Source organism: Drosophila melanogaster, chromosome 3L (assembly GCF_000001215.4).
Source record: "Drosophila melanogaster chromosome 3L".
NCBI lineage: Eukaryota > Metazoa > Arthropoda > Insecta > Diptera > Drosophilidae > Drosophila > Drosophila melanogaster.
The window spans coordinates 27201063-27489420 of record NT_037436.4 but is presented as its reverse complement, the minus strand read 5'-3'; the positions used below and the strand labels follow the sequence as shown (position 1 = coordinate 27489420).

At 38.7% G+C, this 288358-nt stretch overlaps 2 protein-coding genes, 1 long non-coding RNA gene and 2 other non-coding genes across 16 annotated transcripts, besides 2 other annotated features; 1 reads left to right on the top strand and 4 right to left on the bottom strand.

Moving 5' to 3' along the window:
- Nucleotides 1–13870: 13870 nt before the first annotated feature.
- Nucleotides 13871–19747: a mobile genetic element.
- Nucleotides 19748–67261: 47514 nt separating this feature from the next.
- Dbp80 (Dead box protein 80) lies at nt 67262–210105 on the bottom strand (the record flags this gene model as incomplete). Of its 5 annotated transcripts, NM_001276241.1 has the most annotated exons (12): nt 209999–210105; nt 209882–209940; nt 196408–196539; nt 196150–196345; nt 157313–157427; nt 157075–157252; nt 139100–139201; nt 108333–108468; nt 98368–98477; nt 68580–68742; nt 68407–68469; nt 67262–67464 (listed from the first exon to the last, which is right to left on the bottom strand). In NM_001276241.1, the coding sequence occupies exons 1-9, from the start codon at nt 210044–210046 to the stop codon at nt 98379–98381; spliced, it is 1065 nt and encodes a 354-aa protein (NP_001263170.1). In that variant the 5' UTR covers nt 210047–210105. The 5 variants fall into 5 exon arrangements, with proteins under 5 accessions (NP_001263170.1, NP_001263168.1, NP_001263169.1 ...); NM_001276239.1 differs by lacking the exon at nt 98368–98477 and having other exon boundaries at nt 68407–68520; NM_001276240.1 differs by lacking the exons at nt 98368–98477; nt 196150–196345; nt 196408–196539 and adding an exon at nt 165847–166127 and having other exon boundaries at nt 68407–68520.
- Nucleotides 99100–100146: a mobile genetic element.
- lncRNA:CR46250 (long non-coding RNA:CR46250) lies at nt 123431–124593 on the top strand. The gene is made up of 3 exons (NR_133316.1): nt 123431–123864; nt 123929–124131; nt 124275–124593. It is a non-coding gene; the product is annotated as a long non-coding RNA:CR46250 (long non-coding RNA).
- Nucleotides 210106–220975: 10870 nt separating the features above from the next.
- RpL15 (Ribosomal protein L15) lies at nt 220976–222166 on the bottom strand. 8 transcript variants are annotated; one of them, NM_001258469.1, is made up of 3 exons: nt 221898–222166; nt 221503–221829; nt 220976–221329 (listed from the first exon to the last, which is right to left on the bottom strand). In NM_001258469.1, the coding sequence occupies exons 2-3, from the start codon at nt 221809–221811 to the stop codon at nt 221024–221026; spliced, it is 615 nt and encodes a 204-aa protein (NP_001245398.1). In that variant the 5' UTR covers nt 221812–221829; nt 221898–222166; the 3' UTR covers nt 220976–221023. The 8 variants fall into 8 exon arrangements, with proteins under 8 accessions (NP_001245398.1, NP_001245397.1, NP_001245395.1 ...); NM_001258468.1 differs by having other exon boundaries at nt 221966–222166; NM_001258466.1 differs by having other exon boundaries at nt 221503–221907; nt 222138–222166.
- snoRNA:Me18S-C419 lies at nt 221398–221467 on the bottom strand. Its single transcript, NR_047705.1, has one exon. It is a non-coding gene; the product is annotated as a snoRNA:Me18S-C419 (small nucleolar RNA).
- On the bottom strand, nt 221971–222038 carry snoRNA:Me18S-G1358c (small nucleolar RNA Me18S-G1358c). The gene has a single exon (NR_163234.1). It is a non-coding gene; the product is annotated as a small nucleolar RNA Me18S-G1358c (small nucleolar RNA).
- Nucleotides 222167–288358: the final 66192 nt, after the last annotated feature.

Sequence of the window (288358 nt, the reverse complement as noted above, 5' to 3'; positions counted from 1 at the left end):
CATTTATTGCGACAACGAAAAATCTTTAAATTCCGAAACAATAAAAAATATACTAAACAATTTTGATATTCAGATTTGTAATGCCCCACCACTCCACAGCACCTCTAATGGTCAAGTGGAAAGATTCCACAGTACCCTTACAGAAATAGCCCGTTGTCTAAAAATAGATAAACACCTTAACGAAACCAAGGACATAATCCTTTTGGCGACCATTGAGTATAATAGGTCAATTCACTCAGTAACAAACAGAAAACCGACAGAATTAATTTGCTCCGCCCCTTCGGATTTATTAACAGAAACTAGGGATAAAATTGTACTTGCGCAAGAAAAACAACTTGGGTACATGAACCGAGATAGAATCCATAAAAAGTATAAAGTAGGTAAAAAAGTATGGCTAAAATCAAACAAACGATTGGGTAATAAACTGTCACCACTGTGCACGGAAGAAGCCATTGATGCTGATTTAGGTACGACGGTTCTAATAAAAGGGAGGGTGGTCCATAAGGACAACCTTAAGTAAACCCAAGAAAAAAATTAAAAACAAATATAAATAAATAAAAAATTTCATCGCTTTTTGTACTTTTAATTTTAATATTTTTATTACAGGTTAGGATATTTGTGTGTGCTGGCTTCCGCAATCACCTTGACAATAACGACTATGAAACTTAATGACCTTTCACACGCAGACTACATACCTATAATAGACGGTGACTTAACGATATGGGACAGATACGGATATCTCGGACACACTTCTAACATAACTTCTTATGAAACTTATGTTGAAGATACCAGACGGCAACTGAACTACTTTGGAAAAGACCATATGCGAAATTTGATAACTACTGACTTGGGGCACATAGAATCACTAATAGCTACGATTAGGGTACACCATAGACATGCTCGCAGTATAAATCTACTAGGTACAGCACTCAAGGTAATAGCCGGAACCCCAGACTTCGACGACTGGGAACAGATTAAATTTAAACAAGGGCAATTAATAGATTCAGCAAATAGACAGATCGAAATAAATACGAAACTTCAATCTCGACTAAACGAAATTACAAGGTCAATGAATGCAATAAGTAAAACCAAAGACACTAGAATAATAGAATAATAGAATATAATATTCTAGGGTCTTTGGTAAAACAGACAACGCGGACTCAGAACACCTATTTGAAAGTATACTTGCTAAAAATAGAATAATTATTACAAACCTAGAAGACTTGATACTGTCGGTAACTCTAGCTAAAATAAATTTAATAAGCCCCCTTATTTTGGATAGTGTTGACATTCATGAGCTGGCCAATGAACTTCTCACAAATACGAGCTTAGCAGATATTTTAAGAGTATCTAGCGTTAAAGCCTTTCAGAACAACGATTTATTGTATTTCTTAATCAAATATCCTAAACCAGAAACAGTTTGTAAAAAAATTAACGTTTTCCCAGTTCAACATAATAAGATAATATTAGACTTTGAGAATAATTATGTAGTAGCCGAATGCGGTGCACGAATCTACGCCGTCAAGGAATGTAACGCAGCCATGAGTACCACCTTCTGCAAGAGATTGCAGAACCCGACTTGCGCTCAACAATTGGTGTCTGGAACCGTCGCACAGTGCACCACTCTCCTTGGCCATCTGGATCCGGTGACACTTGTTGAAGAAGGTGTCCTGATTATCAACGACGCAACCTTCAGGGTCAAAGATAGCCTAGGCAGCAGTAAGATGATCTCGGGAACCTACTTAGCCACATATGACGATCGTATATCTCTAAACGGGACCCACTACGAAAACCACCAGGGCGTCCTAAAGAAGAAACCCGCTGCGGCAATGGCCTCTCAGATCAATGTGACCAGCCATCGAGATCAACTAAGCTTGCCGTTCTTGCACGAGCTGTCGCTGCAGAACCTCCAACATATTGGTAGTCTGAAATCTGACATCATTTCGAGACCCATTTAAAGCAGCGGCGTCACCATCGCCGTGGTCCTAATTGTTTATGGGATCATCCAAAGCATCCGTTACTGTCGAGTCAAAAGACGACACCCCGACTCCAGCATCGAGATGACGATACCTTCCCGAAAAGCCGAGGACGACTTTAACCTAACGCGGGGAGTAGTTAACACGCGCAGGGCCAAAATCGCTAACTCCACGATAAGACCGGACGCAGCCGCAGTAACGTCAGCGCGACTGCAACTAAGTAGCGAAATATGACTCCTGCATTCCAACATTCTACTGCCCGGAGCGTGTGAAGCGCAATGTCAGCATTCTGCCGTGAGCGCTGCTTCAGAAGACGGGCTACTTCATATTAAGCTTAAATTTTCTGTCTTTAGTTTAAAAACTCATCTGAACGCGCATAGTCGCAGAATAAACCACAATAATTAAAATTGTTGTCGGTTATTTTATATAAATCATTTGAATTTATGTGAGTTTTTTTTTGTTTCCATTTTATTTTTATTTTTCATTATTATACCCGTTAAAGCTTTTCAGACCATATAAAGTATATATATATATTCTTGATCAGAATCAATAGTCGTGCCATGTCTGTCGGAGCGTCCATCCGTCCGTATTAACGCCTCGGTCTCAGGAACTATAAAAGCTGGACAGTTGAGATTGAGAATGCAGCTTCCAGAGCCATAGCCACAGCGCATGTTACCACGCCAACTATAACGTCCACCAACCGCACTCTTGAAAAATTTGTTGATGTTTTGTTGACTTTTTGCCACTCTCACTCTAACGTGTGTAACTCTACACACGTTTAAAAAATGTTTTGATACGTTTTTATTATTTTTGTAAATTTCTGGCGATTTGCAAACTAAATTTTGCCACACCAATTCTTATGACTAAAACTGCCACGTGGCGTGGGCGAAACAATGCTGTTTACTCGTAATAAGATTATTATTATACAATTGCAAAATCTTAAGCTCTTGCTAAAATAAACGTAGTTAATACAAAAATCTGAGATCATGCAGACTTGAAGGATATTTGGATCGAGGAGCCCACCGCTACTCTTATGAAGGATATTTTTCCCGTTGCGTCTGTAAACGTTATACAGTCTCCCAACATTTTACATTTCATTATCAAATTCATTACAGTTAAGATTGCTTGTAACAAGATTACCACCTTTTCCCACCATGATACGATGTTCGATAATACGATGTAGATGCAGGATGTAACGGAGATCTCCACACCGTTAAGAGGGCCATTAAAGCCACCGTTTTTATTTTATTTTTATACCGCAGTTTACATCTTTCATTTAACATTTTCTACATTGCACCCGTCACTGCTTGTTAAGCAGAACAGATTGGAAAAATATTCCACCTTTGTATGTTTAGGAGTTTAGCTTAATTAAGTTATTATTTAGGAGAAAAGAATAAAAGATATAGGGGAATTTACTTTACCTTCTCTTTTCATCGGACGTTCACATTCCTCTTCCCGCTTTAACGCGATAGCCCGCCAAGAGTGAAAGCCGAATAATGGAGTAGAGGAAAGAAAATTAACCACAGTAGTAGTGGTAGTAAAGTTAAGGCGGTAGACTCCCTTCTCTCCGCCTGCTCTTCTCTTTCACAGGCAAACTAGATGCAGCGCTTCATCGTGGGATGTACAAAGCGAGTAAAACCTTTACATAAATACGAGAAAATAGCTGCCGATATAACAATTTATAAAAAATTGCTATTCTCTATATTTCTATTCTCTAGTTTGGGAACATAGGTTTTGTTGGAAAATTCCCGTAGAGAAAATGAATACTATTTTTACTATACTAATACAAAACAATAAATACCATTTTTTTTTAAATTCCAATTAAAAGAAAAACAAAGAAAAACCACTAATATATAAATCCCAAGCCTCCCCCACCCTACCCGAACTGAAATGACCTCCAAGTAGAATAAATAATTATTGTTTAAAAAAATCTTACTTCTTACATAAAGTCTTTTTTGTATTTATTTAGAAGCGATGAATCCATACAATGCAGTAATAGTACCATAACAGCGCAATTAACAAGGAAATAATAAAACCAAACCTTGCACTAAGCATGTGAGGACTTACAACTGTCTCATATTTCGAGGGGGTCTTTAGGGTTGTCCAATTGTTTTGGCGAAACCCTTCCTTTTTATTCTCTTAGAGGCCTAGCAGGGAGTAAGCGTCTAGCAAGTATACTGTGGTGTCGTCTAAGTCTATCACTATATCTGCTAGTGTGCCTGGAGATCTGCTCTTCCACTGTATGAAGATTCAGATCACGGTGAAGGGTAGTGTCACGTACATAGTATGGGCAGTTTGTAATTCCACGCATGGCACGATTTTGCAATACCTGTATGCGGTTGTCATTGGATTTTGCAGAAATACCCCAGACCTGTATTCCGTACGGCCAGATCGGGGCGACGTAGTGGACGTAGACTGCTCTTTTGGCTCTCAGTGACATGGTGCTTTTTCTGTTTATCAGCCATCGCAGTTGTTGCATCCTTTGATAGCATCTCTGAGCCGTAGCTTTCAGGTGCGGGCCGAAAGTCATACGTTTATCAAGGGTAATCCCGAGGTACTTAGCCTGTAAAGGTTGATCTAGAATTACACCTTCCAGTTCTATGGGTGCGGTGACGGGGCTTAAGGTCTTCAAGCCGAAGCAGGGATTGGTGGTCTTCTGTCGATTGTCCTTTAAATTCCATCTTTTGCATCATGCAGCCAGTGTGGTGAGGTACTCTTGGAGACCCCGAGCTGCCTCGTTGCAACAATTAGAGCTGTACAACAGGGCAATATCGTCAGCGTACGTAGCAAGTAGGGCCTTCCTGGAATCTACCATATGATAGGCGTTTGGGCATGGCAGATCTGCAGTAAATACTGAGTAGAGCAGCGGTCCGAGTACTCTGCCCTGCGGAACTCCAGCTCTCATAACGCAAGGAGTCGAATAGGAGTTTCTAACCCTGACCCTATCGAATGCCTGTTGCATGTCAATGAACACAGCATTACAGTATTCCAAATCATCAAAGGCCTGTATGATGTGTTTTGTCAGTCTGTTCACCTGCTCCACAGTGCTATGTCTCTGACGAAATCCAAACTGATGATCCGGCGCTCGTTAAAAATGTCATCTAATCTGTTGACAATCAGTCGTTCCCATACCTTAGATAGCGAAGATAAAAGGGCTTTCTTCAGGTTTACCGGGTTTATGTATCATTAAGATTTTCGACTGCTTTGGGAAAAACTGCACCCTGAGTATGGCATTATATATCAGCGCCAAGTAGAGAATTCCTCGAACAGGTAGTGCTTTTAATGTGACATTGCAAACATTGTCGATGCCAGGAGACTTTTTTAACGGGAGAGATTTGATAACTTCGGCAATTTCCTCAACCCTGATGGGCTTAATGGGTAGTGACATTTGCAGAGGTGTCTCTAGGCTATCAAGCGTCTCTTGATACTACTCCGTTGTAGCGAATTGGAAGTGGGTGAACCTAGTCTCCAGATTATGTGTAAAACAATTAGCCGGCTCCTCTTCATTTTTAGCAAGTTCACGCATTTCCATAGCGAGTATCCAGCATCCACTGTGTAATCCATAGAAGCTAGTTTCTGCCCAAAAAAGTTGCTTCGAAGTTCTCTTAAGACGTTTCGTAGTTGCTTTGCAGCACGGTTCCACCCCAGGGACCGGGTCTTGAGATCGAATTGCTCGCCTTCGGAGTCTTCTTTTCTGTGTCAGAAGCCTTTAGCCTCTCTTGTCAAGACTATCCCATGGAGCCTGTTGCTGCAATATCTGTTTCGTTTGCGAGTTGTTTATGCGTTGGCGCTGGGCTGGTCCATCCTTGGAGGGCGCTATGTTTGGATATCCTTTTACTACTGTAGCATAGGATGCTGCTCTGTTTCATTAATTTTTGCAAAGGGCTTTATATTAATGAAAAAGATGTTTAGTTTTTCGTCCTTATTAGTCCTAGACCTGGGGTTGTGAATGTGGAGTTCTTCGTAGCCTAAACATTTCAGATCGGCGGTTATGTCTTTGTTTGGTGTACTGTGATGTAAGTCCCTTACTACAATTCTGTGTGCTTTTCCTGTCAGCATTTGATAAGTGTGAAACTGAATACCAATGTTATCCATATGGCTTACTATTTTCCTGTAAGTTTCACTGTGTTTTGGAAATATTCTGACCGTTTCCCCTTGATTAGCTTTGACGACAACGTTATCTAAGCTTGTCTTTTCTTTTATAAGTTCAAACAGATCATTCAAGTTTCTAATATTTACAACAATTTGCGGTGGTTTTTTGTGATCATTAAGTTGATTGGTTGTATTGGATGGTTCCTGCAAGTTTCCAACAGTATGGGATCCATCAAGGTGAGAATCATCCATATGGGCATTGTCAATATCAGCACCCTCTATCATCATGCCTTCCACGCTATTTTCCACGCTATATATCCGTGTCCAGAATGGCAAACCTATTATTGGAACTTATCTTCTGGCTAGTCGTAGGGGGCGAGTGTAAAACGTGGCTGCTGTTCCCTCTTTTCGGGTTGCAGATGGGGGACAAGGGCTTTCCATTTTTCCTTTTGCCCGCTCTCTGGTTTTGATCATTTAGTAATCTTCTGGCAGCATCGCTGAGATTATCTTCTACGATGCCGGAGTTTGTCGATGTGGAACTTTCCTGGTGAATAGATCTTGTTCCAAGGCACGTGCTGCTTATTGTGGAATTTGCCATTGTGTATACGGTGCTATTGGCGCTAGTAAATGTCACCGTTGTTTTGGTGACTCTACTGATTTGAGTTACGTTGCTTGTAAAGCGTTGAATTGCTGAACGGCACTCATTTCTGATCTCATGGGGTAATTTTCCAGAACATTGAGAACATTGTGCTATGGTCACTCTGCTTCTTTAAAAGCTGGGAGCCATCAGAATTGATCTCATTCATTATCTTAATATTTACAAAATAACTTGCACGCTTAACTGTCCAAAAAACAGATAAAATACGGATCAGTTTTGCTGATAAGTTTAGATTTTTTTCCCCCGCCGGGTGAGGGGAATAAGTTGCCCGAAGGTCAGGTATCGTAGTTACACCGCACTTCGAGTAACGCTTTTTGTTATTGACCAAATGCTGACACCGCACGAAGCAGCGCCCGAATGTACTGGTGAGTGTTATTTTTAGCACCCAAGAGATTGCAACGATAAATCAAAATAGATGACTTTTGCATACGTGCGACACAACCGGTATCTATCAATGCAGATTTGCACAACGGTTACGCTTTTGTGGTATCGCCAATTTACTAATTTACTGGCATTTTGAGCCACTATTTGAAGATTACCGTCTTATGTTTGACCGGCTAAAGCTTCGACTCGGTCTTGTTGTCTTTCTTGCCTGGATTTGACTGGTATTGGCTTTTAAGGTCCCCAGACAAGTTTTCAGCAGACGGTAAGGGAGCTGGAACAGACGGGACAAAATTTATTTTTCCCCGATTTAGTAGTGAAACAAGTTTGGTGAAATTGACTGGCGACTGGTGGTTAGAATTTGTCTACGATATGAAATAGTTCTAGCGCAGATAAAGCATATTTTTAACAATTTTTGTTAAGTCTTCAGTTCTGTATGCATTTCTAATAATCCCATGATTTACACCGACCTACACTATAAACTCAAGGATGTATAATAAATTAAATGAATAAATAATGTGTATATAAACGAAAAATGATCCTATTAAATATATAAACGAGAACCAAAAAGTAAGGTAAAATAAAATAAATTATCAAAAAAAATCGGGTTGTCATGCAATTGTTTTCAAGTATCGCCGTGTAAACTTCCTTCTTACTAAAGTCCTGACGAAGTAAAATTGTACGGTATTGGTGCTACTGATTTAATAACAGAAAATGACTAGAATGGAAGGTGAAGGATGTTGTATTCAGAAATAGAAAACAAATAACTTGGCTCAACACAAGGCAAAAGGCAACAAGTGGATCCTTGATTATTTGAATTCCTAGTGAGCTTTTTAATAGTCCTACATTTAACATCCTATCTAAATTAACCTTTCGCATTTCATTAATAAAGACAAATTATACAAAACACAAAAGGCAAAAGACAACAATTGGTTTGTACAATTTATACATTTAATTTTTTTAATTCTATGCCAAAGATTAGTAAACAACACCAATTTTAAAAGTAATAAAAATATCAAAATAAATTATTGAAACATTAAATGAACTCGGCGTTAAAGCTAAATAGCTAAAACTCTTTCAGCAGAAAGTAGGCAATTTGATGTAATAATAATAATAAACAATAAGCGTTCGGATTCAGTAGCGGCGTAAGCCAAATGGCTACAACTTTTATAACAGCCTGACTTTATACAACCATCTGATTTTTAGATCGCAATTTTTACTTTGAACACCTACTTTAGTTAATAAACTTGTAGAGAGCTTGGGGCCAAACGTCTAATGTTAGTGACAGTTTGAAAGTTTTTTTTTTTCAGATCTGGTCTTGCCGGATCGATCTATCGCCTGACACGTTTGCGCTGTCAGTTAAAGACTCTGCTGATTACAATGTACAAAAAACGAATAAAGAGTTAACATTTCTCACCGTCTCGGCCCACCCTGAAACTAAAATTTTGAATTAGGCGGCATGGCAAGCTTAGTAATCGGGCAGGAAAAGTACCCAGATGGTCTGCGCGTACCAACCCGTTATAGCCTTTATAAGTTAACAAAATTAATGAATAACGTACCAGTCGGTATAAACCTTGGATAATTGTTGGATTTTATATGTAGATTCAGCATAAACATATTTAGGGGAAGAACTTGTTTATTGTTATGGTGAGATATGCTGTTTTTGCTAGTGTCAGCACGTGGCCTGAAAATCGTCTGCCGGAAGCGTTTACCGGAAAGTTAAGTTTTCAGTTTGATTTTGATTGTACTAAAGAGCGTATAGCTCACAAGACTAACTCCAGCTTACGCTGATATTATTGAATTGGTTATCAAGTCGTAAGGCTTATTTAGAATCGACGCTAAGCTCAAACAAAGAGTTGGTCAGTGATCCACCCGGAGAAGAAAATCAAAATCAATCCCAGACTTTACTGGAATCAGGACAAGTACGTGGCATGGATACAATCTCCCACCTACGCCTTTTAATTGTTCAAGGATACATTACTTATACTGAGAATAGAGAATACTGAGTACTGATACTAAAAAGCTAGGCGGAAATTCCGGTACCGACAGCGCCCCAGAAAAAACACTTATTTTTTTTAAAAAGACCAACAAGAATCAAAATACCTATTCATGGCGCAAAACAGTACAACAGTACTTACGAAGCTGTAAACATGTCCCTAAAAGACAAAACTTTTCTGAGAGAATGTCTGGCCAAACGCGCCAGACAATGTTTGAGCAAGCCGCCAATGCGGAAGAAGATGAAGATTGTGAAAACGCAGTCGCTTTTAATACGATTAAAGACGACAGTGACTCACTTGACTCCGACGACTTTATTAATTTTTTAGAGAAAGGTCCCACTTGCCCATCGTTAACGAAGGCTGGCGGGAAGAACCATAAAAATCCCTATTGATACCGGAGCGGCATAAAATAATACAAAGCCCATAAAGGAGCTTGTCGACTACCCGTTCACTGTGAGTTCCATCCATGTCTCCTATAAAGTAAAAGAAAATAAGAGAGAATACTATCATATATCAGATACCCGGTTCCTCAGCTAGAGTGAAAAGGCGAACCCGAAATTTCATAATTTTTATGGGATATCGATAGATATTGGGGAATGAAAAAAGAAAAAATTTACAAATCCTTCTAAAGTGTGGGCGTGACCGGTTTGGCGGCTTTAGGGCATTAGAGTGGGCTTGCCAAAAAATTTTGTCAAATCGATCAAAAATTACAAGCCCAATAAAATCATGAAAATATTTCGAAAAATAGTTCAAAAATTTGGGCGCCGCCGTTTAGGGCGTTAGAGGTTGCGTGGCAAAATTTTTTTTTGCAAATCGATAGAAATTTACAAGACTAATAAAATTATTCAAAAAATTTCGAAGATCTAATTCTGCATAAAAAAAGTTAGATTTGATTGCTTTAAGAGCGGCAAAAAGTCAAGATTATAATTAAGTCTATAATAGTCAGAGCAAAATTTTCTGTAAGGGTCATGCAACTCATAGTTAGATCTACAATGATTTAATATTAGGGGTATGCAGTTTCAAGTGGTATTAACACAAAAAAACAGTTAATACGTTATTAAATGTTGATGCCGTATTGGCGCGTCTCGACTTTACATATGCGGACAAAACCCTGACACAAGGCAAGGGGAGTACAAGTATTACCATGAAATGGAAAAGAAAATAACACTTCTTACAAACAAAATCGAGACGCGGCCACAGCGGTTGTTTTAAATGAACAGTTCCAAAACAAAACAGGACAAGAACACCGTAGCAGACGCGTTATCTCGGCAAAGCATAAACGCATTAGATGACACATACAAGTTGAACGCGTTATCTCGCCAAAAAAAGGCTTGTAAAGACACATACGAGTCGGACGCGGCCACAATACATTGCAAAGAATCACTGACCTATACCATCGACACAGCGGACAAGCTAATTACTTAAGAAATACTAATTCTCTTTAAATTATTAATAATTCTCTTTAAAATCAAAATGAGGCCGGAAAACGTACCACAGTACTTTCAACGGATAAGTAGAAAGGTTTTACGGCACACTCGCAGAAATAGACCCGTGACTGAAATCAGAAAAAAGGGGTGAAGGACACCACAGAGGTAATTCTTTCAGCAACTGCCAGGTGTAATGGAACCATAGATTTAGTAACAGACCAAAAACCAATAAAAATCAGTGATAAAATGCAAGAAGCACTGAAAAAGAGCTTGAAAAAATTCAATAAAGATAGGACGGATAAAGGTTACCAAGTAGGCGACAAAGTTTTTTTTAAGTCAAACAAACGCTTGGGAAACAAACTCTCAGAACAAACAATTGAAGCAGACCAGTCGTGGGTTGCTCATAAAAGGTTCATAAAGACAATCTTTGTTAATCACCCCATATTTTCTAAAGCCGTTACTCGTAAAGTAAAAGGTTGTTAATTTTTTCATAATCTTTTTAGTCTTGTACATTTCTATCGATTTGCTGAAAAACTTTTTGCCACGCCCACTCTAACGCCCTAAACCCACCAAAACGGTAACGCCCACACTTTTGAACAATTCGTAAAATGTTTTCTTATTTTATTTCCCAATATCTATCGATATCACAGAAGAATGATGAAATTTCGCGTATTTGACAGTCGGAGAATCCGACTATATTATTCTTTCTTGATTTATATTTCATTTAGGTTAGGGGGATATTTTCTACCTCTAGTAATAGCGGCTGTAGCGACGACGAATGTCAGTACCTATAACGGACGGAGATGTAGTAATATTGGACAGCTACGGATACTTTAAACATTCAACGAACATGACATCCTATGAACACTATGCAGACCAGAAGGAGAAGCTTAAAGTTTAGTTGCTAGAATAAAACTAGGAGCAATAATATACTGGGATCAACGTTAAAGGTTATCGAAGGAAATCCCGACTTTGATGACTGGGAGCGAATAAAATTTAATCACGAACAACTAAGTAGAACGGAGAAAAGTCAAAACGAGTTAAACATTAATTTCAAGATAGACTAAACGAGCTTACTGACTCCATAAATACGAGCCAGAAATCAGATGGAGATAAAAGAGCTCACCTCCTAAAAATACCAGACGCTAAGTTAGTTTGTGGAAAAGTCGCTATTTATCGGTTCAACACCAATATGACCATCATAGCTGATAACAGGCTCGTCCAGACTGAATGTGGCACTTACTTGGTTAACTACGCGAAGAGGGCTTCCTTGGAACATGTTATGTCAACCAGCTAGGAAACTCAAGAAAAGCTCAAGATGTGATAATTTTCTCCGAAAGTGCTGCTAACCACATAGACACAGTATTTTCTGAACATGAGAGTTGCTCCAGAAAGAATCAAATTCCTATATCGCACCAAAAAAATCCGTCCTTTTACGGACCATCTGCATCTCACGTTCGCTGTGCCGGGCGGAATACAAATGATAAAACTAAACGAAGAATTCATCGAAGAACACATCGCAAAAGTGTTTTATAAGCCTGGAAAAGTGGCTGAAGTCCGAAAACCATTCTGAAGCAGCCACAATCTTTGACCTACACGGTCGAAACTACAGTAAAACCCTGAACTGTTACAGCCCTCACTTCGACATTTTATAGTTTTCGGTGCCAAAAACCGACACATTATCCACTTTAAAATAATCTCTGTACGGATCTATTAAAGAATTTGTAAACGTAGATGTTGTGAACGCTATTTACCAAAACCTACGCACACATGCATCCAGCATACCTTAGTGACGGAATTCCCAGTAACCAAGATAGATATCACGAATGCTAATAAGCAGAGGAAAATTATTACATGCGAGCACAACCGCGCCCCAGGAAAATGTTAAACAAGTCCTTGAGGATTACTATTTTCCAAATATATCCAAACTTGGCAACGAAGTTATAAATTGCAAGACATGCACCAAAGCTAAGTACAACAGGCACCCCAAGAAACAGAAATTGGGTATAGCACTAAATTTCTCATATGGGTGCTGCATATAGACATCTACTCCACGGATAAAAAGTTATTGTTAACCTGTGCAGATAAGTTCTGAAAGTTTTCGGTAGTACAGCCATTAACTTCTAGGACTATAACTGACGTAAGCAGACCCATACTACAATAGTACATTTTTTTATCAAATACACTGCACTTTACATTGCAGATCCAACAGGCAAGTGGAGCGTTTCCACAACACCCTAACGTAAATAACTGGGTTCATTAAAATCGACAAAAAAAAAGTTGACGACACAGTCGAGCTCACCATGAGAGCCACGGAAGAGTGTAATAAAACATTACACTCAGTCAGAAGATTGCAACCCAAATCTTCCTTCTAATCTGCTAACGACGCTCAGAGACTGGCAATAAAAAATAGTTTCGAAAAAGCGAGTTACCGCCTCAGCATACGCCCTCAGCGGGCCCCCGCCGAAACCCCCTCGACAGACAGAGACAGAGAATTTCTAATAACACAAAATTATTTGGCGATTCATGAACACGAAATGTATTATTATAAGAAAAAATGTAATTTTATAAGGAATATATATAGTGACATATCCATAAGTCCCTAAGACTTAAGCACATGCCTACATACCAATACACATACACCACTTCGGATGTACCCAGATACCAGATAAGAATAAGATTGTTATATGATCCTCGAGAATGGAAAAAACCCCAATTCTAGATAAGTCACCCACTGGTAGACTAAACATCCGTCCCCTAATTTAAACAATTCCTTGCTTAAGCCGTCGTTCCCACGTTCAAAGCTCGGACTCGCAATCCCGAAAAACAAAAATATCGATTTCAATACACAAATTATAAGAATCTAAGAGTACTTGTATCCAAGAGCAAATGCACTTGAATCCAAGAGAAACACAAAGCTTTTTCTCTTCATGATCAGAATCCTAAAGTCTAAAGTCCATATTAGAAAAGCTCGATACCGAGGCTTGTACGTCAATCAAATCAGAATAATTATCAGAGTTCAGTTTGAGACCTAATTGTAAAAGGTCGGTGTTCTTCTCAAATAAAAAGTTTTGTAATCATTTAGAGAAATAAAAATTATATTTTTTTCACTTATAAATATTGCAAGCATTTAATTATATATACATATATACTTGAAAATAACTTCATATTATTACGTTATTTTTCAAAAGGAGGGAAATGTAGTATGCACACATATCGGCTTATCACTGTACCTATATTCATAACATACAAGCACATTGTAGCACTCCGTTACAATGTGTACATATACAGTCAAGCCCAAGTGTATGCGTAATACAAAGCACCCACGTGCCTATATATAGTAAAATTGTTGTTTTATTTATGAGTCGAACTAATGTCCCGTCAGTTGACTAAGGACAACGCCAAGAAATAAAAAATAGTTTTTAGGAGAAATAGTTTCACGACTTTATTCTTTGGATCTCAGCTTAAGACTAAAAATCAAATGCAAATTGGATTGAGGAGAAGCCTCAGTATTTGAACAATATTTGTATTTCGGGAGAGCCTCGCTCTTGGGTTCTTAAGATTAGGTAGCGTTGAAAGAGGGCAGTCAAATCTGCTTAGGTCAGGCTTTAGGATGTTTACAAGAACGGCTGCGCTGCCAAAGATAAACGAATGCTGCGCAGCTGGGATACGTTATGGAAAATTACTAGAGTGCATTACTGATTTCTTTGAAATAATGGAAGTGGCTGGTTTGGACCACCCAAATACGTCACTCCCCTTCCCTTAAAGAGAAGCCTATACTTGGGCTGGGATTGATGGATATAGTGTGGGAAATGGAGTTTCTTCTATTTCTGTTTGTTGTGGTGTGTTTTGATTTTGATTTTTTCTTATTTTAAGTTTTGCATACAGCATCATAAATGGTTTAAATGATACATATCTTAAATATGAGTACAACAAAATTAGTGCGATTATTACAATGATCATTTGTATGTAAAGTGTAATATTGTTCTCTGAAATCATCTCAACAATGTCGTTGTGTTTTACAATTTTTATTTTTGTTATATTAAGTGGTGTGTATAGTGGTGTCAAATCTATTTCTGGTTCTAACAGATTTTCACTTAAAATTATATTATTGATTTCTATTTTGCATTGCGTTACTCTTATCATTTTGTTTCCTTCTATTTTTATTTTATTAATTGAATTTTGGCAATTTTGGTTAAGAATTGTTTGGGTTAGGTTCCAGGTTACAATTGTGTTTGGTTCTATGTATTTTATTATTTCGTTCGTGTGTACTGGCTTAAAATTACAAATTGGATTTAAGTGTTTAATATGGGATGCCCAGCGTATAAGAAAATTTGAGCAGGTGTCTGTCCAGTAGTGTCATGTTTAATTTTATGGTTGTATGTGTAGAGGATTGTTTCTATCTTGCTTAATTTTACTTCTTCATCATCAGATGAATTGATTATACGAATTTTTTCATTTATTGTTTTGTGTAATCTTTCGACGTCTGCTACCCCGTTTTTTGCTGTATTGAGCTGTAATTCGACTTCTTCTTCTTCAAGCCATCGCTTTAAAGCTAAACTGGAGAAAGCTCCGTCTCTGTCTGCCTTTAATAATTTGGGTTTACCTAGTTGATTAAAAATGCGCATTAATGCGTTTCTGCATTCTATCCAATCCTTAGTTTTAATTTGCTCAAGTGTAGCGAATTTAGAATAAATATCAATGCAACTGATGTAATGTTTTCCCTCAGATGAATAAATATCTACTACAAATTTTTCTCGGCAATGTTCCGGGTTGGGTGTGATTTTTAAAGGCATTTTAGTGTTTCTATGTTCTGTTTTGGCCAAATTGCATATGTTGCATTCGTTTATTATATTCTGAATTAATAGTTGGCTATTTGGAAAGAAGTGATTTTCTTTAAATAATTTTGTCATTTTCTGTATACCAGGGTGTAAAAGTTTTTCATGTGATTGAAGTATGATTTCTTTGAATTCGGCGTATGAACCAACGTTCTTTAATAGGAAAAGACTGCGAATTACTTTTGTGTAGGTGGTATTAACAATTTCTATGTGTGCTCTTTGAATAATTTCAAAATCTACATCGCTCTCAATATAAATGGTAATGTTTCTATGGATAAAGTGATCGAGTAAAATTTGTTTGGCCTTTTCAAGTGTCATTACATCATATTGAATTGTGGTAATGGAGTTACCGAATATTTTTGAATGCTCTACTTTATTTTTATCGGATTTAATAAAGATTATTTGTTTTTTGAAATAATTTATTGGTTTTTCTGTTAAATGAATAAGGTTGCTATTGTCCTCTTCTGCACTATGTTGAGTAGCTTCACTATGATGATTTTCTTCAATTTTAATTCTTGATAATGCATCGGCAACTGAATTTTCTTTCCCTTTAATATAATCTATTTTAAATTGGTATTCGCTTAATCTAACTCTCCATCTTTCTAACTTAGCATTCGGTTCCTTTAAGTTATGAAGCCATCTAAGAGGTTGATGGTCACTGGCAATGAGAAATTGTCGTCCTAGTAAATAATGTCGAAAAGTTTTTGTGGCCCAAACTATGGCAAGTAATTCTTTTTCGATAGCACTGTAATTTAATTCGTGATCGTTAAGTGTTCTACTAATAAAAGATATAGGATGACCGTTTTGAGAAAGGACAGCCCCGAGGGCCAAGTTACTTGCATCTGTGGTTAAAACAAATTTCTTTTCAAAATCAGGTAATTGTAAAATTGGGTCACGAATTATCAAAGCCTTAAGTTTTTCGAATGCCTCTATGTACTCAAGTTTTTGTGTATCTATCTTTGCTCCTTTTTTTAAGCAGCTGGTCATGGGTTTTGCTATGTCTGCGTAATTTGGAATGAATTTGCGATAATAACCTGTTAATCCAAGGAAAGCTCTTATCTCTTTTACTTTTGTCGGAATTGGGTATGAAACTATGGCTTTAACTTTAATAGGATTTGGTTTAATACCATCAGGGGTAACTATGTGACCAAGAAAGTTAGCTTCCTTTTTTAAGAACTCACATTTGTCTAGTTGCAATTTTAAATTTGCATCTGCAAGCTTTGTAAAAACTAATTGTATTGAATTTAAATGTTCTGTAAGGGATGTTGAAAAAATTATAATATCATCCAGATACACCAAACAGTGTTTGTTAAGCAACGGTCGAAGGATATTATTCATGCACCTTTGAAAAGTAGCGGGTGCATTCCTAAGGCCAAATGGCATTCGAAGGTATTCGTAATGACCGCTTTTTGTGGAGAATGCAGTTTTAGAAATTGATTCTTCGTCCATTTCTATTTGATGAAATCCCTTTGCCAGATCGATCGTTGTAAAATATTGGCATTTACCCAGTTTGCCAAGAATTTCGTCCATATTTGGAATTGGATATCTGTCAGGTATGGTTATTTCATTTAGCTTTCTATAATCAATTACTACTCTGTACTTATTTACGCCAGAAGCATCCGGTTTCTTTGGTACGACCCAAGTAGGACTATTGTATGGAGAATTACTTTCCCTAATTAATCCCTGATTCAGCATTTCCTGTACTTGGTTTTCTACTTCGATTTCGTGTGTTTGCGCAAGTGGGTATTGTTTCGAATAAATTGGGGAGTTATGTGTTGTATTTAGTACGTGTTTAATTGTATTTGTAAATGTTAATTTCTCTCCCTCCTTATATTCAAGATTTCTAAATTTATTTAACAAGCCTTTTAACTTAAAAGTTTCCTCCTGATTTAGGTGATCTAATCGAAACTGTGAAAAATCTAATTTTTTTATTGATTCCTGATCTGAGCTTGCAATTGATTCTGGTGTCCTTTGGATATACAAATTTTGGTTTCTTTCGGATTCTGAAGTAATTAATTTGTATGTTTGATCAAAAAGGGTAACTGTATCATTTTTGTAATTAATAACTGATTGAGCATTTTTCAACAATTTTCTGCCAATTAGCATATCGTAATTATTAGAAAATCTGTGCACATAAAATGGTTCGGTTTTTTTGAAAATACTATTTCTGGGTAACATAATCAAGTCGTTCAAGGTAATAGGGCCATTTGATGTTAAAACTTCACATCTACTATTTTGAATGGGAAGACAAAATATATTTTCATTGATCATATTAATTGTTGATCCTGTGTCTAGAAGGCATTTGTATGAGCGCCCTTTGTATACTATTTTTATGTATTCGTATTTTCCGGGGCTGTTAACCGAAAATTTTCGTTTAGTTCAGAATTATTTTGGTTTTGTTTGTTATTAATTTGTACAGATTGGACTTGTTGTTGCCCTTCATTAATGAAGCTATGATTTTGATACGGATTGTATTGATTTTGGTTAAAATACTGTTGCTCGTAATAATTAGGTTGGACTTGTTCGAATTCATGAGCGTCTTGGAATCTAATTTCGTCAATAGACATTTTAGTTTGTTCACTGTCCGATGGTCTTAGTCGTTTAGTAATCGGGAAGTTAGTATTTTTATATGTAGAGGGTTGTTGTAGTCGAGGGTATGTATTTCCTCTAAAATGCGTTGTTTGGGGAAATTGGGCTTTGTTGGGATATTGTTGGAAATGATTTTTTTGAATAATGGGTTGTGGGTTTATGTATTGGTTGGGTCTGAAATAATTAGGTGCGTGCCACATGGGTGGGTTGTTAGTTATCTGCTGTGTATAGCTAGGTCTAAATGGTTGAATGTATTGATTAAAATTAGGTTGGAAGGGTTGGGAATATTGTGAGTAACTTGGTCGATTTTGAGTTTGAACATTTGTATTGAATTTTTGTGTTTTCGAATTCTGGTTAGAATTTGAATTTTTATTACGATATTCTGGTTTTTCATAAAATTCAAAATTAATGTGTTCTTCATAAATTCCCTCATTTTGTGCAATGGTAATTAAGGATCTTAAGTCTGTAATATCGTGATGGGCTAAAATAGTGAATAATTGTATTGGTAGTTTCCTTATCAGTATCTTAATAGATTCTTTAATACCCTGAATATAAATAAGAAAATCCGATTGGTTACCTTCCAGGTGTAGTTTCGAAATTAGTAATTGACGTCGTCTCTCCGCTTCTTCGCAGAATGCTCTTAGGCTTCCTCTGTATGGTGTCTCCCTGAAGTTCTCCAGAAGTTTGTAGTTTGGTGTTTGAATTTTAAATTCCGCGATGAGTCTTGCTTTAAGAGTAGGCCAATCTTCGATGTTCGGAAGTCCCAAAGATCGTGTAATTTGTCCGTCCAAGTTCCTTTCGATGGCTCCCAGTAGAATCCTCTGTTGTCGGACATCATTTGTTTGGTAGAGCGAAATTACGTAATCCACTCTGCTGATAAAGGTGTGAAGGGTTTCTGGATCACCCTTGAATGGCATAATGTCTTTAAGCTGCCGACGGGCTTCGGCAAGGTTTATGTCGCTCAGCGCAATAATTGGTTGTGACATTTTTATTGTAAAATTTTTAACTTTTGTGTTTTATTTTTTTGTTTTGTTTCGGATTCAATGTTATTATTATTTTTAAGCTTTCTAGTTTCACTTGTTTGTTTTTTTTGTTTTGTAAATTTTTGTGTTGTATTATTAAAATTCTATATTGTTTTAATTTTTTATTTTTATATGTTGGTTTTAAAACTTAGTTGCCTTTGGACTTAATATTTTTGTTTCGTATTTCACTTCCACTTATTATTGGATAACCGAATTGGAATTATAATCCAAGTTGAAGAGTTTTCACGAATTTATTTTGGGAGATGTTTCGAGCACTGGACTATAAAATTTAACTTATTTTCCACTCGAAGGTTCTTTTTTTTCGGATACTTTTGTATCCTACCGACTGCGCCAGTAAAATTGTTGTTTTATTTATGAGTCGAACTAATGTCCCGTCAGTTGACTAAGGACAACGCCAAGAAATAAAAAATAGTTTTTAGGAGAAATAGTTTCACGACTTTATTCTTTGGATCTCAGCTTAAGACTAAAAATCAAATGCAAATTGGATTGAGGAGAAGCCTCAGTATTTGAACAATATTTGTATTTCGGGAGAGCCTCGCTCTTGGGTTCTTAAGATTAGGTAGCGTTGAAAGAGGGCAGTCAAATCTGCTTAGGTCAGGCTTTAGGATGTTTACAAGAACGGCTGCGCTGCCAAAGATAAACGAATGCTGCGCAGCTGGGATACGTTATGGAAAATTACTAGAGTGCATTACTGATTTCTTTGAAATAATGGAAGTGGCTGGTTTGGACCACCCAAATACGTCACTATATATATGATAACATAGATAAGCATCGCTACGCTGCAGGCTACGCCGGCAGCGCTGCTCCCCGACCTAGGCCAAGAAATCTTTGTATGCAGATCATGCAATCAATTACGAGTTGATCTCGAACGGAGCGGGACCTTTCCTGCTCCCTACAAATTGAAATAATAGAAAATATAATTATAAGAAGAAAAACCAATTGCATTAAAGAAACTAAAACGACTACAACTACATGATGACAACTACAGGATACCAAGAAGATCGACTCCCTGGAAATCCCAAATGGGGATGCAGAAAGTATGGCGGCTATCCTCATGAACATGCTGGGCAGACTTTGCGACCCATCCATGCCAAGAAAAAAGAAGCCAAAATGGAAGCCGGTCCAAAAAGATACCGTGTTTCGGCAGGTGTTCCCCAAGGATTGGTCCAAGTACCGATCTTTGGGGAACACCTGCCGAAACACGGTATCTAAAGTATCCTAAAGTAGCTGCCAACGACTATCCTCAGATACTCCGGGATCCCCATACGGTTCATGGATCCGAGGATTACGGGCCATCTTTACGTCCAGGGTCACTATTGCGCAGTATTCCTTCCTGCCTCCTAGCCATCTATCACGGTCTTGGCGATGTTACTGACGACCGAGAGATCGTCCAGGGTACTCTTTCCTTACCGGAAGACATATTGCTGGCTTCCTAGGCCGTTGGTGCTCTCGGTGATAGCCTTTATTCGAGTATACAGGATACGTTCGAACAGTTTTCCAACTATTTTCAGTATGCATAGGAGGCGGTAGCTGCTTGCAGCGTGTTCTGGACCCTTGCCTTTCGGCAACAGCACTAGCTTCTCGCTTTTCCACCTTGTTGGAAAGATTCCCTCCAGAAGACATGGCTGGAAGGTGGTCCTGAAGATCCGAGGTTTACCCATCGCCGCTGTTTTAATAACAGCTCCAGGAATTCCATCTAGTCCCATTAGTATCTAGTATCCATCTAGTATCTAGTATCCATTACCTCAAATTGATGGAATTCTTAGTAGGCTTTCCAGGGCGAATTTCATTTCCAGTCTAGACTTTAAAGACGCCTATTGGCAATTCCTTTATATCCTAAGTCCCGCGATAAAACATACCGTTAAAGCCATTATATCAGTACAAGGTAATGCCTTTTGGTCTTAATAATGCGTGTTGTCTTTCAGTACTAGTTAAGTGTCGATGACCCCACGAAATGGTATACAATGTCAACAGAGTACAACAGGGGATCAATTCAACATTTATCAGAAGCATTAATACGACGCCACTTGAGCTACTGGTTAGTGTTAAAATTAGAACGAAATGTGATCTTCAGATACGAGACTTGATAAACAAAGAGGCCGTAGCAGTGTTCAGTGAAGAACGCAGCGAGTTACGAGTAAAGGCAAAGGCTCAGATACTGAGACTGCAGAACGAGAACAAGAAACAAACTTCGACTTAAGCCAGCAAGACGATATGATGTTGACGACCTATAGCTGAAAGCTAAGTGTTTGGGGCCTTATAAAGTTCCATAGGTGAAGTACAACAACGCCTATGATGTCCAAAAAGTAGGCAACAAACAAAAACTCTGCAACATGAAGCCATGACCGATTGGAAACGATGACAGTGATGACGATGAAGCATTCGGGTCGAAGGCTTAGTCAGAATGACCGAATGTGGGATTGGTTTTTGGCTGTTTATCCAAATCCCAATAGTAATAGCTGATCCCTAGACGACGACACCGACGATAACAAGAAGAGCAACGACTACAGACGATGAAGGTGGCGAATTAGCGAGGTGGCGATAACGCAAACACGACGATCAACGAGGAGCCCAACGCTACGTTGGTGTCGTCGTCTAGGGATCAGCTATTACTATTGGGATTTGGATAAACAGCCAAAAACCAATCCCACATTCGGTCATTCTGACTAAGCCTTCGACCCGAATGCTCCATCGTCATCACTGTCATCGTTTCCAATCGGTCATGGCTTCATGTTGCAGAGTTTTTGTTTGTTGCCTACTTTTTGGACATCATAGGCGTTGTTGTACTTCACCTATGGAACTTTATAAGGCCCCAAACACTTAGCTTTCAGCTATAGGTCGTCAACATCATATCGTCTTGCTGGCTTAAGTCGAAGTTTGTTTCTTGTTCTCGTTCTGCAGTCTCAGTATCTGAGCCTTTGCCTTTACTCGTAACTCGCTGCGTTCTTCATTGAACACTGCTACGGCCTCTTTGTTTATCAAGTCTCGTATCTGAAGATCACCTTTCGTTCTTATTTTAACACTAACCAGTAGCTCAAATGGCGTCGTATTATTGCTTCTGATAAATGTTGAATTGATCCCCTGTTGTACTCTGTTGACATTGTATACCATTTCGTGGGGTCATCGACACTTAACTAGTACTGAAAGACAACACGCATTAATAAGACCAAAAGGCATTACCTTGTACTGATATAATGGCTTTCCCGGTATGTTTTATCGCGGGACTTAGGATATAAAGGAATTGCCAATAGGCGTCTTTAAGGTCTAGACTGGAAATGAAATTCGCCCTGGAAAGCCTACTAAGAATTCCATCAATTTGAGGTAATGGATACTAGATACTAGATGGATACTAGATACTAATGGGACAAGATGGAATTCCTGGAGCTGTTATTAAAACAGCGGCGCTGGGTAAACCTGGTATCTTCAGGGCCACCTTCCAGCCATGTCTTCTGGAGGGAATCTTCCCAACAAGGTGGAAAAGCCAGAAGCTAGTGCTGTTACCGAAGGGCAAGGGTCCAGAACACGCTGAAAGCAGCTACCGCCTCCTATGCATACTGAAAATAGTTGGAAAACTGTTCGAACGTATCCTGTATACTTGAATAGAGGCTATCACCGAGAGCACCAACGGCCTAGGAAGCCAGCAATATGTCTTCCGGTAAGGAAAGAGTACCCTGGACGCTCTCTCGGTCGTCAGTAACATCGCCAAGACCGCTCTTGCTGGTGATAGATGGCTAGGAGGCAGGAAAGAATACTGCGCAATAGTGACCCTGGACGTAAAGAACGCCTTCAACACCGCCAGATGGCCTGTAATCCTCGGATCCATGAACCGTATGGGGATCCCGGAGTATCTGAGGATAGTCGTTGGCAGCTACTTTAGGGACCGGGTCGTATGGTACGAAATGGAAGCCGGTCCAAAAAGATACCGTGTTTCGGCAGGTGTTCCCCAAGGATCGGTACTTGGACCAATCCTGGGGAACATTATGTACGATGGGATCTTGGGCATCAACGAACCCATGGGAGTAGAGCTGCACTGTTCTGCTGTCGATGTGGCAATTACAGCAGTCGCCAAAACAATCACAGGGTTGCAAGATAAATTTAACACTACGATTGGTGCTGTCATCCACTACACTGTGGTCCAGAACTCGATTTTTTTGGCATAAAGTCTAGAAAATGAGCTACAGACTTGAACATTTTGTTGTTAAATCGCAATTAGTTTGCACACAAAATTTGGAGTCTGTGCGACCATGCCCTCTCTTGCCACCCATATTAACAACTGGTATTACTCAGGAGTCAACGAAAGTTGGTTGTTTTTTTTTTTTTTTTAATAAAAATGTGTATATTGTTTTAAAAATAATCAATAATGTTATTTTATTCGTTGTTGTTTATGTTGTTGTTATGTTGTTTATTCGGGGCTTCACTCGCATTTTCGCCTAGGCATCCAAGTGGAACCAACGCCGAATTATTGATTTGAAATCCGTGGACCAGTACTTTATGGATCGTTGGTGACATAGGATACCATGGATATGTTTGCAATGCAAACATAAACCTAGTTCAATTTGGGGAATAGGTTCGTTCGTTTAAAATCAATGAACTAGGTCGTTCATTTAGTTCAATCGTTCATTTTTTAAACTTGCTTAAAGGTGCTTCACAAAATAAAAAAGTTTTGAATTTATTTTATACAATGCTGTCATAGAAAATTAATATTATTTATTCAATTTATGTCAAAAACACTTATACATAATAATAATAAGAAATAATAAAGAGTTTAAAACTATATTGAACTATAGTGAACTATAAAGACAGACCTAGTTCGTTCGTTCAGTTTGGTGAACAGTTCAATTTAGTTCGTTCGTTCACGAACGACACAACACTAATTTGTATATATAATTTAAAAGTTATATCGCAAAAAAAAAGAAATTTGTCGGAAATTATAAAATAGTTGGACGATTTGCTATTAACATAATGTGAAACTTTTCCAAAAGAAGAGCTGGTTATCGACAAGAATTTGGTACTTCATCTTGCCGTATTACCATCATTGCTATTGCCACTGCCATTCTGCTTCGGCATGTTTACTCGAAGGCCCATTTCTCTCCACATTTCCTCCTGGATATATTTTTTTAGAATACTTACTTACTATATATACTTTATATACTTAATATAACCTTGTCCTCTCCTTTAATATGCCACTTTTTTATATAGGCTCTGTATGATACGTTTAGAACAAATACAAAAAACCGGATCCAAGCATGGAGTGGATTTACCCCAAACTGTACAGCTTTTACTTTTGGTGCAAAGGTTTCTGACCACAGATCGGACAACATTGAGTAGATTTAGTGTCTGTTAATACGTTTAGGACTTTTCCATCTATAAGTGTCATGTGCATTTCATAGGTAATTCTATGTCACGAGTTTCATCACATTTATAAGTGAATGGCGTAAGATTATTAATTTGATTATCTAACTGATTTTTTCCATCATTATGTGGACAGCAGTTTCCTTTATCAACTCAATTTTTAGAGGCAAAATCGAATGGACTGCGGTGCTCTGTTTATCCAGATATGCCTATTAAACGAATCTATAATTTGTATGGGTAGCTTTGAAGTTACAAATAAAAATTGATCAGAAATTGGTGTGCCAAGTGCTTCAGTTTAAAATTGCTGCTTGTAAGCAGTCTGACCAGTTGTCCTATCAAATCCGTAGTTGCAAATTAATTTGATTTTAAAGATATCTGGAAATTGCTTGAAAACATCAGATTGCTACTTAATTAATCTTTGCGCTGTATGATCCAAGAGATTTTTTTTACTTCTATACCCTCTGGTCCGCACTGTAATTTTGCTTCGATTATAGGACGGATATATGTCGCTGTTATGGCTTTTATTTAAAAGCCTGGTGCTTATACATTGCTGTTTTGTCAGAGTGTTTTGAAAGAGGAGGTGAAAGAGGAGTTGGTTTTTGCCACTGAATGTGCATCCTCGATTCGCTTGGAAATTCTGGTGTTAAAGTTTCATTCTTGCATTCTTTTCTAGCAGAAACAGTTGCTGCATGAATCAAAAGACTTGTGTCGTGATCACTTTCACTTGCTAGATTGGATGACAGTTTCCTTTTTAATCTTCCTCCTGAATTTTGGTAAGATAAGTCTCGGCGTCCCATTTGCTGTGGTGTCTTGGGGTTTTCAAAATCACTAACAAGAATTGTTATCTTAGACGCCATCCACTTAGTATATTTGGAAATAAATCGTTTTAGATGTCTGTTACGCTTTCTTTCCTTTAATAAATAATTCAAAATTTAATATTTTTTTGTGAACCTCTTCTGTCTTTTTGGATTCCAGATTATTGTTGTTGATTGCAGAATAAACGTAATCTGAAACATAACTTTCTTGCCGATTGTTACGCCTCCAAATGTCCAGGAGGTCGCTATGTCTGAACTCGAACTATTCCTATATAAAATCAAATTTTGAGGAAAAAGAGCAAAAATGGGCCAAAGATATTGCTTTACCGTCTTAGACAATAGGTAAAGGTACAAACTGACGTTTTTAACTTTTGTGAGAAATTGTCAGAAAATGAGTTATAATCCACGAAACACAGGGGACACGTTAGAATTTTCTGTTAAAATACACATAAATTGGATGTTGCACAACACAAAAACAGTACAACTACACATATATTAACTACATACGTTAAAAACAACGTACCTTGGCCTTTATTTTTCCATATTTTACTATAATTTATGGCTACGTATTAACGATCGTACCACGTGCAAAAGTAAGCAAATAATTTGGCGGGAATTGCATTCTCCGAATCAGCTGTTTAAGACTTCACCTTTAAAAGCATTTAAAACGATTTAGTGAAGCTTTCGGTCAATTTTGTCTTTGGTTTTTATTTATATGATCAATTTTCTATTAGAAAATAATTATTGCTAAAGGACGATATATTGACATAAAAATTTAGACTTTATGCCAAAAAAAAGGAGTTCTGGGACGTGGAGAATATGCTAGCCTCCGTCAATGGCACAAGGGTCCTAAAGTATCTGGGTGTAATGATAGACCACAGACTATCGTTCAAGGATCACACGAATTACGCCAGGAAGAAGGCAGCAGACATAGCCTCTTCGCTGACTAGACTCATGCCTAACGTCGGTGGCCCTAGATATCCGGCCAGGAAACTGCTGGTGGCGGTAGCAAAGGCTTTGCTGCCACTAGCAGGGGTTCATACCTGAAAGGACCTCGCTAGGTGTTACGGTCCATGGCCCTCAGGCTCATTAGAGGGTTTAGGACCATATCCGAAATAGCGGCGTTAGCACTGTCAGGCCTTCCACCAATTGATCTGGAGATCAAGGCTCTCACCTAGTGGATGCTAGGTGAGTGGAAGAACAGATGGCAAACGTCGCGGCGGGAAAGGTGGTCACACCAGCTCATCCCTGAGTTGATGGTCTGGGCAGAGTGTCAACACAAATGCCTGGGCTACCATCTAACCCAGTTCCTCACGAACCATGGCTGCTTTCGGGCCTATCTACTCAGGTTCCGCCACGTAGAGTCAGCCCAATGCTTGTTGTGCGTCGATCGTGAAGAAACAGCTGACATGTGCTAATGCACTGCTCCAGGTTTACAGAGGACAGCGAGGCATGGGAGCTGGGCCTTATCATTAATATGATTAAGCGAGTCCGATCAGACGAGATGGCCAACAGAGTGGATGGCTAATTTAATTTCAATCTACTAAAAAAGAACCGTATACTTATATTTTATGCTAGAGCATTCGATTTCAGCTGGCTGTACCCCTTTCTCTTTTCCAGCCAAAATCAGAGTAACGGGCAGTTGACTACCGCGTTTTTTCTCGAATAAAATATTTCCGTCATCGACCTCGTGATTCATTAAACCCTGCTTAAAAATATTTCGCTCAATGAATTTTCTCGAACAGTGGACATGTTATATTTTCCAGATACCGCTCTACCGGAGCCCAAACCAACATTCCAAAGCAATTAGTAGTTTTAAACAATTTTGAGTTATTTTTTATTATAAAAATAATTCTCGTTTAGAAGCTTAAAATCTATGTACCAATTTTTTCTATATCATCGGCACTATCGGTATTTAACACTTCAATTTTTTTGTTGAAATGTTTTTCGATATCGGAACACACTTTCATGGTCTTCTCATCCGTTATAAGATTTATGGCGATTCCAGACTTTCCTGAAATAAATTGAATAAATATAAAAGGTCATAAGAAAACAAAATATAATTTTGAATTTAGGTAACACACTTTTTTTGTAATATTTATATAGTGACATATCCATAAGTCCCTAAGACTTAAGCATATGCCTACATACTAATACACTTACAACATATACACCCCAATACAACATACACTACTCCGGATGTACCCAACAGATACCAGATAAGAATAAGATTGTTATATGATCCTCGAGAATGGAAAAAACCCCAATTCTAGATAAGTCACCCACTGGTAGACTAAACATCCGTCCCCTAATTTAAATAATTCCTTGCTTAAGCCCTCGTTCCCACGTTCAAAGCTCGGACCCGAAATCCCGAAAAACAAAAGTATCGATTTCAATAAACAAATTATAAGAATCTAAGAGCACTTGTATCCAAGAGCAAATGCACTTGAATCCAAGAGAAACGCAAGCTTTTTCTCTTCACGATCAGAATCCTAAAGTCTAAAGTCCATATTAGAAAAGCTCGATACCGAGGCTTGAACGTCAATCAAATCAGAATAATTATCAGAGTTCAGTTTGAGACCTAATTGTAAAAGGTCGATGTTCTTCTCAAATAAAAAGTTTTGTAATCATTTAGTGAAATAAAAATTAATTTTTTTTTACTTATAAATATTGCAAGAATTTAATTGTCGCAGTCGGTAGGATCCAATAAAATAAAAGAGTCCTTTTAGTACGGTACTGATCAACTGAAGGATATGCGCTATACGACTAGCTTTCCAAGATCAGCGAATTAAAATAGTGATACGAAAATATTTAAGAGATCCGCAAAAGAATCTACGTGAAAGTAGTATTCAAAATAAAATCCCGTGCGGTCGGAAACAAAAATTAATTTAAATTTTTTAATTCCGAAACTTAAAACCAAGTTTAAAGAAAACTTAAAACCAACTTTAAAGAAAACTTAAAACCAAGTTTAAAGCAAACTTAAAACCAAAATAAACTCAAGAAAACAAAAGACATCATGGCAGTCCCACAACTCTCAGAAACACATCTAAACCAACTACTTAACCAAATCAAAAAATTAAATTACTACGATGGCGCACCTGGCAAATTATCTGGATTCGTCAACCAAGTGGAACAATTGCTTAGTTTATACCCAACACAGGAAGCCAGGCAGGCACACGTCATATGTGGAGCAGTGAAGCGGTTATTAGTGGATTCAGCCTTAGAAGTCGTAACACAGGAAAGAGCTAACACATGGCTGAACATGAAGAAATCACTGGCAATGGCATTTAAAGACCATAGACCCTATGTAACACTCATCAGACAATTAGAAGACATATCATACCCAGGAAGTATCTGTAAGTTTATAGAAAAACTAGAAACACAATACTGGATTATGTTCGATAAGTTAGAATTAGAAGGTGACCCTGTTGATAAACCGAATTATACCGAAATGTTAAACAAAACCGTTAAATCAGTAATAGATCGAAAACTGCCGGATAGAATTTATATGTCTTTGGCACGTAAAGATATTGATACCATCTATAAATTAAAACAAGCATCAATGGAATTAGGCCTTTGTGATGCTATTCCAGAAAATCACCGTTCTAATAGAACAGAAATGAACAAACGTAGGAACGGGGGAAACTAAAATCAAAATAATAATCAAAAATATTAAAATAATAGAAATCACAACTATAGTAATTATTATCCTAGCACGAATCAGAATCACAATACACAACCACCTCAAAATTCGACTCAACCTATGACAAATCAAAACCAATATTCACCGCGTTTCATACCGAATAATCAAAGAGGGAATTATTATGCATTTAGACGAGACTTAACACAAGCTCAGCAGAACAACCCACTTAATAAAACCCTTAACTTCCAGCCTTCGACATCAAATAATATTAACAGACAAGGGCCAGTAAAAAGACAATGCGAGAGTCAGAGGGACCAAAGCAGGATGGATGTAAATTTTCATCAAGCTAGAGAAGAGAATGATAGAGAAGGACACACAAGTCCCTATGTAAATATAATTCATCATAATAAAATAATAAATATCATCATAATAAAGAATGAAACTGAATTCCTAGGACACATCGTCACAACAAATGGCATCAAACCAAATCCAAATAAAACCAAAGCAATTACAAATTTTCCATTACCCAAGACACCTAAGCAAAAAAAATCATTTTTGGGATTATGTGGATTCTATCGCAAGTTTATTCCTAACTTTGCCAAAATAGTTAAACCCATGACCATCAAATTAAAGAAAGGTGCTATAATAGACACCAAATGTAAAGACTACATCGAATCATTTGAAAACTAAAGGTTTTGATAACTTCAGACCCGATATTAATCTATCCTTATTTTTCAAAACCCTTTTCTCTGACAACTGATGCCAGCAATGTAGCTATTGGTGCAGTGTTATCACAGAATCACAAGCCAGTTTGTTGTGCCAGTAGAACGCTAAACGAACATGAAATCAACTATGCTACGATTGAAAAAGAATTGTTATCTATAGTTTGGGGTACAAAATATTTCAGGTCATACTTATTTGGTAGGCCATTTGAAATATTTAGTGATCACAAGCCACTGGTATGGCTCAACAACATTAAAGAACCAAACATGAAAGTGCAAAGATGGAAAATAAAACTCAATGAATTTGATTACAAAATCAAATATCTTCCAGGCAAAGAAAATCATGTCGCGGATGCTCTTTCCCGCACGAAAATAGAAGTTATGGTTGGCGAGGTCGCAAACAGCGCAGACGCAACTATACACAGTGTCATTGAAGATAACCTAAATTACATATCCATAACAGAAAGGCCAATAAATTACTTCTCTAGACAAATAGAGATAGAAAAAGGCGACAACGACACAAGTGTATAACATTTCTTCCAAAAGTTAAAGATTAAAAAAATCTATAAAGAAATGACACCTGAACTCGCCAAAAACCTCATTAAGGAATATGTGTGTACCAAAAAGAGTGCAATTTATTTCCCTAATGACGAAGATTTTCTGATCTTTACCGAAATTATAAGCCCTAACAATTTCACAAAACTCTTGAGATGCACCACAAATTTAATTGATATACTAACGTATGCAGAATTCAAAGATATTAATCTTAAAGAAACATAAGACACTTTTACATCAGGGTATAGAAAAAACAATCAATTTATTTTAAGAAGAATATTACTATCCTGATAGTCAAAAGATTATTCAAAACATTATCAACGAATGTGAAATTTGTAATCTGGCAAAAACAGAACATCGAAACACGAAATTGACATATGAAACAACACCGGAAATATTTAACACAAGAGAAAAATACGTGATAGATTTTTATCTCACAGGAAACCAGATCTTCTTATCTTGCACTGGTATCTATTCGAAATTTGCATCACTAGTTGAAGTAAAAAGTAGAGATTGGCTAGAAGCAAACAGAGCCATTACTAAAATATTCAATGATATGGGAAAAGAAATTAAAGCAGACAAAGACTCAGCTTTTATGTGTATAGACTTACAAAATTGGTTAAGATTTGAAGGTGTACAAATTTCTATAACTACTAGCAAAAATGGTATATCTGACATAGAAAGATTCCACAAGACCGTAAACGAAAAGCTAAGAATCATTGGTAGCGAGCAAAATATTGAAGATAGGTGCACAAAATTCGAAACAATTCTATAGATATATGTCGGAGCACAATTATTATTTTCCATTTCGCGCAGCGAGTTTCGAACGCACCGAAGATCTAAACACAATTAATTTGTTCCACTCACTTCTTCTCCGTGCTATCCTTCGAACCACACTCGGCGACAGCGACCACACGCTGCCGCCGCGCTGTAACGGGAGATGCCAAAGCTACAAAAATACAGCCGACCAATAGCAACGCAGTATGCAATAATGTAATATGACGAAATACCAATGATTTCCCGAAATGATGAAATTACTGTACTTCTGGAATATTCTAACACATAATACAATATGATGAAATTATTATTCTTGTGAAATATTCTAGCACATCCACCAGCTTACGAAAGTATGCGCCGACACGGCCATCCTGACCATTACACGTCCTCGTGAAATATTACCAAAATGATTCGTTCTCTATAATTTTATTGTAAAACTATTTTTACATCATTTTAAAACAAATATTAGCCAATTGACAAATCAAATTTCCAAATTTAAATTTCCAATAAAAATTTCTTTTCTTTAACATAATTCATTTTCTTCTTATTCATATGTAATGCGCAACACGCCATGATCAAGACATTTGCCTTGCACTTGTGCTTACATTATACTTAAAAATTTCATTATTAGCCCTTCAGGCATCCATACTGTCTCTTTCAACAGCTTCAACAATTTCGCTACTGTCTCTTTCAACAGCTTCAACAATTTCGCTACTGTCTCTTTCAACAGCTTCAACAATTTCGCTACTGTCTCTTTCAACAGCTTCAACAATTTCGCTACTGTCTCTTTCAACAGCTTCGTTACAATTTTCAAATTCTGCTGGTACTTGCCAATTTGGCATTTTCCTTATGTCATCGTGAGCATATTTATATTTTCTATTAATTGTCAGTGACCTGAGCATATACCTGTCTCCGTCTAACAATTCAGTTATTTGAAAAGGCCCTCTGAACTTCGGGCTTAATTTTGTTTGATGCCTCTCTTCATTCTTTAACAATACAAAATCTCCGACTTGACATCTATCAACTTTAGCTTTGTTTGTTTTTATCAAATTGCGCCTTGTTATATGCTGCTGCAGCTGAAATACTCTGAACTGCACGCGCTCTTACTTCATCTAGATCAACCTCATCTACCTCATCGCAAGGTGGAACCAACCCCAACGGCCGAGCAACTTTGCCAATAAACAATTCTAAAGGGCTTGCCTTTGTCACTCGACTAACCGTACAGTTTAATGCTAACTGAACCTCACCTAATGCGTCTTGCCAAGAGCGACTGCTAGTCTCGACTGCGGTTAGTAAGTTTTTTAAGGTGCTCATAATGCGTTCTACTTGACCATTTGCTCTACTTGCACCAGTCGCAATCAAGTGCAAATTTATTTTCTGTTGCTCACAGAAATCACTAAATCTACTGCTGGCAAAACACCTACCCTGATCTGCAATAATGCGATTTGGTACTCCAAACAGAGATATAGCCGACGTCACTGCACTTACGCAATTCTCTGCGTCAATTTTATGCGTGTGAGTTAAATAAACAAATTTAGTAAAGGCATCCACTTGAACGATGATATACTCTTTCTGATCAGACTTGCCGCTTAACTTTCCAGTTATGTCGATGTGAACAGTGTGCCAAGGGATATTTACTTTTGGTATTGGATGAAGGCTAGCTTGAATTTTGCCCGAGGAGGTCTTTGACATTTTACACGTAATGCAATTTTCAACGAATTTTCGACTATATTTAGACATGTTATCGAACCAGTAATAGTCATAGGCCTTGTCTAACGTCTTCTCCCATCCCAAGTGCATGATTGACTCATGAATTTGGTTTATAACAGACCATCTAAATACCTTGGGAACAATTGATAACGATCGAGTTCTATCATTTCGCTGAATTTTTCGATATAATATTCCTCCTCTTAACTCATAAGTTTTTGCAACGTCCTCAGCCAGGGAATTGTCTTTCAATTTATTTACAATATTTACTATTTCGAGATCTTGACGCTGTTCAGCCAAAAGCCAATTACTTGATATTTCAGCCAAATTAATTCGTTTTTCAAGAACTTTTGGAGTTGTAGTACTCAAATCAGCTGAAGGCACATTTCTTGAAAAGAAGTCAAGAAACCTATATTGTAAATCAAATGTAAATGATTGTAAATAAGACCACCATCTCTGTACTCTAGGAGATAGGTCTTGTTTTGTCCTTGAGGCCTTAAGAGAGTTACAGTCAGTGAAGACAACAAAGTTTCTACCCAGTAAATAATGGCGAAAATGTTTCATTGCTAAAACAACAGCAAGAGTCTCCAGTTCATATGAGTGGTAACGTGACTCAGCTGGAGAAGCTGCCTTACTAAAATATTCAACGACATGAGACTTATTGTTAATTTTGTGTAATAAGATGGCAACTCGATGGGATGCTGCGGATCAAAAATTACTAAAACTGGCTTCTGGGTAAGAATAGAAATAACCTTCTGTCTCATTTCTTCATGCTCTGGCTTCCAAATAAATTCATTCCTTTCTGAAGTCAAAAGATATAACGGCTTCATAAAACAAGAAAATCCTTGCATAAATTGTCGAAAGTAAGACGCTAATCCTATAAATTGTCGCAAAGCAGGGACCGACTGAGGAGGTGGTAAAGTAGTTAACGCTGCAATTTTAAGCGAATTTGGCCGGATTTCACCTGCACTCACTTCGTATCCCAAATATTGAACCTTTGACTTTAAAAAAGAACATTTGTTTATATTGAATGAAAATCCAGCTTTTGTGAGACAATCAAGAGTAATCTGCAACCTTTCTAAAGCTTCACTTTTCGTTGAAGCAGCCACCATTACATCGTCCATATAAACGACTACAAATTTATTTGCAAGGTCTCCGAGAGCTTGCATCACTGTACGCTGGAAAACAGATGGAGCATTTCTGAGCCCAAACGGCATTGCCAAGAATTCATATTGTCCATCTGGGGTGACAAAAGCTGTACACTCTACTGAATCTGGGTATAATGGAATTTGATAATATCCACTTGCCATGTCCAGACATGAAAAATATTTCGCTCCATGAAGTCTCGCTATTTGGTCTGATATAAGGGGCAAGGGGTATCTGTCTGATACCGTATTAGAATTTAATTCTCTATAATCAACACACAAACGATGAGAGCCGTCCTTTTTGTTGACTAACATTATGGGACTTGCAAAGGGTGAACAGCTTGGTTTTATTATGTTACACTCTAATAATTCATTAATTTTGTCTCGCACTAATTCCCTTTCATTTGGGCTAAGTCTATATGGTCGTCTTTGAACAGTTCTTTTTGGGTCAACTAATTTAATTTTCATTTCCCCCGAGCTAACTCTGGTCAATGGAATTCCGGCAATAAAAGATTTTAAGTATTTTTCCACTAAGCTTTTTAGTTTATCTCTGTCTTCACCAACAAGATCAGTATTTAACTCAGAAAATTTCTCATCATTAGAACAATAGTTTACAGTTTTTGCTCTGACAATTTCAAATTTACCAGGTGATATTACAACATTAAATTCTGGAAACAATACTTCACGACCAATAATTATGTCATTTTTCAAATATATGTCATTCAAGACATGAAACAATATTTCGATACAATGATTGTTAATTATTACGTTACTAAGTATCTGCAATGTGCTACAAATACTACCATTGCCAATACCTTTCAACATCACTACATTTTTAATTCTTTTACCAACTAATTTGCTACTTAGCTTTTGTTTAATTAAAGAACATTCCGCTCCAGAGTCAAACGTTGTTGAAAATGTCTCGCCTTGATGAATCATCTCTCCCTTGGGTTCGACAACCTCGCATAGTTCCAACCTTTTCACTTGATGCGTGCCTTTATCCTTTTTGGGCTTGCTGCAGTGTGTTGAAATATGACCGCGCTCGCCACAATTAAAACAAGTCACATCCGATTTTTGACGGTGACCAAAAGGGTTCCTGTCGTTGCTGTCCTTGGCACTAGTCGAAAATTGCTGCTGCTGTTTAGCTCTACATTCGATCATCTTGTGACCGAGTTTTCCACAGAAATGGCATTTCATTGTTGAAAGTCGTTGGCGCTTTATGTCAGCTGGAGGCATTTCTTCTTGCGGAGTTTGCTTTCGTTTATTAAACGTAAATGCTTTAAGCTCAGTTTGTAATTCACTTCTTGTGCGCACATTTGAAGTAAATGTTAATCGTTGCAGCCTGCTGTCTACATGAGCCAACTAAGCAAGCGTCACAGAAACAGCTATTTCCTCCACATCCATCTCACGCCACTTCGTAATAAGCGACGTCATCATGCGACTAGCATAATTGGAGAGGCATTCGCCGTCAGTTGGACAACCTGCTAGCATTGCTAAAAACATAGCCGCTGGAGTTTCCACACTAGCAAAACGTTGCACGAAAAGTTCCTTAAACTCGGCCCAAGTTATTCCCGGATAGCATATTTGAGCAAACCACTGCGACGCGCTTCCTTCCATCGCTACACTTAAAGCCATAACTAACGCGCTGCCTTTTATAGTTGATTCAGCCAAAATAATATTTGCCGTAGAGCACCACGCCGTTGCGTCTGCGCCATCAAGGTCCGCGTTAAATTTGGGTAACACCACAGTATTTTTGTTTGGTGTTTCGGATGCCGTTTTGTATGATTGTATTGCTTTAACAAGTTCGATCAAGTTTTTATTTTGCATTTCCATTAAAACGCGCCACGGCCCATCTATGGTGTTAGGCAGCGAGCCAGATCCCACTTCTGGTGTCGGAGCACAATTATTATTTTCCATTTCGCACAGCGAGTTTCGAACGCACCGAAGATCTAAACACAATTAATTTGTGTCACTCACTTCTTCTCCGTGCTATCCTTCGAACAACACTCGGCGACAGCGACCACACGCTGCCGCCGCGCTGTAACGGGAGATGCCAAAGCTACAAAAATACAGCCGACCAATAGCAACGCAGTATGCAATAATGTAATATGACGAAATACCAATGATTTCCCGAAATGATGAAATTACTGTACTTCTGGAATATTCTAACACATAATACAATATGATGAAATTATTATTCTTGTGAAATATTCTAGCACATCCACCAGCTTACGAAAGTATGCGCCGACATATACAATCATAAAACTAAACATAATAGTACCAAAAGATTTCCAGCAGACATTTTCCTATATGCAGGCAGCCCAGACTTTAACGTACAACAAAATAAAATCGATAAGATAGAATACCTCAATAGGAAAAGGCACGATTTCAAAGTTGATACACAATAAAGACAGGCCCCACTTGTAAAAAGTAAAATAACCAATCCATTCAAAAGGACAGGAAGGATTGAACAAGTAGATGATAAACATTTCGAAGAAACAAACGGTGGCAGGAAAATCGTTCACTATAAGTCAAAATTTAAGAAACAGAAAAAATTTAATTAGAGCAAATATGATAATTCCAGACCAACCAAAGAAGCACAAAGTGACATATCCATAAGTCCCTAAGACTTAAGCATATGCCTACATACTAATACACTTACAACATATACACCCCAATACAACATACACTATTCCGGATGTACCCAACAGATACCAGATAAGAATAAGATTGTTATATGATCCTCGAGAATGGAAAAAACCCCAATTCTAGATAAGTCACCCACTGGTAGACTAAACATCCGTCCCCTAATTTAAACAATTCCTTGCTTAAGCCCTCGTTCCCACGTTCAAAGCTCGGACCCGCAATCCCGAAAAACAAAAGTATCGATTTCAATAAACAAATTATAAGAATCTAAGAGCACTTGTATCCAAGAGCAAATGCACTTGAATCCAAGAGAAACGCAAGCTTTTTCTCTTCACGATCAGAATCCTAAAGTCTAAAGTCCATATTAGAAAAGCTCGATACCGAGGCTTGAACGTCAATCAAATCAGAATAATTATCAGAGTTCAGTTTGAGACCTAATTGTAAAAGGTCGGTGTTCTTCTCAAATAAAAAGTTTTGTAATCATTTAGTGAAATAAAAATTATATTTTTTTCACTTATAAATATTGCAAGCATTTAATTATATATACATATATACTTGAAAATAACTTCATATTATTACGTTAGTTTTCAAAAGGAGGGAAATGTAGTATGCACACATATCGCCTTATCACTGTACCTATATTCATAACATACAAGCACATTGAGCACTCCGTTACAATGTGTACATATACAGTCAAGCCCAAGTGTATGCGTAATACAAAGCACCCACGTGCCTATATATATATGATAACATAGATAAGCATCGCTACGCTGCAGGCTACGCCGGCAGCGCTGCTCCCCGACCTAGGCCAAGAAATCTTTGTATGCAGATCATGCAATCAATTACGAGTTGATCTCGAACGGAGCGGGACCTTTCCTGCTCCCTACAAATTGAAATAATAGAAAATATAATTATAAGAAGAAAAACCAATTGCATTAAAGAAACTAAAACGACTACAACTACATGATGACAACTACAGGATACCAAGAAGATCGACTCCCTGGAAATCCCAAATGGGGATGCAGAAAGTATGGCGGCTATCCTCATGAACATGCTGGGCAGACTTTGCGACCCATCCATGCCAAGAAAAAAGAAGCCAAAATGGAAGCCGGTCCAAAAAGATACCGTGTTTCGGCAGGTGTTCCCCAAGGATTGGTCCAAGTACCGATCTTTGGGGAACACCTGCCGAAACACGGTATCTAAAGTATCCTAAAGTAGCTGCCAACGACTATCCTCAGATACTCCGGGATCCCCATACGGTTCATGGATCCGAGGATTACGGGCCATCTTTACGTCCAGGGTCACTATTGCGCAGTATTCCTTCCTGCCTCCTAGCCATCTATCACGGTCTTGGCGATGTTACTGACGACCGAGAGAGCGTCCAGGGTACTCTTTCCTTACCGGAAGACATATTGCTGGCTTCCTAGGCCGTTGGTGCTCTCGGTGATAGCCTCTATTCGAGTATACAGAATACGTTCGAACAGTTTTGTAACTATTTCCAGTATGTATAGGAGGCGGTAGCTGCTTGCAGCGTGTTCTGGACCCTTGCCTTTCGGCAACAGCACTAGCTTCTCGCTTTTCCACCTTGTTGGGAAGATTCCCTCCAGAAGACATGGCTGGAAGGTGGTCCTGAAGATGCGAGGTTTACCCATCGCCGCTGTTTTAATAACAGCTCCAGGAATTCCATCTAGTCCCATTAGTATCTAGTATCCATCTAGTATCTAGTATCCATTACCTCAAATTGATGGAATTCTTAGTAGGCTTTCCAGGGCGAATTTCATTTCCAGTCTAGACCTTAAAGACGCCTATTGGCAATTCCTTTATATCCTAAGTCCCGCGATAAAACATACCGGGAAAGCCATTATATCAGTACAAGGTAATGCCTTTTGGTCTTATTAATGCGTGTTGTCTTTCAGTACTAGTTAAGTGTCGATGACCCCACGAAATGGTATACAATGTCAACAGAGTACAACAGGGGATCAATTCAACATTTATCAGAAGCATTAATACGACGCCACTTGAGCTACTGGTTAGTGTTAAAATTAGAACGAAAGGTGATCTTCAGATACGAGACTTGATAAACAAAGAGGCCGTAGCAGTGTTCAATGAAGAACGCAGCGAGTTACGAGTAAAGGCAAAGGCTCAGATACTGAGACTGCAGAACGAGAACAAGAAACAAACTTCGACTTAAGCCAGCAAGACGATATGATGTTGACGACCTATAGCTGAAAGCTAAGTGTTTGGGGCCTTATAAAGTTCCATAGGTGAAGTACAACAACGCCTATGATGTCCAAAAAGTAGGCAACAAACAAAAACTCTGCAACATGAAGCCATGACCGATTGGAAACGATGACAGTGATGACGATGAAGCATTCGGGTCGAAGGCTTAGTCAGAATGACCGAATGTGGGATTGGTTTTTGGCTGTTTATCCAAATCCCAATAGTAATAGCTGATCCCTAGACGACGACACCGACGATAACAAGAAGAGCAACGACTACAGACGATGAAGGTGGCGAATTAGCGAGGTGGCGATAACGCAAACACGACGATCAACGAGGAGCCCAACGCTACAAGAGCGCCTTTAAAATACGAATAAAGTTAATAATATTATGATGAAACCCCAAATTTTGGGGGTTCGTCCGGGATTGAGCAAATGTGAACGGGATTGGACAAATGTGAATGGGAATGAGTAAATGTGAACGTGATGGGACAAATGTGAACGGGATTTAGGAAATGTGAACAAAATCGATGACATTAAACAAAACTTTTACGTGTAAAACAAAGAAAAAAATACAGTCGCAATTTTTTGCTATAAGATCGTGTTTAAATAATTTCATAAGTGATAGATTACGCTCAAGCAAGAAAGAGAACATTGCTGCTCTCCATTGGTTTGTGTTCGAGTGTGAAGGAGGCTAGAAGTAATCGGTAACTAGCGTCAACCGAAACCGACGAAGACGAAACTGACGATTTAACAGACGGTGAGGCAGAAATCCTTATGTTCCAGACACCGAGCAGAGCAATGAACGTCGAAAGAAATGACTGAAATGTACAAGGAGCAGACGAGATGAATACGATACGAAACGTTTTTACAGAAAACGCCAGTATGTCGACTCAGTTTTCCCGACGTATAAAAAAAAACATACGCAGTTATGATCACACTAACACTATTCCAGTCGAAATATGGATATAATAACACGAAGAACAAGCGCCACTCTTGTATTGGAAAGACTTCCAGAAGTTTCTTTTTGCAGAAAAGACACCAAAAGGAATTGAAAAGTTGTTTGCGTTGAGCGAGAGAGGTCTAAATTCGTGGAATTCTCTCAAAATAGCATTGCTATCCGAATTTAAGCAGCAAGGTAGTTGACGAACAAATCGTGCGAAACGTGGCAACAACGACTGTGTTTTCGAGTACTTTTATAGAATAAAAGACATTGCTCTAGAGGTAAAATTGAAGATGAAACTTTCAGACAGTATTTAATTGACGGCATCGAGGGAAAAAGTGAGAACAAAACAATATTATATGGTGCCAGAAATATGAGTCAATTTAAAGACAAACTAAGGTATTTCGAATAAATAATTGCAAAGGAAAATCAGAGTGAGAAGGACAGGTCAAAGCGCAACGAGAACAGTATGAAAGGAAAAGATAGAAAAATCAGAATGTAAGCGAAGACTCGAAAAGAGAAGTGAACTGCTACCACTGTGGTAAAAAAGGCATGCGTGCTGTTTGATTTCTTAAAACGATTTTACCAGCAAAGAAGTTTATAATGCTAATAAAAAGTGTACGCCGTGAAGTTCAATATCATACGGGAAGATTTTATTGTGATATTGGCAAGCCGAAGCTATAAAGATGCAATGTCGTTCTAATTGCATTCGGACCGCGACTCCAATAAAATAAAACCACTTGGACAATTCAAACAAAAAATTCTGATTGATGAAGGAAGATTATATGTTAGATTTTTATGTCGTTCCAATCAAGTTTCTTGATATGCCATTAATTATCGAAGAACAGATATGTGTACACGCAGAGATTGTTTTTATTTTTTAATGGCTTGCAAGTGCGAAAAAAAGATTAATGACGAACAAAATATTCTAAATATTTGTGTTGAAGTACACAATGAGTTGTTTGACATTAACAAGGCAGCGAGCGAATAATATGCAAAGCAAGAGTTGCGTGAGCTAATTTCGAACTATGAACCGGTCAAAACAAAAACAACAAATAGAAATACGTAGAAATACGTATTGTGCTTAATGATGAATCGCCTATTTTCTCACGTCCACGTATTGTTAACGAACATATTGAAGTGTGTCTTGATAATGACACAATTGAAGAGTCAACATCCGAGTTCACAAGTCCCCATAGTGCTGCTAAGAAAGCACGACGGTTCTGCAAGGCTGTGTGTAGATGATCGCAGAATTAACAAGGTAATTATTAAAGACCATTTGCCATTACCGCTCATTGAGGATCAGTTGGATCGTCTGCAAAAAGCAAAAATATTCAGTACAATTGATTTGAAAATCGGATTTTGCTGAATCAAGAAAGCAGAAAATATACGTCTTTTGTGACACACCGAGGACAATATCAGTTTTTGAAGTACCCATTGGATTTTCAAATTTTTGAGCGGCACGTCAATGCGATATTCTTAGATCTGTCACGCAGAGGAATTGCGTTGTCCTATGTAGATGATATTATTATCCCCACTAAGACCGAACAAGACGCTGTACAAAACTGAAAGGAAGTTACAATGATCATGGTGTACAACTCAATTTGGAATAATAAAATTCAAAATACAATACAATGATTATAATGACTAAAGCCGTGTGGTTCCTCCAGATAAATTTCTTCTCGTCTGAAAATACAACATAACGCCACTCCTTAGACCAGTCATTTGAGCTCGAGCAAAACTGAGTCGTGTTTAGAGGTAATTTTTTTGAGTTTTTCGTGTTCTTATTATTATATATGGTAAATATAATTATTAAAGATCCGTTCGTTTCGCGAGTGATTCGTTTGTTGTTGTTTTTTGTTTGCACATAAACTGCACTGTGCACCTATTCTCTCGCTCTCCCACACAAAATCTAAAATTTCTAAGCGTGCAGACTGCTCTCGTGCGGTTCTTTTAACAGCTTGCTTGAATCTTTTTTGATCTTGTGTTTTTTAGACAAACATGGACGAAATCCGAAGTTAACGTTGCGCGAAACATTCGTAATTTTCGGAGTTGCGTCGACCGGTGCGTGCGGCAAACTGGCAGAACCACACGGTGGAGACGTGCCATATCTTGGCGCAGGCATCACGCAAGTTGAATGTACGCCTGTTGCAGGTAAATAGCAAAATACAACATAGCGATTTCCCGCAGCGGATAGAACAACTGACTGCCAACTTGGCGCAGTGGGTGATCTGGCGTTGCCAAATCCACTGTGCGATCAGTGTTTTGCTGCGACAGTTGGGCATGCAATTCAAAATTAAATTTAAATTTATATAATAATAAATAAATAATAATAAATAAATAATAATAAATAAATAATAAATTTATATAATAATAATAATAATAATAAATTTAAATCTAAACCGTTAAAATTTAATTTTGATACTGGTTCCTGGGGAGCGCACCATTCGCTAAGAAAGGGGAAAAGGCACATAGGTCGCGGACAGACCAAATATCATCCTCTGTCGTCGTCTAGGGATCAGCTATCACTATTGGGATTTGGATAAACAGCCAAAAACCAATCCCACATTCGGTCATTCTGACGAAGCCTTCGACCCGAATGCTTCATCGTCATCACTGTCATCGTTTCCAATCGGTCATGGCTTTATGTTGCAGAGTATTTGTTTGTTGCCTACTTTTTGGACATCATAGGCGTTGTTGTACTTCACCTATGGAACTTTATAAGGCCCCAAACACTTAGCTTTCAGCTATAGGTCGTCAACATCATATCGTCTTGCTGGCTTAAGTCGAAGTTTGTTTCTTGTTCTCGTTCTGCAGTCTCAGTATCTGAGCCTTTGCCTTTACTCGTAACTCGCTGCGTTCTTCATTGAACACTGCTACGGCCTTTTTGTTTATCAAGTCTCGTATCTGAAGATCACCTTTCGTTCTAATTTTAACACTAACCAGTAGCTCAAATGGCGTCGTATTAATGCTTCTGATAAATGTTGAATTGATCCCCTGTTGTACTCTGTTGACATTGTATACCATTTCGTGGGGTCATCGACACTTAACTAGTACTGAAAGACAACACGCATTAATAAGACCAAAAGGCATTATCTTGTACTGATATAATGGCTTTCCCGGTATGTTTTATCGCGGGACTTAGGATATATAGGAATTGCCAATAGGCGTCTTTAAGGTCTAGACTGGAAATGAAATTCGCCCTGGAAAGCCTACTAAGAATTCCATCAATTTGAGGTAATGGATACTAGATACTAGATGGATACTAGATACTAATGGGACAAGATGGAATTCCTGGAGCTGTTATTAAAACAGCGGCGCTGGGTAAACCTGGTATCTTCAGGGCCACCACCTTCCAGCCATGTCTTCTGGAGGGAATCTTCCCAACAAGGTGGAAAAGCCAGAAGCTAGTGCTGTTACCGAAAGGCAAGGGTCCAGAACACGCTGAAAGCAGCTACCGCCTCCTATGCATACTGAAAATAGTTGGAAAACTGTTCGAACGTATCCTGTATACTCGAATAGAGGCTATCACCGAGAGCACCAACGGCCTAGGAAGCCAGCAATATGTCTTCCGGTAAGGAAAGAGTACCCTGGACGCTCTCTCGGTCGTCAGTAACATCGCCAAGACCGCTCTTGCTGGTGATAGATGGCTAGGAGGCAGGAAAGAATACTGCGCAATAGTGACCCTGGACGTAAAGAACGCCTTCAACACCGCCAGATGGCCTGTAATCCTCGGATCCATGAACCGAATGGGGATCCCGGAGTATCTGAGGATAGTCGTTGGCAGCTACTTTAGGGACCGGGTCGTATGGTACGAAATGGAAGCCGGTCCAAAAAGATACCGTGTTTCGGCAGGTGTTCCCCAAGGATCGGTACTTGGACCAATCCTGTGGAACATTATGTACGATGGGATCTTGGGCATCAACAAACCCATGGGAGTAGAGCTGCACTGTTCTGCTGTCGATGTGGCAATTACAGCAGTCGCCAAAACAATCACAGGGTTGCAAGATAAATTTAACACTACGATTGGTGCTGTCATCCACTACACTGTGGTCCAGAACTCGATTTTTTTGGCATAAAGTCTAGAAAATGAGCTACAGACTTGAACATTTTGTTGTTAAATCGCAAATAGTTTGCACACAAAATTTGGAGTCTGTGCGACCATGCCCTCTCTTGCTTCCCATATTAACAAATGGTATTACTCAGGAGTCAACGAAAGTTGGTTGTTTTTTTTTTTAATAAAAATGTGTATATTGTTTTAAAAATAATCAATAATGTTCTTTTTCTAGTTCATTATTATAAATTTCCGAATCTGATCTCGAATCAGAATCAGAATGTGAATCCAATATTTTGTCTGATGGATCAGGTTTTCCAAAAGACTTATTACTGCCTTCGGAAGTGTTTTTTTGCTATTTTTCCTATCTCTTTCTTTTAAACAAATTGTTGATAATAATGTCCGAGGAATCAATCACTATTGATCCGACTATTTTTCCCTGCATGTGATAGTCGGTCCCTTTTGTAAAGTTTATTCGGGGCTTCACTCGCATTTTCGCCTAGGCATCCAAGTGGAACCAACGCCGAATTATTGATTTGAAATCCGTGGACCAGTACTTTATGGATCGTTGGTGACATAGGATACCATGGATATGTTTGCAATGCAAACATAAACCTAGTTCAATTTGGGGAATAGGTTCGTTCGTTTAAAATCAATGAACTAGGTCGTTCATTTAGTTCAATCGTTCATTTTTTAAACTTGCTTAAAGGTGCTTCACAAAATAAAAATGTTTTGAATTTATTTTATACAATGCTGTCATAGAAAATTAATATTATTTATTCAATTTATGTCAAAAACACTTATACATAATAATAATAAGAAATAATAAAGAGTTTAAAACTATATTGAACTATAGTGAACTATAAAGACAGACCTAGTTCGTTCGTTCAGTTTGGTGAACAGTTCAATTTAGTTCGTTCGTTCACGAACGACACAACACTAATTTGTATATATAATTTAAAAGTTATATCGCAAAAAAAAAAGAAATTTGTCGGAAATTATAAAATAGTTGGACGATTTGCTATTAACATAATGTGAAACTTTTCCAAAAGAAGAGCTGGTTATCGACAAGAATTTGGTACTTCATCTTGCCGTATTACCATCATTGCTATTGCCACTGCCATTCTGCTTCGGCATGTTTACTCGAAGGCCCATTTCTCTCCACATTTCCTCCTGGATATATTTTTTTAGAATACTTACTTACTATATATACTTTATATACTTAATATAACCTTGTCCTCTCCTTTAATATGCCACTTTTTTATATAGGCTCTGTATGATACGTTTAGAACAAATACAAAAAACCGGATCCAAGCATGGAGTGGATTTACCCCAAACTGTACAGCTTTTACTTTTGGTGCAAAGGTTTCTGACCACAGATCGGACAACATTGAGTAGATTTAGTGTCTGTTAATACGTTTAGGACTTTTCCATCTATAAGTGTCATGTGCATTTCATAGGTAATTCTATGTCACGATTTCATCACAGTGAATGGCGTAAGATTATTAATTTGATTATCTAACTGATTTTTTCCATCATTATGTGGACAGCAGTTTCCTTTATCAACTCAATTTTTAGAGGCAAAATCGAATGGACTGCGGTGCTCTGTTTATCCAGATATGCCTATTAAACGAATCTATAATTTGTATGGGTAGCTTTGAAGTTACAAATAAAGATTGATCAGAAATTGGTGTGCCAAGTGCTTCAATTTAAAATTGCTGCTTGTAAGCAGTCTGACCAGTTGTCCTATCAAATCCGTAGTTGCAAATTAATTTGATTTTAAAGATATCTGGAAATTGCTTGAAAACATCAGATTGCAACTTAATTAATCTTTGCGCTGTATGATCCAAGAGATTTTTTTTACTTCTATACCCTCTGGTCCGCACTGTAATTTTGCTTCGATTATAGGACGGATATATGTCGCTGTTATGGCTTTTATTTAAAAGCCTGGTGCTTATACATTGCTGTTTTGTCAGAGTGTTTTGAAAGAGGAGGTGAAAGAGGAGTTGGTTTTTGCCACTGAATGTGCATCCTCGATTCGCTTGGAAATTCTGGTGTTAAAGTTTCATTCTTGCATTCTTTTCTAGCAGAAACAGTTGCTGCATGAATCAAAAGACTTGTGTCGTGATCACTTTCACTTGCTAGTTTGGATGACAGTTTCCTTTTTAATCTTCCTCCTGAATTTTGGTAAGATAAGTCTCGGCGTCCCATTTGCTGTGGTGTCTTGGGGTTTTCAAAATCACTAACAAGAATTGTTATCTTAGACGCCATCCACTTAGTATATTTGGAAATAAATCGTTTTAGATGTCTGTTACGTTTTCTTTCCTTTAATAAATAATTCAAAATTTAATATTTTTTTGTGAACCTCTTCTGTCTTTTTGGATTCCAGATTATTGTTGTTGATTGCAGAATAAACGTAATCTGAAACATAACTTTCTTGCCGATTGTTACGCCTCCAAATGTCCAGGAGGTCGCTATGTCTGAACTCGAACTATTCCTATATAAAATCAAATTTTGAGAAAAAAGAGCAAAAATTGGCCAAAGATATTACTTTACCGTCTTAGACAATAGGTAAAGGTACAAACTGACGTTTTTAACTTTTGTGAGAAATTGTCAGAAAATGAGTTATAATCCACGAAACACAGGGGACACGTTAGAATTTTCTGTTAAAATACACATAAATTGGATGTTGCACAACACAAAAACAGTACAACTACACATATATTAACTAAATACGTTAAAAACAACGTACCTTGGCCTTTATTTTTCCATATTTTACTATAATTTATGGCTACGTATTAACGATCGTACCACGTGCAAAAGTAAGCAAATAATTTGGCGGGAATTGCATTCTCCGAATCAGCTGTTTAAGACTTCACCTTTAAAAGCATTTAAAACGATTTAGTGAAGCTTTCGGTCAATTTTGTCTTTGGTTTTTATTTATATGATCAATTTTCTATTAGAAAATAATTATTGCTAAAGGACGATATATTGACATAAAAATTTAGACTTTATGCCAAAAAAAAGGAGTTCTGGGACGTGGAGAATATGCTAGCCTCCGTCAATGGCACAAGGGTCCTAAAGTATCTGGGTGTAATGATAGACCACAGACTATCGTTCAAGGATCACACGAATTACGCCAGGAAGAAGGCAGCAGCCATAGCCTCTTCGCTGACTAGACTCATGCCTAACGTCGGTGGCCCTAGATATCCGGCCAGGAAACTGCTGGTGGCGGTAGCAAAGGCTTTGCTGCCACTAGCAGGGGTTCATACCTGAAAGGACCTCGCTAGGTGTTACGGTCCATGGCCCTCAGGCTCATTAGAGGGTTTAGGACCATATCCGAAAACGCGGCGTTAGCACTGTCAGGCCTTCCGCCAATTGATCTGGAGATCAAGGCTCTCACCTAGTGGATGCTAGGTGAGTGGAAGAACAGATGGCAAACGTCGCGGCGGGAAAGGTGGTCACACCAGCTCATCCCTGAGTTGATGGTCTGGGCAGAGTGTCAACACAAATGCCTGGGCTACCATCTAACCCAGTTCCTCACGAACCATGGCTGCTTTCGGGCCTATCTACTCAGGTTCCGCCACGTAGAGTCAGCCCAATGCTTGTTGTGCGTCGATCGTGAAGAAACAGCTGACATGTGCTAATGCACTGCTCCAGGTTTACAGAGGACAGCGAGGCATGGGAGCTGGGCCTTATCATTAATATGATTAAGCGAGTCCGATCAGACGAGATGGCCAACAGAGTGGATGGCTAATTTAATTTCAATCTACTAAAAAAGAACCGTATACTTATATTTTATGCTAGAGCATTCGATTTCAGCTGGCTGTACCCCTTTCTCTTTTCCAGCCAAAATCAGAGTAACGGGCAGTTGACTACCGCGTTTTTTCTCGAATAAAATATTTCCGTCATCGACCTCGTGATTCATTAAACCCTGCTTAAAAATATTTCGCTCAATGAATTTTCTCGAACAGTGGACATGTTATATTTTCCAGATACCGCTCTACCGGAGCCCAAACCAACATTCCAAAGCAATTAGTAGTTTTAAACAATTTTGAGTTATTTTTTATTATAAAAATAATTCTCGTTTAGAAGCTTAAAATCTATGTACCAATTTTTTCTATATCATCGGCACTATCGGTATTTAACACTTCAATTTTTTTGTTGAAATGTTTTTCGATATCGGAACACACTTTCATGGTCTTCTCATCCGTTATAAGATTTATGGCGATTCCAGACTTTCCTGAAATAAATTGAATAAATATAAAAGGTCATAAGAAAACAAAATATAATTTTGAATTTAGGTAACACACTTTTTTTGTAATATTTATATAGTGACATATCCATAAGTCCCTAAGACTTAAGCATATGCCTACATACTAATACACTTACAACATATACACCCCAATACAACATACACTACTCCGGATGTACCCAACAGATACCAGATAAGAATAAGATTGTTATATGATCCTCGAGAATGGAAAAAACCCCAATTCTAGATAAGTCACCCACTGGTAGACTAAACATCCGTCCCCTAATTTAAATAATTCCTTGCTTAAGCCCTCGTTCCCACGTTCAAAGCTCGGACCCGAAATCCCGAAAAACAAAAGTATCGATTTCAATAAACAAATTATAAGAATCTAAGAGCACTTGTATCCAAGAGCAAATGCACTTGAATCCAAGAGAAACGCAAGCTTTTTCTCTTCACGATCAGAATCCTAAAGTCTAAAGTCCATATTGGAAAAGCTCGATACCGAGGCTTGAACGTCAATCAAATCAGAATAATTATCAGAGTTCAGTTTAAGACCTAATTGTAAAAGGCCGGTGTTCTTCTCAAATAAAAAGTTTTGTAATCATTTAGTGAAATAAAAATTAAATTTTTTTTACTTATAAATATTGCAAGAATTTAATTGGCGCAGTCGGTAGGATCCAATAAAATAAAAGAGTCCTTTTAGTACGGTACTGATCAACTGAAGGATATGCGCTATACGACTAGCTTTCCAAGATCAGCGTATCAAGATCAGATCGTATCAAGATAGTGATACGAAAATATTTAAGAGATCCGCAAAAGAATCTACGTGAAAGTAGTATTCAAAATAAAATCCCGTGCGGTCGGAAACAAAAATTAATTTAAATTTTTTAATTCCGAAACTTAAAACCAAGTTTAAAGAAAACTTAAAACCAAGTTTAAAGCAAACTTAAAACCAAAATAAACTCAAGAAAACAAAAGACATCATGGCAGTCCCACAACTCTCAGAAACACATCTAAACCAACTACTTAACCAAATCAAAAAATTAAATTACTACGATGGCGCACCTGGCAAATTATTTGGATTCGTCAACCAAGTGGAACAATTGCTCAGTTTATACCCAACACAGGAAGCCAGGCAGGCACACGTCATATGTGGAGCAGTGAAGCGGTTATTAGTGGATTCAGCCTTAGAAGTCGTAACACAACAGGAAAGAGCTAACACATGGCTGAACATGAAGAAATCACTGGCAATGGCATTTAAAGACCATAGACCCTATGTAACACTCATCAGACAATTAGAAGACATATCATACCCAGGAAGTATCTGTAAGTTTATAGAAAAACTGGAAACACAATACTGGATTATGTTCGATAAGTTAGAATTAGAAGGTGACCCTGTTGATAAACCGAATTATACCGAAATGTTAAACAAAACCGTTAAATCAGTAATAGATCGAAAACTGCCGGATAGAATTTATATGTCTTTGGCACGTAAAGATATTGATACCATCTATAAATTAAAACAAGCATCAATGGAATTAGGCCTTTGTGATGCTATTCCAGAAAATCACCGTTCTAATAGAACAGAAATGAACAAACGTAGGAACGGGGGAAACTATAATCAAAATAATAATCAAAAATATTAAAATAATAGAAATCACAACTATAGTAATTATTATCCTAGCACGAATCTGAATCACAATACACAACCACCTCAAAATTCGACTCAACCTATGACAAATCAAAACCAATATTCACCGCGTTTAATACCGAATAATCAAAGAGGGAATTATTATGCATTTAGACGAGACTTAACACAAGCTCAGCAGAACAACCCACTTAATAAAACCCTTAACTTCCAGCCTTCGACATCAAATAATATTAACAGACAAGGGCCAGTAAAAAGACAATGCGAGAGTCAGAGGGACCAAAGCAGGATGGATGTAAATTTTCATCAAGCTAGAGAAGAGAATGATAGAGAAGGACACACAAGTCCCTATGTAAATATAATTCATCATAATAAAAATTATAAGGGAATGATCGATACCGGATCATCAATTAACATCATAAGAGAAAATTTTGAGCATTTAGAACAAAAGGAAGAAAACCTAACAGTATACACTATTTAGGGACCAATAAAACTAAAGAAAAGTATAATAATAAAACCTACTTCAGTATGTCCGTCTGCTCAAAAATTCTACATTCACAAATTTTCTGACAACTATGATTTCTTGTTAGGTCGAAAGTATCTAGAAGATACAAAAGCTAAAATAGATTATGCTGACGAAACAGTAACATTAGGCTCTAAAGTATTTAAGTTTCTCTATGAAGAAAAGAAGGGCGAGACCGCATCCAAATGCCTTGAACCACAACAAAATAATGATTCCGCTCTAGTGGACAGAATCAAACCAAAAATGCAAAAGGTTAAGACCGCAGCTAAGTGCCTTAAACCAAAGCATCAACAGCAGAAGAAGGAGACTGCATTACCCAAATGCTTCATTTCAAATGTTATTAAAGACACGGTGGACAATGATGTAACACATCCCGATCCCATGTCCGTTGACAACGATATAGTCAACTTTGCGATTAACAATGAGTTACGCGAATGTAACGAGTATAGACTCGAACACTTAAATGTAGAGGAAGTTGAATGTTTAAAGAAGGTCCTTTACGAACATAGAGACATTCAGTACAAAGAGGGCGAAAATTTGACCTTCACCAGTACTATTAAACATGTCATCCAAACTCAACAAGACGACCCAGTATACCGTAAACCCTACAAAGTCAACAAACAAATTAATGAAATGATAGAACAAGGGATTGTTCGCAAATCAAAGTCTCCTATTCTCCTATTCTCCTAATTTGGTGGTCCCCAAGAAGGCAGATGCCTCTGGGAAACAAAAATTCAGGTTGGTAGTCGATTACAGGAATCTAAATGAGATAACTGTTAACGACAAATTTCCCGTTCCCCGAATGGATGAGATATTGGACAAATTAGGTAGGTGCCAATACTTTACAACTATAGATCTAGCTAAGGGATTTCACCAAATCCAGATGGATGAAAATTCTATTGCAAAAATAGCTTTTTCAACTAAGCATGGGCATTATGAATATACTCGTATGCCTTTTGGTTTAAAAAACGCTCCAGCTACTTTTCAGAGATGCATGAATAATCTTCTGGAAGATTTAATCTACAAAGACTGTTTAGTCTATTTAGACGATATTATTGTTTATTCCACTTCATTGGAAGAACACATTTTATCCCTAAAGAAAGTCTTTGAAAAACTGAGAGACGCTAATTTAAAGTTGCAACCAGATAAATGTGAATTCATAAAGAATGAAACTGAATTCCTAGGACACATCGTCACAACAAATGGCATCAAACCAAATCCAAATAAAACCAAAGCAATTACAAATTTTCCATTACCCAAGACACGTAAGCAAATAAAATCATTTTTGGGATTATGTGGATTCTATCGCAAGTTTATTCCTAACTTTGCCAAAATAGTTAAACCCATGACCATCAAATTAAAGAAAGGTGCTATAATAGACACCAAATGTAAAGACTACATCGAATCATTTGAAAACTAAAGGTCTTGATAACTTCAGACCCGATATTAATCTATAATCTAGAACGCTAAACGAACATGAAATCAACTATGCTACGATTGAAAAAGAATTGTTATCTATAGTTAGGGGTACAAAATATTTCAGGTCATACTTATTTGGTAGGCCATTTGAAATATTTAGTGATCACAAGCCACTGGTATGGCTCAACAACATTAAAGAACCAAACATGAAAGTGCAAAGATGGAAAATAAAACTCAATGAATTTGATTACAAAATCAAATATCTTCCAGGCAAAGAAAATCATGTCGCGGATGCTCTTTCCCGCACGAAAATAGAAGTTATGGTTGGCGAGGTCGCAAACAGCGCAGACGCAACTATACACAGTGTCATTGAAGATAACCTAAATTACATATCCATAACAGAAAGGCCAATAAATTACTTCTCTAGACAAATAGAGATAGAAAAAGGCGACAACGACACAAGTGTATAACATTTCTTCCAAAAGTTAAAGATTAAAAAAATCTATAAAGAAATGACACCTGAACTCGCCAAAAACCTCATTAAGGAATATGTGTGTACCAAAAAGAGTGCAATTTATTTCCCTAATGACGAAGATTTTCTGATCTTCCAGAGAGCGTTTACCGAAATTATAAGCCCTAACAATTTCACAAAACTCTTGAGATGCACCACAAATTTAATTGATATACTAACGTATGCAGAATTCAAAGATATTAATCTTAAAGAAACATAAGACACTTTTACATCAGGGTATAGAAAAAACAATCAATTTATTTAAAGAAGAATATTACTATCCTGATAGTCAAAAGCTTATTCAAAACATTATCAATAAATGTGAAATTTGTAATCTGGCAAAAACAGAGCATCGAAACACGAAATTGACATATGAAACAACACCGGAAATATTTACGTGATAGACTTTTATCTCACAGGAAACCAGATCTTCTTATCTTGCATTGATATCTATTCGAAATTTGCATCACTAGTTGAAGTAAAAAGTAGAGATTCGCTAGAAGAAAAAAGAGCCATTACTAAAATATTCAATGATATGGGAAAACCGCAGAAATTAAAGCAGATAAAGACTCAGCTTTTATGTGTATAGCCTTACAAAATTGGTTAAGATCTGAAGGTGTACAAATTTCTATAACTACTAGCAAAAATGGTATATCTGACATAGAAAGATTCCACAAGACCGTAAACGAAAAGCTAAGAATCATTGGTAGCGAGCAAAATATTGAAGATAGGTGCACAAAATTCGAAACAATTCTATACATATACAATCATAAAACTAAACATAATAGTACCAAAAGATTTCCAGCAGACATTTTCCTATATGCAGGCAGCCCAGACTTTAACGTACAACAAAATAAAATCGATAAGATAGAATACCTCAATAGGAATAGGCACGATTTCGAAGTTGATACACAATATAGACAGGCCCCACTTGTAAAAAGTAAAATAACCAATCCATTCAAAAGGACAGGAAGGATTGAACAAGTAGATGATAAACATTTCGAAGAAACAAACGGTGGCAGGAAAATCGTTCACTATAAGTCAAAATTTAAGAAACAGAAAAAATTTAATAAGAGCAAATATGATAATTCCAGACCAACCAAAGAAGCACAAAGTACACAACATACTTCTTATAATACTTAGTTGCATACTATCATTTATCACCATGGTCAAGTGCAACAATATAGAAGTAAATCCAATAAGCGCGAAGAATGGATATCTTATATTCCAAACAGGAACAATGGAGATTTCAACCAGCTATGAATACCATTATTTAAGCATAAACATAACAAAGACCATGCTCATGTTCGAAGATATTGTAAATAAGGCAAACAACTATCCTAATGTACCACAAATACAATATTTAGTCGACAAATTAAAACGAGAAAGAAATGGGTTAAGAATTATTAGTCGAAGTAAAACAGGTCCTTTAAACGTAGTAGGAAAAGCATACAAATACTTATTCGGCACATTAGATGAAGACGACAGAGAAGAGTTAGAAGAAAAAATAAACAACATATCAGAAGACTATGTAAAAACCTAAGAACCTAAACACGATTATAGATGTAATCAATAGTGGTATAGATATAATTAATAAGCTCAAAGTAGATAAAGAACAACACCAACAAATTGCAGTACTAATATTTAACCTACAGCAATTTACAGAATATATAGAAGACATAGAATTGGGTATGCAATTAACCAGACTAGGAATTTTCAATCCAAAGTTACTAAAGCATGACTATTTAAAACATGTAAATTCAGAATAAATGCTAAAGATAAAAACGTCAACTTGGCTTAAAACAGACACAAACGAAATTTTTATTATATCCCATGTTCCTAGCGTTCACCAAAGTTCCAATATTTCAAATAGTTCCGTACCCAGATGAACATTTTAACCGAGCAAATATTCGATAAATTTTACATATTTGATAACCAAGTATTCCATGAAGATACCAATAGGGTAATATTTGGCAAATGTAGTATTGGATCTGATCCTCGAGAATGGAAAAAACCCCAATTCTAAAAAAGTCACCCACTGGTAGACTAAACATCCGTCCCCTAATTTAAACAATTCCTTGCTTAAGCCCTCACCCCATCGTCACGTTCCCACGTTCAATGCTCGGAGCCGAAATCCCGAAAAACAAAAGTATCGATTTTAATAAACAAATTATAAGAATCTAAGAGCACTTGTATCCAAGAGCAAATGCACTTGAATCCAAAAGAAACCCAAAGCTTTTTCTCTTCACGATCAGAATTCTAAAGTCTAAAGTCCATATTAGAAAAGCTCGATACCGAGGCTTGAACGTCAATCAAATCAGAATAATTATCAGAGTTCAGTTTAAGACCTAATTGTAAAAGGTCGGTGGGTGTTCTTCTCAAATAAAAAGTTTTGTATTCATTTAGTGAAATAAAAATTATATTTTTTTCACTTATAAATATTGCAAGAATTTAATTATATAAGTTAACACGCGCAGGGCCAAAATCGCTAACTCCACGATAAGACCGGACGCAGCCGCAGTAACGTCAGCGCGACTGCAACTAAGTCGCGAAATATGACTCCTGCATTCCAACATTCTACTGCCCGGAGCGTGTGAAGCGCAATGTCAGTATTCTGCCGTGAGCGCTGCTTCAGAAGACGGGCTACTTCATATTAAGCTTAAGTTTTCTGTCTTTAGTTTAAAAACTCATCTGAACGCGCATAGTCGCAGAATAAACCACAATAAATAAAATTGTTGGCAAATGTAGTTGTTAATTGGCGCCCACGGCACTCTTATAGAACTCACAATATTTGTTCACCAGCCAAAGCTGTGACAAATAAACGAAAAAGTGCGAAGTGAACTGTGACAAACAAATTATAAGTGCAAAGCTAATTATAGAACTCAGAATATTTGTTCACCAGCCAAAGCTGTGACAAATAAACGAAAAAGTGCAAAGTGAAGTATTTTTTCCGACCAAGAACACAGCAAACCAGCAAACAAAGCGAAAACAAGAATAAAAATAAAAAAGCTAAACAAACGGTTTAAACAACATACAAATTAAAAAGAAAAAAACGGTTAAAACAACATACAAGTTAAAAAAAATAGAACCCCAACACGAAGTGTTGAGAGAGTAAAGAAAAAATCAACAAATCAACAAGTGCACGCATCGGCAGTTTAAGCAGTTACCCAGAAATGAAATACATGTAAGTGATTTGTTCATTGTGCCATTATAAATGCAGAAAAGATTTAGCGACAGTAGTTTAGAAGACTATATCCCCTCTTACCGAGAATACAAAAACCGCACAACGACGCAACAAGAATCAGTACAGATTGACCTTCACATACGAAATTGTCTGGCAGAGCAAGCACAAATATTTGACCAAAAAATAGCAACTTTAACAGAACAACTGAACGCCTTAAAGGCTACTGCGCCAGAGGTGACAGCTTATAAGCCTATAGAAATCATACCAGAAGTTAGATGTGAAAAGCCCCTAGACATAGTTAAATCTATTCCTGAGTTCGACGGCAAACAAGAACATTATATCTCTTGGCGCCAAGCGGCCAACGCCGCATATAAAGTCTTCGAAGCTTATGACGGAAGTTCTAGGCATTATCAGGCTGTTGCCATAATACGCAACAAGGTTAGAGGATCTGCAGATGCGATCTTAGCATCATTTAATACAGTTTTAAATTTTCACGCGATAATTGCTAGACTGGATTTCACATATTCAGACAAAACTCCGGTTCACGTAATTCAACAAGATTTAAGTACTTTAAGGCAGGGGACCAGCCCCTTTTGAAATATTACGATGAAATAGAAAGAAAGCTGACGCTTTTAACTAACAAAACACTCATGACCCACGACGCAGCTTCGGCAGCTGTGTTAAATGACAAATATAGAAACAATGCACTTCACACATTTATCTCAGGCCTGAAGAAAGCTCTAAAATGGGCAGTTTTTCCAGCCCAACCTCGAGACTTACAGACTGCCCTGGCATTAGCACAAGAGGCAGAATCAAGTAACGAGAGAAGCATTTTTGCCGCAAACTTTGCTCGGCACATAGAGGAAAAAGCGCAAAAATCTGGGAATCAGAGGTCCCAAGGTTCGCGTCAAAACCCCCAGCAAGAGAGCGACGCTCTTTAGGAAAAGGTAACGGTCAAAAGCCGAACACTTCAGGTAGCGCTAGACAGAGATATTACCAGAAGCCACAAGAATCAACTTCCGAACCCATGGAAGTAGACACGTCATCACGCTTTAGACAGCCCACTCAAGCAACAAATTTTAAAGGTGGTCATTCAGCGAAAAGTCGCCAATCATTGAACCACATGCCCCAAGACCAAAAAACCGAATACGAAGAACAGGCAGAATCCGAGGCAAATGCGGCTGAAGACGATTTGGCTGTAATTTTTTAGGGGTCACTCCCTGCTTCTGTACATCACACGTACAGTAGCAGGGCAGACCATAAAACTTCTTATCGATACAGGGACTTCGAAAAATTACATTAAGCCACTTCTAGGGCTGCCACACTTTGTGCCAGTCGACAAGCCATTCCAGGTAAAATCACTACATGGTCATACAAGAATTGAACGGAAGTGCCAAATTCAACTTTTTAAAACTAAAACATATTTTTTTATTTTAGAAAATCTAAGTGATTTTCACGGCATTATTGGCCTAGACTTACTAAAAAAAATATTAACGCCAATGTTGATTTAGAAAAAAATTGTATCACTTATGATCGCGGTTTAGAGCCAATCAAGTTTACAAAATGCCAGAACGTAAACTTTATTAAAATAGACGATGGCGATGTTCCTGAAGTCATTAAAGATGACTTTAACAAAATGATTAATAAAAGAACAGGATCATTTGCAGATGTTAATGAGTCCCTGCCCTACAATATCAATACAGTTGCAACAATACGAACTGACGGGGAGCCAGTATATTCTAAACTGTACCCTTACCCAATGGGCGTATCCGAGTTTGTCAACGCAGAGGTTAAACAACTTCTAGCGAATGGCATAATAAGACCGTCCAAATCACCTTACAACAACCCGATCTGGGTTGTCGATAAAAAGGGGGTAGACCAATCAGGCCACAAGCTAAAGCGTATGGTCATCGATTTTCGTAAACTTAACCAAAAAACGACTGATGATAAGTACCCCATCCCAAGTATTTCAACCATATTATCAAATATGGGCGAGGCTCAGTACTTTACTACTCTTGACCTCAAATCGGGATTTCATCAAATCGAATTAGCGGAAAGGGACCGGGAAAAAACCGCTTTCTCCGTAAACAACGGAAAATATGAATTCTGTAGACTCCCTTTTGGTTTGAAAAATGCGCCAAGCATATTTCAAAGAGCCATTGATGATGTCTTAAGAGAGCAGGTAGGGAAAACCTGCTATGTCTACGTCGACGACGTAATTATCTTCTCTAACAACAAAGAAGACCACGTTAAACACATCGATTGGGTGTTAAACAGTCTTCAGACGGCTGGCATGAGGGTGTCTCAAGAAATTTCCAAGTTCTTCAAAAAGAGCGTGGAATATCTGGAATTCACGGTATCCCGCGGCGGGATTCAAACTTCGCCAAGTAAGGTTCAGGCCATAAAAGACTTCAAACCGCCAAAAACCTTGTTTAGTCTCAGATCATTTTTGGGGCTAGCAAGCTATTATAGGTGCTTTATAAAAGGCTTTGCCAACATCGCACGACCCCTAACGGACGTCTTAAAAGGCGAAAATGGTAAAATAAGTGCCAACAATTCAAGGAAAGTAAACCTTGAATTAACACAAGATCAACTAAAGGCTTTTAATAGACTAAAAGACGTATTAGCCTCTGAGGACGTTATTTTAGCATACCCAAACTTTAAAAAACCATTCGATTTAACTACGGATGCCTCAGGGCACGGTCTTAGAGCTGTGTTGTCTCAGGACGGACGTCCAATTAATTTGATTTCTCGAACATTACGAGACAACGAAGTAAACTTTGCAACAAATGAGAGGGAACTCTTGGCCATTGTTTGGGCCCTAAAAAATCTTCGAAATTATTTATATGGCGTAAAGAATTTAAATATCTTCACGGACCATCAACCGTTGACTTTTGCCGTGTCGGATAGGAACCCAAATGCGAAGATAAAACGCTAGAAAGCTTTTATTGACGAGCACAACGCAAATATTTTTTACAAGCCTGGCAAAGAGAATTTCGTGGCAGACGCCCTATCTCGCCAGAATGTAAATGTACTCGAAGATTGCCCAAACTCTGATATTGCCACAATACATAGCGAAGAATCTCTTACCTATACTATCGAAACGACCGAAAAGCCTGTAAATTGCTTTAGGAACCAGATCGTAATTGAAGAATCTATCTAAGAATCTTCAGGGAAAAAACCAAGCACGTTATAAGATTTGTTGTCCGTAACACACTTTTGCAAACAGTACAAGACGTCGTAAATGCCAAAGTAGTTAATGCAATACATTGCGACCTACCCATTTTGGCATTCATACAACACAGTCTAGTAAAAGCGTTTCCGTCAACCACATTCCGACACTCCAAAAATATCGTGATAGACATTGTCGATAAAACCGAACAGAGAGAAATAATTATTGCAGAGCATAACCGAGCGCACCGAGTAGCGCAGGAAAATGTGAAGAAAATTCTCCGGGACTATTTTTTCCCAAAGATGAATTCGCTGGCAACAGAGATTGTCGTAAACTGTAAGGTTTGTTCAATGGGTAAATATAATCGACATCCGGTCAAGCTAGCGATGGGTGAGACCCCAATCCCATCATATGTTGGGGAAATATTGCATGTTGACATTTTTAGTACCGACAAAACATTTTTTTTAACATGCGTCGATAAACTCTCAAAGTTTGCGGTCGTCCAATATATTACTTCACGCGCAATTGTGGACGTAAAGGCACCGATTTTACAGCTGGTAAACTTGTTTCCCAAAATAAGGATCATTTATTGCGACAACGAAAAATCTTTAAATTCCGAAACAATAAAAAATATACTAAATAATTTTGATATTCAGATTTGTAATGCCCCACCACTCCACAGCACCTCTAATGGTCAAGTGAAAAGATTCCACAGTACCCTTACAGAAATAGCCCGTTGTCTAAAAATAGATAAACACCTTAACGAAACCAAGGACATAATCCTTTTGGCGACCATTGAGTATAATAGGTCAATTCACTCAGTAACAAACAGAAAACCGACAGAATTAATTTACTCCGCCCCTTCGGATTTATTAACAGAAACTAGGGATAAAATTGTACTTGCGCAAGAAAAACAACTTGGGTACATGAACCGAGATAGAATACATCAAAAGTATAAAGTAGGCAAAAAAGTATGGCTAAAATCTAACAAACGATTGGGTAATAAACTGTCACCACTGTGCAAGGAAGAAGCCATTGATGCTGATTTAGGTACGACGGTTCTAATAAAAGGGAGGGTGGTCCATAAGGACAACCTTAAGTAAACCCAAGAAAAAAATTAAAAACAAATATAAATAAATAAAAAAATTCATCGCTTATAGTACTTTTAATTTTAATATTTTTATTACAGGTTAGGATATTTGTGTGTGCTGGCTTCCGCAATCACCTTGACAAGAACGACTATGAAACTTAATGACTATTCACACGCAGACTACATACCTATAATAGACGGTGACTTAACGATATGGGACAGATACGGATATCTCGGACACACTTCTAACATAACTTCTTATGAAACTTATGTTGAAGATACCAGACGGCAACTGAACTACTTTGGAAAAGACCATATGCGAAATTTGATAACTACTGACTTGGGGCACATAGAATCACTAATAGCTACGATTAGGGTACACCATAGACATGCTCGCAGTATAAATCTACTAGGTACAGCACTCAAGGTAATAGCCGGAACCCCAGACTTTTTTTTTCCATTATTATACCCGTTACTCGCAGATACTAGAGTCGTTGTAACAGGCAGTAGAAAGCGTTTCAGACCATATAAAGTATATATATAGTGACATATTCACATACAAAACCACATAATGTAGAGTAAACATATTGAAAAGCCGCATCCAGATCATAACGTAAACAATAAGTGACCACCATGCTAATGTGGATCAAATAACAAAAATATCCACTCTGCATTTTGACACCCCCATACTGTATGCCATCTGCGCAGTATGCATTCTAATAAACAAATTCTTTGACAGCGGCACTTAGCCATTCTTGTAAACAAATCTTAAAGTCTGCCTGCTCTCTCTGAGGCTTCTCTTCCACTTAAGAATCCAAGAGCAATGCTCTCCCAAAAACACTAACATATTCTTTAAGCACAGAGGCTTCTCCTCATTTTCACTTAAGCTGACAGTTTTAAAATAAAGACGCTCACTGAAATTATTCGTGTTTCAATTTATAATTGGCTTCAGCGTTGATCTTTGTCTTCGTCATAGACGGATCATTTATTCGACTCGAAATAGTAACTACGTAATTATATATATTCTTGATCAGAATCAATAGTCGTGCCATGTCTGTCGGAGCGTCCATCCGTCCGTATTAACGCCTCGGTCTCAGGAACTATAAAAGCTGGACAGTTGAGATTGAGAATGCAGCTTCCAGAGCCATAGCCACAGCGCATGTTACCACGCCAACTATAACGTCCACCAACCGCACTCTTGAAAAATTTGTTGATGTTTTGTTGACTTTTTGCCACTCTCACTCTAACGCCCACAAACCACATAAAACTGCAAAGTACACACTTTTAAAAAATGTTTTGATACGTTTTTATTATTTTTGTAAATTTCTGGCGATTTGCAAACTAAATTTTGCCACACCAATTCTTATGCCTAAAACTGCCACGTGGCGTGGGCGAAACAATGCTGTTTACTCGTAATAAGATTATTATTATACAATTGCAAAATCTTAAGCTCTTGCTAAAATAAACGTAGTTAATACAAAAATCTGGGATCATGCAGACTTGAAGGATATTTGGATCGAGGAGCCCACCGCTACTCTTATGAAGGATATTTTTCCCGTTGCGTCTGTAAACGTTATACAGTCTCCCAACATTTTACATTTCATTATCAAATTCATTACAGTTAAGATTGCTTGTAACAAGATTACCACCTTTTCCCACCATGATACGATGTTCGATAATACGATGTAGATGCAGGATGTAACGGAGATCTCCACACCGTTAAGAGGGCCATTAAAGCCACCGTTTTTATTTTATTTTTATACCGCAGTTTACATCTTTCATTTAACATTTTCTACATTGCACCCGCCACTGCTTGTCAAGCAGAACAGATTGGAAAAATATTCCACCTTTGTATGTTTAGGAGTTTAGCTTAATTAAGTTATTATTTAGGAGAAAAGAATAAAAGATATAGGGGAATTTCCTTTACCTTCTCTTTTCATCGAACGTTCACTTTCCTCTTCCCGCTTTAACGCGATAGCCCGCCAAGAGTGAAAGCCGAATAATGGAGTAGAGGAAAGAAAATTAACCACAGTAGTAGTGGTAGTAAAGTTAAGGCGGTAGACTCTCTTCTCTCCGCCTGCTCTTCTCTTTCACAGGCAAACTAGATGCAGCGCTTCATCGTGGGATGTACAAAGCAAGTAAAACCTTTACATAAATACGAGAAAACAGCTGCCGATATAACAATTTATAAAAAATTGCTATTCTCTATATTTCTATTCTCTAGTTTGGGAACATAGGTTTTGTTGGAAAATTCCCGTAGAGAAAATGAATACTATTTTTACTATACTAATACAAAACAATAAATACCATTTTCTTTTTAATTCCAATTAAAAGAAAAACAAAGAAAAACCACTAATATATAAATCCCAAGCCTCCCCCACCCTACCCGAACTGAAATGACCTCCAAGTAGAATAAATAATTATTGTTTAAAAAAATCTTACTTCTTACATAAAGTCTTTTTTGTATTTATTTAGAAGCGATGAATCCATACAATGCAGTAATAGTACCATAACAGCGCAATTAACAAGGAAATAATAAAACCAAACCTTGCACTAAGCATGTGAGGACTTACAACTGTCTCATATTTCGAGGGGGTCTTTAGGGTTGTCCAATTGTTTTGGCGAAACCCTTCCTTTTTATTCTCTTAGAGGCCTAGCAGGGAGTAAGCGTCTAGCAAGTATACTGTGGTGTCGTCTAAGTCTATCACTATATCTGCTAGTGTGCCTGGAGATCTGCTCTTCCACTGTATGAAGATTCAGATCACGGTGAAGGGTAGTGTCACGTACATAGTATGGGCAGTTTGTAATTCCACGCATGGCACGATTTTGCAATACCTGTATGCGGTTGTCATTGGATTTTGCAGAAATACCCCAGACCTGTATTCCGTACGGCCAGATCGGGGCGACGTAGTGGACGTAGACTGCTCTTTTGGCTCTCAGTGACATGGTGCTTTTTCTGTTTATCAGCCATCGCAGTTGTTGCATCCTTTGATAGCATCTCTGAGCCGTAGCTTTCAGGTGCGGGCCGAAAGTCATACGTTTATCAAGGGTAATCCCGAGGTACTTAGCCTGTAAAGGTTGATCTAGAATTACACCTTCCAGTTCTATGGGTGCGGTGACGGGGCTTAAGGTCTTCAAGCCGAAGCAGGGATTGGTGGTCTTCTGTCGATTGTCCTTTAAATTCCATCTTTTGCATCATGCAGCCAGTGTGGTGAGGTACTCTTGGAGACCCCGAGCTGCCTCGTTGCAACAATTAGAGCTGTACAACAGGGCAATATCGTCAGCGTACGTAGCAAGTAGGGCCTTCCTGGGATCTACCATATGATAGGCGTTTGAGCATGGCAGATCTGCAGTAAATACTGAGTAGAGCAGCGGTCCGAGTACTCTGCCCTGCGGAACTCCAGCTCTCATAACGCAAGGAGTCGAATAGGAGTTTCTAACCCTGACCCTATCGAATGCCTGTTGCATGTCAATGAACACAGCATTACAGTATTCCAAATCATCAAAGGCCTGTATGATGTGTTTTGTCAGTCTGTTCACCTGCTCCACAGTGCTATGTCTCTGACGAAATCCAAACTGATGATCCGGCGCTCGTTAATAATGTCATCTAATCTGTTGACAATCAGTCGTTCCCATACCTTAGATAGCGAAGATAAAAGGGCTTTCTTCAGGTTTACCGGGTTTATGTATCATTAAGATTTTCGACTGCTTTGGGAAAAACTGCACCCTGAGTATGGCATTATATATCAGCGCCAAGTAGAGAATTCCTCGAACAGGTAGTGCTTTTAATGTGACATTGCAAACATTGTCGATGCCAGGAGACTTAACGGGAGAGATTTGATAACTTCGGCAATTTCCTCAACCCTGATGGGCTTAATGGGTAGTGACATTTGCAGAGGTGTCTCTAGGCTATCAAGCGTCTCTTGATACTACTCCGTTGTAGCGAATTGGAAGTGGGTGAACCTAGTCTCCAGATGATGTGTAAAACAATTAGCCGGCTCCTCTTCATTTTTAGCAAGTTCACGCATTTCCATAGCGAGTATCCAGCATCCACTGTGTAATCCATAGAAGCTAGTTTCTGCCCAAAAAAGTTGCTTCGAAGTTCTCTTAAGACGTTTCGTAGTTGCTTTGCAGCACGGTTCCACCCCAGGGACCGGGTCTTGAGATCGAATTGCTCGCCTTCGGAGTCTTCTTTTCTGTGTCAGAAGCCTTTAGCCTCTCTTGTCAAGACTATCCCATGGAGCCTGTTGCTGCAATATCTGTTTCGTTTGCGAGTTGTTTATGCGTTGGCGCTGGGCTGGTCCATCCTTGGAGGGCGCTATGTTTGGATATCCTTTTACTACTGTAGCATAGGATGCTGCTCTGTTTCATTAATTTTTGCAAAGGGCTTTATATTAATGAAAAAGATGTTTAGTTTTTCGTCCTTATTAGTCCTAGACCTGGGGTTGTGAATGTGGAGTTCTTCGTAGCCTAAACATTTCAGATCGGCGGTTATGTCTTTGTTTGGTGTACTGTGATGTAAGTCCCTTACTACAATTCTGTGTGCTTTTCCTGTCAGCATTTGATAAGTTTGAAACTGAATACCAATGTTATCCATATGGCTTACTATTTTCCTGTAAGTTTCACTGTGTTTTGGAAATATTCTGACCGTTTCCCCTTGATTAGCTTTGACGACAACGTTATCTAAGCTTGTCTTTTCTTTTATAAGTTCAAACAGATCATTCAAGTTTCTAATATTTACAACAATTTGCGGTGGTTTTTTGTGATCATTAAGTTGATTGGTTGTATTGGATGGTTCCTGCAAGTTTCCAACAGTATGGGATCCATCAAGGTGAGAATCATCCATATGGGCATTGTCAATATCAGCACCCTCTATCATCATGCCTTCCACGCTATTTTCCACGCTATATATCCGTGTCCAGAATGGCAAACCTATTATTGGAACTTATCTTCTGGCTAGTCGTAGGGGGCGAGTGTAAAACGTGGCTGCTGTTCCCTCTTTTCGGGTTGGAGATGGGGGACAAGGGCTTTCCATTTTTCCTTTTGCCCGCTCTCTGGTTTTGATCATTTAGTAATCTTCTGGCAGCATCGATGCCGGAGTTTGTCGATGTGGAACTTTCCTGGTGAGTAGATCTTGTTCCAAGGCACGTGCTGCTTATTGTGGAATTTGCCATTTGTATTTGTATACGGTGCTATTGGCGCTAGTAAATGTCACCGTTGTTTTGGTGACTCTACTGATTTGAGTTACGTTGCTTGTAAAGCGTTGAATTGCTGAACGGCACTCATTTCTGATCTCATGGGGTAATTTTCCAGAACATTGAGAACATTGTGCTATGGTCACTCTGCTTCTTTAAAAGCTGGGAGCCATCAGAATTGATCTCATTCATTATCTTAATATTTACAAAATAACTTGCACGCTTAACTGTCCAAAAAACAGATAAAATACGGATCAGTTTTGCTGATAAGTTTAGATTTTTTTCCCCCGCCGGGTGAGGGGAATAAGTTGCCCGAAGGTCAGGTATCGTAGTTACACCGCACTTCGATTAACGCTTTTTGTTATTAACCAAATGCTGACACCGCACGAAGCAGCGCCCGAATGTACTGGTGAGTGTTATTTTTAGCACCCAAGAGATTGCAACGATAAATCAAAATAGATGACTTTTGCATACGTGCGACACAACCGGTATCTATCAATGCAGATTTGCACAACGGTTACGCTTTTGTGGTATCGCCAATTTACTAATTTACTGGCATTTTGAGCCACTATTTGAAGATTACCGTCTTATGTTTGACCGGCTAAAGCTTCGACTCGGTCTTGTTGTCTTTCTTGCCTGGATTTGACTGGTATTGGCTTTTAAGGTCCCCAGACAAGTTTTCAGTAGACGGTAAGGGAGCTGGAACAGACGGGACAAAATTTATTTTTCCCCGATTTAGTAGTGAAACAAGTTTGGTGAAATTGACTGGCGACTGGTGGTTAGAATTTGTCTACGATATTAAATAGTTCTAGCGCAGATAAAGCATATTTTTAACAATTTTTGTTAAGTTTTCAGTTCTGTATGCATTTCTAATAATCCCATGACACTATAAACTAAGGATGTATAATAAATTAAATGAATAATTAATGTGTATATAAACGAAAAATGATCCTATTAAATATATAAACGAGAACCAAAAAGTAAAGTAAAATAAAATAAATTATCAAAAAAAATAGGGTTGTCATGCAATTGTTTTCAAGTATCGCCGTGTAAACTTCCTTCTTACTAAAGTCCTGACGAAGTAAAATTGTACGCTATTGGTGCTACTGATTTAATAACAGAAAATGACTAGAATGGAAGGTGAAGGATGTTGTATTCAGAAATAGAAAACAAATAACTTGGCTCAACACAAGGCAAAAGGCAACAAGGTGATCCTTGATTATTTGAATTCCTAGTGAGCTTTTTAATAGTCCTACATTTAACATCCTATCTAAATTAACCTTTCGCATTTCATTAATAAATGACAAATTATACAAAACACAAAAGGCAAAAGACAACAATTGGTTTGTACAATTTATACATTTAATTTTTTTAATTCTATGCCAAAGATTAGTAAACAACACAAATTTTAAAAGTAATAAAAATATCAAAATAAATTATTGAAACTTTAAATGAACTCGGCGTTACAGCTAAATAGCTAAAACTCTTTCAGCAGAAAGTAGGCAATTTGATGTAATAATAATAATAAACAATAAGCGTTCGGATTCAGTAGCGGCGTAAGCCAAATGGCTACAACTTTTATAACAGCCTGAATTTATACAACCATCTGATTTTTAGATCGCAATTTTTACTTTGAACGCCTACTTTAGTTAATAAACTTGTAGAGAGCTTGGGGCCAAACGTCTAATGTTAGTGACAGTTTGAAAGTTTTTTTTTTGTTTTTTTTTTTCAGATCTGGTCTTGCCGGATCGATCTATCGCCTGACACGTTTGCGCCAAATTAAGTTTATGATAGTTAATAATAATACTGTATTGAACTGCGTGTATAACTTCCCCGAGCATATGGTAATATGTAGCTGGGCTATCAAGCACACGATGGTTTCGGCTTCCAATTCTCGGCAGATTTAGGGGAGAATAATTAGCATCGCGACTACTCTCTCGGCACGTATCAATCACTTATTTAATTCGCGTACTATGATTGATCTCCAGAAACAAACGGGCTATGAGACTAACGGACGACAGGACTAAGGACAAACAACGGCATAGCAACTTCTTACGACAGCAGCTGTAATGCTGTCTACGCTCACCCTACCATGACCACCAATGACCCAGTTAACATAAAATGTGATCCCTAGAAATATGCTACACTTTACAGAACAAAGAGAAATTTAATCTGATTTACACAACATTACAAATTTTAATTTTAAACATAAAATAAACTTAAAATCTAATCAAAATTGGTTCTGAACAGGTTCATGAAGCTTATCCGAACTGATCACACAAGGTTTTAAAAGTTAACATTCTAATTCAAATTGTTTTATTGTTTATGTTAATTGTTATTAATTGTTAATGGATTTTGGAATTTTGACAGTAAATGTAAAATTATTGTAACCTATGTAGACTTTATGTAAGAAGTAAGATTTTTTTAAACAATAATTATTTGTTTCTACTTGGAGGGCATTACAGTTTAGGTACGGCGAGGGAGGCTTGGGATTTATATTTTAGCGGGTTTTCTCTGTTTAAAAAAAATGGTATTTAATGTTTTTTATTAGTATAGTAAGAATACTATTCATTTTTTCTACGGGAATTTTCCAAAAAAACTTATGCTTCCAAATTGGAGAATAGAAAGAGCCGCGGTAGCAATTTTTAATAGAATGTTATATCGGCAGCTGTTTATGTAAAGGTTTTACTCACTTTGTACATCCCACGCTTCATCTAGGTTGCCTGTGAGAGAGAAGAACTTTAAAAGAGAGATATTTTCCTTTTCTTTTGGCATCTCTCTTGAGCCGCTCTCCGCTCCACTACTACTGCGGTTAATTTCCTTTCCTATTTTCCCTGATTCAGCTTTCACACCAAAAATAGGCGAATTTCGCGTTAAAGCGGAAGGTTCTATGAAAGGAGAAGGTAAAGGGAATTCCCCTATAATTTACTCCAAAACATACAAAGGTGCCATATTTTTACAATCGGACAGTTAAACTTTTTTAAGCTTGCCCTTTGGTCGGTTGGGCGAGAGGTGTGGCCGCGAGACTAGTGCTCAAAAAAAATTGAATTAGAAAAGATATTATTTAAAAACTTCCGCTGGTTTTTCAAAGCTTGCAATTTACGGGTTCGTTAGTCTCCGAACGAATTGTGTCAATCATCGAGGTGGTAAATGGAACGGACTTTAGAGTTGTTTTCTCTTTAGGATCATTTGTTTGGATTCAGTTTTCACTGAACTTGGTATTGCTACGTCATCGATATTTGTGAAGTTTTTAGTATCGCATTTGTGATATTTTAGCTGTTCTGATATGTTTCCATAACTAATTGCGCTTTTGCATATATCTAATGCCACTCCGGCCATCAGTTTAGGGTGCTAGGGTGGGATTGGCAAAAAGTTGTTTGGCAAATCGTTAGAAATGTACAAAACTAATAAAATTATGAGAAAATATCCAACAATTTTTCAAAAATGTGGGAGTGGCAGTTTTTGGCGGTTTTAGTGCGTTAGAGTGGACGTAGCAAAAATTTGTTTGTGGAAATTTACTAGATAAATTAAACTATGAAAATATATCAATACCCTTTTTAAAGTGTGGGCTTGAGTTTTGTGGGCGTTACAGTGGGCGTGGCAACATGGGTCAACGGACATGCACTGCGCCTTTCTCAACCTTCTAGTTTTTTAGTTTTTTTAGTTTTTTTTTGTTTTTTTAGTTTCATAAGGACAGACGGACATCGAGAATATATATACTTTATATGGTCAGAAAAGCTTCCTTTTGCCGGTTACATACATTTTAAAAAATATAGTATATCCGTTTACTCTAAGAGTAACGGGTATAAAAACGAACTTTGTTTTCTTACCAAACCTCCCAGTCCGTCCTATTCGATGTAAATAAGTTTCACAGTCAGCCATCCCATCAAGGTCTACGGGCAAATCGAAATTGACTACAATTGTAACTTGTTCAATATCAATGCCTAAAAATACGGTAATATATGTGGTACAAATACATATCGTACAAGTTTTGATCATATACCTCTTGATAAAATATTTGTAGTGATAAGCACCTTCTCAAGTCCTGAACGGAAACGATCTAAAACATCAAGTCTTTGCACAACTGTTAAATCCCCGGTAAGAACAGCAACAGAATGACCATCCGACGTCATTTTTGCTGCAAGCCAAGCAGCAGTTCTTTTTGTCTATAACAGAAAGATAAGACATGTTTTTATTAAATAATATTTTATATAGCGGTCTATTTTGGTTTAATAAATGCTGATAAGTTAAAAACGAGAGGCTATGTACATTGTACACGTAAAGGTATTGCCAATCATTCAGCGAAACTCGTATCTAAGCTGTCAGTTAAAGACTCTGCTGATTACAATGTACAAAAAACGAATAAAGAGTTAACATTTCTCACCGTCTCGGCCCACCCTGAAACTAAAATTTTGAATTAGGCGGCATGGCAAGCTTAGTAATCGGGCAGGAAAAGTACCCAGATGGTCTGCGCGTACCAACCCGTTATAGCCTTTATAAGTTAACAAAATTAATGAATAACGTACCAGTCGGTATAAACCTTGGATAATTGTTGGATTTTATATGCAGATTCAGCATAAACATATTTAGGGGAAGAACTTGTTTATTGTTATGGTGAGATATGCTGTTTTTGCTAGTGTCAGCACGTGGCCTGACAATCGCCTGCCGGAAGCGTTTACCGGAAAGTTAAGTTTTCAGTTTGATTTTGATTGTACTAAAGAGCGTATAGCTCACAAAACTAACTCCAGCTTACGCTGATATTATTGAATTGGTTATCAAGTCGTAAGGGTTATTTAGAAACGCTAAGCTCAAACAAAGAGTTGGTCAGCGATCCACCCGGAGAAGAAAATCAAAGTCAATCCCAGACTTTACTGGAATCAGGACAAGTACGTGGCATGGATACAATCTCCCACCTACGCCTTTTAATTGTTCAAGGATACATTACTTATACTGAGAATAGAGAATACTGAGTACTGATACTAAAAAGCTAGGCGGAAATTCCGGTACCGACAGCGCCCCAGAAAAAACACTTATTTTTTTTAAAAAGACCAACAAGAATCAAAATACCTATTCATGGCGCAAAACAGTACAACAGTACTTACGAAGCTGTAAACATGTCCCTAAAAGACAAAACTTTTCTGAGAGAATGTCTGGCCAAACGCGCCAGACAATGTTTGAGCAAGCCGCCAATGCGGAAGAAGATGAAGATTGTGAAAACGCAGTCGCTTTTAATACGATTAAAGACGACAGTGACTCACTTGACTCCGACGACTTTATTAATTTTTTAGAGAAAGGTCCCACTTGCCCATCGTTAACGAAGGCTGGCGGGAAGAACTATAAAAATCCCTATTGATACCGGAGCGGCATAAAATAATACAAAGCCCATAAAGGAGCTTGTCGACTACCCGTTCACTGTGAGTTCCATCCATGTCTCCTATAAAGTAAAAGAAAATAAGAGAGAATACTATCATATATCAGATACCCGGTTCCTCAGCTAGAGTGAAAAGGCGAACCCGAAATTTCATAATTTTTATGGGATATCGATAGATATTGGGGAATGAAATAAGAAAAAATTTACAAATCCTTCTAAAGTGTGGGCGTGACCGGTTTGGCGGCTTTAGCGCATTAGAGTGGGCTTGCCAAAAAATTTTGTCAAATCGATCAAGATTACAAGCCCAATAAAATCATGAAAATATTTCGAAAAATAGTTCAAAAATTTGGGCGCCGCCGTTTAGGGCGTTAGAGGTTGCGTGGCAAATTTTTTGCAAATCGATAGAAATTTACAAGACTAATAAAATTATTCAAAAAATTTCGAAGATCTAATTCTGCATAAAAAAAGTTAGATTTGATTGCTTTAAGAGCGGCAAAAAGTCAAGATTATAATTAAGTCTATAATAGTCAGAGCAAAAATTTCTGTAAGGGTCATGCAACTCATAGTTAGATCTACAATGATTTAAGATTAGGGGTATGCAGTTTCAAGTGGTATTAACACAAAAAAAACAGTTAATACGTTATTAAATGTTGATGCCGTATTGGCGCGTCTCGACTTTACATATGCGGACAAAACCCTGACACAAGGCAAGGGGAGTACAAGTATTACCATGAAATGGAAAAGAAAATAACACTTCTTACAAACAAAATCGAGACGCGGCCACAGCGGTTGTTTTAAATGAACAGTTCCAAAACAAAACAGGACAAGAACACCGTAGCAGACGCGTTATCTCGGCAAAGCATAAACGCATTAGATGACACATACAAGTTGAACGCGTTATCTCCCCAAAAAAAGGCTTGTAAAGACACATACGAGTCGGACGCGGCCACAATACATTGCAAAGAATCACTGACCTATACCATCGACACAGCGGACAAGCTAATTACTTAATAAATACTAATTCTCTTTAAATTATTAATAATTCTCTTTAAAATCAAAATGAGGCCGGAAAACGTACCACAGTACTTTCAACGGATAAGTAGAAAGGTTTTACGGCACACTCGCAGAAATAGACCCGTGACTGAAATCAGAAAAAAGGGGTGAAGGACACCACAGAGGTAATTCTTTCAGCAACTGCCAGGTGTAATGGAACCATAGATTTAGTAACAGACCAAAAACCAATAAAAATCAGTGATAAAATGCAAGAAGCACTGAAAAAGAGCTTGAAAAAATTCAATAAAGATAGGACGGATAAAGGTTACCAAGTAGGCGACTAAGTCGTGGGTTGCTCATAAAAGGTTCATAAAGACAATCTTTGTTAATCACCCCATATTTTCTAAAGCCGTTACTCGTAAAGTAAAAGGTTGTTAATTTTTTCATAATCTTTTTAGTCTTGTACATTTCTATCGATTTGCTGAAAAACTTTTTGCCACGCCCACTCTAACGCCCTAAACCCACCAAAACGGTAACGCCCACACTTTTGAACAATTCGTAAAATGTTTTCTTATTTTATTTCCCAATATCTATCGATATCACAGAAGAATGATGAAATTTCGCGTATTTGACAGTCGGAGAATCCGACTATATTATTCTTTCTTGATTTATATTTCATTTAGGTTAGGGGGATATTTTCTACCTCTAGTAAAAGCGGCTGTAGCGACGACGAATGTCAGTAACTATAACGGACGGAGATGTAGTAATATTGGACAGCTACGGATACTTTAAACATTCAACGAACATGACTTCCTATGAACACTATGCAGACCAGAAGGAGAAGCTTAAAGTTTAGTTGCTAGAATAAAACTAGGAGCAATAATATACTGGGATCAACGTTAAAGGTTATCGAAGGAAATCCCGACTTTGATGACTGGGAGCGAATAAAATTTAATCACGAACAACTAAGTAGAACGGAGAAAAGTCAAAACGAGTTAAACATTAATTTCAAGATAGACTAAACGAGCTTACTGACTCGATAAATACGATCCAGAAATCAGATGGAGATAAAGGAGCTCACCTCCTAAAAATACCAGACGCTAAGTTAGTTTGTGGAAAAGTCGCTATTTATCGGTTCAACACCAATATGACCATCATAGCTGATAACAGGCTCGTCCAGACTGAATGTGGCACTTACTTGGTTAACTACGCGAAGAGGGCTTCCTTGGAACATGTTATGTCAACCAGCTAGGAAACTCAAGAAAAGCTCAAGATGTGATAATTTTCTCCGAAAGTGCTGCTAACCACATAGACACAGTATTTTCTGAACATGAGAGTTGCTCCAGAAAGAATTAAATTCCTATATCGCACCAAAAAGATCCGTCCTTTTACGGACCATCTGCATCTCACGTTCGCTGTGCCGGGCGGAATACAAATGATAAAACTAAACGAAGAATTCATCGTAGAACACATCGCAAAAGTGTTTTATAAGCCTGGAAAAGTGGCTGAAGTCCGAAAACCATTCTGAAGCAGCCACAATCTTTGAACTACACGGTCGAAACTACAGTAAAACCCTGAACTGTTACAGCCCTCACTTCGACATTTTATAGTTTTCGGTGCCAAAAACCGACACATTATCCACTTTAAAATAATCTCTGTACGGATCTATTAAAGAATTTGTAAACGTAGATGTTGTGAACGCTATTTACTAAAACCTACGCACACATGCATCCAGCATACCTTAGTGACGGAATTCCCAGTAACCAAGATAGATATCACGAATGCTAATAAGCAGAGGAAAATTATTACATGCGAGCACAACCGCGCCCCAGGAAAATGTTAAACAAGTCCTTGAGGATTACTATTTTCCAAATATATCCAAACTTGGCAACGTATATATAAATTGCAAGACATGCACCAAAGCTAAGTACAACAGGCACCCCAAGAAACAGAAATTGGGTATAGCACTAAATTTCTCATATGGGTGCGAAATGCTGCATATAGACATCTACTCCACGGATAAAAAGTTATTGTTAACCTGTGCAGATAAGTTCTGAAAGTTTTCGGTAGTACAGCCATTAACTTCTAGGACTATAACTGACGTAAGCAGACCCATACTACAATAGTACATTTTTTTATCAAATACACTGCACTTTACATTGCAGATCCAACAGGCAAGTGGAGCGTTTCCACAACACCCTAACGTAAATAACTGGGTTCATTAAAATCGACAAAAAAAAAGTTGACGACACAGTCGAGCTCACCATGAGAGCCACGGAAGAGTGTAATAAAACATTACACTCAGTCAGAAGATTGCAACCCAAATCTTCCTTCTAATCTGCTAACGACGCTCAGAGACTGGCAATAAAAAATAGTTTCGAAAAAGCGAGTTACCGCCTCAGCATACGCCCTCAGCGGGCCGCCGCCGAAACCCCCTCGACAGACAGAGACAGAGAATTTCTAATAACACAAAATTATTTGGCGATTCATGAACACGAAATGTATTATTATAAGAAAAAATGTAATTTTATAAGGAATATACATAGTGACATATCCATAAGTCCCTAAGACTTAAGCACATGCCTACATACCAATACACATACACCACTTCGGATGTACCCAGATACCAGATAAGAATAAGATTGTTATATGATCCTCGAGAATGGAAAAAACCCCAATTCTAGATAAGTCACCCACTGGTAGACTAAACATCCGTCCCCTAATTTAAACAATTCCTTGCTTAAGCCCTCGTTCCCACGTTCAAAGCTCGGACTCGCAATCCCGAAAAACAAAAATATCGATTTCAATACACAAATTATAAGAATCTAAGAGTACTTGTATCCAAGAGCAAATGCACTTGAATCCAAGAGAAACACAAAGCTTTTTCTCTTCATGATCAAAACCCTAAAGTCTAAAGTCCATATTAGAAAAGCTCGATACCGAGGCTTGAACGCCAATCAAATCAGGATAATTATCAGACTTCAGTTTCAGACCTAATTGTAAAAGGTCGGTGTTCTTCTCAAATAAAAAGTTTTGTAATCATTTAGAGAAATAAAAATTATATTTTTTTCACTTATAAATATTGCAAGCATTTAATTTTATATATGTAAGAACGATAAGATTGTAAACAAAGCTAATGAAAAATGTATAAGAGGCGGAATGCGAGATGAAGGATGCAGGATTCATCACCGCGATATTCGAACCAAAGGCTGGGTACATCGCGATATTTAATGGAGATATCGTGAAACTACAAACAGATTGCGGACCGGAGAAGAGGTTAAATGGATCGGCGTTAATAAAATTTAGCCATTGCAAGGCAATGGTGAATAATGTCTAATAAGAAGCAGTAGAAAAGCTTGGCGCAGCTGGATCAAAGCTGGATATACTTCGGATAGAGACGATCAAAAAAAACAGGACAACGCAAGAGTTGGGAATACACGAGTTAAGGATGGAGGATCTCAAATTCAAAATACAGATCAACAAAATACGATGGGGAACCACGGTCCACGCGACAACTACATACACGATGCTTGGCGTCTTGCTGATAATCGTATTTGCTGTGGCATGTTTCTCCAGGAGGACAACCATTTTCTCACCGGCGGGCACACCACGTCCCACCTTCACACCAACCACGGCTCCAGTTGCTACGTTTGCAGAAATCGTGGCCCCGCTATGGTCGGTAGTTCAGTCTGAGAAGGAAGGAGTTACCGCCTCAGCCCTCGGCGGCCCCCCGCCGAAACCCCCTCGTCAGCCAGAGACTTAAGTGTCGCCTCAGCAATTACCCTCGGCGGTCCCCGCCGAGACCCCTCTTGACAATCAGAGATTAAGATGACGTTCACAAGTAATTGGTATTAATTGGTACTTGAAGTGCTGAGTCGCTACAAACATCGGGGTTCCCCCGATACCCACCACAGAACTGCATCCGCTCTAATTCCACTTTTCGGCCAGATCAGCATTTAAGGAAACAAATATGTAACAAACAGAGTTGAGAATAACTAGAGAGTAGAAATAAAAATTCATTCTGAAAATCGAAAGCAAAACGAGCAGACGTTTATCCAAACTCGACGACACTCCGCAACTTTCCTAGAACCTACTTATCATAACTAGCGCAGTCGGCAATCCTTTGGCCTTAGGACGGATTCAACAGAAAGGAAGGATTCGTGACGACCAAGGATGTGGAGAATTATTTTAATAGCATTGTAAGGAAGAACAAAAAACAGTGAGTAGAGTGAGTGAAATGGAGGTTTTAAAGAAATAATAAATCGCAATTAAAAGGAAAACAATGCAAGTGAAAAAAATAAAACAAAAAAATACAAGAAGAAATAAAAATAGTAAAATCGCAATAAAAGAAAAATAATACAAATGTTACAGCTGTGGAAAAGAGTGAAAAACAAATGCATAAAAAGTTCGTGGGGCTCGTTCGTATGTATTGGGCAGGACGCTGTGCAAACAGGGTGGCTGCTTAGCGTGAGGACGAGACCAAAAGTACGTAATTAAGAATAGGATATACATTCACATGTATTAGGCGGCGCACTGTAAAGCACAGGGCGGCCGCTTAGCATAGGAATGGATATTCGTATATCGAGAAAAATTAAAATTAAAAATTACTGCATATGGAAAAATAAATAAACGAAGAATAAAGAATAGAAATTAGCAATCCAGTCCAGTATTGGGCGGAGCACGCTAGCGCACAGGGGCGCTGGTGAGCCTTGTTGCGTCTAGGGAGCATAATGTACTGTTGAAAAGGGAGAATATTAAATGGTATGAGGAAATGGTGTTAAATGGCTTTGTGCCAGCGTTAAGGGGTGACGACCATTAGGAATATGGAGTGGCTGAACATAGCGAAAGCCTTTGAAATAGCTTGCAGGGAAAATAACTTGGTGGCCTTGGCAGAAACCAATTCAACTCAGAAAGCACAGGAGTCAACGGAGTCAACAGATAAGGCTACTGAGGAAGTTCGAAAACAAGTGGAGAGAGAAGAGCCCCAGACAGTTGAAAACCATAGGGAAACAGGCGTCTGGTCGCAGTACCAGTGGAGAGGAAGCAACCAACCTCCGTTTCCGATGCCATTTACCATGCCGAATACGAATCGGTGGCCTGAATTTGGTTTCTCCCGATGATGGGAAATCCATTTAGGGCAGGTAACTTTAATCAAGGAGAGACCTAAAATTATCAAAGACCATATCGTAATTATCAGAATAGGAATCCGAGATGGAATCAGGGACAGGCAAACGGGGACCGACAATGGAACAACTATGGCTATAATAACAACAATGGCAGAGAGAGAGGTCAGCTTACAATCGAAGCACGGAAAAACACAGAGGGCAGCGGACAGTCAAGAATATCCAAGAACTTTAACAACTCGAATAATTCAGGGCAATCCAGACAGTCGTACAACTCGCACAACTCAGGGCGATCTTTTAATTCAAATAACACCTCCGATAGGATGGGTAATCAAGCATCGATTAGGGGACAATTTTATAATATCCAAGAGGACGATCCAAATTTTTATATATCCAGCCTCGAGCAACCCTCATGATATTTAGGAACCAGGAAGAGTCATTCGACGCTGCCTTACTTATTGATAAAAGTTGAACCAGGAAAATCAATAAAATTGTTAATAGATACAGGATCCACCTTTTCATTTATTCGACCCGAGTTAGCACGACCTCAGTATATAAGGAAATTAAAAGACCCAATAGCTATTAAAACCATTACACAGTCCCACGAACTTGAGAGGGAGGCATGTTTACCAATGTTCCCAGAACTGGAAGGAGTTGGTAAAATAAGAATGTTTCTCTTTAAGTTTCATCAATTCTTCGAGGGTTTGATCGGAATTGATGTACTCCAACAATTGGAAGCAGTGATTGATATACAGAACGAATGGTTCATCGTGGCGAATATGAAACAAAAAATTCATTTTGTCGCGTATAGGCCATCGGAACTGTCTAAAATAGAGGACGAATCAAAAAGAGTTATCTGTTTCGGTACAATTGCAAGACGGAGATTTTATTCTAAACAATACTATAATAAAAGAGGATGTTTAGAATTCTGAAGGTATGTACAGGGCAGTGTCAGGACAGAGCTTGGTAGAGGTAGTAAACTATGCGGAGATAGATCAAGACATATTTTTCGAAGAACCGATGAATGTTGTTGAATTTAAGACCACGCAACATTTCGAGTTGCATAACATAGAGGAAAAGAAAAACGACAGTGGGAGCATTCCATTGCATAAGATGAGGACAGAGCATTTGAATAAAGAAGAGCTAAAAGAGTTACTCAGAATTTGTAAAAAGTATCCAGGAGTATTTCATAATGTAGCATATTGGACTAATCTACCCTACCAATACAATAAATGACTGGGTATAACTTAGCGTCAATACATTGTGACACTTTGTCATAATAAATATAAATATACAAATACCCAAAAAGACCACCAAGCACTCCAGCGCCCCAGTAATACGATCTAACGCTTATACATAAGCCGATCGCGGAGCGTGGGAATGCTGAGCATGCACTTGCAGCTCAAGTGGTCAATGTCTTCTCCATACATATGTATATGTATAAATATAAGTAAGAATACATAGATATAAGCAATGTATGTGCGGGTTAGCTGAACCCAACTTCAGCACACTTTGATTATTCAAATAAAGAAACTCAATCAGAGCAGTTCTTCTGCTTCTCTCCTTTTAAATTAACAACTAAATACTTTTAATCAACTAGCACTCATTACATGGCGACCTTGACAATGTTCACAGTGTTTAAAATGTGCTAATAATCACAGTCGACTGATCTTAGTTCAACTATAAACTAATTAAATAAATAAATAAATATGGCAATATTTAATAATAATAATAATAATATGGACTGTGCCCACCAAACAGAGGGACTTGCCGACGCTGCAAGAGGCCTTACAAGAAAATCCAGCCGATGGACCCCGCCCACTCACAATAACTGAGACCGGGCAAGAAAGGAGAAAAAGGCACATAAAAAACACAAAAGTGGACAACGGATAAAACTACTACAGCAACGACGACTGGTGATGACCCAATTAGCTAAGGACGAAGCATCCCGACAACGCTACAAAGAGCGTCTTGAAAATATTGAAAACGCGCTTCGCAAAGGTGCGAAACAACGCAAACGGGCTGCATTAATGCCATTGGCCCAATTTGCCCAAATTTCAAGAAGACCACCAAAATAACTAAGAAAGAGGCATCCTAACAACGCTACAAAGAGCATCCTGAAGACATTTAAAACAAGATTCGCAAAGGTGCGAAACAACGCAAACGGGCTGCATAAATGCGAATGCCCCAATTTGCTTAATTTTAATTTCTAAACCCAAGCCGATGAGGGAAACCGCTGCTTGAAAAACACTAATATCTGTTAGGCTTTTTACTAACAATGCGGTTGGACAATTTTTTTTTATATTGTAAACAAATATGTGAGCCAACCACATTTATTAACAACTAATATTTCCACGTCTCCGCTACTGAGTATATATATATTCAGCTGCAAAAAAAAAAATTTTTTTTAATGACGGAATATAACAATTCTTATCTTCATTAAACGTAAACATTTTTTTATTTTTGATTTTCTAGAAGAATAAATTAATATCATAATAATGAGAAAAAACTCATAAATAGAAAAAAAAACGTTTCATTGAAAATAAACAAAATAAAAATGGGATGGTTAAGCGATTCTAGTGAGGCAAAAGGACAATACTGCCAACGTAGTTAATAACGTAAAAATTATAGATCACACAGACGATATAAATGCGTTGTGGATCTTATTGCTGATCATTACAATAGTACTACTTCTACAATTTCTGCTTACAATTTATGTTAAGCATAACAAGATCATCAAAAGACGTTATATAAATAGGGCAAATCGTTTAGACCAGATTAAAAAAAAAATAATATGGATAAGAAGAAAGCTTAATAAAAACTTTTTTTTTACGACAAGAATGGAATGGAGCGAAATAGCGATACGAATAGACGAATTTCGCTTCAGGTTCGATAAGTCTTATAAATGTATCAATAGAGACGCAGTAATAAAATCCGAAACTTTGAAAAATCATATAGAGATATTAGTAGGAGAATATAATAATATAGTTACATTAGTAAATAAATATGCAAATAGGCTCACATCTGAACATAATAACAAATGTTTGAGGGTTATAAAATCCCTAAACACAAGATTAAATAACATCAGAAAAAGAAGGCATATTCTGATAGATGTACCAGAAAGTCTAAGTCAATTGGTTGAATTCAACACAGACCAGTTCAAAGAACTAGACGAATCTGTTCAATCAAGCGGCGCTGAGTCCGATAGTGACATTGAAACGCTAGAAGGAAGCGACCGAATTGAATTTAAATCTGAACCAATAACAATTTCTAAAATGGCACAGACATTGATAGAATTTATCAGGATAGCCACATCTCTGATACCAGAGTTTGATGGTAAACCAGAAAATCTACAAAGTTTTTTGGATGCTCTAGGTCTACTAGATAGCTTAAAGAGCACACATGAAACGACAGCAATAAGGCTAATAAAAACTAAACTTAAAGGCCATGTAAGAAACCTTATAAGTAATGAGCAGACGATTGCTGCAATCATTACCCAACTGTCAAGTGCAGTAAAAGGAGAATCGGTAGAAGTGATATCTACCAAGCTTCTGAATCTACAACAGAGAAATAAAACGGCTAACCAATACACCCAAGAGGTGGAGAAACTGACAAAGGCCCTTGAAGGTGCCTATATCAGTGAAGGTCTCAGCCAGTCCTTAGCAAATAAATACAGCACTACAACAGCTGTAAAAGCAATGACACAGAATTGCTCCATTGATAAGGTAAAACTTATCATGCAAGCAGGCACATTCACAAACATGAATGATGCCATCTCCAAATTTGTAAACAGTTGCACAGAGATAACAGGTCAAAGTAACACTGTACTCTATTATCGACGAGGTGCAAATAATTATAATTATTATAGAGGCGCCCGGGGTTATAATCGTGGAATAACAACAATAATAATAACTATAATAACCGTGGAGGTAGGCGAGGCCAAAACCAAGGGAGAGGCCGCGGAAACTACAACCATGGTAATAATAATAATCGCGCAAAATACGTCGGAAAACTAACAGAACCCTTTAGGAAACAACCAATAAATGTAAAAGTTCATTCCATCAATTATAGTGTTAATATATTCGTAACCTTCTATAATCATTCAACTGAAAATAAACTAACATTTCTCATAGATACTGGTGCAGATATCTCACTTTTGAAAGTAAATTCTGATAACTTCATAAATCAAAATGAAAAAATAATAAACATCGAAGGCATATGCCAAGGTGTGATAAAGTCTCAAGGAACAACCTTAATAGAACTCCAATCAACAAAATATATTATCCCACATGAATTTCATTTGGTAAACCCAAATTTTGCAATACCATGCGATGGAATAATAGGCATTGATTTTATAAAGAAATTCAATTGTCAACTAGATTTCAAACCAAGTGAAGACTGGTTTATAATTAGACCCCAAAATTTAAATTATCTAATATATGTTCCGATAACATATAGCGCTGGCAACAATACAGTTCTTCTGCCAGCCAGATCACAAGTTATTCGGAAAATAGACATTATTACCGTAAATGATTACATATTTGTTCCTAATCAAGAAATACACAATGGGATTTATGTTGCAAATACAATAGCAGCATCCAAACATGTATACGTTCGACTTCTAAATACAACTAATTTCGACCAAGTGGTCAAAGTAAATAAAATACAATATGAAAATCTAAAAGATTATGACATTCATAATACCGACACTGGAAATAGAAGCGAACAAATACTTTCAAAACTAAAGAAAAATTTTCCAGACCAATTTAAAAATCAATTAACAGAATTATGCACACAGTATAGTGATGTGTTCGGACTGGAAACCGAACCTATATCAACAAATAATTTGTATAAACAAACATTAAGACTTAAAGATGATGAACCCATTTATATAAAAAACTATAGAAGCCCGCATAGCCATATTGAGGAAATTCAAAAACAAGTAGGGAAATTAATAAGCGACAAAATCGTCGAACCGTCTGTATCTGAGTATAACAGCCCACTCTTGCTAGTTCCAAAAAAATCATTACCAAATTCACAAGATAAAAAATGGCGATTAGTAGTTGACTATCGTCAAATAAACAAAAAACTTCTTTCTGACAAATTTCCACTCCCTAGAATTGATGACATTTTAGATCAACTAGGTCGAGCTAAATACTTTTCATGCCTTGACTTGATGTCAGGTTTCCACCAAATAGAACTTGAGGAAAACTCTAGGAATATAACATCCTTTTCAACGAGCAATGGCTCATATCGCTTCACGCGATTACCATTTGGTCTTAAAATAGCACCAAATTCATTTCAGAGGATGATGACTATATCATTCTCGGGATTAGAACCCTCTCAGGCATTCCTTTACATGGATGACTTAATGGTGATAGAATGTTCCGAAAAACACATGATTAAAAACTTAACTGACGTTTTTAATGTATGTAGGAAATATAACCTAAAGTTGCATCCAGAAAAATGTTCATTTTTCATGCACGAAGTGACATTCCTAGGTCACAAATGCACAGACAAAGGAGTATTGCCAGATGACAAGAAATATGACGTCATCAAAAATTATCCTGTCCCTCATGATGCGGACAGTGCAAGACGATTTGTAGCATTCTGCAACTATTATCGTCGATTTATAAGGAACTTCGCCGACTATTCACGGCACATAACTAGATTATGTAAAAAGAATGTCCCTTTTGAATGGTCAAGCGAATGCCAGAACGCATTCGAATACCTAAAAGAAAATCTTATGCACCCCACACTATTACAATATCCTGATTTTCGCAAAGAATTTTGCCTTATAACGGATGCTAGTAAACAAGCTTGCGGAGCGGTTCTAACTCAGAACCGAAACGGGATTCAGCTCCCAATAGCTTATGCATCACGTTCATTTACAAAAGGAGAAAGCAATAAGAGTACAACGGAACAAGAACTAGCGGCAATTCATTGGGCAATTACCCATTTTAGACCATACATTTATGGCAAACATTTCACCATTAAAACGGACCACAGACCATTAACGTACCTATTTTCTATGACTAATCCCTGTTCTAAATTAACTCGCATGCGGCTAGAGCTTGAAGAATACGACTACACAGTAGAATACCTAAGGGGAAAGATAATTTTGTAGCAGACGCACTCTCACGTATAAATATAAAGGAACTCAAAGACATGCAACATAAAGTCCTGAAAGTCACTACCAGGCAACAAAGAAGACAAGAAAGCTGTACAGTAACAAATAAGGAACTATTGCCTAGGCAAAGTATCCAAAATGTATCTAAGCCCAACGTACACGAAGTCATAACAAATGATGAAGTACGAAAAGTAGTGACCTTGCGAATAACTGAATCTATTTATTTACTAAAACGAGGAAATAAAGTTATTGCAAGAATTGATGTTGACGATTTATATACCAATGAAATTTTTGATTTAGGTCAGTTCTTCCAAAGGCTTGAAATGCAAGCCGGTATACTAAAAATCAGCCAACTCAAATTGGCACCGAGTGAAAAAATCTTTGAAACCATTTCAATAGATAATTTCAAAAATATGGGCAATATAAAATTGAAATCATTAAGAGTAGAGCTACTCCAGCCGGAGACCATTATAAAACCTGAAAAAGAGATACAATCATAGAACATTCAATGAATACATTCGTTCATACATTGCTGCAGACAAAACTGATTGGGACGTTTGGATACAATATTTTACCTATTGCTTCAACACAACACCATCAGTCATGCATGGATACTGTACATACGAACTAATCTTTGGTATATTACCAAGACAGTTCGTAGATTTTAATAAAATAGATAGAGTAGAACCACTATATAATGTAGAAGATTACTCTAAGGAAATTAAATTTAGATTAGAAACAGCATATAACAGAGCTAGACTTATGTTAGAAAAAGCTAAGGCCTATAGGAAACAAAATTACGATAAGAAAACTTCAGATTTCAAATTTAAAAAAGGAGATAAAGTTACACCAAGAAACGAAGCAGCTCATAAGTTAGATCCAGTATATTTAGGTCCTTATATGGTAGAAACTATAGAAGACAGAGATAACATTATAATTGGAAATAAAAAACAAAAGAAACAAAAAGTACATAAGGATAGGTTAAAAATATGTAATCAATGAAACGTTTCATTTCACTTAAGAAAAGGTCTGATCAACCTCAAAACAAAAAAAAAAAATCATAAAAAAAAAATTTTATTATTTTTCCTTCTAAGAAAGTTAAACATAAATCCAAAAACATCGTAATTCAACATACATTTTTTGTATTATTCTGTCTTTATACAAAAATGCTTTGAGACAAAACATTGCTAATAATTAATAAGAAAAATCAATATCAAAATATTGTTCCTTTCTAAACACAATATTAATATTGAGAACTCAATGACTAGATATATTACGTAATTTCTTTAAAAAGGGAGGTGTTGGACTAATTGGACTAATCTACCCTAAAAATACAATAAATGATTGGGTATAACTTAGCGTCAATACATTGTGACACTTTGTCATAATAAATATAAATATACAAATATACAAAAAGACCACCAAAAACTACGTAAGCACTCCAGCGCCCTAGTAATACGATCTAACGCTTATACATAAGCCGATCGCGGAGCGTGGGAATGCTGAGCATGCACTTTGCAGCTCAAGTGGTCAATGCCTTCTGCATACATATGTATATGTATAAATGTAAGTAAGAATACATAGATATAAGCAATGTATGTGCGGGTTAGCTGAACCCAACTTCAGCACACTTTGATTATTCGAATAACCCGCTTCAAGCAGAGCAGAAGCTCTGAGCTCCAGAGCCAAGTCTATTTCATCAACTACCAAAATACCGTACTACTTGTTGAACCTGTCACATGGCGACCGTTACAGGACCATTGCAGGACGCACACGAAGTGTTTAAAGTATTGTGCTAATAATTAAAGTCGACTGATCTTAGTTCGACTATAAATTAAATAAATTAATAAATTCAAATGACATTATAAAACATAATAATTGATGGCGGAAGAGCCACAATTCTCAAACGCACAGCCCACGACACAAAGGGACTTGCCAACGTTGGAAGAAGCTCTGCAGCAAAATCCTCCAGATTGACCACGCCCACTCACAATAGCTGAGTACCGGGCAAGGCAGAAAAGGAAGGAACCAAAGAAGCACAAACGCTCCGGAAAAAGGGTAAAGCTACTTAAACAACGCCGACTGGTTAAGGAAATGACCCAGTTGGCCAGAGACGAGGCATCCCGACAACGCTACAAAGAGCGTCTTGAGGACATCGAAAGCAAGATTTCGCAAGGTGCGAAACAACGCAAACGGGCTGCATAAATAAATGCCAATGCCCCAATTTGCCTTAATTTTAATTTCTAAACCCAAGCCGATGCGGGAAACCGCTGCTTGAAAAACACTAATATCTGTTAGGCTTTTTACTAACAATGCGGTTGGACAATTTTTTTTATATTGTAAACAAATATGTTAGCCAACCACATTTATTAACAACTAATATTTCCACGTCTCCGCTACTGAGTATATATATATTCAGCTGCAAAAATTTTTTTTTAATGACAGAATATAACAATTCTTATCTTCATTAAACGTAAACATTTTTTTATTTTTGATTTTCTAGAAGAATAAATTAATATCATAATAATTAGAAAAAACTCATAAATAGAAAAAAAAAAAAAGTTTCATTGAAAATAAACAGAAAAAAAATGGGAAGGTTTAGCGATTCTAGTGAGGCAAAGGACAATACTGCCAACGTAGTTAATAACGTAAAAATTATAGATCACACAGACGATATAAATGCGTTGTGGATCTTATTGCTGATCATTACAATAGTACTACTTCTACAATTTCTGCTTACAATTTATGTTAAGCATAACAAGATCATCAAAAGACGTTATATAAATAGGGCAAATCGTTTAGACCAGATTTAAAAAAAAAATAATATGGATTAGAAGAAAGCTTAATAAAAACTTTTTTTTACGACAAGAATGGAATGGAGCGAAATAGCGATACGAATAGACGAATTTCGCTTCAGGTTCGATAAGTCTTATAAATGTATCAATAGAGACGCAGTAATAAAATCCGAAACTTTGAAAAATCATATAGAGATATTAGTAGGAGAATATAATAATATAGTTACATTAGTAAATAAATATGCAAATAGGCTCACATCTGAACATAATAACAAATGTTTGAGGGTTATAAAATCCCTAAACACAAGATTAAATAACATCAGAAAAAGAAGGCATATTCTGATAGATGTACCAAAGTCTAAGTCAATTGGTTGAATTCAACACAGACCAGTTCAAAGAACTAGACGAATCTGTTCAATCAAGCGGCGCTGAGTCCGATAGTGACATTGAAACGCTAGAAGGAAGCGACCGAATTGAATTTAAATCTGAACCAATAACAATTTCTAAAATGGCACAGACATTGATAGAATTTATCAGGATAGCCACATCTCTGATACCAGAGTTTGATGGTAAACCAGAAAATCTACAAAGTTTTTTGGATGCTCTAGGTCTACTAGATAGCTTAAAGAGCACACATGAAACGACAGCAATAAGGCTAATAAAAACTAAACTTAAAGGCCATGTAAGAAACCTTATAAGTAATGAGCAGACGATTGCTGCAATCATTACCCAACTGTCAAGTGCAGTAAAAGGAGAATCGGTAGAAGTGATATCTACCAAGCTTCTGAATCTACAACAGAGAAATAAAACGGCTAACCAATACACCCAAGAGGTGGAGAAACTGACAAAGGCCCTTGAAGGTGCCTATATCAGTGAAGGTCTCAGCCAGTCCTTAGCAAATAAATACAGCACTACAACAGCTGTAAAAGCAATGACACAGAATTGCTCCATTGATAAGGTAAAACTTATCATGCAAGCAGGCACATTCACAAACATGAATGATGCCATCTCCAAATTTGTAAACAGTTGCACAGAGATAACAGGTCAAAGTAACACTGTACTCTATTATCGACGAGGTGCAAATAATTATAATAGAGGCGCCCGGGGTTATAATCGTGGAAGAAATAACTACCACAACAATTACAACCGAGGCAGCAATAACAACAATAATAATAACTATAATAACCGTGGAGGTAGGCGAGGCCAAAACCAAGGGAGAGGCCGCGGAAACTACAACCATGGTAATAATAATAATCGCGCAAAATACGTCGGAAAACTAACAGAACCCTTTAGGAAACAACCAATAAATGTAAAAGTTCATTCCATCAATTATAGTGTTAATATATTCGTAACCTTCTATAATCATTCAACTGAAAATAAACTAACATTTCTCATAGATACTGGTGCAGATATCTCACTTTTGAAAGTAAATTCTGATAACTTCATAAATCAAAATGAAAAAATAATAAACATCGAAGGCATATGCCAAGGTGTGATAAAGTCTCAAGGAACAACCTTAATAGAACTCCAATCAACAAAATATATTATCCCACATGAATTTCATTTGGTAAACCCAAATTTTGCAATACCATGCGATGGAATAATAGGCATTGATTTTATAAAGAAATTCAATTGTCAACTAGATTTCAAACCAAGTGAAGACTGGTTTATAATTAGACCCCAAAATTTAAATTATCTAATATATGTTCCGATAACATATAGCGCTGGCAACAATACAGTTCTTCTGCCAGCCAGATCACAAGTTATTCGGAAAATAGACATTATTACCGTAAATGATTACATATTTGTTCCTAATCAAGAAATACACAATGGGATTTATGTTGCAAATACAATACCAGCATCCAAACATGTATACGTTCGACTTCTAAATACAACTAATTTCGACCAAGTGGTCAAAGTAAATAAAATACAATATGAAAATCTAAAAGATTATGACATTCATAATACCGACACTGGAAATAGAAGCGAACAAATACTTTCAAAACTAAAGAAAAATTTTCCAGACCAATTTAAAAATCAATTAACAGAATTATGCACACAGTATAGTGATGTGTTCGGACTGGAAACCGAACCTATATCAACAAATAATTTTTATAAACAAACATTAAGACTTAAAGATGATGAACCCATTTATATAAAAAACTATGGAAGCCCGCATAGCCATATTGAGGAAATTCAAAAACAAGTAGGGAAATTAATAAGCGACAAAATCGTCGAACCGTCTGTATCTGAGTATAACAGCCCACTCTTGCTAGTTCCAAAAAAATCATTACCAAATTCACAAGAGAAAAAATGGCGATTAGTAGTTGACTATCGTCAAATAAACAAAAAACTTCTTTCTGACAAATTTCCACTCCCTAGAATTGATGACATTTTAGATCAACTAGGTCGAGCTAAATACTTTTCATGCCTTGACTTGATGTCAGGTTTCCACCAAATAGAACTTGAGGAAAACTCTAGGAATATAACATCCTTTTCAACGAGCAATGGCTCATATCGCTTCACGCGATTACCATTTGGTCTTAAAATAGCACCAAATTCATTTCAGAGGATGATGACTATATCATTCTCGGGATTAGAACCCTCTCAGGCATTCCTTTACATGGATGACTTAATGGTGATAGAATGTTCCGAAAAACACATGATTAAAAACTTAACTGACGTTTTTAATGTATGTAGGAAATATAACCTAAAGTTGCATCCAGAAAAATGTTCATTTTTCATGCACGAAGTGACATTCCTAGGTCACAAATGCACAGACAAAGGAGTATTGCCAGATGACAAGAAATATGACGTCATCAAAAATTATCCTGTCCCTCATGATGCGGACAGTGCAAGACGATTTGTAGCATTCTGCAACTATTATCGTCGATTTATAAGGAACTTCGCCGACTATTCACGGCACATAACTAGATTATGTAAAAAGAATGTCCCTTTTGAATGGTCAAGCGAATGCCAGAACGCATTCGAATACCTAAAAGAAAATCTTATGCACCCCACACTATTACAATATCCTGATTTTCGCAAAGAATTTTGCATTATAACGGATGCTAGTAAACAAGCTTGCGGAGCGGTTCTAACTCAGAACCGTAACGGGATTCAGCTCCCAATAGCTTATGCATCACGTTCATTTACAAAAGGAGAAAGCAATAAGAGTACAACGGAACAAGAACTAGCGGCAATTCATTGGGCAATTACCCATTTTAGACCATACATTTATGGCAAACATTTCACCATTAAAACGGACCACAGACCATTAACGTACCTATTTTCTATGACTAATCCCTGTTCTAAATTAACTCGCATGCGGCTAGAGCTTGAAGAATACGACTACACAGTAGAATACCTAAGGGGAAAGATAATTTTGTAGCAGACGCACTCTCACGTATAAATATAAAGGAACTCAAAGACATGCAACATAAAGTCCTGAAAGTCACTACCAGGCAACAAAGTAGACAAGAAAACTGTACAGTAACAAATAAGGAACTATTGCCTAGGCAAAGTATCCAAAATGTATCTAAGCCCAACGTACACGAATGATGAAGTACGAAAAGTAGTGACCTTGCGAATAACTGAATCTATTTATTTACTAAAACGAGGAAATAAAGTTATTGCAAGAATTGATGTTGACGATTTATATACCAATGAAATTTTTGATTTAGGTCAGTTCTTCCAAAGGCTTGAAATGCAAGCCGGTATACTAAAAATCAGCCAACTCAAATTGGCACCGAGTGAAAAAATCTTTGAAACCATTTCAATAGATAATTTCAAAAATATGGGCAATATAAAATTGAAATCATTAAGAGTAGAGCTACTCCAGCCGGAGACCATTATAAAAACTGAAAAAGAGATACAATCATCGAACATTCAATGAATACATTCGTACATACATTGCTGCAGACAAAACTGATTGGGACGTTTGGATACAATATTTTACCCATTGCTTCAACACAACACCATCGGTCATGCATGAATACCAAGACAGTTCGTAGATTTTAATAAAATAGATAGAGTAGAACCACTATATAATGTAGAAGATTACTCCAAGGAAATTAAATTTAGATTAGAAACAGCATATAACAGAGCTAGACTTATGTTAGAAAAAGCTAAGGCCTATAGGAAGCAAAATTACGATAAGAAAACTTCAGATTTCAAATTTAAAAAAGGAGATAAAGTTACACCAAGAAACGAAGCAGCTCATAAGTTAGATCCAGTATATTTAGGTCCTTATACGGTAGAAACTATAGAAGACAGAGATAACATTATAATTAGAAATAAAAAACAAAAGAAACAAAAAGTACATACGGATAGGTTAAAAATATGTAATCAATGAAAAGTTTCATTTCACTTAAGAAAAGGTCTGATCAACCTCAAAACAAAAAAAAAAACCATAAAAAAAAAAATTTTATTATTTTTCCTTCTAAGAAAACATCGTAATTCAACATACATTTTTTGTATTATTCTGTCATTATACAAAAATGCTTTGAGACAAAACATTGCTAATAATTAATAAGAAAAATCAATATCAAAAAATTTTTCCTTTCTAAACACAATATTAATATTGAGAACTCAATGACTAGATATATTACGTCATTTCTTTAAAAAGGGAGGTGTAGCATATTGGACTAATCTACCCTAAAAATACAATAAATGATTGGGTATAACTTAGCGTCTATACATTGTGACACTTTGTCATAATAAATATAAATATACAAATACCCAAAAAGACCACTAAGCACTCCAGAGCCCCAGTAATACGATCTAAAGCTTATACATAAGCCGATCGCGGAGCGTGGGAATGCTGAGCATGCACTTTGCAGCTCAAGTGGTCAATGTCTTCTGCACACATATGTATATGTCGAGGAGTCATCAGGACACTCTTTTTCCTCTTCACTATTCTCGTTGTTGCATAACGTTTTCTGGCGTGTGAGCGAGGCATGTCTGTTCTGCTCAACGATCGATCACTAACTGACCCAATCTCTCTTCACAAAATCCGAATTACGCGTAGTTCTTAACTCTACACGCATTGCCAACACATTTTGGAGAACCATTCCAGTCCACACACATCAATACTAATACTACTAATACTAATACTACTCTGTACGCTTCCGTTATTCCTGCAGACATCTACCTTCCCCCGTTCCTACCCGCGACCAGACTACGTTCGGCAGAAACTCTAACGGTTCTCTGCCGAGCATCAAAAGAATAGAAAAGGCGCCTGCATGGCGCGTGCCAAGCAGAAACGCGCAATTACTAGAAATGTCGTTACATTTAATTGATCTGCGACACGGCCATCCTGACCTATCAAACGTCCTCGTGTGCTAGTAATCCCTTTATAACGATCAGCGTTATTAATTCATTAAGTTATTCTTCATTCTTTATGACTTCAAAGCAAACCAATACAAATATTCAAAACATTTCACCTATTACATTCAAGCCATGAGATCCGGATTACCAAAAACTCTCAAGCAATCAATCATAATTTTATATTTATATTTATATTATATAAAATTTTTCCAATAGCGCACAGTTTTTCAAACCGGCCAGTTTTTTGTTAGCCTAGCTCACAGCTTACAACTCCACGATCCGGCCCACATACGTGGCATCCAGATGACGCATTCTATAAGCCGGCCAGTTAACTCACACCACCAACCGTTACCAGATTTAAACTTAACTGCAACAAAATGGAGAACCACACTCGGCCATCCTGATTCTAACACGACCTCGTGTTCCATTCAATTGTCTTTTTATAATTTTACTATTATTTATTCATTTTCCTTCCACAAACAAAAGATTCAATATTTACATTTCATTTTCTATCCCACTATTCCCAATAACATTTCAAGAGAACTTGCCTTCGTCACACGGTTAGTTGTACGATTGATTGCCAACTGCACCTTGCATCCGTATGCAACTCAATTGGATATTTTGGGTCAAAAATAACAAGGACTGGTTTATCAGTTAGAGTAGAAATAACCTTTTTCCGGCAGTATATAGAGGCATTTGAAATATGTAAAACCTTATTGTGCAACGACCCAATTTTACAATTCCTCGATTTTGAGAAACCATTCATCTTAACCACAATCGGTACTATCGCAAGGGAACTTGGGAATAGAGAGGCCAATAGCATACGCGAGTAGAACCCTATCAACATCAGAAAAAAGCTATGCTACTATAAAAAAGGAAATGCTTGCCATCAGTTGGTCAATAAAACATTTCAGACATTATTTGTTTGGCACCAAGTTCAAAATAGTCACGGATAATAGACCATTGACCTGGTTGATGAGTGTGAAAGAACCTGATTCTAAGCTTGTAAGATGGAGACTGTTAGAGTACGAATTAGAAATAGTTTATAAAAAGGGGCCCTTGAACGTAGTGGCAGACGCACTGCGCAGAGTCCAACCAGAGTTAAATATCTTAGAAAATGTCTCAGAGGTAGCAACGAACGGAGAGACGATCCACTCCGCGGTAGAAGACTTACAATTTCCAATTTCTGAAAAGCCATGGAACGAATACAATATTCAGGTGGTAATAGAAAAAGGGGGAATGGCTAAAGTAGTGAAGGAGATTTTATTGAGGAATAAGTTGAGAATAACTTGGAGAGAAAATAATTTCGACGAAGAAACAATTGGACGAAAACTTAAAGAGATATTAAAACCCAAGAGAACGGTGGCGTTGCTGATACCACAAGACTTGGTTTTGACCATCCAAGAGGTGTACTGAAAATAATATTACAGTGTTATTGCCAGATATAATAGAGAGAAGCCAGCAAGAGGAAGTTGTCAGAGAATATCACATAAAAAGGAACCACCGGGGAAAAGAAACAAAAAGAGACAGTAGCGCATATAAAAAGAAAGGTGTTTTTTCCGCATATGAAACAAGTGATAACACAAACGATCAATAATTGCGATATATGTCAAATCCTGAAGTACGATAGAAGACCCCATAAAATAAAATACAGCGTAACAGAAACCCCAGAAAGACCCAGACCCATGGAGATAATGCATATCGATTTATACTTTGTCAATAAGAAAACTATTTTTACAATTATTTATACATTTTCAAGATATGCATGGGGAGTCACAATTCCAGCCAAAGAAAGTATTAAGGACTAGAGTTCACATCGAATCGATTTTTGTAGGCAGTACGAAATCGAACTGCATACAACGTCCTTTCAACAATCTTCGAGTAACTTTACTGTCGAAAGACTACACTCCACCATAACAGAAATATATAATTTCAGACTACAAGAAGACAATTAGGATGGATATCAAACATGAAGAGGTATTGAGCGTTATAACATATAATAACGCTATTCATCCGGCTACAAAGCTGACACTTCAGGAACTCTTTACAGGCAGAACGCATACTTTTCTGAATAAGGTGACATTTAATAATGAGCACAATTATTTACAGAAAATTAATGCATTCCAAGCCGAAATATATCCGAAGATTATGGAAAGGGTAGAGAACGAAAAAATCGAATGAATTGAGTTAGCTAATACAGACAGACAGGAAACGGATCCAGTACAGATAGGGAACACGGTACTTAGAAAGAAGAACAAACGAGATAAACTCAATCCGAGGTTCTCAAAACACAAGGTACTGGAGGATAACAATTTAACCATAACAAAAACCAAACCTCAGAAAATCCACAAAGAAAAAATAAGACAGATTAATAAACTAAATAATTACAGATGGTAAATGCCGGGGCCGAAGAGAACAAGTTTGAAGTCATACCGTTTAAAGGGAATGAACCGTTGGCTCAAATACAACTGGGAGCAGCAACGGTAATTCAGACTCACAAGGCGTTCATCCATATTGTAAGGTTACAGGAATATCAAGAAACGATAGAAAGAATGGAAAATACACTTAGGGAGATTTTAGAAGAAGCCGAAACCAGAGACCTAGTTAAATCACTGCAAAACAATCTGCAGATGATAAAAATAATATTAGAAAGCAAACATCCCAAACGTAGGAAAGCAAGAGGATTAATCAATGGATTAGGATCAGTTATTAAATCGGTAACAATAAATTTAGATGCAGAAGACGCAATAAGATTAGAGGAAGAAATAAGGAAAATGAAAGAAGAGGAAGAGAGACTAAGAGAAAGCATGAGTTCGCAGGAAAAGACAAGTAGCAAGGTAAGCATTATGCTCAGAAATTTGACAAGATATATAAATGAAGAGCAAAATAGGGTAAACACATTTATAAATAATTATAGATACGGAATAAGCGAGACATTTATTGAGGAAGACAAAAGGATTTATAGATTGGAATACATTGATAGAATTTCATTAACGATTGATATGCTAGGTTTAAACTTAAATGATGTTGCCGAGAGCTTATTATTGGCTAAAATAGGTGTAATTTCAAGATTCATATTCAACAGACAAGAAGCAAGCAAATGTATGCAAGAGCTTCTCAGGGCGTACATTTAATTTCAGAAGAACACATGTATGAATTCTTAGACCTAAGAGCCAAAATGAACAGAACGGATATCATATTTTCAATTAGATTTCGATTAGATTAGATTAGATTTAGTGTTTTGTGTAAAGAGTTTCTTGACAGTCTCAAAAGTGTGTAAACTTGGAATTTGTTGTTTATTTTCTTGTATATTTAATATTTTTAATTTGTTTTTTGATTTATAAGTAAAATAAATATTGTTTAATTATATTTTATAAAAAATTGCGTTTAATTAAGCAAAAAACCCTTAATTTTTAGCTTTAAAGTCAAAAATTCAACTTATTTCACAGTGTGTAAACAGTTTCTTGACAAACTGTATTTTTAATAAAGAAATATTTTCGTTGCAAAGAATAAGCGCACTCCCAATGAATAACACAGAATTTGTAATAACACCAAATTATTTGGCGATTCATGAAGACGAAATGTATTATTATAAGAAAAAATTTAATTTTATAAGGAATATATACATATATGTCGGAGCGCGACTCTTCGCATTCCAGAAATTCCTTCTGTGATTTCATATTCTGATGAAATTGTAATATTGCGGTAAAATTCTGTCGAGCGCTACGGCAGAGGCACGAACAGCCTCTGCAGCTGAGTGAGGTCCGATCGAGTGGTCATAAATAGTGTGTTAGAGAGAGATGACAATGTGGCACACGCCAGTGTGTACAGCCATTAGAGAATATGATGAAGAAGGGACATGGAAGAAGATCCCTTCAGTGAAGTTTGACTGCTGACGTCGATCGGAACTTGCTGCGCTGACGCACAAAATCGCGAAGTGAATAAATAATATGGATGAGACTCCTGTTTCGCCGACATCAGAAGTGGGATCGCCTTCGCCACGAGAGACCAGATCTGATCAGTATATGGCTGCGTTGGAGGCACAAAACCGTAACCTCATGGAAATAATAAGAACCATGCACGCACCGAGAGCATCGGCGTCAAATGAAAAGTCCTTGCACGTCACACTGCCAAAATTCTGCGCTGACAGCGCTGGAGCAGATCCATCTGCATGGTGCACCACCGTGGATTTAATCTTTGCAGATAATGCGTTAAGCGAAGCATTAGAAGGCAGTGCATCGCAATGGCGTTAAGCAAAGCATTAGAAGGCAGTACATCGCAATGGCTGTCGCAGATATGCTTCGCTGGCATCACGTGGCCGCAGTTTAAAGAACTGTTCATACAGCGATTCGTAGGAATGGAGACGTCGGCTGCTATTTTGATGAACGTTTTGAACGGACGTCCAACACCTGGAGAGAGCTTTGCCCAGTATGGAAGTCGCATTGTCACCTTGTTGCTGGCTAAGTGGAAGGCCAAGGATTTGAAGGAGATTGCGGTTTCGGTAGCGTTGGCTCACATGGCACAAATCGATAATAATTTGTTGCGTTGGGTGTTTACGACTAATGTGGCTACGCGCAATGAGCTTCAGCAACAACTGCAAGCTTACGCCTTCAAGAAACGTAACAACGAAGATGATTCTGGCCCAGAAAAAAAGTTAAGAATGCAGTTGCAGACCATGTGCCATTTTTGTGGGAAAGCCGGCCACAAATTCGCCGAATGCCGTGCTCGAAAGGAAGGTACATCAAACACAAAAGGAAGAAACTACAGCGAAAGCAACACGCCTGGGTTAAAAGATCGTTCGAACATAAAATGTTTTAAATGCGACGAAATGGGACATGTGGCGTCTGTATGTCCCAAAGGCCACAACAAATACATCGAAAAGCGAGTTGACGTGTGCGAAACTAAGTGAGCCAAGTGGACTGTGTTTTTCAATTGGGTGAGCCCTTTCCATTTTTTTTTTTTATTCGGACGCCGAATGTTCTTTAATAAAATTAAAATAAATTAAGTAACAAATTAACATATTGGTTTCGTTTTATTGATTAAATCTAATAAATTTAGTATGTACAAATCCAAAGTTATCAAAGCCGTTCAAAATAATGCACATGAGAATAGTTTGGAAATACTCTTTGACATCAATATATGATAAATGTAAATTAAGAAATATATTGGAAAAGTATGCCGATAGTTTCGTAACTGGAATACCAAATAAGGCGCATTGAAAATTCGTTTAAGTAATAAAAATAAAAGTGTTCAAGGGCGCCCATAGCGACTCAGTTTCCATTGCTACAGATTTTGGATCAAATAGATCGTTTGCGGTGTGGTAAATATTTTTTTCATTTGTTTTAGACATGGCCAGCGGATTCTATAGAAGAGTCAAGTATGTCTTTCCTTAGAGCTCCCAGTCGCATCATAGTGGATCAAGGCAGAAGCTTTGTCAGCAACAAGTTCCGTGAGCTTTGTTCAACAAACAGGATTGAGTTGTTTTCAATAGCTACAGATGCCAGCAGAGCAAATGGGCAGGTTGAAAACAAATGAGCGTACAAGCAAGGAAAACATGCGAAAGGATGTAGAGTAGTTCGGTATGAGGTCATGTGTTAAGTGAGAAGTATCATCGAGTGATTAATGTACTAGATGGTCATCGACACAATTTGAAGTCGTTAGTTGTCAAGCGAACATATAAATATTCGCATGAATGTAATGGTGACTCCCAACAGAGAAAAGAGTTGAAGGATGGCACTAGTGATCGTGCATCTGTGTCCCAAGAGAGAAAAGAGTTTAAAGATGGCACTAGTGATCGTGCATCTGTGTCCCAAGAAAGGAAACATTTGGCGAACGTTATGAATAGAATGGCGTGTGACCGCACTATAACAGCTAACTCGCAGGGACGAGAAGTGTTATGGCGGGGGTCAAGTGATGTTGACTGCACTATAACAGCTAACTCGCAGGGACGAGAAGTGTTATGGCGGGGGTCAAGTGATGATGACTGCACTATAACAGCTAACTCGCAGGGACGAGAAGTGTTATGGCGGGGGTCAAGAGATTGGGTGTGAGAGAAGACACGCCAATGTTATTATGAGAAATTAAAGTCATGGAAAATGTAAATAGTTTGAAGTTTTGATATGTAAATTGGAGATGTCTTTGTAAAAGAAAAATCAGTCATGAGATGAATTGTCAAGTAAATAATTACTGATTATTACTTGTTGTCATTAATTGTTCTTAAGTTGACGAAGTTGTGTGACTTGGACTTGATTGGTGGATTAGGCACACGAGGACGTGTGAAAGGTCAGGAAGGCCGTGTCGGAGCGCGACTCTTCGCATTCCAGAAATTCCTTCTGTGATTTCATATTCTGATGAAATTGTAATATTGCGGTAAAATTCTGTCGAGCGCTGCGACAGAGGCACGAACAGCCTCTGCAGCTGAGTGAGGTCCGATCGAGCGGTCATAAATAGTGTGTTAGAGAGAGATGACAATGTGGCACACGCCAGTGTGTATAGCCATTAGAGAATATGATGAAGAAGGGACATGGAAGAAGATCCCTTCAGTGAAGTTTGACTGCTGACGTCGATCGGAACTTGCTGCGCTGACGCACAAAATCGCGAAGTGAATAAATAATATGGATGAGACTCCTGTTTCGCCGACATATATATGTAAGAACGATAAGATTGTAAACCAAGCTAATGAAAAATGTATAAGAAGGCTGATATGTGGATATTGATACTGATACTGATATATGTGATATTCATCACCGCGATATTCGAACCAGAGGCTGGGTAGATCGCGACATTTAATGGAGAAAACGTGAAACTACAAACAGATTGCGGACCGGAGAAGACGTTAAATGGATCGGCGGTAATAAAATTTAGCCATTGCAAGGCAATGGTGAGTAATGTTCAATAAGAAGCAGTAGAAAAGCTTGGCGCAGCTGGATTAAAGCTGGATATACCGCGGATAGAGACGATCAAAAAGAACAGGACAACGCAAGAGTTGGGAATACACGAGTTAAGGATGGCGGATCTCGAAACCAAAATACAGATCAACAAAATACGATGGGGAACAAAATACGGCGGTCCCCGCCGAGACCCCTCTTGACAATCGGAGATTTAGATGACGTTCACAAGTATTTGGTATCGAACTTGAAGTGCTGAGTCGCTACAAACATCGGGGTTCACCCGATACCCACCACAGAACTGCATCCACTCTTATTCCACTTTTCGGCCAGATCAGCATGTAAGTAAACAAATATGTAACAAACAGAGTTGAGAATAACTAGAGAGTAGAAATAAAGATTCATTCTGAAAATCGAAAGCAAAACGAGCAGACGTTTAATTTCCCTAAACAAAATCCAAACTCGACGACCCTCCGCAACTTCCAAAGAACCTACTTATCACAACTAGCGCAACCCACTAACCTAGACTAAACCGAATATATGAGGTAGGCGAAAAGGGCTACCTTAAAAACCACAACAGGTTAGGGAATAAACTAACCGCACTCTACACAGAAGAGCGTGTAGAAGCAGACTTGGGGACTTCTATTCTCATTAGAGGGGGGCGTTCTATAAGGACAAGCTTAAATAAAAATCCCTCCCAATTTTATCATCTTCCTCAATTTATATAATTATATTGATAAATATATTGACTTTAACTATAGTTGACGTTAAACCGTCCAGATTCCGCTGAATGCCAACGTCATCAAGGGCCGCAACAACAACAACTCAGTAGTCCACATACATGAATAAACACATATTATAAAATAAGCTCATACACATGTTACACACACACTTTGAGCATACATGGTCTCAAACATTCTAGGAATAGATAGGAATGTTGCATCAGCCTCTAATTGTGCGTTGATTGGTCAGTTTACATTTGTAGCTTTGAAAGGACCGTTATAGCGAGGCGTTGTAGCCGACGCCTAGCGCAGTTTCGGCGTTAGGTAAAAGAAGTTTTTGCGACGCATTGTCAGTTGCATTTTGATAGTACGAAGTGACACACTAACTCTACACCTTAAATGTAATTTTCAAATAAAATAAGAAGTCATATTCATTTGTTACCTGTTCGGAATTTAAACATATAATTTAACCAACTGTCCACGTGGAGCTACGGCCCATCTATAACTGGCGCAGTCGATAACCAGGAGCGGATTGCATATTGCATAGAAGCACTGTAATACAAAACAATCAGATGCCACTCTAAATAAGAACCACTGTTTTACAAAAAAAAAAGAAGCACGTTTATACAAAAAAGAAAGGCTACATACATACATACATACAGAAAGTAACGAGACTACAGTTAGAATGCAGCGTAGAAGCAGAGAACTGGAAAGTGCTGTGAGAGGGCTGCTAGGCTCGATGCGAACATTATGTTCGGACAAGTCAGTGGTACATGCTTGATCCCAGTGCCGACATGTAGTGGAGGGAGGTTCCGTCAAGTTGGACGCGAACAATTATGTTCGAACAGGTCACTGATACGCGACGGAACCACACAAACGTACATACGTAACATAAGCTCACAGTAACTTGTGCAAAAACCACAACCTTAAAGTGGCAACGTGTTGCAAGACAGTTGTCGATTTGTAGTGGCGAAGAGGTTTCGTCAAGTTGGACGCGAACAATTATGTCCGAACAGGTCACTGATACGCGATGGAAACACAGAAACATACAAATTTCAGATCAGTCTACACAAACTGGTGTAAAACTACAACTTAGATATGATCAAAAAAGAAATAAACTTAAATTGGTGATATACAAGACGACCATATCGGCCATTTGGTAGCTGTGTTGTAACAAAGACACTAGAATAACAAGATGCGTAACGGCCATACATTGGTTTGGCACTATGCAGCCAATTTTTTAGTGATGGCCAAAATTGCTCTCTTTCCGCTCACTCCCGCTGAGAACGTAAGAAATCTAAAAATATAATTTGCTTGCTTGTGTGAGTAAAAACAAGAGACGAGAACGCGTATGTGTGCGTGTTGTGCTAGAAGACGATTTTCGGGCCGAAATCAATTCTGATCGAAGAAACGAATTTACATTGTACATATTAGGGTAGTTTTTGCCAATTTCGTAGCAATATGATAAAATAAAATAATTTTTAAAAATTCGCGCCCTGACTATTATAATTTTAAAGCTTTTTAAATTTGTTTGTTAAAATCGCCACTCGAATTAGCTACCGTTTACACATTTATATTTATGTTTAATTCTAAATATATATTTTTTTTTTTTTGAAACACTTTTAATGTTAATGTTACATCATATTAAGTCAAATGATTTAATAAATATACTAAATAATTAAATATGATAACTGTTTATTGCAAAAGTAATATCAAAGACACTAGAATAATTCTAGAATTATTCTAGTGTCTTTGCTTTGTTCATATCTTGAGGCACGAAGTGCGGACACAAGCACTCAACAATCATTGCCTTATTAATTTTTCACACGCCGCAAGATGAATTCTCTAATGACAAATATTCTTATATAAAGTCATTTATGAAATTTATTTTTGTGATAATACGTACATAGATTTGGCTATTTCTAATCTATTTTCAAATAATAATAACGTTAAGGCAATGCAAAACAAGAATTTTTTGCATGGTGCCAATTGATCAAAAATAATATAGATTTAAAGTCTAAGAACTTCTGAGGTGAAGGGCATATTTTGTCAAATTTAAAATGCATGAGCATACGTGTGCACACATACAGTTGTCTGCTCCGCTCTCTCGCTCTCCAACAAAAATTCGAGAGAGCCTGGAAACACCTCTAGAGCCACGGCCAAAAAATCGTGTGCCAAAAAATCGTATGGCGTTACGCATCTTGTTATTCTAGGGTCTTTGGTTGTAATCTCTCGACCGCTGTAGTGAGTCGATTGCCTTCACAGAGTCAAATACATTGAAATTTTCATTGCGACGTACATATGAGTCTGTTAGTATGTCATGAATGTGGAAGATAACATATTAAGATATTAAAACGAATCAACACATTAATACAATGTAACCTTGCCTTCATTTTATAATATCAAATGAAATATATTCCACACAATACGTACAGTTTGTCAAGAAACTGTTTACACACTGTAAAATAAGTTGAATTTTTGACTTTAAAGCTAAAAATAAAGGGTGTTTTGCTTAATTAAACGCAATTTTTTTATAAAATATAATTAAACAATATTTATTTTACTTATAAATCAAAAAACAAATTAAAAATATTAAATATACAAGAAAATAAACAACAAATTCCAAGTTTACACACTTTTGAGACTGTCAAGAAACTCTTTACACATTTTGTTTTCCTACTTTGTTTTGTTCTTTTTCTTAGAACGAACTCGATTTTTCCGTTATTTTTGGCTTTGCATTGCTTTTTACAACGCTTCTATTGAAATTTGTTGACTTTGCTTGTGAAATTTTGCTGATCAAACGTGCTTAAAGCGAATTATTAAATTTAATAAAATGCCTGGAAAGAGATTAACTTTTGAAGTTACCCAATTAATAAACTATAACCACCAGTTGGGAAAATCTTTTCCAGAATTAGTATAAATGTTTCCTGTATCCCGTAAGACCATCTACAATGTTTTAAAAGGCTCGGAAAAAGAGGGCAGGCTTGAACCTAAGAGTGGTGGTGGGCGGAAAATTAAAATTAAAAAGCGTGTAGACCGCTTTATAATGCGAATAGTGATTGCGAACCCCCGAATCTCGGTCAGATCACTTGCTCTGGATATCAGGCAAGAATGCCACCTAACTGTGTCACACGAAACTGTGCGCCAAGTCATCCTACGCCATAGGTACTCTTCACGATTTGCAAGGAAAAACCCTTTGCTATCAGATGCCAATATGGAAAAGCGTCATTAATTCGCTGTGAGCATGATGGATCATGCGGAAGAGTACTGGGATGACGTCATATTTTGTGACGAAACAAAAATGATGCTCTTTTATAACGACGGGCCAAGCAGAGTATGGCGCAAACCGTTGAGTGCGCTAGAAAAACAAAATATCATTCCAACGATAAAATTTGGAAAAATGTCACTGATGGTGTGGGGCTGTATCACCAGCCGTGGAGTGGGAAAACTAGCCTTAATTGAGAGCACAATAAATGCCGTGCAATATCTAGAAATGTTAAAAAACAAATTTGAAGGCCAGTGTAGAAAAAATTAGTCTGGTTAGCAACAACAAGCCAAATTTTAAGTTTTACCAGGACATGATCAGAAACATAAAGAGTGCAATGTACGCACCTGGCGCCCTAATAACTGTGGTAAAGTGATCGATACGCCCCCTCGGAGTCCTGATCTGAACCCCATTGAAAATTTGTGGACCTACTTAAAGAAGAAGGTGGCAAAAAGGGACCTAAAACACAACAACAGCTTATGACTGTAATAGTCGAAGAGTGTGAAAAGATCCCGTTTGAATATGACCTGCAAAAACTTGTCCAATCCATGAAAAAAGGCTTCAACTTGTAGCTAAAGCCAATGGGGAACATACTACATACAAAACTTTTAAAATTTTAATAAAATAATTAAAAAATTTAGGATTAATCTTCGATTTAGTGTTTTGTGTAAAGAGTTTCTTGACAGTCTCAAAAGTGTGTAAACTTGGAATTTGTTGTTTATTTTCTTGTATATTTAATATTTTTAATTTGTTTTTTGATTTATAAGTAAAATAAATATTGTTTAATTATATTTTATAAAAAAATTGCGTTTAATTAAGCAAAAAACCCTTTATTTTTAGCTTTAAAGTCAAAAATTCAACTTATTTTACAGTGTGTAAACAGTTTCTTGACAAACTGTACCTTCCGACCAACGACGGTAACCCTTACGCACTTGAGAGATTCATAGAAAGCGTGGAAGAGATTTTATTGATGTTTAGAGACACAGACCAAACTCCAAGAGGGAAAATGTATTTAAGAGCGATCAGGAATAAAATAGAGGGCAAAGCGAGTGAATTGTTAGATAGATTGGATACCCTATTAGACTGGGATGAAATTAAGAGGAATCTAACAAGAAAGTTACTGGATAACAGGGACAAACTGACCTTAATAGAGGAACTACATGAGGTTCCTTTTAGAAGGCTGCCAATAACAAAACTGTATGATACCATTTTGGATCTAAAACATGTATTGACATGCATGGCCGATTCAAAGGAACTTCCAGCTTTAGCTATTATAGAAAAAAAGAATTTCTATATGGCTCTTCCCTGAAAACCGTTATTAAGGGTCTAACCGTAGGGTCTAACTCCGGAATGTAGTCAAAGCTTCTAGACCAAATACGTTGGATCAAGCATTTGATATAGCCATTCAGGAGAGGGATGAGTACATGCAGAAGAGACGACTAATAATCGTATTTCAGACTACCAGCAGGGCAGAGGACAGTATAGAGCTCTTCCTTACTCAATCGAGAATCGTTACGGACAGCGTCATCTCTCTAACAACGAGGTTAATGGACATAAAAATTTCTCTAGAGCAATTATGCCACCTAAGACAGAATCAACAGATTGCCACTCACGCCAATATAGAGGTGGAATATTCTTTAGTTCACGTCAGACTAATACTAGCAGATTTAACAATCTGGAAGCCTCTTCGGAGCAACCAGCACTTCACAATTTAGAGGAAACTGTAAATTTTCAAAGACCAGCCTCAGAGAGAAGACAGGGACCTAAAAAGTTATAAGGATAAACACGGATCGACACTACCCTATATTTTGATTAGTTCACCATTTGGTAGGAAGTTACGTTTTTCAATCGATACAGGGGCATCGAATTCCTTTATCGATCCTAAATTTTTTCCGCTTCAGCAGAGAGAATCCTTAAGCACAAATACAGGCATAAAAACTGTATTAAAGGAAATTTAGGTCACCAAAAAGGTCCAATATCCAGAATTTTTCGAATTTAATTTAAAAGACACTTTTATATTTTTAATCCTCAAATTTCACGAATATTTCGACGGACTAATAGGTATTGACATCTTATGTACTATAAAAGCAAATATAGATCTTAAAATGTTAATTTTACAAACCCCTGCGGCAACTATCCCCATTCATATTGAACGAAATAGAGCTACGGATATATTTAATATCAAAGCCAGTTCGGGAATGATAGTGCAGATACCAGTCGAATGTGAACAGGGACCATTTTTACTTGATTCCGTAGAATTAGTAGATAATGTTTACATTCAACAAGGACTCTATACAGGTGACAATTACAACGCATGGATAGAAATAGTCAACTATTCTGATCAGGATCAGACGATTTGTTTAGAATTTCTATTATCTACAACCAAATTCATTCAAGAGGAATATATAGAATTGAACTTTTATTGGTGCAACGAAGACCCCCCACGGACATGAAAAACGACGCTAAATTTCACGAACGAGTCAATACGGACCACCTTTCTGACCAAGAAGCAAACCAACTTAAACACCTATGTTTGCAATTTCCCTTATTTTTTCACTACCCGTCAGATAGATTAACATTCTCAAATACAAACAAACACAAAATCGAAACAACAGACGACATACCCATATATGCCAAACCCTTTAGATACTCCTACCAAGAACAAAAAGAGATCAATGACCAAATTAAAAATATGTTAGAACAAAACATAATTAGAGAAAGCCATTCACCTAGGAGCTCACCTGTTTGACTGGTTCCGAAAAAATCCGAAACAAGAGAACAAAAATGGAGATTAGTTATTGACTATAGAGAACTGAACGAAAAAACCGTTAAAGACAGATATCCCATCCCTAATATTAACGATAGAGCTAGATATTTTCGACTTTAGATTTGGCTAGGGGTTATCATCGAATACAAATGGAACCGAAAGATATTCCTAAAACAGCCTTGCCATTTGGTCTGACAAATGCCCCTGCAACACTCCCAAGGGTAATGAACAACGTTTTAGGTAACTTGAAAGGGAGATGTTGTTTAGTTTATCTCGACGACATCATAGTTTTTTCTGGTTCATTGCAACAACACATATCAGACTTAAAAAAAAGTATTCAGTAAAATAAGTTACGTCAAAAACAGAAATCAAAATTTTTAAAGAAAGAGACAGAATTCTTAGGACACATTGTTACGGACCAAGGTACTAAACCAAATCAAGACAAGATTATCGCCCTCAAAAAATTTACCTCGTTCAAAAAAACAAATTTTTAGGATTACTAGGCTATTATAGGAAGTTTAAGATATGGCCAGAATAACGAAACCACTTACAGTCCAATTAAAAGGCAATTTAAATTCTGTTACAATAGACCAGGAATATATCGATGCATTCGAAAAATGCAAAACCCTTCTTGGCAATGATCCCCTACTACAATACCCAGACCTTTCTAAAAGATTTATCTTAACGTTGCCCTTGGAGCGGTGCTATCACAAGGTCCCTTGGGTTCGGACAAGCCGGTCTGTTTTGTAAGTAAACCATTGTCCGATACAGAACGTAACTATGCCACTGTCAAGAAAGAAATGTTAGCAGTTATATGGCCTGTTAAATACTTTCGCCCTTACTTGTTTGGAAGAAAATTCGTTATAGTAACTGATCATAAGCCACTTACAAGGCTGATGATTTTTAAGGAACCGACCTCCAAAACAGTTAGATGGAGAATGCAATTATTACAATATGATTACGAATTTTTGTATAAGAAAGGTTCTCAAAACTTGGTAGCGGATGCATTGAGCAGGGTAGAAATCGACATGAACATAAATGATAGTAACTCAATAACAGGGACGTGTGGAGATACAGTCCACTCAACAGACGAACACATGGATGATCACATCCATATCTCATAGAATCTAAAACTGAAGTTATATATAAACGAAAATCGAGACAAGTAATTACTGAACTGTCTTTTACAGAACAACGAATTACAGATATTTTAAAGAAAACCTTGAAGCCAAACAGGATTATTGTAAGTCGAAAGACAGTCGAAAGACAGTCGAAAGACTACACTCACTGAAGTGTATCGAATCATTTTGGAAGAAAAGAAAAAGAAAAAAGTACAGATAGACCACGAGGAGATTCTAACAGAAACCTTCATCTGTTCATAATAATAATAATAATAATAATATAATATAATATAATAATAATAATATAATAACGATATACACTCGGCTACTAAGCTGACTCCTTATGAACTGTTTTCGGGACGTACACATGTATTCCAGCAAACCATTAAATATGACGATGAGCATAACTATCTAAAAAAATTGAACGAATTCCAAAAAAAAATATACCCTAAAGTATGTGAACTAGTTCAAAACAACAAGGTTCATAATATTGGAAAGTTAAATCAAGAAAGGAAAGAAGCTATCCAGGTAGAAACAAAAGACGTAGTATTTCGTAAGAAAAATAGACGCAATAAGCACAACCCTAGATTTTCAAAACAGACTGTAAATACTGATGAGGGCGTTACTTTTACTACAAACAAAAGACAAAATATTTATAAATCTAAAATTAAGACCCAATTAGGACAAGTAGAGAATTCCAAATATAACCTGAATAATAACAAACATACATGGATACGATAAACAGAAAACTCAAATTGCTAAAGAAATAAATAATGTAAATAACAAGAAAAAAATTTTGGAATGTACGATTAAGATAAACGCTAATATAGATGTGACTATGTTACGCTTAAATACAATTGCAGAAACCTTAGTAGTGCGAAACGAAAAATAATTCCTATATATAAATACAAAAAAAGTCATGAAATCAAAATAAGAAAATGTTTACAACTTAATTTCCCTAAACAGAATACAAATTATGATTAAATTTTTTTTTCTCTATTAAAATACTTATGTTTACATTAGACATTTATCAGTTAACAAATTAATTCATTCCGTACCTATTAATAACACACAAATTATTGTTACAGCAAACTGTATAACTTTATAGCGAGTAAGAACACACGAACATTGTAATTTAAGGAAGAATATAATAGAATTCATCATGTAAATATGTGAGACTTGCAAAAAGCCATCTTCAATACATCTAACCATGAAGACATCGTCAACATCATGACCCCGGAGCTACCGAACTTACTCAACAATCTGTCAGAAGCTGGTTCCAATTTCGACAAGGATTATGGAAGACAAATACGGAGCTTCACGATAGAATGGAACACACCTTAAAGTACCATACGCATTTTTGAGTGTATTCTTTTTTCTCTCCGCGGGAATCATACATTTGCAATAACAAAGAATGACAATCTTCATTGCCTCATCACCAGTCATACCCGATCACGCCATTCCTTCGTTATGGCCCTCTCTTCAGTCTTGGGGGGGAGGAGTTACCACTATACATTCACCACTCCCCTGAAACCGTCCAGATTCCGCTGAATGACAACGGCATCAAGGGCCGCAACAACAACAACTCAGTAGTCCACATACATGAATAAACACATATTATAAAATAAGCTCATACACATGTTACACACACACTTTGAGCATACATGGTCTCAACATTCTAGGAATAGATTTCACCATAACGATAATGTTGCATCAGCCTCTAATTGTGCGTTGATTGGTCAGTTTACATTTGTAGCTTTGAAAGGGCCGTCATAGCGAGGCGTTGTAGCCGACGCCTAGCGCAGTTTCGGCGTTAGGCAAAAGAAGTTTTTGCGACGCATTGTCACTTGCATTTTGATGGTACGAAGTGACACACTTAAAACCGGAACATTAACTCTACACCTTAAATGTAATTTTCAAATAAAATAAGAAGTCATATTCATTTGTTACCTAATCTGTGTTCGGAATTAAAACATATAATTTAACCAACTGTCCACGTGGAGCTACGGCCCATCTATAACTCGCGCACGCCCAATATATTCCTATCACGGATGTTGATGCACTGCAGTGGGAACAGAGGCAGAAACTGATAACAAGATCATTATAGCGAAACAAAATAATATGGTTGACACAGAAACAGAATATTAATAACCTAAATTCAATAACCTAAATTGCTTACAGTCACACTGGCTAAGGCGAATAACATAAGTCAAGTCATTTTTAATCACGATTATTTGAAGTCTAACAGAAATCTAACATTACATTCGTCTAACATTAAAGTCTTTTAGTCCGAAGGTATTATCCATATGCTAATCGAATATCCCAATATTCCTGTATCACACCAACACACCATTCTGCATGAACATAGTAGCAGAATGCAACAACGACGTTCTGCTGTCACCGATTGCGTATCAACAACTTACGCATGGTACTGTAAGCTGGTTACCCACGATACCTGCGCTCGAGACCTGCACTATGTAAAACTCAGGCCAGCCATTTAAGCCTCATCACACTAGTAGACGACTCATAATAATCAATAAGTGCCCAGATAAAGACAGAACTGACGACGGCCCCGAAATAAGTACCAACAGCCCACTTCTAATTAAGTTTGAGCGAGTGGCTTCAATCAATAGCACCAAATACTCCAACCAACTCGAAGCCATAATGAAAACACCGGTCATGGCTGTAACACCATTGCTAAACATCATTGGCCTCTATCTGAGGCTAAGCATACCACTTCTCCAAAAAATGAAAAATGAAATCTTGGAGGTTATCTAAGGGGTTTGGTGAAGGTGAAATCGGCTGGAACTACTGATATCTGGTTTTCGGTCGGCGTGGGAACCAGCGTCTGCATTAGCTGCCCTATCTAGCTCACCTTGGTGTTGAGGAGGAGACGGAAGCGATGGAGATACAACAAGATGGCAAGTTCTAGATGACCGAGGACGGTCATACTTCTAAGGGGAGTGTAGATATTGCTGTTAATGAGTTATAAGTTATAAGTTTCGGTTGATTACCCTAGTATTTTCGTATGCAAATTTAGAATAAAAGCCTTTAGTTATGTAGGTAGCAAAACCTGCACTTTGCTAGACGGTTAGCTTGAGTATTTTAATATCAGTTTGAGTACATCAATAATGAAGAGCACATAGCTCGCGAAACTAACTTCAGCTTTTATGTATGGAAGGTATAAAGCTTATTTTAATCTTAAATAATGATCTATTTAGAAAGTATTCGATGGGTTTCATACTTATACTTACATGGCAAAATATTATAGCTTGACCAACGCTTATGCAACCGTAAATATTTTGAATCGCATTATATTTTCCTTCTTCATTTTTACACTTAACATAATATTGCTTTATGTTTTCAAGTGATTCCTCTTCACGCATTAATCTAGAAAACACATTTAAATAAAAGATAAATATTTTAATTAAAGTGAAAAATTCTATGTTCACATAACACTGAAAAAGAAAACAACAGTCAGATAGTCGCGCCACATATAAATTACGTATAAAATATGTTGCCGAATGCAAGGAGTCAAGAAAAACGGGCTAAAAGTTTTGTTAAATCACGAAATGAAAAATCATGTTATTTGTAAATAAGGTAAGCTATCTGCTTAGGAAAGGCAACAAACCTGTCCGTGAAGCAAGGAAAATGTTAATATGTTTTATCAAAATTCAAAATCATGAAAATAAGAGCAACCAAGAAACTATGCAGCTAGAACAAAGTTCAAACCCCAAAAGGGTTAAAGATTCATTCCATAACTTGGAACAGACTTCGACCGAATTCGAGCATGATGCTCAATTACATAATATAGAAGTTTCCACAAAGAGCATCGAGAAACAAACAGTATTCTTAGTTAAAGAGCCCGGGTCCCCCTTACCATATATTGTAATCCATCTAACATCCGGATAACATTGATAGGCACGGAGTGACCGTGTCATTCATTAACCTTTAATCGTTCTGCCAACCAGACCAAATTAACCTAAAAGACCCAATTTTAATTAAAACTACAGAATTTTTAACACACGTTATCATCCACTAATTAAATTCAAATTCCACTCATTTTTCCATGGACTAATCGGAATGGACATTCTACACGAACTAAAAGCAATAGTCAATATTCCACAATCAATACTAAAAACACAACGTTTCAATATTAAAATATACACAGAAAATAATACAACATCTGAACTGAACATTCTTGACGAAGCTTCTAAAAACAAAGTTAAGCTCCCCGCCCCGATAGTCTTGATAACGGCACATTTCGGTGCGATACAACGCAAATTTCGGACATTCTCATATCAGGGGGACTATATCAAGCAAAAAATAACTCCAGTTTCATGGAAGTGATCAATTCATCACAAGACAAGCAATTAATTGTGTCTTGACTTTTTTTTATTTACTTATTTATTTATTTTTTTTATATTTATTTAGAAGCGATGAATCAATACAATGCAGTAACAGTAACATAACAGCGCAATTAACATATAAAAGATAAAACCAAACCTCTCACTAATCATGTGAGGACTTACTGTGTCTTGACTCAAAAGTATAATTACATTATTACATAAGTACACTGAGAACGATTTTATTGAAATTAACGCCATTTCCGAAATCAAGCAGGAAATTCCCGAAACTCTTTCATCAAGAGGGGGCTAACCTTATCTTCACTAACCTTGCGAAGCATAAAATTAGAACCACATTATATTAAAAACCATTTCGATACAGCCCTTTGAAAAGACAAGAAATTCGAAGACAAATCGCAAAGACAAATCGCAAGACATTATTAGACACAGCCACTCTCCTTGGGCGCACCAGTTTTTCTGGCATCAAAGATGTCCGACGACCCAAGCAACAAAAAATGCTAATCGACTATAGGAAACTGAGCGAGAAAACCGTCAAAGATAAATACCCGATGCCTAACATCAACGACGTCTTAGACAGAATTGGTAGTGCCAAATATTTTGCAGCTTTAGACTTAGCTCGTGGGTACCATCAAATAGTATTGGACTCCAGAGATGTTAGCAAAACAGACTTTTCGACAGCAGGAGGACATTTCGAATTCGTAAAAATGCCATTCGGGCACACCAATGCACAGGCGACTCTCCAAAGGTCCAAGCAGACCTTAGCGGCAAGTGCTGTTTAATCTATCTGGACGATATCATAGTATTCTCAGCCTCACTTCAAGAATAAATTCAATGACTTAAAATTCATATTCTATAAAATATACAGAGCAAACCTAAAACTCCTACCGGAAGAATTCGAATTTTTTCGAATATCTGGGTCATGTGGTGACCAACTCTGGGATAAGAACTAATCCAAAAAAAATTAATTGCCATAAAAACATTCCCCATGCCAAAAACCAAAAAACAAATTAAGTCCTTCTTAGGACTACGTGGGTACTATAGAAAGCTCATATAGGATTTCGCAGCCTTTACAAAACCAATGACACAACGACTGAAAGGAAAAGCAACAGTCAAAATTGATGAGGAATACAGTAGGGCATTTGAAACATGCAAACCGCTTCTTTGCAATGATCCGATCCTGCAATACCCGGATTTCAACAAGCCCTTTATACTTACCACGGAAGCTAGTAACTTCGCTATTGGGGCAGTCTTGTCCCAAGGTTCACTTAACAACGACAAATTTGTGTCTTTCGCTATCAGACACAGAGATAAATTACTCAACAGTAGAGAAAGAAATGCTAGCCATGATAAATAAACATTTTCATCCGTTCACAAGCATTCAATATCGTCAGACCTTAGACCACTGACTTGGCTAATAACACAAGCCGAAAGATCAACCTTAATGCCCTTCAAGAATAATAACGTAATAATAATATCAGAAACACATTAAGATGAAGTGAAAGAGACAAATATTTTGAAACAAATCTTAAAACCCAACAAAACTTGTGCAGTTTTTGCACCCGACGAAATCTTTAAAATTATTGAAGAAACTCTAAAAAATTTATTTATACCTACCCAACTATACAAATTTATTAGATGTACTACACTACCAAAATATATTACCGACCCTTACGAACAAGAATCGGAAATACGAAAATACCATTTGGCTAACAACCACAAGGGAATAGACGAAAACATTAGCCCATCTAAAAAGATCTATTGTATAAGTTAACTAAGTTAACCGGGCGACGGCTACGACCGATCGTCCGAAGACTCGCTCCGGCCAAATTGCTGACACAGCGTCTGGCCGGAAGCCCGTGCATAGCCGGCAAACACTACCCATTGGAGTGGCCGCTATGAGTTTCATATTTTGTTAGCCTTAAGTTCAGTTTGATTTTATATTCAATAAAGAGCGCATCGCGCCTTGAATCGACTCCAGCTTTTGCTGTCATTATTAAATTGGTTGGTTGGTTGACTAGCCTTAAGGGCACTCAACAACGGAGAGACGTTCTCCCACCATATCTTCTAATTCTGAGGAGAAGAGGTCTGCGGCAACCGCCCTGCCTCCCGGATACCTGCAACCTACGCCGGAGACCGCGGCGAGGGATCTACACCAACATAATTAGTTTAATTGGCGCTCAACTAGCGGGAAGTACGCACCCGCCCACATCATACAGAACATGTACATCTTCGACACAAACCATAGTTTCAGACCAGTGTTAAAATATTAAATAAACCAGTCTGAAGAGTGTTTTTAAAATCTCAATATTGAATGTGACGGCTAATAGGTGTTTGGTGTTTATTTTCACTGCGAAAAAAATTTAATTAACATCATAATCCGTTGCAAACACGGCAAAAAAAAAAAAAAAAAAAAAAATAGCCTAATTTAATTCGCTCACAGTTGTGTTACGGCGCATTGCTATTTCGCCGAGCAGTTAAATTTTTTTTTTTGCAAATATTTTTGGTGAGGAAATTAACATATTGCGGGGGCTAAATATCAGAGCCAAGGCTCTAACAGTTTAATATACCAGATTTGAATTTTTTATTTGACATTTAATTCAGTTTTGTATACTTGGTATTAGCTTAACAGTCCATTTTGTATCTTTTATTGTCCCCACTCCACCGCTGTGAACCCGATACGGCCGCGCATGCATTTGTATTTCAATTATTTATTCTTCGCTTCTTTGTTTATAGTGGCGGAAGCTCAGCTCCCACCCACCCCTTACCTTGCCGCTGCTCCGCGAGGTGACGGCTTGGTTCGAACAGCTTTACACATCGTTGCAAAGGCGGCGGCTACAGTCCCCGCGCACCCCTCACCCTACCGGTGCTTCTTTGTTTATCGTGGCGGAGGCTCAGTCCCCGCGACCCCTCACCATACCAGTGTTGGCACTTGGAAAGGCGGCAACTGGGCTCACATACATAGTTGTTAAGGCGGCGGCTCCGTCTCCGCGTACTTCTTGCGTTGCCAGCTGCCTTCGTGGGCAAAATAGCTGAGCGGGCATTGCATACCAGTGCAGTTTAACTTAAGCACATATGTGCTCCCCGTTTACACAATATAGGGAAAATAAACCTAGCGACTCAGATTCTGACAGTGAAGGGCCCCCGCGTATTTTCAGCCCAATACGGCCACCCACTAACCCCCTTCAGTTAGAACCATGGACTCAGATCAGCTTAAGGCTGTGATTCAGACCGCCGTTAATCGTGGCTTGGCAGAAGCGGCCGGTGAAGCCAGGCGTAGAGAAGAAGAAATGCGCCAAATTATACAACAGTTGGCTACCCAAGTTGCAGCGGTGCAAATCGCACCCACACAAGCGGCAGCCCGTATAATCAAGGTATACCAACCCATTGATATCACGGGCAACGTCGAGTGCAGCGAGCCTCTGGATGCCGTAAAATGCTTGCCCGAATTTACGGGAGCACAGGAGACATATGTCTCTTGGCGGCAGGCGGCGGTAGCCGCATATTAGATATTTAGGAATTATGTAAATAGCTCACGCCAGTACCAGGCGGTCGTTATAATCAGAAGTAAAATAAGAGGCCCCGCCGATGCGGTGCTATCTTCGTTCGGCACTGTATTGAATTTCGGTGCGATCATAGATCTCCTCGATTTCACATATAGTGACAAACGCGCGATTCACGTCATCGAGCAGGAGACGGGCACCCTCAGACAGGGAAGCCTGACTCTATTACAATACTACGACGAGGTCGAGAAAAAGCTCACCTTGCTTACCAATAAAGCCACCATGTCGTATGAAACGGCGGCGGCAAAAATCTTATGCGATAAATTCCGGGATGATGCGCTCCGTATATTTATTTCGGGACTCAAGCGCAGTCTTTCCGATGTCCTCTTCTCGGCGAAGCCGAAGGACATGCCAACTGCGTTGGCATTAGCTCAGGAAGTGGAATCAAACCACGAAAGGTACACCTTCGCAACATCGTTTGCAAAAAGCCTGGAGGATAGGGATAGGAAGCAATACCCAATGGCGCAAGAACGCCAACAAACGCCCTACCAAGCGCACTCCCAAGTAGGCGGGGGAAAAAACCCACACTTTATTAAACAGGTTAAGGCTCAGGTACACTCGGCTCCGCATAACGACGTGCGTCGTGAAAACACATCAGAACCTATGGAGGTTGACCCGTCTATGTCCAGGTTGAGACAACCCACTCAGGCACAGGCCTACCAAAACGGGAAGCCCGCCCACTCCGGTCGTTCACACCCTCACAAGAGACAGAGGGTTAATCACATCGCTCAGAGCATAGGTCAGGCCGAAGGCACGTACGCAACCACAGCCTCCAGCGCGGCGGCCAAAGTCGACGACGACACCATTTCTGAATATGATTTAGAAGTGATTAATTTTTTAGGGGAAAATCCCTGCTGCCCGTCATCAGACGAAGAGTAGCGGGGAAAGAGATGAAGTTCCTCATCGACACGGGTGCGTCAAAAAATTTTATCCGGCCTCACAAAGGCTTAAAAGGCGTTCGCCCCGTCGATTCCCCATTCACCATCCAATCACTCCATGGCGTTACCACGATCACGAAGGCCACGTTCTTCATTTTACCTGATTTGGAGAATGGAGAAGAGAAAATTGAATTCCACCCATGCCCCGACGTCAATTTTACCGAAGTGGACTGCTCAGATGCGCCACCCTTGATCAGAAACGCGTTCTTAGAAATGCTGAAGACTAGGAAGAAGGCTTTTGCAAACCCTAACGAGGCTTTGCCCTATAACACATCGGTGGTAGCTACCATCCGAACAGTTAGTGAGGAGCCCATATACGCAAAATTATACCCGTACCCAATGGGGGCGGCGGACTTCGTCAACAAAGAGATTGAAGACCTGCTTAAAAACGGGATAATTCAGAAGTCGGTATCCCCTTACAACAACCCGATATTGGTTGTAGATAAGAAAGGGACCGATGACCATGGCAACCGGAAAATGAGACTAGTTATCGACTTCCGCAAGCTAAACGAAAGAACAGTGCCCGATAAATACCCCATGCCAAATATTAACATGATATTGAGCAACTTATCATCATTCTTGCAGAACGCGACAGGGAAAAAACCTCTTTTTCTGTGAATGGGGGAAAATACGAATTTCGCAGATTACCGTTTGGCCCCAAAAATGCAGGCAGCATTTTCCAGAGGACAATCGATGACATCCTACGGGAACAAATCGGTAAGTTCTGCTATGTTTACGTTGACGACGTAATTATCTACTCCGAAGACGAAAACTCTCACATCAAGCACGTAGATTGGGTTCTAAAGAGCCTGCACGATGCGAACATGAGGGTATCGGTAGAAAAGTCCAGCTTTTTTAAGAAAAGCGTGAGCTTCCTTGGGTTTATAGTCACTTGTAACGGTGCTACAACAGACCCAGAAAAGGTTAAGGCTATAAAAGAATTTCCGGAACCCAAAAGTGTTTTTGAGGTACGGTCATTTCTAGGCCTAGCCAGCTACTACAGATGTTTTATTAAGGACTTCGCGGCAATAGCAAGGCCTATATCAGACATCCTAAAAGGGGAAAACGGAACAGTTAGTAGACACAGGTCACGAAACATTCCGGTTCAGTTCTCGGAGACGCAGCAACAAGCGTTCCAGAAACTACGAAACATCTTGGCATCCGACGACGTGATGCTAAGGTACCCCGACTACAAAAAGGCATTTGATCTAACGACAGATGCCTCGGTCCATGGCATTGGCCGTCCCAAGAGGGACGCCCAATAACAATGATCTCAAGGACATTGAAGGACAGGGAGGTTAACTACGCCACCAATGAGAGGGAACTCTTAGCCATAGTCTGAGCTTTGGCCAAGCTACGGCATTACCTGTATGCGGTTAAAGACATCAACATCTTTACCGACCACCAGCCGCTAACCTTTGCAGTATCGGAATCCAATCCGAATGCAAAGATTAAAAGGTGGAAAGCGCGCATTGATGAATCAGGGGCGCGTATTTTCTACAAACCCGGCAAAGAAAACTTGGTCGCCGATGCATTGTCACGGCAACAAATTAACGTCATGGAGGAGCAAGAAGCTCAATCGTGCGTGGCCACTGTTCACAGCGAGCTCTCCTTGACGCACACTATCGAAACGACGGATAAGCCCCTAAACTGCTTTCAGAACCAGATAACTCTGGAGGAGGCACGCTTTCCGTTAAAGCGCAGCTTCGTCCTCTTTGGAAACAAGAGGCGGCATGCGATTAACTTCCCCTGCAAAGAGTCATTGATTGATGAACTCGCAGATGTAATCGTTCCGAAGGGCGTAAACGCCATTCATTGTGACCTGCAAACGCTGGCACTAATACAGGACGAGTTGGTTCGGAGATTTCCAGCCACCAAATTTTGGCACTGCAAAAACCGTGTAACGGATATTTTTGCAGTCCCTGAAAGACGGGAAATTCGTACCGTAGAACACAATAGGGCCCACAGGTCGGCCCAAGAAAACGTTAAGCAGGTACTCTCCGAGTACTACTTTCCGAAGATGACCAAGTTGGCTACCGAAATCGTAGCAAACTGCAAAACATGCGCAAAAGCCAAATACGATAGGCACCCAAAAAAACATGAGCTAGGCGAGACTCCAATCCCCTCTCATTTGGGAGAACTACTACACATCGACATTTTTTCTACGGATAAAAAGTATTTTCTCACTTGCATTGACAAGTTTTCGAAGTTCGCAATTGTGCAACATGTCCACTCTAGGACAATCGAAGACCTTAAACCGGCCATACTACAGATTATGAATTTTTTCCCTAGGGCTAGAGTAGTTTACTGCGATAATGAACCTTCATTAAATTCGCATACTATCTCGACCATGCTTGACAATCACTTTGGCGTTAGCATTGCCAATGCACCGCCACTCCATAGCGTGTCAAATGGGCAAGTGGAGCGCTTTCATAGCACCTTTTGGAGCTTGCTCGTTGCCTAAAAATCGACAAGGGCATAACCGATACTGTGGAAATTATTTTGTTGGCAACCGCCAAGTATAATGAGTCAATTCACTCTGTCGTTGACAAACGACCAGTTGACATCGTGCAGGAGCACCCAGATGACCCACAGACGGAAGTCCGGAACAGAATCATTAAGGCACAAAACACGCTCAGGACCAGGGAAAACGCCTCCCGACAACACAGAGTATTCGAAGTCGGCGAGAAGGTATTGGTTAAATCCAATAGAAGGCTGGGAAATAAACTCACACCCTTGTGCGAGGAGAGAGCCGTAGAAGCGGACCTGGGGACCACGGTCCTCATCAAGGGGAGGGTGGTCCACAAGGACAATCTTAAATGATATGACCAACAATGTCCTTTATGGTTTTTTTATTATTCATTTTTTATATTCATTATTTATATTATATTTTTTATCACACCTTCAAGCCATTTGGCGCACTTTATTTTTTATATTCATTAGTTATTACACCTTCAAGCCGCTTGGCGCACTTTGTTTTTTACTATAGGTTCGTAGCCACTGGCATAGTTTGTTTTAAGTTCATTTTATCGGTGGTGGGAAAACCCTCTATAAGCATAAAAATAGCTAAAGCTTAATTTCACAGGATCGGACCAACATTTTGCATACTCCTGTCCTTGGCGTCGGCCCACGTTACCGATTATTCCCCGTTATAGATGGCGAAATCCTAGTATGGGAGGAGTTTGCTTACGTCACGCACACAGCAAACCTCTCAGAATAGGGACGTGTAATAAAGGAGACAACCAACATGATAGACATGTTTCCGCTATCCCATATGAAGAAGCTTCTGAGCGTGGATACCGCCCACCTCCAGGACTTGTCAGAGTCGTTGGGCGTTCATCACAGAGTAGCTAGGAGCTTGGATTTCTTAGGATCTATGCTAAAGGTTGTAGCAGGGACACCAGATGCCAGCGACTTAGAAAAAATCAGGTTTACCGAAATGAGGTTAGTCGAGTCTAGCAATAGACAGATCCAAATTAACACAAAAACCCAAAATCAAATTAATCAACTTACCTCTACCGTCAATTCAATTTTGAGATCAGCCAAAACCTCACAAATAGACACTGGACACTTATATGAAACACTACTTGCTAGAAACCGCATGTTGATGGCGGAATTACAAAATTTAATGCTTGCAATAACCCTAGCCAGGATTAACATTGTTAGTCCGAACATTTTAGATCACGAAGACTTAGAACCAGTTTGGCTTGAGGAACCCACCGACACACCTATAGGAGATCTTTTGTCCGTCTCGTCTGTAAAGATTTTACAGTCCCGTAACATTTTACACTTTATCATTAAATTCCCAAAAATTAAATTGGCCTGCAAGAAGATCACTATTTTCCCAGTTGCCCATGGTGGAACGATGTTGCAGATCATAGACAATGTCATAGCCGAATGCAGCGGAGAAGTTTACGCCATCAAAAACTGCTCCGAATCACCGAGAGCCACATTCTGCCGCCTAGCTTCAGAGAGTTCGTGCGCCAAAGAACTGCACGCCGGTGGGGTAGCACACTGCCGAGCACAAGAGAGTGACCTGCATCCGATAACCTACGTAGACGAAGGAATTATTATCATCAACGATAGGTCGGCCAAAGTGCGAGTGGACAACGGCACAGAAATCTGGACTCATGGCACACACCTCATAACCTTTGACAAACAGCCACCATAAATGACACACTCTTCATCAACCACAATAACACCCAGAAGAGAGCTCCAGGGACAGCAAGTCTTCCCTTGTTGAACATCACCGCCACCCAAGATGTCCTCAGCCTCCCGTATCTTCACCGTCTGAGTGAACGAAACTTGGAGTTCATTAAGGATTTCAGAGAAGAGATTGAGAACCAAAGAACACGTCTCGTAGCAATTATTGCAGGAGCAATATGCTGCGCACTCATCTGCATCGGGCTTATTTTTAGGCGTTTCACCGAGGCAAGAAAATCCGCAGGCCAAGTTAGGCAGATTATCGCTGAACTACAGACGGCCGAGGGCGGCCTTAATTCTGAGGGGGGACTAGTTAACTAAGTTAACCGGGCGACGGCTACGACCGATCGTCCGAAGACTCACTCCGGCCAAATTGCTGACACAGCGTCTGGCCGGAAGCCCGTGCATAGCCGGCAAACACTACCCATTGGAGTGGCCGCTATGAGTTTCATATTTTGTTAGCCTTAAGTTCAGTTTGATTTTATATTCAATAAAGAGCGCATCGCGCCTTGAATCGACTCCAGCTTTTGCTGTCATTATTAAATTGGTTGGTTGGTTGACTAGCCTTAAGGGCACTCAACAACGGAGAGACGTTCTCCCACCATATCTTCTAATTCTGAGGAGAAGAGGTCTGCGGCAACCGCCCTGCCTCCCGGATACCTGCAACCTACGCCGGAGACCGCGGCGAGGGATCTATACCAACATAATTAGTTTAATTTATATACTCCCCACTACTAAAGACAAAAATTTCTCACATAATTAATGATTGCGTCGTCTGTCAAACACTCAAGTACAACAGACAACCACAAAAACTGGAGTATTCAGAAACCGAAACATTCTATTCCCCAATGCAGATCATACATATTTATACTATTAATGGAAAGACAATTTTAACAATTATTGACAAATTTTCCAAATTAGCTTCAGGGTATACAATTGCGACTAGAGACAGTCTAAACATAGTCAGAGCTTTCGACATTCGGAATTAAAAAAAAAAACTTACTTGTGACCAAGGTTCGGAATTCGCGAATAAACTTCTTTAAGACTTATGGGCCCAATATAATATAGTGGTACATTTTACATAATTCCAACAATCTTCGAGTAATACTCCAGTGGAAGGACTCCTTTCATCTATAACCGAGATTTTTAGAATAATACTAAACAAAAGAAAAAACAGAAATACTTAATTGCGACCACGAAGGCATTTTCTTCGAAACTCTGAACACATACAACAATTCTATATACACTACACTCAACAACAAAATACACACCCTTTGAGAGACCCCATTTACTAACCCAAGATGTCTCCCACAATAACGAACACGACTACCTTCAAAAACTTGACGAATATAAAAACATCATCAACCAGGACATTAAAGAAAGTATGGACAGGAAAATAAAACAGAATAGCGAAGAGCATATTTTCCAGATTTAGCTGTGTAACTGCGCAAATTGGCAAAATTCAACAGCTGGATGTACATGACAGAATCGCAAAGATACACCTGGGAAAAGCAGAGTGATAAACTCTTTCAAACATTTACTTTACAAAATTAATATAAAAAAAATTATGAAAAAAAAAAAAAAAATATAATATAATATAAATTACTACCCAAAAAAAGGAAAGAGAGAATTAGTAAACGGTCTCGGCAGCATTATAAAAATTGTTACAGGAAATATGGACGCCCAATCTATTAATGATAAGTTTAACGTTGTAAAGCAAAACGAAAATCAAATAACTAATCAAATCAATAAACAAACAGTATTTAACAAAGAAGCCATCATTCGATTTTAAAAAAAAATACTACAAGTCACATAATAATTAACAACTTCATTAAAAACCATGACAACAAAATATACAAAACATTAAATGATGAAAATAACGAAATACACTTAATTCAATATATCACCAGAATAAACTTTAATATAGATATCTTACATATAAAACAGCAGAAAGTGTTTTATTAACTAAATTAAAAATAATACATAAATTCATTGTATCAGAAAAATAAATTCAATCCATAAACGAATTCATAACAAACCAAAATGTAACCCTAGAATCCGACGAACACTTATACAGATTGTTATTTTAATAATTTTTATATAACATTCCATGTTAAAGTACATTTGTACATTTGTATTTTACAAACAAATTTATAAACTCGCGCACATTATTTCTTTGCCCTTAAATCAAACTAAATTTCTGATTGTACCCAACATATTCTATATGTTCAAAACGACAAGATTATGTATTTCAAAGAAAAACGTCCTAAAATACACCAAACATGTATTTGCGAGAGTGGTCGGACTCAACCGGTTTTCTACAACCAAACAGCAACCTGCCACATCAAAGACTTTGGCCGGCTAGAAATCATCAGAGAAATCGAAAAAATCTTCATCTTTAACTCCGTAAACACCATTGTCACACACCTTCATGTCAGATGCCCTTCGACGTCAATGGGTATGCAATATTAATATATTTTCGACAACTGTACGATCAAAATTAACGGCTTGACGACTCTGTGATGGATTTTGAACAAAAGACCGAGCTCTCCATTAAATCTTTCTAACAGTTGAGCATAAACAACACGTTCGAAGATATAAATTTGCACAAACTTAACTTTCGGTCGTTATCGAGCCAACCCGACATAATCGTCATGAAGAATTCAGCGACAAATCACCTCTACACGTTTTATATACTACTGGTACTATGACCATATGCATGACATGTATCCTGACTTTCAAGAAAAGAAGCATCACGATCGTTCCTGCGGAAATTCCATTAAATCGGCCATTCCCTCGATGTGGCCCTAACTCCAGGGGGGTGGAGTTACGGAACCTGCCATACCAGGTATGCATACGGGGTATACATATATTCTTGAAAGACAGAAACGTCAGGTCGGCAACATCCGCCAAGCCGCCATTAACCGCCAGTTCATTAACCACACGAAACTAACTCTGTGGCAACACCTTGTTGTAATGCTAAATGGTACTACTTAGTTGCAATGCCGAAACCGCGATTGGACATGATAATGTCGATTGCGACAGATCTCGCAAAAGAAAATAGAACTGCCTACACAACACTTTCGCAGATGCATGTTGCCAACAGAACTCTTGTAAACATTGAACAGAATCTTTGTATACATCTAGCCTAACTTAGGTTTCATAAATAAAGTTGAGAGTACTTCGATTCAGACAGAACAAAAGCCCGCTCGTGTTTCTTTATTAAAAATCAAACAGCTTTAAAACCTAAAGGGTTAACAGTGAAAACTCAGCCTGAAGTCTGGAAACCACTGGGAAAACACTGGAAAACTCAGCTTGGAACCGAGGTCGAGTCCTACAACTGGTATCTCGCGCAATCTGCCGTCAGCCTTGTGCGCGTACATTGCCAAATAACGGGAGTTGCCGCTAATTCCTTCTTGCGCTTATTTTCCTCTCGTTATTATTGCTGTTGCCATGTCTGCTGATAATTTTGGAAAAGTTACCGCTGATACAAACAGTGTTACGTTTTAAAGCGCAAGGCGACTGCAATATATAGAGTGGAACGATTAGCGGAATCTTTGTCAAGTTTTGCGTTAACTTCGGTTGACGATTTCGTTCTTCATGTGAAGTTGGAGCTAAGCGATGAGCTACGACTAACATTTAGGTAAATTCTGAGCGACCTTGATGAACTTGTTTTGCATGAAATTAAAAGTAATTTGAGTAAGAAATTTGATGATGTTCTCGTAACGCTTAAATCCTTACTTCGGGGGAGATTTTAAAGATCGCTTCGCAAATGCACTCACACTCAACCTTTGCTGACGGCATTCATGTGATTATGGACATCTGCAGCGTTCACTCCTGAATAGGGCACCGTCGCTGCACCCTTTTGAGCTACTACAATTCGTTGTAGGCTATGCTTTGGTATTTCAGGCACACAGTACTGAGATTCTGGGGCTAAGGGCTGTGCAGAGTGGTTCCGTTTTAATGCTTCGGTTAAATTCAACGCTCATATTCGTGCTAAATGAAATGGACTCAACGGAACAAATCGCTGGATGCAATATCGCCCAAATACTCGTCCAAAAGCTGGATCAGGCTTAATGACCAGTGTCATTCTGGCACTTGAAGAAGGGATACCATTTCTGCTATGAAAGGTGAACCCCTACTAAATATACCCGTTACTCGTAGAGTGAAAGCAAAGACACTAGAATAACAAGATGCGTAACGCCATCGGACTTTTAAGTTCTTAGACTTTACAAGTCCTTAGACTTTCCAATTTCTATCGGAATACCGAAGTCAAAGTGTTTTCCACGCCCCTTCCTACACCTACAAAACGCACAAAACGCACGCACACTATTTAAAACACGTTTGAAATGTTGTCTAATTTTATTCCCCAATATCTATCGATACCACAGAAAATTTATTAAATTTCGTGTTCGCATTACCACTAACGGGTATCTGATAGTCGGGGAATTCGACTATAGCGTTCCCTTTTGGTTTATATGTATTTGAACTATTTTGATTTGTAAATTAAAAGGAACTGTTACTTATACAGTAAAAGGATATACTAATATATAGAAAAGGTTATACGTTGAAAAGTGTGTAAATTATATTATTTTCTGCTAGGGCTGTGTGTTTTGGAGATCTTCGTCTCCGTGGATGGCTACGTTGACGTAGCCGACTTAGTTGTTAGTTAGGTAGATTAAGCTGAATTTAGTTTCGCGAGCTATGTGCTCTTCATTATTAACATTGTGTGTTTTTTCCCACTTCCTTGCCCCATCCCTTTTACCTGTTGAATTTGGCTTTGTATGTTTCGATGCGTAAAACAAATTTAACGTTTCTTAAGATGCTATGAGCTCGCCAACTGAGATTCGGATTAGTAGTCGGCTAACAATGAAAGAGCGATGAATTTATTTGGAATATCATCACAATTTCTTCACTATGATTAAGCGCATAAACATCGGTTTTTCATTGCTTTAAATTTTAGGAGAGAGATCGCGCGCGATCGCGTGAAAAAGTCGGGTGCTCATCCGAAGGAGCTAGCTCTGCTAGCGCAAACGATGATTTTGTGATGTTTTTCAAGTGCGATGAATTGTGGAAGTGCAAGGTGGTTTGATACAGTGCCTGTCAGTGGGTTTAAGACTTTGTTACGAACTGCTTTCCTTCCGTAGTATCAGTGACGCTAGCTTGGGCTTTTCTTAGGGAAGAATTTTCCCCGTGCCACACAGCTCGAAACACATTAACATCGATAACTATCGATGTCGCCATGACTCTACATACGATCCCTAACAAGCAGATAAACAGAACAGACCATGCGCACCCACCCTACATAGGATGCCCGGAGGATTTTTGCGGACACACACAATCCACACGTCGGTGTCGCTCCAGGCAGTCGTCCTAGTCAGGACCATCCATCTCACCTATAGTGAACAACTCACATAAATCCCTCAATCCCCTCATCAGGTAGCGATCACCCTTAATCGTCGGCTTTTTTTGAAATTGTCAAAGCAAAAGTGTTGGATTCCTTTTGGGGTTACAAAATCACGGCGGAAACTTGCCCCGCAATTGGCGGTGCTTATGGAGACGGCACTACTATTCAAGTACTTATGGTCACCTAACCCTGAGGGATCAGAAGGGACTAAACGTGGGTGTCTGTTGTTCTCCCTATCTAACTAACGTGCCCTGAACGGCACGACGACAATTCGAACTCACAATTGACTACGGATTGAGTGACACATTTAGGCAAGCGTTACAAAATATTTTACATAAAAACTAAACTTAATTGAATTATATGTTTCAGCAACAGCGGTTGACGGCCGTTGAAAACAATCGTGGCGTTCGACGCCTGTCCATGGAAACTACTGGAGTCAAGGGAGGTTGCCCTTGAAGACTCCTATTGCGAGGAACACGGCCCTTCCTGCGCTCGGCTATTCGAAGGTTTGGATCTGACTCACCGGCGGCATCGGATTCGCCTCGTGGCATATGGTGACTTCCTTAAGTAGAGGACAAGTAAGTTTTCAAAAAAATATATCTGAATTTCCGGCGGCGAGGTTACTGGCTCCACGGAATATTTATTATTTGTCCGGAGACTATGGAAAATTGAAACAAAATAAATATCTTTACGTGAAACTAAGCTTTTGAACTTCACACAGCTATTTAATTGAAAATTTCCTTGGCGTTGACCTGCAGGCGAATTGGTATGGCTTCGATTGAGCTATGATTTACATCTAATCATGGTCCCCGCCATATTCCTAATCCACTCCCGACTAGGGCCATCGGACATTATCCGTGCAACATCCCCCAAAATTATCGGCCTATCGCGTTACCGTCATCGACTCAAACTGCAACATTTCCAAATTCATTTTCCAAAAGTAATTCTGAAAATGTATTTTCCTCTCTTGTTAAATTGAGAGCGTAAAAATCTAAAATATTTTTAAAATCGTGCATATTCGAGTACATCGAATACATCGTACAAATATGTAAAATAAATCAAATTTATAGTATGTATGAAATATTTTTTTTATGTTTTTTACATTCAGCAAAAAGATAAAAGCAAAGAAGCGCGAATCATTTATGTTGTCACATATGTGTATGTATTGTGTTTCTGCTTAGTTGCCCTATTTTGAATTGCCATGATTTTCATTTTTTTCCCCCAAATTTAGCTTTCACATAAGCTAACACACATTAGCTAACACATAATTTATTAGAATTTAATTTACTTTAATTTTAATTTTCTCTTCGTTTCTTTTTTATTATATTTTCGTTTCCTCCATTATTTTAGTTTAACAGCATTAAGTAGGTACATATTTGCGTCTTTGTACTTTAATTATTATATTTATACCCGTTAGTCGTAGTGTAATAAGCGTATTCTAGATTCATTGAAAAGTATGTAACGGGAAACGTCGAGATCTCAGGAACTATAACGGCTAGAAGGTTGAGATTCAGCCCACTCTAACACCCACACGCCACCCAAAATTGTCGCGCACACTCTTGAAAAATGTTTTGATATTTTTTTATTATTCTTATTCCTGTTAATTTCTATCGATATATCAAAGAACTGTTCGCTCTAACGCCCACGTCTACAATCCTGTTTCTTGATTTTAGACGTCCACCACAAAGTCGTTTGCGCACCAGAGTTTTGTTATACCGTTATTTACGCTAACACCACCGCATAGCACAAAGGTTTATACACTTATTAGACACAACTTAGTTCGATGACTGATTTTGCAAATATTTCCAGCTAAGCCCCCAAAATTGTGGCGTCGGGGTTCCGTTTAATGACAAAAACTGCGGCGACGACGTTGTATTATTATAATTGTTTATTAATTTACTACTATTTAAACATGTATGTGTGGTTTTAAACTTTAATGAGTTTACAAAAATGTGTGGTTCAATATGTTATTCTAACGCTCTTTTGTGGCGTTATTAGAACCGACGAACACTCCGCGTATCTCGGCCTATTTGCTCTTCTGGCTTTATATTATATATATTTATTATATATATATATATTTTTTTTTTTTGATATAATATAAATTGATGATATATTATTATGTTGTTATGTTGTTACGTTAAACAACCAATTAAATTGCTTTAAAACGTATGAACCTAGAAAGGCAACAAACATAACATGGAAACATAACAGCAATGATGAATTTAAATTTGGAAAAATAATTTAGATAAGCTAATAGATTTGGCTAGTTTTAAAGCTATAGCGTTTTTTGCCTCCCTCTTGTCGAAAGGTCTCCTGGATGATGCCTCTTTAGTCTTCGCCTGGCCGTTAGGTGGTTGGTGTGAGCCTGAAGCCGGTGTAGCGTCGGACGCCGTACCCCATATTTGGATGCAATAGGGCAATAACGGATGCAATGTTGCTAAGGCTTAGCTTGCTCGCTGGTCTGGGCATCCAGTTCAGCTTCCTGAGCTTCCTGCGGCAAATTACTGCAATTTTATGAGTGTGATCTCACGTAGAGAGCCGCTTGTCCATGATGAAACCCAGGTACTGCGCTTGGGGAGATTGAGTTATAGACGTGTCCTGTAGTTTAACCGTTGGAAGAGTTTTGGGTTTCTCCTCAGGGAGAAATTGCAGTTCTGGGACTTATTCCCAATGATGGATATGTTTCACCTGTTTGTCCACTCGCTATAAAGGCCCAAAAAATGTGGGCTTTACTAGACGCTTCGAATCGACATGGCGAGTTTGGGATACTGGCTGTGTCATCAGCATACGTTGCCAGGAGGGTACCCGGTTCTCTGGGATATTAAGAGCAGAAATAGCGCGGTTGGAAGGGGGGTTTTTAGCTTAAAGAGCAGACCGTCATGCCACAGACAATCAAAGGCTTTTTTCACGTCTAGGAAGAATAGCAGAGTGGTATTGGCCGTTTTGAAAGGCATTTAGAATATGTTGTGTTACTCGATAAGCTTGTTATGGGTTTTCGTGGTGGTTCCGAAAGCCGAACTGGTGATTTGGAATCAAGTCAACTTACTGCCATCATTCTATTAAGAAATATTTATAGAAATATGTCTTAGAGAATGTGGGCAGCAAGCTTATTGGTCTGTAGGAAGCAACAAGGTTCTCTGCATGGCTTTGGTATCATCGATATTACAGCGTACTTCTTTGTGGTGGATACGTAACATAGAGATGAAGCACAAAAAAAAAAATAGTATATCTTTTTCTGACAGATCTTTGACAGCTCTGCTATCAAAACCGTCGACACCTGGAGCTTTGCTAAAGTGGAAATTTCGTATTTAAAGACAGACTTCTTTCGGACTTACGTGTCAAATGGGCTCTACATCTGGGCATAGATTAATAATGAATGTCAAACTTCGTAAGATCAAATGACTGAAATCGCCTGTCCACTTTGCCAGCACAAGCCAAGAAAATTTCAGCATTTGACCTGCACCGAGGGTTTTCATCACGCTTTATGTTGATGCTGCGAGGGGTCTGCCGTTTTACTGATCTTACTGCTTTCCAGATTTTTAATCGGATTAATCGGATTGCACAGTAGATCAGCGAAATAGTCGTTTTCTGTTTTGTGCAGCAACTTCTCTAGGTTGTCTTTAACACGACGATAAGCTCCTTTATCGGCCGGATCTCTCGAATGCATAAACCTACGACGCAAGGCTATCTTTAACCTCACTAGATCCAGGACCTCAGGTTTTAAAAGAGCAAGAGGTGGGTTTAATGAACCTTGCCCGCAGGTTAAGAACTCCAAAGCGATGTGGATATGTGGTAGACAAGACAACCCTGTATGATGTATGATTACCGCCACAGTTGACGCATTTTACTAGGCAGTTCACAATGGCATGCTACTGACCACATCTTGCACAGACAACATCTTTATGGCAGTTATTTTTTGTGTGATTAAAGGATTGGTACCGATGGCATTGCACGACGTCATCCTTTTTGTGTGGAAGTTCGACGTGAATCCCATGGCGACAGTGTCTTATGCTCATGTATTTCCATATTGTTGGAAGCGAGCTCTAATCCAACAATGACTAGGTTGAGGAACTTTGGTTTGTCAGAACAGCTTTTAGACCTATTGATAAAATGAACTGTGGCCAAGTAAGGTAAGGCTTTCCCTAATGGCCTCATACGGGACAAAGTCACGTGATGTGTAGTGACTATGCGGAAGGCTCTTTCCTCTTTGAGTTGCCAGGTATGAAATGGTACCTTTATTAAGGTAAGCGATTTCGTAATAGCTTTGTACGCATCTGAGTCCGAAGACAGGATTGAAATGGATTTGTCTGAGTGGCATTTGATGGATCATTTTGTTGGGTGAACAATCTTATTTATGACTATGAAAGTCCGTTTAGATATTCACAATTGTGCACCACAATTGGAGTGGTTTGTGAAACGTTTGAGTTTTCTTGTTGTCAGAAGCTTGATTTTGGCTAGAATTGTTGCTGGGGGAGCAGTTTTTGTTGCTTTCGTCGGTGTTGCGATTGGTGTTGCTGATGCTCGCATTGGATTGATCGGCGTTATTGTGGCTGACTTGGTTGTCGTTGGTGATGCTATTGGCGTTGTGGAGAGCTGGTACTAAAGTGGTTGTGGTTGCTGTGGCTGGCGAGTTGAGAAATGAAATTGGCATCACTGTGTGTGTCCATATCCAAAAGTAACGAGAACTAATTGGCAGTTAGATCTGATTTTGGGCTGCTTGAATTTCTTGTGATTTTGGAATTTGAATTGGGAGAGCTTGAATAAGCGTCGTTTGTTACTTAGCGGACGTGGGGTCCAAAAATCATCGTCAGATTCTTGAGAGGGCTCATTAACCGCTTTTTCTACCCTTTACTGTAACACTAAAAGTGACTAGAGGATCCCAATTCACAGAACGTGCCACTATTATGGTGTGGGCTAGGTAATGCGCGAAAATAAAACCAATTTTCTAAATTAAAGAACTTTTTCGTTTTTCATGCGTGCTGAACTCAAGTTCTATTTTACGATGACGTTCAGAACAGCATTATGTTATATTATAAAAGAAGGAAAAAATGTTATTTTATTGTTACGTGTCTTGGACGAGATTTTATGGAACCGTGTCAGTTGAAACTGGATCCAGATGCTTTGGAAACCATTAGTAGTGAAAGGGATAGAAAAGCAAAGAGTGAAACAGTTAATACTCATGATAATGAAACGGTTAGTAAAACAGCTAGTGAATTTGTAGTTAAACAGCCAGTGAATCAGTTAGTGAAATAGCTAGTGAAAAAGTTAGATAGTTGACAAGAAAGTATTTTTAAAGCTTGATTTAAAAAACGGTTCTTTTCATGTATTTGTTAAATACGCCTCATTTGTACACTGATGATACTGCTATTATTGCCACGAGTAATGACCCGCGCGTCGCATCCAAATTAATTGAAGAAGAACTAGGGTTAATTGAAGCATTGCTTAAAAAATGGCGAATAGCGGTAAACGCACAAATATCAGTGCAAGTCACATTCTCGTTGAGACCCGGGAGTTGCCCGCCAGTAACACTAAACGGCTACACCATACCAAGTAGTGAAACCAAAAAAATGTACTGACTCTTAGGACCCCGGTCTCAATTAAGCCTAGATAACAAATTACGGCTGCACAAAGTAGTCCTAAAGCGATGCAACTGTGGGGAACATCTAGGAACTCTAACATTGAAATATTGCAGAGATACCAGTCTATGATGCTTAGAACAATCACAGGTGCTCCATGGTATATGACTAATCATGACATCCACAAAGACATGGAACTTCCACTTGTTAAAGACGAAATAAAGTCAAATGCTGAGCGATACATAAGTAAACTACACAACCATGATAATGGTCTACTAGGTCTAGGTCTAGGTCTACTAGGCACTAGGTCTACTAGATAACAAAAGCAACCGAAGGCGACTAAAAGATTTCATGTACTGGACCTGCCATATAGATACACAAATAGATAAAAATATGTAAATATGTATATATATGGATTGAGCTCACTGAAGCTCAATTCATCCGGTGATACAATTATTTAACGCTACCAAATTTGTTTATTGTCTACCAAGACAGACTGTAAATAAAAACTAAAACAAAAAAAAATTGTACACCGTTAGGGCAATTCGAATTTTCAATGAAATTGGTCCAAAAACTGCGTCAGCGGTGTTTCAAAAGTTTGTAAACAAAGTTTTCGAAGATCTTATAAGGGATAACAAAGTAATTTTTTACATGGGTAACATCATGATCGCCACTGACACTGATAAACATTTAAATACCTTAAAGGAAGTGTTTATCGCCAACGTTGTAATTTCATATTAGGTTCCTTAATGTTATTTATCCATACAAGGGATTTATGATCACCTAATATTGTAAAGTGGATTCCATATAAATATGGGCGGAAGTATTTGGTTGCCCAAACAAACAATTGCTAATAATTCTTCTTCTATTGTAATGTAATTCTGATCGAGGTGGTTTAATGCACTGCTTGCAAAACTAATTGGTTTATTATCTTGTGATAATACGGGGAACTCGACTATAGCATTCTCTACTGATATTTATTAATTTCTTTACTTTTTATTCCAGTTACTGTAGAGTATATTCGTTGAAAAGTATGTAACAGGTAGAAGGATGCGTTTCCGACTATATAAAGTATATATATTCTTGGCAAATCAAACTGGCCCTGTCGAGACTAAGCATGCACCTTCCAGAAACATCGACGCAGTGCAAATATGTAACATTTAGAAGGAAGCGTTTCCGACTACATAAGTATATAATTCTTATATATTGTAATAATGGCGAATCTGGTAATCATTTCGAGAAGAACTGGGCCAAGAAACGCAACAATCATATCCAACCGCCATTAAGAAGAAGGTGTTTGAGGTGGCCAGGCTGTGCCACGCTGTTGTTACTGTAGAAGAGCCCAGGAAGGGCAAGTATTCCAGCCACAAAATGCAGCATATACACTGCGCGTCATCAGATTAGCGCCCCCTGCATGGCTCCCTTTCTTCTTATGTTCTGTATTTTTCCATTGCACAAAAATATACCACTGTTATGGTTTTTTGATCACTGATATATCCTCTTTATTTATCCTCTTATTGTAACTTAGTTATATGCGATCCGATTTAAGCGAAATAAATTTGTATGTATGAATAGATCAGTCATTTGTTAAATAGCAAAGTTTCTGATTTTTTTTAAACAAAAAAAAAGCTTTATTTTTTGGCTCAACTGAATAGGTTTGACCACTAAAACTATTTAACAAAGTATACATTTATTAGTATAAATCAAAATTTCAAGTCACTGGATAGTTTAAATAATAAAAGGCAATGTTTTAGCATTATTTGGTATTTGGTATGGCCACCCTTGTTTTTTATTACTTCAAACATACGGTTTGGTAAGGAATCATAATATTTTTTAATTTCATTTAGTGAAATTGTTGCCCAGGCTTTTTTAATTGTTTTAACTAGGGTCCCAGTGTGACTAAATTGTCTTCCTCCTTCGTACATTCTCCTGGACAAAAGTCCCCAAATGTTTTCAATGATGTTAATGTCAGGGGAGTAAGGCGGCCACTCGAGCAATTTAACGTTTTATAATCCTAACCGTATGGATGGGAGCGTTGTCATGTTGGTACGTCCATTGAATATGACCATAAATCTCAGAAAACTCTGGAAAAGCCTTTTATAGCACAGTTTTATACACGTTTGCGTTCATTTTCGAGGTAACTAACTGGAGCTCGCAAGTTTCTTAAAAAGATATGGCTCCCCACACCATTACACCATCTGCACAAGTGTGATAATGGCTTAAAAAACCTTCTTCCTTTCTTATATCATGGAAATAGTAGTTATAGCCATCCGGTATATCGAGGTTGAACTTCTTGTCATCGGAGAAAACCACCGTCTTCCACTCCTTGTTCCACGTCATGTGTTCTCGGGTAAATCGCAGTCGTGCTTCCTTACAAGCATAATTTTTAAGCTCTTCAAGTATTTGGAACTTTGAATAATTCGTTTTACCGTGGCCACACTACCATTTAAACCACATTTTTCCTTAATTTTTCCAGCAGAAGGGTGAGAATTTGAGGCAGTTCGTAGAATAACACGCCTCTCTGATGGTGTTGTTACATATTTTTTTCCTCCTTTCATTTTCATTCCATAGTCGGCTTCATTACGGACAAAATTACTCACAACGTTTTGACTTTGACCGATTTTCTTGGCTATTACACAGTTTTTAAGCCAGATTCAATATAGCCTTTGATTTGACCTTTCTCAAAATCGGATAAAGGTTTTCCGCGGCCCATTTTAGAAAAGGATGATAAAAGATGATTTAAATTATAGAATACAAAAGAATTTAACTCTTTACAACCACGAGGTCAAACCAAGTCAAAAGTGTAGCACATATTCAGTTGAGCCAAAAAAATGAAGATTTTTTGTTGTTTTTGAAAAAAAAAATGATATAAAAACAAATTTAAGAGATCAGAAACTTTGCTATTTAACAAATGACTGATCTATTCATACATAAAAATTTGTTTCGCTTAAATCGGATTGCATATGACTAAGTTACAAATAGTCAAACCAAAGACACTAGAATAACAAGATGCGTAACGCCATACGATTTTTTGGCACACAATTTTTTGGCCGTGGCTCTAGAGGTGGCTCCAGGCTCTCTCGAATTTTTGTTAGAGAGCGAGAGAGCGAAGAGCGCTACAGCGAACCGCTCTTTTCTACGCATACAGTGATAGCAGACAACTTTATGTGTGCACACGTATGCTCATGCATTGTAAATTTGACAAAATATGCCCTTCACCGTAGAAGTTCTTAGACTTTAAATCTATATTATTTTTGATCAATTGGCACCATGCGAAAAATTCTTGTTTTGCATTGCCTTAACGTTATTATTATTTGAAAATAGATTAGAAATAGCCAAATCTATGTACATAATATCACAAAAATAAATTTCAAAAATGACTTTATATAAGAATATTTGTCATTAGAGTATTCATCTTGCGGCGTGTGAAAAATTAATAAGGCAATGATTGTTGAGTGCTTGTGTCCGCACTTCGTGCCTCAAGATATGACCAAAACAAAGACACTAGAATAATTCTAGTGTCTTTGATGTGACTTTTGCAATAAACAGTTTTCATATTTAATGTTAAACATTAAAATATTTCAAGTCGACTCGAAGGTCATATACGTAAATATAAGACCCCATTACAATTGTAATGGCCTCCCCGTGGTGTTCCCTGGGTACAGACTATTACACATATTACACATAAATAATTATCAACATAAATATAAATATGTAAACGGTAGCTAATTCGAGCGGCGATTTCAACAAACGAATTTAAAAAGCTTTAAAATTAAAAAAATTTAAAATTAAAATTAAAATTTTAAAATTATAATAAGAAGGGCGCGAATTTTTAAAAATTATTTTATTTCATCATATTGCTACGAAATTGGCAAAAAACTACCCTAATATGTACAATGTAAATTCATTTCTTTGATCAGAATTGATATCGGCCCGAAAATCGTCTTCTAGCACAACACGCACACATATACGCGTTCTCGTCTCTTGTTTTTACTCACACAAGCAAGCAAATTCTATTTTTAGATTTCTTATGTTCTCAGCGTGAGCGAGCGGAAAGAGAGCAATTTGGCCGTCACCAAAAAAGTGGCTGCATAGTGCCAAACCAATGTATGGCCGTTACGCATCTTGTTATTCTAGTGTCTTTGGTCAAACCTATTCAGTTTAGCGGCAATGTAAATTGCATCATTAAATTAGCGCCCCCGATACAGTTTTAAATATCTTTCATAATTTGAAAGGTAGGACAACAAATTTTTTTATGCTGTTAAATTGAAAAGTTTGCTTTAATTTTGCGAAAAAATGGGAAGTGGAACGCTGTTATCCTTGCAGGAAAAATCCGAAATCATAGATTTCTATGAATGCTAGACTATGAGGAGTCTAAAACTCCCCACAAATCTGGATGCAGGGGAGCGGCCTAGCAACAGTGAAGACAGCCGCGATGCAGGAAGATCAAGGGCGGTCAGGGCAAAGGGTGATTTATGGATCCCCGCAAAGCGCAGAGACCGTGAATTAACGGCACCCCGTTTGACCTTGGACTCGAGTGGGCCAAGGGCACAGGGGAGACGCACTAAGAGGACGCACCGTGAACTTACGGTATAAGTGTTGGACCTTGTACCCGAGCGAACCGTGCAAAAAAGGTGAAATAGCGGGATCCCCGCGGCCTATAAAGGCATGGCGCAAGTGCAACTCGAGGCAGTCAGTCTCAACACGCGAGGAGCCATACGTACGCGAGGATAGTCGAGGAGAGTACCGGCGCGAGTCGCGCGGTAGGCGCGCAATCGGAACGTAGTCTGAAGGCGGAGGAGTAGGAAAACAAAGGAGGATCAACTGTAAAGGAAATTAATATCCTTTAAAAATATTCTAATTTATATATATAAGTGTTACTCATCTAATTTTTATCGAAATGAATTGAAAAAACTTCAATTATCGTAGGAGGCGCTATCGGGATACCCAATTTTGATTTACCCATTAATGCATTTTTTTCTTATTTGCATCCCATATGAACCCATATGAAAACTGCATCCCATATAAACTTTTCATTTAAAGAGTTTTTCAACTTTTAGAGGAAACAAATTACCAAAGCTTAAACAGTTTTCCAAATATCTCTAGGATTTATTATAAATGGCGAAGGCATTAGGGCTGATGATAAAGCGATAGATAACATACAATATTTTCCAGTTCCGTTCAAAGTTTCCTCATACTTCCATAGATGCATAAAAATTTTTCAACATTTGTAAAACCATATTATGTTCTTTTGAGAAAATATGAAAAATTTAGATTTGGAGAAAAGGAAATGAAATAAACTGATTTTCAACACTTAAGTACAACCTGGTGCAGGTACCGAATTTAAACATTTATAGTTTTTTAAAGACGAAATATAACTGAAATAAAAATGGAATAGAAATTACACCCCATATTTTATTTTTCAAAGCGAACAACCTTCAACCTTGCAAAGATTTGGAATATATTTGTATGGAAAACGCATTAAAACCATTACTGATTGTAATTCTCTTACTTTAACGCTTAATAAGATTGAACTTAATCCGCGAATAGCTAGATGGGCGTTAAAGCTCTAGAACTACGACTATGAGCTCATACATAGACAATGTAAAAGGATTCAGCATGTTGATGCTCTTAGTAGATGCACGAATTTTAATAGTAGAATCGAATACGTTTGAAGATAATTTGGTAGTCTACGAAGTTAAGGATAAAAAAAATTCAAGAAATTAAAAAACTATTGGAGTTTGGGATCAATATACATGAATAATTTGAAATGAGAAACGGAATAATTTGCAGAAAATGTAACGATGGCAGTTTTCTATTTTATGTTTCCACAGACATGAAAGATCATATTCTGTAAAGGTATCACAATCGGTAGGCACATAAGTAGACACAAAATGCTAGTTGTCATTTGTAAATCTTATTGGTTTCCTAATGCCAAAGACAAATGTTAATCCCATTTAGAAGATTGCTAAATTGTGAGCCGTTTGAACTAATACACATCGATCATTACAGCCCATTCGACTCAGGTAGATCCATAAACATTTTTCTGTAGTCATCAACAGTCTTACAAAGTTCGTTCGTTTATATGCTACAGAAACCATAAAGCACATACCAAGCATTTCAGATGGGGGAAGTTGTTTTACATCCAAGGAGTTGGATGATTTTTTGTTTAGTGTTTGATGTTAAGCTTATGAAAATTGCGACTGGATCAGCCCAAGCGAACAAACAAGTTGAATCAGTCAATAGAAGTCTGGATCCAATGAGAAAGGTATATTTTGGGACACATTAGCACATAAAGTTGAGCACGTATACACAACACCGCAGTATCAAGCTTACTCCAAGCAAAAGGCTTTTTGGTTTAGAACAAAGAAAAAAATTAAAAGAAAAGATAAAGGAATTAGATAAATAAAAGGAAAAGCGTAAGCAAAGCACAATGTGATAAGACTACCAGAAATTCATTCGAATACAAAAAAGGAGATAATGTAATGGTTAAGAAGACAGCACAGCAGGCATCTCCAGAAAATGGTTTCCAAAATGTAAAGGTAAATACGTTATTTGAAAAGTATTGAGAAACGACAAATTCTTATAAGGGGATGTAGAAAGTTTTCAGGTATCCCGTCACCCGTTCCAAGGTGTCTGGAGCATTCAAATTATTACAAATTGGATAGGCAACAAGAAAAAGAAACAAACACAGAGTTAAGCACTGATAATAAAAACAAACAAATAGATATAGTATGTAGATTTGATAAAAAGAAAAAAATCCTTATACGACAAAAATACAATGGAAACCAATGTAAAAGGATCAGGAGATCAGCTAGTCAGGCCGGCCGAGTTGTAGGATGGATACATAAAAGGCCCACTGTACCATGTTTAAGGTAGAAGTACGAATATTGTCATTTCGGTCTTACTTTTAAGCTAGCATTAAGCAATAAGAATGTATATCTAGCAAGCAAGATCTCAACTCAATTTTGAAACCAGACTCTCTCGAATTTTTGTTCAATAGTCAGGGTGCGGAGAGCTCTACAGCCAGCAGCTGTCTACTACGCACATTACAGCTGACAACTGTATGTGTGCACTGATATTCTCATGCATTGTAAGGCTTGCTCTAGCGGCCACCGACTCCCCCCATGATGCCCGCGTACCCGCTGCCCCCGCTATCTGCATGCCAATAGAGCCGCTTGTCACCGAGCTTGGAGTATGCGTGAGCGTTACTGGAAGTTTTGGATCAATCTTCCAATGCTCCGAGTACTTCCAATTCAACTCCGGACTCGAACAGTACCTCGGGTACTTGGATGCGGTACTGCTGCTAGCCAGCCGCACGCCTGTCATCCTGGTCTCGACGCGAACGGAATATCTCCCATGTGGTTTAGTAAACTCCCTGAGGGATCAGCTCGATCAAGAGTGCTTAATATGCTATGTGACGCGTTCACATCCAAGACTCCTTACGCACGTAATGATATCGATGGGACACTCGCCAACGATGCAGCGCCTGCGTGGGCTACGTACGACTGGAGAGTGGATGAATGGGGTCTTACTGATCACAACATTATCAATGTTGTGGTTACGCGAGACCCAGCAAACATAGGTTGAGAGCTTTGCTCCTGTGCCATCCCGGAACTTTTCCGCTGCACGCCCATTTGAGATTGAGGTGACAAAACTGGCTTCGGAATTCTCGGACGAATTCGCCGACACGCCGTTCCGTGCGCTCGATCATGCACTCTGTGTGCGATCAAGTGCTGGGACGCAGACGACCCAAGACCGAAAGGAAGATAGTTTGGTGGACTGTCGAACTTTCTTCTAAACGCTAAGAGGTCAGAAGACTGAGGCGGCGCCTTCAGACCGCCTTCAGACAGTTTTGGGCGGTTTGTGGGCGTGGCAAGTCGATGGAAAAGTACAAGACTAATAAAAATATAAAAAAATAGCAAAACATTTTTCATAAGTGTGGGTGTGACAGAATTGGGCGGTTTGTGGGCGTAAGAGTGGGCGTGGCAACATGGCTCAACATGTTCCCCGCTGCTGTCTATAAGCCTACTGGCTGTTTATAGTTTTAGTATTATTTCAATTAAACAATGTTTGCCTCGACAATGTCTATAAGCCGGCGTAAATCACTCTGCCGTGTATTGCAATGCTCCACGACTCCAACGTGGAGTTCTTGGGCGCACGAGCTTAGCGTGGACAATTGACAGAACGTGACCCCTGGTGCAATGGGGCAGTTCTTGACGGTGCTGACTCTCCACTACATTCCGTCACCACATTATCCTTTAACCTTAACACCGTGTCATGGTATGCCCACATGAAGGATGGTGACATTGTTGCATCCCATTTTAACCTTGTTATATTTTATTACAAAGTGCAACACGTTATGCAAAACCTTTAGGGACGCAAAGGAAAAAATTTCGCTGATGGGGGTGTCGGTGGGCTCCTCGACCCAAACACTCTCTAAATCATCACGGTCCAAAATGCTTGAAATAACTATGTTAATTTTAGCAAGAGTAATGGCTAGCATGAGATTCAGGAGGTAATGTAATGATGATGTAAAACATGAATTATGCTAAGAAATATTAAAAAATTATGTCAAGTGGCTATAAATAACAAAAATATAATAAAAAACCATACCAAGTGGCAATAAATAAAAGGTAAAAATAAAAGTCCCGAGGACACCGCAACTGTTCGGGTTACTTAAGGTTGTCTTTGTGGACCACCCGCCCTTTAATTAGGACTGTAGTCCCCAGGTCCGCCTCTATGGTCTTCTCCTCGCATAAAGGAGTGAGTTGGTTGCCTAGCCGACTGACTTAAAAGCTTACATAAAAAGGATTCGTAGCGTCCTCTGCCAATATGCAGAGTTCTACCTTAGAGCTTCCGTCCAAACGCTGTGTCAGCATTTTTACCCGTGCTAGTGCTCGGACGATCGGTCCGGTTAACCTAGATAACTTCTATAATTTCAGTGTCAGAGACACAGACGCTGAAGAATTCTTGCTTCCTTTACATCAACGCAGGTCACCTTTATCAGGTGTGTAGTACTTGGGTTTCGATTAAGCTTTCTAAGCCGCCAGCCACTGTGTAAGCCTAGCCTTGCATTATCCTATAAAACAAAATCGAGTTCATCGATTATCAGATACCCATTACTTATCATGAGAACTCGAAATTTCAATTTCACTTCGTGCTCATGGATCCTAAGACGATATTACTATTGGCCCAACATGGTTACGGTCGTGAAGTAGTTCATTAATTACATACGTGGCACCTACAATGCCATTAAACACACAAATCAGACAACCGTGAGATCGCCAATGGGTCACACGGGACAACCTCAGCGTTGCTTTCAAAAATTATATTTTTCTTTTTCTGACATCAGCTTTCTAAATTTCCCGTATTGGCACTGATTCGTAAATTTACGGCACAGACGGTAAAATGATACTTAAAAGAGAATATTTTCCATTGTTTTGGTACGCCGTAAGTCATAGTATCTGATAACGTGCAATTTAAGTACCAAACATGTAATTTAGCTTTAGCGAAAGCGATGTGCAAGGGTCAGCGTGATGCGAGGCGGGCATGTGCGCGCTGGGTGACCGTCGAAGGCATGGAACTCCAGACGGCACGAGGGGACGACTAAGCGCTCTGCTGAGTCCGATGCCTCCAACCGAAGACGTGGCGGTAGTTAGTTCGTAACAGACGAGAATTCAGATCAGTTGACTCTAATAAAAGAACCATTTAAAAACACAAACGTTTTTGGTTTAATTTATATAGTATTAGTATTATATAAATTCTATGGTTTAGTAGAATTAGCTTAAAAGTGTATTTCGGTTAAAGCTCCTATAATTACTTATATCTAAAGGGCCATAAACAGAGAAACAAACAAATATAAGGACAGGCATATGCACAAACGTTTCTATGATTTTATTAAGGCCTTTTACTTAAGGGCAATTGGAAACACCGTTCTAGAAATCGTCAGTATTCAACATATAAATACCTTATTATTGTGGGATCTGCAACAATCAGCCGAGCAAAGTCCATAACCTCTTTACCATAAGTAGCAGAGAAAAACAACATTTGGCAATGTGGATTCAGCATTCTGAAATATTTAAAATATTTTAAATGATGTATTAAATTACAAAATATAAAAAAAAAAACAATATAGAGATAAGTAGCAAATTTTATTTGATGATTTGTCACAGCCTCCGGCATGTGCGTACATATATAAATGAATACATGTACATAAGTATATATAAGTGCTTTGAAAAAAAATATTTTGACTGATTTTTTTTTCACAGAATTAGAGAAAAATGTTCCCACAAGTAGTTGTATTCATGTAAGCGGCAATAAAAAGCGATTTCTTATAATTTGACACAGTTTCTCTATTCTTTTTCAATTTTCAAATGATGAGTACAAATATACAAATAAGTAAAACAAAGCAGAATTAAAAAGATGACGGTTATTCTCAGGACCTCTTTTTTATCCTCAAAGAGAGAGGGAATATCAGCAAACAAAAAACAATAACATTGATAGATTTTCGTGCAATGGCAAAATACAGAACATATGAAGAAACGGAGCCATGCATTTTTAACATACATACCTTACGGGAATGATAATGAATGATTTTTAAATGTATAATGTATGTATGTATGTATAGAATACAATATATAATAGCGAATCCACGGTAATTTATAAGATAAAAAAATATAATCTTTATTCAAATAAAATTACAAGTGTGGAAGCGGAGACAATTCACGTCTTATTAGTAGAACGAAAGAATTAAATCTAATTGTAAGTTGCGAAGCGATCGCTTAGAAAACCTTTGACCGAGACTTATTTACTTCTTTATGTGTTGAGCTAAAAGAGGCTCTCTTATGTATTTCTATGAATTGAGCGATCTCTTGAGTGGATCGCGCATGGATACTGGATAAGCCAAGGATTTGAGCTGCGTAAGCGGTTTTGACCCTCTGGTGGGAGTCGCGAATGCGGCTGCATTTTTATGTCTGTTGGATTGGATGCCCTCTTGAGTGGATTGCTCATGGGTACTGATCATGTATTTAAATTTTGCATTGTAATGCAATGGCAATGGCAAAACACAATGAAACACAAAAAGCAGACAATGATTTTTTGTTGTTTTATTGCGTTTTTACTCACAAGCATTTAGCGAATGGTATTGGCAACTAATCAACTAAGGATCTAGAGGAGGATTACGAGAATACTCGCTCACTAGAGCAATGAAGCGGTCTTTTTACTGAAAGTGACGTAATGAAGGTCAATGAGTTGATGGAAAGGAAACAAGAGTTTTTCCGCGATTGTCTCTGACATGCAAATTTGCTTCTTAAATTGAAGCACAACATCGCTGAGGATGAGTTTGTAGAACTTTTAGAGGATAACATGAACTACCAAATGGGCGGTTGACTGCTGACGTCCCTGGCCGAGCATAAAAAGGAAGGGATCAGAGTAGACAGATGGCTGAAAAACCATTGAAAATCGATGCGAAGTTGACCCGTAAGTGAAATTCAACACTCAGTATTCACGATGGGTTCCTGGTGGAATAATTCAAGTGCAAACCTGGAGACAGCCGTGAGTTTATCGGAACTGCTAGGGTGCAAAATCCTTTTGCACGACATGATTTGCCGTGTGCTGTTACTGTGTGGATTTCTACCGCCAGCACCCAAAATAAAAACCCAGGAATGTCCCGATTCCACGAGGTAACCTGTCGTTTTAGTCTTAGGTTAGACGCACCTTAAGTTGCATACAACTTTGGTTCATATTTATTTATCAAAGGACGGTAGAAAAGAAGTGGATATGCAAAAAATTTCTGATTTAATGATACTTTTAATATATTATTAAAATGATTATACATATTTAACCAATTTGTGTTTTTCTAACATTTTATTAAAGCTAGTCAAAATAGGGCGAATTTTTCTTGGTCAATAGAATAGACACACGTTGACTTTTTAATTTTTATAGGAAAAGTATTTGAATTTTAACTTAAATTATTAGTTGGCGTTACTATTTGATGTATTAGCAATAAAAAAATAATTTCAGTAATAAGTACTGCCTTCTTTGTTAGTAATAACTTCATAAATCCGGTCCTTCATAGAATGAAACAAGGAATCTATGTAGCTCAAGGAAATCTCGCTCCAAGCACGTTTAATAGCTGCAGTTAACGCTTCTTTGTCTTCGTATTGCTTTCCTCCTTCCGTGTTAGCCAGCCCCAAGCATTTTTAATTACGGTAAGATCTGGAGAATATGATGGTCAGGTCATGATATTAACGTTTTGACTCGGAATAAAAGACTTTACTACTCGAGAATTATGAATAGGAGCATTGTCTTGTTGAAAAATCCAAGGAATTGGTCCAATAAGATGTTACAATTTTTTTTAATACGGACTCCAACATTGTTTTGAAGCGATCGCCGTTTAACTTTTGATCGATAAAAATCAAGTCAATTGTTCCACAAAATGTGATAGCACCCCACACCATTATTCACCCTTCGCGGCTATGGTGGCGACTTAAATATAGCCCATCTTTCCGCAAATCGTGATAATAATATTGAAATCCATCAGGGCCATCTAAATTAAAACGTTTTTCATCAGTAAAGAGAACTGAACGCCAATCATTTAGACGAGTGTCAGATTGAACATTCCACGAATAGAAGCCGTTTTTCTTTGCATTTTGCATTCAAGGGAGGATTTTTCTTGATTTTTATACGCTTCAGGTGTTCTGTATTGCTGATTGCACGCTGAACAGTTGATAAGCTTGCTTTTACTCCGGAAAATTCCTTGATCTTAGCAGCAGACTTAGTAGAATTCGTAGCATTTCTAACAATTTGGCGTTCTGCTTGTTTTGATAGTGTTTTTTTTTTTTTCCTTTAAAGTTATTCCCATATGCCTCTGGATCCTTCAAATATCTGTCAACAGTTCTGGAGCTGCGATTTATCTGTTTGGCCATGTTCCGAGTGGACCCTCGCGAGTGTGTGGGAAGTCTACTTTTTGACGTTCCAAAAAGCTCATAACATGAGCAGCCATTTGTTTTTAAATTTTTTTAATGCAAAAGTTTACACTTGTCTACGCAACATGAAGAAATTTAAGCTGCGTCTAATTCAATGAAACCGAAAAGACGTGTGATTGCTAAAGAAATTTGTAGAATCTTTGAATGTACCGTTACCCGCTTTGAGCATTTTTTTTTCGAACATGATTGAAACATTGATAAGAAAAGCATTTTTGACAATGAGAACAATTGACAATGAGAATTCATGGAAATGAATAATTGATTTTGCTTAAAAAAACGATGGTGCGTCTAACCTAAGACCAGCAGCAGTGTATAAGTTATTGCCCTATAAGTCACTGTCCCACATCTCATATTTCAACAACATTTCTGGGTAAACACAAGTGCCCAAAATGCTGACCAAAGGTCTGCATTCTTTCCGCTGTCGACGACCAGCTAAAGTGCGATCATCTGCACTTCTCCGCCGCGTGGCCGCTGACGGCCACTGCTTCGCTGCCGACGCCTGCTGCGACGCTGCTGACGGCCACTGCTTCGCTGGCGACGCCTGCTGCGACGCTGCCGACGCTCACACTTGATTGCTAGGGACTTAGGGAATAATTGTAATTATTTACTGGCGCCCGAACAGGGGCAGAGAAAAATTCTAAGTCGCGGAGCAAAATTAAAATTTTGCAAAAAAATTCGTTGGTTAAATTAGTGCCGAAGAAACTCCCGTGAGTTAATAAAAAATTCGTGGTCTGCATTTATAAAAAAAAAAAACCGTTGAAAAAAAACAGTTTGAAAGAAAAACAAAATTTTCCGGAAGAGAAAAATATTTAACGGCAGAATATTGCCCATCGGTAAAAAACATCTTTTGTTAGGCCAGCCCGCAGAAGACCTTCTTTGGAGTGCTGACGTGGATCCCCAGTAGCACAAGGCAAAAAGGATGACCTTCACCCAGCCAGGAGGAGTGACCATAGAAATTTTATTGTAAGCGAAGAAAGAAAGATTTTTAAACAAATTAAAATTATATTTTATAAAATATTTTTTATTTTAAGATTTAAAAATTTAATACACTTGTACTTTACCATTCCATCGACCCCAAAACGGGTTCGACAGTGCATTAAAAAAACAACAATTTTTGTATTTTCCTTTTAGTTAATTACGTGAAAAATATAATTCAAGCTCGAGAGTTCGAATGATTTAAATTGCCAAGACCAGAACACTCGTGCCTTTTTTGTTTTGTTTAAGTTCGTTTTGTGTAAGTGTTGTCCGAGTTAAAAGCCAACATGGCAAACCCCAATAATCTAATAAGACCACCGGTTCTCAGTTCAGAAGAATTCGGCTCTTGGAAAAAGAGCGTTGATAGAATCATGGAGACTTAAACCCCATTGGTGGGTACTCCAAAAATTTATGGTATACTTCATACCATAAGAAACAAAATTGTCGGAAGTGCCGACGTGGCACTCGAGTCCTACAGCATTTCGCTGGAATGGAATGCCATGTCAAGATGTCTCACTCTGCATTAGGCAGACAAACGAGACATATCTATTGTACATTTGAATACCAAATGTCAATTTTGGTCCAAGGTCACCAACAGTCGGTGGAAGACTTCCACCAAGACGTTTATAAAAATCTCTCGCTTATTGTAAATAAGCTTAGCTGCATGCAAATGACCCGAGAATCCTAGCATTTCATTACAAAAATGTACAGAGATAAAGCTCCGGGCAATTTTATTAGAGGCCTTCGAGGAGACTTACCTCGCCTCTTGGCTATAAAGGAGCCAGCTGATCTCCCTTCAGCTTTGCATTGCTTAAAACTTGAAAATAGATCAAACCATGCGGCAAAAAAGGGGCAACAGTCGGGCTTCAGGGTAAACGACAAACCCATATCGGCACCCCGCAATTTTCAGCCGTCGAATGCCTTTCGCCATCGACAGCCTCCACCGGTCCCTCCACGAAACCTCATGAGGAGACCACCACAACACTTAGGCCAGCCATTCGCTGCGCCCAGACAAGACATGCTCAATTTCGGTAATGCACCGTTCGTCGCACCCCGACAAAATTATCAACAACAATGGCAACAATATAATGCCCCACCCCGTCCTTTCGCGGCCAAACCGCAACAAAGACCAGAACCAATGGACGTGGACCGCAGTATACAGACGAGAAATGTCAATTATATGAACCGACCACATTTTGACGCCGGCAAACGACCGAGTGGACAGACTACAGACATAAGCAAAAGACAAAGAAATTATAATATCCAAACTATGGGCATGGGACAGCCAAGTGTCAAAACAGCTGAGCCCAGTTCAAGCATGACAGACTATCAACGGTCGATGCAAGAATATGAAACCCAGAACGACATAAATGGCACCATGGACGAATATTGCAACGAACTGACGGACTACTTAAATGACGATGAGCAACAACAACAAGTGTTGCATTTTTTAGATTAGAAGACTCCTCACTGCCATACTTCGAATGTAGAGTGAGGAGGGGAAAGGTTCTAAAGGTGTTGATCGACACGGGCTCCAAGAAAAATTATACTCAGCCCAAACTGGTGTCGAATGCAATACCAAATAACAAGCCTTTCATAGCTGCCACTCCGGGTGGCGATATAAAAATAACACACTATAAGAGAGCAGACCTTTTTGACTGGGAAATAAAATTTTTCCTATTAACATCTCTTACGACATTTGACGCATTTCTCGGCAAAGACACCCTGAAAGAAATGGGAGCACAGATAGATTTAGGAAATTTGACCATGACACTAGGAAATGGGAAGAGGATTGCTATCAAGAAACGAAGGTTCGAGGCTGTTAATACAATCAGCCCCAGAATAGATCACTTGGGACAAAAACAAAAAGAAAAACTGACCTTCACAACAAATGTAAAGGTAGCAATTCGAACCACATCGGATACACCTGTGTATTCGAAGTTTTATCAGTACCCGATGTCCGTAAAAGATGAAGTCAATAAACAAATAGCGGAGCTTTTGCGCGACGGAATAATTCGACCATCAAGGTCACCCTACAATTCACCAGTGTGGATTGCGCCAAAAAAACTCGACTCCTCTGGTAAAAAGAAATACAGAGTCGTGATGGATTACCGAAAACTCAATATGGTAACAGTGGCAGATAGGTACCCAATCCCCGATATTAACGAGGTTTTAGCCCAACTTGGTGACATAAAAGTTTTCTCGGTGCTCGATCTTAAAAGTGGGTTTCACCAGATCCCACTAAAAGACTCCGATATCGAAAAGACCGCCTTCTCCATAAATCATGGAAAATACGAGTTCACTCGACTCCCATTCGGTCTGAAAAATGCACCATCAATATTCCAACGCGCACTCGACGATATCCTTCATGAAAAATATGTTGGCAAAATATGTTTCATCTATATCGACGATATCATTATCTTTAGCAAAGATGATGAAACCCATTACAAAAACCTGGACATAATTTTCAAGACCTTGCAACAAGCCAACATGAAATGTCAGTTGGACAAATGCGAGTTTATGAAGAGGAAGGTAGAATTCCTGGGATTCGTCGTGTCCGACAAGGGCATAGAAACCAATCCAATCAAAGTACAGGCAATTTCAGACTTCCCCATTCCAAAAACTCAAAGAAACTGAGATCATTCTTGGGATTATCCGGATATTACAGGAGATTTATACCCAACTACGCTAAGTTGACAACTTAGCTCGCTTTTGAGAGGGGAGGATGGACGAATTTCCAAGACATTATCGTCAAAAAAATCCGTCTCCCTTAATAACGAAGCAATAAAAGCCTTCAAGAAATTGAAGAGCAGTTTGATTTCCCCAGACGTGATACTCCACTACCCAGATTTTAAAAAAGAATTTCACCTAACAACGGACGCTTCCAATTTCGCAGTGGGTGCTGTTCTTTCACAAGGAAACAGACCCATTTCATTCTTATCGAGAACACTCTCGAAGGCAGAGGAAAACTACGCCACAAATGAGAAAGAAATGCTAGCCATTATCTGGGCTCTAAAAAAGCTCAAAATTTACCTTTACGGTAAAGCAAAGGTGAAAATCTTTACCGAACATCAGCCTCTGACCCTCAGCAGCTGGAATTGAAATGCGAGAATAAAAAGATGGAAGTCATACCTCGAGGAATACGACTATGAAATTCTCTATAAACAGGCAAAGAAAACGCTGTGGCCGACGCTCTGTCCAGAGGACCAACAGCCGCGCAAATAAACTCGGTAACCTCAACAATGCACAGCTCTGACAGTTCGAGCCATGGGTTGATACCTAGCGTTGAAGCCCCAATAAATGCATTTAAAAATCAAATTTTCTTCAGGAAATCAGAGTCGGAGAATTACTCAGTTAGCATCCCATTCCCGACATTCCATAGGCATTTAGTGGACCGTAAATTGTTCACACCTGATAGCCTCTTGTCAGATTTGAAGAAATATCTTAACCCATCCGTGATAAACGGAATTTTCACATCCAAGGATGTAATGGGGAAAATACAATTGCTCTACCGCATCCACTTTAAGGGTTTTAAGATTAGATTCACTCAGACTGAGGTCAAAGACCTTGTTACCTAAGCCGAACAGGAGGAAGAAATACTTAGGACACACAACAGAGCACACAGAAAAGCTTTGGAAAATAAAGCTCAGCTGTCTGAAAGAGTAAATTTTCCTAAAATGAGGGAAAAAGTTTCAGCTATCGTGAGTCAGTGTTTGGTGTGTAAGACCTCTAAATATGACAGACACCCCACACATCCGGAAATCAGAGAAACTCCCTTGCCAGAATACCCCGGACAAATTATTCATGTCGACATCTACTCGACAGAACGATATCTGGTGCTCACAACAATCGACAAATTCTCCAAGCTGGCTCTGGGAAGAGTCATTAAATCGAAAGCTGTAGAGGACATTAGAAAACCCTTAAGAGATATCGTATTCTATTATGGAGTGCCCAAAAAGTCCCTTAACTCAGCCTCTACCAAATTCATGTTGACAGATCAGCTGGGCATTGAGCTCTATAAAGCACCTATGTACAAGAGTACAGTAAATGGACAGATAGAAAGATTTCACTCCACACTCTCTGAAATAATGAGATGTTTGAAAGGAGATGGAACACATAGAAGCTTCGAAGAACTTCTCGATAGAGCTATCTATGAAAACAACTTCACTGTCCATTCGGTCACAAGGAAATGACCCCTAGAGGTGTTCTTCGGTAGGGTAACTAGCGCGTCACCGGAACAGTACGAACAAGCTAGACTGGACAATGTAAACCGTCTTAGGAAGAAACAGGAAACTGACATTAAAAATTCCAACCGGACAAAAAAGCCCATAAAGGATCAAGGGCCAAGAAATGTTGACAAACGGACTCATTGAAATAACGAACTACACCGACGCACAGACTGTGACGATTTACAACGGGATAGGAAAGATACAGACAATACAACGAGAATTGTTCATATCATTTACTTGGACCACGTACAACTGACCATGGGAAAACTAACAGACTACATCGAACAGGACTTCAACGACGACAAGTCATATCACTTACTGAACTACGAACTGACACAGACGAAGAACCTGCTTGACACTGTGATCCTGGCAAAAACAATGAATACAAGGATCTTAAAGGGACGACCTGGAAATATGTGGCAGGTAGCCCGGATCACGATGACCTTGTAGCTCTAACCGACGGGATAAACGACTTGACGGATAACAACAATAGACAGGTAATAATCAATAGACAGCTAGAAAATAGAATGAACCTACTGACTGATGTGACCACGAAAATACAAATCAGAAAAGATTCGACCTTAATGGATGAGTTGGTCATAGGGCTACAGAACCAGATTAGGCTCGTAAAATATGAGATAGTCAACATCAAATTTGAAATTAAATGGGCAAGGCTGGGTGTTATAAACACATTCCTGCTAAACGAGTTCGAGTTGAAAGAGATCGACAGCCTACTCAAAATCAATAATATGCCGACTTCTGTCTTAACGGTCGAAGAAATGTTAAAACTCTCAGACGTTTCCGTTTTGCATAACGGAACTACAATTTTGTATGTTATCAAAACTAATTTCCTAAATTATCAACTAAGACAAGTAGAAAAAACAATAATATTATTAATTTACCAACTAAAGAAATTTTTAAATTAAAAGACGAAATGTACGGAATTAATGCCTTCTGCCAAAGTTTCAATAGTTTAAAAATATGTGAAGATAAATTCATTAGAATTTAAGTAAAGACCTTTGCCTACCAGATCTTTTAAATGGAAAGCAATCAAGGTGTGAGTTCGCCAATGCAGAACATATCCCTGCAATAGAAGACATAGACGATATTGCTGATATTGCTCAACGACTTTAATGGCACAGTGAAGTGGAGGGACATCGAGAGACGATTGAGCGGCACTTACTTGATAACGATCCTGAACGAGACCCTGAAAATCAACGGCCGAGAGTTCAGCAACAATGAAGTGGCTTCAACAAAACCTGCGCCACCACTGATACAGCTGACTCCATACGAGGTGGGACGCTTACGAATTCTCTCGCTAGAAGCATTTAAGCAACTTCATCCGAGTTGCGCAAACTTCGAACGCACTCAACAATAAACAGAGTGTTCGGCGCAACAATACTAATGATGATTGCTGTCCTGATCTTCGTGACAAATCGGTGCTGCCGGAGAGAAAAAAGGTGGTTCTACAAATCGACGCACCTTGACGCGGTGCCCAAACCACCACAGATCTCCCCACCAACAATGCGTTTCAACAACATCCCGTTCTTTAGATGACCGCTTGAGGACAAGCGTCGATTAAGAGGGGAGGAGTTATTGCCCTATAAGTCATTGTCCCACATCTCATATTTCAACAACATTTCTGGGTAAACACAAGTGCCCAAAATGCTGACCAAAAGGCCGCATTCTTTCCGCTGTCGACGGCCAGCTAAAGTGCAATCATCTGCACTTCTCCGCCGCGTGGCTGCTGACGGCCACTGCTTCGCTGCCGATGCCTGCTGCGACGCTGCCGACGCCCACACTTGATTGCTAGGGAAATATTTTGTATCTTAGTTTTAGTTTCATTTAATCAATCCAAATAAACGGTCGCTTGCGACCCACAAACCAAAAGAAAATAATTGTAATTAATTACTTATATATGTATATGCACATCCCGTCTAGCTTAGTCAGTAAAGCATGCGAGTTTAGGAGTGGGTCGAACCAACACGTGTATGGGCGCCCGAAACAAATTCAGTTATAATCCAGATGAAATACGTTTTCCGAAATAGTTCACATGGAAATTCTATCTGTAGCAATTGACACTGTTCCCAAGAGGTCCAAGAGGACATCGTCGTTCCAATCCTGTTCAAATTCCGGACTGGAAAGAAACCGGGCAGGCAATCACCTTCCCTGCTTTCAGAGCAAGATATAAGGAAGTACAAGAATCACCATACATTGGAAAGAATTGTGTCAAGTTGCTATTCATATTCAGTCTATTGTTATATATAGATATATATATTGTTATATATAGTCAAAAATCGATACTCTCCGCTAAGCGGATTATTATTTCATAATATTTCTGGGATATCGACAGATATTGGGCAAAAAAATTATAAAAATTTAAACATTGTTCCAAAGTGTCGGCGTTGATCCTACCTCAATATGATGGGTTACATCTATTAAAGCAGATCACCCAGGAGGTCGCCCAGAAGAGAAGCTTGTATTCTAATCAGGCAGGGATTCGCGTACTATCACCTGCAATCGATTACGACGAATAACCTACAAGTGGCAACGGTAATAATTTCCATTATTTTGGGCGAAATAGCGGTGTCAGCTGTGTATCTTCCTCCAGGCCTGCCTTGGAATTGGAATCTTCTTGGTCAACATGGACAATAGTTTATCATTGGAGGTGATTTTAACGCTAAGCATAACCTCTGGGGTAGTATACGAGGGAATGCTAGAGGCTCAGCACTTCCGGCAGCTCAACTCAAGTTCTGGTTACAGGCAGGCCCACTCACTACCCGTATAATACGATGGATGTACCTTCATGTATCTAATTCTTCTTGTAAAAGGTATAGCTAGCAGCCTTCTATCAGTACGAGAAGCGTATGACCTATCTTCCAATCACTTACCGCTTATCGCTTCCCTCACAACGTCACCCCATAGTGGCGCTCCTATTAGGACGCTCGTTCCACCCGGTGCGAATATAAGGCTGTTCCAGGACGAGCTTGTACAATGCCTTTACCATCAATACGGAGACCAATACAGCAGACGAAACTTTTATGAAGAAGAAATTGCAGCTTCTGGCGGCGCAGTTCACATACGGAACGTGCGCAGCAGCATCGCTCTCCCTCCAGAAGCAGTAGGACTCTTAACTTTCAAGAAACAACTCCGGCGTTCCTGGAAAAAGCTACTGCCAATAAAAGCTTAAAATTCGCGCTCTGGAAGCTCACGAAGAGATTCAAAAGGCAAGTTGCTCCTAAGTTTCCAGTTCATTACCCAGATGGCACTTGGGCAAAATCGCCACAGGACAGAGCTGAAGAGTTTGCCAGAAATCTTGAGAAAAGATTCCAGCCGTTCGAAACAGCATCGCCAAGACGAGTACAACTGGTGGCTGAATCCCTAGAAGCCCCATTGCAGATGGCTCTTTCTTTAAAGCCTACTAAAATCACAGAATTGAAAGAAGATATGAAATCCCTTCGCAACATCAAGGCTGCTGGTGAGGATGACATTAAGCTTTGCTATTTCTTGTACTGATTTTCAACTCTGCTCTTCGACTGGGACTCCCAAGCGCCAGAAAGAAGACGAATATTATTATGCTCCATAAAAGTGGGAAGCCAACAGATGAATTAAACTCCAATCGCCCAATAAGCCTGCTTCCAGCATTTGACAATTACTTGAGAGGTGCATCCTGGGAAGAGTCACGAGTCACGAGAGGTCCAAAACGCTATCCCTATCAATTAAACGCCCAGAAATACCTCGGTGTCACTCTGGATAAAAGACTTAGGTTTCAACAAGGCCAAAATTTATAAGGAAAGTTTCGGCGTGACCGGTTTGGCGGCTTAAGGGCGTTAGGGTGGGCGCGACTACAAGTTTTTTGGGTACTCGATAGAACAACTAATAAAATTGTGAAAAAATATATATAGATATATAAATATATAAATATTTTAAATAGATAAATATTTATAAATAGATAAATATATATAGAATATATATCCAAAAATTTTTCAAATATGTGGACGAACATGGGCAGATCGACTCGGTTATTGATCCTGATATGTACTTTATATGGTCGCAAACGATTTCTTCCGCCTGTTACATACTTTTCAACGAATCTAATATACTCTTTTACTCTACGAGTAACGGGTATAAAAACCATTAAAGCAATGCTCAGCATTGCTTTGGTATTTTTTTGCTCAGCTCCTCTAATGGAAAGATTGTGCGGTTCCATGGCACTCTTGGTGATATAGCACGATCTCATAAGTTTTAAGCACAGGTAGGGAATACTGTCGAAAATATTCTCCTTGCAACCATAAAGTACAACAGATCAATCCATTCGGAGACAAAAGAGAGACCCATCGACGCAATTCACTCAACCTTCAAAAATAATGCAGTGCGAATTAAGGAAAAAATGGCATCAGCTCAGCAAAAAGCACTTGACCAAATGATGGTAATGGTAGGAGAAATGGTTTGGATAGAAAACAATAAGAGATTAATAAATAAACAATCACCCTTACTCACAGAAGCTATAGTGGAGGCAGACTTATTTACGACGTTTCTTATTCGAAGATAAGGGATAACAAAATAATTGTTTACACGGACATTTAACATTTAATACATTTTAACATTTAAAAACCTTAAAGGAAGTGTTTCTCACATTATAATAATGACCTATTGCATACATATATGTGGTATGTGTGTTACAGAACAGATCAATCGCCATTCGGGACGTTATTATTTTTCCAAATTTAAATTCATTATTGCTGTTATGATTCCATGTTATGTTTATTGCCTTTCTTAGTTCATACGTTTTAAAGCAATTCAATTGGTTGCTTAACGTAACATAATTATTTATCATCAAATTATATTAAACTCTTTCAAAAAACAAATCATTTTCTTTAAGTCCTTAATTCATTATATGCATCTATATGATGCAATGACACTCGAAAAGGCCAAAGAAATGTTACTTGATAATTTTATTCTTAGAAACATTACCATATATATTGAGAGCGACTTAGATTTTGAAATTATTCAACGAGCACACAGAGAAATTATTAATACCTCCTACGCTAAAGTAATTCGCAGTATTTTCCTATTAAAGAATGTTATTCCATACGCCGATTTCAAAGAAATTATCCTTCAAGTAATGAAAGACTTTTACATCCAAGTATAAAGAAAATGACAAAATTATTTAAAGAAAATCTCTTCTTTCCAAATAGCCAACAACTGATTCATAATATATATAATATAAACAAATCCACAAATTCACACCTAATCCTGAACATTGCCAAGGCAAATTTGTGGTAGATAATTATTTATTTATTTTTATCTAAGGGAAAACATTACAACAGTTGCCTTGACATTTATTCTAAATTTGCTATACTTGAGCAAATCAAAACAAAGGACTGGATATAATGCAGAAACGCATTAATGCTTTAATTAGTTGAGTAAACCCAAATTACTAAAGGCAGGCAGAGACGAAGCTTTGACTCTGAAGCGATGGTTTGAAGCAATAGGAATAGAAGCTTTGCTTAATAAGTCAAAGAACGGTGTAGCATACGTACATAAAAAAATAAATGAAAAATTCCGTATAATCAATGCATCTGATGACGAAGAAATAAAATTAAGCAAAATAGAAATAAACCTAAATATTCTGAACATCCAATATTTGAAACTCTTTTAAAGAAAATAAAATAGATAAAATAAATGAAGATCCGCAGGAATTTAATATTTACACGAAATACAGGAAAGGTCCACTTCAAAGAGGAAAATTAGAAAAACCATTTAAACCAAATATAAATGTAGAAGGAATATATGAAGACCATTACAAAATCAGTAATGGACATAGGGAAACCAAATGCAATTTAACACAATTTAAGAAACAAAAGATAACTAATACAGATAAACTTCCAGAGGAACCGTGTGCATAGTGATGCTTCTATTATTCACCACGGGCCACAGTCAAATAATTCATATACCAACCCAGATTCCGACCTTGGCTACTTACTCTTCTCAAGCAATCAAATTCAAATACCCGTGGTATATAAACATCATTGTCCAAGAATTAATTTAATGGATATCAATGTCATCACTAATTCTTTTGGTAACAAAATCACAGACTCGACAAGAATGAAATACTTATACAATAAAATACTGAAAGAATTAAATGGCTTAACTATTCATCAGCAAAACCAGCGGAAACGTAATTATGTATTTTTGACATAATTGGTTCATCTTTTAAATTTCTTTTTGGAACACCTGATGAAAATGATATGGTACAAATTAACAAAATAATAGATCCTATTGCAGAATTTTCAATCCAAATCCAGGACTACAGAAAATAGCCGTAATAGTATTGACACACTTGTTTGTGAAATTATGCAATTTATTGAATACATAGAAGACATAGAAATGGGAATGCAACTTTCACGTCGTTTTAATTCGAAATAACGCAATTACGACTAGTTAGAAAGCATGAACAACCCAAATAACAAAACGTCAACTTGGATTTACCACAAAAATAACGAATTATTAGTCATTTGACATATCCCTATTAACCAAAAAACCATCACCACCATTAAAATAATTCCCTATCTTAAACATAATGGGTATTAAGCTAGACTATTCAGATCAACAAACATATTTTGAAGATGAGAACAAAATTTAGAATCACGACAAAACAGAAGTTATCAATTAATGCATTAAAAATATAAATGAGCGTAAGAATCCAATTTTTAATTTTATGCCGACTCCCTCAAAGGAAATTATCCAATACGTTGAACCAAAGTATTATTTACATGGAATCTAACTGAAACTACAATTTCTCAAAATTGTCAAGAACTATATGGCGAAATAAAAATAAATGGAAGCAAAATTATAAGAATAAAACGATAAAAAAAAAGCGAAAATTCCTTCAGTCCAGCATTTGATTTAACTCCATTGTATTTACCGATTAATGTAACTAAGATAAAAATGGTAGAACATAATGATGTTTTACGATTAATTCCAGAAAATAATACGACATTTTATAAAACAAAATTTTTTAATTATTGTTATTATCATTTTTCTTGTCCTATTTAAAATGTTGTACACTAAATCGACTAACCTTCTTATATATTAAATTTAATAAGCAAGAAAAAAATAATCAAGAACCACACAACAAGAAATAGAACAAGAAACAGCTGTGTTACCCTGTAATGCCAGCACAAGCATAGGCAATCAATATCCCAAGAGGGCGATTTCGCGCCCCAAAAAATATAAACAAATGGGCAATAAATGGCATATTCACATAATCATCACATTCGAAAGAAATAAGAATATTCAGAGTGGAGAATCTCACGCAATGTACACAATCCACATCCGCTAACTGTTTACAATCGATATCCCAAGCGGGCGATCTCGCTCCAGAAATAATGTAAACAATAGGGCAGTATAAAAAAGATTTTTGTCACTAAAATTAAGTCTTAAGCTGAGATCAAAAGAAAAAAGGCGTGAAAACTATTTCTGCGATCATTTTATTTCTTAACGTGGTTAAGTGCCCTTAGAGCTTTAAGAGAAGAGTGAAGCTTTGTCTTTAAACAGAAGCATAACTTAAGAGATTAGAGTTAGTTGTTCTTGAGACATTAAAAGCATCGGTCATCATCACGCAAATAAACTAAATTAAGATCATTAAACGCACGATGAGCACATTTTGACCTTCGCAAGCCATCGTAACGATGGCTGGTAATGGCAATATTACCAGATGAAAAGCAAACAAAGCTCACTAAACCAATTTCAACAGTGGGATATTTTCAAATGCAACAACGTGCTATTGTGAACATCATGAACATCGGCAGCAATATATATTTACTAAATAATCTCAGTACATTTGTGCGTTTTTAGGTTGGACGCATTACGGGTATTTATAACGGGAACAAAAAAATCATAGAGTAATTTCTTGTTTTCCAAGGGACCCAAATCAAAAACTTACCAACAGCTCTCGCTCAGGAAGTTGAATCAATCCACGAGCGTTATCAATGTGCCCTAAATTATTTCAGAAGATTTGGGGATGAGAGTTAGAAGGCTGAGAAAAAACAAACTGAGAAAGATAGGAATAGTTATGGTCCCCAAAGAGCCAAAAACCCTAATTTTATTGGATACAATACAACCAAGCAGGCATACCAGTTCAAGCGCCAGTTCAGTTACAAGATACTGACAAATCTATGCGGGTCATACGAATGGATCAGAACCAAACTAGGCAGCCACCGTTATCGAATTAGACTAGCTTGCCGATACATTGGCTAGTCCTGACAAAACGGCTACGAACAAGCACCAAAGAGATCATATAGTGGCACTGGTAGAATAACGGGACCAAAGACAAAGTGTTAACTATTTAGAACATAAAGACGACTTAGCTAGTGCGGGCGGTATCGACTATGAACAAGAGGCCGAGACGGCCGTTCATAATATTGAGGATGAATGTACAGATTTTGATCAATTACATTTTTTAGACAAAAGTCCCTGCTACTGTTCATAGAAATAAGGATTGCAAGAATGTACAGATTTTGATCAATTACATTTTTTAGACAAAAGTCCCTGCTACTGTTCATAGAAATAAGGATTGCAAGAGAGCCATAAAACTATTGAAAGACACCGAGTTTTCAAAAAACTACATTCAGCCCCTGCCAGAACTCAAATTAACGCAGGTACCGTTCACAGTAAAAAAGCCTCATGATTACGACACAATAACAAATATTAATGCTTAATCAAACCAATTAATAAAAGTCTCCAGTTCTTCATTCTTCCAGGCCTCTCAAAATTTGACGTCATAATAGGACTTGACACACTGACACAAACAAATGCAACATTAGAATTAAAAAATAACCCGTTATGTATGGAACGTCGAACCAAAGACACTAGAATAACAAGATGCGTAACGGCCATACATTGTTTTGGCACTATGCAGCCACTTTTTTGGTGACGGCCAAAATTGCCCTCTGTCCCCTCGCTTACGCTGAGAGCGTAAGAAATCTAAAAATAGAATTTGCTTGCTTATGTGATTAAAAACAAGAGACGAGAAAGCGTGTTGTGCGTGTTGTGCTAGAAGACGATTTTCGGGTCGAAATCAATTATGATTGAAGAAACGAATTTACATATTTGGGGAGTTTTGGCCAATTTCGTAGCAATATGATGAAATTACGCGCTGTTTAAAAATATCAAATTGGTAAAAGATTAAAGATTACCGTAGTGGAATGTAATGGATTTTTTTTTTTAATTTTATAGTTTTTTCTGGGATATCAAAAGATATTGGGATATTGAAAAATTTTAAATGTTTTCAAAAGTGAGAGCGTGACCGTTTTGGGCGTTTTATGTGAGAAGGGCCGTGCCAAAGTGTTTTTGGTATGCCAATAGAAATTGGCGAGACAAGCAATAAAAAGAAGGAAAATCGAAACATTTTTTAAAAGTGCATTGACAAAAAACAAATTAACAAGAAATATGAACAAATGTCATAACATTTTTGAAAATTGTGGGTGTGGCAGTTCTGTATGCTTGTTCTCAACCTTCCAGCTATTATTGTTCCTGAAATCTCGACGTTCGTACGGACGGACGGAAGAACAGAGTTAGATGGACTCGGCTATAGATCCTGATCAAGAATATATATACTTTATATGGTTGGAAACGCTTCCTTCTACCTTCTACTTTTCATCGAATGTGGTATATCCTCTTAGTCTACGAGTAAGAGGTATAACAAGACAAGGTCGGGTTGATTAATACTATAACATATATATACATACTTGTGTATTCGAATGCATTGATCATGATGACCTTGGGTGGCTATCATTACATCTGCTTCATCCAATACAAAAACGGATATTTTCTTCATATCAAATAAACGAAATTTTATTCCCCAATCCAAAAGTTTTCCTGGGGTGCCAATCAAAATGTGTTCTTCAATTTTTTTACTGCGATCAACTTTAATGTAGAACGGAACAAATTGTTTTAGATGTTTTTTAATATGGTAAAAGAACATACCCTCTTCTCCGCGTACTGCAAATCTTAGCTTTATTTCCCGACAAAATTGTCCCATTCGCGCAGCCACTTCTCCAGTTTGAATTGCCAACTCGTACGTAGGGGATAAACACAGAACCTTAAAATATTTGTTATTCATCACGTGAGCATTTTGTTTATTCAATGGTAATAATATTATAATAACTATAAATATAATATATTATTATTTAATGAAATACTATTATACGACTCTCCTACACAGACACCATTATATAAAAACCTGAAGTCTTTATTTTATATCCGGTACTCATTGACTAGAAGAATAAACTAAATTCGTTGAATAGTATGTCGAAGGAAGCACTTTCAAATAAATAATAAGTTATACTTGCCATGTCGTCTGATCGTAAAAGCGCCGAGATAATACTATAACTAGAAATATGATTTTAAGCATGCAGAATTTGTGTAATACCCAATAAAGTACAATTCCTTCTTGCCATGTTTGTCTGCAATTTCTAGCTTTTACAGTTTCTGAGATCTCGACATTCATATGGACCCAGATTTTACAAGCAAGTTTATTTTTGTCGAAGTCGTCGGGGGCCAACCAGTTATGGGCTAGACTTGTCCGACGCAAAGAAATTCGTAGAAGAGACTCGAGCCAATCAATAAATCTGTGCGTTTTTGACGATGATAAGTTACAGCTGTAAATGTCTATGCTAACGCCGGGCGTTCATCAATAGTGAAGGCAATAACAGCAGTAATATCGGTGGTGTGTTAGACGTTCGAGATTGTATTGAAATATTTATTGACAAGCCATCTCTCTATGGGGAATTTGACATGTTTTTTATCATAAATTAATATCTCGTAAACGATTTATGAAACGTTGATAATTATACACACCTTTAGATTATTTTTTTTGTGAATATATTCTTCTTCTATATCTATTTCAACGTTAAAAATTAAATCATGCAGCCTCTTCGCCAAAAGAACCGACTGAAGGAACTGTCTTTTCAACCAAATGTGTCGAGTGAACCAGAATCTTACCAACGGTCCCTGCCATTGGAAGCCAGGGAAGCTTGTCAATAATAAGTATCTCGGCCTTATGGCACAGTTGTTCATACTTATCCAAGTCTATTGGCAATTGACATGACATGCATATTAAAATTGTCCTCATCTTTAAAATAATTTGGATGTCAACGCCAGTTATATCGGAGAATACTTGGAAGTTGTTAAATCTCGACGAGCAGTATTACCCACATTTGTGCTTCCGATTCATCCTTGTTTTGGTTGGTTAACCATGAGCGATAGCGTTTTTCAAAATAATTGCTGAATGTTTTTTTTTTTTCATTCCTGAAACCATGCTTTTGTCGAAGGGACTCGTGATTGTCCATTTTTTTACACCGATTCTATATTTAGCATAAAGCACAAATTCAAAAAATATAATCCAGCAATGTAGTGGAAATACACCATGTCCACAATCAGTACAAACATAAAGCTCTTAAAATTTTTGTTGCGCAAAAAATCAATGAAAATAGACACGACTTTAACATAGACACAAACTTTAAAGAATCCGCTCTAGTTAGATCAAAAACGACTAACCCATTAAAAAAAGACAGGAAATTTAAGACAAATAGATGATAAACATTTCGAAGAAACAAATAGAGGTAGAAAGATAATACACTATAAATTTATGCTAAAAAAAAAAGAATATTAATAAAAGTGAATATAAAACCGATAATTACAGGCCTACTCCCTAGCATGATACTCATGTTATTCCTCCTATCGACAATTAACACACAATACCTAGAAGTAACCCCTATCCAGGTCAAAAACGGCTACCTAATCTTTCAAACCGGATTAATAGATTTACCGATAAGCCACGAATATCATTACTTATCTATTAACTTAACTAAAACAGAAAATACTTACGAAGAACTTATTAAGCAAGCTCAACATTTTAATAACTCACCACAAATACAGTATCTAGTAGAAAAACTTAACAGAGAAATGAACGGTCTACGAATTGTAAGACGCACTAAACGCGGTCTTGTTAACTTTATGGGAACAATTTACAAATACTTATTCGGTACTTTAGATCAAGAAGATAAAGAAGAATTACAACAACAAATAGCCGACATCTCTAAAAATAATGTACAAATAAGCGAACTTAACCACGTAATAGAAGTCATTAACCAAGTAATCGAATTGACTAATCATTTAAATAATAACTTTGAAGGAGAACAAATGATAAATTTAATAATTTTCAAGTTACAACAATTCTCTGAATACATTGAAGATATAGAGCTTGGTTTGCAATTGACACGATTAGGTATCTTTAATTCAAAACTTTTAAAACACGATTCATTAATTCACGTCAATTCTGAACAACTTTTTAATATTAAAACTTCAGCTTGGCTTAAATCTGATACGAACGAAATTCTGATATTATCCCACATTCCAAGAGAAATAACGAAAACACCAGTTTTTAAAATAATACCCTACCCAGACGGAAAAAATAACATACTAACTGAAACAATACGTGACAAATATTTTTCACACAATAATCAAACTTACGCGGCACGTTCTCAAAGCTTAGTTGTAAATAAATGTATAACTGGTATACTAAACCAGGACCCAACATAATGTAGATACAGCAAAACACATTCTGATTTTGAAATAAGACATGTAGAGCCTAATATAATCACAACTTGGAATCTTCCCAAGACTATCCTAAACCAAAACTGTATCAATAGAAGGCAATACCATGATAAAAGCATTCAATTGTTCTGTCCACTTAGAAAAAATATTAATTACCAACACAATGTTAGACTATACTCAAACTATCTATGTAAACAATAATGTAACAAATACAAATAAATAACACTCAAATAATAACACTTACAACATTAATCATAATAGTTATTCTTGTAATATTGTCTATAAATATAAGACTATACCCCAAAAGTTAATTGTAAAATTTAAAAATCAAATCCTAAAAAATTAAATTATTATAAGTCCTAAAACAGACAATATTGCACACCCCAATACCACTGTATTGTACCCTAATCTAAACGCCTGAGGACACGGTTTTTTCTTAAGGATGGGGAAGTAACATTTCCATTCTACACCCACAACTCCCCAACCACGCACACACACTAAGTACGAAATGTACTTATCAAAGATGTAATCAAAGATCGAGAGCCCTTCGATTAAGCTTAGCTGTCATTTGCGCATAGCAAAGTGCAAAAGTACAAAGTCTAGACTCTGTGGGGAGCCAACGTCCCTGACGTTGCCAACTGAAATAACAAAAACTTTCGCCAAAAAACTTCCGCAGTCCACTCGGACTGCATTGAATCGGTCTAAAAAAAATTTCTTACTTTTTGCCTTGCGGCGCCTAAATTGGGATGCAAACCGTATATTACCTTCTTATTCCAGTAGACTACTTTTATTTAATGTACCTTCCCTAGCTAACCGTAGAACTATGCTTGGAACAGTCATTATTTGTAAGCTTATTCGTGGGGATGTTTAGAGACCTGACTTGATTAGTCGGCTTAACTTCTCGGTTCCAAGTAGATTTACTAGAAACTATATACCCCTTATCTTAAATCATTGCAGATCTAACTATGAGTTGTATGACCCTTACAGAGTTTTATGTTCTGACTATAATAGACTTTATTCTATTATCTGTTATCCTTTCTCTCTGCCGCTCTTAAAGCAATCAATTTTAACTTCTTTAGTACATAATTAGATCCTACTAACACTAATATTTATTAGAGTTATTTTACATTATATTAATATCCTCTATCTTCTCGCGAATCGAGCCATACGATACACGGCAGCGCCCCTCGGTCGGTTGGGCGGGAGGTGTGGCCGGGGGACCCGTGCGAAAAAAAAACACGCAGCACTTGCTTCCTCCTCTATTGTACTGCCAGCGGGTTCCTACCCCACCTCCATCGCAGCGTCAGCATCGGACGATAGGCCTACGACTCTGGAGCGCCGCAGCGTCAGCATCGGACGATAGGCCTACGACTCTGGAGCGCCGCAGCGTACCGTTGACGAAGTAGCATACGGTGCGCGTGTGACTGTGGGATTTGGCTATGCGTTGGGCCGCGGAGCTTACGAGCGGCCGGCAAAACGCTGGCCAGTCAGTCGAAATTCGGCTAAATGATCTGAAGAGTCGAAGCTTTTACGTGATACCATTTAATCTCAAGAATGCATGGAGTTATTTCAAGGAAGTATTCGTAACTAACTTAAGTAATATAAATAAGTTAACACCAGCAAAACGCTTCCCTTGGCCCCTCACTCCGTACAACCGTTACGGATGAACTGGTCAACGATCTGCAAGTGGGGCGTTTCCTGCCTGACCGCCGCTGCTGCCCCCGTATCAGCGTCAGCACAGTTCTGGTATTCCGCGGTGTCAGCGGAAGATTAGCAACATTGCACTATGGGGCATTTGGCCTGTTTTTTTTACAATAATGTGTTTTTCACAGGTATGCAAATTTGAAGTATTTTAGTATTAATACATTGGAAATACGTTAAACTGTTATGATATAGCCCGCATAAGTTAATTTAACAATGCACCGTTATAATAACAGCTGTTAAAGTCGGCTGTTGCGAGCATACACCATGTGGCTGCTTTGCGCGCAAAATTTAGCTTAACTTTCAAAGTGTTAAAATTTAAAAAGAAGAAGAAGGAGAGTATAATTTGAAATATATAATCAATCTTTAGGTTTTTATTATAGAACAACACCTATTTGCACTTTTATCAGTGGGCATTTTTCTGATAGCAAGCTAGACTTTAATAAACGATTAACTAATAATAATAATAAAGAATGATTTCAGTCAATCTTTTGCGAAATTGGAGAAAATGCAATCGAAAAATAAATGAATTTTTAATTTTTTTTTCAAATTGGTTAGAAGAACACATAGTCCTGAAGGTAAAGGAGAAAAATAAATAGGAAAGGAAATTAGTTGGAATCCCGAAATCGTCATATTATTTAAAAAATTTGAGTGGCCGAAGACAGCAAGCAGATGAACTCGTAAGGGCGCAGAATCACAACGAACGTCTTTTGGTTCAAGCTGCACGGAAGTGCTGCCTGCGGGATCTTGCAGCCATACTTAAAATTCTTTTGTTGAACCCAGCCAAGGCAAAAACTATGAGTAGCTTCGCAGATGTCTTTTACAGAGCAATGGATACTTCGGATCCCATAATATCATCAATAAATTTAAAGAGGCGAAAACATAAGCGACTATCTCTTCCACCAGAAGTCATTCAAATGTTAGCTTGCGAATTTGAACCTGATACAAATTCTTCAGACTCTACTGATTGTGAAGAGGAAGACGGTTATGAATTATACAATATTGAAATTAAAAATAAACTTTAAAAATATATTATTAAAAAAAAAAAAAAAATTTGGGGCGGAGTTGGGGCACGCCCACTTTTCCAAAATATTCCTGGAGCCATGTGTAACGCATAAAAAAAAAATTCATCCAAATATCTCCAATAGTTTAGGAGGTATTAATTTTTGTAGAAAAAAACAGGCCAAATGCCCCATAATGCATTGTGCGGAGTTGCTGGGCCGGCACTCTGATGACTGCAACACTCAGTTGCGCCTGGTAAGCACTTATGCTGGCTGGCCGAGGGCTCGACGCTCATAGCTGGGGAGCTAATTGTCACTCGTGGAGAAGAATCGGACTGGATAGGATATTTAACCAAATTCATACCTAGCAAGCGGAATAAAGACAAAGAGCTAAAAAAAATATTCGATTATCATTTCATATGGAACCAACATTTAGGTAATATCGAACCTAGGGCCGACCTGGGGTCTTCGGCACTTAACTTATATATATATATTATTTAATACTATAATCCTATACTATAGGAAGTAAGGAGAAACTTGAGCTACTACTGGCAACTCACTTTCCGGGAAGCACGCTTCAAACGGATGGGAATACCCCAGTAACGGCACAAAGTAGACCGCGTGCTACTGATTCGGCCAAAGCAAAATCAATAGTAACAACGGAGATTAAGATGGGCAATTGGTACATTCCAGCCCTCCGGGCCCAGATGGCATTCAGCCAATCCTGCTTCAACGCGCGTTAAGTCAGCTCGCAACACCGATCAGGAAAATACTGATCAGCAGCCTAGCTTTAGTACACATACCTACTGCTTGGGGTATAGCCAAAGTGGTCTTTATTCCGAAAGCTGGAAAGATGGATATCACTGATCCGAATTCGTTAAGACCCATCAGCTTGACATCGTTTTTGCTAAAAAAAAAAGCTAGTGGATGTCAGCATTAGAAGCACTCTGCTTGTGGAGCATCCGCTCCAACGGACGCAGCATGCCTACAGGGCGGGCAGATCAACTGATACTGCCCTATATCACATGAAAAGCCTTATTGAGGATTCACTGACTCATAAGGAAGTGGCGTTATGTGCATTCTTAGACATCCAGGGTGCTTTTGACAATACCTCCAATGAGGCTGTCAACGCATCCCTGGCAAGAGGACTAGATGCGACAACCAAGCATATGGATCAAGTCACTACTGGCATCTAGGCGAGCCATGGCCACTATAGGAGTACAATCGTCCACAGTATCTACCACAAGGGGTTGCCCCCAAGGGGGTGTCCTCTCACCACTCCTTTGGAGCATGATGGTAGACGAGTTACTGTAAAGACTGACCCGCAGGAGTATACTTTGCCAAGGCTGTGCTGACGATAATGTCATTATAGCTAGAGGTATATATGAGGAAACACTGCGATATCATTAGTCCTATAAAAACTGTTATCGTTCCCTTCACAAATAGATACAAGCTACAGAGAATAAAGGCCATAACCCTGTCAGAATGTCGCACAGAGGCCAGCAATGAAGTTAAGTATCTTGAGATAACCCTTGACTCCAAACTTAGCTTCAAAACTCATGTCGATAACACAATTGATAAGTGCACCAGAGCACTTTTTACGTGTATAAACATTGCTGGTAAGTCGTGGGGAACCTCAACACGCATAATAAGAAGGCTGTACCTCATGGTAGTGAGACCCATATTAACGTATGGGGCAATAGTCTGGTGTGATAGAGCACCACTAAGGCGAAACTCCATAAGCTGCAGAGAATGGCCTGTGTATGCATGACAGGAGCAATGCGTACCTGTCCCACGGCAGCCCTAGAAGTACTAATGGAGGTGACACCGCTTCATATCGTCATTGAAATGAAACGGAAAGCCACCCTAATAAGAATTTAGGAAGCAGGAAATGACTGCAACCTCACAAGGATGCTGAAAGCGTAAAAAGGGATATCCCTTTGCTAATGCAACCAAGGGATGAAATGCCAGCTGAGCATAGGTTCGCTCAGAACTTCAGCACTCATCTCAGTAATAAAAACAGTTGGACAACCCTGGGGAAAGTAAACCCTATGAAACCACAAACAATAAAGTGGTATACAGACGGATCTCTCACCGACGAGGGAATGTAGGCCCCAGGTTAAAATACGACGAATCAAGGGGCAGATACACCAGCATTTTTCAAGCTGAAGTCTGTGCTATTGAACGCTGTGCGGAGTTTAATCTGCAAATGAACTATCGTGGCAAGGACATTGCTATACTTCCTGATAGTCAAGCAGCCATAAAGGCGCACAGCAAAGCTAAGATAACATCTAAGCTAGTAAATGAAGTGAGGACAGCCCTAGACAAACTAGGAGCTGTCAACAAACTCACAATAAGGTGGGTACCGGGACACAAAATGAGCTAGCGGACAACCTAGCCAGGAAAGGGGCAGAGAACCCTCTAATTGGGCCCGAACCCTTCTGTGGTGTTGGTCCTCTAAAGTCACTAGAGGAAGAAAAACGTCTGTCCTTCTGGGAACACCTACCAGGACTTAGGCAGTCTAAGATTCTCCTCCGTGAATATATATAAAACGTATTTAATGACTTTAATGACACACGGAAAAAACACGGTGCGCATTTTTACTGGCCTTCTTACGGGGCATTGTTGACTTCACAGCCATTTGCACAAGATTGGCGTTGCAGACAGTGAACTCTGTCGCTTCTGCACATATTATATGCATTGCGCTTTCCATCAGGAGGAACAGACTCCTGGGCATATATGTAGTCCCACGGGAAACAATTGCAGCCCTGAACCCCAATAAAATTGTAGCATTTATACAGTGCATTGGACTTCAGGGGGATCTTTGAGTCATGAAGGGGTAGTACAATAGATCCGACTGGGTCGCAGTACACCTATAAACCCACAAGCCCTTAATAATAATAAATTTATAATTATGTATAATATATTTAATTATATATTATACATTATTATAAACATAATTATATACATAATTTAATTATATTGTATATAATTAACAACTAATTAACCCTTACCAACTAAGTAGCTTTGTGTAGACAATGCTGACGCCCCAGAATTGGGTTCAAGACTCCGCGCTTTGAAGACTTTCTATTTAGAGTATTCCTAAGCGCTAACAATATTGTGAGCTTTTCAGTTTTGCTACTTTTGTTATTATTTAACAATCACATAGCTAAACCACTAGCCACCACTAGTAATACTTACTTCGGGGGCGAAGTCAAGCCCTAGCCAAGAAATAATACGGGTAGGAGATCAGTGTGGGTCCTCTTCAGACGTCGGAGGGAAAAAGAACTGATGTGTTGCCATCCGGTCTGCTTACATGTGGGACGCAAGCATAGCTGTGTCGTCAGCGTATGTTGCCACGAGTTCTTTGACCGAGGGAGTACTGGAGGACAGAACCATTATGTCTCCTGTGTAGATGACCTGCATGCTCGAACGAGAGTCTCCCACTGCTCCCTCAAAGACCCGATAGATGATGGACGATCCTAAAATATAGTAAGGAGGTGCCATAACGAGAGTCTTAATTGTGTACAAAAGTCCCTCGTCCCATGCTTTGTCGAAGACTTGCTTGACGTCGAGAAAGAGTCTTGTGTAGAGCTTGGACTCAAAGCTATGTGTTAAGTGATTGACAAGCCGCTTAACTTGTTCCAGGCAACCATGTGACTTCCTGGAACCAAATTGATCATATTCTATATAACAATGAGGTAGAAAACATAGGTAGACACAAAATATTAGATGTCTTTTATACATCTTATTGGCTTTCCAATGCCAAAGACAAATGTTTAAACCATATATTCACCATATTCACTTCACAAGTTCTTTTTTGTTATGCATTGCTTTAACGGTATAATTATTTAAATATATAAAAGAAATAGTAATATATATGTCGCAGCGTTGACATTTTCTTGTGCCTGATCTCCCATGTTGGCAATTAAACTATTTGAGTGAAGCGAATTCCAACCGACGTGTGCGATCGTCTGTATGCAACTGATCGTATTTTCTACGCATCGATCTATCCTTTACACACGCTAGCTGGACTACTTTAGGCGACAGCGCTACAACGCCGTCGCCTCACTCGTAACGGTACTTTGACGCCAGTCATATTCTTCGTGGTAGTCAAATTTTAAGAATGACCTCTCAATATACCGAACTCATTGTGCAGCTGCGTCTTGCAAGCACAGTGGTCAAACCATGTTAATAATATGACAGACACGTACAGTGGTCAGAATACATCCGTAATGCGACACGGCCTTCCTGACATAATACACGTCCTCGTGTGTTGTCTTAAATCTACCACATAAGTGATAATACTTCAGGATTCCAAGGCTCTCTGGATATTTCTAAGAATGTTTTCCATTTATTCTATTTCTGATTCAAATTTTATCCTTATCATAACATGACTCAATTATTTAAATTTTCGTAACATAGTTTAAATTTAATAAATCATACCATTCGTGTAATTCCTTTAACACATTTTTCTTAATCTTTTAAATCAAACAAATTTTGTAGTTCCTTTTACAAATAACTAACTTATCTTTAGTGTGGTTCCTTTTACACATAATAAAATTGTCTTTAGTGTAGTTCCTTTTACACATAATAAACTTATCTTTAGTGTAGTTCCTTTTACACACAATTAACTTACATTTTGTGTAGGTTCTTTTACACATACTGAACTTATATTTTGTGTAGTTCCTTTTGCACAAACTGAACTTATATTTTGTGTAGTTCCTTTTACACAAATGACCCCCGCCATAACAAGTCTCTTCTGCTATGGTGCGGTCTTCAGTTTCTCTATTGGGCAACAGACACAACTCCCATCGTGCTGTCCCTGTCTTTACATAACTCATCGTGTATCTGATTATTTGGAATTGCTCTTAAACATTCATGAGAATACTTATATGTTCGTTTACATGTTAAAGATTTTAGCGTATATCTATCTCCATCCAATACTTCAATTATCTCAAATGGCCCTTTAAATTTAGGATCGAGTTTAATTTGATGACGTTCTTCGTTTTTGAGCAAAACGTGATCACCCACTTTGAAATGTACTATCTTAGCCTTATTTTTATCAAACCTATTTTTATCGTATTCTGCTTGAGTTTTCATGTTCTTTTTGGCCTCCTTTCTCAAATTTTCTTTGTCTACCTCATCATCGTTATCTTCGTTTAGCGGCAACAAGCCAAAAGGTCGAGCTTCTTTACCAATCAATAATTCCAAAGGGCTAAACTTAGTCACACGATTAATCATGCAATTCATTGCTAGCTGCACTTCAGCCAACGCATCCTGCCATGATCTCTGACTAGACTCGACAGCCGTTAGCATACCTTTCAGGGTACTCATGACACGTTCTACCTGACCGTTTGCTCTACTTGCACCCGTAGCAATTAAATGTAGATTAATTTTTTGAGAGGAGCAAAAATCGCTAAAGCTTTTACTTGCGAAACTACGTCCTTGATCTGCTATAATTCGAGTGGGTAAACCAAACAAGGACACGGCTGATTTTACAGCCTTAATGCAGCTATCAGAATCTACATTTAGTGTGTGATGAAAATAAACAAACTTGGTGATGACATATTCCTTCAAATCATTTTTGCCACTCAAAATTTGTAATAACAATAGACTTTGTCCAGCGTCTTTTCCCATCCAAGATGCATAATGGATTCATGGACGTGATTTATGACGGCCCATCGAAAACCCCTTTGGTATTACCGGCAAACATTTGGTCTTACTATTTCGCTGAATTTGTCCAGCGTCTTTTCCCATCCAAGATGCATAATGGATTCATGGACGTGATTTATGACGGCCCATCGAAAACCCCTTTGGTATTACCGGCAAACATTTGGTCTTACTATTTCGCTGAATTTTTCTATGAAGTATTCCCTTTCGCAATTCATATGTTTTATCCAGATTTCCTGGGAACTCATTATTTTTTAACTTTACAATTATATCTTGTATCTCAGTATCTCGCTGTTGTTCTGAAACTAACCAATTATCAGATACCTCGGTCAAATTGATTCTTAACTCTGAAATCTTATTCATACCATTCTGTTGTTCAAGCACTGGATTTCGAGAGAGAAAATCCACATGCGCCATTCGCTCGCCTTTTCTATACTCTATTTCGAAATCAAATGCCTGTAAAAACGCCCACCATCTATGCACCCTCGGTGTTAAATCTAGTTTTGTACGGCTGGCCTTTAAAGAATTACAGTCAGTATATACTACAAATTTACGTCCCTGCAAATAATGCCGGAAGTGTTTTATAGCATTTACCACTGCTAACGTCTCCAGTTCGTATGAATGGTATTTAGATTCGGCGGGAGACGTACACTTACTGTAATACTCTACAAGATGAGGTTTATTGTCAATTTTATGTAACAGGATCGCTCCATACCCAATACAACTTGCGTCAGTATGCAGCTCTATTTGGTATTGCGGATCGAATATGATTAAAACTGGCGTCTGGGTCAATATAGTTATTATTTTTATTCGCACCTGTTCATGCACTGGTAACCAAACAAAGTCAGTGTTTTTCTTAAATGTGAGAAGATACAGAAGTTTAAGTGTTTGGGAGAAATTTAACACAAATTGACGAAAATATGTGGCTAAACCAATGAATTGTCTTAGCTGTGAGACATTTTGGGGTGATGGTAATGCTTTTAAAGCTTGAATTTTTCGTGAATTTGGCCTGACTTCTCCGTTGCTTATTTCAAATCCGAGATACTCTATTTTTGTGGTGAGAAAGGAACGCTTAGTGACATTAAATGAAAATCCAGCCTTACTTAATGTCTCCAACACTCTCTGCAATCTAACTAGCGCATCTTCTTTGCTTTCTGCTATTATGAGAACATCATCAATATACACAATTGCATTAGTGTAGGCTAAATCTCCTAGGGCCTTCATTATAGCCCGCTGGAAAACAGATGGTGCGTTTTTCAAACCAAACGGCATTGTCAAGAACTCGTATTGACCCTCTGGCGTTACAAACGCTGTTCGTTCAATTGAGTCCTCATGGACTGGAATTTGATAAAAGCCGCTTGCCATATCTATGCACGAAAAATATTTAGCACCCCGAAGCCTAGCAATTTGGTCTGAGATGAGGGGAAATGGATACTTGTCAGCCACTGTATTTTCATTTAGCATGCGATAGTCTACACACAGTCGATCGGTGCCATTCTTTTTTTTGACTAGCATCATGGGACTAGCGAAAGGTGAACAGCTTGGCCGAATAATCTTAGCTTTTAGTAATTCATCAACTTTACCCCGCACTTTGCTTTTCTCTTCTTCACTAAGCCTATATGGCCGCCGTTGTACTGTATTTTGCTGATCTATTAATCTAATTTCCAACTGCCCTGTGGTGACCCTAGTCTTTGGTATTCCATCAATAAACCAATCTGAAAAACATTTTAGAATTTTTTTCAGGACTGTCTTATCAAGATCATCAAGTTCATGATTTGTTTCTATTACTTCTTCATAATTGATAGTTACTAACGATTCTACTCTTTTGGTTGTGTAAATTTGAAATTTGTCAGCGTCCATGGTTACGCCAAAGCCCTGGCCTAAAATTTCACGACCAATTAGTACGTCATATTTCAAATACTTATCCATAATAACATGTAGCAAAATCTCAAAATAACATTGATCAATATTTATATTACATAATAGTTGTTGAGTGCTACATATTGAATCATTACATATGCCGTTCAATTTTACAATATTATTAATTCTTTTGCCACTAAATTTATCGGCGTCGCTTTCCTTAACTAAGGAACATTCAGCGCCAGAGTCGAAGCAAAATGGAACAGACTCACCGGTTGAACTTCTTACTATTCCTGATGGTGGAGCCACAGTACTGATGTCAACACGTTTCTCGGTTACTTGATTATTTCCTCGTGATCGTCCTTTTGGGCAGGCGGATGCGAAGTGCCCAAGCTCGTCGCATTTGAAACACTTGACTGTTGATCGGTCTTTTGATCCTTGCGTTGAACTTCCGTTGTGACTTCTTCCTTGATTTTGTGACCTCTGCCGAGCACGACATTCAGCATATTTATGTCCAGCCTTCCCACAATAATTGCATTTCACTTGAGAGAGATACTTAGGCTTTTTACGCTCCGGGCCTGTTGTAGATGCGTCGTCATCAAGGTTCCGTTTTTTAAAAGTATGCGCTTGTAGTTTTTGTTGCATGTTGTAAAAACCCAGCGCGACAATTTGTCATCAATTAGTGCCATGTGAGCCAGAGTAAGTGAAACCGCCATTTCCTCCAGATCAATAGATTTAAATTTAGACATAAGTAAGGTGACGATTCGGCTTCCATATTCGGTGTAACTTTCTCCAGACTTTGGTCGCCCGTTCAAAATTTTCATCAGTGTGGCAGCAGACGTTTCGATGCCAACGAAGCGTTGAACGAAGAGTTCTTTAAATTGTGGCCATGTGATGCCAGCAAAGCATATTTGGGACAGCCATTGTGATGCACTTCCCTCTAGCGCCTTACTTAAAGTTATCATCAGGCTGCTACCTTCGGGCATTTTATCAGCAAAAATGAGATCCACTGTTGTACACCAAGCTGAGGCATCTGCACCAGCTCCCTCAGGATGAAACTTTGGGAGAATTATATGTTTTCCCTTTTCATCAGTTGCCGATGCCTTTGGTGTCTGCATATTTTTGATGATCTCCATTAGGTTGTTGTTTTGCACTTGTAAAGCTGCCAGGTATGCATCGGTGATATTTGTAGGCAAAGCAGATCCCACTTCTGATGTCGCAGCGTTGACATTTTCTTGTGCCTGATTTCCCATGTTGGCAATTAAACTATTTGAGTGAAGCGAATTCCAACCGGCGTGCGCGATCGTCTGCATGCAACTGATCGTATTTTCTACGCATCGATCTATCCTTTACACACGCTAGCTGGACTACTTTAGGCGACAGCGCGACAACGCCGTCGCCTCACTCGTAACGGTACTTTGACGCCAGTCATATTCTTCGTGGTAGTCAAATTCTAAGAATGACCTCTCAATATACCGAACTCATTGTGCAGCTGCGTCTTGCAAGCACAGTGGTCAAACCATGTTAATAATATGACAGACACGTACAGTGGTCAGAATACATCCGTAATGCGACATATACAATATCACAAAATAAATTTCAAAAATGAAAAACTTTCGAATAATTGCCATTAGAGTATTCAGCTTGCGACGTGTGAAAGAGTATATATTGTCTAGTAAAGAACGATGTGACCGCACGTCGTGCTATAATTCGAGTGGGTAAACCAAACAAGGACACGGCTGATTTTACAGCCTTAATGCAGCTATCAGAATCTACATTTAGTGTGTGATGAAAATAAACAAACTTGGTGATGACATATTCCTTCAAATCATTTTTGCCACTCAAAATTTGTAATAACAATAGACTTTGTCCAGCGTCTTTTCCCATCCAAGATGCATAATGGATTCATGGACGTGATTTATGACGGCCCATCGAAAACCCCTTTGGTATTACCGGCAAACATTTGGTCTTACTATTTCGCTGAATTTGTCCAGCGTCTTTTCCCATCCAAGATGCATAATGGATTCATGGACGTGATTTATGACGGCCCATCGAAAACCCCTTTGGTATTACCGGCAAACATTTGGTCTTACTATTTCGCTGAATTTTTCTATGAAGTATTCCCTTTCGCAATTCATATGTTTTATCCAGATTTCCTGGGAACTCATTATTTTTTAACTTTACAATTATATCTTGTATCTCAGTATCTCGCTGTTGTTCTGAAACTAACCAATTATCAGATACCTCGGTCAAATTGATTCTTAACTCTGAAATCTTATTCATACCATTCTGTTGTTCAAGCACTGGATTTCGAGAGAGAAAATCCACATGCGCCATTCGCTCGCCTTTTCTATACTCTATTTCGAAATCAAATGCCTGTAAAAACGCCCACCATCTATGCACCCTCGGTGTTAAATCTAGTTTTGTACGGCTGGCCTTTAAAGAATTACAGTCAGTATATACTACAAATTTACGTCCCTGCAAATAATGCCGGAAGTGTTTTATAGCATTTACCACTGCTAACGTCTCCAGTTCGTATGAATGGTATTTAGATTCGGCGGGAGACGTACACTTACTGTAATACTCTACAAGATGAGGTTTATTGTCAATTTTATGTAACAGGATCGCTCCATACCCAATACAACTTGCGTCAGTATGCAGCTCTATTTGGTATTGCGGATCGAATATGATTAAAACTGGCGTCTGGGTCAATATAGTTATTATTTTTATTCGCACCTGTTCATGCACTGGTAACCAAACAAAGTCAGTGTTTTTCTTAGATGTGAGAAGATACAGAAGTTTAAGTGTTTGGGAGAAATTTAACACAAATTGACGAAAATATGTGGCTAAACCAATGAATTGTCTTAGCTGTGAGACATTTTGGGGTGATGGTAATGCTTTTAAAGCTTGAATTTTTCGTGAATTTGGCCTGACTTCTCCGTTGCTTATTTCAAATCCGAGATACTCTATTTTTGTGGTGAGAAAGGAACGCTTAGTGACATTAAATGAAAATCCAGCCTTACTTAATGTCTCCAGCACTCTCTGCAATCTAACTAGCGCATCTTCTTTGCTTTCTGCTATTATGAGAACATCATCAATATACACAATTGCATTAGTGTAGGCTAAATCTCCTAGGGCCTTCATTATAGCCCGCTGGAAAACAGATGGTGCGTTTTTCAAACCAAACGGCATTGTCAAGAACTCGTATTGACCCTCTGGCGTTACAAACGCTGTTCGTTCAATTGAGTCCTCATGGACTGGAATTTGATAAAAGCCGCTTGCCATATCTATGCACGAAAAATATTTAGCACCCCGAAGCCTAGCAATTTGGTCTGAGATGAGGGGAAATGGATACTTGTCAGCCACTGTATTTTCATTTAGCATGCGATAGTCCACACACAGTCGATCGGTGCCATTCTTTTTTTTGACTAGCATCATGGGACTAGCGAAAGGTGAACAGCTTGGCCGAATAATCTTAGCTTTTAGTAATTCATCAACTTTACCCCGCACTTTGCTTTTCTCTTCTTCACTAAGCCTATATGGCCGCCGTTGTACTGTCTTTTGCTGATCTATTAATCTAATTTCCAACTGCCCTGTGGTGACCCTAGTCTTTGGTATTCCATCAATAAACCAATCTGAAAAACATTTTAGAATTTTTTTCAGGGCTGTCTTATCAAGATCATCAAGTTCATGATTTGTTTCTATTACTTCTTCATAATTGATAGTTACTAACGATTCTACTCTTTTGGTTGTGTAAATTTGAAATTTGTCAGCGTCCATGGTTACGCCAAAGCCCTGGCCTAAAATTTCACGACCAATTAGTACGTCATATTTCAAATACTTATCCATAATAACATGTAGCAAAATCTCAAAATAACATTGATCAATATTTATATTACATAATAGTTGTTGAGTGCTACATATTGAATCATTACATATGCCGTTCAATTTTACAATATTATTAATTCTTTTGCCACTAAATTTATCGGCGTCGCTTTCCTTAACTAAGGAACATTCAGCGCCAGAGTCGAAGCAAAATGGAACAGACTCACCGGTTGAACTTCTTACTATTCCTGATGGTGGAGCCACAGTACAGATGTCAACACGTTTCTCGGTTACTTGATTATTTCCTCGTGATCGTCCTTTTGGGCAGGCGGATGCGAAGTGCCCAAGCTCGTCGCATTTGAAACACTTGACTGTTGATCGGTCTTTTGATCCTTGCGTTGAACTTCCGTTGTGACTTCTTCCTTGATTTTGTGACCTCTGCCGAGCACGACATTCAGCATATTTATGTCCAGTCTTCCCACAATAATTGCATTTCACTTGAGAGAGATACTTAGGCTTTTTACGCTCCGGGCCTGTTGTAGATGCGTCGTCATCAAGGTTCCGTTTTTTAAAAGTATGCGCTTGTAGTTTTTGTTGCATGTTGTAAAAACCCAGCGCGACAATTTGTCATCAATTAGTGCCATGTGAGCCAGAGTAAGTGAAACCGCCATTTCCTCCAGATCAATAGATTTAAATTTAGACATAAGTAAGGTGACGATTCGGCTTCCATATTCGGTGTAACTTTCTCCAGACTTTGGTCGCCCGTTCAAAATTTTCATCAGTGTGGCAGCAGACGTTTCGATGCCAACGAAGCGTTGAACGAAGAGTTCTTTAAATTGTGGCCATGTGATGCCAGCAAAGCATATTTGGGACAGCCATTGTGATGCACTTCCCTCTAGCGCCTTACTTAAAGTTATCATCAGGCTGCTACCTTCGGGCATTTTATCAGCAAAAATGAGATCCACTGTTGTACACCAAGCTGAGGCATCTGCACCAGCTCCCTCAGGATGAAACTTTGGGAGAATTATATGTTTTCCCTTTTCATCAGTTGCCGATGCCTTTGGTGTCTGCATATTTTTGATGATCTCCATTAGGTTGTTGTTTTGCACTTGTAAAGCTGCCAGGTATGCATCGGTGATATTTGTAGGCAAAGCAGATCCCACTTCTGATGTCGCAGCGTTGACATTTTCTTGTGCCTGATTTCCCATGTTGGCAATTAAACTATTTGAGTGAAGCGAATTCCAACCGGCGTGCGCGATCGTCTGCATGCAACTGATCGTATTTTCTACGCATCGATCTATCCTTTACACTCGCTAGCTGGACTACTTTAGGCGACAGCGCGACAACGCCGTCGCCTCACTCGTAACGGTACTTTGACGCCAGTCATATTCTTCGTGGTAGTCAAATTCTAAGAATGACCTCTCAATATACCGAACTCATTGTGCAGCTGCGTCTTGCAAGCACAGTGGTCAAACCATGTTAATAATATGACAGACACGTACAGTGGTCAGAATACATCCGTAATGCGACATATACAATATCACAAAATAAATTTCAAAAATGAAAATAATTGCCATTAGAGTATTCAGCTTGCGACGTGTGAAAGAGTATATATTGTCTAGTAAAGAACGATGTGACCGCACGTCGTGCTATAATTCGAGTGGGTAAACCAAACAAGGACACGGCTGATTTTACAGCCTTAATGCAGCTATCAGAATCTACATTTAGTGTGTGATGAAAATAAACAAACTTGGTGATGACATATTCCTTCAAATCATTTTTGCCACTCAAAATTTGTAATAACAATAGACTTTGTCCAGCGTCTTTTCCCATCCAAGATGCATAATGGATTCATGGACGTGATTTATGACGGCCCATCGAAAACCCCTTTGGTATTACCGGCAAACATTTGGTCTTACTATTTCGCTGAATTTGTCCAGCGTCTTTTCCCATCCAAGATGCATAATGGATTCATGGACGTGATTTATGACGGCCCATCGAAAACCCCTTTGGTATTACCGGCAAACATTTGGTCTTACTATTTCGCTGAATTTTTCTATGAAGTATTCCCTTTCGCAATTCATATGTTTTATCCAGATTTCCTGGGAACTCATTATTTTTTAACTTTACAATTATATCTTGTATCTCAGTATCTCGCTGTTGTTCTGAAACTAACCAATTATCAGATACCTCGGTCAAATTGATTCTTAACTCTGAAATCTTATTCATACCATTCTGTTGTTCAAGCACTGGATTTCGAGAGAGAAAATCCACATGCGCCATTCGCTCGCCTTTTCTATACTCTATTTCGAAATCAAATGCCTGTAAAAACGCCCACCATCTATGCACCCTCGGTGTTAAATCTAGTTTTGTACGGCTGGCCTTTAAAGAATTACAGTCAGTATATACTACAAATTTACGTCCCTGCAAATAATGCCGGAAGTGTTTTATAGCATTTACCACTGCTAACGTCTCCAGTTCGTATGAATGGTATTTAGATTCGGCGGGAGACGTACACTTACTGTAATACTCTACAAGATGAGGTTTATTGTCAATTTTATGTAACAGGATCGCTCCATACCCAATACAACTTGCGTCAGTATGCAGCTCTATTTGGTATTGCGGATCGAATATGATTAAAACTGGCGTCTGGGTCAATATAGTTATTATTTTTATTCGCACCTGTTCATGCACTGGTAACCAAACAAAGTCAGTGTTTTTCTTAAATGTGAGAAGATACAGAAGTTTAAGTGTTTGGGAGAAATTTAACACAAATTGACGAAAATATGTGGCTAAACCAATGAATTGTCTTAGCTGTGAGACATTTTGGGGTGATGGTAATGCTTTTAAAGCTTGAATTTTTCGTGAATTTGGCCTGACTTCTCCGTTGCTTATTTCAAATCCGAGATACTCTATTTTTGTGGTGAGAAAGGAACGCTTAGTGACATTAAATGAAAATCCAGCCTTACTTAATGTCTCCAACACTCTCTGCAATCTAACTAGCGCATCTTCTTTGCTTTCTGCTATTATGAGAACATCATCAATATACACAATTGCATTAGTGTAGGCTAAATCTCCTAGGGCCTTCATTATAGCCCGCTGGAAAACAGATGGTGCGTTTTTCAAACCAAACGGCATTGTCAAGAACTCGTATTGACCCTCTGGCGTTACAAACGCTGTTCGTTCAATTGAGTCCTCATGGACTGGAATTTGATAAAAGCCGCTTGCCATATCTATGCACGAAAAATATTTAGCACCCCGAAGCCTAGCAATTTGGTCTGAGATGAGGGGAAATGGATACTTGTCAGCCACTGTATTTTCATTTAGCATGCGATAGTCTACACACAGTCGATCGGTGCCATTCTTTTTTTTGACTAGCATCATGGGACTAGCGAAAGGTGAACAGCTTGGCCGAATAATCTTAGCTTTTAGTAATTCATCAACTTTACCCCGCACTTTGCTTTTCTCTTCTTCACTAAGCCTATATGGCCGCCGTTGTACTGTCTTTTGCTGATCTATTAATCTAATTTCCAACTGCCCTGTGGTGACCCTAGTCTTTGGTATTCCATCAATAAACCAATCTGAAAAACATTTTAGAATTTTTTTCAGGGCTGTCTTATCAAGATCATCAAGTTCATGATTTGTTTCTATTACTTCTTCATAATTGATAGTTACTAACGATTCTACTCTTTTGGTTGTGTAAATTTGAAATTTGTCAGCGTCCATGGTTACGCCAAAGCCCTGGCCTAAAATTTCACGACCAATTAGTACGTCATATTTCAAATACTTATCCATAATAACATGTAGCAAAATCTCAAAATAACATTGATCAATATTTATATTACATAATAGTTGTTGAGTGCTACATATTGAATCATTACATATGCCGTTCAATTTTACAATATTATTAATTCTTTTGCCACTAAATTTATCGGCGTCGCTTTCCTTAACTAAGGAACATTCAGCGCCAGAGTCGAAGCAAAATGGAACAGACTCACCGGTTGAACTTCTTACTATTCCTGATTGTGGAGCCACAGTACAGATGTCAACACGTTTCTCGGTTACTTGATTATTTCCTCGTGATCGTCCTTTTGGGCAGGCGGATGCGAAGTGCCCAAGCTCGTCGCATTTGAAACACTTGACTGTTGATCGGTCTTTTGATCCTTGCGTTGAACTTCCGTTGTGACTTCTTCCTTGATTTTGTGACCTCTGCCGAGCACGACATTCAGCATATTTATGTCCAGCCTTCCCACAATAATTGCATTTCACTTGAGAGAGATACTTAGGCTTTTTACGCTCCGGGCCTGTTGTAGATGCGTCGTCATCAAGGTTCCGTTTTTTAAAAGTATGCGCTTGTAGTTTTTGTTGCATGTTGTAAAAACCCAGCGCGACAATTTGTCATCAATTAGTGCCATGTGAGCCAGAGTAAGTGAAACCGCCATTTCCTCCAGATCAATAGATTTAAATTTGGACATAAGTAAGGTGACGATTCGGCTTCCATATTCGGTGTAACTTTCTCCAGACTTTGGTCGCCCGTTCAAAATTTTCATCAGTGTGGCAGCAGACGTTTCGATGCCAACGAAGCGTTGAACGAAGAGTTCTTTAAATTGTGGCCATGTGATGCCAGCAAAGCATATTTGGGACAGCCATTGTGATGCACTTCCCTCTAGCGCCTTACTTAAAGTTATCATCAGGCTGCTACCTTCGGGCATTTTATCAGCAAAAATGAGATCCACTGTTGTACACCAAGCTGAGGCATCTGCACCAGCTCCCTCAGGATGAAACTTTGGGAGAATTATATGTTTTCCCTTTTCATCAGTTGCCGATGCCTTTGGTGTCTGCATATTTTTGATGATCTCCATTAGGTTGTTGTTTTGCACTTGTAAAGCTGCCAGGTATGCATCGGTGATATTTGTAGGCAAAGCAGATCCCACTTCTGATGTCGCAGCGTTGACATTTTCTTGTGCCTGATTTCCCATGTTGGCAATTAAACTATTTGAGTGAAGCGAATTCCAACCGGCGTGCGCGATCGTCTGCATGCAACTGATCGTATTTTCTACGCATCGATCTATCCTTTACACACGCTAGCTGGACTACTTTAGGCGACAGCGCGACAACGCCGTCGCCTCACTCGTAACGGTACTTTGACGCCAGTCATATTCTTCGTGGTAGTCAAATTCTAAGAATGACCTCTCAATATACCGAACTCATTGTGCAGCTGCGTCTTGCAAGCACAGTGGTCAAACCATGTTAATAATATGACAGACACGTACAGTGGTCAGAATACATCCGTAATGCGACATATACAATATCACAAAATAAATTTCAAAAATGAAAAACTTTCGAATAATTGCCATTAGAGTATTCAGCTTGCGACGTGTGAAAGAGTATATATTGTCTAGTAAAGAACGATGTGACCGCACGTCGTGCTATAATTCGAGTGGGTAAACCAAACAAGGACACGGCTGATTTTACAGCCTTAATGCAGCTATCAGAATCTACATTTAGTGTGTGATGAAAATAAACAAACTTGGTGATGACATATTCCTTCAAATCATTTTTGCCACTCAAAATTTGTAATAACAATAGACTTTGTCCAGCGTCTTTTCCCATCCAAGATGCATAATGGATTCATGGACGTGATTTATGACGGCCCATCGAAAACCCCTTTGGTATTACCGGCAAACATTTGGTCTTACTATTTCGCTGAATTTGTCCAGCGTCTTTTCCCATCCAAGATGCATAATGGATTCATGGACGTGATTTATGACGGCCCATCGAAAACCCCTTTGGTATTACCGGCAAACATTTGGTCTTACTATTTCGCTGAATTTTTCTATGAAGTATTCCCTTTCGCAATTCATATGTTTTATCCAGATTTCCTGGGAACTCATTATTTTTTAACTTTACAATTATATCTTGTATCTCAGTATCTCGCTGTTGTTCTGAAACTAACCAATTATCAGATACCTCGGTCAAATTGATTCTTAACTCTGAAATCTTATTCATACCATTCTGTTGTTCAAGCACTGGATTTCGAGAGAGAAAATCCACATGCGCCATTCGCTCGCCTTTTCTATACTCTATTTCGAAATCAAATGCCTGTAAAAACGCCCACCATCTATGCACCCTCGGTGTTAAATCTAGTTTTGTACGGCTGGCCTTTAAAGAATTACAGTCAGTATATACTACAAATTTACGTCCCTGCAAATAATGCCGGAAGTGTTTTATAGCATTTACCACTGCTAACGTCTCCAGTTCGTATGAATGGTATTTAGATTCGGCGGGAGACGTACACTTACTGTAATACTCTACAAGATGAGGTTTATTGTCAATTTTATGTAACAGGATCGCTCCATACCCAATTCAACTTGCGTCAGTATGCAGCTCTATTTGGTATTGCGGATCGAATATGATTAAAACTGGCGTCTGGGTCAATATAGTTATTATTTTTATTCGCACCTGTTCATGCACTGGTAACCAAACAAAGTCAGTGTTTTTCTTAGATGTGAGAAGATACAGAAGTTTAAGTGTTTGGGAGAAATTTAACACAAATTGACGAAAATATGTGGCTAAACCAATGAATTGTCTTAGCTGTGAGACATTTTGGGGTGATGGTAATGCTTTTAAAGCTTGAATTTTTCGTGAATTTGGCCTGACTTCTCCGTTGCTTATTTCAAATCCGAGATACTCTATTTTTGTGGTGAGAAAGGAACGCTTAGTGACATTAAATGAAAATCCAGCCTTACTTAATGTCTCCAGCACTCTCTGCAATCTAACTAGCGCATCTTCTTTGCTTTCTGCTATTATGAGAACATCATCAATATACACAATTGCATTAGTGTAGGCTAAATCTCCTAGGGCCTTCATTATAGCCCGCTGGAAAACAGATGGTGCGTTTTTCAAACCAAACGGCATTGTCAAGAACTCGTATTGACCCTCTGGCGTTACAAACGCTGTTCGTTCAATTGAGTCCTCATGGACTGGAATTTGATAAAAGCCGCTTGCCATATCTATGCACGAAAAATATTTAGCACCCCGAAGCCTAGCAATTTGGTCTGAGATGAGGGGAAATGGATACTTGTCAGCCACTGTATTTTCATTTAGCATGCGATAGTCCACACACAGTCGATCGGTGCCATTCTTTTTTTTGACTAGCATCATGGGACTAGCGAAAGGTGAACAGCTTGGCCGAATAATCTTAGCTTTTAGTAATTCATCAACTTTACCCCGCACTTTGCTTTTCTCTTCTTCACTAAGCCTATATGGCCGCCGTTGTACTGTCTTTTGCTGATCTATTAATCTAATTTCCAACTGCCCTGTGGTGACCCTAGTCTTTGGTATTCCATCAATAAACCAATCTGAAAAACATTTTAGAATTTTTTTCAGGGCTGTCTTATCAAGATCATCAAGTTCATGATTTGTTTCTATTACTTCTTCATAATTGATAGTTACTAACGATTCTACTCTTTTGGTTGTGTAAATTTGAAATTTGTCAGCGTCCATGGTTACGCCAAAGCCCTGGCCTAAAATTTCACGACCAATTAGTACGTCATATTTCAAATACTTATCCATAATAACATGTAGCAAAATCTCAAAATAACATTGATCAATATTTATATTACATAATAGTTGTTGAGTGCTACATATTGAATCATTACATATGCCGTTCAATTTTACAATATTATTAATTCTTTTGCCACTAAATTTATCGGCGTCGCTTTCCTTAACTAAGGAACATTCAGCGCCAGAGTCGAAGCAAAATGGAACAGACTCACCGGTTGAACTTCTTACTATTCCTGATGGTGGAGCCACAGTACAGATGTCAACACGTTTCTCGGTTACTTGATTATTTCCTCGTGATCGTCCTTTTGGGCAGGCGGATGCGAAGTGCCCAAGCTCGTCGCATTTGAAACACTTGACTGTTGATCGGTCTTTTGATCCTTGCGTTGAACTTCCGTTGTGACTTCTTCCTTGATTTTGTGACCTCTGCCGAGCACGACATTCAGCATATTTATGTCCAGTCTTCCCACAATAATTGCATTTCACTTGAGAGAGATACTTAGGCTTTTTACGCTCCGGGCCTGTTGTAGATGCGTCGTCATCAAGGTTCCGTTTTTTAAAAGTATGCGCTTGTAGTTTTTGTTGCATGTTGTAAAAACCCAGCGCGACAATTTGTCATCAATTAGTGCCATGTGAGCCAGAGTAAGTGAAACCGCCATTTCCTCCAGATCAATAGATTTAAATTTAGACATAAGTAAGGTGACGATTCGGCTTCCATATTCGGTGTAACTTTCTCCAGACTTTGGTCGCCCGTTCAAAATTTTCATCAGTGTGGCAGCAGACGTTTCGATGCCAACGAAGCGTTGAACGAAGAGTTCTTTAAATTGTGGCCATGTGATGCCAGCAAAGCATATTTGGGACAGCCATTGTGATGCACTTCCCTCTAGCGCCTTACTTAAAGTTATCATCAGGCTGCTACCTTCGGGCATTTTATCAGCAAAAATGAGATCCACTGTTGTACACCAAGCTGAGGCATCTGCACCAGCTCCCTCAGGATGAAACTTTGGGAGAATTATATGTTTTCCCTTTTCATCAGTTGCCGATGCCTTTGGTGTCTGCATATTTTTGATGATCTCCATTAGGTTGTTGTTTTGCACTTGTAAAGCTGCCAGGTATGCATCGGTGATATTTGTAGGCAAAGCAGATCCCACTTCTGATGTCGCAGCGTTGACATTTTCTTGTGCCTGATTTCCCATGTTGGCAATTAAACTATTTGAGTGAAGCGAATTCCAACCGGCGTGCGCGATCGTCTGCATGCAACTGATCGTATTTTCTACGCATCGATCTATCCTTTACACTCGCTAGCTGGACTACTTTAGGCGACAGCGCGACAACGCCGTCGCCTCACTCGTAACGGTACTTTGACGCCAGTCATATTCTTCGTGGTAGTCAAATTCTAAGAATGACCTCTCAATATACCGAACTCATTGTGCAGCTGCGTCTTGCAAGCACAGTGGTCAAACCATGTTAATAATATGACAGACACGTACAGTGGTCAGAATACATCCGTAATGCGACATATACAATATCACAAAATAAATTTCAAAAATGAAAATAATTGCCATTAGAGTATTCAGCTTGCGACGTGTGAAAGAGTATATATTGTCTAGTAAAGAACGATGTGACCGCACGTCGTGCTATAATTCGAGTGGGTAAACCAAACAAGGACACGGCTGATTTTACAGCCTTAATGCAGCTATCAGAATCTACATTTAGTGTGTGATGAAAATAAACAAACTTGGTGATGACATATTCCTTCAAATCATTTTTGCCACTCAAAATTTGTAATAACAATAGACTTTGTCCAGCGTCTTTTCCCATCCAAGATGCATAATGGATTCATGGACGTGATTTATGACGGCCCATCGAAAACCCCTTTGGTATTACCGGCAAACATTTGGTCTTACTATTTCGCTGAATTTGTCCAGCGTCTTTTCCCATCCAAGATGCATAATGGATTCATGGACGTGATTTATGACGGCCCATCGAAAACCCCTTTGGTATTACCGGCAAACATTTGGTCTTACTATTTCGCTGAATTTTTCTATGAAGTATTCCCTTTCGCAATTCATATGTTTTATCCAGATTTCCTGGGAACTCATTATTTTTTAACTTTACAATTATATCTTGTATCTCAGTATCTCGCTGTTGTTCTGAAACTAACCAATTATCAGATACCTCGGTCAAATTGATTCTTAACTCTGAAATCTTATTCATACCATTCTGTTGTTCAAGCACTGGATTTCGAGAGAGAAAATCCACATGCGCCATTCGCTCGCCTTTTCTATACTCTATTTCGAAATCAAATGCCTGTAAAAACGCCCACCATCTATGCACCCTCGGTGTTAAATCTAGTTTTGTACGGCTGGCCTTTAAAGAATTACAGTCAGTATATACTACAAATTTACGTCCCTGCAAATAATGCCGGAAGTGTTTTATAGCATTTACCACTGCTAACGTCTCCAGGTCGTATGAATGGTATTTAGATTCGGCGGGAGACGTACACTTACTGTAATACTCTACAAGATGAGGTTTATTGTCAATTTTATGTAACAGGATCGCTCCATACCCAATACAACTTGCGTCAGTATGCAGCTCTATTTGGTATTGCGGATCGAATATGATTAAAACTGGCGTCTGGGTCAATATAGTTATTATTTTTATTCGCACCTGTTCATGCACTGGTAACCAAACAAAGTCAGTGTTTTTCTTAAATGTGAGAAGATACAGAAGTTTAAGTGTTTGGGAGAAATTTAACACAAATTGACGAAAATATGTGGCTAAACCAATGAATTGTCTTAGCTGTGAGACATTTTGGGGTGATGGTAATGCTTTTAAAGCTTGAATTTTTCGTGAATTTGGCCTGACTTCTCCGTTGCTTATTTCAAATCCGAGATACTCTATTTTTGTGGTGAGAAAGGAACGCTTAGTGACATTAAATGAAAATCCAGCCTTACTTAATGTCTCCAACACTCTCTGCAATCTAACTAGCGCATCTTCTTTGCTTTCTGCTATTATGAGAACATCATCAATATACACAATTGCATTAGTGTAGGCTAAATCTCCTAGGGCCTTCATTATAGCCCGCTGGAAAACAGATGGTGCGTTTTTCAAACCAAACGGCATTGTCAAGAACTCGTATTGACCCTCTGGCGTTACAAACGCTGTTCGTTCAATTGAGTCCTCATGGACTGGAATTTGATAAAAGCCGCTTGCCATATCTATGCACGAAAAATATTTAGCACCCCGAAGCCTAGCAATTTGGTCTGAGATGAGGGGAAATGGATACTTGTCAGCCACTGTATTTTCATTTAGCATGCGATAGTCTACACACAGTCGATCGGTGCCATTCTTTTTTTTGACTAGCATCATGGGACTAGCGAAAGGTGAACAGCTTGGCCGAATAATCTTAGCTTTTAGTAATTCATCAACTTTACCCCGCACTTTGCTTTTCTCTTCTTCACTAAGCCTATATGGCCGCCGTTGTACTGTCTTTTGCTGATCTATTAATCTAATTTCCAACTGCCCTGTGGTGACCCTAGTCTTTGGTATTCCATCAATAAACCAATCTGAAAAACATTTTAGAATTTTTTTCAGGGCTGTCTTATCAAGATCATCAAGTTCATGATTTGTTTCTATTACTTCTTCATAATTGATAGTTACTAACGATTCTACTCTTTTGGTTGTGTAAATTTGAAATTTGTCAGCGTCCATGGTTACGCCAAAGCCCTGGCCTAAAATTTCACGACCAATTAGTACGTCATATTTCAAATACTTATCCATAATAACATGTAGCAAAATCTCAAAATAACATTGATCAATATTTATATTACATAATAGTTGTTGAGTGCTACATATTGAATCATTACATATGCCGTTCAATTTTACAATATTATTAATTCTTTTGCCACTAAATTTATCGGCGTCGCTTTCCTTAACTAAGGAACATTCAGCGCCAGAGTCGAAGCAAAATGGAACAGACTCACCGGTTGAACTTCTTACTATTCCTGATTGTGGAGCCACAGTACAGATGTCAACACGTTTCTCGGTTACTTGATTATTTCCTCGTGATCGTCCTTTTGGGCAGGCGGATGCGAAGTGCCCAAGCTCGTCGCATTTGAAACACTTGACTGTTGATCGGTCTTTTGATCCTTGCGTTGAACTTCCGTTGTGACTTCTTCCTTGATTTTGTGACCTCTGCCGAGCACGACATTCAGCATATTTATGTCCAGCCTTCCCACAATAATTGCATTTCACTTGAGAGAGATACTTAGGCTTTTTACGCTCCGGGCCTGTTGTAGATGCGTCGTCATCAAGGTTCCGTTTTTTAAAAGTATGCGCTTGTAGTTTTTGTTGCATGTTGTAAAAACCCAGCGCGACAATTTGTCATCAATTAGTGCCATGTGAGCCAGAGTAAGTGAAACCGCCATTTCCTCCAGATCAATAGATTTAAATTTGGACATAAGTAAGGTGACGATTCGGCTTCCATATTCGGTGTAACTTTCTCCAGACTTTGGTCGCCCGTTCAAAATTTTCATCAGTGTGGCAGCAGACGTTTCGATGCCAACGAAGCGTTGAACGAAGAGTTCTTTAAATTGTGGCCATGTGATGCCAGCAAAGCATATTTGGGACAGCCATTGTGATGCACTTCCCTCTAGCGCCTTACTTAAAGTTATCATCAGGCTGCTACCTTCGGGCATTTTATCAGCAAAAATGAGATCCACTGTTGTACACCAAGCTGAGGCATCTGCACCAGCTCCCTCAGGATGAAACTTTGGGAGAATTATATGTTTTCCCTTTTCATCAGTTGCCGATGCCTTTGGTGTCTGCATATTTTTGATGATCTCCATTAGGTTGTTGTTTTGCACTTGTAAAGCTGCCAGGTATGCATCGGTGATATTTGTAGGCAAAGCAGATCCCACTTCTGATGTCGCAGCGTTGACATTTTCTTGTGCCTGATTTCCCATGTTGGCAATTAAACTATTTGAGTGAAGCGAATTCCAACCGGCGTGCGCGATCGTCTGCATGCAACTGATCGTATTTTCTACGCATCGATCTATCCTTTACACACGCTAGCTGGACTACTTTAGGCGACAGCGCGACAACGCCGTCGCCTCACTCGTAACGGTACTTTGACGCCAGTCATATTCTTCGTGGTAGTCAAATTCTAAGAATGACCTCTCAATATACCGAACTCATTGTGCAGCTGCGTCTTGCAAGCACAGTGGTCAAACCATGTTAATAATATGACAGACACGTACAGTGGTCAGAATACATCCGTAATGCGACATATACAATATCACAAAATAAATTTCAAAAATGAAAAACTTTCGAATAATTGCCATTAGAGTATTCAGCTTGCGACGTGTGAAAGAGTATATATTGTCTAGTAAAGAACGATGTGACCGCACGTCGTGCTATAATTCGAGTGGGTAAACCAAACAAGGACACGGCTGATTTTACAGCCTTAATGCAGCTATCAGAATCTACATTTAGAGTGTGATGAAAATAAACAAACTTGGTGATGACATATTCCTTCAAATCATTTTTGCCACTCAAAATTTGTAATAACAATAGACTTTGTCCAGCGTCTTTTCCCATCCAAGATGCATAATGGGTTCATGGACGTGATTTATGACGGCCCATCGAAAACCCCTTTGGTATTACCGGCAAACATTTGGTCTTACTATTTCGCTGAATTTGTCCAGCGTCTTTTCCCATCCAAGATGCATAATGGATTCATGGACGTGATTTATGACGGCCCATCGAAAACCCCTTTGGTATTACCGGCAAACATTTGGTCTTACTATTTCGCTGAATTTTTCTATGAAGTATTCCCTTTCGCAATTCATATGTTTTATCCAGATTTCCTGGGAACTCATTATTTTTTAACTTTACAATTATATCTTGTATCTCAGTATCTCGCTGTTGTTCTGAAACTAACCAATTATCAGATACCTCGGTCAAATTGATTCTTAACTCTGAAATCTTATTCATACCATTCTGTTGTTCAAGCACTGGATTTCGAGAGAGAAAATCCACATGCGCCATTCGCTCGCCTTTTCTATACTCTATTTCGAAATCAAATGCCTGTAAAAACGCCCACCATCTATGCACCCTCGGTGTTAAATCTAGTTTTGTACGGCTGGCCTTTAAAGAATTACAGTCAGTATATACTACAAATTTACGTCCCTGCAAATAATGCCGGAAGTGTTTTATAGCATTTACCACTGCTAACGTCTCCAGTTCGTATGAATGGTATTTAGATTCGGCGGGAGACGTACACTTACTGTAATACTCTACAAGATGAGGTTTATTGTCAATTTTATGTAACAGGATCGCTCCATACCCAATACAACTTGCGTCAGTATGCAGCTCTATTTGGTATTGCGGATCGAATATGATTAAAACTGGCGTCTGGGTCAATATAGTTATTATTTTTATTCGCACCTGTTCATGCACTGGTAACCAAACAAAGTCAGTGTTTTTCTTAAATGTGAGAAGATACAGAAGTTTAAGTGTTTGGGAGAAATTTAACACAAATTGACGAAAATATGTGGCTAAACCAATGAATTGTCTTAGCTGTGAGACATTTTGGGGTGATGGTAATGCTTTTAAAGCTTGAATTTTTCGTGAATTTGGCCTGACTTCTCCGTTGCTTATTTCAAATCCGAGATACTCTATTTTTGTGGTGAGAAAGGAACGCTTAGTGACATTAAATGAAAATCCAGCCTTACTTAATGTCTCCAACACTCTCTGCAATCTAACTAGCGCATCTTCTTTGCTTTCTGCTATTATGAGAACATCATCAATATACACAATTGCATTAGTGTAGGCTAAATCTCCTAGGGCCTTCATTATAGCCCGCTGGAAAACAGATGGTGCGTTTTTCAAACCAAACGGCATTGTCAAGAACTCGTATTGACCCTCTGGCGTTACAAACGCTGTTCGTTCAATTGAGTCCTCATGGACTGGAATTTGATAAAAGCCGCTTGCCATATCTATGCACGAAAAATATTTAGCACCCCGAAGCCTAGCAATTTGGTCTGAGATGAGGGGAAATGGATACTTGTCAGCCACTGTATTTTCATTTAGCATGCGATAGTCTACACACAGTCGATCGGTGCCATTCTTTTTTTTGACTAGCATCATGGGACTAGCGAAAGGTGAACAGCTTGGCCGAATAATCTTAGCTTTTAGTAATTCATCAACTTTACCCCGCACTTTGCTTTTCTCTTCTTCACTAAGCCTATATGGCCGCCGTTGTACTGTATTTTGCTGATCTATTAATCTAATTTCCAACTGCCCTGTGGTGACCCTAGTCTTTGGTATTCCATCAATAAACCAATCTGAAAAACATTTTAGAATTTTTTTCAGGACTGTCTTATCAAGATCATCAAGTTCATGATTTGTTTCTATTACTTCTTCATAATTGATAGTTACTAACGATTCTACTCTTTTGGTTGTGTAAATTTGAAATTTGTCAGCGTCCATGGTTACGCCAAAGCCCTGGCCTAAAATTTCACGACCAATTAATACGTCATATTTCAAATACTTATCCATAATAACATGTAGCAAAATCTCAAAATAACATTGATCAATATTTATATTACATAATAGTTGTTGAGTGCTACATATTGAATCATTACATATGCCGTTCAATTTTACAATATTATTAATTCTTTTGCCACTAAATTTATCGGCGTCGCTTTCCTTAACTAAGGAACATTCAGCGCCAGAGTCGAAGCAAAATGGAACAGACTCACCGGTTGAACTTCTTACTATTCCTGATGGTGGAGCCACAGTACTGATGTCAACACGTTTCTCGGTTACTTGATTATTTCCTCGTGATCGTCCTTTTGGGCAGGCGGATGCGAAGTGCCCAAGCTCGTCGCATTTGAAACACTTGACTGTTGATCGGTCTTTTGATCCTTGCGTTGAACTTCCGTTGTGACTTCTTCCTTGATTTTGTGACCTCTGCCGAGCACGACATTCAGCATATTTATGTCCAGCCTTCCCACAATAATTGCATTTCACTTGAGAGAGATACTTAGGCTTTTTACGCTCCGGGCCTGTTGTAGATGCGTCGTCATCAAGGTTCCGTTTTTTAAAAGTATGCGCTTGTAGTTTTTGTTGCATGTTGTAAAAACCCAGCGCGACAATTTGTCATCAATTAGTGCCATGTGAGCCAGAGTAAGTGAAACCGCCATTTCCTCCAGATCAATAGATTTAAATTTGGACATAAGTAAGGTGACGATTCGGCTTCCATATTCGGTGTAACTTTCTCCAGACTTTGGTCGCCCGTTCAAAATTTTCATCAGTGTGGCAGCAGACGTTTCGATGCCAACGAAGCGTTGAACGAAGAGTTCTTTAAATTGTGGCCATGTGATGCCAGCAAAGCATATTTGGGACAGCCATTGTGATGCACTTCCCTCTAGCGCCTTACTTAAAGTTATCATCAGGCTGCTACCTTCGGGCATTTTATCAGCAAAAATGAGATCCACTGTTGTACACCAAGCTGAGGCATCTGCACCAGCTCCCTCAGGATGAAACTTTGGGAGAATTATATGTTTTCCCTTTTCATCAGTTGCCGATGCCTTTGGTGTCTGCATATTTTTGATGATCTCCATTAGGTTGTTGTTTTGCACTTGTAAAGCTGCCAGGTATGCATCGGTGATATTTGTAGGCAAAGCAGATCCCACTTCTGATGTCGCAGCGTTGACATTTTCTTGTGCCTGATTTCCCATGTTGGCAATTAAACTATTTGAGTGAAGCGAATTCCAACCGGCGTGCGCGATCGTCTGCATGCAACTGATCGTATTTTCTACGCATCGATCTATCCTTTACACACGCTAGCTGGACTACTTTAGGCGACAGCGCGACAACGCCGTCGCCTCACTCGTAACGGTACTTTGACGCCAGTCATATTCTTCGTGGTAGTCAAATTCTAAGAATGACCTCTCAATATACCGAACTCATTGTGCAGCTGCGTCTTGCAAGCACAGTGGTCAAACCATGTTAATAATATGACAGACACGTACAGTGGTCAGAATACATCCGTAATGCGACATATACAATATCACAAAATAAATTTCAAAAATGAAAAACTTTCGAATAATTGCCATTAGAGTATTCAGCTTGCGACGTGTGAAAGAGTATATATTGTCTAGTAAAGAACGATGTGACCGCACGTCGTGCCTTAAGAAATCAGTTTTCAATTGAACAGGTCGCATATTTTTATTTATATAATATAAATAATTTTTATAAAATATTCTTTAAAATGTATTTTATTTTTTTGAAAAAAGGATTTTTTAAGTTACAAAATTAATAATAACTATTCCAGATCGCAACATTATTTTAATTTAAGTTGAAATATTGATGAACTTAATATTAATGCTGTAAATACTGCTCACAGTGCCAAAGTTTTGCAACGAAATGAGCCGAAATTGATTTAAATCAAAATTAGAATCTAAAATAGATCAAAATTGATTTTGGCCCGAAAATCGTCTTCTAGCAAAGCACGCAAACATATACACATTCTATTTTTAGCTTTCTAACGTTTTGCGAGATTCATGATAAACTGCTCGCACAGCCGATCGATTGACTCCAGGATACGGGAGGCGTTTGCATGCAGCCAGCGTTGTGCCTTCGGTTTGGCAATTAGAAGTATATGCATGCAGCCGTCGTCCAAATTAAAAATCTCCAGGATACGCGAGGCGTTTGCATGCAGCCAGCGTTGTGCGTTGCCCTTCAGTTTGGCAATTAGAAGCATATGCATGCAGCCGTCGTCCAAATTATAAATCTTGCAAAAGTTCTGAAGCTGTGTGATCCAACTATGCGTACATACACTGCCGTCGTACTCCTTTGTGACCCCTTTTGCCAAGGCAAGAGATGCTCTTTTGCCAAGGCAAGAGATGCTGCTGGAGATCCAAGAAATTTGTCTATGTTTTTGTTCTGGCGTCTACATAAAAAATTTCCGAATCTGAACTCAGGTTTAAAACTAAACTGTATTTCCAAAAGACTTATTAATGCCTTCGGCAGTGTTTTTTTTTTTCCTATTTTTTCCCTCTCCTTTTTTTAAACAAATTGTTAATAATAGTGGGTCCGAGGAATCAATCTTTCTGTGGAAAATATCACTCATCGTATTAATTCGACTATTTTTCCTGGCATGTGACAGTCGGTCCCTTTAGAATCCAAGTGGAACCAACGCCGAATTATTGATTTGAAATCCGAGGACGAGTATTTCATGGATCTTTAGTGGCATAGGACACCATGGATATGTTTGCAAATATAATTGAAATGTTATATCGCTAAAATAACGAAATTTGTCGGAATTTATAAGACAGTTGGACGATATTGCTATAAAAATAATGTGAATCTTTTCCAAAAGATGTTCGTTGAAGTTGGTTATCGACGAGAATTTGGTACTTGCGAAAGCTCTTCTTGCCGTGTTACCATCGTTGCTGAAAGCGGTTTCATTCTGCTTCGGCATGCTTACTCGAAGGCCCATTTCTCTCCACATTTCATCCTAGATATATTTTTTTCGAATACTCATTTTAACCTTGTCCTCTCCTTTTATATGCCACTTTTTTATCTCAGCTCTGTATGACACGTTTAAAAAAAAATTTAAAAATCGGATCCAAGCATGTAGTGGACTTTTCCAAAATTGTAAAACGTTAACTTTTTATGCAAAGGTTTCCGAAATAAAATTGAAATTTGCAACATTTGTGTTGTGCTGACTCCACAGATCGGACAACATTGAGTAGATTTAGTGTCTGTTAATACGTTTAGAATTTTTCTTTTTTTTTTTTGGCGTAAGATTATTAATTTGATAATATAGCTGATTTTTTTCCATCATTATGTGGACAGTAGAGGCATGAGCATTTCATAGGTAACTTTTATGTCACGAGTTTCATTATATTTATAGGTGAATGGCGTAAGATTATTAATTTGATAATTTTTTTCCATCATTATGTGGACAGTAGAGGCCTGCAAAATCGAATGGACTGCAGTACTCTGTTAATCCAGATATGCCTATTAAACGAATCTATAATTTGTATGGGTAGCTTTGAAGTTACAAATAAAGATTGATCAGAAATTGGTGTGCCAAGTGCTTCAGTTTAAAATTGCTGCTTGTAAGCAGTCTGACCAGTTGTCCTATCAAATCCGTAGTTGCAAATTAATTTGATTTTAAAGATATCTGGAAATTGCTTGAAAACATCAGATTGCAACTTAATTAATCTTTGCGCTGTATGATCCAAGAGATTTTTTTTACTTCTATACCCTCTGGTCCGCACTGTAATTTTGCTTCGATTATAGGACGGATATATGTCGCTGTTATGGCTTTTATTTAAAAGCCTGGTGCTTATACATTGCTGTTTTGTCAGAGTGTTTTGAAAGAGGAGGTGAAAGAGGAGTTGGTTTTTGCCACTGAATGTGCATCCTCGATTCGCTTGGAAATTCTGGTGTTAAAGTTTCATTCTTGCATTCTTTTCTAGCAGAAACAGTTGCTGCATGAATCAAAAGACTTGTGTCGTGATCACTTTCACTTGCTAGATTGGATGACAGTTTCCTTTTTAATCTCTCTCCTGAATTTTGGTAAGATAAGTCTCGGCGTCCCATTTGCTGTGGCGTCTTGGAGTTTTCAAAATCACTAACAAGAATTGTTATCTTAGACGCCATCCACTTAGTATGTTTGGAAATAAATCTGTCTAGTTGTCTGATACACTCGGGCAGTTTTCTTTTAATGAATAATTAAAAAGGAGCATGTTGTTTTTTTGTCTATCTCTTCTGTCCTTTTCGATCCCAGATTATTGATCTAAAACATAACTTATTTGCCGATTATTACGCCTCCAAATGTCCAGGAGGTCGCTATGTCGTTTAGAAAACGAGCAAAAATGGGCAAAAAAAATTACTTTACCGCCAAAGACAATAGTTAAAGGTACAAACTGACGTTTTTAACTTTTGTCAGAAAATGAATTATACTTCTGTAAAAATACACATAAATTGCATGTTACACAACATAAAAACAGTACAACTACACATATATTAACTACATACGGTAAAAACGACATACCTTGGCTTTTATTTTCCATATTTTACTATAATTTATGGATGCGTATTAACAATCGTACAACATGGAAAAGTAGGCAAATAATTTGACGGGAATCGCCCTTTCTAAATCTGTTTAACACTGCACCCCTAATAGCTCATTAAAAGCTTTAGTGAAGCTTTTGGTCAATTTTGTTTTTTTATTTATATGATAAATTTTCTTTGAGAAAATAATTGGTGTTCACACATGAACACGAATATATTTAAAGACTTACAATTTTGGGCTCCGTTCATATCTTATGTAAATGAATCGAGAGCGATAAATTATATTTAGGATTTTGTTATCTAAGGCGACATGGGTGCAGTGCTCAAAAACATGTAATCTAAGTGCACACTACATGAGTCAGTCACTTGAGATCGTTCCCCGCCTCCTAAAAAGTCCCTTAGTGGGAGACCACAGATAAGGTCCTCGCCGCTCAAGATAGGCAGATGTGCCGGAGCGTGGGACCCCGATGAGGCGGGGACTATTTTCTTAGGCCTCTGCGTAGGCCATTTACTCTAAGATGCGATTCTCATGTCACCTATTTAAACCGAAGATATTTCCAAATAAAATCAGTTTCTTACAAAAACTCAACGAGTAAAGTCTTCTCATTTGGGATTTTACAATTGGTAAAGGACGATATATGGACATAAAAATTTAGACTTTATGCCAAAAAAAATTAATTCTGGACCATAGTAAACTGGTATGTTCCTGACCAATGTCATCAGCGGTAATGGTCACTTTGGTGCCGTTAACTTTAACATTGGTGCTTTTAGCGCACATGTTGACAGTGCAAGAGTCTTCAATGTTATTTTCGGTGACATAATGGCTGTGGCAAACATGCAAATATTTGTTCGATTCGTCGATTTTCTAGTACATCTTCTGCAATACGTCCATGATTGCGTTTATTACGTCCCAAAGCTTCTTCAGGGTGGCTCCTTCTGAATCCACTGGTGATAACTGATCCAGATAAAGCTCACCTGGGGTTTCTGACGTCATTGACCTCACGTCGACCGGGATCGCTCGCGTATTCACCTTGTGACTTACGTTGTTTCATCAGAGACGCATCCCATTCATTTCCTCTACTGTTTCCACTGCTGATCCCTTGTATGGTGGGGAGTCTCCACGTGTCTCTGGAGAAATGGCTTGGAGACGTCGTACTGCCAACTCTCCTTTTGTGCCAGATGGTTGGCATCCAAATGCTCCCAAATCATTTTTTTAGTTGGTGACCGAAAATTGATTCAATTCAGCGTCAGACATAGTGAGTTACACCACAGACACCAGAATAACAAGATGCGTAAGGCCATATGATTTTTTTGCACACGAGTTTTTCGGTGTGGCTCTAGAGGTGGCTCCAGGATCTCTTGAATTTTTGTTCAAGAGCGAGAGGGCGGAGAGCTCTACAGCGAACAGCTCTTTTATACGCATGCCAGTGACATGCATTGTAAATTTGACAAAATATGTCCTTCATCTTAGAAGTTCTTAGACTTTACTTTAATTCTATATTATTTTTGATCAATTGGCACAATTTAAAAAATTCTTGCTTTGCATTGCCTTAACATTATTATTATTTAAATATAGCTTATATATTATTTAAATATGGCCGAATCTATATAGATAATATCACAAAATAAATTTCAAAAATGACTTTATATTACAATATTGTCATTAGAGCTTGCGACTTGTAAAAAACTACAAAGGCAATGATTACTGAGTACTTGTGTCCGCACTTCGTGCCTCCATATTTATTTATTTTATAAATTTTTATTTTCTACAACGTATTTTTTTATGAAATATCTTCATGTAATGACTTCTTTTTGGAAAATGTATGTTTTAAATTACAGTATTTATAATAATTTCCTTTGCGTTTTATCGTTTTGTTGCAAAGCGAAGGAACGGAAATATAAGCGCAAATAGTAATTACGATAAGTAGTGAAAAATAAACTCGAAGGTCATTCGATCGATTTTTCCGAACCCAGCTTCTTTGAGCTACTATGCGTCGATCCTCTATACCTGTTCATTTACGTATGGTTCTACGTTTTTCGGGCTTCCATTAATATTTAATGGCATCGGATACCATTTTGGCAGAACATTTTTTTTAATGTCCTTATTTAACATTATTTTCGCCTGGGATCAGTGCTGCCCTCTACCAACTAAAACATTTTTTTTTAATTTGTAGCCCTTTTAAATATATGAATTAACTTAACCAAACACACTTTTTAAAACATATTAATTATATCGGGACAGTGCTATTCTAATGAACAGCCCAAAAGTTGTGAATTTGCTCAAGAATGTACAGAAAAAATGTTAACACGAACAACTAACCGGACTTTCCTTTCCATTATCTGCAAATTCCGTTTAAAAAAAATAAGTGGAATAAAAAGTCGAACCCGAAAAGGGACATGGAGAAATACCGTTCTATTTCTTAGTTTCTCTTGCAATGATATTTCATTGAACACAGCTGAAAAAGTTTTATTTACGAATTTAAGTACCTGAGGATGATTTAAACAAACGTTGACTCGGCTAAGCATGGCCAATACAAATGCGGCTGTTTTGCCTGTCCCAGACTGGCTTTGTGCTATCATATTTTGCGGTGGATCTGCGAGAAGAGTTGGCAACGCTGTTTCTTGAATTTTTGATGGAGTATTAAACCCCATTGCGTAAATTCCCTTTAACAGAGATGCTTTTCTAAATAAAATTTTTTAGCTTCATAATAGTTTTTGCGAAGATATGCTAATCCATATACTTACAGGTGTAAGGCTTCAAATGTTTTCACGGAATGTAAGGGTGAATTCGGATTTTTTTGTTGAATGTCGAGAGATAGCTTTGTGTTCACCAGCCCCTTTCCTAGTATTTTTATGAGGAGACTTGTTTCAGCTGGACTAAAAAATCAATGAAATTAAATATTTTTTAAGTATTTATGAACTCTGTGATCTCTAAAAAAATAAAATTTAATAAGTTGACATGATAAAGCATGCAAATCTGTCCATCAAGCTTGAAATTAAGTATACATATTATAGAGACATTACGCAGAGCAAGTTTGTTGGCCCATGTTGCCACCCCAACAAACCGCCCAGAACTGCAAAATGTTTTGATATTATTTCATATTTTAAATTTCTTCTTCATATTTTAATTTTTCATGTTAGTCTTGTAAATTTCTATCAATTTGTTAAAAAACTTTTGCCACGCCCACTCTGACACCGCCCAAAACTGCCACGCCCATACTTTTGAAAAATGCATTGATTTTTTTTATATTTACATATTACATACATATTCATATATTTCATATATTAGTCTTGTAAATTTCTTGTAAATTAATTTTTGCCACGACCCCATCTACGCCCACAAACTTTTTCCCATTTTTCTTGACCAATATCGATAACATAAAAAAATTATGAAAATTCGCGTTCGCATTTCGACTATAGCATTGTCTCTTGTTTTATATTTGGCTCGCCTCAACAATGAATAAATTCGTGTAACGCATACTTTTGTGCACGCAGAACTCATTTTGAATGCTGAATTTATACAATGGTTACAATACAAATAAGTTAACACTATCACTAAGCAAATAAGATAATTTAAGATTTCTTAGTTAAGTATACAATCCTTTTTCGTGGGAAATTATTTTTTTGTGGTTATTGTATGATCGTTCTAGTTATTGTCGCTACTCATAAAGTAAACAGGTAAAATAAAATGTTTCCGACCGTTATAATCAGGATCCCTACCAGGGTGGATCATGCGATGCCCGCCTGTCCCATCTGTATGAAAGTTGAGATCTCAGGAACTTTAAAAGCTAAAAAGATGAGACTAGGCATGCAGATTTCAGAGTCATAGATGCAGTTTGTTTACCGAAAGCGAAAACCCACACTTATATTGCTTATATACTTTGTTTCATCGGCGGTAGTTTTTATGTACTCACTCTTTATTTCTTGATACCTTTTGTTGTTGTCGCCGCTATTCTAAGCGCACATGAAATAATATGTATTTCTCAAATTAAGGGTGAGTTTTAATTGGAAAATAAAGCTGCCAAATAGCTGGCAGCGGAAACACTGGTGACTCCGACGTTGTGCAGTTTTGACCGCGTATAACTTCGGACAAAAAAGTTTGCTTCCGAATAATTAGAAATTGATTTTGTGTAAAGCTGAGATGTAGTTTTCAATAATATGCCTATTGCTGATGTGCCTACCCTTTCATCGGTTTCTGATAAGATACAGTTTCTTAAACGTAAAACCGAAGTATATTTGGACCGTCTTAGGTTTATTGTCAGTGAAGTTATTGTGGATAAAATTGGTGTAGTCAATTATATTGATTTAGATGTGCGCTTGCATCTGATTGACAAAATAAAAAAAAAATGCTTATGGACGGCAAGATTCGCTAGAAGCTCTCGATTTTAATGAAATCGGCAGCCAACGCTGAGATCAATTTGATAAAATTCAAGATTTACATCTTGAGTTGCGTGCTGATATTCAACAGAGTAGAGATGAACAAGCTACCAGCTCTATTTGGCTGCTGCAATGATGTTGCTGGGAGGACACCAGGACTATGGATAAAATACCCTCGGAAAAGGAATTCTATGGATTTTTGGAAAACCGTTGTCAGAAACTGGAACCTTTATGCCATGGGTAGTTATACCTCTACATCTCAGGTGGGAACAAGTAGTAGAATTCTAACACCAGTAGAAAAACGTTTGTGTCTTTCCAATGCTGCTGACCATCCCGTTCAATCTCCCACATTACACCATGCTGAAATTAGGAAATTATCCCTTCGCATTATTTGCCCAAAACGTGGCTGCCGTGTGTGTGGAAATAGAAATGCTACTTTTTCAGGCCAACCCTTCGCAGCCAGCAACTAAATTGCACTCGACCAATACTTTTAATATTAATACTAGTGACAGTCAAACAAATGTATTTTCTGTAATAAATCCTGAAATTGAAACTGCAGGCTCCCAGTCTAATAGTTCTCTAATGATTTAGGGCCTCACTTCCGATGTTGTTCTGCTAGCCACAGCTCCATCAGTAGTACTCGTAAGGATCCGCTCGTGGTTATTTATACGCTGCATGGAATTGCATGATTCCGGCTCCTGGATTTACAGTCGATATTTGTTTAATACCTTTACGTTGACTGCCAATCGTGTCTTCGTTAATCAAAATGATGATAGTCTGGATAAGGTTGAGGTAGAGAGCTGAAATGAGGCAGTTTGCGCTACAACCAAGGAAGAGCTCGAGGAATTTTGTTTACACTTACACCCGATTACCTACAGGTGAATACTCTGAGCATTGACCATTTAAACCCACAAATAAATTAAGTCCACAAATTTTGGGAAGATTTAAATTTTTAAATCAGGAGCGAAAACTATAGCGGCAGTCGTATCACATTGGTCTGTTTAACTCTGCAGATATTTCTTCGTCCAAGTATTTTCTGCCGCATCATTGTGTGTTTACTAAGCTTCGCATGGGGTTCGACTGATCGGTTGTTTGACATATGTTAGAGTGGGTGTGTGGTAAAAAGTTTTTTGGGAAATCGATATAAATTTACAATACTATTACTAGTATTACTACCAGCATTACTACTAGTATTACTATTATTACTACTATGAAAAAATATACATTACTTTTAAAAAATGTGGGTGTGGCAGTTTTGACTGCTTTAGGGCGTTAGATTTAGCGTGGCAACATTTTTTTTTTGCATATCGATGGAAATGTACAAGACTAATAAAAATGTGTAAAAATCTCAACACATTTTTCAAAAGTGTGGGCGGGGCAGTTTTCTGCGGTTTGTAGGCGTTATAGAGGGTGTGGCCAAAGACACTAGAATAACAAGATGCGTAACGCCATACGATTTTTTGGCACACAATTTTTTGGCCGTGGCTCTAGAGGTGGCTCCAGGCTCTCTCGAATTTTTGTTAGAGCGCGAGAGAGCGAAGAGCGCTACAGCGAACCGCTCTTTTCTACGCATACAGTGATAGCAGACAACTTTATGTGTGCACACGTATGCTCATGCATTGTAAATTTGACAAAATATGCCCTTCACCGTAGAAGTTCTTAGACTTTAAATCTATATTATTTTTGATCAATTGGCACCATGCGAAAAATTCTTGTTTTGCATTGCCTTAACGTTATTATTATTTGAAAATAGATTAGAAATAGCCAAATCTATGTACATAATATCACAAAAATCAATTTCAAAAATGACTTTATATAAGAATATTTGTCATTCATCTTGCGGCGTGTGAAAAATTAATAAGGCAATGATTGTTGAGTGCTTGTGTCCGTCCGCACTTCGTGCCTCAAGATATGACCAAAACAAACACACTAGAATAATTCTAGTGTCTTTGATGTGACTTTTGCAATAAACAGTTTTCATATTTTTATTTATTTTACAAATTTTTATTTTCTACTTCGTATTATTTTTATGAAATATTTATTTCTCGATGTAATGTATTCCTTTTGTTATAAGTAGTTATAATAATTTATATTTTACTTCCTTTAATTATTTAGCATACTTATTAAGTCATTTGACTTAATATGATTTATATATGATAATGATCCATTTTTATTATTATATTATATATAAATATATATAATATATATATATATATATATTTATATATATATATATTTATATATATTTATATATATATAATATATATAAATAATAAATAATAATTATATTTATATTATATTATAAAATGCACATTAGATTCAGTTGTTTTTCAGTATGTTATTTAAATAACTGACGACTGAAAAATCGAGCAATATATAATAAAAACCAATAGTTAGAAAAATAACTTAATTGGGGAATGTGGAAATGTTTTAATGTTAAACATTAAAATATTTCAAGTCGACTCGAAGGTCATATACGTAAATATAAGACCCCATTACAATTGTAATGGCCTCCCCGTGGTGTTCCCTGGGTACCGACTATTACACATATTACACATAAATAATTATCAACATAAATATAAATATGTAAACGGTAGCTAATTCGAGCGGCGATTTTAACAAACGAATTTAAAAAGCTTTAAAATTAAAAAATTTTAAAATTAAAATTAAAATTTTAAAATTATAATAAGAAGGGCGCGAATTTTTAAAAATTATTTTATTTCATCATATTGCTACGAAATTGGCAAAAAACTACCCTAATATGTACAATGTAAATTCATTTCTTTGATCAGAATTGATTTCGGCCCGAAAATCGTCTTCTAGCACAACACGCACACATATACGCGTTCTCGTCTCTTGTTTTTACTCACACAAGCAAGCAAATTCTATTTTTAGATTTCTTATGTTCTCAGCGTGAGCGAGCGGAAAGAGAGCAATTTTGGCCGTCACCAAAAAAAGTGGCTGCATAGTGCCAAACCAATGTATGGCCGTTACGCATCTTGTTATTCTAGTGTCTTTGGTGTGGCCACATGGGTCAACAAACTTGCGTCTATGTCTCTAGAATCTGTATCCTGAATCTTAACCTTCTCGCTTTTACAGTTCCTGAGATCTCGACATTCATACGGCTATTGATCCTGATCAAGAATAAATATACCTTATTATCGTCGGAAACGCTTCTGCCTGTTACATACTTTTCAACAAATATTGTATACCCTTTTACTCTACGAGTAACGGGTATAAATACAACTGAAAGAATAACTATTGTTATTATTCGTGCGGATGTGTTGATTGTTGTGGAACAATTGCATATACATAGAAATTAACAACCTCTATGTTAACCTCTCGCCGGCCGATACAAGTTCAAACCACTCTCCGCCGCGACTGCAGAGATTGCAATTTGATCCAGTACAATCGAGTTTAAACCACTCTCCGCCGCGACGAGTCCCACGCAACGCCGAAATTGCAGAGATGGCAATTTGATCCAGTTCAAATCACTCAAATTCTTCGCCTAGCTGCCTATCACTTTGTCAGCGACGGCGCCAACGTTCTGCCGACGCCGCTGCCGGACACCCACAGCTAGCTTAGGGTTTACTTTAATTTTCTATGTTCAGTACTCAATTTGAATCTGAAATAAAAGGTCAACTCGCCAAATTCGACTCGAGTTTTAACTGGCGCCCGAACAGGGACCTGATAAGAAGGAAATCTTGTTAAGTCAGATGATTAGTACATCTGTACGAATCCTTCAGTCTCAAAACCCTTGTTGCATTCTTTGGTACGCGGATTTACTAAAGGCAACCTATAGGCGGTCTAGGTCAAGGTCCGAGCGCAGAACATCCTCTACGCGTGTGCATTGCAGGATCCCAAGTAACTAAGTAAATAGGACAACATCCGGATCACCAGATGGAGTAGCCGTATCAAGATAGCAATGTAAGTTAAATTAAGTGCATCAATCAGATTACTTAAAGACTAATAATAAAACAATAAATCAAAGCACAAATAATTAAAAGTAAAATAGTGATAAGTTAAAAATAAAACAAGTAAAAGTGTTTGAAGAGATTGACAAAATTTGTGAATAAAAGAAGCGCTGCAAATAAATAAAGCAGTATAACAAAGCTCAATCTTGCGAATCCTAAGGGACCCTCTAAGCAAAGACACTAGAATAGCAAGATGCGTAACGCCATACGATTTTTGGGCACACGATTTTTTCGCCGTGGCTCTAGAGGTGGCTCCAGGCTCTCTCGAATTTTTGTTCGAGAGCGAGAGAGCGGAGAGCGCTACAGCGAACAGCTCTGTTCTACGCATACAGTGATAGCAAACAACTGTATGTGTTCACACGTATGCTCATGCATTGTAAATTTGACAAAATATTCCCTTCACCTTAGAAGTTCTTAGACTTTAAATCTATATTATTTTTGATCAATTGGCACCATACGAAAAATTCTTGTTTTGCATTGCCTTAACGTTATTATTATTTGAAAATAGAATAGAAATAGCCAAATCTATGTACATATTATCACAAAATAAATTTCAAAAATGACTATATTAGAATATTTGTATTTATTATAATTATTATTATTTGTTAGAGTATTCAGCTTGTGACGTGTGAAAAATTATAAGGGCAATGATTGTTAAGTGCTTGTGTCCGCACTTCTTGCCTCAAGATATGACTTTTGCAATAAACAGTTTTCATATTTTTATTTATTTTATAATTTTTTTTTTCTTCTACGTATTTTTTTTATGAAATATTTATTTCTCCATATAATGTCTTCTTTTTGGAAAATTTGTTTTAAATTACAGTAGTTATAATAATTTTCTTTGTATTTGGCTTAATTATTTAGTATATTTATTAAGTCATTTGACTTAATATGATGTATGTAAATGATCCAATTTTATTATTTAAAATGCACACTAGATTCAGTTGTTTCAGTTTCAGTTTTTTATTTTTGTTATATTCCCAGTTGATATTTTTAAAAAGCGAGCATTTTCATCATATTTCTACGAAATTGGCCAAAACTCCCCAAATTTGTAAATTCGTTTCTTCGATCAGAATTGTTTTCGGCCCAAAAATCGTCTTCTAGGACAACACGCTCACATATACGTGTTCTTGTCTCTTGTTTTCACTCACACAAGCAAGCAAATTCTATTTCTAGATTTCTTACGCTCTCATAGTAAGCGAGCGGACAGAGGGCAATTTTGGTCGTCACCAAAAAAGTGGCTGCATAGGCCAAACCAACACTGTCTTTCAACAATAAAAATAAAATAAATTCACTTTAAACAAAACACACAGTTCTTTGATCACGTTTTCCTTTGTTAAAACTGAATTAAGTAAATTTTGAAATTAAAGCAATTACAATTTATACAAAACCATTAGATTTACCATTCCATAAATCTAAAATAATTTTTAATTAAATAAAATTTTGATGTGCTATAAAATTTTTCTACTACAAATTATTAATTATTAAACAAGTTTATTAATTTTAAATAAGCTATTTTTGAATTCTAAAATCAAACACAACAGCACGAACAACTAGCCGAAACCATTCGTCAGATTCTGATCGAACAACTCCCAACTCTCTTGCAACAAAGTCAAAGTTCTAGCTTTGACTTTGCAAATGTCGAGAGCCAGGGTATTAACCCAGAAAATCTGCGTCATTTACAAGATCTGGACAAAGTTCCCGATATTGTAAAATGTGCATGATTTTTCCGGTGACCCAGCTGAATTCGGTTCCTGGAAGAAGAGTGTAGATAGAATATTGGAAGCTTATGCTCACACTGTACAGCAAAGTATTTTGCTATTTTGCATACAATTCAAAATAAGATAAAAGGCAACGCAGACATTTCCCTTGATTCTTATAACGCCCATTTGAACTGAGCAGCTATCTCAAAGTGCTTAATATTACTTTATGCAGACAAACGAGATCGTGCCATTATCAAATGACAATATTCCAAAAGCGCAATCAGACTGTTGAAGAATTCCATAAAGTTTTTTACAGACATTTGTCTTTAATACTCAATAAAATAAATTGCATGGAATTAGGCAGAGAATCAGAATCGCCTATCACCAAACTGTACAGGAATAAAGCTTTAGATACCTTTATTCGAGGTCTCCGTGGCGACCTGACTTGCAATCTGCTTTGCACGTGTGCATAAAGTTAGAAAACCAGACTTACCGTACCAATCACGCTTCGGCCAAAATACAACAGAACACTTTTAGAAACACACCCAAGGGCCGCTTCCACGCCCAATACCTGTAACCAATAATATGGGTTACCAAACCAGACTAATACTACCTCCCAGACCTATGCCAGCAGCCACCTGTCTGGATCGTTCCGAAAAAGCAAGAGTTACTTCTATCGACGGTCCAGACAAGATAACAGTTATTCCTCTCGAAGTTCAAACCACTCTCCACCGCGACGTTCTGCCGACGCCGCTGTCGGACACCCACAGCTAGCTTATGGCTTACTTTAATTTCTTACTTTCTTACTTTCAATGTTCAGTTCTCAATTTGAATCCGAGTTAAATGGTCAACTCGCAAATTGAACTCTAGTTTTAACTTATATGCGAAGTGTTGATGAATGTGGAACATTAACAATTACAGTACCGTTGAAGATATGTATTCTGCGATGCCAGCATGGAAGCGTACGGAGCTTGCGTGTACATTGTTTCTAAGTCCGAGAAGGCAACTAGATATCTACTGTACTCGAAGTCTAGAGTAGTTCCCTAAAAACATTAACGGTACCGAAGTTGGGGATTTCGGCGGCTTTATTGTTGCCTTAACTGATGAATTCCATAGCCAGACTGGATGCTTCGATGGACCTTGTCTAGGATCATGGACGAACCTTCTAACTTTAATTTATTTGTTACCAACCGAGTGGCCCCTATTCAGGAGCTAACAAGGGGCATGAAATGTCAGACCGATATTAACCCTCCTGACACTGTTTCCAGAGGTGCAACTCCCATGGTCCGCCTCTTGTGCTATTAAACGACCACTAATTGAGCTCTGAAAGAGCGTGACGTTAATTTCCCGTAATCGACATCATGTGCTTTGTGATTCCGTTATTTTACACTGAACTATTCTTATACGCCTCGTCCAGAGTGTGCATATGTGGGGCGAAATTAAGGAGGTGCAGTCTAAGGGAATTGTCAAAAACTAAAGCTCTATTGCTTCGCTACTGCCCTTTTCGGATGAGAAAGACACTTTACGCATTGACGGCCGGTTGGAAATTTTGGCACTTTCATACGATCCTAGACACCCAATGATTTTGCCCATTCGCCCATGCAGAGTGGCGAATCTCACGCAATGTACACAATTCGTGGATGTGAATTGTATGAATGTGAATGTGTATACAATCGATATTCCAAGCGGTCGATCTCACTCCAGAAATAATGTAAACTATAGGGCAGTATAAGAAATATTTTTGTCACTAATATTTAGTCTGAAGCTGAGATAATAAGAATGAAGACCTAAAAGCAATTTTCCGGTCTTCTTTTTTAGCGTTGTCCCGATGGGACATTAGTTCGACTAAATAAAATACTAACATTTCACTGGCGCAGTCGGTAGGATACAAAAAGTATCCGAAAAAAAGAACCTCAAGTGGAAAATAAATTAAATTTTATAGTCCAGTTCTCGTAAAAAATTTTGAAACTCATAGACGCGAACATCTTTCAACTTGGATTATAATTCCAAATCGGTTATCCAACACAAAAAGGTGAAGGGGGATAATTTAATAAACTAGTTCCCTTAAATAATTCCCAACACAAATAGGAGAAAACAATTTGAATTTGATTATAATTCCAAATCAGATGTCTAACCCAAAAAGTGAAGGTTAAACTTGACCACTAAAAACAAATACAGTACAGTAAAAAAAATAAATTAAAATTAAAAATAAATATATATTTTTGAAATCAATAAAAATTAAAAATCTACAATAAACAATTATTGCCGCACTCCAAATCGTGGCGCTGAACGATAACAAACTTGCCGAAGCCCGTCGGCAGCTAAAAGACATAATGACATTTAATGGTGATCCAGAAACCCTCTACACCCTCATAAACAGATTGGACTACGTTATTTCACTCTAACTAACGATGGACACGTCAAAGATTGGCCTACAGTCAAAGAGAGACTAATTGCAGAATTCAAACCCCATAAACCGAACTACAAGATACCAAGAACTTCAGGGAGACACCTTTATTTATATTCTATTACAATACTGATTAGAAAACTACCAATACAATTATTCACTATTTAAGCAACATAATTTTAATCAATACATGGACCCCTTTAGACCCAACTATACACTGCAGATGCCTTAATTTTTTTGTTGTTTTCAACAATACAACAATAAAATTCAAAATCCCCAAACAGCACATTTTAGAGGAAATACATACCCCCAACTACAACAAGCCTCCACATCTAAGATTACTAAAATCCCAAATACCAAACGACTGACACCATCAGACAGTGCACAAACCAAAATGTCTATTGATATGTTGAGATTTCAAGACGCACACGATTGCGAGGAATTTCAACATAGTTATTATGAAAAACAGTATCACAGTATTCACACTCGTCTTAATTAATGACGAGCAAAATCAAAATATCTTAGAACCAAACACAATTGTTTAGTTAACAGACCCAATCAGCACGAATAGCATACAAAGGTTGCCCATAGAAACGCCACGATATATATGATTAATAAAAATGTATTTTATTAAAAATACAAGATGTGAAGTTTTAACATCAAAATGCCCTATTACGTTGAACTTGATTATCTTACCCAGCAAAAGAATTTTAAAAAGAAATAAACCATTTTATGTACAGTTTTTCAAATAATTACGATATGCTAATTTGTGGAAAATGCACAAGTATTTAGACATTACAGAACAAGAGATAATGCTATAGTCAAGTTCCCCGACTATGAGATACCCGTTACTCAGCTAGTGTGATATCGATAGAAATTTTAAAGACTAATGCTTCATACTATTTATTTTGATTCCAAAGGAATCGTTCAGTTAATTCCTCTGAACTTAACATAATGTGTGTATAAAGGTATATGAGACCAAGTGGTTGCTTAATTATTAAGTAGAAAAGGAAAAATTTATCTAGTTATTAATTACTTAATGTGTAATAGTATAATAGTATAACACTATCCTCCGGGTAGGGAGATCGATGGGGTGTACCCAGGAGATGGGAAACCCGGATAGGATATTTGCTAGTCGGTTCGGGTGGACCATAAACCTGATGGCATAACGGCTGCTGTGAAAATTAATCTGATCCCCAAGAGGGGTAACTTTCAGACCTCTTTCGATTACCTTGTTCGTCACGTACCAGGGGAGCCCAGATGCGTGACGTGCAGCTCTCGACTGGACCACACGGAGCCTATTGAGCTGGGATTTGGCGGCAATTCCCCACACCTGGATGGCATAAATCCACGTTGGAGCAAGTATGGCTTTGATTAAAAGAGCCTCAGAGCTCATTTGTAGTTTGCTGGAGTGGAAGTGCCAGTCGAGCTTTTTTAGCTTCGCCAGTAACTTAAATTAGACTGACGTGCTGTGGGCCCTCTAGGTCAGTCTCCGATCTAGATGAACTCCTAGGTAGCAGTGCGATGTGACATTGATGATGGGGTTTCTATCGAAAGTCAGACCTGTGCAAGTTCCGGGCCGCAGGGAAAAAGTTACACAGGCTGACTTTGACGAGTTAATGGCCACATTCCATTTAGCAGTACATTTTTTGATTGCATGCAGCTATTCCTGGACTGCGTTGGAGTTCTAAAATCTGTATGTTTAATCTCAACCTTCTAGCTCCTATAGTTCCTTAGATTTCGACGTTTATGAACGGACAAACAGAAGGACATGGATCGACTTGGCTATTGATCCTTATCAATTATATATATTCTTTACATGTTCGGAAATACAACCTCCTACGTTTTACATACTTTTTAACGAATCTAGTATACCCATTTACTACACGAGTGAGTAATGGGTAAGATAAGTTTTTTTTATATGTACACATGTACACTCCGCGTCACCAGATCGCCCCTTGAGAAAAAATCTTTGATGTGATATTTAGAAAACTGTTTAAGCGAGAGCTTTGGAAATTTGTTTCCCTCAAAAGTTGAATAATTCTATAAATGGAAAGCTTATATGGGGTGCAGAAAAAAATTAGATGACACTTATACAGTTTGTCAAGACTCTGTTTACACACTGTGAAATAAGTGAATTTTTGACTTTAAAGGTAAAAATGAAGGGTTCTTTGCTTAATTAAACGCAATTTTTTTATAAAATATAATTAAACAATATTTGTTTTACTTATAAATCATAAAACAAATTTAAAATATTATATATACAAGAAAATAAACAAGAAATTCCAAGTTTACACACTTTTGAGACTGTCAAGAAACTCTTTACACAAAACACTAAATCGAAGTTTAATACTAAATTTTTAAATTATTTCATTAAAATTTTAAAAGTTTTAGTAGTATGTTCCCCATTGTCATTGGCTACAAGTTGGACACTTTTTTTATGGAATAGATAAGTTTTTGGAGGTCATATTCAAGCGGGATCTTTTCCCACTATTTGACTATTGCGCCATACTCTGCTTGGCCCATCGTTATAAAAGAGCAGTATTTTAGTTTCGTCACAAAATATGACGTCATCCCAGTACTCTTCCGGATGATCCACATTGCTCACAGCGAATGAATGACGCTTTTCAATATTGGCATCTGACAGCAAAGGCTTTTTTATTGCAACTCTTGAGAGTACCTATGGCGTAGGTTGACTTGGTTAATTTTGGTTTTCCGCCCACCACCACTCTTAGGTTCAAGCCTGCCCTCTTTTTCCGAGCGATTTAAAACATTGTAGACGGTTTTACGGGATACAGAAAACATTTATACTAATTCTGGAATTTATTTTCCCAACTGGTGGTTATAGTTTATTAATTGGGTAACTTCAAAAGTTAATCTCTTTCCAGGCATTTTATCAAATTTAATAATTTACTTTAAGCACGTTCGATCAGCAAAATTTCCCAAGCAATGTCAAAAAATTTCAATAGAAGCGTTGTAAAAAGAAATGCAAAGAAAAATAACGGAAAAACCGAGTTCTAAGGAAAAGAGCAAAACAAAGCAGGAAAACAAAATGTGTAGAGTTTCTTGACAGTCTCAAAAGTTTGGAATTTCTTGTTTATTTTCTTGTATATTGAATATTTTTAATTTGTTTTTTGATTTATAAGTAAAATAAATATTGTTTAATTATATTGAATAAAAAAATTGCGTTTAATTAAGCAAAAAAGCCTTAATTTTTAGCTTTAAAGTCAAAAATTCAACTTATTTCACAGTGTGTAAACAGTTTCTTGACAAACTGTATATATAAATTAGAATATTTTTAAAGGAAATTAATAAAGAGTTGATTTGTTTTCAAAGGCATTCATTTTGCACACCCACAAAATCATGTTTTGTTTAAAATGCTTAATATGGATTAAATGACTTATGTAGCCAGAAGCCAAAAATTGTTGTTTTTTCGTGAAGTTGCGGTTAAATCGCATGGAGTATCATGACTGCTGGTACAAAAACGTTGGTGCGACCAAAGACCCTAGAATAATCTAGTGTCTTTGGTGCGACATTGTTTAAGGTCTGCCGGTACGCACTCGTATAAATTAACGCTCTTAGAGAGCTTGTAAAAGTAAACAAAGATGAACCGAATAATTTAAAAGGAATTATAAATAATTTAAATCTTTTTTAAATATCTTTTAATCTTTTCCAGGTCATTTATTAAGATATAAAATAGTAAAATACTAAATTAATACAGTAATGCATGTGGATGTAATATTTATAGCAAAACTTACTCAGCGACGTCGAAATCGGTTTCTTCTCCAGATTTAGAGTCTAGGTTAAGTTTGTCGACCTAAATAAAACGAGTGGGAAAAATATATTTACAAACAATTATAATAAAAGGCAAATACCAGCTTAGAAACCTCCTGGTCCTCTGCTTTTTTAGCCCAATCACCCATGTTTAAATAGAATTAATAAGTTACTTTTATTTTTAACGTCAGAGTGACCAACTGGTCTTTCCTAAAAATAATTACACTGACATGTTAAATAATAGCCTATTTCCACATAGCTTCATCCAGAACACACTTTCATAATTTATTGTATTGTTTTACACCGAATTCTAACATTCATCATAAGACTGGTTGGAAAAGCTTGAGAGGTTTTACAAAAATTGCCGAAATAGTCTGAATTTTAGACGAGCATGTAATATGTAAACCAGATATAATTTAATATAAGCATTGATTTCTTAACTTTCAATATGATTAAATAAATACGATATATAATCTTATATGATATCATATATTCAAAAAAATATTTGGTTATAATGATGTTACAATGATCTTTTAGGAGTGTTCCAGTTATTACGTTAAGACTCATTGGATCGGTCTCGGCGCCATATAAGTGCCACATACCTGATGAGGACTTGGGCAGAAGGACGTGCAGCATATGGATGCCGGCTAAGCATCTTAAGTAGATTTCCCCCCACAAGATTATCTCTCCATGGCATGACAAGCATTATGCTAAGAGACCAGCGCACAATGCGATACTTTTATGTTAATTTCATGAGTCAAATGTACACCCTTCCCTTGATTAGGTCCCTTCTCAGAAATTTTAAATTTATCTCCACATTACACTAGATTCGTTGAAAAGTATATAACACTCAGATGGAAACGTTTCCGACCATATAACGTATATATATTTTTGATCAGGATCAATAGCAGAGTCGTCTTTATGTCATAGAGCTTCCAATCTTTTTATATCTTTTTAGGTTACGGTATTCTAATTCTTGTACCAACGACTGTTAGGACAGACGCAACGGTACGACTTCATGACTATACAAACGGAGAAGTTAACACAAGCAGTTCTCACGCGGTGAACCGGGACCGGATTCTAATAAATACTTGAATATTGTGACCCTCGCCCTAACGGGAGAGTGGTAAATAAATATTAGTAAATTTATCATAGTAGCTTTAGACAATGAAAATGAATAATTCATATACATATGTATCTAGTATCAGTATCATCTAGTATCTTTCCTTACATGTTTTGAAGATAGCAACTATTACTATATCTTACAACAATTTAGGTTAAAATCGCTGTATCAGTAAGAAGATTGGGTATAATTTGGATGCAAATGTAATCCCCAATAATAACGAGACTTAACAGAAACGTTGTAACTGAAAATAATTAGTATGTAGTAAATATGTCAATTTGGGTATAATCACGTAAATTAAAATTTTTTCTGGGTTCTATAGGTATCGTGGTTAAGGACAGGAAAAACAACTACACGGGTCCAACGGCCACACCTCCCGCCCAACCGTCCAAGGGCGCTGCCGTATATCGTACAGCTCGATTCCCGAGGGGATAGACGCGATATAAAAAAGAACAGGAACGAGGAAATGAATATAATGTAAAATAACCATATTAAATATTAGTGTTAGTAGGATCCAATTATGTAATAAAAAAGTTAAAATCGATTGCTTAAAGAGCGGCAGAGAGTCAAGATTACAGATAATAGAATAAAGTCTATTATAGTCAGAACATAAAACTCTGTAAGGGTCATGCAACTCATAGTTAGATCTAGAATGATTTAAAATAAGGGGTATATCGTTTCTGGTGAACCTACTTGGAACCGAGAAGTTAAGCCGAATCAAGTCGGGACTCTCAACATCCCCACGAATAAACTTACAAATAAAGACTATTCCAAGCGTAGTTCTACGGTTAGCTAGGGACGGTAAATTAATTAAAAGTAGTCTACTGGAATAAGGAGGTAATATACGGTTTGCATCCCAATTAAGGCGCCCCAAGGCAAAAAGTAAGAAGTTTTTTTGGACCGATTCCATGCGGTCCGAGTGGACTGCGTATTGTAGACTCCAAACAGTTGATCCTTACTCGAGAATCGGACGGACTAACGAAATAAGTTAGGTTTTAGTCAAGTAAGGAATCATCAAATTCCTAAGACCACCATTTTATAAAAGGGACACCCCTGGCCTTATTGATAATAGACGAAATATGGTCAAAAAAAGTTTAGTTTTGGGTCCAGAAGAACACCATATATCATCAATTCGTGTTATTCTGTCCACATTGCATCCACTTAGAGTGTAAGTCATGCGTATTGGGTTGGCACGACAAAAGGTCATAACTTTACACTTGCCATTTAAGTCTAACACGTTATCACGGCACCATATTTGAAATCGATCTAGATCGGATTGTAAGTCCAAATGGCACGAAGTGTCCTTGTACTGGAGGCATAATTTAACATCGTCTGCGTACATAAGTACACGCGGATGTTTTATTGCTAAGAGGAGGTCGTTGATGAATAAGGTAAAAAGAAGCGGACCAAGATGGCTCCCTTGTGGGACACCGGATGTGACTCGGAGAATAGAAGATAAAGAATTTTTAAAGAGGACTTGTTGTGTCCTGCCATTCAAATAGCTTGAAATCCAATTTAGAAGATCAACAGGGAAACCTAAAAGATCAAGTTTTCTTATTAGAAGGTAATGATTAACAGAGTCAAATGCTTTCGTAAAATCAGTATAGATGACATCTGTTTGAAGATTATTTTTGAAACCCTGTATTACGAAAGAAGTAAGCACCAAGAGGTTAGTGATTGTTGATCTGCGTTTCATAAAACCGTGTTGACACGGTGATATAATTGATCTACAAAGGTGCTGCAAATGAGGAGTGATAACATTTTCAAAAAGTTTTGGGATAGCCGACAATTTAGAGATTCCTCTGTAATTGCTTGCATCCAGTTTGCTACCTTTTTTATGAAGAGGAATCACAAAGGACTCCTTCCATATATGAGGGAATTGTAAAGATTCCAGAGATAAGGTAAAGAGTTTCAGTAAAGGCTTCAGTAAGGCTTCCGCACAGAATCTGAGCACACAGCGACTTAGATACCGCATAAGAGTATGGCTGTTCGTAATGAGGTAAAGTTGAATATGTTGTTTAAAAAAACTTGGCGAATATATCGGCTATTGCCTGATCCGATGCTACCGTAGTGTTTTCAAAAAATAGCGAGATAGGGTAAGAAATTGTTTTTCGCTTAGTGCTAACGAAATTATAAAACTGTTTCGGATCCTGTGCAAACTGGAACTTACAACGGTTTAAATAATTTTGTAGCACTGAGCATTACGCACGGTAAAGTTTAACCGAGCGCTTAAATATTTACAAAGGATGAACTGAGAACCGGTATTTTTAAATTTTATTTAGAGTCTGGACTTTACATTTCTTAGGTGTGTCAACTCTTTATTAAACCAAGGAGGTTTAGAGATTGACTGATGGTACATCGGAACACAAGAGTCAAAAAATGATTTAATTAATTTTGCAGAAGTAAAGATCAGACCAATTAAAGCCAGCTATTAAATTGTTTAGCCTCCGAAAATTTGCCTTGCGAAAACAGGGAATTCGCTTTGTTGACTTCTCTGAATTTACTTTTAATACAGTACCTATGTCGATTGCCACCTCGAAAGTAGGATGATATGGATCTTCTGGTTGAGTAAGACAGAAACACACTTTCAGGACTTGTTACAAAACATAGATCCAACAGTCGACCAAGAGAGTTTGGAATATAATTAACTTGCGACAACGATAAGTCGAGCAAGCCGTCAATAAAGTCATGTGCCAGGTATATTAAAATCACCTAGAACTACCAATTGGTTCCTGTCAGACAGTTTATTCAAGATGGACTGGATAGCGGACAGATGATTCTGATATTCTGGGAATTCAGAAGATAGCGGAATATACGAGCACGTAACATAAGCTGATCTGATCTAAACATAAGAATTCCGAGTTACGGGAATCGTCCAAAAGTAACTCATCCGACGCGAGGGTAGATCTAACCGCAATTAAGACTCCACCTCACCGTCTGGAGGGACGGTCATACCTATATATAGTGTACATACCTGTGAAGACTTCGGAGTTAAGTATCTCCGGCTTTAACCAAGTCTCTTTGAGCACTATTATATGGGATGCAAATGAAAGACTATCACAATACAATTTGCTTAATTTACTACGCAAGCCTCTAACATTTTGATAGGAGATAGTAAGATTCGTTGTTAGTTTTTTGAAGAGGAAGAAGATGAAGAGGCGGATGGTGCAGTGCTCGTGATCTTTTGATCTTAGCTTCGAACTCTTTTACCACCATACTATCCGGCCAAAAATCACCCGAACATATGGTCGAAAAAAGCTCGTTTGGTACAGTTATGTTGAAAGATGATATGTCCCTACCGTATGAGAAGTTAAATTTTTCCACTTTTATGTTATTGACTTTTGTTTTGTTTTGTATATAAGACAATACATCAGATGATGTATGACCACGGGAAAGCCGAGAAACGAAACCACCGCGACAGTTTTGGGCCTGTAGATCGTATTTCTGAAGTGCCAACTTGTGCCGGTAGTCCGGACTCAATGTTCCCTTGTGGTGGTAAACTAATCGAGACAGGTGGAATCACTGGTTGAGAAATCGGTGCAGACAATTCGGAATCTTTAGCAATCCCAGGGTGGGCTCCCTCCACAGCGGATTTATCGGATTGCTCCGAATCTTTTTTAGCTGCCGATCTTAGCAACATATGCGGATTTGATGCGATTGACAGTTGATCAGTTGTGGAGTCCTGTTGATCATTTGCTCGGGGTTGCGGGGCCTTAGGCAGTCTACCACCAGCGGCTTTTTTGCGCTTGGGAGATTCATCTAATAGCTTAAGGCCATTAAACTGTGAATTAAGCGTAGCTGGTTTGACAAGCACAAAAAAAAAATCTGGTCGCAAAAAAACACAACCATTCGCTTTGAAAGCTATAGACGAACTTCGCCGACCGCGAACTAACTAATTAATTGGCGCCCAACTCGTTGTGACAACCCACGCAAAAAGGATACATATTTATAAAACTGCAACTAGTTACTAGTGGTGATCTTAGTTAATACGGGCACCAGTGACAGTGCAAGAACGAATACCTCACATGTAAACACATTTACAGAGGCATCAGTACCAGGGCGAGAGCCAATACCTCTCCAATAAGCATATTGGCAGAGGCGCGCGAAAGTGCAAAAATAAAAAAATAATTAAACACCAAAACCGCTGGAGCTCTTCGGGCAGCGGTGTGTCGCCAGACTAACGTGCTAGTTAGCTGGACAGCGGAGACTGCAGCGCGGGAAGCGGAACCAGTTCAGCATCAACAACATTTAACACACACAACATTAAAAATGTAAGTAGGCTTTTTTACTCAAACTTTTTTTAAGTCTGCTATAATTTTAATATAACTAAATATAATTGAACGCGTAGTTTTGCAAGAATCACCAGGAACAAAATACAAAAAGTTTAAGCAAGTATAGTGGCTTGAGAGATGGGTTGACATAAGAGTGTTATTTGTTGACTAAGCATTACGAGCACCGCATGAAATGCATGTGGGCATAAGTTTTTTTCCGTTTGCCTTTGTTCCGTTCGTTCTGGGCCATCGCTCAGTGTAACAGGATCCGCTCAATTTTGCAACTTCGTTGTCTTACCCTTCAAGCGACTCGCTTCAAATCGCTTTGGCTACATAGAAGCCCATGTCTTTACCCTTCAGCTTCACTGCGGCACCGCGTGCCATTACCAGGCGGTCATAATCATAAGAAACAAAGTCACAGGGATCGCAGATGAAGAACTAGCTTTATTCGACGCAATCATAACTCGTCTCGATTTCGCTTACAGCGATAAGCGGCCGATTCATGTTATCAAACAAGAGTTGGCCACGCTCAGACAGAATGGCGCGCCTCTGCTGAAATATTATGATGAGGTCGGCAAGAAACTGACGCCGAGGGATCTCCCGTCCGCATGTCCGAGCGCACTAACGCTAGGAATGAGAACCAAAGGGTGAATCATGTCACTCAGGGTGCTGGGCAGGGAGCAGAGTCGTACGCCGCAGCCGCCAGCGCCGCGGTGGCACAGATCGACGATGATGGAGAGAGCGACTCGGACGCCCCCTCATTTTTTAGGGGTAAATCCCTGCTACCCGTCATCAGACGAAGAGTAGCGTGGCTTGACATGAAGTTCCTCATCGACACCGGCGCGTCAAAAAACTTCATCAGGCCACATAAGGGCCTACGTGGCGTCCGTCCGGTCAGCACACCATTCAGGGTGCATTCGATACATGGCTCAAATAATGTCACCCAAAAGTGCTTTGTCGCGCTATTTAACGCAAAAGCATCTTTTTTTTTCTACCAGATTTGCTTAATTTCGATGGGATCATTGGCCTCGACTTGCTAGTGCAAGCTGGGGCATCGCTTTGCCTGGCCTCCGGCCAGCTTAAATGGGGCACAGAAGTTGAGGAAATCTCCTTCCACACATGCGCTGACGTAAACTTCACGGACATAGACTTCTCAGACGCGCCCGCTTCGGTGCGGAGTACTTTTTTAAAAATGTTAAGAACCAGAAAAAAGGCTTTTGCAAGTCCCAAGGATTCACTGCCCTACAACACGCCAATGGTTGCCACAATTAGGACAGTGGGACCCTATCCCTTGGGTGTAGCTGATTTCGTCAATAAGGAGATACAAGACCTCCTTAAGAATGGCATAATCCAAAAATCGGCTTCCCCTTACAACAATCCCATTTGGGTTGTAGATAAGAAGGGAATCGATGAGGCGGGTAACCGGAATAAACGGCTAGTAATAGACTTCTGCAACCTCAACGGGAGAACAATCTCCGAAAGATACCCTATGCCAAACATCTCAATTTGGGCAAAGCACATATGTTGACGAGCCATTAAAGAATTCCCAGAGCCAAAGACGGTATACGAAGTTAGATCATCTTAGGCCTCGCGAGCTACTACAGGTGTTTTATTAGAGATTTCGCTGCCATAGCAAGACCTATCTCAGACATACTGAAGAGCGAATATGGAACGGTCAGCAGGCATATATTCAAGACATATTCAGAGCAGAAGAGAGAAGGGAAATCTTGACCGCCGAACATAATAGGGCCCACAGAGCAGCTCAAGAAAATGTAAAGCAGGTCTTGTCCGAATACTACTTCCCCAAAATGGCTAAGTTAGCCAACGAAATTGTGCAGAGTTGCAGGACCTGTGCAAGGGCCAAGTACGACAGGCACCCAAGGAAGCAGGAGAATGGCGAAACAGCAATACCCTTACACACAGGGGAAATGCTACACATAGACATTTTCTCTACTCACAAAAAAATTCTTCCTCACTTGTATCGACAAGTTTTCCAAATTTGCCGTCGTACAGCCCATTAGCTCGCAGACCATTGAGGACCTGAAGCCAGCGCTGCTTCAGCTCATGAATTTCTTCCCAAGAGCCAAGATGATATACTGCGACAACGAACCATCGTTGAATTCGCTTACAATTACATCTATGCTGTCCAACAACTTTGGTGTTGGCATCACGAATGCTCCACCATTGCACAGCACCTCCAACGGGCAGGTAGAGCGCTTCCATAGCACACTACTGGAACTCGCCAGGTGCATGAAATTAGACAAGGGAATAAGCCACCGCCCAGTATAATAAGTCAGCCCAGCAATAAGTATAATTCACTCGGTTGTCAATAGGAGACCGGCTGACATCGTCTTAGCGCACCCCGATGAGCCACAGGAGGAAATTTACAATAAGATCCAATAGGCTCAAACTGCGCTCAGGGCCAGAGAGAACGCCTCTCGGCAAAACAGGGTATTTGAAGTCGGTGAAAAGGTGCTGGTCAAATCCAACCGAAGACTCGTTAACAAACTCAAGCCTCTGTGCGAAGAAAGACCTGTCGAAGCGGACATGGGGACCACAGTCCTCATTAAGGGGAGAGTGGTCGATAAGGACAACCTCAAGTGACTTACCCATATTCAATGCCCTTAAATATATTATCTGTAAGGTTTTTTTAAGCTACTTGGCACGTTTAGATTTACTAAGATTTAAGCTTAACACCATCGGCACACACAGCAGTTAAGTAAATTTTTGGTGGTGGGCTTCCTCCGCATAAGATACAAAAATATCAGTAAAATTTTCACACACAGGACCGGATTCATCCTTCTCCTATCTTTGTCCCTAGTCTCAGCGCACATAACCGACTACTCGCGCGGCAAATACATCCCCATCTTCGACGGACAGAATCTGGTATGGGAGGAGTTTGCCTACGTAACCTTTTGGAGTACACGCATGTAGTGGTAGAGACAATCGCCCTAATGGAACACTTCCCACGGTCACGCATGAAGCATTTCCTGAGTGTGGATACGGGACACCTCCAAGATCTGTTGGATGCATTAGGCTTGCACCACAGGGTGGCCAGAAGCCTAGACTTTCTGGGTTCCATGCTAAAAGTCGTAGCTGGCACACCAGATGCTAGCGATCTAGAGAGGAGTAAATTTTTAGAAGCGCGATTGATCGACGCGAACAATAGGCAAATAGAAATAAACACTTAAGTTCAGGACCAGATAAATCAACTTACCTCCACAGTCAACGTAATTCTCAAGACGGCAAAGGGGTCACAAATTGACTCCAATCATTTGTATGAAACCTTTCTGGCGAGAAATAGAATGCTTATGATGGAGCTTCAAAATATCGTTATCCCGAATATTCTCGATCACGCAGACTTTGGCTTGAGGAGCCCACGAACACCCCCATAGGAGACCTCATGTCCGTGTTGTCCGTAAAAGTGCTTCAGTCCACAAAAAGATTACTATTTTCCCCGTTAGCCACCAAGGAGTCGTGCTGCGAATCACCAACAACGTCATCGCTGAATGTAATAACGAAGTCTACACCGTCTTGGACTGCACGGCTTCGAACAGCACCGCCTTTTGTCACTTGTCGTCGGGCAGCTCATGTGCCAGAGAGCTCCACGCTGGCGGCGTGTCGCACTGCGCAGAATGTGCTCAGCCTCCCTTACCTTCATCGCCTGAGTGAAAGCAATTTGGAGACAATCCGGAAATTCAAGGAAGAGATCGACGCTGATCGCCCACAACAGGTGGCACTTGTCATGGCTTCAGTATGTTGTCTGCTATTTTGCGTTGGCCTCGTGAGCTGGCGTATCCTAAGGGCCAGAAGAGCTACAAGGCAATTGAATGTGGCGATTGCCGGAATCAGGTCGGCCGAGGGCGTCCTCCAACTAAAGTTAACGTCCGCGGACGGCCAGATAAAATAAGCGACAGAAACCGCATTCTTCAAAGTATGCATAATGCTATATATGCATATATTTGCGTGGCCGCTATGAACATTAATCCGCAACGATATGTGTTGCGGTTTCACTGGTAGCTTCAGTCTCCGCAAATAAAATTGTAACGAAATAATCGCTCCGTCTTTCATTGGGACGTTAAACGGCAACTTTAGTTACTCTATAACACTAGTAACTAATTCATTTATATATGATGTAGTTGTCTAATTTTTGTAAGAAAAAAGGAAATTAACTTTTTATTGACGCTTTTGGAGTTGGCGGTAATCATAGAGGAAAAATGTATAATTAATATTAAATTAACATCCAGAAGTTTTCCGAAGTATGTTTTTTAAGAAAACTCTTGCCTATAGATACTCCGCTTTTCGTAATCTACTTACACTACAAAAAAATCAACATTTATATACTGATTGGAAGCTAATACCCTTATAACCTTTATACTCTTTCTAAGAGTAACGTATAATTAGAGAACTTGCCAATTAAAGGAAAATCGTAATCTAAATAGAGCGATTTGCACTATATGTAACAATTTTACAAAAATTAAGGAACTCATTGGTCTCGCAGTCGCCAGCAGTTCTGAAATTGTTTTATTGTAAACTTTGGTGACATAATTGTCCAAATCCATGCTCATCTATGAACATACATATATGTATACATATGTAGATAAGCTGAGGGAGCATCATGGCTCCCGAACTCTTGCAGATCGCCCTGCAATTAAGTCTCCCTTGTCATTCATTTCATAGCTAGTGCCCGCCCATGCACATCGATGCTTAATTATCACTGTATTATTTAAACCACATAATACAAGGCTTTTTACATCATTTAAAGGCTTATTTTTAAATTTAAAAAAAAAATGGAAAAAAATGTATTAATTTTTTTCAGGTTTTTCCAAAGTAGAGTGAACCGAATAGATTAATGCGTAAGCGTAAGCGAGCGGACAGAGAGCAATGTATGGCCGTTACGCATCTTGTTATTCTAGTGTCTTTGGTAGAAGGTTATACCAGATTCGTTGAAAAGAATTTAACAGGTAATAGGAAGCGTTTACAACCATATAAAATGCACATATTCTTGATCAGGAACAATAGCCGAGTCCATCTGGCCATGCTCGTTTGAACGTATGAACGTATCGATTTTAGGAACTATAAAGGGTAAAATCTTGAGATTAAGCCTGCAGCTTTCAGAAACACAATAAGCGCAGCGCAATTGTGTTTCCGAATGTTGTCACGCTTAAGCTTTTCAAAAAACGTTTTAATATTATTTAAATACAAGCCGCCACGCCCGTTCTTACACCTACATAAGTCCCAAAACAACCACGCCCTCGCTTTTGAACATTTTTTTAAATTTAATATTGTTTCATTTTCCAATATCTTTCGATATGGCATTTTTTAGATATGAAGCAGAAGAGCTATAACAAGCAAAAATACGTTTGCGTGCCCATCGTCGTTCAAATGAGATTTTTTGCTCAACCTTGAGGTACTTTTTTGTTAGATCCGCTAAACGAAAAAGGGATTATTTGCATATATTTTAAAATTTTTTGTAAAAGAATTGGAGTCTTGCCGAAAAATGGTCTTAGTACATTTTTGAAAATAAAAACTGGAAGTTAATGTAGATGAAAGAAATTTTATATTTTAAACCAAAATTCCTAATAAACCAATATGCCAAACCAAAAATGCGAAAACCTGTTACTATATCTATTTTTGCGTTTAAAAGCTCTTTTCAAAAAATATATTTTTTAGATATGTTCTTTGCGTGCACGAAGTGCTTTATTTAACCGATAAAATAAATGCTTCACAATTTATCGTTTTCTGTGCATGTGCTCACGGTTCTTGCGCTTCCAAGCAGCACGCCTAGATCCACCAATTGTCTGGGAGTATCTATATCCCTTGCCAATGCCACGCGAACTTTTTCCAGCTGATGTAAGGCCACGCAATTCACGATGCTTGTGGACATGCTTGCAGATCCAGTTAATTTTTGGATCACGACGAATAGCACTGTGATGAGTATCAATTAAGATTACTTCAAAATATTTATAAGAAGCATCTTGCGCAATCCAATACGAGTTCAAAACTCGCAAGCCGCCAAGTCTACGACCAACACGTTCCTACAAGAAAATAAAATTCATGATATATTTCAGTGTTTTTTGGTGAGGACCTCTTAATTGGACAAGAATATTTCAGACATCTAAGGAAGTTAATGTCAACATATATTGTATGTCAAAAGGGGTTGTCATCAACTTGTTCGAACGTGTGGTTAGCAAATTTCGTTTTTTCTTACCTCAGCAATGGATTGCAAACCACGATATGGTTTTAACTGGTTTACACCATGACTCTTCGGCTTGCCATAAGTGCATCCTTTGGGAACTGGACGCTTGCGACCTCCGCGGCGAACACGGATTCTATAAATCACGAACCCCTGTTTGGCTCTGTATCCTAAACGTCTTGCTTTATCCGGGCGAGTAGGTCTTGGCGAACGATGCAATTTCGTTAGTTGGCGGTATTGCCAAACGCGAATACGTAGCAAGTAGCGCATCACATCGCTCTGCTTCTTCCTATAAAGTTCCTGCATGTACCGATAAGCCCCCATCTCTGCAATTTGATAGACCTAGTAACAAATTCATTATTTATTTTATAACTGTCACATCATCGGTCCATCAACTTCTTAAACTGTACATATTACAATCTAGAACAGATAATAATTCGTATCAATGTTACATAGCAATGTGAGTACAAAAACGAACATAACATCCGTCAGATATCCATAATCTACACTGAGCTCAGAGTGGTGCATGGAAAAAATCATCATACAAACTTAAAAACATTTTAAAAGGACCGAAAATAATATATAAACTTATTTCCGAAATGATCTCGTACTAAAGAAAAATTATTGACCCGAATGCACAACCAACTTACAGCACGGAAATATTCCAAAAGAAGGAAGCAATGAGTTGGATCACACGACAAACAAGCTCAGAGTTGCTTTGGGATATACTTACCCTAATGCATGAAACATTGTAAAACGGAATTATACCCCTTTCTCACAGAATTGTATTATTTTTAAAACATCCCAGCATGTTCCGTTCCATGTTAATTTATCTTATCGCATTCGATTTGGGAAAAGTCTTTTAATTTCGTTATTAGGTGCTCTGGTTTTCAAATAATTTTTGCTATAGTGCTATGCGTTATTTCTATGCTATTTCGCTTTATTTCGTTTCTTGCTGCTCAAACAACTGACTTTTTTCTTTGTCAAAATCAAACAACGTGAAGATATCCTTTATATATTTGAAATCGTTTGTTTTGAAGCCAGACGGACGCAGAAATTGCTGTTTGCAATTGTTTTTCATACAAAATAGCTACCCCATTTTTCACAGTTTTTATTTATTTTTTAATGAAAGCATTTTAATATATGGTATAAATATTTTTACCTGCCTGTTTCGTTTTCCCGCAATAACTTTTGACGACGTACTTAGCGACACCTTAGCAAATCGAAATTTGTTGTTGTCGACAGCAAATGTGTGCTTGTCACATCGGAGGCGAGTTCCTCGCCTATCAGATACCCGTTCCTCAGCTAGTGCGAAAAAATTTTGTTGCAAATAAAAAAAATTATAAAAATAATTAAAATGTTAAAAATAAACAACACGTTCTTCAAAAGTGTAGGCGTGCCAGTTTTTGGAGGTTTGCGTGCGTTAGAGTGGGCGGGTCACCAAACTTGCGCTGCGTCTTTGCCTCTAGAACCTGTATGCTGAGATCTCGATGTTCATATAGACAGACGTACATGGCTAGATCGACTCGGCTATTGATCCTGTTCAATAATATGTTTTGTATAGTCGTAAACGCTCTTTCTGCTTGTTACATAATTTTCAACGAATCCAGTAAGTCTTTTACTCTACAAATAACGGGTATTAAAAGGCATTTTTACATTTCGGCCAGACAAAAGTCAAAATTGGTTTACGACCAAAAGCGGAATCATAAAATTCATACGAATTCGATTACCGGATCATGCACGATTATATTTTTGATACCGATATACAGGTTCAGATTTAAAAATGTTTTGAAAGTAACCAATTTCATAAGCGACAAATGTTATTTGCATAGGCACTAGAATAACAACAGTCAGAGCCAGAGACCGGAGAGCTCTGCAGCCGGTTGCTGGCACTAGAATAACTATAATAATTTATATAATAACTAATTTATAATAATAACTATAATAATTTCGGTCAATTGGCATCATGTGAAATATGTTTTCTCTGCATTGCCTTAGTGCTATTATTATTTAAATATAGCATAGAAATATTGTAGTATTAACCGAATCTATTTAAATGTCACAAATTAGAGTATTACGTTTGCGAGGTGTGAGAAATTATGACAACAATGATTGATGATAGCTTGTGTCCGCACTCAGTGCCTCCAGATATAACTTTTGCACTAAACAGATTTCATATTTTTATTTATTTTCTACTATGTTTTATTTTTATGAAATATTTTTTTTCTCAATGTACTGACTTTTTTTTTAAATTTATGGTTTATTTATTTATTCAAATTACAGCAGTTATAATAATTCCCTTTGTCTATGCTTTAATTATGTAAAATATTTATTAAGTCTTTTGACTTAAATTTTAAATTTTAAATTTAAATTAGATTCAGTAGAATTATTTTCTTATATTCCAATTTGATGGTGGGAAGAAAACTTTTTTAATTTTCCTTTTAATTTCTCTAATCCGTTTGAGTAAAGCTTACTATATGCAGAGCTACTCGATTTTTTTTTTAAATTTTCGCTAATAACCGAGTTTGTTTTCAATAAAAGTCATTTTGAATAAATATAAATATAAATATATACTATTAAATATTTAATAGTATAGTACAAAAATGAAAGCTCGAATAGTAATTGCGATACGTATCTATTTTTGATATATTTTTTAATATTTGCAAAATACTCATAAAAGTTTATGAAAATACTGTATACAAAAATATTTTTTGTTGAGCAATGCATTAAGCGCACAAATAAAAGTAGTGCTCTCTCATTATGGTTTTATGTAAAGAATGAATGTTATGCGTATAAAACGGATATGTTAAACAAAATTATAAATGTTTTGTTTTTAAGAATAGCAAGTGGACTGTAATAGTTGATAGAGAAAAATAAAAAAGATATTTAAATAATTGACTCCTGAAAATAATTAATAAATGCCAAAAACGACAAAAAAATATAATAAAAATGAAAAGCAATAGTTAGAAAAATAGCTAAATTGGGGAAAATGGAAATGTTTGACATTATAATATTTCAAGTCGATTCGAAGGTCAAATAATTCCGTGGTGTCCCCTGGGTACCGATTATTTGTGTCGAACTGATTTCTTTCCTCAGTGGCAATACTTCTACTGCAATACCGCCAGTGCCACATAGCTCGCGACATACATATTAGAGTGCTGCATAACACCTTCTCTTTGTTTTCAATTAGAGTATTCATTCGTTTCACTGCGTATTCACAATGCATGCCATTCAGTTGGCCGCGTTCTCTTTTAAGCTTCCGATCTAAATGAACTCACTGAATGCGTTTAAAGAATGAATGAGCCAATGATAGTAATAGTAGTTCAGAGTGCTCAGAATTCTTCATGTTGTCATTGGGTAAAATGAGTTCAGACAGCGCGGAGGTAAGTCAAAGTTTGTGTTTTATTATGATTACAGTTTGTCACTGTACACACTGTGAAATAATTGGAATTTTTGTCTTTAAAGGTAGAAATTAAGGGTTCTTTGCTTAATTAAACGCATTTTTTTATGAAATATAATTAAACAGTATTTATTTTACTTATAATACTTATATCAAAAGTTACTTATATCAAAAGTTACTTAAACAAATTGAAAATATTAAATATACCAGAAAATAAACTACAAATTCCAAGTTTACACACTTTTGAGACTATCAAGAAACTCTACACAAAACACTAAATCGAAGTATAATACTAAATTTTTAAATTATTTCATTAAAATTTTAAAAGTTTTAGTATGTAGTAAGTTCCCCATTGTCATTGGCTACAAGTTGGAGACTTTTTTTATGGAATAGATAAGTTTTTGGAGGTCATATTTAAGCGGTATCTTTTCCCACTATTTGACTATTGCAGTCATAAGCTGTTGTCGTGTTTCAGGGCCCTTTTTGCCACCTTCTTTTTGAAGTAGGTCCACAAATTTTCAATGGGGTTCAGATCAGGACTCTAAAGAGGCGTACCGATCACTTTACCACAGTTGTAAAGGAGCCAGGTGCGTACATTGCACTCTTTATGTTTCTGATCATGTTGTGGTAAAACTTAAAATTTGGCTTGTTGTTGCTAACTAGACCAGATATTGCACTGCTTTTATTGTGCTTTCAATAAAGGATCGTTTTCCCACTCCACGGCTGGATATACAATACCCAAACCAGCAGTGACATTTTTCCAAATTTTATCGTTGGAATGATTTTGTTTTTCTAGCGCACTCAACGGTTTGCGCCATACTCTGCTTGGCCCATCGTTATAAAAGAGCATAATTTTAGTTTCGTCATCCCAGTACTCTTCCGGATGATCCACATTGCTCACAGCGAATGAATGATGCTTTTCAATATTGACATCTGATAGCAAAGGCTTTCTCATTGCAACTCTTGAAGAGTACCTATGGCGCACAGTTTCGTGTGCCACAATTAGGTGACATTCTTCCCTGATATCCTGAGAATGTGCTCTGACCAAGATTCGGGGTTCGCAATCACTATTCGCATGATAAGGCGGTCTACACGCTTGCTAATTTTGGTTTTGCGCCCACCACCACTTTTAGGTTTAAGCCTGCCCTCTTTTTCCGAGCGATTTAAAACATTGTAGACGGTCTTACGGGATACAGAAAACATTTATACTAATTCTGGAATAGATTTTCCCAACTGGTGGTTATAGTTTATTTATTGGGTAACTTCAAAAGTTAATCTCTTTCCAGGCATTTTACTAAATTTAATATTTCGCTTTAAGCACCTTTGATCAGCAAATTTTAACAAGCAAAGTCATAAAATTTCAATAGAAGCGTTGTAAAAAGCAATGCAAAAACCAAATTTAACGGAAAAATCGAGTTCGTTTTAAGAATAAGAGCAAAACGAAGAAGGAAAACGAAATGTGTAAGAAACTCTTTGACAGTCTCAAAAGTGTGTAAACTTGAAATTTGTTGTTTATTTTCTTGTACAATTAAAATTTTTAATTTGTTTTTTGATTTATAAGTAATACTTATAAGTATACTTAAAACAATATTTAGTTTAATTATATTTTATAAATAAATAGCGTTTAATTGGCAAAGAACCCTTCATTTTTACCTTTAATGTCAAAAATTCAACTTATTTCACCGTGTGTAAACAATTTATTGACAAACTGTATGTGTATTATTATGTGCATGTGCGTCTTATTTAATAATATTGTAGCATTCGTCAAAAATAAATATATACATAAATTATTTAGCGATCTTGTCAAATTATCCATGTGTTGTCAATTACAAATATTTAAAATAGAATAGTAATAAAAATAATAGATTCGTTTGTATAGCTAACGTCAGGCGACGCATTGTTAATCGAGTCTTGGTGGAACGATCATAAAAATATGTTCCCCCAAACTTATATAAAGCCAGTTCCAAAATTTTTTGCATACCAGCAACAAGCGCTGCCTCTGAAAGACCATTTTCAGACGCTCGAAATTTAATAACAGACAAACGTTCTGCCATCTCTCTAATTCGGAGAATATTAATAAAATAATGTTTCTTTATAATAATATTGAAAATTTAAAATTAGTATATTTCTAAAATAAGAATGTATAATCATTTAAGTTATAATAAATAATAATACAAAAACACGAACTCAGCATACCATAACTGTCTTTTATCGAAACTAACACGCACATAGTATGTGCGTATGTGCACATACGCAGACAAACATTTGAATCACCCATTTACTTTACTCGGACTTCACTTCATTTGTTTCAGAATGTGCCGATTGAATTGCGTTTCGTGCATTTAGAACAATTGAAAACGAGCCGAATTCACTTCGTTCATTTCAGCACGACTGTTTGATTTGCCGGTTTGAATGGTGTTATGCAGCCCTTTAATACACATCAATAACTATCGACGTCTCACGACTCTACATACGATCTATTACAAGCAGGCAAACAGAAAAAGGTAAGCAAACAAATACATAAACGACAAAATCTTAAAGTTCTGGTGGCCGTAAATGTTATGACCTTCCAACCCACCCTTCCTAGGATGCCCTAGGATGGATTAACACTTTGTTGTCGCTCCAGACGACTAGGAAAGCTCCATCTCCCCTACAGTCACTCACACAACTCACTCAAGCATTCCGGTATGCTTTCTTGTTTTATTACACGTTACTATAGTTATTGATTAACTCCAACAGTCTTTCATTTTCACTTTATCTCTCATCAGGCAGCGATCACCCTTGATCGTCGACTGATTTTGAAATGCCCTCCCTATTCTAGCTATTCGAAGGTTCGGAACTGACTCACCGGTGGTATCGGGATCGCCTTGGGGCAGATGGTGGCTCCCTAGTGGACGAGTAAGTTCCCAAAAGATTGAAGAATTTTAAGTGGCGAGGCAGACTTCCGAAATATATATTATCCGTGGCCGTTTATGTCAGCACCCCGGTTATTCTAGGGATAATTGTAATATTAATTAATATTAAATTGCCTGCCGGTGCGTCGGTATGGCTGTGATTGAGCTATGGCTTGCATTTAATCATGGTCCCCGCCATATTTCTAATCCTCTCCCCACTTGGATCATAAGACATAATCCGGGCCATTTAAGAGTAATCCCGTACCGAACCGAATTCAAACGGCCAGATCGCCCAACAGGATTCCCAAAGCGCGGCGCTACCCAAAATCATCGCCCTATCGCTGTACCTATTGATAAGTCCCTATCATCGACTCCAACTGCAACACTCGGTAGAAGCATTCAATAGAAGGCTTCCTAGAGTTCTCCACTATAATGCAGTTAGATGTACCCCTATGAATATGTTAAGGAAAATAAAAGCCCGAAGTTTGCCGATTTATCATATTTTTAAAATTGCGCATTCTTCGGAGTTAGGGCCCCTTTCTTTTCAGTTAAGTTGGAATATGGGTCCACCTTAAAGGAAAATAAAAGTTAAGTAAAAACAAATAATGTAAGAAAATATCAAATGTATACAGTCACCGACTATCTCTCTTCGAGTGCGGACGTCTGTGTCTTTCCAATTGTGTGCGCTTTGCTTATCGCGTAATTACCATCGCCCAGCTTATCGCCGTTACATTGATATTTATCATCTTATCTTCTTGATCTTATCAACGCGTACGTGCAAATCCAAAAACATTAACCATGGCCCCCGGGCCACTAAATTTGGTGGATAATCGTTTTGCCAGTCTCAGCGTTAGCCCCAAAGCTAAGAAAAAAGACCCTTTCAGAAATTACAAGTTGATTTCCCAGACCTCCCTGAAACGCAGTGCAAAAATCCGAGATATTTAGTGGTCTCATCAAAAAACTCTCCGAAAACCATATCCGACTATAACTGCTTTGCCGTCCATAGAGCCCATAAGTATATCAGCAAAGACACAACATCCATCTGTAATCTTTGCGATGGTAACCTTCTCTTGCTGGGTAACTCCAGGAATGTAAGTGACAAATTTATCAAAGTGACCTCTTTACCTGGCTTATGCGATATCCAGTGCAAACTCCACAACACTCTTAACTTTGTCAAAGGCACCATTTACGCTCCCTGTCTTATTAACATTCCAGAAAACGAAATTGTTGAGGAACTAAAACTTAAAATGTACACAGCGTATTTAAATTTACCAAAATGATCGACGGCACCCCCAAACCATTTGGTAAAATTCTCGTAACGTTTGACCGTTTCACTCTTCCCAGTAAACTAACGGTTTCCTGGCACACAGTTAAGGTGCCAGAATATATACCTAACCCTATGAGATGTAAGTCTTGTCAATTATTAGGCCACACATAAAGGCACTGCAAGAACCCACCCGCCTGTGTATCATGCAATCTCACCCCACACCTCCCCGTGCCACACACTCGCATTTTCTGTGCAAATTGCACCGGCGAACACCCATCCTCTTCACCCGAATGCCCACAATATCAAACACAAAAACAACTTCTTCACATCAAAACAAGCAAAAAACGCAGTTTCCGTGAAGCTCGCATTATACTAAAACAACAACAAAACAAAACAAATAACCCCACGCTTACCCACTCGACCGTCGCAAACCAAAGCGCAGCATCCGTTATGCTTGTCAAAAAATCCCGAAAGCCAGACACGATTACAAACAGTGATTTGCCCACCAGCTCGACAAAAGTACCATCTCCGCTTCTCGGACCAACTCTGTGAATCTCGAAGAGAATCTTACTTCCTCCCCAAGCACCTGTGCCAAAACTGATTTCTCTTACTTAAGAACAACAAGTAAACTGAAAACATGTATGGGACGATCTCACTTCCTTAGGGCGGAAGCAAATTTTCTAATAGGATAAACCTACAACGACGACAACAATACATTAATGACCTCAAGATCCAACTCAAACGAATCAATTGCTTCACAAACCTCAAACCTACAAACAAAAATCAACACAACAGACTCAGATGATGGATGATCCCGACTCCTAGTCCTGATCCTCTCACCCTTACTTTCATATGCACAAACCCATACACACACACCACAAATTAATAATAGTCCAACAAATTTTACCATGACAATTACTTTATTACAATATGTGGTAGGATAAACACTCATAAGGCCCACGAAGCATACGAAGAAGCATACGATCATATCCCCGTTAGGAATAAGAATATTATTGCTATCTCGCTCTTACTTATAAGCTAGCATTAAGAGATAAGAATGTACACCTAGCTCACTCTCTCACTTGAGAGAGCATAAGAAAAGAGGAATACGCGAGACGCGGCATTCGGTGGCGTGAGCTTGAAGGGAGAAGTCGAATAAAGAGATTGTGAAGTTATTTAAAGGAAGGAGCACATATATTCATTTTTCGGCGTCCACAAATATAACATCCACGGTATTTTTAATAATTACAACGAACTGTCACTACTTATAAAAGACCACACACCCGATATTGTATTTTTGCAGGAAGCCAACCTTCACCTCAGCCAAACAAGGCATTGGTGTTCTTATTAAAAGGAATGTCCCACATACATACCGTAACATTAACTCCAGCATACTCTGCTCCGCATTGCAGCTTAAATTTGAACAGGTTATTAATATTGTTAATCCGTACATTCCACCAAGTCAAATCTTTTCATCCTCTGACATATCAGAAATTCTACAAAATCTTAATGGATCCACAATACTCCTGGGTGACCTAAACTCATGGAGTCCTTTATGGGGTTCGCCGCGCACAAACACAAGGGGTAAAAAAATTATCTCCACAGATAGCCCATACATATGTGCAGCTGTTCTATATCAGATAATCTCCATGGAAGTGACCACTTTCCCATAACCATCCACAAAAACACACCTGCACGTCCCGATAAAACTTTACCCCTGCCTAAATACAAGACAGACCTAGCAAACTGGGAACGCTTAAATGAAAGTTGCGAAAAATCAGCAGCATATTGGATCTGTTGCCTAAATCAGCAAGTCGCACAAATGACGAAAGTCATACGATCAGCTGCAAACTGAAGCATTCCCCAAACGAAAAGAGTGATCCACAAAGCCAAAGTGCTATGGTGGAACGTTAACCTTCAACAGCTTAGGGACCAAAAGCAATGCTTGATCTCGTCCTACAAAGCCAATATGAATGATACAAACCTTATTACATACAAAAAAGCTGTACTTTCGGCCAAGCGTAACTCCCTTGAAAAATTTACTTCCAAAATCTCCCCAGTATCCTCCACAAAAAAGTCCTGTCCGATATTAAACGCCTAGCCGGCATCCCTCCCACACCGTTCAAATATATCAAATCCAACTCAGGTACTCTAACTGGATCATTTGATATCGCCGAAGAGTTTGCCTTATCTTGATCAGAATACTCTTCTGACCAAAATTTTTCAGCAGAATATATACGAGAAAAAATCGGTATCTTTCAGAGACCTATGTCATTGACTCACTTTCCCCCATCGGCTACATGTTTAGATTCCCAACTCACATTACTTAAAATAGAAAATTCAGTAGCAAAAGCAAGAGGAAAAGGCACTGGGGCCGAAAGAGTATCATACCCTATGCTTAAAACTTAAATCCCCACCTAAAAACAAAACTTTTGAACATCTTTAATCAAATACTAAACACTGGAAAATACCCACATACATGGAGATCGGCTACCATTATCCCTATCTCAAAACCAAACAAACCTTCTTCCGATATTAACAGCTACCGTCCAATTTCTCTGTTATCCTGTCTGGGAAAAACACTAGAAAAAATAATAGCACAAAGACCTATCTGGTTCATTAAACGCCACAACCTAATTTCCCATAATCAAGTTGCCTTTTAAAAAAATCATAGCACGATGGACGCGTTATTGCGTATCCAACACTTCGCGTCGAATGCTCTTTCGACCAAAAATCACGTCTCTATCTTGGCGACGGATGGGGCATTAGTCCAAGGCCCAAATGTTATTGGCCTTATTCTATACCCACCCTACCTGTGAAATCCATTCCGACTCCACCCTTTTACAACCGCTGCTTTACATACCCTTTGGTGCCCAACAAGACATCAGATTAGTTCATTTTCGACCCCATATAATTGAAGATAAAGATAATATTCCGATACATTTTCCTAAACCTAATCCTTAAACTGAAAATTACGTTATTTACGTTAAGGTAATCTCTTATTGAGTAATTTTGCTTATCCACGACAAAATAAAGGAAAAATAATTAAGATAGGAATGCAAATATTGGTATTTAAGTTTACATTATTACTTTTGTTTGTTTGGCTTACTTTACAATAGAATTATTTATGATTAATTGATATTTAAACTTATTTAAATTAAGAGATCTAGATATACGAATAATTAAGGCAAGGTATTTTTAGCACACTATTTAAGAATATCTGACTTTATATATGCATGTGTGTTTTTATTATTTTTGTTTGTTTACGCTATGCCGTACTTACGCACTTTCCATCGATGTCAGCAGGACTGATGACTGTTGATGATCTGCTGTGTGTATTAATATAAATTGGGAAAATACCATATATATATTTGTCAGATCTCCCACAAGTTAAGCTAAATTAGAATCGTAGCGGTTTATAAGTAAATATTCTTAGGCAAAATTAACACATTTATGAAAAACTATTCTAAAGATACTCAAGTCTGGCACGATCATTCGTGGGCTCGTGTTGTGCACAAATATTCTCGGAATGTGCACGGATGAAGAAGAAGTGACGCTGATTCGATGTGTGCGATGAAAACGAAGAAAAGATGCACACCAAGCCGATGTGTGCATAAAATGGGTGCACGGCGATCTGCTCCTTGCTTGCGGCGATGAAGAGTAGAAAAAGAACGCCAACTCGGGGGGGTGGGCTGCGATCTGCACTTGGTTGGCAGCATAAAAGGCAAGCCCAGCTTTCCGCTGCACGCGGTGGGTGCTCCTGATGCAAGCAGTTGTGGATCTTTCTGCGATCGATGAAGCCACAGTAAATTTCAAAAGTCAAAAAAAAAGGTCAAAAGTTGAGGGCGAAAAACAATACAGACCGCCTTGGCGACGCAGCCACTAAGACTTCTATCTCCAAATGTGGGACCGTCAGCGACGCAGTTAAAGGAAACTATCACTTGGCAGTATTTGCCTTGAAAAACTCTTATCCGGTCTACACGATGCACGTGGATCAGGGACTTTGCATCAAGTTAAACTGCCCTCGATCACGACGAAAAGAGAACGGAAGTATGCAAATCAAGTGTGACCGTAGCTTGCTACAATTCTACTCGGGAATTTTGTGGTATTTTATAGGACAATATTCAATTTTGCCAGGATTTGAATTTGGCTAAAATGGTTCGTTACCAAATAAGTGCGGTAGCACATATAAGGTTGCCATTTTGGCTCGACTCCCACAAGGGTTCGAATAAACAATGTCACATCGAACTCCCACATTTTACACATTGGAATCCCGCAGGGTTCGCCACTTTCGGTGGTTTTATTTATGATAGCTATCGAAGATATAAATGACATTGTAACTCGGCATAAAGATATTTACATCTCACTGTACGCAGACGACGCAATAATCATTACAAAAATAAAATATATTAATACAGTCAGAGAAAAATTCTTAGAAATATTGCAAGAAATTAACTTGTGGGGAGCAACCTCTGGGGCCTCCCTTGCCATTGAAAAATGCCAAATTTTACATATCTGTCGGAAACAACGTTGCAACCTTTCCGACATTGTCTTTAACAGCCGCACAATAAAAGATGTAAACTTTTTTAAACTTTTTTCTTTGACTCCAAACTATTTAAACAAACTCTAAGAAAACAACTGGAAACTAGATTTAACATTATTAAATTTCTATCATCTAAATATTCTTACATGCATATTAAGACACTCATAGATATTACGCGCGCATTAATGCTATCTAAAATTGACTACGGACTGCCAATCTTCGGTTGGTGTGCTAAATCACACTTAAAAAAGCTACAAGCCCCATATCACGGATCGGTCCGTCGCGCCATACACGCATTTCCCACATCTCCAGTAGCGTGCACATTGGCAGAATCGGGTCTTCCGAGTATACAATCATGCGTAGAAGAAACCACATGCTTATCCCGAAGCTGTACACCACGTCCAACTGCCTGCTAACCAAAGACTTCGGAGAGCTCAAAGAAGCTGGGGTCGGAAAAATCGAATTTTTGAAATTTGAAAGCTGGAATCGTTTGCCCATTTTTTGCCCATGTTTGCCCACCAATTAGTTTTTTTTGCCCACGTTCAGTTTTTGAGATATGAATTTTCGAAAAAGTTCAAAAATTTTCGAAAATCAAAAATTTCGCTTTTTTCAAAATTTTTTTTTTTAAATCGCAATAACATCGTTTGCCCACGTTTGCCCACCCTTTAGAATTTTGAAAAAATTTATACTTTAGAAAATATAAGGCTTTTAAGTTTACCTCGGTCTAATCAGAGAGTAAATCGTTTGCCCATCTCTTAAAACCAAATATTATCAACAAAAAACGTTTGCCCAACCATTATTATTAGTTTTTATCGTTTGCCCACCCTTTAAAAAACCTTTAACAAACATTTTTTTTCGATTGCCCACATTTAAAATATACCCAATTTCGTTAGCCCATCTCTTTAAAATAAAAATTTCCAATAAAAAACGTTTGCCCACCATTTAAAACTAAATAATTTCGATTGCCCACCTTTTAAAACTAAATAATTTCGTTTGCAAACGATTCCAGCTTTCAAATTTCAAAAATTCGATTTTTCCGACCCCAGCTTCTTTGAGCTACTTCGGAGCCATACTTAAACAAAAGCGGAAATTCAAGTGTATATCTACTGTAAGACGTCGCCAACTACATCAAGCTACTTGACCTTCCCATCCCTAAGCCCAGGAGGCCCTTCAAATCGCCAGCACTTTGGGGTTCCAAACAGCTTAACATAAACCATCAAATATATAATGCTGCCAAAAAGGATACATGTCGCTTAGAATACCAAAAACGGTTTATGAGCGCACAAGAAGATCTTGGTGTGAAAAACTGGATCTACACCGATGGTTCTAAAGTCACCGGCGCAACCACTTTTGCGGTTGTTGACTGTAACCGTAAAATAAGTGCAGGAGGTAGGCTTCCGTCATACAACTCCATATTCACAGCCGAAGCTTTCGCCATTCTCAAAGCATGCCAATTCGCTTGCAAAAACGCTGGTAAATCTGTTATCTGCACAGACAGCCTCTCTTCTCTTTCCGCTAAACGCAACTGGAACCATAATGACCCCACAACACAAGACCCCACAAGTTAGACACATTCTAAGATCTCATCCAACAAAAATCACCTTACTCTGGGTTCCCAGTCATCAAGGAATGAACTTGCTGACAAAGCCGCCCAAGAGATGAGGCTTACACCATCAATCCTTTTCACTCCGTTTAACTCCAAGGATCTCCAAAGTCGAATCAAGCTATACCTCAAAGAAAAGAAACTCTCCGAATGGGCACTCTTCATACACAGGTACCAGTCTATAAATCCGAATTGCATCATATTCAAGCCACCAACGAATGACATAAACGGGAATGCGCGACCTTTATTCGTCTACGCATCGGGCACACCCAATCCACACATCAACACTTACTGATGAGAACGGCGCTACCAACATGCCAACTATGCGGGGACGAGCTCACCGTTGACCATATTCTCGACGCCTGCAGTCAATTGCACTCAATTAGATCTCAATTATTTGGTACACATAGTCTTTGGAATTGTTTAAGTAACCCATCCTGTGAAAATATCTCAAAAACTTACAAATTTGTCCAAAAAGCTAAGTTTATTATATAAAGCAATTAACCCATAAGTCTCGAGTCGAAGGCCTAGTACTCATTAAATTTAATTAGATTTAGTATTGTATACTATATTTAATTTTGTTAAATAAATACAAATAAAATGTATAACGAAAAATTGTTACGAAAAATGGCGCGTTGTTGCTTGTAAAATGAATCAATTGCTGGAATTGCCAGCATTAATGAATTAAATTCGAAAATACTTACCATTTTTTTTAAGCACCAGTACTTAATTAAAATCGCGTCTCCTTCTCACAAAAATTTCCTTCTCTAAAAACTGATAGCGAAGAACGGCGCCTTCCCTTTAGAAACGGAATCTGTTAATCTTTTTATCTTTTAGTGTTATTTCCCTATTGCTCGTCCCTGTCCCTTTTACCAAAATACATATTTTGTCTTTGCATGTTCCCTTTCTTATGATGCTTATGTGCTCGTCGACTGAGAGCGTCGGGTTAGCAGTCGGCAAGAAACAAAATAGAAATGAATTTGTTTCAAATATCATCGCATATGTATATGTAAAATCCCAATTGAGAAGACTTTACTCGTTGAGTTCTTGTAAGAAACTAATTTTATTTGGAAATATCTTCGGTTTAAATAGGTGACATGAGAATCGCATCTTAGAGTAAATGGCCTACACAGAGGCCTAAGTAAATAGTCCCCGCCTCATCGGGGTCCCACGCTCCGGCACATCTGCCTATCTTGAGCGGCGAGGACCTTATCTGTGGTCTCCCACTAAGGGACCTTTTAGGAGGCGGGGAACGATCTCAAGTGACTGACTCATGTAGTGTGCACTTAGATTACATGTTTTTGAGCACTGCACCCATGTCGCCTTAGATAACAAAATCCTAAATATAATTTATCGCTCTCGATTCATTTACATAAGATATGAACGGAGCCCAAAATTGTAAGTCTTTAAATATATTCGTGTTCATGTGTGAACATTCTGCCAAAGGGCCAGCAAAGCTGAGATGTACATTAGTATATTAGTTGCATTTATAACAGTAGTGGACTGTATTTATTTGATATATGTTCATTTATTTTGCAACTAAGATTTCAATGGCCCTAGTTTTCCTGGCTTTTAATTTTATTGGATTACAATTATGGTTTATATTATTTTTAATTCAACAATTTGTACTCAATTAACTTATTTTAAACATTTCGCTTTTTCTATGTAGAAGTACATTTTCTCTTAAACAACGACATAGTGGACTGTATATATATTTTTTTTGTTATATAATTTTATTTTTTATTTACTATTGATATTTATAGTACTGGCAACGGACCTGCAAAGGTTATTGCTTGCATTCTTTGTTGCACAGCACATTTCCGTATGAAATATATTATTAATACTACCATTATTATTAAAGCAATAATTAATCCAGCATGTCCGGAAATATGATGCAAATCTAAATCTTTCAATTTTTGATGGTTCTCTTTAATAAATTTAATTTCATTATTCAATCGTTCAAATTCCTCAGTATGATTTAATATTGATAGTTTCAGCGGATCCCAAATAATCTTCGGCACTTCACTAACTTCTCCTATATAAGGTGTTGATAATAATTCTTCACTTTCGGACTGAACTTTATGGTGGGAAAACTAGAATTTTATCGTCGGTTCTTGCCGTACAATATGGCGCAATGCTTAAAACTCCTTGCTGAGGCAAATCAAACAATTCAATTTGAGAGCCAGTACATTGCAGACGCACTTTTGAATTCACAGGAACCTTAAACAACCAACTACTTTTCTTTTCTAACTCTACCCAGTAACTTTTAGAGTCGACTACTGTTTTATAGATGCAGTTCGCCACTTTATTTGGCTTTAGAGGCTGAATCTCACATGCATTATCATTGGCAGAATTCCAGGGCCAACTTCCTTTGCATATTCTCTTATTTAGTTGCCATTTCTGACATTGATTTAATGTGGCTTCCGTCATTATGTGATAGGAATCTATCTCAAAATTATAAATTAAATATTCGGACGTTGTATGCACCATTATTATCCGATCTTCATTTCGAATTGGCACCGGAATAAGCTTGAACAATTTGGATGGATGCCTGCTAAACAGAGGCACTTTTGCACTAATGATCAATTTATCGTCGATGAATAAACCCCTGGCTGTTAACAGTGTATACACCTCCTTAAGCTCCGTACCTGACCGTTTTCCTGGAATTACTAGGTTCTCGAAAAGACTCAGCTGAATTTTGGCAATTTCTTTTTTAAGCTGATTTGGCCTGAGAATATTTGTATTTAGCCTACCGTGATTAATATCAATCAACAGGCTTATAATGCCTGCTTGAATTTTTTCGCCTTCTTCAATCAATGAGTGTAGCTGTTTCGTAATCATAAAGAATTTTTTTGATTCCTTATAAACATAATAATTTTCTTTAAGAACTTCTGTCATGTTCTCAATTCTTATTTGCATACTTCTAAAATTTGAGTTAACATCTTCCGTTGTTCTCTTTAATAGATTAGAAGTTGAATCAACCACAGATGTTTGTTTTTGAATTAGTTTATCAAGGTTGTTCTGGTTATCTAACAAATTCTTCATATTTTCTTCTAATTGCTCTCTATGACAAATTTTAGTAACGGGTCTAATGATATATCCTTCCTGCATCTTTACTTTAGCCACCCGGACCTTATCATCATTCCCCTTATGGACCTTTTCCACCTTTCCTAAAGGCCATGTTGCAGGATGACAATTCTCATCCTTTAATAAAACTATTTGCCCTTCTTCTATATTAGGAATTTCCTTTTTCCATTTATTCCTTTGCTGGAGCGTATGCAAATATTCACTTTTCCACTTAACCCAGAAATCTTTCCTCATTTTTTGGATAAGTCTCCACCTATCCAAATTTCCGATTTTTTCATCTTCCATTGGTTCGACTATTTCTAAAGGTGGTCTTCCAATTAAAAAATGACCTGGTGTTAAAACCTCTTGTTGGTCCATCTCACTAACTATAGTGTATAATGGCCTTGAATTTAAGCATGCTTCTATTTGACATAAAAGAGTTGACATTTCTTCGTAAGTCAAAATAGTGTCGCCGATTATACGCTTTAAATGGTATTTCATTGACTTAACCCCAGCTTCCCAAATACCTCCGAAGTGAGGTCCTGCCGGGGGAATAAAATGCCAATCAATCCTGTCCTTTTCAAGCTGCGCTGCAATCGTTATATTTTCTTGTATTGCATTAAATAACTCTTGATCTAATTTTCTTGCAGCTCCTACAAAATTTGTTCCGTTGTCTGAATAGATATTGGAACATTTTCCCCGTCTACGCTTACCATTTCTAAGTGGCTTTGGTGGCCATGCAAACGAATACGGCAACGTATCCTTTAAATGTTTTTTGGCCACGATTTTTTGAACATTTAACATAATAAGGACCTGCGTAATCTATTCCAGTATTAAGAAACGGGAATGTCATCGTCACTCTATATTTTGGCAAGTTACCCATTATTTGCTGAGCTGTATTTTGTTTATACCTTGCACACTTTACACATTCTCTTAAATACTTTTTCAACGAATTTTTTAACCCGAAAATCCAATACTTTTCTTTGGATATAGTTTCGCATAAGGTTTATCCCTCCATGCAATGTTTCCTTATGAGCATTTTTTATTAATAAGCTTGTTAGGTGGCATTTTTCTAAAATGATTGGATGTTTAACATTAAATTCTGCATTGGAGTTTTGCAATCTTCCTCCAACTCTTAGAACCCCATCCTTGTCCAAAAATGGATTCAATGACAATATTTTATTATTTGTCTTGATTTCCTTTTTGATTTTAAGGCACTTTATCTCTTGCCTAAACTGGTATTCTTGTTGTTTCTTAATAACAACTGTTTCCGCTATTCTTATCTCCTTTACTGAAATAATTGATGAATAGGCTTTATTTTTTGTTTTCATCTGCACGAATCTATTTATGTATGCTATTATACGTATAAGTTTTTCTATACTGGAATACCTTTCTATCAATTCGTAAATAGGATCATCTATTTTGTCATGTAATACCGTATTTATTAAGACAGGTTCTTCTACAGACTGCTGCCGAGGCCAAAGTTCTTTTGGGTCGGCTAGCCATTTCGGACCTTTCCACCAAAAATCACAGTTGATCAACTGGTTAGAATCCACTCCCCTGGATGCTAAATCTGCTGGATTATCCTCTGACTTAACATGATTCCATTCAGTATTTTTTAATTTCCGAATGTCATCCGTTCTTCTTCTTATTGTTGATTATTTTCTTGATAACTATCTATTTCGTTTTGATTATATAATTTTTCCTAATTAAATTTTTTTTTTTAATAACTATAATTATTTATATTAGTTTCCTTATAGTAATCGGTTATTTATTTGTGAAAAGAGATGCACAAAATATGTTATTACTGCCGTAATTAACAGTATTATTTGAAAAGTTATATTCAGCATTTGTTTGTTATGTCATAATTGGACTTTCATTATTTTCATTGAATACCATCTTAGTAAAGTAAATGTAGTAGGTAGTAGTTAATGGTAATAATGTATCTTCTACGTCTAATAAACTAACTTTATATGCTTTTTCTTGAAAACATATATTGCACTCATTTTTTGCAAAAATTAATATTTGTCCACATATTCCGTGGTATTATTATGAACTAAAAAAAATAAAACTAAAAACTAAAACTTGATGGACCTGTGTCAAATAAAAAAAAAACAGTAATTCAACTCTCTTCAACGTAAAAAAATCATTACTTAACAGATGCTAGGCTTTCAGGGTCCGTCAGCTTCTCATATTGCACGTCGGCTACAGTGGTGAAGACCCTCTTCTTCGGGCAGTCCTGGTATTTGTGGTCCTGACTATAGCAGTGGAAGCAGGCACCTTCTGGTCTCTTTACAGTTGTGATCCTTGCTGAAGATGTATTTATTTGGTCATCATAACGTTACTCGAACCATTCGGATTTGCAAAAACCAACAGCTGATCACCTATTTTTACTTTGTCATATATGGTTATCTTCTTACGCAAATCATCCAGTGAGTGATTCATAAACGAGCCCACTCACAATTACACTAAATACATCAGAATCCGCTAAAATTACTTGCTTTGAAATGCCACAAAGCGATGTAATATTGTAGTGTGCTTTCATCAAGCGATCACTTTTCGTTCAGAAGCCACTAGCAGCTCCCTGCTCAGTGCATTCCATGTCAAAGGATTTAATTAGATCATTTGAGTTTCAGCTAATCCACTGAATATGCGCTTTGCGTAGATCGGCGTTGATTTGGTACGCCATAAGTGTACCATTATATGTTAAAAATCCCGCAAAGTAATGAATTAAGGCTTCGACGTCTTTTATTTCAATGACGTGATTTCTACTTGTTCTCGTCCCTCCTTCCATTAGCTTAACTTCTGCTTCCAGTTCAGCAACACGCTTGCGAGCTAGGTGCAGGTTTTCCAAGTTGTTTGCATCTCTAAGTGTATAAGTTAAAACAATTAATAAGTAAACTTAAGACAGTATAAGTCTTGCGCGATTATTGGATCACCCAAGAATCTTTTTGCTGGTGTCAGCACTTTGCTGGATGAGCGGTCGGCTTGCCGGTCGCGGTTAGCTCTAGTACAGTTGGATAAGTTTTTCAGTTTTGCTATGATCGCTGATTCAATAAAGAATCAAGCTCATACATCGAAGCTCCGTCGACGCGCGGTATATCTTCTTATTATCACGCTATCTGAGTCTCTACGCCAGAAGCCTTCGTAAACATCCTAATTCTACATTTGGATATACAACCTGCAATCCTTCGCGAAGACAGTAGCGTGGAAACCAACTCCCGTATAATCGCCAGGCCTGCGACTTGGGACTGCCGCGTGGGACTTTCCAGTGATTACATGCCAATTATGTCATGCTCAATCAAACAGAATCCACGACACAAAAAACATGAAAGTGGGCTGATCAAGTCTAAGACAACTTCAAATCACACAAGGAGAAAGTAAACAACTTATGTACCCAAAATCTTAACATATAAAATTTTCAATAAATTATTATCAGCCGTCTCTAAATAAAAAATGTCACATGCCAAGTACCCGGTTATTATTGTAAACGTAACTTTCTGCCGAAATAAAATATTAAATATTTGGCCTCTATATAACTTGCGCTTAGTGTTAATCAGTTAATGGCCTTATGAGTTTCCTAGGCCCATATAGGGAAACCAAATCACAAAGTGATAGTGAAGAAGAACTCGCCTCACGGAACTTTAAACATCAACTAACACAGGCAGAAAAAACACATACACATAATTGTGTCAGAAATTGAAATGTTAGTTCAGGCCCCGTTGGCTAATCAAGAACAGAGGCTTATGGCCGAGTTAGCGGGTCAAATTAGTGCCGTAACCAAATATTAAAAAATTTGGGTGTAAACCCTCGGAGGTGTGAGTTCATAAGCCAGTAAAACCTACTGACTTTCAGCTTCAAATGATTTTAATTTTTTTAAATCAAACATTCTTCTCCCTATAGGACAACATGACTTTATAGACGGCTTGCTCAAATTATCGTTGTCGCAAGTTAATTAGAGATTCGAAACTCTCTTGGTCGAGTTTTCGATCTATATCTTGTAACAAGTCCAAAAAGTGTGTTTCTGACCAGAGTAGCACCTCTTACCTAAGCTGAAGATCCATATCCTCCTACTTTCGAGGTGAAAATGGTGACATAGTAACTTAGATGACATAAGAGAAATCAGAGAAGTTAACCAAACGAATTCATTGTTTTCGTATGACAAACTTTCTGAGGCAAAATAATTTTAGATGTAGCTGGAACTGGTAAGATCTTTACTTCTTCAACATAATAACGGAGGCCACCTTTTTTTATGCCATAAATTAATTATTTTGTAATTCTGTGTTCCGATGTACAATTCTAACAAACCTCCTTGGTTTAATAAAGAGTTGACACGCCTAAGAAGGCTGTCATTTGTTTCAATGACCTCAAAATCATACGGTGTGAATCGTTTGAGCTAATGCATTTGCCTGTTCTTCCTCATTCCTAGCAAGGGAATTGGGCAGGAACCTGCCTAAAGGGATGTCGTTTAAGAGAATTAGTGCATTTCCAGAGTGAGTAATTAGCATTCACGGTATAGTCCAGTGACGTCAACGTTCGCTCAAAAAATTTGTTTCCAACTGGTCTCACCAAGTTTTTTTAGCTGAAAGAAGTCCACAGAAGTCGATCCCATGGGTCTTGAGATCGTCTTCGCAGGCGCATTTTTGTTACAATAAGCTCTCTAGCCTCTTCTGTGGTTATAATGTCTTATCTAATCGGTTTTGTCGGAGAATCAGGAGGATCAGCAGCTGAAGAAATAAGCGTAATATCTAATTGAATGGAGCTCTCCATAAGCTGTAATGTTGGAACGATTGGTAACAAGCCGAGAAGATAGACGCGTTAACTCCAGCCGTTTGTATCGTGACGACTAGAGCCAAATTGTCACAGTCGAGATCCCAGTTAGCGCTTATGCTTGTACGAGAGTCCGGTATACTGCGGTGCGGTACTTGACACATATGGGTACCTTGTAGGTGATCCTGTAGCAAGAATATTAGCCCCACAACTAGAATTGGCTTCAGCTAGCTCTCGCCCCCTGGGTGAGTTGTATCTATCTCCCCACAGCCAGTGTCGCGCATTCCAGTCACCACCTACAAAGTACCTTTGTCCGCAAGCACGAAGTAGATAAATGAAATGTCTTTCTTCTATTCTGTTTCTTGGTGGGCAGTAAATCGTACTGAACTCCATGTCACCAAGGCCAGTGGCCACCTTAACTGATGACATCTGAATGGTTTGCGTTTCTGTCACCCTTTGTGGAAAATGGAGATACTCTTCACCAATACCGCCGCTCCTCCGACGCCGTGATTATTACGCGATGGTTTGTACGCAGAATATATCTTCACTGTTTCTCCTCGGTTCAGCCTAATCTCATTTAAGAGAAGAATATCGACGCTGTTGTTGTGCGCGAAGAGCTCAATTTCTCTGGCTTTGCATGAAATGCCATTGGAATTCCAGATAAGAACCTTAAAGTGGTTCATTGCGAGGTAGAAACGTAGTAATTTCAAGCTGTTCTAAGCGCTGGTTGGTTTGTTTGTTTTGCTCTTGCTGTTCCTGTTGTTGCTGTTGAAGCCACATGAGAAATTGCTGTTGCTGCTGTTGTTTTTTTTTTTTTAATTTTTATTATTTATTGAATCTTCCCTTTGTGTTAAGAGACTAACAATAAGTGTTCAAATCTTAATCTAACTTAATTAACTTTCACTTAGTGATAGTTTTTTTTTTTTTCATTAATGCCCTAATAAGTTTATTGCTGGGCTGGGAGGTCGTTGCGGTGCAGCCGGCTTTGACTGCATACTCGGATTAGTTTTCTTGCGAGGGGATTTGTATGGGTGGTCAGCTTTTCGTTATACTTCGTTTTTTTCTCAGCTATTACTTCGATTACTAATTTGATTTTTAGGTCTCTGTGTATGTTTTCGTTCCGAAGGTACCACGGCGCTCCAGTGATAATTCTCAGAATTCTTGACTGTGCTCGCTGAATAATGTCTATGTTACTTCTGGATGCGTTGCCCCACAGCTCGGAGCCATAAGTCCAGATAGGTTTTAAGACGGAGTTGTATAGAAGAGCTTTGAACTCCAGACTAAGTGGAGAGCGAGCATTTATGAGCCAGTGGAGGTTCCTTGCTTTAAGTTTAAGATGTTTCGATTTGGCTTCTATATGTTTGCGCCAAGTGAGCCGCCTGTCCAGATGAACACCCAGATATGTTACCTCGTCGGCTTGTGGAATGCATATGTTATTCAAGACCAGTGGTGGGCATGTTTGTTTGTTTAAGGTAAAGGTAACCTGCTTGCATTTTTGAACATTTATTGAAATTCTCCAGTCGGCAAGCCATCGTTCTACAGATGTTAAGTGTCGGGATAGGAGTGCCGTGGCTTTTATTGGGCATTTGGAGCGACTGAGTATCGCGGTATCATCAGCGAACGTGGAGGTTGTTAGATTGTAGTCTATGGGGAAATCCGCCGTATACAGGGTGTATAAGATTGGACCCAGTACACTGCCTTGCGGCACTCCAGCTTCGATTGCGCAATCGCGTGAAGTGCTTGTATCGCATCTTATTGCAAACACTCTGTTATATAGGTATGACTTCAGTAGCTTATGTGTGTTTTGGGGCAACAGCTTGATTATTTTAAACAAAAGTCCATCGAGCCACACTCTGTCAAATGCCTGCGCGACGTCTAGAAAAATGGCTGTGCAGTATTCTCGATGTTCAAAAGCAGTACGAATTTCTGACGTGATTCGGTTGACCTGTTCGATGGTTCCATGTTTTTCTCTAAAGCCAAATTGATGTGTTGGAAGTGTGTTGTTTATTCTAAGATGAGGGCTAATCCGAAGGAGTAGCATTTTTTCAAACAGCTTTGAAAGACATGTTAGTAAGCTTATCGGTCTATATGATGATGGCTGCGTTTTATCTTTTCCTGGCTTTGGAATCATTACTATGGTCGACTTTTTCCATTTTTGAGGGAAGTATCCAAGCTTGGCGATTGCGTTGAACAACAGGCAGATGTGAAGAATAGCACACTTTGGGAGTTCAGTGAGTTATTAGGTCTTGGAGTTATTAGGTCGTAGCCAGGCGATTTTCTTGGGTTCAGTTGCTCTTTGATAACCTTTGCTAGTTCACATGGTCGGAATTCAAAGGGTTCTTGAGGATCTAGATTGGCTGCTATTAAAGGAGGGAGAATAAATGTGTTGGTAGAGGGATTTGGTCGGAATACATTTTGTAAATGGTCAGCGAAAGCACAGGCTCTTTCTTCATCACTTCGAAACCAGGTGCCAGAGGGACTTCGTAGTGGCATAATTGGCGCTATTGGAGTCTTTAGGTTTCTGTGAGCTCTCCAAAGAGGGTACTTAGTGCTGGTGGGAGAGAGTTGCTCGATATATGAACGTTGGCTGTTTTTTTCCTCTTGTTTGAGAGCATTGGTAAGCCTGCGTGTGGCTATCTTAAGCATGTGCTTTGTAATTGGTGATCTATTAGACTGCCAATCCCTTCGTAGGCGTCGTTTATCTAATACCAGCCGCTCGATTTCGCGATTAGTTTTGATGTAGTTTGGTTTTGCATACGTCACTGGCGGGGTTGAAGCCTTTGCAGCCGAAACTAAAATGTTTTCAAGAGTTTCCGTTGACTTGTCTATATCCTCCTTTGTAGATAATGCCGTCGTTAGTTCTATGTGTGAACAGACATACTTTTGATACCTTGGCCAGTTTGTTCTAAAATTTGTGAGTCTATACGGTGGGTCGACGATGTGGGGGCGAGTTAGCATATTTAGAAAAACAGGTGAGTGATCTGATGATAAATCTGCTAGTGCTTCGGCGGTGACCATGTTGCGGGGGACATGTTTAGTAATTGCAAAATCGATCAGGTCTGGGATTTTTCTTGGGTCTGCTGGCCAGTATGTAGGCTTACCCGGGGATACATAGTCTAGCTTGTTTTCTGGCTTCGTAAGCGCATTGTACAATTGCTTACCCTTTGGCGTCACAAGTCGAGATCCCCAATGGGTGTGCTTGGCGTTATAGTCACCCGCTGCGATGAACCTGTCACCTAGTGTGTTAAAGAATTCCATGAATTGATCCTCAGAGATTGGAAAGCGCGGTGGGCAGTAGACTGCGGCTAGAGTCGTTGAACCATTGTTGAGTTGTAAGGCTATGGACGTAGATTGTAAGTAGTTTTTGTCAAAATTGTTTAAGTGGTGGTGTTTTATGCGATTTCTGATGAGTATTCCAGTGCCTCCATGAGCTTTACCATCTGGATGATTTGTACCATAGAACAAGTATCCTGGTATATGAAAATTGTTTTTATTTGTGAGGTGCGTTTCTGATAGTAGCATTACGTCGATGTTTTTTTCGTAAATGAACTGTGTGAGCTCTTGTGTATGCCGTGAAACGCCATTTGCGTTCCACAGAGATATCCGTAGGGAAGCCATTATGGGGATTTTGAAGATACAAGAAGTTGAATCAGGATATTTTGGTTTTTCATGAGCTCTTGCAAAGTATTTTGCATGAACGTCATAAAGTCTTTCATGCTTTGCTGTAGGGATAGCATCATAGCTTCGATGCCACTTTGTTGTGTTTGTTGGATGTTTGTCGGTGTATGTTCGGAATGAGCAGTTCTTGTCGGTGGGGCGGGCACTTCTAGTCCGGATTTTAGGGCGCTAGCGAAAGAAATTGTTGGAGTAGTGCTTGGGACAGTTAGGGGTGGTTGAAAAATCGGTTGCGGAGAGTAGAAATTGACTTTGTTGTATGTATGTGCTGTGGCAATACGTTTGTTTAGGCGGCTCTTCAATTCTTTGTACACCACACAGCCTCTGTAGTTTGCAGTATGTTTTTCCCCGCAGTTACTGCATTTCTTCACAGACTTATCGTCCTTGTTTTTGGGGCAGTTTGCGGTAGTATGAGGTTCGCTACAGACAACACATACGGACTTAAGGGTGCAGTATGCCTTGGTGTGGCCGTATTCTTGGCAATCAGTACATTGAACTGGATTGATACGTTTGTGCGGCTCCTCCACGGTGATCCTCCGATGTAGCAAGTACTGTAAATTGTATATTGGGTGCACTTCGTTTTTCTTTAGTGCCTGGAGCTCTGGTTCGAGTTCTATTTTGAATAGTGGCTGCGGAACTTTGTCTTTGTTTAAAATATTAATAGCTGTCTTTGCAGAAAAGTTTTTGGCCTTCAGAGCCTCAATTATCTCAGCTGGTGTCACTGTTGCTTCAATGCCCTTAAGTACTACCTGTAGCCCTTTGCAACTTTTTAATTGGTATGTGTAGTAGTTTTTACCAGCATCATTTAGGTATTTAGTCACTATACGGTGGTCTGCTTCTGTTTGGATCTGTAGTTTTATTTCATGAATATTTCCTTTTTTAAGTGGGATAATGTGGAATTTGCTGTCACCAATCAAAGCAACGAGTTTATTTACAAGTGCATTTGTACTTTGTTCTCGTATGAAAATTGGTGGAGGCCTGGTCTTTTTTGGTTCCCCTACCGTTTTTTCGTTGGGTTGTTCGGTCGCAGAATCAGCCAAGATAGCATATCGGTTTGAATTATTTACTGCAGAGTTTTCATTGCCGTTGTTGGTTCGATTGATTTTGGGTTGATTACCTGCCTTATTGTTTTGAGGGCTGAGCTTTCTCTTGATTTGGATGTAGCGATCCATGCCAGTCTGCACAGTCGAAATCGACTTCTGCTTTTGTTTTGATTCTTCTTTACGTGCATTATTGTTGTTGCAAACGGTCAGTGCTGCTGAATTATTTACAGCTGGCACAGCGATAATTAGTTGGGCCGCTGACGAAGTTGATGTTGTGGTAGCAGTGGCAGTTGCCAGTGAGGTCACTGCACTCGTTATTGCAGTGTTACAGTTACCCGGGACGGTCGTTTGGCGCTGCGAGAGGAGCGGGGTAGGGGAGGCGGTCTCTTCGCTCCACGACTTGTGAGCCGAAGCAGGCAGAGAGGGAGAGCAAGAACGCGGTCTGTCGTTCTCTGAGGGCAAAAGTTTCGAGTTAGTTGAAGGTGAGGGTGCTCGATCACCGATTTGCGGTGAGACGAAAGAAAAGTATGCATTGTTGCGTTGTAAAGAGAGCCGGCGCTCGTCTTGTTCACATTGTCGCTGAGAACGTATGTCGTTTTGATTCATTGTTCTAAGTCCACATATAACAATTACCAGAACAATATGGAATAATTATTTATTTTAGTAAATAATTACTATAGTCAATAATTGTTAGTTGTGCAAACTGCACTTTACACTTTGTGTTTAACTTTCACTATACTGTTGTAGTTTTTAGAACTTGCTATTCGTAGCTTGAAAGAAACACGTCAGGTGCCGATGACATGCAATCCACGAATCGGCACAGCTGCTGTTGTTGTTGAAGCTGTTGTTGCCATTGCTGAAATCGTTGTTGTTGCTCCAGAAGCGATTGTTCATCAAGAAATCTGTGCTGTTGATTACTGTCATCTCGTTGTTGCAGTCAATTTTGCGTCTGTATAATATCTAGATGGCGCTGAGCAACTCCAACGTTGCCTGGTTTAGAATTTCCTTTCGCTACTGCAGCGTAGTAGTATAGTATGTGTACGGATTATGAGCGGAGTCACCCGGTGCTACAGCTGTCATAACAGCGGATTAACATTCTATGTGTCGATGCTAATTGAACTCAACTGTATTCTTTTTCTAAAGGGAACTTGTAATTTTGCGGTCATAGCGATAAGACGTAGATTTCATGTGTACAAAAAAAAAAAGGGAATTTAACTGGAGAAATAAACTGAAGATAAATCGTGCGTATATGATTTGTATTTGCGAACCCCATTACTATGATGCCAAAGCAGTGAGGCATCACAACTAATCATTGGTGGCCCATGAGGGGAACTTGCTCATAAGAATCATAATTAATAATTGCTAAAAGCTGTTTGGTAATTTTATCTTCGTTGTCGGCTTCATCCAGATAAATCAACGTGCCTACGTTTTCTATCACGCTCGCTCTCATCACGACAGAGCAGTATACGCAAACATTCGCGCTCGCTCTCATTACGACAGAGCTAAGTCCCGTTGCCCTTCGATTCCGTTAGATTTGCCGAAATCTCTTTCAACTCAAAAACAAGACGTCAAAGAAGAACATAGATCACATACGAGCATTTGTGCACATTACATACAGTGGAGCAAAGTCAGTATAAATAATGTCGAAGTTTGATCAACTGGTGCGAGTTCAAACTGACCACATTGAGTCTTTGAAGCGCTTGTTCAGTAATGTGAAAAAGGACTCGAGTGTGCGGAAAACGGAAATATATTCCGAAAAACGTTTGAATCAAATCGACGAATATAACAAAGAATTTCATCAGACGCATCACATACTTATATGCATGGCAGACTACGAAGAAAGTGTGTATAAGCAACAAAATACAATCAGCCAATTCGAAGACCTAGGCATGGAAGTTTACTGTTTTGTGGCAAAAGAAAAGAAACGAATCTATCCAGTTACAGTGACGCACAACGAATCAACTAACTCCACAATAACAACACAGGTAGAGGAAGTACGGATACCATTGCCAAAATTACCCGTTCCGAAATTCTCTGGCAACTGCGCGGACTGGCCAAGTTTTCATGATGCATTTTTACGCTTGATTCACAATAATGAACGTCTGGATAAGATTCAAAGGTTCCATTTTTTAAAGGAAGCATTACCAGTAGGCCTGGACAACGACATTCGCCAAATCGCTTTAACTGAAGCAAACTATGAAGTCGCTTGGACCACACTCCTACTCCAGCCACATGAACATGCTCTACAACTTACCGAATCTTTCTAAAGAAAAATCTGCTGACATACGGTCTATGGTTAGTACAGTCAACGTCTGCATTGCCGCTTGCAATACCGTCAAGGCGCCACTACAGGGAGGAGATTTTTGGCTGACTCATTATCTAACAACCAAACTACCTAAAGACACTCACACAGCGTGGGAGCATCATCTGGGCAGCAAGATTGACGTTCCTTCATACAAAGATCTGCAACAGTTCCTCAATGATCGACTTGTTACGTTAGACGCTATTGAAAGCCGTAACGCGTGCAGCGGCATGAAACAGTCAAATGAAACTTCAGACGGTACTAAACGCGTGCGTGTGCACAGCGCCCACACCAGGTCGAGTGCTTCCGCGTCCGCTTGCTATCATTGTGGCAATTTACACATCCTTCGAAGATGTCCGCAATTTCTTTCAATGGATTGCTACCAACGGAAAGAAGTGGCCAGCAAGGCAAAATTATGTCTAAATTGCCTGGGAAAATCGCACACACAAGCAAGCTGCCCCAGCAATAAGAATTGTCTTCATTGTGGTCAACGTCATCACACGATGTTACATTTTCCAGTAACACAGCCAACGCTGATAGCCTCCTCGACATCATGCCAAAGTTCGGCAGCCAGTTCAGAGGCCAAGCCGACTCTACAGTGCATGTCAACTACAACTTCACCTATGACTCATCGAAAGGTACTACTAGCAACAGCTCGGGTTGTACTCAGTAACACACACACAGGATGCCAGGCCACGGTAAACGCGCTTCTTGACCAAGGATCAGAAGCAACTATCATTTCGGAGCATGCTGTACAGTCTCTTCAGCTCTCCCGAAGCACAACTCGCACTTCAATCACCGGAGTCGGTCAAGATTCAGGCCGACGCTGCAAATTCATCGTAAGTTGTTCGGTGCAAACAGCAACTAACCCAAATTTCTCGTTAAAGGTCGACGATGCTTATGTTCTGAACACGTTGACATCACACATGCCAAGTCAAAGTTTTCCAGCAGGAAACTGGAGTCATATCCATGGTCTCATGCTCGCAGACACCTATTATTATAGATCCAAGCGAATCGATATAATTTTTGGAGCCGACGTTATGGCACAACTCTTGTTACCTGGAACTAAGATCGGCTTGCCGAACGAACCCATAGCGCAAAATACTCAACTCGGATGGGTTCTGTTAGGCAATGTTGGCAACACGCATATTTACACGCCACATTCGTTGTAATCATGCCATAATAAACTCCGAAGAGCTGCTTAAAGTATTCTGCGAGGTAGAATCAGTTCCAGAACGCCCAAAGCTCTCCAAAGAAGATCAATGGTGCGAGCCTTTCTTTAAACAGACCCATCAACGTCAACCAGACGGCAGTTATCAAGTCCGTTTGCCATTCAAGAGGAACTTTGATCCCAGTATGACGCTCGGAAAATCTCATCAGATCGCCCTGAACAGATATCTTCAACTCGAAAGGCGCCTTCAAAGGGACCCAGACAAATGGAGCAGATACTGCAAAGGAATTGAAGAATATTTTCAACTTGGTCAAATCACGTTAGCAGAGACGAGCGAAAACTCAACCATAACCACGGATTCCTATGGTCAGCATGTTGCATCATGCGTGCTACCACATCATGCAGTTTTCAAAGAAGAAAGCCTCACCACAAAACAACGTATCGTTTTTGACGCATCGGCCCGGACCTCAAATGGCAGATCGTTAAACGATGTACTATGTGTAAGTCCCACGCTGCAAAATGATCTGCCAGCCGTTCTCTTAAATTGGAGACAATATCAGTTTGTTTTCACTGCCGATATACAACGAATGTATCGCTGTATCAATGTCCACCCTGATGACACGCAGTACCAGAGGATTTTATGGCGGGCGGCGGATGGAGTCATCAAACAGCATTGCTTAACTACCGTCACGTTTGGAACAGCGTCTGCACCTTATACAGCTATAAGAGTCATCCATCAAATAGCTGAAGACACACAGACAAAATATCCTATGGCATCCAACGTTCTCAAAAATGAGATATATGTCGACGACATTCTCTCAGGCGATCATTCACAAGAGGCAGCAATACGGAAAAGTTTGCAAACTATGCTAGCTTTAAAATCCTCTGGCATGGAGCTACGGAAATGGGCTAGTAATGACCAGGATCTGATGGCAACGATACCTCTCGAGCATCGATGCAAGCAGACATCCCTCAGTTGGGACGATGCGGACACCATCAAAACACTGGGTATGTACTGGTTGCCCAAGCAAGATTGCTTCATTTATAAATTACAAGCAAATCCTCCAGCCGGTATAACAAAACGGGAAATCCTATCGACCATAGCACGTTTATTTGATCCAGCGGATTAACATTCTATGTGTCGATGCTAATTGAACTCAACTGTATTCTTTTTCTAAAGGGAACTTGTAATTTTGCGGTCATAGCGATAAGACGTAGATTTCATGTGTACAAAAAAAAAGGGAATTTAACTGGAGAAATAAACTGAAGATAAATCGTGCGTATATGATTTGTATTTGCGAACCCCATTACTATGATGCCAAAGCAGTGAGGCATCACAACTAATCAGTATGTATTGCCATTGGCACTTTATGACAGTTGCTGTTGTATTATATGTTTTTTCTTTTGAGGCAGTTGCTGTGGTCGCTACTATAGTAATTGCGGTTGCTGAAAATTGTGACGCAATGCCAATTTTCCAGCCCTTATGCTACGGCCCATTTTACAGGTAGGAAATTGTTGCGGTCGATGGCTCTACAGTGTCTGTGGAGCATATTGATTTATGGCCATCATGGCTATCAATACGTCTGCCGGGGCAAGAGCTGCTGGGTCTTACAGTGGTTACAGTATAAGTGGGATTACTAGCCTCAGTAGTAAATGTTAGAGTCGTAGTGGTCGTGCTATTGCTGATGTGAGTTTCAGTGCACATAAGGCGTTGATGTTCCACTGTTGTTTGTTGTTGTCCAATTGCCGACTCTGCACTTTAGAGTCCAAAGTTTAGAATGCGTGCTGTTTTGCACAGAAACGAACGCAACGGTAAAAGCAAAATAGATAAGCTTTTTTGTGCACATGCGCGACACTTGTAAACCGTTGTAAATTTCAGTTCGCACAGGATCCGAAACAGATTTATAATTTCGATAACACTAACCGCAAATCTTAACGAAAGCTTACTGCCTTACTGCCTGTCTATTCGGCTATTCCGTGGAAATCCCTGGCTGTGTCCCAAGATTCTGTGCGGAAGCATTGTTCAAGCCTCTACTGAAACAGTTTACCTTATCTGTGGAGCCTTAACAATTGCCTCATATATGAAATAAGTCCTTTGTCATTCCTCTTTATAAAAAAGGTAGCAAATTGGATGCAAGCAAACTTGATTTATTAAGTTTCCCTTCGATCTTCTAAATTGGTTTTTAAGTTACCTGAATGGCAGGACCCCACGGGTCCTCTTTAAAAGTTATTTTTCTTGTATACTCCGAGTCACATCCGGTATCCCACAAGGGAGCCACCTTGGTTGCGTGAACCTATGTATATATGAATTGTCAATAACTTCAGCATAAAGAAGCATAGAATCTGTGCTCCTTTAAGTTCACTTCCTGCAAATTTAACGGCCTGACGAACATCAGATACGTGATCAGAATTCATGCCTTTAATTACGGCATTGAAACCAGCCACCGGAATTTATTTAGTATATCTTTGTCGTTTTCAACCGAAAACTTTAGTAAGACTACTTACCCAATATTACATTTAATTACTTTTTTTTCCCGTTCGTAGAGTAAAAGGATATACTAGATTAGTTGCAAAGCAGCAATGTTTGTAACAGTCAAAAGGAAGCGTTTCCGACTATATAAAGTATATATATTGGATACTATATAAAGTATTGATCAGGATCAATAGCCGAGTCGATCTGGCTACTTCTGCCTGTCCGTATGAATGTCTTGATCTCACTATAACTATAAAAGTTAGAAGGTTAAGATCAAGCATACAGATTCTAGAGACATACCAGAGCCACTACCACTCTTAAGCCCACACTTTTGAAAAATGTTTTAATATTTTTTCATAATTTATTAATCTTGTAAATTTTCAGAGACAATCCCGCAGCGCAAATTTGTTGATTCATGTTGCCACATCCACAAATCGCCAAACACTGCCACCCCCATAAATAAATTTCTACCATTTCTATCGATCTGCCAAAAAACTTTTTGCCACTCCCACTTTAACGTAACTGCCACGCCAACATTTTGGAAAATTGTTGGATACTTTTTCATAATCTGTACTATGGAGTGTGCGATCATGAATGGTTTTCGGTACTGAGTGTAATATATAATATACAATTTCTTTTATAATTTCCTTCTTTAATTTTCATAGCCGAGAACTAATAGTTTCCTTTTAAGTCCTTTATACATTTTTCGGCGGAAAGGTGACCTAATTTTACATGTCATAACCTTATTTTTCGTTCTTTCAAAGAAATTAGAATAACAAGATGCGTAACGGCCATACATACATTGGCTTTACACTATGCAGCCACTTTTTTGGTGACGGCCAAAATTGCTCTCTGTCCGCTCGCTTACGATGAGAGCAAAAGAAATCTAAAAATAGAATTTGCTTGTATGAGTAAAAACAAGAGACGAGTGCGAGTGTGCGTGTTGTGCTTGAAGACGTTTTTCGGGCCGAAATCAATTTTGATCAAAGAAACGAATTCACATATTTGGGGTTTTTTATCCAATTTCGTAGCAATTTAAAAATATCAAATTGGAATACAAAAAAACAAAAAAAATAAAGCTGAACAACTGAATTTAATGTGCATTTTAAATAATAAAAATTGATCATTCACATACATCATATTAAGCCAAATGGCTTAATAAATATACTAAATAATTAAGGAAAACACAAAGGAAGTATTATTACTGCTGTAATTTAAAACTTAAATTTTCCAAAAAGAAGACATTACACTGAGGAATAAATATTTCATAAAAATAATACGTAGTAGAAAATTAAAATTTATATAATAAATAAAAATATTTAAACTGTTTATTGTAAAAGTCATATCTTGAGGCACGAAGTGCGGACACAGACACAAGGAATCAACAATCGTTGCCTTATTAATATTTCACACGTCGCAAGCTGAATACTCTAATGACAAATATTATAATATAGTAATTTTTGAAATTTATTTTGTGATATTATCTTTATAGATTCGGCTATATTTAAATATTATATAAGCTACATTTAAATAATAATAACGTTAAGGCAATGCAAAGCAAGAATTTTTTACATGGTGCCAATTGATCAAAAATAATATAGAATTAAAGTCTAAGAACTTCTTAGATGAAGGGCATGTTCTGTCAAATTTACAATGCATGTCACTGGCATGCCTATAAAAGAGCTGTTCGTTGTAGAGCTCTCCGCTCTTAAACAAAAATTCGAGAGATACTGGAGCCACCTCTAGAGCCACGCCGAAAAAATCGTTTGCAAAAAAATCGAATGGTGTTCCTCATCTTGTTATTCTAGTGTCTTTGGTCTAAGGAATCGTCACTATTCTTTTTATAAATAACGCCATTAAATAATTAAAATGAATTGCAATTACCTTCCTGTACGGCTGTTTTTTAACTTGATTATTTCAGGCTCACGGGGTTTCCAATATAATCACTATTATCTGTGTATTTCGCTAGGGGCTCTATGACGTTGTCGCTATTTTCTATTTTCACTATTTCCAATGACCGCTATCTTAGGGTTTATGGCTTTTTTACTTAATGTATGCTCCAAATTTAATTAAATTCAAATCTGTCATTATTTTAAAATGTCTATGCTCTAAATAGACTCTAAATTGACTTAATGCATTAATAATCGCTAGGGTTTCAACTCGAAAATATAATAACTAGACTCAGCTGCATAAATTTCAAGTGAACATCACGATCTTGTCTCTGTCCAATGCGAGCTAGCTTCTGTGTGAAGTTCAGTCTCACGATTAGGGATAAAGATCGCTAATACTGGAGGATTAGATAAAACAGTTTTCAACGATTGAAAAACATCTAATTGTTCTTCATTAAGGGAAAATGGGCCTTATTGTTTTAATAAATCCTCTAAAGGTTTCTCAATTTTTGCAAAGGATGGTACAAAAAGCCTAAAATATAAAAAAAGTCATAAGAAATTCACATTAGGTTGGGATCACTAATACGATCTAATAATTTCTCTAGGATTTCTAAATGTTCCTCTAAAGTTTTGGTAGTGTGAAGAGTCTAAAACTCCACACAAATCTGGATGCAAGGGAGCAGCCTAGCAACAGCGAAGACAACCGCGATGCAGGAAGAATCAACGGCGGTCAGGGAAAACGATGATATATGGACCTTGGACCCCGGCAAAGCGGAGAGACCGTGAATTAACGTCATCGTGCAGTCGGAACGGAATCTGAAGGCGGAGGAGTAGGGATCAGTCAGCCAGACCGCGCATGGAAGAAGATAGTGAGACGGAGCATTGAAGGAAGGAGTTCGGGAGTGAGAACGCGCTGATAAGTCGGAAAAGAATAAACAGTGGAAGCGTCGGGCAGCAAGAGGCCCGCAGGACATGGAAGGACGAGCACTGCACGTAAAGAGTGATCCTCAGAGGGGAAGACAAGGACCTGGCGTGTTCGAAAGGGACAGTGGAGTCAGTGGTCAAAGCTGGTCCCAGGCCGAGCGTTGCCTCGCCCGTGGACGATACACACTGCCCCAAAACATCCTAATCCCGGCAGGGCCGACACGTCGTCCGTTGTCAAGGAGTACACAGGACAACGAAGGCAAGGCGTTGCAGGAGAAACGCCGCAGGAGCAGCGAGATCACCGGAGGAGTCAGCCATAAGATTGTAGAATAAATCGACTATTATAAGAACCAACTGCTTTTCCTTGGTCGGGCAATCACACAAATCATGAATTTGGTGGGACGAACGCACAAACTCTCTGAGCTAGCCGTTGCATGCAGACATAGAAAATCAGTTCATTACAGTAGCCACCACATACAAATTAATTAAATGTATGGGTGCAGGTCCCTCGCCGCGGTCTCCGGCGTAGGTTGCAGGTAACGGGGGGTTCCTCTGTCACTGGGAGGCAGGGCGGTTGCCGCAGACCTCTTCTCCTAGATTGGGAGATATGGTGGGAGAACGTCTCTCCGTTGTTGACTGCCCTTAAGGCTAGCCAACCAATTCAAATGATAACAGCAGTAGCTGGAGTTGATTGAAGGCGCGATGCGCTCTTTATTGAATACAAAATCAAACTGACTATAAGCTAACAAAGGGAAAAACATCATAGCGGCCTCTGCCAATGCGCAGAGCTTCTGCCGGCTATGCATGAGCTTCCGGCCAAATGCTTGGTCAGCAATTTGACCGGTGCTGGTGTGCGGACGATCAGTCCGGTTAACTTAGTTAACTATTCCCTCCTCAAGATTAAGGCCGCCCTCGGCTGACCCTATTTGGGCGAGAACTTCCTTCAGTTGGGCTGTAGATTTCTTGGCCCTAGTGGTTCGCTGCCAGGTTAAACCGATGCAGATAAGAGCGCAGAAAATTGCTCCCGCAACTAGCGCTATCTGACTTAGTCGGTATCCGTCGACGTCCTTCTCGAAGTTCCTGATTTGCTCCAAGTTCTTTTCACTTAAACGGTGAAGGTATGGGAGGCTCAGGACCTCGTGTTTCATCGAGATATTAAGGACTGGGGAATTAGCCACTCCCGGCGCCCTATTCTGGACCATGTCATGATTAAAGAAGACGGTCTCGTTGACCATGGCACTCTCAATGAATGTTATGAGGTGCGTGCCTCTAATGTGGATGGCCGTTCCATTGTCCACACGCACGAGTGCTGGTCTGTCATTGATGACGATTATTCCTTCGTCGACGTAGGTGATCGGATGTAGATCACTCTGCTGTGCGTCGCAATGTGCTACGACCCCAGCGTGGAGCTCCTGCGCACACGAGCTCACTGAAGATAACTGGCAAAATGTTGCCCCTGGTGTTATGGAGCAATTCTTTACTGTGCGTATTTCTCTGTTGCACTCTGCTACCACATTATCTTTCAACCTTAACACCGTATCGTGGTGTACCACTGGAAGGATAGTGACTTTGTTGCACGCCATGATAATCTTGGGGAATTTAATAATAAAGTGTAAGATGTTAAGGGATTGTAGGACTTTTACAGACGCAACGGACAAAATCTCCCTTATGGGGGTGTTGGTGGGCTCCTCGCCCCAAATACTCTCCAGATCTGCGTGGTCCAAGAAGTTTGGACTCACTATGTTAATTTTAGCGAGGGTTATAGTGAGCATTAAGTTTTGCAATTCCATTACAATGATTCTGTTGCGAGTAGAAAGCGTTTCATACAGGTGACCTGTATCAATCTGAGCGCTTTTGGAAATTTTTAAAAGTTTATTTATGGTATCAGTGAGTTCGTTAATTCGAACTTGTGTTTTGGTGTTTATTTCGATTTGGCTATTGTGTGCATCAACAAGCCGCGCTTCAGTGAACTTGACTTTCTCGAAGTCTTCCGCGTCAGGTGTCCCTGCGACAACCTTTAACGCAGTTCCCAAGAAGTCTAGGCTCCTTGCCACTCTGTGATGGATGCTCAAAGAATCAAGCATGTCACGGAGGTGAGCGATATCAACGCTCAGGAGTTTCTTCATATGGGACTGGGGGAACATATCGAGCATGCTGTCGGTTTCGTCAATTACCCGCCTATACTCGGAGAGGTTAGCCGAGTGTCTGACATAGGCGAATTCCTCCCAGACTAAGACTTTACCGTCAATGACGGGAATGTAATTCGCTCGGGAATAGTCAGTAATGTGGGCCGATGTCGTGGCCAGGAAACAAAGAAGAAGGGTTGGGAGCGACCTGTAACGTGTGTGATAAATTATTACTTGTTCGGAATGGAGTTGCCCACCACCAATAATAGCGAAAATATATAAAAAATATGCCAAGTGGCTAAAAAATAAAAAACTTATGCCAAGCGGCTATAAAAACAATGAAAAAACTTATGCCGAGTGGCTACAAATTGGAGGAATAAAAGTGTGCCTCCGAGGGAGCCGCGGCTAGGCTCTGCTTGGGTCACTTGAGGTTGTCTTTATGGACCACCCTCCCTTTAATAAGGACTGTGGTCCCCAAGTCTGCCTCGATGGTCTTCTCCTCACATAAAGGAGTAAGTTTGTTGCCTAATCGTCTGTTTGACTTTACTAGGACTTTGTCGCCGACCTGGAACACTCTGTTCTGCCGAGAAGCGTTCTCTCGTTTTCTTGTCAAAATCTGGGCGTTTTTGATTTTTTCTTGGACATCGGTATGTGGATCGTCCGGATCTGCCCGCATGACTTCGGCCGGTTTTTTATTGATGACGGAGTGGATGGACATGTTATATCTGGCTGTGGCCAGCAAGACCAATTCCACTGTGTCACTTATGCCTTTGTCGATTTTTAGGCATCTGGCGAGCTCAATTAACGTGCTGTGGAATCGTTCCACCTGTCCGTTTGAGACGCTATGTAGGGGCGGTGCATTCGAAATGCTGACGCCAAAATGGTTTTCCAGCATAGCCACTATTGTCTGCGATTTCAATGATGGTTCATTGTCGCAGTAGATGGTTTTGGCTTTGGGGAAAACATTCATAAGTTGTAAAAGGGGTGCTTTCAAATCTTCTATGGTTCTAGACAGAATCGGCTGTACCATGGCGAATTTAGAAAACTTGTCAACACAGGTGAGAAAGTATTTTTTATCCGTTGAGAAAATATCGATGTGTAATATTTCTCCTACGTGGGTCGGGACTGGTGTCTCACCGAGCTCCTGCTTCTTCGGATGTCTGTCATACTTCGCCTTTGCGCAAGTTTTGCAATTGGCTGCTATTTCGCTCGCCAATTTGGTCATTTTCGGGAAGTAGTACTCGGAGAGTACTTGTTTCACGTTTTCTTGGGCCGACCTGTGAGCTCTGTTGTGCTCGACGGTGAGGATTTCTTTTCTCTCCTGCATCGCGAAGATGTCGGTGACCCTATTCTTACAATGCCAGAATTTCGTGGCTGGAAACTGTCGAACTACGTCGTCCTGGATTAGCGCCAGCGTGTGAAGATCACAGTGGAAGGCGTTTACACCATTAGGGATAATGATGTTGGCGAGTTCCTCCAGCAAAGCTTGTTTGCACGAGAAATTGATCGAGTGCCGCCTCTTATTCCCAAATAATATAAAAGTGCGTTTCCAATGGGAGCGCGCCTCTTCCAAAATTATCTGGTTCTGGAAGCAATTCACGGGTTTGTCCGTGGACTCGATCGTGTGCGTAAGCGAAAGTTCGCTGTGAATCGTGGCCGCGCACGACTCCGGTTCTTGCTCTTCAACAACGTTGAGTTGTTGTCTCGAGAGGGCATCTGCAACGAGGTTGTTTCTCCCAGGCTTGTAAAAAATTCGTGCGCCGGACTCGTCGATGCGTGCTTTCCATCTCTTAATTTTGGCGTTCGGATTGGACTCCGATACCGCGAACGTCAGAGGTTGGTGATCGGTAAAGATGTTTATCTCTTTAACCGCATACAGGTAGTGCCGCAACTTAGCCAGTGCCCAGACTATGGCTAACAGCTCCCTTTCGTTGGTAGCATAGTTAACCTCTCTGTCAGACAATGTCCTTGAGATCATTGTAATGGGACGTCCCTCCTGGGACAGCACTGCGCCAATGCCGTAGGCCGAAGCGTCTGTCGTTAGATCAAACGCTTTTTTGTAATCAGGGTATCTCAGGATGACGTCCTCAGACGCCAGGATATTGCGTAGCTTTTCGAAGGCACGTTGTTGCGCTTCGGAAAATTCTACCTGGATACTCCTGGACCTGTGTCGGCTAACACTACCGTTCTCGCCCTTCAATATGTCTGAAATGGGCCTAGCTATTGATGCGAAGTCTTTGATAAAGCAACGATAATAGCTGGCTAAGCCCAAGAATGACCTTACCTCAAATACGTTTTTGGGTTCCGGAAATTCCTTTATGGCCTTAACCTTTTCTGGGTCAGTCGCCGCCCCATTGTTGGTGACGATGAACCCCAGGAAGCTCACGCTTTTCTTAAAAAAACGTGACTTTTCTGCCGATATTCTCATGTTAGCGTCGTACAGGCTCTTCAGAACCCAATCTACATGCTTGACATGGTCGTTTTCATCTTCCGAAAAGATGATGACGTCATCGACGTAAACGTAGCAGGACTTTCCGATCTGCTCTCGCAGAATATCGTCAATTGTTCTTTGGAAGATGCTTGCAGCATTCCTGAGTCCGAATGGCAGCCTTCGGAACTCATATTTCCCTCCGTTTACTGCGAACGCTGTCTTTTCACGGTCGCGTTCTGCGAGCGTGATTTGGTGGTAGCCAGACTTCAGATCGAGGGTCGTGAAGTATTTGGCCTTGCCGAGATTCCCCAATATCATAGAGATATTTGGCATGGGGTATCTGTCTGGTACCGTCCTTTCGTTAAGTTTTCGAAAGTCCAGCACCAAGCGCATTTTTTTATTGCCCGCATCGTCAGTGCCCTTTTTGTCTACGACCCATATTGGGTTATTGTAGGGGGACTTTGACTTTTGGATTATGCCATTTTTAAGCAGTTCCTGAATTTCGCCGTTGACGAAGTCAGCTGCTCCCATGGGATATGGGTATAACTTGGCATAAATGGGCTCCTCATCAACCGTCCGGATGGTGGCTACCACCGACGTATTGTAAGGAAGAGCCTCATTAGGATCAGCAAAAGCTTTTTTCCTATTCCCGAGCATTTTTAAAAAAGCACCCTTAATTAAGGGCGGTGCGTCCGAGCAATCTACTTTGGTGAAATTGACATCGGGGCAAGTATGAAAGTCAATTTGCTCTGCTCCGGAGCCCCATTTGAGCTTGCCGGAAGCTAGGCAAAGTGACGCGCCGGCCTGTTTTAACAGGTCTAGGCCAACGATCGCGTCAAAGGAGGTCAAGTCTGGTAATAAAAAAAAGGTAGCTTTAAGATTAAAAATGGACACGAAACATTTCTTAGTTATTGTAGTCACACCATGAATCGAATGGATTGTAAATGGGGACTGCACCGGGCGGACGCCTTTCAACCCCTTAAATGGTCGGATAAAATTTTTTGCCGCGCCCGTATCAATCAGTAGTTTCATGTCGATCCCCGCTACTCTTCGTCTGATGACGGGTAGCAGGGACTTTCCCCTAAAAAATTAATGGTATCCGAGTCGTACTCTAGGATGGAATCGTCGTCGACTTTAACTGCTGCACTGGAGGCTGCGGTGTTATAAACCTTGTCCAAATCATCAGAGGCCTGGGCAACATGGTTGACCCTTTGCCTTTTTGGTGGGACCGAACGGCCAGACGCGGCCGGCTTCGATTTCGGGTAAGCCGGGGCGTGAGATGGCTGCATCCTGGACAACGACGGGTCAACGTCCATGGGTTCTGGCATGTTTTCTCGGGCCATTCGGTCGCTACGTGGAGCGGAGTGCACCTGTGCTCTATGCTGCTTAGTAAAGTGCGGGTTCTTCCCAGCACTTCCCTGCGAGCCGGCTTGTGGGGGGGCCCGTTGGCGCTCCTGCACTTTGGGATATTGCTTGTGGTCCCTATCCTCTTGGCTTCGTGCAAATGAAGTTGCAAAAGTGTACCGCTCATGATTGGACTCTACTTCCTGCGCCAGGGCGAGCGCTGACGGCATGTCCTTAGGCTTTGCCGCGAATAGCACGTCTGTGAGGTTGCGCCTGAGCCCCGAGACAAAAACTCTCAAAGCATCATCTCGGAACTTCTCACACAGCACCGTTGCTGCCGACGCTTCATAAGACATAGTCGCCTTATTGGTGAGTAAGGTGAGTTTTTTCTCGACCTCATCATAATACTGGAGGAGCGTCAGGCTTCCCTGTCTGAGGGTGCCTAGCTCCTGCTCGATAACGTGTATCGGGCGTTTGTCACTATACGTGAAATCGAGGCGACTTATGATCGCATCGAAATTCAGTATAGTCCCAAAGGACGACAGAACTGCATCAGCAGGGCCTTTAACTTTGCTCCTGATGATGACCACAGCTTGATAGTGCCGCGAACTATCCTCATATTTCCTGAACATATGGTAAGCGGCATTTGCCGCTTGCCGCCAGGAGACGTATGTCTCCTGTGTCCCCATAAAGTCTGGAAGACATTTAACGGCATCCAATGTTTCCCCACAAGGGACCAGTCCGGTGATTTCTACTGGTCTGTAAACCTTGATTGGGGGAGCTTCTGCCCGGGCAGGGGCAATCTGTATGGCCGCGACCTGGCCGGCCAGATCTTGAATTGTTTTACGCAAGTCAGCCTCCCTGCGTTGACTCTCTAAGGCTTGCTCTTGTAATGCCCTTATGAGAGCTTTAATTTGTTCCGTTTCGAGGGACATTTTATATGCAGTGAATGCGTTAGTTGGGGTGTTTTTACGTACAGAGTTTTCTGTCGAATCGTCGCTTTCGGACTCTGAGTCGCTAGCGCACTTTTTAGAATTCCTATATTGTCGGAATGACTCGCTCATGGGTAGCTATGTATGTGAATACTCAGGCCGTTGTGCCCGTGGGGCCAAACAGTACGGCAAGGGGGTCGCGGGGGCTGAGTCGCCGCTTTGAAGGCATTGGACGAAGACTCAACGAGCAGAGCCACTGTCCAGCTAAGTAACGATAAGGTGAAGGGCCTGCGGGGAGCGGGTCTCCAATAAGGCAAACAAATATACAAAGACAAAAATTGCCACAGCAAAGACAAAGAGATAAATAAAAGGCACAAAATTGTCACAGCAATGCATGCGCCAGTATCGGGTAGCGAAGTGGAGTGGGTCAAAAACAACAAAGCTTGAAAGGGCTGTGAAGCCAATGTAGCGAATTAAATTTCGAATGAAACGACAGTGTCCCGCGGATGTGCGAAGGCGGAATGAAATGCACACAATATGGATTGCAAAGTCAACCACAAATCAAAATTCGATATTTAAACTTCATAACAGTAACATAATCTTAATTCGCAACACATATAAACGTTTATTGTAGTGGAAATGCCGATTTTCTTAATTTATTTATGTAACTCGCACAAACATCCCAAATATTTTAAAATTCTAGACGCAGTTTGGAGTAGTGTTTAAGTTGAGAATCCCACTTACATGATTCAGGGTAGTGGTGTGGGTTCCTGGAGTTGGGTGCCAATTAATTAAATGTATGGGTGCAGGTCCCTCGCCGCGGTCTCCGGCGTAGGTTGCAGGTAACGGGGGGTTCCTCTGTCACTGGGAGGCAGGGCGGTTGCCGCAGACCTCTTCTCCTAGATTGGGAGATATGGTGGGAGAACGTCTCTCCGTTGTTGACTGCCCTTAAGGCTAGCCAACCAATTCAAATGATAACAGCAGTAGCTGGAGTTGATTGAAGGCGCGATGCGCTCTTTATTGAATACAAAATCAAACTGACTATAAGCTAACAAAGGGAAAAACATCATAGCGGCCTCTGCCAATGCGCAGAGCTTCTGCCGGCTATGCATGAGCTTCCGGCCAAATGCTTGGTCAGCAATTTGACCGGTGCTGGTGTGCGGACGATCAGTCCGGTTAACTTAGTTAACTTACACTTACACCATATCTGATTGTTCTTAATAAAGTCTAATAATACTTCTTTAAGCCAAATGGCATTCGTAAATTAATGTTGATTATTTTCTTGATAACTATCTATTTCGTTTTGATTATATAATTTTTCCTAATTAAATTATTTTTTTTTTAATAACTATAATTATTTATATTAGTTTCCTTATAGTTATCGGTTGTTTATTTGTGAAAAGAGATGCACAAAATATGTTATTACTGCCGTAATTAACAGTATTATTTGAAAAGTTATATTCAGCATTTGTTTGTTATGTCATAATTGGACTTTCATTATTTTCATTGAATACCATCTTAGTAAAGTAAATGTAGTAGGTAGTAGTTAATGGTAATAATGTATCTTCTACGTCTAATAAACTAACTTTATATGCTTTTTTATATGCTTTATATGCTTAATATTTGTCCACATATTCCGTGGTATTATTAGGAACTAAAAAAATAAAACTTGATGGACCTGTGTCAAATAAAAAAAAAAAAACAGTAATGCAACTCTCTTCAACGTAAAAAAATCATTACTTAACAGATGCTAGGTTTTCAGGGTCCGTCAGCTTCTCATATTGCACGGCGGCTACAGTGGTGAAGATCCTCTTCTTCGGGCAGTCCTGGTATTTGTGGTCCTGACTATAGCAGTGGAAGCAGGCACCTTCTGGTCTCTTTACAGTTGTGATCCTTGCTGAAGATGTATTTATTTGGTCATCATAACGTTACTCGAACCATTCGGATTTGCAAAAACCAACAGCTGATCACCTATTTTTACTTTGTCATATATGGTTATCTTCTTACGCAAATCATCCAGTGAGTGATTCACAAACGAGCCCACTCACAATTACACTAAATACATCAGAATCCGCTAAAATTACTTGCTTTGAAATGCCACAAAGCGATGTAATATTGTAGTGTGCTTTCATCAAGCGATCACTTTTCGTTCAGAAACCACTAGCAGCTCCCTGCTCAGTGCATTCCATGTCAAAGGATTTAATTAGATCATTTGAGTTTCAGCTAATCCACTGAATATGCGCTTTGCGTAGATCGGCGTTGATTTGGTACGCCATAAGTGTACCATTATATGTTAAAAATCCCGCAAAGTAATGAAGGCTTCGACGTCTTTTATTTCAATGACGTGATTTCTACTTGTTCTCGTCCCTCCTTCCATTAGCTTAACTTCTGCTTCCAGTTCAGCAACACGCTTGCGAGCTAGGTGCAGGTTTTCCAAGTTGTTTGCATCTCTAAGTGTATAAGTTAAAACAATTAATAAGTAAACTTAAGACAGTATAAGTCTTGCGCGATTATTGGATCACCCAAGAATCTTTTTGCTGGTGTCAGCACTTTGCTGGATGAGCGGTCGGCTTGCCGGTCGCGGTTAGCTCTAGTACAGTTGGATAAGTTTTTCAGTTTTGCTATGATCGCTGATTCAATAAAGAATCAAGCTCATACATCGAAGCTCCGTCGACGCGCGGTATATCTTCTTATTATCACGCTATCTGAGTCTCTACGCCAGAAGCCTTCGTAAACATCCTAATTCTACATTTGGATATACAACCTGCAATCCTTCGCGAAGACAGTTGCGTGGAAACCAACTACCGTATAATCGCCAGGCCTGCGACTTGGGACTGCCGCGTGGGACTTTCCAGTGATTACATGCCAATTATGTCATGCTCAACCAAACAGAATCCACGACACAAAAAACATGAAAGTGGGCTGATCAAGTCTAAGACAACTTCAAATCACACAAGGAGAAAGTAAACAACTTATGTACCCAAAATCTTAACATATAAAATTTTCAATAAATTATTATCAGCCGTCTCTAAATAAAAAATGTCACATGCCAAGTACCCGGTTATTAATGTAAACGTAACTTTCTGCCGAATTAAAATATTAAATATTTGGCCTCTAAATAACTTGCGCTTAGTGTTAATCAGTTAATGGCCTTATGAGTTTCCTAGGCCCATATAGGGAAACCAAACAAAGTGATAGTGAAGAAGAACTCGCCTCACGGAACCTTAAACATCAACTAACACAGGCAGAAAAAACACATACACAATAATTGTGTCAGAAATTGAAATGTTAGTTCAGGCCCCGTTGGCTAATCAAGAACAGAGGCTTATGGCCGAGTTAGCGGGTCAAATTAGTGCCGTAACCAACTTTCGAGGTGAAAATGGTGACATAGTAACTTAGATGACATAAGAGAAATCAGAGAAGTTAACCAAACGAATTCATTGTTTTCGCATGACAAACTTTCTGAGGCAAAATAATTTTAGATGTAGCTGGAACTGGTAAGATCTTTACTTCTTCAACATTCTTCGTGGATTCGCATTCGAGATTCGCGGACGTGTTTCTTTCAAGCTACGAATAGCAAGTTCTAAAAACTACAACAGTATAGTGAAAGTTAAACACAAAGTGTAAAGTGCAGTTTGCACAACTAACAATTATTGACTATAGTAATTATTTACTAAAATAAATAATTATTCCATATTGTTCTGGTAATTGTTATATGTGGACTTAGAACAATGAATCAAAACGACATACGTTCTCAGCGACAATGTGAACAAGACGAGCGCCGGCTCTCTTTACAACGCAACAATGCATACTTTTCTTTCGTCTCACCGCAAATCGGTGATCGAGCACCCTCACCTTCAACTAACTCGAAACTTTTGCCCTCAGAGAACGTCAGACCGCGTTCTTGCTCTCCCTCTCTGCCTGCTTCGGCTCACAAGTCGTGGAGCGAAGAGACCGCCTCTCCTACCCCGCTCCTCTCGCAGCGCCAAACGACCGTCCCAGGTAACTGTAACACTGCAATAACGAGTGCAGTGACCTCACTGGCAACTGCCACTGCTACCACAACATCAACTTCGTCAGCGGCCCAACTAATTATCGCTGTGCCAGCTGTAAATAATTCAGCAGCACTGACCGTTTGCAACAACAATAATGCACGTAAAGAAGAATCAAAACAAAAGCAGAAGTCGATTTCGACTGTGCAGACTGGCATGGATCGCTACATCCAAATCAAGAGAAAGCTCAGCCCTCAAAACAATAAGGCAGGTAATCAACCCAAAATCAATCGAACCAACAACGGCAATGAAAACTCTGCAGTAAATAATTCAAACCGATATGCTATCTTGGCTGATTCTGCGACCGAACAACCCAACGAAAAAACGGTAGGGGAACCAAAAAAGACCAGGCCTCCACCAATTTTCATACGAGAACAAAGTACAAATGCACTTGTAAATAAACTCGTTGCTTTGATTGGTGACAGCAAATTCCACATTATCCCACTTAAAAAAGGAAATATTCATGAAATAAAACTACAGATCCAAACAGAAGCAGACCACCGTATAGTGACTAAATACCTAAATGATGCTGGTAAAAACTACTACACATACCAATTAAAAAGTTGCAAAGGGCTACAGGTAGTACTTAAGGGCATTGAAGCAACAGTGACACCAGCTGAGATAATTGAGGCTCTGAAGGCCAAAAACTTTTCTGCAAAGACAGCTATTAATATTTTAAACAAAGACAAAGTTCCGCAGCCACTATTCAAAATAGAACTCGAACCAGAGCTCCAGGCACTAAAGAAAAACGAAGTGCACCCAATATACAATTTACAGTACTTGCTACATCGGAGGATCACCGTGGAGGAGCCGCACAAACGTATCAATCCAGTTCAATGTACTAATTGCCAAGAATACGGCCACACCAAGGCATACTGCACCCTTAAGTCCGTATGTGTTGTCTGTAGCGAACCTCATACTACCGCAAACTGCCCCAAAAACAAGGACGATAAGTCTGTGAAGAAATGCAGTAACTGCGGGAAAAACATACTGCAAACTACAGAGGCTGTGTGGTGTACAAAGAATTGAAGAGCCGCCTAAACAAACGTATTGCCACAGCACATACATACAACAAAGTCAATTTCTACTCTCCGCAACCGATTTTTCAACCACCCCTAACTGTCCCAAGCACTACTCCAACAATTTCTTTCGCTAGCGCCCTAAAATCCGGACTAGAAGTGCCCGCCCCACCGACAAGAACTGCTCATTCCGAACATACACCGACAAACATCCAACAAACACAACAAAGTGGCATCGAAGCTATGATGCTATCCCTACAGCAAAGCATGAAAGACTTTATGACGTTCATGCAAAATACTTTGCAAGAGCTCATGAAAAACCAAAATATCCTGATTCAACTTCTTGTATCTTCAAAATCCCCATAATGGCTTCCCTACGGATATCTCTGTGGAACGCAAATGGCGTTTCACGGCATACACAAGAGCTCACACAGTTCATTTACGAAAAAAACATCGACGTAATGCTACTATCAGAAACGCACCTCACAAATAAAAACAATTTTCATATACCAGGATACTTGTTCTATGGTACAAATCATAGCAGCCAATCTAGATCCTCAAGAACCCTTTGAATTCCGACCATGTGAACTAGCAAAGGTTATCAAAGAGCAACTGAACCCAAGAAAATCGCCTGGCTACGACCTAAAGCTCATGGAGGCACTGGAATACTCATCAGAAATCGCATAAAACACCACCACTTAAACAATTTTGACAAAAACTACTTACAATCTACGTCCATAGCCTTACAACTCAACAATGGTTCAACGACTCTAGCCGCAGTCTACTGCCCACCGCGCTTTCCAATCTCTGAGGATCAATTCATGGAATTCTTTAACACACTAGGTGACAGGTTCATCGCAGCGGGTGACTATAACGCCAAGCACACCCATTGGGGATCTCGACTTGTGACGCCAAAGGGTAAGCAATTGTACAATGCGCTTACGAAGCCAGAAAACAAGCTAGACTATGTATCCCCGGGTAAGCCTACATACTGGCCAGCAGACCCAAGAAAAATCCCAGACCTGATCGATTTTGCAATTACTAAACATGTCCCCCGCAACATGGTCACCGCCGAAGCACTAGCAGATTTATCATCAGATCACTCACCTGTTTTTCTAAATATGCTAACTCGCCCCCACATCGTCGACCCACCGTATAGACTCACAAATTTTAGAACAAACTGGCCAAGGTATCAAAAGTATGTCTGTTCACACATAGAACTAACGACGGCATTATCTACAAAGGAGGATATAGACAAGTCAACGGAAACTCTTGAAAACATTTTAGTTTCGGCTGCAAAGGCTTCAACCCCGCCAGTGACGTATGCAAAACCAAACTACATCAAAACTAATCGCGAAATCGAGCGGCTGGTATTAGATAAACGACGCCTACGAAGGGATTGGCAGTCTAATAGATCACCAATTACAAAGCACATGCTTAAGATAGCCACACGCAGGCTTACCAATGCTCTCAAACAAGAGGAAAAAAACAGCCAACGTTCATATATCGAGCAACTCTCTCCCACCAGCACTAAGTACCCTCTTTGGAGAGCTCACAGAAACCTAAAGACTCCAATAGCGCCAATTATGCCACTACGAAGTCCCTCTGGCACCTGGTTTCGAAGTGATGAAGAAAGAGCCTGTGCTTTCGCTGACCATTTACAAAATGTATTCCGACCAAATCCCTCTACCAACACATTTATTCTCCCTCCTTTAATAGCAGCCAATCTAGATCCTCAAGAACCCTTTGAATTCCGACCATGTGAACTAGCAAAGGTTATCAAAGAGCAACTGAACCCAAGAAAATCGCCTGGCTACGACCTAATAACTCCAAGAATGCTCATTGAACTCCCAAAGTGTGCTATTCTTCACATCTGCCTGTTGTTCAACGCAATCGCCAAGCTTGGATACTTCCCTCAAAAATGGAAAAAGTCGACCATAGTAATGATTCCAAAGCCAGGAAAAGATAAAACGCAGCCATCATCATATAGACCGATAAGCTTACTAACATGTCTTTCAAAGCTGTTTGAAAAAATGCTACTCCTTCGGATTAGCCCTCATCTTAGAATAAACAACACACTTCCAACACATCAATTTGGCTTTAGAGAAAAACATGGAACCATCGAACAGGTCAACCGAATCACGTCAGAAATTCGTACTGCTTTTGAACATCGAGAATACTGCACAGCCATTTTTCTAGACGTCGCGCAGGCATTTGACAGAGTGTGGCTCGATGGACTTTTGTTTAAAATAATCAAGCTGTTGCCCCAAAACACACATAAGCTACTGAAGTCATACCTATATAACAGAGTGTTTGCAATAAGATGCGATACAAGCACTTCACGCGATTGCGCAATCGAAGCTGGAGTGCCGCAAGGCAGTGTACTGGGTCCAATCTTATACACCCTGTATACGGCGGATTTCCCCATAGACTACAATCTAACAACCTCCACGTTCGCTGATGATACCGCGATACTCAGTCGCTCCAAATGCCCAATAAAAGCCACGGCACTCCTATCCCGACACTTAACATCTGTAGAACGATGGCTTGCCGACTGGAGAATTTCAATAAATGTTCAAAAATGCAAGCAGGTTACCTTTACCTTAAACAAACAAACATGCCCACCACTGGTCTTGAATAACATATGCATTCCACAAGCCGACGAGGTAACATATCTGGGTGTTCATCTGGACAGGCGGCTCACTTGGCGCAAACATATAGAAGCCAAATCGAAACATCTTAAACTTAAAGCAAGGAACCTCCACTGGCTCATAAATGCTCGCTCTCCACTTAGTCTGGAGTTCAAAGCTCTTCTATACAACTCCGTCTTAAAACCTATCTGGACTTATGGCTCCGAGCTGTGGGGCAACGCATCCAGAAGTAACATAGACATTATTCAGCGAGCACAGTCAAGAATTCTGAGAATTATCACTGGAGCGCCGTGGTACCTTCGGAACGAAAACATACACAGAGACCTAAAAATCAAATTAGTAATCGAAGTAATAGCTGAGAAAAAAACGAAGTATAACGAAAAGCTGACCACCCATACAAATCCCCTCGCAAGAAAACTAATCCGAGTATGCAGTCAAAGCCGGCTGCACCGCAACGACCTCCCAGCCCAGCAATAAACTTATTAGGGCATTAATGAAAAAAAAAAACTATCACTAAGTGAAAGTTAATTAAGTTAGATTAAGATTTGAACACTTATTGTTAGTCTCTTAACACAAAGAGAAGATTCAATAAATAATAAAAAAATTAAAAAAAAAAAAAAAACATAATAACGGAGGCCACCTTTTTTTATGCCATAAATTAATTATTTTGTAACTCTGTGTTCCGATGTACAATTCTAACAAACCTCCTTGGTTTAATAAAGAGTTGACACGCCTAAGAAGGCTGTCATTTGTTTCAATGACCTCAAAATCATACGGTGTGAATCGTTTGAGCTAATGCATTTGCCTGTTCTTCCTCATTCCTAGCAAGGGCATTGGGCAGGAACCTGCCTAAAGGGATGTCGTTTAAGAGAATTAGTGCATTTCCAGAGTGAGTAATTAGCATTCACGGTATAGTCCAGTGACGTCAACGTTTGCTCAAAAAATTTGTTTCCAACTGGTCTCACCAAGTTTTTTTAGCTGAAAGAAGTCCACAGAAGTCGATTCCATGGGTCTTGAGATCGTCTTCGCAGGCGCATTTTTGTTACAATAAGCTCTCTAGCCTCTTCTGTGATTATAATGTCTTATCTAATCGGTTTTGTCGGAGAATCAGGAGGAGTTTAATCAGCAGCTGAAGAAATAAGCGTAATATCTAATTGAATGGAGCTCTCCATAAGCTGTAATGTTGGAACGATTGGTAACAAGCCGAGAAGATAGACGCGTTAACTCCAGCCGTTTGTATCGTGACGACTAGAGCCAAATTGTCACAGTCGAGATCCCAGTTAGCGCTTATGCTTGTACGAGAGTCCGGTATACTGCGGTGCGGTACTTGACACATATGGGTACCTTGTAGGTGATCCTGTAGCAAGAATATTAGCCCCACAACTAGAAATGGCTTCAGCTAGCTCTCGCCCCCTGGGTGAGTTGTATCTATCTCCCCACAGCCAGTGTCGCGCATTCCAGTCACCACCTACAAAGTACCTTTGTCCGCAAGCACGAAGTAGATAAATGAAATGTCTTTCTTCTATTCTGTTTCTTGGTGGGCAGTAAATCGTACTGAACTCCATGTCACCAAGGCCAGTGGCCACCTTAACTGATGACATCTGAATGGTTTGCGTTTCTGTCACCCTTTGTGGAAAATGGAGATACTCTTCACCAATACCGCCGCTCCTCCGACGCCGTGATTATTACGCGATGGTTTGTACGCAGAATATATCTTCACTGTTTCTCCTCGGTTCAGCCTAATCTCATTTAAGAGAAGAATATCGACGCTGTTGTTGTGCGCGAAGAGCTCAATTTCTCTGGCTTTGCATGAAATGCCATTGGAATTCCAGATAAGAACCTTAAAGTGGTTCATTGCGAGGTAGAAACGTAGTAATTTCAAGCTGTTCTAAGCGCTGGTTGGTTTGTTTGTTTTGCTCTTGCTGTTCCTGTTGTTGCTGTTGAAGCCACATGAGAAATTGCTGTTGCTGCTGTTGTTGTTGAAGCTGTTGTTGCCATTGCTGAAATCGTTGTTGTTGCTCCAGAAGCGATTGTTCATCAAGAAATCTGTGCTGTTGATTACTGTCATCTCGTTGTTGCAGTCAATTTTGCGTCTGTATAATATCTAGATGGCGCTGAGCAACTCCAACGTTGCCTGGTTTAGAATTTCCTTTCGCTACTGCAGCGTAGTAGTATAGTATGTGTACGGATTATGAGCGGAGTCACCCGGTGCTACAGCTGTCATAACAGCGGATTAACATTCTATGTGTCGATGCTAATTGAACTCAACTGTATTCTTTTTCTAAAGGGAACTTGTAATTTTGCGGTCATAGCGATAAGACGTAGATTTCATGTGTACAAAAAAAAAAAGGGAATTTAACTGGAGAAATAAACTGAAGATAAATCGTGCGTATATGATTTGTATTTGCGAACCCCATTACTATGATGCCAAAGCAGTGAGGCATCACAACTAATCATTGGTGGCCCATGAGGGGAACTTGCTCATAAGAATCATAATTAATAATTGCTAAAAGCTGTTTGGTAATTTTATCTTCGTTGTCGGCTTCATCCAGATAAATCAACGTGCCTACGTTTTCTATCGCGCTCGCTCTCATCACGACAGAGCAGTATACGCAAACATTCGCGCTCGCTCTCATTACGACAGAGCTAAGTCCCGTTGCCCTTCGATTCCGTTAGATTTGCCGAAATCTCTTTCAACTCAAAAACAAGACGTCAAAGAAGAACATAGATCACATACGAGCATTTGTGCACATTACATACAGTGGAGCAAAGTCAGTATAAATAATGTCGAAGTTTGATCAACTGGTGCGAGTTCAAACTGACCACATTGAGTCTTTGAAGCGCTTGTTCAGTAATGTGAAAAAGGACTCGAGTGTGCGGAAAACGGAAATATATTCCGAAAAACGTTTGAATCAAATCGACGAATATAACAAAGAATTTCATCAGACGCATCACATACTTATATGCATGGCAGACTACGAAAAAAGTGTGTATAAGCAACAAAATACAATCAGCCAATTCGAAGACCTAGGCATGGAAGTTTACTGTTTTGTGGCAGAAGAAAAGAAACGAATCTATCCAGTTACAGTGACGCACAACGAATCAACTAACTCCACAATAACAACACAGGTAGAGGAAGTACGGATACCATTGCCAAAATTACCCGTTCCGAAATTCTCTGGCAACTGCGCGGACTGGCCAAGTTTTCATGATGCATTTTTACGCTTGATTCACAATAATGAACGTCTGGATAAGATTCAAAGGTTCCATTTTTTAAAGGAAGCATTACCAGTAGGCCTGGACAACGACATTCGCCAAATCGCTTTAACTGAAGCAAACTATGAAGTCGCTTGGACCACACTCCTACTCCAGCCACATGAACATGCTCTACAACTTACCGAATCTTTCTAAAGAAAAATCTGCTGACATACGGTCTATGGTTAGTACAGTCAACGTCTGCATTGCCGCTTGCAATACCGTCAAGGCGCCACTACAGGGAGGAGATTTTTGGCTGACTCATTATCTAACAACCAAACTACCTAAAGACACTCACACAGCGTGGGAGCATCATCTGGGCAGCAAGATTGACGTTCCTTCATACAAAGATCTGCAACAGTTCCTCAATGATCGACTTGTTACGTTAGACGCTATTGAAAGCCGTAACGCGTGCAGCGGCATGAAACAGTCAAATGAAACTTCAGACGGTACTAAACGCGTGCGTTTGCACAGCGCCCACACCAGGTCGAGTGCTTCCGCGTCCGCTTGCTATCATTGTGGCAATTTACACATCCTTCGAAGATGTCCGCAATTTCTTTCAATGGATTGCTACCAACGGAAAGAAGTGGCCAGCAAGGCAAAATTATGTCTAAATTGCCTGGGAAAATCGCACACACAAGCAAGCTGCCCCAGCAATAAGAATTGTCTTCATTGTGGTCAACGTCATCACACGATGTTACATTTTCCAGTAACACAGCCAACGCTGATAGCCTCCTCGACATCATGCCAAAGTTCGGCAGCCAGTTCAGAGGCCAAGCCGACTCTACAGTGCATGTCAAATACAACTTCACCTATGACTCATCGAAAGGTACTACTAGCAACAGCTCGGGTTGTACTCAGTAACACACACACAGGATGCCAGGCCACGGTAAACGCGCTTCTTGACCAAGGATCAGAAGCAACTATCATTTCGGAGCATGCTGTACAGTCTCTTCAGCTCTCCCGAAGCACAACTCGCACTTCAATCACCGGAGTCGGTCAAGATTCAGGCCGACGCTGCAAATTCATCGTAAGTTGTTCGGTGCAAACAGCAACTAACCCAAATTTCTCGTTAAAGGTCGACGATGCTTATGTTCTGAACACGTTGACATCACACATGCCAAGTCAAAGTTTTCCAGCAGGAAACTGGAGTCATATCCATGGTCTCATGCTCGCAGACACCTATTATTATAGATCCAAGCGAATCGATATAATTTTTGGAGCCGACGTTATGGCACAACTCTTGTTACCTGGAACTAAGATCGGCTTGCCGAACGAACCCATAGCGCAAAATACTCAACTCGGATGGGTTCTGTTAGGCAATGTTGGCAACACGCATATTTACACGCCACATTCGTTGTAATCATGCCATAATAAACTCCGAAGAGCTGCTTAAAGTATTCTGCGAGGTAGAATCAGTTCCAGAACGCCCAAAGCTCTCCAAAGAAGATCAATGGTGCGAGCCTTTCTTTAAACAGACCCATCAACGTCAACCAGACGGCAGTTATCAAGTCCGTTTGCCATTCAAGAGGAACTTTGATCCCAGTATGACGCTCGGAAAATCTCATCAGATCGCCCTGAACAGATATCTTCAACTCGAAAGGCGCCTTCAAAGGGACCCAGACAAATGGAGCAGATACTGCAAAGGAATTGAAGAATATTTTCAACTTGGTCAAATCACGTTAGCAGAGACGAGCGAAAACTCAACTATAACCACGGATTCCTATGGTCAGCATGTTGCATCATGCGTGCTACCACATCATGCAGTTTTCAAAGAAGAAAGCCTCACCACAAAACAACGTATCGTTTTTGACGCATCGGCCCGGACCTCAAATGGCAGATCGTTAAACGATGTACTATGTGTAAGTCCCACGCTGCAAAATGATCTGCCAGCCGTTCTATTAAATTGGAGACAATATCAGTTTGTTTTCACTGCCGATATACAACGAATGTATCGCTGTATCAATGTCCACCCTGATGACACGCAGTACCAGAGGATTTTATGGCGGGCGGCGGATGGAGTCATCAAACAGCATTGCTTAACTACCGTCACGTTTGGAACAGCGTCTGCACCTTATACAGCTATAAGAGTCATCCATCAAATAGCTGAAGACACACAGACAAAATATCCTATGGCATCCAACGTTCTCAAAAATGAGATATATGTCGACGACATTCTCTCAGGCGATCATTCACAAGAGGCAGCAATACGGAAAAGTTTGCAAACTATGCTAGCTTTAAAATCCTCTGGCATGGAGCTACGGAAATGGGCTAGTAATGACCAGGATCTGATGGCAACGATACCTCTCGAGCATCGATGCAAGCAGACATCTCTCAGTTGGGACGATGCGGACACCATCAAAACACTGGGTATGTACTGGTTGCCCAAGCAAGATTGCTTCATTTATAAATTACAAGCAAATCCTCCAGCCGGTATAACAAAACGGGAAATCCTATCGACCATAGCACGTTTATTTGATCCTCTTGGATTAATCGCTCCAGTTGTAATTTCAGCAAAGATTATATTGAAAGAAATTACACTAGCGAAGCAATATCGCGAGGACGGATCGAGTACATCACTGGATTGGGATGAGCCAGTTCCCAACACCATTGCCGTCAAATGGCAACAATTTCGACAGCAACTAATGAATGTTAACACGATCAAAATACCACGCAGCGTCAAATTTATACCACAATTTAGTAGAGAGATACAACTGCACACGTTTTGCGATGGATCCTCCAGTGCTTATGCTGCAGCAGTGTATGCACGCACCCAACAGTCTGATTCGTCTTTCTATACAACTCTCATCGTTGCAAAATCAAAAATTTCGCCAACCAAGCCGTTAACAATACCGCGCACTGAGCTATGCGGTGCATTATTAGCTACCAAACTCACCAAATGGGTGCTGGAGAATAACCGATGGACCAATGCACACATATCTACCCTTTACTGGACCGATGCTACCATTGTTCTGCACTGGATTAAAGGAGACATTACTAGGTGGAAAACGTTTGTAGCCAACCGGGTGTCTTACATTCTCGACCACACCTCAGCGTCTCAGTGGCACCACATAGACACGTCGGAAAACCCAGCAGATTGCGCAACCAGAGGCTTACCACCCAGCCAAATACCTGATATTTGGTGGCATGGCCCATCCTGGCTATGCAAACCCCACAATATTTGGCCAAACACGCAATCACAATTGCTCAATCCAGAAGAACGGGATCTGGAGGCCAAATCCATAAAAATTAGAGCCTACACTACCTTGTCAGACACAAAGGATTCTATTATTGACCGATTCTCGTCTTATACAAAACTGCTACGTGTCACGGCATACATGTTACGATTCTGCCGCAATGCTCATGCTCGAGCACAACGAAGTCACGGATCACTCTCTCCTGACGAACTGGATGAGGCCCTGTGCTGCATAGCTCGCCTTGCACAATCCGATACATTTCACGCCGACATCCAAGCGCTTAAAAGGAACAAGCCGTTACCACCCCGTAGCACACTTTCAAATCTTACACCGTTTCTTGACAACAATATCTTGAGGATTCGTGGCCGTCTCAAGCATTCAAATCTCTCTTTTTCTCGAAGACATCCAATTATATTACCTCATTGTCACCTATTTACAGATTTGGTAATTCAACACTCTCATCAGCTCACTCTACATGGCGGCGCTCAATTAGCACTGGCTCACATACGATACAAATTCTGGATTCCCAGAGGCAGACAAGCAGTCAGGCGAATCATCCGGAAATGCGTCACATGTTTTAAGGTAGCTCCAGTCGTAGCGAAGCAATTAATGGGTGACTTGCCATTACATCGAGTCAACCCCCCAACTCGTCCGTTCATTACAACAGGAGTTGACTACACCGGTGCGATTGAACTTCAAGCCGCGCGTGTACGAGGATCTACTACCTACAAAGGCTATGTAGCCATTTTTATATGCTTAGCAACCAAGGCAGTCCACTTGGAAGCCGTCACTGGACTTTCAACAGAGCACTTTCTGCAAGCATTTACGCGATTCACCGGACGTCGAGGACAAGTTCAACATATGTATAGTGATAACGGCACAAATTTTGTTGGCGCGAGTACATCGCTTAACCAACCCATCACTTGCAAAGCAGCCCTAAATGAATCGACATGCCAACATGGGACAAGGTGGCATTTCACACCTCCATATTCTCCCAATTTTGGTGGCATCTGGGAGGCAAACGTGAAAGCAATGAAGCATCATCTTAAACGGATCGTCGGCAGCCACAAGCAGACGTATGAGGAGCTTACTACAGTTTTGATCAGGATTGAAGCATGTTTGAACTCACGTCCACTTTGCCCGCTAACCGCCGACCCTGACGATTTAGAAGTGCTAACTCCAGCACATTCCTTAATTGGTGACGCACTACTGGCACCGCCACAAGGTCGGCCGAATAATAAGCCTTTGCGTGAACTATTTCTTGCACAACAACACATGACGCGACAATTCTGGTCCCAATGGTCTCGTGATTGGTTGTCACACTTGCAAACTCGTCCTAAGTGGTGCCAAATCAAAGAGAATCTTAACATCAACGGCTTAGTCATTATAAAGGATGATAATTTACCACCAGCTAAATGGACTACAGGCCGAGTCGTCGAACTGCACCCTGGGTCGGACTCGCTAGTCAGAGTGGTTACATTAAAGACGAAATCTGGCATTCAAAAGAGGTCAATCACAAAGCTTTGTCCACTTCCTATTTCAACATAATTATGATCAACACACGGATCAAGAATAACAAGGAGCCTTCATGCTGGACGACGCATTGGCGGGCGGCATGTACGGATTATGAGCGGAGTCACCCGGTGCTACAGCTGTCATAACAGCGGATTAACATTCTATGTGTCGATGCTAATTGAACTCAACTGTATTCTTTTTCTAAAGGGAACTTGTAATTTTGCGGTCATAGCGATAAGACGTAGATTTCATGTGTACAAAAAAAAAAAGGGAATTTAACTGGAGAAATAAGCTGAAGATAAATCGTGCGTATATGATTTGTATTTGCGAACCCCATTACTATGATGCCAAAGCAGTGAGGCATCACAACTAATCAGTATGTATTGCCATTGGCACTTTATGACAGTTGCTGTTGTATTATATGTTTTTTCTTTTGAGGCAGTTGCTGTGGCCGCTACTATAGTAATTGCGGTTGCTGAAAATTGTGACGCAATGCCAATTTTCCAGCCCTTATGCTACGGCCCATTTTACAGGTAGGAAATTGTTGCGGTCGATGGCTCTACAGTGTCTGTGGAGCATATTGGTTTATGGCCATCATGGCTATCAATACGTCTGCCGGGGCAAGAGCTGCTGGGTCTTACAGTGGTTACAGTATAAGTGGGATTACTAGCCTCAGTAGTAAATGTTAGAGTCGTAGTGGTCGTGCTATTGCTGATGTGAGTTTCAGTGCACAAAAGGCGTTGATGTTCCACTGTTGTTTGTTGTTGTCCAATTGCCGACTCTGCAATTTAGAGTCCAAAGTTTAGAATGCGTGCTGTTTTGCACAGAAACGAATGCAACGGTAAAAGCAAAATAGATAAGCTTTTTGGTGCACATGCGCGACACTTGTAAACCGTTGTAAATTTCAGTTCGCACAGGATCCGAAACAGATTTATAATTTCGATAACACTAACCGCAAATCTTAACGAAAGCTTACTGCCTTACTGCCTGTCTATTCGGCTATTCCGTGGAAATCCCTGGCTGTGTCCCAAGATTCTGTGCGGAAGCATTGTTCAAGCCTCTACTGAAACGGTTTACCTTATCTGTGGAGCCTTAACAGTTGCCTCATATATGAAATTAGTCCTAAATTAGTTTGTGATTCCTCTTTATAAAAAAGGTAGCAAATTGGATGCAAGAAAACTTGATTTATTAAGTTTCCCTTCGATCTTCTAAATTGGTTTTTAAGTTATCTGAATGGCAGGACCCCACGGGTCCTCTTTAAAAGTTATTTTTCTTGTATACTCCGAGTCACATCCGGTATCCCACAAGGGAGCCACCTTGGTTGCGTGAACCTATGTATATATGAATTGTCAATAACTTCAGCATAAAGAAGCATAGAATCTGTGCTCCTTTAAGTTCACTTCCTGCAAATTTAACGGCCTGACGAACATCAGATACGTGATCAGAATTCTTGCCTTTAATTACGGCATTGAAACCAGCCACCGGAATTTATTTAGTATATCTTTGTCGTTTTCAACCGAAAACTTTAGTAAGACTACTTACCCAATATTACATTTAATTACTTTTTTTCCCGTTCGTAGAGTAAAAGGATATACTAGATTAGTTGCAAAGCAGCAATGTTTGTAACAGTCAAAAGGAAGCGTTTCCGACTATATAAAGTATATATATTGGATACTATATAAAGTATTGATCAGGATCAATAGCCGAGTCGATCTGGCTACTTCTGCCTGTCCGTATGAATGTCTTGATCTCACTATAACTATAAAAGTTAGAAGGTTAAGATCAAGCATACAGATTCTAGAGACATACCAGAGCCTCTACCACTCTTAAGCCCACACTTTTGAAAAATGTTTTAATATTTTTTCATAATTTATTAATCTTGTAAATTTTCAGAGACAATCCCGCAGCGCAAATTTGTTGATTCATGTTGCCACATCCACAAATCGCCAAACACTGCCACCCCCATAAATAAATTTCTACCATTTCTATCGATCTGCCAAAAAACTTTTTGCCACTCCCACTTTAACGTAACTGCCACGCCAACATTTTGGAAAATTGTTGGATACTTTTTCATAATCTGTACTATGGAGTGTGCGATCATGAATGGTTTTCGGTACTGAGTGTAATATATAATATACAATTTCTTTTATAATTTCCTTCTTTAATTTTCATAGCCGAGAACTAATAGTTTCCTTTTAAGTCCTTTATACATTTTTCGGTGGAAAGGTGACCTAATTTTACATGTCATAACCTTATTTTTCGTTCTTCCAAAGAAATTAGAATAACAAGATGCCTAACGGCCATACATACATTGGTTTTACACTATGCAGCCACTTTTTTGGTGACGGCCAAAATTGCTCTCTGTCCGCTCGCTTACGATGAGAGCAAAAGAAATCTAAAAATAGAATTTGCTTGTATGAGTAAAAACAAGAGACGAGTGCGAGTGTGCGTGTTGTGCTTGAAGACGTTTTTCGGGCCGAAATCAATTTTGATCAAAGAAACGAATTCACATATTTGGGGTTTTTTATCCAATTTCGTAGCAATTTAAAAATATCAAATTGGAATACAACAAAACAAAAAAACTAAAGCTGAACAACTGAATTTAATGTGCATTTTAAATAATAAAAATTGATCATTCACATACATCATATTAAGCCAAATGGCTTAATAAATATACTAAATAATTAAGGAAAACACAAAGGAAGTATTATTACTGCTGTAATTTAAAACTTAAATTTTCCAAAAAGAAGACATTACACTGAGGAATAAATATTTCATAAAAATAATACGTAGTAGAAAATTAAAATTTATATAATAAATAAAAATATTTAAACTGTTTATTGTAAAAGTCATATCTTGAGGCACGAAGTGCGGACACAGACACAAGGAATCAACAATCGTTGCCTTATTAATATTTCACACGTCGCAAGCTGAATACTCTAATGACAAATATTATAATATAGTAATTTTTGAAATTTATTTTGTGATATTATCGTTATAGATTCGGCTATATTTAAATATTATATAAGCTACATTTAAATAATAATAACGTTAAGGCAATGCAAAGCAAGAATTTTGTACATGGTGCCAATTGATCAAAAATAATATAGAATTAAAGTCTAAGAACTTCTTAGATGAAGGGCATGTTTTGTCAAATTTACAATGCATGTCACTGGCATGCCTATAAAAGAGCTGTTCGTTGTAGAGCTCTCCGCTCTCTCGCTCTTAAACAAAAATTCGAGAGATACTGGAGCCACCTCTAGAGCCACGCCGAAAAAATCGTTTGCAAAAAAATCGAATGGTGTTCCTCATCTTGTTATTCTAGTGTCTTTGGTCTAAGGAATCGTCACTATTCTTTTTATAAATAACGCCATTAAATAATTAAAATGAATTGCAATTACCTTCCTGTACGGCTGTTTTTTAACTTGATTATTTCAGGCTCACGGGGTTTCCAATATAATCACTATTATCTGTGTATTTCGCTAGGGGCTCTATGACGTTGTCGCTATTTTCTATTTTCACTATTTCCAATGACCGCTATCTTAGGGTTTATGGCTTTTTTACTTAATGTATGCTCCAAATTTAATTAAATTCAAATCTGTCATTATTTTAAAATGTCTATGCTCTAAATAGACTCTAAATTGACTTAATGCATTAATAATCGCTAGGGTTTCAACTCGAAAATATAATAACTAGACTCAGCTGCATAAATTTCAAGTGAACATCACGATCTTGTCTCTGTCCAATGCGAGCTAGCTTCTGTGTGAAGTTCAGTCTCACGATTAGGGATAAAGATCGCTAATACTGGAGGATTAGATAAAACAGTTTTCAACGATTGAAAAACATCTAATTGTTCTTCATTAAGGGAAAATGGGCCTTATTGTTTTAATAAATCCTCTAAAGGTTTCTCAATTTTTGCAAAGGATGGTACAAAAAGCCTAAAATATAAAAAAAGTCATAAGAAATTCACATTAGGTTGGGATCACTAATACGATCTAATAATTTCTCTAGGATTTCTAAATGTTCCTCTAAAGTTTTGGTAGTGTGAAGAGTCTAAAACTCCACACAAATCTGGATGCAAGGGAGCAGCCTAGCAACAGCGAAGGCAACCGCCATGCAGGAAGAATCAACGGCGGTCAGGGAAAACGATGATTTATGGACCTTGGACCCCGGCAAAGCGGAGAGACCGTGAATTAACGTCATCGCGCAGTCGGAACGGAATCTGAAGGCGGAGGAGTAGGGATCAGTCAGCCAGACCGCGCATGGAAGAAGATAGTGAGACGGAGCATTGAAGGAAGGAGTTCGGGAGTGAGAACGCGCGGATAAGTCGGAAAAGAATAAACAGTGGAAGCGTCGGGCAGCAAGAGGCCCGCAGGACATGGAAGGACGAGCACTGCACGTAAAGAGTGATCCTCGGAGGGGAAGACAAGTACCTGGCGTGTTCGAAAGGGACAGTGGAGTCAGTGGTCAAAGCTGGTCCCAGGCCGAGCGTTGCCTCGCCCGTGGACGATACACACTGCCCCAAAACATCCTAATCCCGGCAGGGCCGACACGTCGTCCGTTGTCAAGGAGTACACAGGACAACGAAGGCAAGGCGTTGCAGGAGAAACGCCGCAGGAGCAGCGAGATCACCGGAGGAGTCAGTCATAAGATTGTAGAATAAATCGACTATTATAAGAACCAACTGCTTTTCCTTGGTCGGGCAATCACACAAATCATGAATTTGGTGGGACGAACGCACAAACTCTCTGAGCTAGCCGTTGCAAGCAGACATAGAAAATCAGTTCATTACAGTAGCCACCACATACACTTACACCATATCTGATTGTTCTTAATAAAGTCTAATAATACTTCTGTAATAAATCGTTGAAAAATGGTTTATTCATTCTTTAAGCCAAATGGCATTCGTAAATTAATGTTGATTATTTTCTTGATAACTATCTATTTCGTTTTGATTATATAATTTTTCCTAATTAAATTATTTTTTTTTAATAACTATAATTATTTATATTAGTTTCCTTATAGTTATCGGTTATTTATTTGTGAAAAGAGATGCACAAAATATGTTATTACTGCCGTAATTAACAGTATTATTTGAAAAGTTATATTCAGCATTTGTTTGTTATGTCATAATTGGACTTTCATTATTTTCATTGAATACCATCTTAGTAAAGTAAATGTAGTAGGTAGTAGTTAATGGTAATAATGTATCTTCTACGTCTAATAAACTAACTTTATATGCTTTTTCTTGAAAACATATATTGCACTCATTTTTTGCAAAAATTAATATTTGTCCACATATTCCGTGGTATTATTAGGAACTAAAAAAATAAAACTAAAAACTAAAACTTGATGGACCTGTGTCAAATAAAAAAAAAAACAGTAATGCAACTCTCTTCAACGTAAAAAAATCATTACTTAACAGATGCTAGGTTTTCAGGGTCCGTCAGCTTCTCATATTGCACGGCGGCTACAGTGGTGAAGATCCTCTTCTTCGGGCAGTCCTGGTATTTGTGGTCCTGACTATAGCAGTGGAAGCAGGCACCTTCTGGTCTCTTTACAGTTGTGATCCTTGCTGAAGATGTATTTATTTGGTCATCATAACGTTACTCGAACCATTCGGATTTGCAAAAACCAACAGCTGATCACCTATTTTTACTTTGTCATATATGGTTATCTTCTTACGCAAATCATCCAGTGAGTGATTCACAAACGAGCCCACTCACAATTACACTAAATACATCAGAATCCGCTAAAATTACTTGCTTTGAAATGCCACAAAGCGATGTAATATTGTAGTGTGCTTTCATCAAGCGATCACTTTTCGTTCAGAAACCACTAGCAGCTCCCTGCTCAGTGCATTCCATGTCAAAGGATTTAATTAGATCATTTGAGTTTCAGCTAATCCACTGAATATGCGCTTTGCGTAGATCGGCGTTGATTTGGTACGCCATAAGTGTACCATTATATGTTAAAAATCCCGCAAAGTAATGAAGGCTTCGACGTCTTTTATTTCAATGACGTGATTTCTACTTGTTCTCGTCCCTCCTTCCATTAGCTTAACTTCTGCTTCCAGTTCAGCAACACGCTTGCGAGCTAGGTGCAGGTTTTCCAAGTTGTTTGCATCTCTAAGTGTATAAGTTAAAACAATTAATAAGTAAACTTAAGACAGTATAAGTCTTGCGCGATTATTGGATCACCCAAGAATCTTTTTGCTGGTGTCAGCACTTTGCTGGATGAGCGGTCGGCTTGCCGGTCGCGGTTAGCTCTAGTACAGTTGGATAAGTTTTTCAGTTTTGCTATGATCGCTGATTCAATAAAGAATCAAGCTCATACATCGAAGCTCCGTCGACGCGCGGTATATCTTCTTATTATCACGCTATCTGAGTCTCTACGCCAGAAGCCTTCGTAAACATCCTAATTCTACATTTGGATATACAACCTGCAATCCTTCGCGAAGACAGTTGCGTGGAAACCAACTACCGTATAATCGCCAGGCCTGCGACTTGGGACTGCCGCGTGGGACTTTCCAGTGATTACATGCCAATTATGTCATGCTCAATCAAACAGAATCCACGACACAAAAAACATGAAAGTGGGCTGATCAAGTCTAAGACAACTTCAAATCACACAAGGAGAAAGTAAACAACTTATGTACCCAAAATCTTAACATATAAAATTTTCAATAAATTATTATCAGCCGTCTCTAAATAAAAAATGTCACATGCCAAGTACCCGGTTATTAATGTAAACGTAACTTTCTGCCGAATTAAAATATTAAATATTTGGCCTCTAAATAACTTGCGCTTAGTGTTAATCAGTTAATGGCCTTATGAGTTTCCTAGGCCCATATAGGGAAACCAAATCACAAAGTGATAGTGAAGAAGAACTCGCCTCACGGAACCTTAAACATCAACTAACACAGGCAGAAAAAACACATACACAATAATTGTGTCAGAAATTGAAATGTTAGTTCAGGCCCCGTTGGATAATCAAGAACAGAGGCTTATGGCCGAGTTAGCGGGTCAAATTAGTGCCGTAACCAACTTTCGAGGTGAAAATGGTGACATAGTAACTTAGATGACATAAGAGAAATCAGAGAAGTTAACCAAACGAATTCATTGTTTTCGCATGACAAACTTTCTGAGGCAAAATAATTTTAGATGTAGCTGGAACTGGTAAGATCTTTACTTCTTCAACATAATAACGGAGGCCACCTTTTTTTATGCCATAAATTAATTATTTTGTAACTCTGTGTTCCGATGTACAATTCTAACAAACCTCCTTGGTTTAATAAAGAGTTGACACGCCTAAGAAGGCTGTCATTTGTTTCAATGACCTCAAAATCATACGGTGTGAATCGTTTGAGCTAATGCATTTGCCTGTTCTTCCTCATTCCTAGCAAGGGCATTGGGCAGGAACCTGCCTAAAGGGATGTCGTTTAAGAGAATTAGTGCATTTCCAGAGTGAGTAATTAGCATTCACGGTATAGTCCAGTGACGTCAACGTTTGCTCAAAAAATTTGTTTCCAACTGGTCTCACCAAGTTTTTTTAGCTGAAAGAAGTCCACAGAAGTCGATCCCATGGGTCTTGAGATCGTCTTCGCAGGCGCATTTTTGTTACAATAAGCTCTCTAGCCTCTTCTGTGATTATAATGTCTTATCTAATCGGTTTTGTCGGAGAATCAGGAGGAGTTTAATCAGCAGCTGAAGAAATAAGCGTAATATCTAATTGAATGGAGCTCTCCATAAGCTGTAATGTTGGAACGATTGGTAACAAGCCGAGAAGATAGACGCGTTAACTCCAGCCGTTTGTATCGTGACGACTAGAGCCAAATTGTCACAGTCGAGATCCCAGTTAGCGCTTATGCTTGTACGAGAGTCCGGTATACTGCGGTGCGGTACTTGACACATATGGGTACCTTGTAGGTGATCCTGTAGCAAGAATATTAGCCCCACAACTAGAAATGGCTTCAGCTAGCTCTCGCCCCCTGGGTGAGTTGTATCTATCTCCCCACAGCCAGTGTCGCGCATTCCAGTCACCACCTACAAAGTACCTTTGTCCGCAAGCACGAAGTAGATAAATGAAATGTCTTTCTTCTATTCTGTTTCTTGGTGGGCAGTAAATTGTACTGAACTCCATGTCACCAAGGCCAGTGGCCACCTTAACTGATGACATCTGAATGGTTTGCGTTTCAGTCACCCTTTGTGGAAAATGGAGGTACTCTTCACCAATACCGCCGCGCCTCCGACGCCGTGATTATTACGCGATGGTTTGTACGCAGAATATATCTTCACTGTTTCTCCTCGGTTCAGCCTAATCTCATTTAAGAGAAGAATATCGACGCTGTTGTTGTGCGCGAAGAGCTCAATTTCTCTGGCTTTGCATGAAATGCCATTGGAATTCCAGATAAGAACCTTAAAGTGGTTCATTGCGAGGTAGAAACGTAGTAATTTCAAGCTGTTCTAAGCGCTGGTTGGTTTGTTTGTTTTGCTCTTGCTGTTCCTGTTGTTGCTGTTGAAGCCACATGAGAAATTGCTGTTGCTGCTGTTGTTGTTGAAGCTGTTGTTGCCATTGCTGAAATCGTTGTTGTTGCTCCAGAAGCGATTGTTCATCAAGAAATCTGTGCTGTTGATTACTGTCATCTCGTTGTTGCAGTGAATTTTGCGTCTGTATAATATCTAGATGGCGCTGAGCAACTCCAACGTTGCCTGGTTTAGAATTTCCTTTCGCTACTGCAGCGTAGTAGTATAGTATGTATTGCCATTGGCACTTTATGACAGTTGCTGTTGTATTATATTTTTTTTCTTTTGAGGCAGTTGCTGTGGCCGCTACTATAGTAATTGCGGTTGCTGAAAATTGTGACGCAATGCCAATTTTCCAGCCCTTATGCTACGGCCCATTTTACAGGTAGGAAATTGTTGCGGCTCTCTACCATTTGTAGTGGGATAAGAATGGTCTACGTGGGACATTGCAGAGAAGCGATTCGACCTGGTTGTATTTTTCACGCTCTTGGTTGTTCCCATTGACCGGCGAAGATAGTTTTGGTACCATTCACAACATTCATTGCTGGCCATGTGGTCTCCTTCACAGTGGATGCAGATAGGCTGCGCTTCAGAGACGCGTCCATATTGTGTAGTGGCGTGATCTTATCCACACTTGGCGCAATTTCGGTGCCGGCGGCAGTATTTGGCTGTGTGCCTATACTGTTGGCAGCGATGACATTGTGCGATTTCCGTTGCTTTTCGCATCCTTTCAATCTTCACCATCTGGCGGCAAAGACTAAATCTTATAAATTTAATTAATTTCGGCGCAGGGCTTAATATTGA

Excerpts from the sequence above, each read along its gene's own strand:
- RpL15 (NM_001258469.1), bottom strand. The coding sequence starts at position 221,811 with ATGGGGGCTTATCGGTACATGCAGGAACTTTATAGGAAGAAGCAGAGC. Across the intron at positions 221,330-221,502 it reads GTTTGCAATCCATTGCTGAG|GAACGTGTTGGTCGTAGACT; the intron begins GTAAGAAAAAAC and ends ATTTTCTTGTAG.